Raw genomic sequence first — 288,358 nt, forward strand, 5'->3', positions numbered from 1 at the left:
GCTTTTCTGGAGTTTCACAACTAAGTTTATTATGGTTTATAAGATTACCCTTTGCATGTTTTACTAAACAACCATGACATCCAACTACTGCAAACTTTCCTTCGTTTAAATTCTCTTTAACATTTCTTTTGAAGTTATAATGTTGAAGTACATCATACAGACAGCTGTTCCAGATGTTGACTCCTTTTCGGATAGTATGTGTCCAACATATTAGTTTAAGAATGTCTGTACTATCTAGCTCATTTGCTGCTAATTGTTCAATTTCTTCCAATGATTTCAACACTCTATTTAGTTTGCAGGCAAGACCTAAACTTACCCAAATGATTCCTCGTGACTTTGAATATAAACTTGAAGAACCCAAGTGGTCTGAACATTCATACGATCCAATTTCTCGGTCGGAAAGCATTTTCAAATTAAAGCTGTACAATTTTTTGCTAAGACTATTCTCTTGTGCAATTTCTTCCCACATTTGTTTCATCTCTGTTTTTTCAGATTTTGTTATGTACGATGTAACATAACGTGCAACAGCAATTGAGTTATCCGCAGCATACTGGATGTCCATGTTCGCATTCCACATTTTTAAAATGACTGGATTGTAGTCATTGATATACTTTGACACTTCTGTTCTTTTTAAGTTGTAGGTATTCTTTGGAGATTTACGAGTTATTGTGTGCCTCACAGAAGAAAAAAAATAATTTACTCTTCCTTTACAAATGACTGGACAGGGAAAACCAAACCGACATTTGGAGTAAAATTTTCCTTTAGACTTGTATTTTCTTCTGCAATACTTTCCACAACGGTGACTTTGGAAACGTAAAACTTGCTGTCTCAAGCTTCTATCTCCTCCTTGTCTTGGAATCTCACATGTCACATACTGATCGACGAAAGACAATACTGTTTCATCAGAATCATTTCCAAAGTTAGGTGCATCCTTGATCCATACTAGCATATGTATATGAGGTGCACCTCTTGCTTGATACTACTTTCTCCAAAAGAAATCGGTAACTTCCCCAAGAGGTGGATTCTTTTTATTACAGATAAAATACATCATAGCTTAAAACTTATGATTAAAATATCTGCACACATTTACAGAATCCAATGAACACAGTTCACCAGAAGTCTTTATTTAAAAAATTTTTATATTAGAATTCGCTTCTCTTAAAAACTCAAGCAAATCTTCCCATGCATACTCTGCACAGCCAAGTGTACACAAACCATGTTGGTGTACCTAAGTTCTGTAACATACACTTGAGTCCTTCATGATGACGATACCAATACTCATTTGTTCCACGTTGACATGCCATCAAATTGATTAACTGTGCTTCTAAATTTTCATCTGTTTCTTGAACTTTCTCCACAAATTCTTTCGCAGAAAGAAGTGATTCATGAACTCCAGTTTTAAGAATATGATTCACTGCATACGAGAGAGAAGACAGACCAATTTCAAACAAAAGGTGAAATATGTATGGAATGCACTGTCGAAATCTAGGATCTTCAGAATATAATCTTGTTGACCGATATTCTGAAGCTGGAATCCGTACAGGTCGGTCATCATATCGTCCACCTTCTTCAGTAGGAAACAACTGTGGAAAACAACGAACTTCCAAGCTTTTCTCCCATACACTCATTGGAGTTCCCTGTGCTTTTTTCATTTGAAATAACTCAATGCTACTTCCCACCACTTCTTTTGAAAGCAAAGGACATATTGTATAATGTTCATAAATCTCTTCAGTCCTTGACTTGTCCTCTTTCTCTATTTGACCACTTGAAATTTCAAAATCATCTTCTAAACGTATTACCTGTTCATCCACATTTACATTTTTGTAATAAATATTGTTCTCTATAAGATATAAGGTAGCCTTTTCAACTTTATTAACATCCACAAATTCTTGCCATATTTTCCGAGTCTTTGTGGGTACACCATTTACTAAAATAACTACTGCCTCATTTTCCTCTTTCTCTCCAGCAATAGTTTCAATGTTTTTCTTAAAATCCAAATGTAAGTACACCACTCTTTCAGCCCTCTTTGCAGGTCTGTTGGTGGCAGTTTACCTGTTTTAGGCTCCATCCGAATTATAATTTGAAAAGGATGAACAGATTGAATTAGAACCGACTCATATGTATTCAATTTGGCCAGCTCCTGTGGAATAGCTACTAACTCCAACTTATTATGCATTGCTCTACCAGGCATTTTGTTCTCTTCTAATTTGTTGTAACAATATTTACATATACGTTGATCACTACCTAACTCAAATCGACCTTCAACAAACAAGTAAGTTGCAAATTCTTCCTACTTACCATTGTTCTCCTTTTCACTTTTCAAATACAAATTAACATTCCTACTTTGACTTTTATAATGAGTACGTCGACAACAAACACAAACATAGTTGGGTATTTCAGAGCACACTACATTAAACTTTCCAATTTCTTCTTCAAACTGATCAATGCTAATCACTTTCTCATCTGCTCCAACATCTGTAATTGTCAAACTTTCACTTTTTATGAACTGCTCTTCTGCACCAAAATATCGCATTTCAATATCATCACACTTTTTTTGAACATCTGATAAAGAATCATATAAGATACTTCCATTCAGTTCACTTAAACTTAATGCAGGACGTTTTACATAGTACAGTTTCTTTACAAAGTTCTGCATTTCTGAATGGTGTACTGCTAACATCCTCAAATGATGAAAAACACTTTTACAAACTTTTCTTGAAAGACAAGCCAGAGAATGCCCATACTTCTCAGTATATTTTCTTACATTACATGGATCTAGTATTTGTAACAACTTAATCTTCTGTTTTACACTTTTCTGAGTATATTCTCGTTGCAAATTTCTCATTATATCAATGGATTCCTGTCGAATACTACAAATGCTACTACAACTCCACTTATACACAGGAGCTTGTGGATGTTTTCCTTGCACTTCTTCAGCTATTAACTCTTCTGCACTCTTACCAACCATTTCCTCCTTTGGAAGAGAAACACCATCCTGAACTTCGTGTCAACGACCTCCAGTATCAACTGCAAATGATAAACTATTTTCCTGGAAGTAATTTTCCTATTTAAAAAATGGATCATTACTAGAAGTATGTCTCCAATATCCACTAAAGATTTTACAAAAGTTGGTTCTGTTCACAAGTCTTTTTTTTCTACTTTGGTCTTTCAATATTCTGACTATTTTATCCAATACTTTCATTCTCTTTAAAATCAAACTGAACAACTTCTGTTTCAAATTGAAAGCAGTATCCACTATACTTTCAATACGCTGCTTCTCTTTGAATTGGAACATTCTTCTTTTATATTTGCAGCATGTTTTCAATAAATTCTGAATCACTCGAGATCGAAAAAGTCTCTGACAAATTTCTTGAAATTGTTTTTGTCTCCGAGTACCAGATAATATTTCTTTATCATCTTTCCTTTTCCTCGTATTTGAAATTGAACTCTGCTTCACCTTACTTTTCTTCTTTTTGCTTTGTGCTCTGTGTGATGTTTTTCTCATTAAATGTTTGTAAAAAAAATTCAAAAATTTTCTTTTGCTTTTACTCGAACAGTTTCTCTACTACTCGCATTGTTTTCTACTTCAAGATCTTTACTTTTCGTCAAATATATATTTTTCTTCTCTTTTCTTTTTTTTCACTTCTTCTAGGCCTTTCCAAATTTCAATCCAAACAAAATAATTTTCTGAAAAACAAAAAATAGATTAAATAATTTTTCACATTTCTTCACTATGTTAAAATATTAACATACAATTGCAAAACTTCCACTAACAACTTCCAGATCCAGTGCTGCAACGTGATGGAGCACGACAGATGACCACTAGGATGACAAGTAGTGCCATAGAACATACAGCAAGTATTTATTTAATTATTTACATACTCCTTTACAATTTATATATAACTGCACTACCTCATACTTTTTACCTCTCCGCCACACCCCACCACCCCACACCACTTTCTCTGCAACCCACCGCACACAACTTTATAAATAGTATTTTTAAAAATTGTAATCTATGTACTTAGAATGATATTATCAACCAAACAGCACACATACAAATTTCCATTTATTACCTAACAATTTTATCAACAACTTGGCAAACATAACGCTGCGCCCAGGGCTTTAACTGGAGGGGGTGTCTGTGGGGATGTGACCACCAGCACTTTTTGGGAGCCTCAAAACGTGTCTTTATAGGGCTCTATTTTTCGACCTCACAAAAGTATACCGTATTTTTTTTCTTTATTGCACTGCAGTGACACTGTGAGAGCATGCACATTGCTCACTACTTAGAAGTGCAGACATCATGCCAAGTGACTCGCATTGTAGGAGAAGGGAAATCCTTTAAAGAGAGCCATTTTCTCTCACTATTTCCCTTCTCTTTTTGCAACGCACCAGCAACATCATCGTGGGGCGATTAGCAGACAGACCACCAGGCGCTCATAGCCCATTGCCCCGGACTCTCTGACACAGCTTCCCGGGCGCACACACAGAGCCGCACCCGAGTACTTCACCGGTCTTCAAAACATCATTTTTTTGTAAAGGAGACTCTGTTCTTTTTCACCCCTTTTTACAACCCCTACATGCCCACTCTGCCTATTGCTGAAAGAATTAGGCTCCCCCGAAATTTCCCTCTGGTTGCGCCTCTGCAAACGACCACAACAAGACAACTCCAGCATGAACCTGCTCTCACCTTACACACGGTCTTATTTTAGTGCAACGACAACACACACTTTGCCTGCCTCACTAAGTTCTCACACCCCCTCTTTAATATGAACATAAAAGCTTTCCAATTACTTTTATATTCCTATACTGTACTTCACATGGAAATATAGAACTCAAGGTTCTCACCACCCCAAATTAGCTCTCTGGTACACTTTCTCAAATATAAGAAGTACAGGTATTCAGTACCTGTCAGTCATGGCCACTTTAAAACAGTGTACCTATAAACAACTCGACAAAACGTTATGTTTCTAAATTAACGTATTACACTTAAAAGCTCCTTTACGTTTCTTTCGCTAGATGTACCTTTGTTTAAAACACCACCAGAGAAGGGTGTTGAAGTATGCTCCACAAAAAGTAACTCAAAGCTTTGTTATTCTTTATTAAAAAAATCTGCCTGTCAATGCTTTTCGCAAGCCTTTTCAACGCCTTAAGAGGGTAGCTCGATGAGTATAATACGTCGTATTTAAGATCGGAGGCGGACGATGCACGGAAATAAGAACATATAGTTGAATAAAGGGCGAGTGGATGCATGGCCAGATGCATCAATGGATAGATACATAGATCAATGTATCGATGGATGGATGGAAGGATGAATGAATGCAAAGACCAGTACTTACGATAGACGGGTGGGCTGATAAATGCTTAGGATTGATTCTGGGATAGATATATCTATGCATATTTAGGTGTATCGCTACATGAATGGCACAGTGCTTACTATAGGAGATTGCGCTCATAGATGCTTAAGATAAGCGGACAAACAGATTTATGTATATATATAAGTAGGAATATATCCATCAATTAAAAGATCGTTGAATGGCGCAGTGCTTAGGATGCATGGATACTGCGCTTTCATTGGGCCGGGTCTAGGGACCGGCACTTATTTTCAGGCAGCCTCCAAATAACTCTCTACCAGGCTCTATTTTCGGCCCTCTCAAAGATAGTCAATTTTTTTTTTTTTTTTTATTACACTGCGTGACAGCATGCGCATTGATGTACGCATGCTTATTTTGATCACTACTGAGAACTGGAGACATCACGCTAGGTTACCCACGTTGTCGAAGAAATGGAAATCCTTTAAACAATGTTTTTTTCCGAACCTACGATAATTGGAGAGGATTTTCGAAAGCACACAATGATACTTATCTTGATTTAGACCACACCCCAACTCGCATAGCCCACACCCCATTAAGAGCTTTGCCCCCCTTTTAGAGCACCCCCACTTTTTTTTCTCTCACTTAGAACCCTAACTCCACAAAAACATGGGAATTTTCCAGAAAAACATATACCATACCATAAAGCGATTCATAAATGGGCACACTGCCACTGCACCACCCTCTTCCCCATCCTTCCTTAACTTTACAAAATTAAAGAAAGAGCCACACCAAACCTAGTAAACACACTATACCAATACAAGAACTTAATTTCAACAACCGTCTACCGGAACACTCATGAGCAATGTGTATTAAAACATACAAATTTGCTGGTAAAACATATACCATGCCATAGGGCACTTTATAAGTGCTCCCAGTGGTACTATATCACCTTCAGTAGCTTGACATCTGCACATTACTAAATTCTGTGTTTTAATCAGAAACATACACACCTCCCCCACACCCACCCCCGCCCTTCCTTAACCGTACGAAATCAAACAGAAACCCCCACCATTCCTAGTAGTGCCACTATACCCCTCCACAGGCTTAATTTTAACAGGTGTTTGCCGGAACACTTATCATCAAAAAGTATTCAAACATGCAAATTGGCTGGTAAAACATAAACCATCCCATAGCACGGTTAATAAATGGGCCCAGTAGAACTACACCACCTTTACTAGCTAAACATCTATATGTTACGAAAGTTGCTTAAACACTCTGTAGAGTGTATAGCAGGGCATGGGGAGAGTAAACAAAGTTCTAATTCCCAAACTTTTGATATACAGTCCCTTTACTGTATCTAAATTAAAGATATTAAATGGAATGAATAAATTGACAAGTGTCTCAAAAGGGATAGTGAAGCTCACCATCAGTAAAACATGAACCACTTCAACACCTACATATATCCGCCACATCGACACAGCCTGACAAATAGTATCACTTCTAATCACATGTAGTTCTCTAATGTCAACAGTCATACAGAAAATATACCGCACATTTAATTTTTTTTTATCTCTCACACATTTATAAAACATCTCTTCTAAAGAAGCACTCCCCAACTACTTCTATTCCATAAGAACAGACAATAATTAATATGTTTACTACCATATATTTTAGTATATCTACCTTTTTATTATTTACTAGTCAGAAACTACAAAAACTATTCACCATACCCAAATGCAAACCAGAAACCATATTCATGTTTCTCTCAACTTAGGATCACATGATTCAAACTATGCGTACATATAAAAGGAACGTATCACTTTTCCTATCTCCATCTCCTCTCCATGTAATCTCCAAACACTGTACACGGCCCCAATGTACCCTGACTTACATTCAAACCTACCTCTCAGTGTCAAAAATAAGACCACAACCTGCCCACATAACATTTCTGCATTTCGTTTTATCGCTTTTAACTTAACACATACGTCTCCTACCACCACCCCCCCACACCCCACTATTTCCACAAAAAGTATCAGTTGCAAACGTGCGACATCTTCTTTATCTCCCCAAATACATTACAAACTCAAGTTAACGCTGTACCTCATTTTCAAAACAATACAGTCCTATAAAGATTACAAACTACTCTGTGAAAAATTCCTAAACATATATAAAATACTTATATAACAGCTCAAATTTTATTCATATTTCATAACTAGGCTTTCCTGTTTTCAGTTTCTATTTTTAGTAAATTCTGGTGGGGTTTTTTCAGTGTTTTCAAGTGATTTCAATACCTTAAAAAACAGTTGTTATCAGTGGTTACACATTTTCGCGCCACATTTCGGTGTTTGCGGAACGTTTTGCTTTTATTATTACTTGCTTTCTGCACTGATAGCACATGGTATATAGACAGTGTACGTATAGTGTCTATGAGGTCCAAATAGATTTTTGCAAATTAAACTTATTGTTGTACACCATACAATACTTCTTCAGTGAGTCTTTGGTCATGTGCGCTCGCTATTTCTTTTCCATGTAAACTTCTGTGAAAAGGCCCTTTCAACATTGGCACTTGGGACAGGCAACACCAAAATAGCCAGAACATAATTTGATAGCTCTGGCCAATGACATGTCTTTCCATGACAATACTGGTGCACTTGAAGATTGCGATTCGCAGGGCAGGTTCTACAACATTTGAGTTGAGCTGGGCATATTCCCTCAGAGTTATTGAGGCGGTCAAAAATGAAGCAGCACTTTTGAAACTACAGAGGAAATTTCCCTTTACTGAAGGGATCTAGAACTTGTACAGAGTACCACAGTGAGGTTTCATTGACTTCAAATGCCACTGATGGTGAAGGGACATTTCTATGCATCATTGCAAGCCATTTCTCATACATTGTAAAATAAACATTCTTGAATTACTCTGCAACATTGCTTTGCTTACCAATTGGCAAGCACTCTAACATGGAACATGTTGCAGTGCTAAAGTCACTAAAGGTGTTGCCCAGCCTACTCTCAATGAGATGTTTGCCATCTACACCAATTATGCTGAACACTTGGCAGACAAGGGTTTTTTCAGACTCTAGTTTTTTTATAATGTCCACTACAGCAGTTATGAATTCCTGTAAAAATCTAAGAATGCAGTAGAGTGTACTTTTTTCATATCACTGTCAATATGCGACCAAAGATCCTCACATTTCTTGCCTTTGGCATCATCACTCAGCAAAAATTCAGTAATTGGTTGCCACATGGATAACTTAGCATTCGTAGCCCCTTGGACTGAGTACCATCAGCTAAGGAACACAGTTGGGATAACTCTTTCTTTGATGCCACACAAAGCACGAAATTATAAATATTTGCGTTTTAGTTCCTGTGCATAAGAAAACAGTGCACCAGAATGGACTAAAAAGTCAATAGCATCCCTCATTAACTCTGGAGATTGAAAATATGCTTTCAGCATGTAATCTAACAAGTGGCAAGGATGTCTTACAAGGAATCACTTCAGCTCAGGTATCAAGTTTGACAGGTCATCACACAACTTTTTCATATACGTAGCTGAATCACTTCAAATACAAACAGCATCCCAAGTGACACTGCGTTCCATGTTTTCCAGAAGTCTGGTTTCATGTTTTTACCACTATCCTAGATGCTTGGTGATAGCGCTCTTTTTACATATACTTGTCACTACCTTGCATTGAATGTTTGAAGCCTGAGGCGTTGGCAATTCACCTACTATCAATACTGACCCACTAGAAACTGGAGGCTGATGTATTAAGGGTTTTTTCCCATTCTCTGTGGGTAAATGTGATGACACATGTTAGGAAAGAGTCTTATGAAACCAGCCATTTTACCTATCAGTGAAAGAATCCAACACAGCCAAAATATCAAATATGATTTTGATATTTCCTGATTCTCTACAGTTTATAAAATAATTAAACAAGACCTAAAACATGCTTCTAAACCCTGCATCTTTAGACCAAAGACCACAAAACTGATTAAAAGGAAGAATAAACAATATTTTAGTGGCATCCCTAAACATCAAAACTCAAGCAGAAATGTTAGCCCAGAATTTCTTACTGCTAGTTTGTACAACAAAGTTACAATGTATTGGCCCCTTCAGGAAGAATAAAAATGACCCTTTCACTCTTTTTCCTTTCTTTGAATAGCATTTAGTTTGTGGTTGTGCAGGTGTTTTTCAGTGTTTATATGTTTTCACTGGTGAGGGCTATTTCTCTTTCAGTGGGGTTTTATCAGTTATTATGGGTTTAAACCTAAAACCCCACAGCCTATTCATAACCAATATCAAACACCACACTTTACAAACACTATATTACTTTGAAATAAAAAATACTTTAAAAATTAAAAACATCACCTCAAATACTTAATCAATACTATAAAACACATAACGCACCTTGTTCATTTCTAACTCACCTTTGTAGTTGTTATCCAGATTTCTAATGACACACGCATACAATTCTCTCTTAGTACATGTAAAGCTCCGACTTCATAAAGAATTAAACCAGGAATGGCACAATTTCTCTGTCGCTCCACTCATAAATACATGTAAAGAACAATTCAGAATACTTCATTCCTTCAACGACATTCCAAAACTTACCTCCATTGGTTCATTTCGAATTTTCCTTCCGAAAAGCTACTTATTATTCCGCGCCACATACAGATCTCAAGTTCAACCTATTTTATCACCACACTTTCTGGAACCTTCTACGACACCTGCAGGTTAAAAGTTCCTAATTTTTTTTCTAAGCTAACGATATACTTTTGCAACATTTTATCGAACATTCAACGACATGTGCACATTAAAAGTTCACAATAGGGGACAGTCGTTTATCAGCTTTATTCCCAACTCCAGCATCACCTCACCTTACGCCCCCAGCGCCATCAGACCCGTAGGAGTCAGTGCTTTCCACTTTCCAAATACCAAATTCATTTCATACACACAAATTTACCTTCGAACTCCCTATATAACACCCCCTAAGCACCATACACAAGTTACAATGTTAGAAACAAAAGCTCTTCCAAGTAGCTATAACTACATGCTGACACTACTTGCACAGAGGTAGCACAGCGGCCAGAGCACATGACTTCACAGCATATGACACACACTTTGGGCTCACGCTTTCATCCCCGAGTCCGGCAGCAGCTCAGCTTAGCAGCATGAGACTCTACACACTACCTCACATATTTTCCATACCCCAGAACTTTCAGACCAGTAGTTCATCCTAGTAGTTATAAACACATGCTGACACTACTTCCACAGCTGTACTACAGCAGCCATGGCACATGACTTCAAATAAGACACACAATTTAGACTCACGCTCTAATGCCCGAGTCCCGCACCACCTCACCTTAGCAGCATCACACTCTAGGCAATACCTCACTTAATTTTCGTAGCATAGCACTTTCAAACCGGTAGGTATGATTAGTTCTCTTCGCACCCCTTCCACGGGAGTTCACTACATAATTAATATTCCTACTCGGCCATTTAAAAAAATAAATATCTGTCTTCCATAAAAACATAGTAAAACTTTAGTAGTTAAAAATAAGAATGCCACAATTATACTGGAATTGATTTTAGGGCGGCTGGAGAGCTTTCAGTTTCCCAGCTCTTATTATCCACATCCATTTCAAGAATTTAGCTGTCGCTATCACCATTATTTCAGAACAGTCAGTTTGAAATATTCTCAATGCAGTGATCCCTGTCATAATACCCTTTTGAATGCAGACTGCTCTTATCCATTTATAACGGGGGACCTTGTATTCTGGGCAGATAAACAAAACGTGAGCTATGGTTTCCCGGAGTGTTGTACAGAAAGGACACATTTGGTAATTTTTACTAGATGCCCATTTACAGGTAACCGTATTCAGCAGAAGGGTACCTACCCTAAACTGGTGGAATAGTTTCCTGTCATAGGGCATTGTAATCAAATCCCAGTACAACTCATACCTGGGAGTATGTTTCAGCTCCATAAAAACTTTTGTATACGATGGAGCAATATGTGACTGAAACTCCTCCTGGGATATAAATGACCAATAGACCTCTTTTAACTGTTGTTTTGTTGGAAATAATGTCTCCTGAGGGTTATCCCAGAGATCTCCCAAACCTAAAGAATTAAGGAGGGTTTTAACCTTTCTAAACCATAGAATTTTTCCCCCAGTATCCATATCACGCGTTTCCAGAAGTGCTAAGGCATAGTGATGCAATTCTGGGGTCACCCAGTCTTCTCCAGTATGCAACTGGTCTAAATCTGCAAATATTTTCTAGACTCTGACAGCCCAGATCCATACGCAGGGGTACGAGTGGTGTGGAAGGTGGAAGCCCAGTTATGCAGCGGAGGAATTTGTTATGTGCTTTTTGTAAACCTTCAATGTTGGACGACCCCCACAATTCCGCTCCATATAACATGGAGGATCTTACTTTAGAATCATAAATTCTTAATACTGGGGCTACAGGTTTAGTGGCTGACATCTTAAATTCTCTTAATAGGGCACCGGATAGTTGTGCGTGCTTAGAGATTAGATGGGCCACATGCGACTTCCACTGTAACCTAGAGCCCAGTATGGTCCCCAGGTAGCTAAAGCTATCTGTCTGCTCTAATGATTCCCCGTTCATAAAGACTCTGCCCCTGATGTTCCTATACCTATGCATAGTCATAAATTTAGTTTTAGAAACATTAACAGAGAGGCCGTAGTCATTACAAAATTTTTCAAAACAATCTATTGCCTTCTGAAGCCCTTCCTGGGTCTTTGACAATAGGAGGGTATCATCGGCAAACATTAACAGGGGAATGGGGATACCATTCTGTTTAGGTTGATCAGTAGTAGAATCCCTGTAATAATCCATGACTCTGTTTATATATAGTGTAAATAATGTGGGAGCCAGCACACACCCTTGCCGCACACCCCTTTCCGTTGGAAAACTGGCGGTCACCTGGCTCTGGTTACCCCATCTGACCTGCGCGTAGTTATTTTCATGTAATTTTATCAAGACCACAAGCAGTTCCGGTGGGATACCCTGCTCGTGGAGCGCTCTCCACAGCCTATCTCTTGGGACAAGATCAAATGCAGCCTTTAAATCAACAAATGCTGCATAAAGTGTACCACCCCCCAAAACCACCCATTTCCAGTATATAGTGGAGAATCTAAAAACTTGGTCTACCGTGCTGGTCATGGGTCGAAAGCCAGCCTGGAAAGTAGACATGACTCCTGAGTCCTCGATCCAATTCTGGACCCTGAGAAGTACCATTCTTGCCACGACCTTCTGAATACAGGCTATTAAACTAATTGGCCTGTAGTTTCCCGGGTCCGCTCGGTCACCCTTCTTAAAAATTGGTATGATTTCTGCTCCCCGCCAAATATCCGGCACAGTGTTACCTTTGGCAATAGTGTTTGCCAATAGTTTGATGTAAGGGACCCAGACTGATTTGCTATGCAGAAACAAATCTGCAGGGATTTTATCTAAGCCCGGGGCCCTGCCCTTGGGTATTAAGTTGAGGGCATCTTCAACATCTTTCTTGGTAAACACTAGCGTGGTTACTGATAAGGGACGGCATAAAAAGGCTGGGGCAGGTGTTGGGACAATGTTTATATTAGCAAACTGGGACTTAAAGTGCTTGACCCAATGTTCTGGCGGGACATAGTTAACCGGGATTGGTTTTTGATTCCCCGAGTCCCACCTCACAAGATGCCAGAAGTCCGTCGAGTCTCTGGACTTACTGGCTGCCAATAACTCCTCCCAGTATTTAGTGTCCCACGCTTTTTTCGCGGTGTTTTGTGTCCTTTTATAATTGTTCCTTGCCACCCGAATAGCCTCCCTATCAGTAGATCGCACTGCGTCAGCTAATAATTTATATGCGGTCCTGCAGTTTTTATCATACCATGAAACCGGTTTTCTTTTCCCCTTACCGGGGTTCCTCTTCCTCTGAATACTAAAATATTTGCTTAATTTAAGAAAAAGGGTCGAGTGAATATGGACTACCCTACTGCAGTAATCCTCATGATCTGACTCCCCCTGTATTTCGGTGATTGCTTCCTTTACCAAGTCATTCATTTCACTAATGGTTTCAGGTTTGCCCAGGCACTCGGCCCATCTAACCCGCCGAGTGTCATTTGCCATGACGATATCATCTGTTACATCATCTAATGCTAGCCCCAGCCCTGTATAAAGCCGTAGTTCAAGACTGAGAGGATTATGGTCACTTTCAATACGATGGATGACAGTCATATCTCGTATTGAAGTCCAAAATTCAAGATTGACCAGAATATAGTCAATTCTGCTAGTACTCAGTCCATTATTAAAAGTTGGATTACCCAACTCATCCCCTCGTGTCCTACCATTCGCTGCTCTCAGCCCATTTTCTAAACTAAAGGTCTTAAGTTGGAGGGCTGCCTGGGTCCACCGTTTGATAGGGGGTATACTAAGGGGGGGAATTTGCCAACAGATATCCTCAGCCTCCGTGAGCTCTAGATCCATATGGTCCAGAGGCTCGTAGGAGCAATTAAAATCACCACAGATTAATATATTGGCACCTCCCCTCCAAATACTTAGATAGTGTCCCAATGCCACAACAACTTCTGACGGTTTCCCTCCCGGCTTGCCCCTGGCGTAAACATTAAAAATAATGAGTTCACCAAATGAGGGAGATTTTAACTTAACCCCCAGAATATCCCTTGAGTTAATTGCTAGTTGTGTAATTGAGAATCTATCATCCTGTTTTATCCAAGTGGTCAGTCCCCCCTTAGGTCTACCTCTATTTGTTTTAGTTGCAGCTACTGCAAAGTGAAGATACCCAGATCTGTATTGGGGTTCTAATGCCCATGTTTCTTGCATGTTGACAACCATATAGTTATCAATAAAGGAGGCCCAATCCCTAGATGCCATCTTATTTTTAAGACCTGCCACATTCCATGAAACCAGAAACTGGCTCTCCACAATTCTATTTTGAGGATTGTGAACATTTGTAGTATCTCCCATGCCACTGATGGCCTGAATTCCCACTGACTCCGATCCACTAATCTCCACCGGACAACCAGTTACATTGGCCATTCCTGAACAGTCACCAGGTGTAGAATATCCTGTAGCTCCAAGGAGAGCCTCATGGTTAATTAAACCGTGAGTTGTTACACCACCTAGACGACTACCTTGGTTATCTATTTGTGTACAATTATCGTGGTTATTAGGTGCATTAACAATGACACTGATCGGATCAGAATCTCCATCAGATAAACTTGGAACAATGGGTACAATCCCCTCCAAAACCTCGTCCAAAGCACCTGTAACCAAGAAGTGTACACCCACGGTCTCCTCCCCGCCTAACTGTAGACTTCAATCACAGGCATCCAGACCGCTGAAGATGTCAAACCTGTTTGACAGCTCCAGCGGGGTGAATGGCACTGCATAGTCCATACTCCTATGTACAGCAACGTTTGGCCTGGTAGGTACTTTATTCCACCCAGGAGTTTCTACAGCTGAAGCTACATACTGTACAAAGGCCGAGTTCCTATCAATCGGCATAGGGGGTAGGTTGGTAGTAGGAAGAGGGTAATCATGGGCAGGTTGGAAAGGAAATACCACAGATCTTGGATAGAAGTAAGTCAGAGCGCGAGGAAAGATACTACTATTAAGATTTGCCTGAGGCCAATTCAGGATATATCGTACAGCATTGTGGTCTCTAAAATTGACCACAACCACATCCCCCCCAATATCTTTAGGTCTTCCACCCAACCACTGAAGACGGCGTACATGTATTAGTTTGCCATCTATATTGCTGGCAATTGGCCTGTGTAATGTCAGCCAGTGAGTTATTTTATTCTTTAGTTGGGAAAAACTCTCTCTCTTATTCACTGGAAGCTCTGGCACCCCTGTAAGAATCACTACATATGGTACGGCCTCTGGGGGAAGATCCGGTAGTGGTATCCTAAGCTGTTCCCCCCGTGTCTGCATGGGGCCCCCCTCCTCATATCTCATTAATCCAATCGGGCAACTGGCCAGATCTTTAAAAGATTTCTTGTCATGGATTATTGAATGGCAGTTAGATTTAACTATTGCAGTGCACACAGGGGCATTTACCCGATTAGATGTACCATTAGTGTGAGCTAAATTAGGGGCAGGAGCTATCCCGTTCAGAGGAGGACTACTGGAAGACGGGACATCTAGTGGGGATTGTTTGGAATTGTGTTTAATACTGACACAATTTCTATAGACGATGGTCGGGAATTGTTGGCAGGGTTATCTACTAGGGAAGGGACTGACGCCAATTTAGACTCTGGATTAACTTTTTGACTTGATGAACTTCTCTTCCTACCCAACTCTGCTTCTATATTCCCTAGACTATTCTCCATATTTTTCAATCTTTCTACTATAGCTAGAGTATAGGTTCGCATAATAATCTCAATACTATCCAAGAGGTTGCTTGTATGTATTGAGTTAGACCTATTATCCTCCAAGCTGTGTTTAATGCTAGATTCCCCCTCTATAGATGCAGAAGTTAACAGGGATATAGAATCATTAACCATTCCAGTCACATCCGTAGGAACAGCGTCAGTCGTTGCATTAGTACTGGAGGGAATGGCCTTTTTCCCCAAAGTCAGTAAAACTCTGCTTCAGCTTATTGGGTTCCATCCTTTTACGTCTCCTCTTGATAGGAGGTGGACCATGCTTTATAGTTTGTACTGGTTTCTTCAACCTTTGTCGTGCTGTCTTGGGGGGAGTAGATGACACAACAATCGGAACTCCAGAGGTACTAGAAGTACAGAGAGAATTATGTGGTGAGGTAGAAGTGACTATTCCAGCAGAGCTATTGCTAGGCACTTCACAGTCTCTCAGCAAATACGGGACACCATCTGTGGATAAGGTATTGTTTGCAGAATCTAGGGCTAGCTCATCATTATAAATGGCAGCAGGGTTAGGCTCAGACAGTGCCCTCTTCTTAATATTTTCGATAGAGCGTCGGCGTTCTGCTCGGCGCTCTACAAGTGAGCGATCTGTCAAGCCTCCAGATGGAGTTCTAACAATGTAATTATCCAGGGTGCCATTCAATGGGGTCCCCACTCTGTTAGCCACCATAGTTGTCGGACTCAGCACATCCAGGGGCATGTTATGGACTTGGCAAACAGATGACATAGCAATAGGGTGAAATTGTGACTTACTGTGCACTCGCTTTGTTTCAATCACTATTTGCCCAGGGGGTCGGGTCCAGTCCAGTCTCCTCAGGCCTCTGAGGGCCACAGAGGGCCCGGGCTTAGCCAGGCGCGGTCCCACGCGCGTCCCGCGTCGCGGGGGAAGTCCTAGACTTTAAACGCCTCCTGGCGCGCTGCTACACAAGGCGTCCTTCCGCCGCTAAGGTGCTTGGGAGTTGTGGTCCCCGGGCCTCGTGGAGGATGGTGGTTGCAGCGTCAGTGGCGGTGAAGCGGAGCAAGGTAAAGGCAAGGTAGGAGCCCCACAAAAGTCTTTACAAAAATGAGGCAGCCCGGGATTGTTGCGGAAGCCACCCGCTCTGCCGGGGAAGTCCTCGACTTTAAACGCCTCCTGGCGCGCTGCTGCACAAGGCGTCCTTCCGCCGCTAAGGTGCTTGGGAGTTGTGGTCCCCGGGCCTCGTGGAGGATGGTGGTTGCAGCGTCAGTGGCGGTGAGGCGGAGCAAAGGCAAGGTAGGAGCCCCACAAAAGTCTTTACAAAAATGAGGCAGCCCGGGATTGTTGCGGAAGCCACCCCACATTTCATTTTTTGGCCTTTTTCCCCCTTACTCGCTTCAACTGAATCACAAAATGGCAGCCAACACTTCCTAGTTGCAAACGCTCGCAGCGCTCGCAGCCAATCAGCAGCAAGCTCGTAACGCCTCAGCCAATCAGATGGCAGAATTCCCAAATATCGATATCTGTAACTTTTGATAATTCTCAAAAACTACTTAACGGATTAACACCAAATAAACAAAAGCGTGCTTTCTAGACCAAGACCCTTCTCCCTGCCAAATTTGGGGTAATTCCTTTCACCCGTTTGACCTATAGCCTTGTCTAAAGTTTCCTATGGAAATTAACGTTGAAAAAACACATTTTGGGACCCTCCTTTTTTCTCTGCCCCCCCCTTGACGAATCACCCCATACTTTCAACATAGGAGCTGATCTCAACAAAGAATTAGTTTTGAAAATTTCACGAAGATTCATCGATCAGCGCAAAAGTTATTGCGAATAGAATGTTGCCATTTTCCTATAGTAACTAGGTCCTAACAATAACTGCCTACTGGCGACCGCTGGCGTGTATGCCACCCTTCTTGGGTCCCAGCACCTCGGAAGGAGCAACGTCTGCTTTTCTGATATATATATATATATATATATATATATATATATATATATATATATATAAAATCGGAGAGATCGCACCGCCCCCTACACTGTGCTGGGGATCGTCTTATGGCACTGTCTGGTTAATGGACGGCGCAGCTGTTGCCAGAGCGAGGAACAGGACTTCAAATCCGACGCTAACTGGAGGGCGAATACTAATCCATTACTGGTTTGCCAAGCACACAGCCACTGGAGGTGATTAATTGGGGTATTGAAACTACAAATCCCAGCGTGCATGTCGAAAATTACTAGAAAAGGCACACCTGAGGCCAATCAATGTATGCAGAAACTTGAGGAACTGTGGGAACCCTGAACTGGATGTGCTGACAAACGGCCTCTGAGGAAGAAGCACGATTGCTTTGAAACGCGTCAGGCCACATGGATACAAACTTCGGATTTGCAGCTCTGTTTCAAAGAAATAAAGGTTTTGTAAACCAACAGCTGGAGGAGTGCGCCTCTCATTGCTTGGGCATCTTTGGTGAATATATTACGCGGCAAGTCCAGCCGCGGAGAGATCGCACCGCCCCCTACACTGTGCTGGGGATCGTCTTACTGGCACTGTCTGGTTAATGGACGGCGCAGCTGTTGCCAGAGCGAGGAACAGGACTTCAAATCCGACGCTAACTGGAGGGCGATTACTAATCCATTACTGGTTTGCCAAGCACACAGCCACTGGAGGTGATTAAATGGGGTATTGAAACTACAAATCCCAGCGTGCATGTCGAAAATTACTAGAAAAGGCACACCTGAGGCCAATCAATGTATGCAGAAACGTGAGGAACTGTGGGAACCCTGAACTGGATGTGCTGACAAACGGCCTCTGAGGAAGAAGCACGATTGCTTTGAAACGCATCAGGCCACATGGATACAAACTTCGGATTTGCAGCCCTGTTTCAAAGAAATAAAGGTTTTGTAAACCAACAGCTGGAGGAGTGCGCCTCTCATTGCTTGGGCATCTTTGGTGAATATATATATATATATTATCTACTGGCGGTCGCCAGTAGATAGTTATAGTTAGGACCCTGTTTCCATAGGAAATCCGCAACATTCTATTTGGAATAACTTTGGCGCCGGTCGACGAATCCTCGCGAAATTTTCAAAATAGGTGGGGCGCTCCGCTCCGCTCCTACCCTGAAAGTCTCGGGGGGATTCGTCAAGCGGGGGCTGAGATAAAAGGGGGGTCCCAAAACGCGTTTTTCCCATGCATTTTTCCATAGGACCTTTAGACACAGCTACAGCCCGAACGGCTGAACAGAATTACTTGAAATTTGGCAGAGAGGTAGCCATAAGGTCAAGGAAGTGCCTTTTGCAGGTCTGGTGTAAATCTGTTCAGTATTTCCTGAGAAAATAGCATTTAAAAGCATATATATATGTGGGCGGAGCCTAACCACACATCTCATCCTGAGATCTGATTGGCTGTCAGCACTTCATCCAAGAAGTGTTGGCAGCCATCTTGGGACCAATATACATGATAGCACCTCATTAAAAAGCATTGCAGTTAATAGAAGGTTTTAAGACTTTAGTTACATTATAAGTCATTTGTTGATGGTACCATACTCATTTTAGGAATTGTGGTATGTTCTAAGGTGATTTCACCATGTGAAAAAGCCTTCTGCTGGGATATCATGATTGAGAGAAAAATATTTTCTCATGCTTTTACCACAGAGGTTTGGAAGGTGATCTATAAGCTAAACTGAGAGCTTATTTTCTGTAAATTCACATTATCTTTGTCAGTCATGTGAGAATGAAGTCTGACATTCTCAGTAAAACATGTACATCCAACAAGGGCAGAGACTGTCAGTTGATTCCTTTGTGTTCTACTGCAGCTTCCCAGAGTGTTCCAAAGAACTACTAGAGCGCTAACAGTCCTACTTATGATAAACGTATGGCACACCTGAAGCCATCTTGCTTGGATTAAAGTGGTAACTCTTAAAACATTTAATTTAAAAAGGAACAAAATGAGGGGGTTCATGTTTCCATAAAAAGTATGATTAGTGCTGCAGAAAGAAAAATTAGGGCACATTTTGAGTGACTTCTCAAATCCTCTTCTATTTCATTAAAAAATTCTGACATGCAGACTGAAACATGCACTTTCAATACCAGCAGCAGTTTTCCCTGGTGAGCAGTAGCTTTACTACAGTGATCTAATGAGCAAAAAGAGTGCTAACATTCTGAATTTATGGCAAATGTGTGACATATCTGAATACCTTCATGATGGAATCAAAGTAGAAAACTGAAAGCATTTCCTACTGAGGAGACTGCAGTACTTGAGGAAATTAGGAAACTTCATAACAAATAAATCTCCCAAGATGGCCACCGGAGACAAAAGAGCCCAAATGTAGCCCAAATATCACCCAGATGTAGCCCAAGTATAGCCCAATGACAGAATGTCCCAGAATGTTCTTAAAAACAACTAGAGCGCTTACTGTCTTCATTATGACAAAAGTATGGCACACCTGAAGCCATCTTGATTGGAATAAACTGGTAACACTTAAAACATTTAATTTAAAAAGGAACACAATGAGGGGGTTCATTTTTCCATAGAAATTATGATTAATGCTGAAGAAAGAAAATGAGGGCACATTTTGAGTGACTTCTCAAATCCTCTTCTATTTCATTAAAAAATTCTGACATGCAGACTGAAACATGCACTTTTAATACCAGGAGCAGACTTCCATGGTGAACAGTAGTTTTACTACAGTGATCTAATGAGCAATTAGAGTGCTAACATTCAGAATTTATGGCAAACGTGTGACATATCTGAATACCTTCATGATGGAATCAAAGTAGAAAACTAAAAGCATTTCCTACTGAGGAGACTGCAGTACTTGAGGAAATTAGGAAACTTCATAACAAATAAATCTCCCAAGATGGCCACCGGAGACAAAAGAGCCCAAATGTAGCCCAAAATCACCCAGATGTAGCCCAAATATAGCCCAATGACAGAAGTGTGCAAAACATTTATTATTTTGTGTTTTTGCAGTGTTATATAGTGCAGACTTGTCAGGTATTGGAGTGCTTTACATGAGCATTGGTTACATCACACAAGAACAAATTCATTTTGGTTGTAGACATGGGGAGACTAAGTGATTTGACCAGAATCACAGAATGTCGAGCTGAAGCAGAAACTTCAACCTGGTTCCCTAGTTGCAAAGTTTGCAGTTCTGGAAGTAACACCACATCCTCTCCCCTAAGTGCAACATTTAATCAAGTGGTCAACTGGATAAAAAAACATAAAGATAACAAATAATTTAAAAGTGCTTTGTCGCTATTTGAAAACTCAGAAAATATGTCCTTATTTTAGTCTTTTAGAGCACTAACCATAATTTTGATGCCAATAAGACCCTCTCATATATGTAATTTCTAAAGGAAATGCTCTAGGTATTACAGTTTTGATTACATCAAGATGATGTCAGGCGTTCCACACTTTTGCAATAAATATAGAATGTTAGCAATCTAGTTGTTCATTAGGATACTGTTGAGAGGCAGAGGCCAGGGGCACGGACTCTGAAAATTGAAGGCAGGTAGGAGTGTGCAAAGGCAACAATTTAACCACACTGAGCAGGCAGGAAGGGCCGTGGACGCACAACAGACTATGGAGGGCAGTGGAAAGGGGGGCAGGGGCAACAAACCAACAATACAGGACTTGCAAGAGAGGCTGTTGGAGGGAAGATCTATTAGGGGTCAAGGAAGCTAGGGGCGGTCCCCAGAGCCCCGGGAGCCACCACAGAACTGAGCAGGAGAGTGAGTCAGGGACAAAATGGGCACCTTAATTTGAGCCGGGGTGCCTAGGAACGCTTGCTCCAAAAATGAAGAAAACAGACATATGAGACATGGAATTGGAGGCAGAATACAATGGCAGTTTAATGAGAAGATGCAACTTCAAAGAAACCGCAGAATAGAGACATAAAGTACAAAATACAGAATCCAGATAATCATACAGCTGTCATGATATTCTCTGTACCTCAATTAATGTACTGACAGAGAGAGAGAGAAAACACATCTATAAATGCATCATGAGAAACAAGTTACACCAAGGAAAATGTTACCTAGGAACACTCACGTTTACTCTTAGAGCAAGCATTCCTGCAATTACAATACAAAATCTTTTAAATGCAAAAGTAAAGAGAACAATGGTTAAACATAACATGACATTTCATATAGGTAAAATAGAATAAGATACTTCAAGCAAAGCAGAGCAAGACATTTTCAGCAAAGGAAGACAAGAGCTCCCAGCTCTTGGGGAAAACCTGCACAGCCTGTTAACCTACATACAGACGGCGAGGCAGTCCGTCGATATCTGTGGGTGCTCCCTTTTTATATCATTTTGTGGGCTCCTTTGCACGCTACATCTACCTACGTATGCTACCCAAAAGCTTTGTCTGCAGATTTTACCAGACATTTCGTCATTTACCCACTTAATGCTGACAATGGACTGGGTGAAAAGGTCAGTCTCTCAGGCCAATCGCTTATCGTGAGTTCCATAGAGCAAGCATAAAATAATGGGTATTGTACGGGAATTCAATATATTCATGTACAAAATCTCCTCAGTTCTCCTAACTTGACGCTCTGCGGTTGCCACTTCCTTAAAAGCGGGACACCTGCCCAGGAAGCAAGTACCAGTCCAGGATGCAGCCTACTGTATGTCGACAGCTTCAGGGGGATGTTGAACTTTGATACCGAGCATGGAGCACTCGGGTAGGGTGGGGGCTACTAGTTTGGAGCAGAAGGCCTCGCAAACCTGCCTTCAGACAGCTATACACTACAATTGCAGAGCTATGGTCAATTTAACAAAGAGGCCTACATATTGAACAGAAGGGCCTACACAGGGGTTTTATGCTGGCTGAGTGGTAAGGATGTCTCAGGATAATTATATAGCAACACAGGACCCGCTGGTCAATTTAATACGGCCTACAAATGCGGCTGGCAGGGCAAGGACAAGGGTCTCATACTTCAGGTGTGGACAGAACGGGCCAGGGGCCCCCTGTGATACAAAATCTACCCTCCTTCAAGGCTGTGGCAATGTAATAGACCATTGTGGGCAGAAGGAAGAGGCAATGGTAGTACAACCATACATGCCAACAGACCCGATTCAGCCAGGAAACATCCAATGTTTTTAAGCTCAAATGGGCTTTATTTGATCTGTCTCCTGTCTACAATATCCTCTTTTTCAATGTAACTCAAAGGGGAAAATCAATACCCCAGTTTTTTTTCAAAATCTCCCTCTTACCAAGTTCAAAATGTTCGCAAGTATGGTACATTGGATCATGGAAGGAAATGGGATAGGGACATGGACTTGGATAACAGAGGACAGGAGGGACATGGAGAGGTGCACCAAACTGACCCTGCAGGGCAGGCATCAGGGTTTGCAGCAGCACAATACACCACACAGGGCATGCAGGACGGGAGTGCAGCACAACAATCCATAGAAAGCAAGAGGGAGGGGACAGGACCATGCACATGGACAACAGAGAACAGAGGGGCAAGAGGCAATGGAAGCTAGCTGACCATAATGGACAGACAGGAGAGAAAGCTGCAGCATAACAGACCATAAGGGGCAGGAGGGACGGATCAGTGGCGTTACAATGGAACAGACAAGCCAGGAGGGAGGGAGTAGGGGTCTGCACATGTAAACGGAGGGCTGGGGGCAAGGGGGCAGGGCAGGAGCAGAAAGATAGCCATGGAGGTCAGGCCTGATGGGCACTAGAAGCAAGACACACCATGAAGAGCAACAGTGAAACTGTGATGGCATACACACAGACCATGGAGGTAAGGTGGGAGGGGGTCAGGGGCAGCTAACTGACCACACAGGAAAGGTGGGAGGGGCCATGGCAGCACAGAAGACCATGCATGGCAAGTGGGAGGGTTAGTGGCAGCACAATGGCTATGATGGGCAAGAAGGAGGGTGCAGGGGCATGCACAAAGGACGATGGAGGATAGAAGGGAGGGTCAGGACCTGTGCACAGACAAGAAAGTTCAGGGGAAGGGACCTCACAACAGACCACATGGGGCAGGCAGGAGGAGCAGTTGCAGCACAACAGACCAGGGAGGGCAGAAGGGTGTGGCAGTACAATGGACCATGTAGGACAGGAGGAAGAGGATAGGGGCATGGCATGTGGACAGGCAGGGTGGAGGTGGCAGGGACAGGTTACAGTCATCTGACAATGCTAGGCAGGTGGGAGGGGAGTGGCAGCTCAACAGAACACTCAGAGTAGATAGGAGTGGCAGGTCCATGGGACATGGTGGGCAAAAAGGATGGAGCAGGGGCATGCACAAAGACATCGGAGGGCAGGGGGAAGGAGAATAGGGGCAGCAAGCTAAGCACAGAGTTTAAGCAGGAGGTCAATGATGGGGCATAGAATTGGGCAATGGAGGGCAGGAGGAGTGGACTGGTACATCATACTAAATTGAGGGCAGTGGCAGCACATCAGACCATGCATGGCAGGAGGGAGGAGGCTAGTCCATGGATTCACACAACAGAGGATAGGGAGGAGGGGGATGGGGCAGCAAGCTAACTGTTCAGAGAAGGCGGGTATTAGGAACTTTATTGTTTTTAAAACATTGTGTCTGTGCGAACTACTTAAAATATGAACAAGTATGCAGCATAATCTCACTTTTATTCAGGAAGAAGAGGACGTTTGTGACTGTGACTCAGGGCTCACTTGGCAGAAACACCCCCTGACCCTCCACCCCCTATCGCAAAATGTAATGCCCGTGAAAAGGGTAGGTGAACACAGTGTTATATAGAACATAGTCCTGAGAGCATGACTGAAAATGAAAACTAGATATAGTGTATGGTATAAACTATGCACCAAAAAGTGTGATATAAGATGAACCGGGGCGTGAAATATAATATGCAATACATTGTGTGCAATGACCGATTCATTGGAGAGCACGAGATAGCACAGGCACTAGCGCGTGCTATGCGATATGCTCCTTGGAGTGTAATATGCACAGGGCAGTGTTGTGTAACCTAACTAGTCTCTAAAGTTGTAATATAAAATATGTGCTGGGGAGTGTAACGTTGCATATGCACTGTGACAAAGATATGAATCCCAGATTGTAATATGTATGGCATAGCACTGTGCATTATAACATAGGCATCGAGGAAGGCACGTTAGATGGGGCAATATAACCCGTGCAAAGACAAGTGTGGCATGACATATTCACGGGGTGGTGTTACAGTGCACATGGGCTAGAGAGTGTCATAGCATATGCACTAGCTAGTGGAATACAACACAGAGGTGTGTGGCACTCGGCAGGCAATGGTGGATGTAACACAGCATTCGGCTCTGTCAGGAGCGCGCTGTGACTCTCAAGTGATGTTCGTCCCCTTTCCAGAGAGTAAAATAAAAAGTATTACACATCCGGCAGTGGATGTGTGTTTTATTAATCGTGAGGGGGGTTTCTTGCATTTTTGTCGAATCCCCTTTGAATGGCTTGGTGTGCATGTGTATTAAATGTGCCCGTCAATAGCTACCCATGTTTGTATAAATAAACGACAAGGGTGTCTACCGGGATTAGGCACGGTAGGGCATCAGACATGTCAGAGCTTCACTTGTGGTGTAAATACATTCCACGTGGATTCATTATATGCATAGTCGCCTTTTAATGAATATCACGCAAATCGTCATGGTGATAGGTACGTACGGTTTGTCCAGCATGTCCTAGGTGTGTCTATAAATATATATTTTTTTAAAATATTTAAAAACAGTGGCCGGCCCTGGGGATTGGGGACAAAAAAATATAATTAGGAGACAGGCCCTGGGGGATGGGGCCATCAGGGCCAATAAATTAGAATAAGAAGGGGAACCACACAGCCCCCCTTCTTAAAAAATTAAAATAAATAAAAGACTGGCATCGTGCCGGAGACGACGCCCCCTCCTTGCAGCACTCTGCAAACGCGCCCCCTGGCGAGTTGTAAGTTGGGGAATTAATTCCTCTTCAATACTGAGGGTCCCTGAGGGCCAACTAGCCCAACAGGCATCTCCAGTATGCGCCAGGGAGCTGCGCTGCAGACAGGTGTTCTGAGGCCAAGCCCCTTTTTACACCTCTCTGCAACGCAGCTCTGTGGCGCTTACTGGAGGTACCTAGTGGTCTAGTTTGACCCTAGGGACCCTTAGGATTCAAGGGGACTTAATCTCTCAACTTGGAACAGCCACAGGGCGCGTTTACACAGTGGTGAAGGGAGGGGACGGGGCCTGAGGTGACGTGTGCAAACACGCACTATGGCACGTTTTAAATTGGGGATATAATTTCCCTTCAATACTGAGGGCCCCTGGGGGCTAACTAGCCCACCAAGTGCTTCCAGTAAGCGCCACTGCGCTGCGTTGCAGAGAGGTGGTCTAGGCCATGCCCCTTTTTACATCTCTCTGCAACGCAGCTCTGTGGCGCTTACTGGAGGTACCTAGTGGGCTAGTTGGACCCTAGGGACCCTCAGGATTCAAGGGGACTTAATCTCCCAACTTAAAATGGCCACAGGGCGTGTTTATACAGTGGGGAAGGGAGGGGACGGGGCCTGAGGTGACGTGTGCAAACACGCCCTGTGGCGCGATTTAAGAGGTAGTTTTAATCCCCCTGCCCTATTATATACTAGGGGCTTACAGAAGAGGTCATGCTAATCACAGGGGGACACGAATGCATAGTGTTCCCTAGTGTATATAGGTGTTTTCACTGTATTCTAAGTGTCTTTTAACATAGCACTGGCTCTAGGACTGGTTAGTCAGACTCAGTTACCACCAGTATCCGTCTGAAAAAGTTGAGGGTACAGGATGATTTTGCAACAAGGCTTCTTTCTGCTCTTCTTTTTGTTCTTTCTGCACGTTATCCTTCTTCCTGCACTTATCTTCGTATTTGAGGACTTCTGTTGCTTCTTTCTGCACTTCTTTTGTTTCTTTCTGTGCATTTTTTCTTCTTTCTTCACATGTCCTATCTCTGTAGGCATAGCTAGAAATTAGCATTTAAAAAACCTTTGAAATTCACAGAAAAAACCATAGGTTTCAGGCACGTTATAGTTAGGAATTAGCATTTAAAAAACCTCAGAAATTCACTGAAAAAACCATAGGTTTCAGGGGTGTTATAGTTAGCTGGACTTTTCACTTGTACAAAACCATTGAAATTCCCCCGTTATAGTTAGTTCAGCTAACTATAACTCGCGCGCCCGCAATGCACTGCTGATGACGTCACATATTACATCACTCATGACATGGTCAGTGACATTACTCATGACATCACTGATGACATCTCAAATGACATTACTGATGACATCACTGATGACATCATCCTTGTGATAGAGTGGCAGACCTCCTCTCACCCTAATATAACCTTTGATACACACATTCAAAAATAGAGACTAACATTTTCAAAACAATGGACATACCAATACCAGTTACAACAACCTCTTCAGTAATTCTAAGATCCACATACACATCCACTCATTCACCAACAGTCCTATACAGTCACTCATACATGTACTCACTCATCATATGTACTCATACACCTATACATCCTGTTGCACAATGCCACTCATCCATAGAGTTACTCACACACATAGTCACTCATGCTGATAAAGAATCAAACATACATTTACTTGCATATACAGTTATACACACACCACCACACTTACTTCTACGGAAACTTACACATACTTAGTCTTTTAAACAATCACTTATAGAAACACATACTTATTCATACAGGAACTCTTTCAATCTCTCACTCTCACATATACTCACATATATACACCAATAGTCACATATACTAGTTTAAAACATATGTAGTTACTCATAAAGACACTATTGAGACAGTCATTCACTCACTAACACACCCATACACACACTCATCCACCCATACAGTCCTGCACACATGCTGTGTTCAACACATACAAACAGTGAGTCAATCATTCATGCATCTATGCACTACATAATACCTCCCACCGAACCATGCAGACACTCAGACTGATACTCAAAAAACCAACTAATAACCTATATAGACACCCATGTAGCTACTCACCAACCCATGCAGCCACTTATACACAAAGTGAGAGACTGATACAGATATTTACATATTTAAACATTACTCACTAAGCCATGTATTCACTATGATACACTTAATCAGTCAGTTACACAATCAATTTTTCAAAAACAAATCATCCATTTAGACACTTATATACCCATTTATTCTTCCATCGACCTTGAGATATACATATATAAAACATATTTAATTTTCAGAAAAACACACATTCACTGGATGATGTCATCAGTGATGTCATCAGTGATGTCATTTGAGATGTCATCAGTGATGTCATGAGTAATGTCACTGACCATGTCATGAGTGATGTAATATGTGACGTCATCAGCAGTGCATTGCGGGCGCGCGAGTTATAGTTAGCTGAACTAACTATAACGGGGGAATTTCAATGGTTTTGTACAAGTGAAAAGTCCAGCTAACTATAACACCCCTGAAACCTATGGTTTTTTCAGTGAATATATATATATATATCTATTATCTACTGGCGGTCGCCAGTAGATAGTTATAGTTAGGACCTATTTTCCATAGGAAATCCGCAACATTCTGTTTGGAATAGCGTTGGTGCCGGTTGATGAATCCTCACGAAATTTTCCAAACTTTTGGCCCTGAAAGTTTAGCGGTGATCCGTCAAGTGGGGCCCGAGAAAAAAGGGGGGTCCCAAAACGCGTTTTCCCCATGCAATTTCCCATGGGATCTGTTGTCGCAGCTACAGCCCGAACCGCTGAACGGAATGACACCAAATTTGGCAAAGAGGTAGTCCTCAGTTCGGACTCGTGCCTTTTGCATATATGGTGTGAATCCGTTCAGTAGTTCCTGAGAAAATTAGGGTAAAAAAGTTAGTGATATCTATGGCCGCGGAGGATCTGCGGACCGTACCCGCACCATAAGCGCACCCTCCTCGAACCGAGCGCACACCCTCCCGATCGCGCGCTGACTGCTAATTGGCTGTCGAGTGTCTCTATACATTCGAAACCAGGAACTGTTGGCGGCCATTTTCTGCCTCGGTAGAAGCGAGGCTGAAGAAGCAAGGGGAATAAGTATGTAAAACATATAAAGGGGGCAGAGTGGAAATACGCTGACCCTCTAGAGGTGCTTAGGGGGTCCCAGAAGGACCCCTTGGGGCCCCCCTTTTAAAAAAAACCAAAACGGCAAAATACGCGCACGATGCACGCATCCTAACGCGTTGGGTGCACGGATTCTCACACGTTGGGTGCGCGGATCCACGACAATGTTTTTTTGAAAAAAGGCAAGAAATCATTGGTTGTATGACTACTTTCTACACCGAACGGTAGGGTGTATATTTCTGTTTTTTAAAGGTATGATTCTTATTGGTTAACAAAAACAGATTGTAAGGAACATTATATATGATAAGCTGATATGTTGAAAAGTCAAGCACACTTCCTGTCTTGTGTAGGAACATTGTATGCTGAACTTGTGACCTGTGCGCTCAGTGCAGTGTTCCATGAGCTGCCTCTATGGTAACAGGCAGAAGGCAGATTGGGGGAAGGGTTGAAATGTATTTCAGTTGGAAAGTGTTGAAATGTTTAACCAATAGAAATGTGCATTTGCTTTTGAGTTTATGTGTGAAGGATTGCGATTTGATGTTTACATGTATATGTGTGGAAAATGAAAGGGAAACTTTTCCATTCTTTGTTTTTGCTGAGAGGTGCACAGTGCAGAGATTCTGTAAAAGAAAATATGGTGAGTTATTGATATACTTCTTAATCTACAAAATAACTTGAAAGATGAGTTATTTAATTGTGAGGGGATGTATGTAGACTATTTTGATTTTAATCAGACTAATGTATTTCTCCTGCTAAAGTGTAGGGAGTACTTTTTTTCTCTACAATGTGTATACATGTAGAAACCATTCTGTGATAAGCATTTGTGTTTTTCATGTGTTTGTAGACAGATAACTGTGCTGTTTTTATATTTTGGTAGAATTAGAAACCAGTAATTGTTTATGAATTTGTGAAATTAGTTATGTTATGTTTCTATAGTAAAATGTAGTACTACTACTAGATGAAGAAATGTGTTTTGGTATAGTGCAAGGGATAGTGTTGTTTGTCTAGAATCACACAGTGAGTCTGTGTGCATTTGGGAACCACTGTGAGAGAAGCTTTTGGTAACATCGTGTATTTGCTGACAGATAACGGTTTTAACCTGTCATGTTGTGAAGTTTTAGTAGCATTAAAAGACAGTTATGGCTTATGATTTGATTAAATGAGTCAGGCTTTGACAGAAAAGTGCAGTCCTGAAATATGTAGATTGTGTGCAGTTCCCTTACCACTTGCACTGTAGTGAATGAGTTTTGGTAAACTCCTAGAGATATTGGTGCTTGTCTAGAATCACACTGTGAGTTAGTGTGTATATGGGATCAGTGTGAGAGAAGCATTTGGTGACATCATGTATTTGCTGACAGATAACTGTTTTAAAACCTGTCATGTTGTGAAGTTTTAGTAGCATTAGAATCCATTCTTTGCTTATGCGTTGATTAAATGAGTCATGCTTTGACACTGATGTGCTGTACTTAAATATATAGATTGTGTGCAGTACCATTAACTCTTCCAGACTAGTGAATGACTTTTGGTAAACTCCTAGGATAGTGTTGCTTGTCTAAAATCACCTTGTGAGTCTGTGTGCATTGGGGTAAGGATTCTGAGAGAAGCATTTGGTAATATTGTGTATTTGCTGACAGATAACTGTTTTAAAACTGGTCATGTTGTCAAGTTTTAGTAGCATTAGAAGACAGTTATGGCTTACGCTTTCATTAAATGAGTCAGGCATTGACAGTAAATTGCAGTCGTGAAATATGTAGATTGTGTGGAGTTCCCTTACCACTTGCACTCTAGTGAATTAGTTTTGGTCAACTCCTAGGGATAGTGGTGCTTGTCTAGAATCACACTGTGAGTTATTGTGTATTTGGGATCAGTGTGAGACAAGCATTTGGTAACATCATGTATTTGCTGACAGATAACTGTTTTAAAACCGGTCATGTTGTGAAGTTTTAGTAGCATTAGAATCCAGTCTTTGCTTATGCTTTGATTAAATGAGTCAGACATTGACACTAAAGTGCAGTCGTGAAATATGTTGATTGTGTTCAGTACCATTAACTCTTCTAGACTAGTGAATGAGTTTTGGTAAACTCCTAGGATAGTGTTGATTGTCTAGAATCACACTGTGAGTCTGTGTGCATTTGGGAACCACTGTGAGAGAAACATTTGGTAACATCGTGTATTTACTGACAGATAACTGTTTTAAAACCGGTCACGTTGTCAAGTTTTAGTAGCATTAGAAGCCAGTCTTTGCTTATGCTTTGATTAAATGAGTCAGACATTGACACTAAAGTGCAGTCGTGAAATATGTAGATTGTGTGCAGTACCCTTACCACTTCCACTGTAGTGAATGAGTTTTGGTAATCTGCTCGGGATAGTGTTGTTTGTCTAGAATCACACTGTGAGTCTGTGTGCATTTGGGAACCACTGTGAGAGAAGTGTTTGGTAACATTGTGTATTTGCTGACAGATAACTGTTTTCAAACATGTCATGTTGTCAAGTTTTAGTAGCATTAGAAGACAGTTATGGCTTATGCTTTCATTGTATGAGTCAGGCATTGACAGTAAATTGCAGTTGTGAAATATGTAGATTGTGTGCAGTTCCCTTACCACTTGCACTGTAGTGAATGAGTGTTGGTAAACTCATAGGGATGGTGGTGCTTGTCTAGAATCACAGTGTGAGTTAGTGTGTATTTGGGATCACTGTGAGAGAAGCATTTGGTAACATCATGTATTTGCTGAGAGATAACGGTTTTAAAACCTGTCATGTTTTGAAGTTTTAGTAGCATTAGAATCCAGTCTTTGCTTATGCCTTGATTAAATGAGTCATGCGTTGACACTGACGTGGTGTACTTAAATATGTAGATTGTGTGCAGTACCATTAACTCTTCCAGACTAGTGAATGAGTTTTGGTAAACTCCTAGGTATAATGGTTGTTGTCTAGAATCACATTGAGTCTGTGTGCATTTGGGAACCACTGTGAGAGAAGCATTTGGTAACATTGTGTATTTGCTGACAGATAACTAATTTAAAACCTCTCATGTTGTCAAGTTTTAGTAGCATTAGAAGCTAGTCTTTGCTTATGCATTGATAAAATGAGTCAGGGTTTGACACTAAGGTGCAGTACCATGTACTATTCTGTTCACTGTGGCAGAACTGAAAATTTTAAAGTTTTACCTAAGCACTGTCCTAGAAGTAGTCTGATTATTTAATCAGTTTCTAAGTACCAAATAGATTGCTTCAAATGTCTATGCAGTATGCATGTAGGGTTCTAACATACTATACACTTGTCTTTTACACCTTCAATTCCCTAGTCAGTATCCATACACTTCCAGGAAACATCCTGTCACTCCCTTTGCAGTCCTCTAGTGACCCATTCAGCATCATGTACTAATGCATTCACTTTGCTAAAACCCAAACACTTATAAATTCACCAAGACACTCTCTTTCCAGTACTCGAATGATTCAGTCACTGCCTAAGTATTCATGCACTGAGCCCGGTCTTAGCACATGGACTTCTTCAAACCCCTATCCACTATGCATGCAGTCCTCTAACCATCTAAACACTTGTCTTTCACACCTTCAATTCCCCAGTCAGTATCCATACACTTCCAGGAAACATCCAGTCACTTCCTTTGCAGTCCTCTAGTGACCCATTCAGCATCATGTACTAATCCATTCACTTCGCCAAACCCTAATAAATTCACCCAGGCACTCTCCTTGCTGTACTTTAATCATTCAGTCAGTACCCAAGTACTCATCCAGTGACCCAGGCCTTAGTATATGGACTGCTTCAAACCCTTATCCACTATGCATGCAGTCCTCTAACCACGTACACAATTGTCTTTCACACCTTCAATTCCCTAGTCATGATCCATACACTTCCAGGAAATACCCTGTCACTCCCTTTGCAGTCCTCTAGTGACCCATTCAGCACCATGTACTAATCCATTCACTGTGCTAAAACCCAAACACTTATAAATTCAGCAAGATACTATATTTGCAGTACTCTAATCATTCAGTCAGTGCCTAAGTATTCATACACTGAGCCAGGCCTTAGCACATGGACTGCTTCAAAACCCTATGCACTATGCATGCAGTCTTCTAACCACCTAGACACTTGTCTTTCACACTTTCAATTTCCTAGTCAGTATCCATACAGTCCAGCACTTGTCACTGCCTTTGCACTCCTCCAGTGACCCATTCAGTACCAAGTACTAATCCATTCCCTGTGCGAAAAGCCTAGCACTTATAAATTCAGCTAGGCACTCTCCTTGCTGTACTCTAATCATTCAGTCAGTACCCAAGTAGTGATGCAGTGAGCCAGGCCTTAGCACATGGACTGCGTTAAATGCCTATGCAGTATGGATGCAGTCCTCTAATCACCTACACAGTTGTGTTTCACATCTTCAATTCCCTAGTTAGTATTCATACTCTTCTAGCAAACACCCTGTCACTCACCCAGTGTGTCTCCTTATAGTACTGTAATCATTTAGTCAGTTAGCATGTAGTCTTTTAGTGAGGTAGGCTTTAGGGCATGAACTGCTTCAAAGTAGTATGCACTATGCATGTAGTGTTTTAACGATCGTCACACTTGTGGTTCAGGGCTATAGTTTCTTAGTCAGTTTTTATATAAAATGTGTTTGTACAGTAATGGAATAGTATACATTTGAAAGTTATTAATATACATTTATTAGTGATTCTTTTTTACAGATACAGAACAGGAGTGTTTCTCATCTGTTTGCACTCTTCTCGTGCAAGATTGTTTGGAAGAAGGGTCCTTAGGTGTTTCATCATACTTGCTGTGCCGCACGAGTATTTTTTGTTAGGATCCCCTCGTAACAGAACTCTTTGGCAAATCTTGCGAGTGATGAAGGTCGCATTGGTCTTTGTTTGCCCCTTGGGAAAAGTAAAAAATTTCCTCACCACTGAAGAAAAACGTTGTGGGCGTGGTGCCTTCTGCAAAAAAATTTCTCAGATTCGGTAAATATTTTAAAGCGGCAATGTTTACAGTTTTTGTAAGTTAAACTTATAAAAAATGTTTTGCTGTATGCATTTTATATATCTGTGATTTGTTTCTTGTGGTATTTTGTTGAGAATACCATGTTGGGTTTATTTTAACAATCTTTCTGATTTTCCAGGTCTGTCGTCGACATCCATGATTCCCACAGGAGTGTTCCGCCTTGTTGTTTTGTTTTATTGTGGTTACATTTTGTTTATTAGTTTATTGTTCATATATATGTTAATAAAAAAATAAAGTTTGAAAATAGTTTATCGTTTATATATTTATTATTATAAAAAATAAAGTTTGAAAAAAAACATTAACGTTTTTGGTTGTTCTCTTAACTGCTGTGTGACTCTTTCTTGTTCTTATTATTGTTATTTGATGGAGTCCTCCATGGTGTTAACTTTTGGGGCACTTATCACTGGAATACTGGTGATATCTGCAGTTTGCACCAACTTCTGAATAGTGTGTTAGACTTCCATTAAAGTGCTGATAATGAAATGGAAAGTAGCCGTTCCCGTGCAAAAAGACACGAGGTGCACCTTTACGATTTATTATAAATACTAAAATCCTGTATTGAATTGCACTGAGGTATTGGCTGCACTTACAGTGTACACACAAAATCTATTAAGAAATCTCATTGTATTTATATTGATTGGGAATAGTGCGTCAGGTGCTGGATCTTGACGAGATACACTGCTCAGTTTGTATATTGTTCTGCACATGAAAAAAATCACTTCACAACTTTCACACCAATTGCAATGCGAAACAAATTCCGGCGATAAGACTCGTTAGCACCAGGGATTTTACACCTGCTTTCTGCTGGTGTTAAGCAGGACAACTACCTGCACCATGAAAGGGAACACAGCCAAGAGGCACACCAGAACACCCACAGGTGCCATAGAGTCAATGAGCATGATACAGGGATACCCATGAGGGCCACAAGACTCATCGCAACAACTTCAGGACCGCCAATGCCCCCCAAACCTGCATCTGAGCAAGTGTGTCCCTGTGGTCATTGTGTTAGCATGATAGGCCTGAGCCCTGCAATATCACAGTGTGCTGTCACCTCAGCTTTGGCAGTGAGCCTGGACATGTAGCTACGCACGCATCCTCCTGCATGTACAACCGGTGTGTGTTGGTCCGGGGTACACAGGTCAGCGCAGGGGTGTGCCTATTCGGCAAGGGGAACGGGGTGTCTCGGACATGTCCGTGTACAGAAAGTGCGGTAAGTGTGTCTCTGTGTTCTGGTGTGGCCTGCCACAAGGGCCGCAGCAGTCGATGTTGTAAAGTGGCATGCACCACCTCCAAACGGCACTGTGATGGTGTAGTTGGAATGCAGCAGGACATGCGCGAATAGGCATTACAATGGTGTGCCGTACGAGTGCACGAGATACAACAGCGCACCGTACATAAGTGTGGGAGCTCGTGTGAGGGAGGAACAGCTGTTTGGCAACGTAACAGACAGTGAACTCGCTCATGTGCCACGTGCTGGGCATCTCATCCATGATGACCACGGTCGCAGACATCCCACAACACCAACGACTGGCCTTTGTACACATCCTGTATGAATGCAGCGTGGTTTTCACTTCTATGCTCGTTCAGTGGTGTGATGTTGGCGGGTTGTGTGACTTGTGCTCCTTGTTGGTGTGTTTCATTTTGGCCATTGTTAGTCTATATGTGTGTTGTACTTAATTGTGCATGTGTGCCATTCTGCCCATCTCCCCCCCCCTCCCCCCACTCTCTGCTTCTTCCTCTTCCTAGTGCTGTTGTGTCTATAATTTTGTTGCTGCACACATAAATACATGTAAAGAATAAATTAGAATAGTTCCTTGATTCTTTTAGTTTTCAAAACTTCTCTATTGGTTTCTTTTTATTTTCCATATGAACCGTTTTTTTAATATTCAACAACACATAGAAGTCAGAAGTGCAACGTATTGTATCAAAACACTTTCTAGAACATTCTACAATATGTGCAGGTTAAAAGTTCATCAATTTTTTAAAACTTAACGATATTTTTTTGTAACATTTTCTTGAACATTTAATGACACGTGCAGGTTAAAATTTGACGATTGTTTTAAGTTCGAACAGTGCCTTCCAAATGCAAGTAGCAGGTGTGGTTGAGCTGAGCAAATTTTATCCTATGATATCTTTAGAGATAAGTTATAGATAGGAATTAGCATTTAAAAAACCTTTGAAATTCACTGAAAAAACCAAAGGTTTCAGGGGCGTTATAGTTAGGAATTGGCATTCAAAAAACCTTAGAAATTCACTGAAAAAACCATAGGTTTCAGGGGAGTTATAGTTAGGAATTGGCATTTAAAAAACCTTTGAAATTCACTGAAAAAACCAAAGGTTTCAGGGGCGTTATAGTTAGGAATTGGCATTCAAAAAACCTTAGAAATTCACTGAAAAAACCATAGGTTTCAGGAGTGTTATAGTTAGCTGGACATTTCCCTCGTACAAAACCCTAGAAATTCCCCTGTTATAGTTAGTTCAGCTAACTATAACTCGTGCCCCCGCAATGCACTGCTGATGACGTCACATATTACATTACTCATGACATGGTCAGTGACATCACTGATGACATCTCAAATGACATCACTGATGACATCATCCATGTGATAAATTACTGCATCTTCTCACACCCTAATTTAACCGTTGATACACGAACTCAAAATTTCAGACGTCCATTCTCAAAACCATAGATACTCCAATACCAATAACTACATACCCACTTATTAACTCTTAGGTCTACATACACCTCCACTCATTCACATGTACAGTCACTCATACTTACAGTCACTCAGTACAAGACTATCATATGCATTTATACACCTACATAGACACTCACACACCACCAATCATCCATAGAGGTACTGTCACACCTAGTCAGTCATGCAAATAATTAATCACACTCCCATTTACTCACCTATGCAGTTATACACACTCAAGTTCACTTACTCATAAAAATAGTACCACATTCTTACGCTCTTATACAATCATTGATACAAGCACACACTCATCCATACAGCCACTCTCACCATTACACTCTCACATATACCCACTTATATACTCTTACACTCATATATACTGCCTTTCACATATGTAGTTAGCCACAAATGTACCACTGAGATATACCTTCAATCCCTAACACACCCATACATACACTCACTCAACCATACAGTCCATCACAGATGCACTCTTAAAACCATGCACCCATAGAATCACCCACTCACACATCTATGCACAGAGTCACACACAGCCTACCCACACAAACAATCAGGCACCCATACAGATACTCAAGACAACCAATCGATAACCCATATAGACACTCATATAGCTATTCACAAAACCATGCAGCCACTTATACACCAACAGACAGAATCATACAGACATTCACACAGTTTAGTCACTAGTCTGCAGTAAGATACATTTAATGACTCACTTATAGAGTCAGTTACACACCTAGAAAATCATCCATTCACACACTTGTACAGCCACTCATTCTTCCACTGGCCTTTCACTATAAATATATAAAACATATTTAAAATTTACAGAAACACACAGTCACTGGATGATGTCATCAGTGATGTCATCAGTGATGTCATTTGAGATGTCATCAGTGATGTCATCAGTGATGTCACTGACCAGGTCATGAGTGATGTAATATGTGACGTCATCAGCAGTGCATTGCGGGGGCGCGAGTTATAGTTAGCTGAACTACCTATAACAGGGGAATTTCTAGGGTTTTGTACGAGGGAAATGTCCAGCTAACTAGAACACCCCTGAAACCTATGGTTTTTTCAGTGAATTTCTAAGGTTTTTTGAATGCCAATTCCTAACTATAACGCCCCTGAAACCTTTGGTTTTTTCAGTGAATATATTTATATACAAAACCTACTGGCTGTTATATATCAAAAAAGTTCAAATTTTTTTCATATATACCCTACATACTACTATGAATAAATACAGATAAAAAACAAATATTAACAAACATAAACATTATCCCCTTTGCTGTTCGCTGCTAGGCCTTTTCCCCCCCTGTGCTAAGCCTTTTTTGGGCTATTTGGGGTAGTGCACGCTTAGGCCCCTGTAACTTTTTTACCACATAAGATATCCACGCCAAATTTGTGTCCTTTTCTTCCAACATCATGGGGGTTCTAAAGGTACCCAGGGTTTGTGGATTCCCCTGGAGGGGTCCCAGAAACTAGTCAAAATAAAGCAACATTTTGTTTTTTTGTGGAAAAATTGGAAAAATGGGCTGCAAATTAAAGCGTCTGGGTTTTTCTCTGCAAATGTTATCAAAAAAGGGTTTGTGGCATTTTAATTACCATATTCCCAGGTTTTAGGGAATGATAGACTTTTTTTAGAAAAAAAACAATTTTTACACAGTTTTGGCATTTTTCTGGGAGATAGCCTATTTTTGCTATTTTTTTGCTTTCAACCTCCTTCCAGTTAATAGTAGAAATGGGTGTGAAGGCAATAATGGATCCTGGAAAGCTATACATTTTAGAAAAGTAGACGAAATTCTGAATTCAGCAAGGGGTCATTTGTGTAGATCCATCAAGGTTTCTTTACAGAAACTTACAGTTAAATATAGGAAAAATTGAAAATTTGTTGAAAAGCACAGCCTTTTGTGTCAACATTTTCACTTGTAACTTCTTCTAATTATGACAGCTCTTTGAAAGCAATATACCGTTACATCTGCTGGACCTTCCTGGTTGTGGGGATATATAGGACTTGTAGGTTCACCAAGAACCCGACGATCCCAGAGTCAAAAACTGAGCAGCAATTTGCAATGGTTTTTTATTATGTTCTGGGTATATCGCAATTAATCCTGGATTGCTTACCGGTGTACACCCTGAAATTAGAGACATATCCAGTCCTACTGTCACACAGCATATGCAGCTTAATTCCATAGCGTGCCCTCTTACTAGGAATGTATTGCCTAAAAACCAAGCGGCCCTTGAACAACACCAAAGACTCATCCACTGCAATTTCTTTCCCAGGAGCATAGATCTCAGAAAATCGATCAACAAAGTGATCAATGCCAGGCCGACTCTTAAAAAGACGGTCACAATCAGGGTGATCTTGTGGCAACGCTAAACCATTATCGACAGAATGCATCATCCGAAGCAGGAGCAAATACCTATCACAACTCATGACTGCCGGAAAAAAAAGCAGTTGCCATCAAGGTACTAGTAGACCAATATGAAGACATTGATCGCTTCCTTAGCAAGCCCATCAAAAAAGTTAAACCCAATAACTTCATCTCTTCCAGATTTGTGGGTAGCTATAGAGTGGGGCTTAAGACTGGCACTGTTGTCTGTTGACTGTTGTTAGTCTGCTCAACAATCTCTGCCAAAAACACATCATCCATAAACAACTGAAATAAATTTATCAGCAAAACGTTTTCAGTATTCACTCTACAGCCTGGAACACCAGTAAAGTCTGGCAATGCCGGCTGCACCATGCCTGGGGCAACCCAGAGGTCAGCGCTTTGAACCGGGAAGTCTTGCAGCCCCAGGCTACAGCCCAGATGCCTCTTGCTACACTATACCAATGGGAAGTCTTGCAGCCCCAGATGCCTCTTGCCGCACTACACCAACGGGAAGCCTTGCAGCCACAGGCTGCAGCCCAGATGCCTCTTGCCCCACTACACCAACGGGAAGCCTTGCAGCCTCAGGCTGCAGCCCAGATGCCTCTTGCCGCACTATCGGCACATCAATCTCCTCCTCTAACACAGGCACTTCATCCGCACTAAGAGTATCTTCATCATCCGAAGATTCCATATGGAGAGAAAACTCAATGCCAGAATTGTCCCCTGCCTCCTCTGCCTCAGATGCAGAGTCACTCTCTGAACCATGGTCAGAGGAAGACTCAAAAAGCATACCAACAACCTGCTGAGCAGTAATCCTGCGGCTAGCCATTATCCTTACTAAGAGACTGCACAAACAAGTCAACAACAACCAACACTGTGCAAAACAAGTAAGTAAAAAAATGTGTGCCTTTATCCCAAAGATCTATAAACTCAAAAACTATACAATTCACTTACAAGAGACAGCTACACTCACCAGCACCTACTCTGCAGAGACACAGCAAAAACCAACGATATCCCACTAGAAAGAAAAAAACAAAACAAATTACTCACAAGACAACAAAATACACATCGAGCACAAATGCAAAACGTTTTTGAAACTCAAAAACCAGAAGCCAAACATACTGCTATTATTACACCATTTGCAAAAAACAAAATTCATGCAGAGAAATGAAACTCATTTACATTGTACAAAAAAAAGTCTCTTACCAAACACATGCAACTACACAAACAGCAGAACCACCAGTAACGAAACCGCAACCTGGAACAGTCTAAAGAGCAAAAGCCTTCACCTAGAACAAAAAAGGAAAAATAAAGCATTACATTTGCAATTCACAAAAAATAAAACAATTAACATTATAACATGCTATGTTACTACCCAAATAGTCAATCGGCCAGATGGGCCTTCAAATAGGGATGAGAAAAATAGGGGGTGATCTTGCCCAAGGGATCGGGTGAGGTTGTCTGCCAGGCCAATCTGCCCCTCAGGTGGGGCAGAAAACAGCAGACAGAAATTTGTCCCCTTGCAAAAATATTAAATCCCTAGTGCCTAGTAGGGTTTTCAGCCTCCCCCTACCGCCTAGGGCAGAAAGGCAAAAAAAAGGGCAGATCTGTCCCCAGGAAGCAACCACGTCACTTCCATTACTCACAAAAGAAAATCCCTGGTGCCTAGTGGGGTTTTCTGCCCCTCCCGGGGGCAGAAAGTGCACAAAAATAGGCTGATCTGCCACCTATCTGCCCCTCACATATAAAAACATCTGCCCCCTGGAAGTGACCCTTGGCCAAGGGGTTGCTTCCATTTTAATTTTAAAGAGTCCCTGGTGTCTAGTGGGGTTTTCACCCCCCCCCACCCCCGGGCAGAAAGGCAAAAAAAAATAGGCTAATCTGTCCCGGGGGGGGGGGGGGGGGGTGGCAGAATACGCATACGAAAACAACATGCCCCCTAGTAGCGATCGTTGCCCAAGGGGTCACGCCCATTTCATTTTTATGAATGAGTCCCTGGTGTCTAGTGGGGTTTTCTGCCCCCCCCCCCCCCCCGGGGGCAGAAAGGCCCAATAAAAATGTCGATCTGCCCCCAGGAGGGGCAGAATACACATTAAAAAAAATTGCCCCCTGGAAGCGACCCTTGCCCAAGGGGTCGCTTCCATTTTTATTTGAAATAATTCCCTGGTGTCTAGTGGGGGTTTCTGGGGGCAGAAAGGCCAAAAAACAGGCCGATCTGCCCCTAGGGGGGGGCAGAATTCCCATTACAAAATAAAATGGCCCCTGGAAGTGACCCTTGCCCAAGGGGTCACTTCCATCATATTTTACAAAATGCCCTGGTGTCTAGTGGGGGTTCCAAAAAAACGAGGCGATCTGCCCCCAGGGGAGGCAGAATATCCAATCAAACAAAATTGCCCCCCTGGAAGCGACCCTTGCCCAAGGGGTCGCTTCCATTACAATTGCACAATTAATCCCTGGATCTAGTGGGCTTTTCTGCTCCCCCCAGGGCCCAGAAACGGCCAAAAAAATGACAAATCTGTCCCCATGGGAGGCAGAAAAGTCTTAGTTAAATTTGGCCCCCATAGGAAGCGACCCTTGCCCAAGGGGTCGTTTCCTTTTAAAAAACAAATAACATCCCTGGTGTCTAGTGGGGCATTCCTGCTCCACGATCGCGACGCTGTGCGCGATCGTGAAGCATAAATGCCCTGCATTGAGACATCAGGGGAGAGGAAATACTCTTTCCTCTCCCCGATGCCTCAAGGCATCCTGAATTGGCACCCCGCCCCACCGGAGGCAAAACACATACCTCCTTCGCTGGACGCGCTGGAAAGAAATGATTTCCAGCGCATCCAGCACTTCCTGATGCCGTCGGTACGCGCTGTGCATGCTGACGTCATGGGGAAGCTCGGGGGTGGCAGCGGAAACTCTTCCGCTGGCATCCCCCTAAATGGTGCCAAAATCGATCCCCCAGGGGGTGAGCGCCAGTGCTTTCCCCAGGGACTGTGCTCATGACGGAGTGGTTCCGTCATAAGCACAGCCCAACCGATGCTCATGATAGAATCACTCCGTCATGAGCATCGAAGGGGTTATGAAAACATTGAAAAAACAATATTACTTCCAATTATATATTTGACAATAATATACATGTATACCCCACGACCTGGTGATAGATGCCTGTCGGCACTCTTTTCACACAGAAGCTATCTTGGACATGATCATGATCGGTCTGAATACCTACTTTCTTTTTGACAATAACCATTACTGCTGGAACCAAGGCACTGCAATTGGGAGCTGCTTCGCCCCCTGTTTCCCATGTCTTTACATTGGCCGGTGAGAGGAGCAAACTGTGAGTAACATCCATATTTACATTGAACACGTAGTGCTCTAGGACCGCTACATTGATGATCTTTTTGTTATTTGGCGGGTGTTCACAGAACTTGCATTGCAGTTTCTCAAAGAATTGAATTTCAATAGGTCAAACCTTAAACTCACTAGTAACATTAGCAAAGACAATCTAGAATTTATTGATCTTAAATTGACCATCCATCAGGGATTCACAAATTGAGACTACACTATTTAGAAAAGAGGCAGCAGGCAATAGTATTGTGCGTGCCTCCAGCTGTCATCCTAGAAATTTGATTAGTAGTAATCCCTATGGCGAGTTAAAGCGCCAAGTGGATTTGCAGTAACAATGCAGCCTTTAAAAGTGAGAAGAGGATCATGTTGGAAAGATTCGATGTGAGAGGATATGATGCTAATACATTGAAAGACTCAGAGAACAAAGTAAATTTGCTGAAGAGGGAAGCTCTACTTGTCTTGATGAAAGAGGACACAGCAGGAGCGATAGAACCCATTAGGTTCATCACCACTTTCAGTAAACGAGCCAACAAAGTAAGAAAAGTACTTAAATATTGACATGTCCTGCCCATTGATGAGAATATTTCCAGACATGTAACATCTCACCCACAGGTTACTTACAGATGTAGCAAATCCCTCAGTGATCACCAACCAAGATGAACCTAGAGGTAGCATAAGGAGTGCGGGTTTTTGTGACATGCAGGAATTGCAAAGCTTGTAAATCTAATACTGATGTACTCTCAATTAAGACGAAGGGCATTCCCCAGGAGTTTACAATCTCCAAGGGCCTAACCTGTAACTCTGAGTTCTGTGTCTATGCTTTGAAATGCTGTGCAATCTTTACTATCTTTACTACATTGGGAACATGATATACAGGGTCAGGAAATGCATTTTAGAACATAGGCGGGCAATTACACACAACGACAGGCAATACCCAGTGGTGCAACATTTCAAAGAATTTCACAAAGGGAGAGCAGATTTGGTGCAGTTTTTGCCTTTGACCAGGTCACGACAAACATCCGGGGGGATGACAGAGTTCGTACCCTAAGGAGATTGGAATCCTGTGATATCAGGGGGTTTAACACACAGCAACCACTGGGTTTGAATACAGATGAGGAATTAGCAGTACATTTGGGCTAAATGGGTTGCTGCATGAGTCTGGCTTTCTGTACCAGGGATATTTCACTTGGAGTTGATAGGTTTTCCCGATTTCTGCTTCTCTCTATACTGTGCATTTGTAGGAAAACTTTTTATACTCTATGTATTTGCTTTTAACCATTGTTTTTTTAATGTTCATTCACAGGTGTACTTTTTTGGTGGGGAAAACCCCGGAGTCAAATAGGCGTCTGGATAAGTTAAGCAAGAACTATCTTGTTTATATTCACCTATGCTTTTGCTTTGAACTCCTTCCTTTTTGGATTTACATATATAAGGGGGTATGCGCTGATCATTTCGGAGTTATATCTATGTATAGGCATAGGATGATATGTAGTCTGTTTTGTATTCCAAAGCATAGATGTCTAACAGGACACTAGATAGGGGATACAATAGCTATTTTAGCAATGTTTCTCTTTTTTCTATTTTTGCTGTCCACAGTGGGTGTAACCAAAATTATATTGTACCACAGCCATGTTATTTCTATGTCCCAGTAGGTTATAGACAGAACATAAGAACTGAGAAGTCTATGGTATTGCGTCAGATGCGTTATCATGACCTCCTCACCTAATATGGTTTACATTGTTATTATGTTTCCTGATTTATTTGGGTTCCCCAATCACAGTATATTGCACAGTGAAATATGTAATTTGTCTGCTGGGACGTGTCACCTGCCCAGTAGGGCGCAATATGATCATATGATTGGGCAAACACTATCAGGGGTGGCCACGCTTTAGACGTTATACACCGTTTCAGTGTCTTACTTTATAGCTAAATTGCACTTTCCGTAAAATGCCTCTCTAGATTAAATAGGGCAGATTGAGAAGGGGGTTTGCTGGCCCACTTAGGCATTTATAGCTGCCTATTAACATATATACGAGTGTCACAACGTAATGCATTGACACAAATTAGGTTGGATAGGTGGTGGCTGTAACTCTCTACGTTTTGTCCTAATTGTTTGAGTCTTCTCTTTGAGATGTATTATGAGATTAATAGACCCATAATGAGGTTTAACTTTATTTTATTTCATTCTATCTTATTTTAAAAAGTTCAGCGTGGCCCCGTGCACTATTGTTTGTTTGAGATATTTAAAAGTGACAATGTTCCATATATAACTGATATAGGAAAGTCCCTTCAAAGACAGTGCCTGCACTTTTGCTTATCATGACATTGATTTTGGTCCCTCCTTTGTTTTTATGAACACTGATAAATCTGAATGTATGTTTTTTTCACATAACGTGGATTACTCATTACCAAGAGAATGTGTGTTCCAGAAACAAGTTCAGTGTTTCACTGCCTGCACATTAAAATGTATGAAGATCGCTACGTCTGGACAGCGCACGGGTTTCTTTGTAGATATCCAAAGTTCTGGATTTTTATATATACATATATATATTCACTGAAAACAACAAAGGTTGAAGTAACGTTACAATTAGGTGGATATGTCATTGACAACATTAACATTTTGAACTAAAAAAAAGACAAAAACAGAAATCCACCAGTAATAACTTGCACCCTCGCCATGCACTGCTTACGGCCTCACATATTATGTCACTAATGACATATTCTATGACATCATTTATGACATCACGGATGACAACTCATCATCAGTGATGTCATTAATTAAGTCATTTGAGAGGTTATCAGTGATGGCATGTCATGAGGCCCTGGGGAGGGGGGAGAGCGTGGCGCCCTTCCCTGAACTGTAAACAAAGCAGGGTACAAAGTTCCTCTGGTACATAGAAGAGATCACTAAGGAGCAGAAAGTGAGTGTGGGAAGGTCAATCCTTCATTCATTCCCGGGAGTGGCCGGGGAGCGACTTGGGAAGTTCCCTTGGTTGAACTAGAGCTCTCACACACCCAGCAAGCTAGGTGTCATGCTTCATCATATGAGCTCTGCCTCTCGTCAAGTCGGCGCTGCAATCCTTGACGGGCTCCCGAACCGGGGCTCTTTGTCTGGGATCTTTTGTTCCTGCCGGTTGGTGCTTGGGGGTGAGGGGCCTAGTGTGTGTAGATGTGCGACGGAGTGAGTTTAAAACGGGTCAGTTAGTCCTTGTCAGTATTTATTCAGAAGGTAAACTACCCGATTAAAATGGTGTAGAGTGGCTGTGTACTAGAGAAGGTGTTTAGTCATGAAGCTCTACTCTAAAGATCAACATGTTTCATGCCTTGTGTGTCAGGAGGATCTAGGCACTTCTTCAGGATCAAAACAACTATCTACACTACGTGGTTGGGTGCATTCTACATACCACGTCCTCAGGTCCGTGACCTGCGGAAAAAGATGAGGATTAGTGAAAACAAAGGTATCTAAAAAGTAATCTAAGGATGTCCCTTCTTACTGTTAACAATTATTACAGTAGGGTGGTGAAAAGAACACGCTATCAAAATAAAAAGTGCTCGCAGGTAGGTCAACTCTAATTACTGTGGCGTGCGGTGCCTGTATGGACCGAGTGTGAAATATAAAGGATATAAAAACATTTATGAAGTTAAAAACTGACTGATAAGTAGTATTTTAACACTCATGGTCAAGGAATTAGTGACAACGAACTCACCTAGTGGGTTACTGGGATTTGCTAGCAACAGTCCTGGCGGTAGCTAGAGGACACCAGTTGGGTCCTGTAAGGATAAAGCGTAAGAGTATGCAGAGTGGTTAAAAAGACCTGGTGGGTAACGTAGGTAAAGTAGGCAGAAGGCCAAACCAAAACTATTAATAGTAATAGTAAGGTGATGAGAAGCGCCACTAGGGTACTCGGCAGTAACTCGACCGTGTAAGACAAGATCCACTCACAACCGAACACTGACCGGAACCTAGGAAGTGGATGACGGTCTGGTCGGAGAGAAGGGTACGGAAAATTACACCCGGAGGAGAAACTCACCAGGGCTGCCCAAGAAATGCTCTCAGGAACGGCACAAACTGACAGGAATCAAGAGGTTAGAGGTGTACTCACCCGCGGCAGTTCACGCTAAGCTGGAGTACCTACCCAAAACCGCCAGGGACCGGGGTGGTGACCGAGTGTGGACATCGCGGGAAGATATACTCCATGATTCTTGATTCGCAACGTCTAGGACGTGGGGTGCGCGCTTAACGAGTCACCACGGTGCTCATGTAAGGTCACGTGATGTAAACAACAACTATGGGGGCCATGTTGGTAAAGGGATAGATTATATCACGTAATATTCGGTACTGTGGCCATGTGAGTAGAAAATGTATAAAATATTAAAATATGAGGGGCGCATGGCTTCTGAAAAGGTGAATATAGCAGGGCCATACATCAAGGCATAGTCCATCCAGAGCGTATATAACGTATACAGTGTACAAGGTCTCCCTATCGAACCTAGTATTGCAGACTCAAGTTAATGATGGATAAGTCTCGTTAGTAGGAGAGGTACTCTCTGGGTAACAATTCTGAGACTGATATATATGATATAAATCTGGATACCAGAGAAGCCAAGGTAAGGGATGGTACAGAGCCTGTGACGTGGTATCAGAGGGAGGGACGACACACGAGGGATAGCTCATGGTCCCTAAAGGTAGTTAAATCATGCCAACAATAGCCAGGTACAGGGCTCAAATCAGTGTTGGGTGCTTAAGATAGTGAACTCCATGGGATATCGTCATTGAGACCCTCAGTATGGCTTGATAATCTATGTACCCATCTCTGTTCGATCCTGAACAGCGATGGTTTGGAAATGTGTAGATGAGATTCCAGTACAATCCAGTGTATAGAATCAGGGGAATGTTGAGTCTCGGTGAAGTGTCTGTACAGTCTAGTAGTGACTCGTTGGCACCGTATGTTACTTCCATGTTCAATGATGCGAGTTTTTACCGGTCGCATGGTCACCCCTATGTATTGTAAACCACACGGGCAGGTAATCAAATAGATACAGTGTCTGGTATTACAGTTGGTGTGTTTTTGGATACACCACTTAAAGTTGGGTCTTAAGGTCACTTCCTTGGTAATTGTCGTGTATTTGCAGGCCGTGCAGGTGCCACAGGGGTAGTGTCCCTTGACAGGTGGTAAGCCCCATAGAGTGGATTGTGCCGAATCAACATGGGTCCTAGTACTCGTATGGATCAGAATGCCTCTCAGACTGCAGGTTCTGGTGTATGCAAATCTAGGTTTTGGTATCTGTTAGTCTCCTGTGTTCAAAATGTCCCAGTGTTTCAAAATGATCTTCTTGGTTGGGGCAGGAGTGGGTGTGTAAGACGTGACACATGTAATTAAGTCAACGGGTGGTTTAGAGTGAACCTCTAATAACGATTCCCTAGGATTATTTCTAGCTCTCTTCATAGAGTCATTGATCACTTAGGTAGTATAACCTCTAGGTAGGATAACCTCTAGTCTTTAGGTTGGTAGCTAGAGTAGCTGATTCGTTTCTATAGTCAGCAGTGGATGTACAATTGCGTCTAATGCGCAGGAACTGTCCAAAAGGCAGGTTATCTTTGAGAGCCCTTCCCTTAACCTCATTAGGCCCTGGGGACACCATCCATCAAGGCCTTTTGTATTTTAAAGGAAGATGGGGTCCACATGGCCCCCTCCTTCAGTCTCATTAGGCCCTGGGGAACCCATCCCCCTGGACCTTATGTATTTTAAGTGAAGGGGCTGTGCGGCCCCCTTGGCGAGCCTATTTTGGCCGTGGGGACCTCATCCCCCAGGGTCTCCTTTTTAAATAAGTGGGTGCCACAGTGCCCACCTAGGGCACACACCATGCACACATTGGGGGCTGTGTGATAAGCCCCAGGGCCCTCGCGGCCCCATTTGGCTCCCTACATGCAGCAGGGGCCAGCATTGCTCACACCCGCAGGGAACAGCTATTTATACTGGTCCCTCTGGGTGTGAGAAATCTGTTGATCTGTTTCCCTGGCAGCATTATTGCAGGCAGGAAAAAAGATCTCAAATCAGCTCCCAGCCAATGGTAGCGTTTTGAAAGCTCCCCCCACTGGGAGGAGACTTTGGGGTTGCTCTCATGTGGTGGGAAATTTTAAAATGCTCCTACCAAGTGCAGGAAGGGGAAACTACTGTGTGTCCGGGGTGGGCACACCACACTTAACTAAGCATCATCTACGGCAAAGCACTCAGAATAAGACGCATCTGCAGCAATGAGGAAACCTGTAAAGACCATCTATAGGAGCTTGCTACATTATTTAAAAGGCAAGGCTATCCTCTGCATATCATACAGCAACAAATTGACAAGTCTTTGCAGTTACCCAGAGAAGCACTTATTTGGAATACCAACGGCAGAAACAAAAGTGACAGAACTCAATTTTTAGTTGACTATCATCCATCAGCTCCTAACTACAGAAATACAATGCAAAAAACATTTCCCTTACTGTCCACTTGTGAAAAATTGCAAAAGGTTTTTCCAAAACCACCAGTCATTGCTTACCGCAGAGCTCCAAATTTACTATCTCTTATTGTGAGAGCTGAACTCAAGCAAGCTGTAACAAATGCAGGGATACATTGCTGTGACTCTAAAAGGTGCATCACGTGTGAATATCTTTTACAAACATCATCTGTAACTAGTTCTGTTACAAGAAGGACCTATGCAATAAGGCAGCATCTTACATGTCGCTCAACATGCATTATTTATGTGATTCAATGCCAACGGCAAAGCTGTAAAAAACAATATGTAGGCCAAACAGTGAATGACCTCCGTACACGATTCAGGAACCAAAAATCTGCAATAATTAATAAGAAAATTGACCAACCTGTAGCCAATCATTTCAACCTTGTGGATCATTCACTATCAGATTTGAAGATTTTCCCCGTGGAACATGTTTCAAAGGAAGACCTACTGGACTCCAGGGAAAACATCTGGATGTACCGTTTAAAATCACTGCATCCAGATGAACTGAACATTACTGACAACACAACCTGATTAATGCATATCTCAAGAGCTCTCAGGACTGCATGGATTCCACATTCCAAATGGAATCGTCACTCATGATGCTTTATGAAAATTCCGCTGTGTCATCTGTGCAGCCACAGAGCAAACCATCTTGTACTACCTGAGGAAGGCGGAAGCTGAAACGTTGTAGTGGAAATATATTTTTGTTCTTTGGTGAATCTGAGTCACTTCTTTCTTGGATATTTTATTTCTTTGTGACTCATTGTATCCTTTGGGATCCAGATTTTTGCCCTGGCTTGCTGTTGTTTTCTTGTGATCCTTCATCTTCAAGTATACTGTTTTTGAGATTACAAACCTGTATCCTCCCTGGATCCGATACTCAAGCCAGAAGCAACCACCATGTCAAGAACAAATCCACATCCTAGATATGCGCTGTTCAACCAGGAGAAAATCAGTAAGTGCCAATTTACAATAGCACATTTACAAATCTATAAAAAACTTAACATCTATCTTATGGGGTTGGAGGTTAAGTCTAAGCCACCTTTTAAACTAACTAGTTGCGAATGGTCCGCTACATGGAATATTTTACTGCATAACTCATCAATGGCCCTACTATTGGTATCTATTAAAGTAACCATTCAAAAAATGCAGATGCTTAAAGCCAAGCTACAAAAAGAACTGGAACTTTTAAAGAACACAAAAAGTAACTCTGAAGTGGCACACATACAACAGAGGATTGCAGTAGTAAAAAAAGATGACTGCCAGTAAAGCTATTGAAATTAAATCTGCAAAACTAAAAAGAGATAGGTTAAGATTTCATATACCTCCTCTTCCAACTCACCACTTCATAAATCATTCTGTTTTTGGAGATTTTCTAGTCAGTGAAAGCCCTGTGAGTAAACAGCATAAAAAGAATAGAAGATTCATTAGACAAAAAATGCTGCGTAGCATCAGTCAGCTACAACCCTTCCAGACATTAGACCCAGTTATTGACTTGAATGGAGGGCTCCTATCACCACGCAAATTTAACCTCTTGAGCAAAGGTCTCTATTTCTGTCCTGTACTGAAGGACCATAATACTGCCAATATGATGAGACCTAAAAACCTTCGACAGAAGATGCAGACTTGCAGAATACTTTTACAATAATTCGAATGTTGATCTGCCAAGCTACCTTTCAGATCCATTTAAGAAGGTCCGCCATCCCAAATCATGGACTCCTCAATGTGGTAGAAATCCTGTTCTTGATACATACATTTTATCCATTAAAAAACTCATCAAGGAATCAACACCTAAAAGGATTTTTGATATCATCCGAGAAGAAAGACCAGCTCTCCACCTCCTTCAACTCAGAATGGATGTCATTATAAAACCGGCAGACAAAGGTGGTGCAGTGGTTGCCATGAAAGTAAGTGATTATATTGAGGAAGGAATGAAACAACTAATGGATACCAACACTTACAAACCTTTAGAAACTCATCCCACCGAAGACTTGAACAAAGAAATTAAGAACATGGTTGTAAGATACAGGAGCTTAAAAATCATTGAAGAAACAACAGCAGATATAAGTGTTCATCCCAAACCAAGACCTGGGAGATTTTACATGCTTCCCAAAATGAACAATCCTGGCCGTCCCATCATCTCTGGCAATGACACAGCCACTGAGAGACTATCTTTATTTGTCGACCTGCACCTCCAGCCCATTGTACAGGAACTTCCATCATTTGTTAAAGATACCAGTCACTTCCTTCAGATTATTGAAAAATTAAACCAAACCTACACATTTGATGATGATACTCTTCTGGCTACATTTGATGTTACATCATTATACACCAATATACCAAATGAGGATGGGCTTATGGCATTATCTGAAGCTCTTAATAAAAGAACTATGAAAAAGCCATCAACAAATGTGCTTACCAACTTTGCAAGAGTTATCCTTAAATCCAACAATTTTACATTCAATGGCAAACACTATCTGCAGATACAAGGGACTTCCATGGGCATTCGGGTGGCTCCATCTACCTTCATGGGCAAACTAGAGAACTGTACACTTGCTACTTCTAGCATCAAACCACTGGTATGGCTACGATACATTGATGACATTTATAATATGGAATGCAGGAAGTAGAACAATTTACAGCTTATATCAACAATATCCATCTTACCATCATATTTACCAGCAGCAATACTGAACAGAAGCCTCATCTCCCTTTTCTGGATGTGCTACTCACCATTCATGAACACAGAATTACAACTGATCTGTACCACAAGCCTACAGATGCTCATTTGTATCTAAACTGGACTTCATGTCACCCTCACCACACTAAACTGATCATCATCTACAGCCAAGTACTCAGAATAAGACGCATCTGCAGCAATGAGGAAACCTGTAAAGACCATCTACAGGAGCTTGCTACATTATTTAAAAGGAGAGGCTATCCTCTGCATATCATACAGCAACAAATTGACAAGTCTTTGCAGTTACCCAGAGAAGCACTTATTTGGAATACCAACAGCAGCAACAAAAGTGACAGAACTCCATTTGTAGTGGACTATCGTCCATCAGCTCCTAACTACAGAAATATAATGCAAAAAACATTTCCCTTACTGTCCACTTGTGAAAAATTGCAAAAGGTTTTTCCAAAACCACCAGTCATTGCTTACCGCAGAGCTCCAAATTTACGATCTCTTATTGTGAGAGCTGAACTCAAGCAAGCTGTAACAAATGCAGGGGTTCATTGCTGTGACTCTAAAAGGTGCATCACGTGTCAGTATCTTTTACAAACATCATCTGTAACTAGTTCTGTTACGAGAAGGACCTGTGCAATAATGCAGCATCTTACATGTAGCTCAACATGCATTATTTATGTGATTCAGTGCCAACGGCAAAGCTGTAAAAAACAATATGTAGGCCAAACAGTGAATGACCTCCGTACACGATTCAGGAAACAAAAATCTGCAATAATTAATAAGAAAATTGACCAGCCTGTAGCCAATCATTTCAACCTTGTGGATCATTCACTATCAGATTTGAAGATTTTCCCAGTGGAACATGTTTCAAAGGAAGAACTACTGGACTCCAGGGAAAACTTCTGGATGGACCGTTTAAAATCACTGCATCCAGATGGACTGAACATTACTGACGACACAACCCGATTGCTGCATATCTCAAGAGCTCTCAGGACTGCATTGATTCCACATTCCAAATGGAATCCTCACTCATGATGCTTTTTGAAAATTCAGCTGTGTCATCTGTGCAGCCACAGAGCAAACCATCTTGTACTACCTGAGGAAGGCTGAAGCTGAAACGTTGTAGTGGAAATATATTTTTGTTCTTTGGTGAATCTATCTGTTTGAGTCACTTCTTTCTTGGATATTTTATTTCTTTGCGACTCATTGTATCCTTTGGGATCCAGGTTTTTGCCCTGGCTGGCTGTAGTTTTCTTGTGATCCTTCATCTTCAAGTATATATATATATATATATATATATATATATATATATATATATTGTATTTCTAGAGAACAGACCTAGTCAATAAGGTAGCGGAGCACTATATAGGGTCAAAGACAAGCATAAGGTCAATGAGTCATAGGGAAACCTAGCCGGTTTGTTGATTGATAATACCTTGTGATGTGATGTTGTTTAAAGAGGTGGATCTTCAGCTCTTTTTTCAATTGCAGCAGCATTGGTGTTGCCCTGATAGATACAGTGATTTTGTTCCAGATCCTGAGCGCATAGATGGAAAAGACATGCTGCCTTAGTTTTTTCTGGTATGCATTTCTTAAGCTGCAGTCCAATGGTATCCTGGCTGAGGCTATGCGGAGAACCACAAAAGATGGTGAGCTTGTGTGCAAATTAAGCAGTGGTGTTGGTCAGGATGGCTTTATAAATCATGCAGCTGGTTTGGAAGATGGTGTTGGCCGGCAAGGAGAGCTTGTGGAGATCCAATGGCATTCCAACAGACTCGAGTAAAGTGATCATATTTCTACTGGCCCTGGATGAGACATGTTGCAACATGTAGGATGCCTTTAAGGCATACCAGTAAGTTTTGTGGAAGGCCATGGTGTAGGGTGCTACCACCACATGAATTCTGAAGTCACTTTCATGAACAAATGGTTTTACTTTCTTTAGGAGAGAAAGCTGGTATCAGTCTCTTTGTGTCTTTTTGTTCTTTGGTGATGAATTTGGTGTCCAGGGTGAATCTAAGTGAGCTGGCTTTCAGTGAGAGTTGGGGTTCATCAAGGTTCATGTCATTGAGGTTCTGCCTATTTCTACTGTTTATTGTTTTTTGTTATTACCCGAGAATTCTGTCTAGGCTTGGTTGATCTACAGGTAGGGGCTAGACATTCAGGCCTGGAAGATGTGCAGGCGGTATATGAAGTGTTGGATATCTGAAGCACAGGACACTTTCAAGTACAGTTGTGTATCATCGGCATGTTTGTGTGAAACTTGATTCTGATACCTTCGAGTAGGGCTCAAGCCGCTCCATTTAGAGGATGAAGATGACCGAGAGCAGTATAAGACCCAGGAGGTTTAACTCGCAACTGGACAGTACTGTGGTGGATTTACTGCACAGTAATGGTAAATTTGCATGCTAATTTACAATTACAGTTATCTGTCCAACTCCTAATCAGGGCCTTTAGATGTAGTCTATGAGAAGTACCTACCTCTTCTATTCTGCTTATTAATAAGGACGGAACCATCTCTCACTTCCTGACCTTCTAGATTGACTCCTTCAGAGTAAAAGGGCTAAGTCTCGCCCTGAACACTCTTATTCATTGGGTGCCAAAGGACAGTATTTGTACTCAACTCTGTGAGAGACTGGATTCATCATCTAGTTCGAAGTACCTAACCAATACTGAATTTACCTCAACTGATGCTGCATAAACCTCATGCTCACAGCACTATATACTTGCCATCTCCCTTGAAAGTGTTCTGTGGGGCCCCAACAAGTGCTGTGAAGATCTCTACAAATATAGCAACATATGGGATAAAGTATCCCCTACAGTAAATTATATGAATGTTGCAAATCCAGAACTTACACTGGGAAATAGGGCTGGGACTATTATTAGGCACTAAATGCCAAAGTAACTTACAATCCTTTTTAACGTATGCATTAAATTCTTTATAATACATTCCTGCAACACTCGTTGAAACCACTCATCCATTTCTTCACATGGAAGACATCCACTGGTTGCAGGCATGTAGAATATATAGGATTACAAATGAGTAATGGGGAGCAATATATCACATGGTCACTCTTCTGTGTCCAAAATGTAAAAAAACTAAAAAAATAAATAAAAAAAAGAATAAAATGTGGCCTCCTGCCGTTCACCTCCAACATTCTGTGCTCTCACCTGTGGTCCCAGGTTTCCAGAGCTGCTATGACATTATCTCAGAGTACCCTGGCAATTTTTTACAAGTTGAGCAACAGTGGGTAACATCCCTTTTATTCTTCAACATTGTTTAGCAATGTCATGATAACTCACGAGCTTGAGACAAGGCATCCAGCATGTCCTATTGGGCGAGGACATACACTGCAATCTCTTTTGAATTATTCGCATCATAAAAGCAAAAGCTCACGCGTGGTGAGCATGTTTTGTGCATATATATATATATATATATATATATATATATATATTCATACTTTCAATGAAGTAGAGATGATCAAGTCCTGTTTGCTAATGATCTATGTGTGCTGTACAGGAGATATCCTAGATTAGGCTGCCACATGCCCTTTAAATGCGAATGATCAGCATTAACCGAACATTACTGAATAACACGCGGACAAAACGAGGAAGAGGTATGAGATTTAAACCCAGATGCGCTGCTTTTATTGTGTGCAGAATGCTCCAGTCACAAGCTTACAAATCAGCCCTTCACTGCAAAGAACACAGCTGTTTTTACCTGACCCTTCCCCTCATCTAATGACAAGCAGAAAATGTATTTTAGAAGATTTTGATCTTTTTCTCAGTGAGCATTCTCTTGAGAAGAAAAAGGGGAAACGTGCGGGTAGCATCACGTGACCTTTATTGTCCTTACTCCTTCACAAGACAAATGTATCCCAGGGGGCATTCCCCTAGCTTGAAAGGGCAGGGAGGAGACTGACACAGGAGGTTAACATTATGTAGCCTATTCAAAACGGCATTTTTGAGCCGGTAAAGTAAGTACCTCTGTAGTACTCGTTTATGTAACCTTACATGCCTTTAAGAATTAGTCGTAAAACATAACTGAGAATACTTATGAAATATTAATATACAGTAAATACAAATAGTAATTACTGTCTTCTCTTTGCACACTTACTAAGAGGGAGTTGGATGAATCGGGGTGAGATTCACAAAGGAATGTAGGAATACAAAAGAGTACTCCTGTAGCACTTCCCATATAAATAAATTGTGAGTTGGCCCTAATAGAGCAGAGATTTCTTTTAAATTTACGACAAACAAAAATGATCGTGACAATATTTTATATATAAATGATGACAAAACATGCATAAGGTTTCACGTTTCTGAAAAATGACATGCAACTCGGATTTAGATACTGCATCGTAAAATCATGCAGAATGCTAGAATAAGCTAATGTTATATTTTATGTTTAAACTAATAGCTGTGAATTAACACTTATAATAACATTGATCTTATGGTTTGATAATGTGCTATTAGTGATAACTGGGAAATTCTACATGCAAAATTAATGTTTCGTGTGTACACTGAAAATGACAAAAGAACAGTAGGTGGCACACTGGTTTTAATTAAAGCTTTAAAAAAAACATACCTTTCTGAATATGTGTGCCTTAATAACATACATGCAAAGAAGATTTATATGTGCTTTTCCTTTATATGCGGAAAAGAGACAATTCGAAAAAAATATGAGTACCCTATACTTACATTAAACAATTATGACTTGATTGAAGTGTCTATTAACTCATTTGTGAGATTAATAATGTGCTATTCAATGCGAGATTCATATTTCAGTATAATACATCATCAATGAAATGTATTTCATGTAGGCCTCAAATCTTGCTTCCTTTTTTTCCAAACATGAACTCATTAACTGAATAGTCTGAAGTCTGTTTTAGCAAAGTTGCCACTTATATTCTAACCCTCAATTAATTCCTTTAAATCCTCAGCACAGTGTAACCGCATTCGCAACAAAATCTGTTGCATCTCAGGACAGATGCTTGGGAAAGGACGGCTGACAATGTCAGAGCATATTTTTGCTTACTCCCCAAGTATCTAATTGTTCATACGACTAAACTTACAATGGTTTAAGGAAACTACATAACTTGGTTCTTCAAGGATTGTATACATTTTACCTACTATATCATCCTCATCCTATCGAAGACGACCAAAGGGACAGAGTAGTCTGGTATTCCTGATGAGGTCTAGGGGTGTCACCCTGAAAACTTTGGACATCTGACGACTAACGCGAACTGTGACGCAATACTGTGATTTGCTGCCGGCTGGTATGATAGCGCAATGGAACCTTTTACTCTGAAAGGCTTCGCGTCATGCTGCTGTGACTTTGGTGTTGCAGCAATGGACAGACAGACTTCTGTCTTTAAGAACTGGAACTGGTCACTTGGAACATTCTGAACTTTCCTAAGGGTTTCTATGAGGCTCAACTGATTTGCCATTTATCCATGTAACTACAAACGTCCAGAATTTCCCTCACCTCAGGAAGATTCTTATCCCTGTCATCTTTGAATCCTGCAGAGTCTGATATTGCTTTCACTAAACCTAGTCTTTGATTAATTATAGGGTTGTATGCTCTCATTAATGTTCTCTACCTTGGACTGAAACTGAACCTTTGAACTTAAACTAAGCCCTGCTCGTTTGGACTTGTTATTGCTGGTGGGTAAATCATTTGTTTGATAACATTTGTTTGGGTCATTAGATTTCCAATGGTTAAGAAAATAGCATTACAAGTTATCAATTATCTTATTCCTGGTCCTCATTTGATAAGTGCACATCCTCCGAATATCCAGTCCCTTTCAGCATAGAACAAGATCTATCAGAGGACCAATTGATGATGATGGTGGTTAGAGGTAAATAATTAAATACAAATATAGTTTAGGGACTAGTATGGAAACACAAACAGCCCCAATGAGTACATGGTGAAAGTACACTTTGAAATTATTTCTGTAATTCACTTTAAATGCAGCAAAGTGTATCCTATCCTAGGTTGCAAATCTTCCACCACCATTGCAGCTGTAAATCTGGAGGTGAAGTGAAAAAAAATGGGGGGGCTCATTTACAAGCCTTGGGCTCTGCCAGAATGTCACATTTTTGTCACATTCCATTGCCGCACAGGTCTTGGCCATATCTACAAGGCCACGTAAAGCCACCCTGCATGGCTTTTCAAGGCTTTGTAGTTATGGAGTGAGGCAACGCATGTTGCTGCGTTGCCTCACACTACACTGGGGAGGCATGCCATGGGTTTTACAGTGGGTGTTCCCATGCAACACCCATGGTATTTGACACATTCCCAGATTTACAACAAGTTGTAAGCCTGGGAACGCATCAAAAGTCTACACCTCCCAGGGGAGTTGCAATGAGGAGAAATAACATTGTTTCTCCTCATTTTTTTCCTCTTTCTATGTCTGCTGCATTCCTCAGAACACACAGAAAGAGGAAATTGCCTCCTTTGATGGTTTTGTGCAGGAAGGTGTCCTTTCCTACACAAAAACAGTCATGCCTACAACACAGACACCCTTGCACCATGGTGCAAGGGTGCCGACATTGGTGCATGGCAGCTAATTGAGCTTCAGCGAAGGGAGACAGGAATGTGCTGTATTGGGTAGATAAGCTGCATTCCTGCCCTTTTCTTTTGCCATAGGGCAGCTCAGCAGGAAGGCTTGCGGTGCTGACCTAAGGCAAAATATTCCAAATGGAGGCCCAGGGTTTCGAAAGGGTGAGGCACCAAAAGAAGCATAGCATCAAAAAAGGAGTCAAAGAAGAAGACAGGTGAAATTAATAGAAGGGGAGGTACACAACAATAAATTGAGAAAAAAGCTAGCGGTAACGGAGAGCACAGATCCCAATTGAGCTCAATTTGCACTTAGGCCCTAATCAGTGCTCGTTTAAATCATTTTTACTCCGGAGAGGACTTGGTCTTGAGTCATCCCTCCACTGTTCATCAGTGTTCTGCTACTAAGCCAAATTCCCCAACCTATAAACATTCTGTATTGCATTTGTGTTATCCCATTTTAGTCACCCTCATATTCTCAATTATCCACTATACTCGTTTGTATTAGTCCCCTTCTCACTCAATCTTGTAAGTGTGCATTATGAGTCAATGACTGGGTACGTCATTGATCTACATTTGAGGATGCATGTTTATGGTTCTACATGAAACATCCAAGACTGAAAACACCTGCAAGCTTCAGCACACAGTAACATGACGTGAAACCAATGACAAAGCTCCAAAAAGTGTTTTTATTCAAACAGTGACTGGCACGGATATTGACTGGTGGTGCAAGTACTATGGGCTAAATGGAGTTCAGTGCAGAAGGAAGGCCTAGTTAGAAATATATGGCGAGGGTTGAGACATTTGAACTAGCAAGGGGGTGTCCTCAGTGATCTGTGCCCATTTACTGGGTGGTTGCCTACCACACCACCTCATACAATGTTATGAGGCCATGTCACACAAGTGGGGTGGAGGGAAACTTCCTTATGCCCACATAACTACAAGGTTGGAACTACTTACAGGCTTAGGGGACTGAGTGGACTCAGTGGCTATGGTGGGGGGAGTCCTCTTATGCTATTTTGCTGCATAACCGCAGCACCACCATGGAGTCACAGTGCATCTTCAAAATGTCTGCCGCCATCTGCTGTAAGTGGTCCTTGCAAACAGAATAAACAAAGTGTTTGTGAGCTGGTTGACGTTGCCCCTAAACTGAGGGTACAGGTAAAGGTCAAAAGGAACATTATAAAAAGAGGTATATTTAGGAGGTATTTGTGGGCACCAGAGACACCATGCAGTAAGGTGCATCTTGAGACATTACCACAACACAGTCTGCCTTGCGTATATGGAAAAGCAATACAATAAATGTACTTTAAGGACAAAGTGCATCACAAACTGAATCTCCAACACCGAAGAGAACCACTTCAATACGTCACCCAACAGTGAGCAACCTAAAATACTTTACCAAGAACACACCACTATCCTCCAGAGAGGGAAGGTTTAGAAAATCATATTGATGTCTAGGAGACAGAGGTTAAAAACAAAAAACAAAAAAAAATATATATATATATATATATATATATATATATAAAAAAACACACACACACACACACAAAGAGGGAGGAGTCTTGACTGTCCAGACTGAGAATGACTTACTTATTACCAAGATTAATCAGTGTGTTTTCATTCAGGAACTGAACACTTAGAAGCTGTCATTCTTCAAGTGGTGTTCGAAATTTGTGGAATTAATTGAAATTTCTAGAAAATCAAGTGAAATTACAAACTGCAAACAAAGCAATTTGCACTAAACAAATAGCAGTAGGCCTTTCCCCAAAAAGATGCAACTCTATGTAATGGCATAATTTTGTGCAATTTGCGTAACCAGCGTAAAGCAAACTGCCAGAAATTACACAAAATTATGCTGGCAGAACAAAAATGTCACCTAGGCCTACATTATCCCCTCTTTTCTCATTGCCCTGCCTTTCATCAGGCATCTTGTACACAGGACTGGGTTAAAAATAAATTTTTTAAAAGCACCAAGATTGCTCCCAATTCCCAGCGGCCTATTGCTTTAGCATCATAAAAGTAATGCATGTGTGATTACCAAAAGTTGAGTGTGCTTTTGACATAATTTGTCTTTATTCAAATTGTAGACCTGCAGCCGGCCAGTCCTCTTTGAGGGGGTCATGTTGCTGCCTATTCAGTCCCACTGGATAACCAAGACAACCCCATAGTTTACAACCCAACTCTCTTCAAACATGAAACACAATGCATTTCAAATAGACAGACAGTCACACAGAGTGTGGACAATACTCTAGTGGACTTAAAGCGGGGTATACAAATAGGTGGTCAGGTTTGATCTGCTACATGCCCCTCAGTTTCATCTTGGATCTGGGGATGCCTTGGTCAACTGCATAATCCTACCATCAACTCAGAAACTAAGATGATATGGCTAGAATCTCCCTTTCACGCAGTGGCTTAATGTGGCTCCCATGTCAATCCAGTAAAGGGAGAAATTACACTACTTTAACCATAGAATTTAAGCTTCCACTCACCCCAAAAACAGAATACAGGAAATAATTTTTGAAACTTTGATCATGCAAATGATAACATTCTTCTGTACATAAACACTTAGATATAATTGCACAGTATTTTGCACAAGAAACTGAGGCTATCCATATTGAAATAAAGTGTAAATTAACCAGACGTCTGCAGGACAATGATACGGTTTATTCATTCAACAGAACAAACAAGTCAGCTAAACATTGTTGCAATTAGTCTTATTTTGAACTGGAGGTCACACAATTGTTGTAACAACTGTAAGGAAATGCATTAACCTCTCAAGATAGTGGTGTGATTTAGAAGTACAACAGCAGTGTTGCGATTAACACCTTCTTAGATGGCTTGAGATTGACGGCAATGTGTTCGGTTGCTGATATTATTGGATATTCCGGCAGCCTTCAACAACATTGATCACTCCATGCTCCTAGAGAGTTTACAAGTATCAGCAATTTGTGGGAAAACTTTGCACTGGATTTGGTATTTTTTTGATCGGTAGTTGTGAACCAATACAAGTACTGGAATGCCAGCCATTCAGTTAAGTTTTCCCTCGTGGAGTTAGTTGGTCTTTTCTGTTTTCTTTTTTTTTTGAAATGGTGATATCTAGAGGGTGTTAAGGCTAATGCAGTTTTTTAAAAATCATAGCATCAATTAGGTAGATGATATACAATCACTTTTCAAAATATTGAACAAGATAATTATGGCAACATTTTCAGAAACCAACCCTATATGTGCAATGATTAACGTGCAAATTAAAGGGGAAAAACACACATTTTAAATGTGCAAGCTGCACTAAGCAGCCATAGTTATGAGTATAAGCCACAAGAAAATGCTTAAATACAAGTTCTCTTTTAACTAGAAGTGAACTCAACATTGCTGAAATGTGCAGGATACAATTTTGAAACTTAACCTTAATGTGACATGCTTAGAAATGCTCATCGTAACTGCAGAATGTTCCAGTTTATTACCTTACTAAGCAACATTATTTGTAATGGCTAAACTTGCTATTTTCTCACCATGTTTCCAATGAAGCTTGAATAGAATATTGTACAGTTTAAAGCAGTATTTCTCAATCATGTTAATGAGATGTATTCTTAACAGTATTTAACAAATTGATTTTTCTCTTCTTTAGCGTAATTCATTGTGTACGCAATTAAACATTTAAAAGTAGAAAGTTACTGTTTGATGTCAATGAGAACGGAGGATTATGAATAAAGAAGACTAAAACGTGAGAGGTCTATAACAAACTTTGTGACAAAACTTTGGAAGCTGCACGTTATTTTGTGGGAAAGGAAGAGCTTAACCTGTTCTCAGACTACTACTATCACTGGATTAGACATGAGGAAGGAGAACCCTGCTTCACAAATTGCAACATATTTTGCCATTGTATACTAGTGCGTGTTCCCAGTTAAATTCAATGCTCTCAATGCTTCTCACTCTAAGCGCTGATCCTCAAACATCCCAGACTCACTCCTTTGATGGCTGTGACTCCTGATGCTCATCTTTTGCCTTGCTTTACCTTGATGCTTGACTTGTACAGATTGCTACTGCCATTGTTTACTCATATTGATGAGACTCGGCTGAGTGCATTTTGAGCGTTATGCTCTCTCATATCTCACTCTTTTCCTTTGAACTAGAACTCTTCATGAGTTCCACTACCTTAAATTCTGATCCTGGATTTAGAATAGGAATGGCCTGCGTGGCTTTGTCTTCGTGTATTAAGGAACAAAATATTAGTGGCACTGTCAGGATAATCCAAGATTATTTGATGGTCATCTGTCATCCAAACACACTCAGTGTACTCTTAGCAAGTAGTAGTTCCTTTCTGCTAGAAATAAACAAACCCGTTATAATGCAAACATACGTTTTTCAATTCAGCTACTAAACAAAGTTCAATATAATAAATCCAGACATTGGCCAGTATTTAATAAAACACATTCGAAAAGGTAATCACATAATAGTTTATATTAATGTACAAGGGGATGGTATACATTAAGGTAGGAGGTAGAAAATTTACTTTTACATTGTTTTCTAAATATAAAGTTACCAAATTCAAGGCACAAAATAGTTGTCTTTACAAAAACAAAATACTGTAAAAATGTTATTTACTGTTCTACAACTTTGAATATATTTTAAAAGAATGTTTACACCATTACATTTTTCACGGTATCAAAGGAGATAAGCGTCTTCTAATGGATAATCGGTTTCTGAACATGACAGACAAAAGGATATATTTGTAAAAAATAAAAATAAAAAAAAAATAGAGGATGAGCAAGAAGGAGTGGAGGAAATATCTTTATGTGACAAAAAAAGAAACACACTTCATTTAGAGTCTTTTGTGGGGTGAATGAAAAATTCTTGAAAACAAAAACACAGGATCCGAGCAACAAATTTAAGATTTAGTTCGGTAAACAACTAGGGATAGTGTGGGTGAGGGGTGATTGACAAGACATAAAATGTCGCTCCTTCATATTGTGTGAAAGGAAATGTTCCAAAACCCCGGTTTCACTTGATTTGATGGAGCTTGCAAGTTCCTTGCAAGCATGTATTACTGGGAACACAAAGTCTCTGTATTCTACAATGACAGCAGTTCAGACATGTGTCCTTTGCAATCTGCGGCTACACAAACACCATTCATAATTAGTCCTTCAATCATGCTAAAAGGGTCACAGATAGAAGTCCCGTCCAATGAAGATTTTTTTTTTAAAGACTGGAAGTGAAAGGACAAAATTATCTTTTGGAACATAGCCATCTACTGAATGTAGAAAGGTTTCTGCGATGATCACATGAAGACGAATACCACAGTATGACCCTACAAAAAGAAGTCTATACACCTAGAGTGGAGAGAGCAGCTAACCGGTACCTTTGCATCTCTCATCTGCTCCTGTTGCAGTACTCTCCCCCCTTCGTGGCACTACTCGGTCCGTACACCGCTCTCATGCGCTCGATGCCCTGACTCAGGACAATGCCGCAGTGGTGAAGACCAACACATGCATCTGGCAGATGCTCAAGTGCACTTCATAATTCAGGCATGAAAATGTTTTTTGATCACATCCAGCTACAAAAACACCAGTCTATGGAAAACAAAAAAATAAAAGTGAGGGGAGCTGGATTAAATTCCATTTTTGACTTCGTTGTTGTTTGTAGCCTGTTTCCTCTGTGCAATGAAAGGGTACATGCACTTGTCGGCCCCCAGGAAGCGGTACATGCACACCACTGCTTCGAAAGGCAGAATGCTGGAAAGGGAGGAGAAGAGAAGAAGGTCAGTACCTTGTGGTCAACCGCAAAATATCTGTACAGATAAAGAAGGCAAACACAGTGTTACTCCAGATACATGCAAGTGTGCCGGTGAATTTCACAGATCTAACACAGGTGCAGAGCAACAAAATACTGACAGAAGAGGGGTGTAGAATTGGGGCATAGGCAGGGTGCGGTGAGGTGTTTGCTTGTAAAGATGAGTTTCCAACTCTATTTAGAAGAGAAGGTATGGGACCCTGGCAGATATGAACTAGAATTGAGTTAAAATGAGCACAGCAGGAGTACGCTTGGTGCCTCGTCTTCTACATCAAGCCCAGACCAGATACATCCTGATTAATATTCTGATCATTTGGAGTTTATGTTTTATGGAATATGGAAGCAATATATTATAGTTTTGTTGGCTGTGATTGGGAGTAGGATTGGTTGGAAGAGTTAAGTAAGAAAGTGGTGAATAGTGCCCAAATATCCTCGTGGTCTGTTGCTTTGATCAAGTGTGACCCTACATTTAATATATTTTTTTAATTCATTTTAAATCATGTCATTAACAAGCACAGCATTACAGATTAGTCTCATTCAGGTGGTCACTCATTTACAACATCAAACATTGAGTGGCATGGCCCTAGTCGACTTTGAGAAGTGAACAATACATCAGATATCTACTACATTAGAGAGACTAGCGTGAAATAGGCACAATGCATCATGTAGGATCACACCAGGTCGGTCACACAGCCTTCACCTCTAGGTGATTTGCCACTACCACCGCACACCGCCACCCTTCTCTTGGCCATCAGCAGTACCAGCGCCACAAACCTCCCATGCATCCTGGAAAGGCCCTTAACATGGCATAACAGCACCAATAGTGGATCTGTCTCAGATTGGATACCAGTGTTGTCTGCAAACAACTAAAAAAACAGCAACCCAATAACGGCTCACTACCGGCCATTCCCACGCCATGTGATAACATCTCATCCCCGGGGCTGTGCACCGCTAAACACTGCGGGTCAGAGCCTGTTTATAGTTGCTCAGTGGGGTGTGGTATATTCCATACAGATATTTAAAGTGTATAAGCTTGTGCCTACTGTTTGAAGATACTTACTGTATTTGCATACAGCAGTAGGACCATATTTAATCTCCTATGGCCTGGCCTATGTCCATTGTCCAACTGGCTCTCACCTTGCTTTGGATCTCTGTTCTCAGCAAGTCGTGCATGATTGTGGCAGAAATAATCATAATCAGTCTGGAGGGCAGGACTTTTGAAACCATGGTTCATCTAGATAAGTCAGGAACTGTTCCCTAACCGTGCGGGTCAGTCAAAAGTATAAGAACAGGTTTAGTGCACTGTAAAGGCTCCTTATATGCCTGCATTGTTATATATTTGCCAGCACTATACATAATCTACCAGTTTGGGGCTGTCTATTATATAGCATTTTTTTAGCTGCAGGTTCACAAGTCACTTACAGTCGTAGGTTATTCAATAATGGCATCAATGGAGAATATGCCACCTCAATCCATACAATAGTTGCCAAACGTGGTTATGCCCATACAGGACAATCCACAGTATTTATTTCTCTTTTGGGTCTGGTAGGGGCTTTATGGGGCTTTATGGGAAACATATTTAAAGGGGTCGGCGCTATCAAGCCCCCGAACAGCTCATAATGTGGTGCTCGTCTAATGTTACGAAACCATTGGTGTGCATACTTCGATTGAGCCACCAAATAGTGCACAGTAGTTTCGTAGCTTTCCAGTTTGAGCAGTTCTACCGGTCCAAGCCAGCTACACCATTAATAAACTGGGCTGTGCAAAGAGGCTGTGGTTTAGTGCGAGTGGGAGACCCCTGAATAGATAAAAGAGTTGAGGGAAGACTATCATTTTCAGGCTACCAATTCGCCCAGTCAAGGATATTAGCAGTCTATTTAATTTGTCAATATCAACAGATATCTTGTTCATGCTCACCCCATAATTTTCATAATTCAATGCATCTATATCACAGTAGTATTGTGACCCCCCCCCAAAGTATCTAACCAAACCAGATCCACACGCCAGCAGAGTATGCGGTAATCCAATGGAATGGTACTAGTGCCCTTAGTCAAATGTTATGTTCTATCCAGTCATAAAGCACAACAAATCATACCCGGAGGTATCTTGGCGCTAGGCCTTTCCATGTAATGCAAAAGAATCATAATTGATTTATCCCAGTTTAAAATGAGACTAGACCATCGGCATACGCTATTATTTCTCTTATGATGGGACTCCGGGTGACCGCAGGATTTCTGATGAAATGCATGATGTCTCTTTGCATTGTTGTATTTTTGTTTTTTAGAAATTACAAAAATATATTTCTCATTGTGATATAATGGTTGTGTCACAGTACATGATAGGAATTGTTAAAATGTACATGTAGACTCTAATGATATGTGTAGTTTGAGATTAATGAACATGAGAAAATAGAATAAGCTAGGTTTTGTAAAAAGACATTGTATATTTAGCACAATTTAATTTGGGGGACAGAACCAACAGCACTTGTTAGGCATACGAGAAGAAATACATATCGAGTGGGTGTATTTTCTTTCATAGTAGTATATAGCATCCGGTGCCATGTTACCAAGTCACAATTCAGTCCCATTACCTCCAACAAAGTGAAGAGGAATGCCATCTAATAGAATCCAAAGCCTTTTGGCATCTAAAAATACCGCCATAGCATTCATGTCTGGATCCGTTTGGTGTATAGGGGCAAATAGTGTCCAGAAACAATCAGCAGTGGATCTACCAGTGATAATTTTGGTGATAATTTTTCTCATGTGTATTAATAAGTATGACCCACAACGATTAGGGGGTTTATCATGTTTCAGGAGAGTGATGACAACCTCTTCGCACATTGACAGTGGCAAGCAACACTTGTCCAGCGCTTCTTCATAGGTCTTAAGCAACACACACAGCTGCAAACTCCTTAATATATTCATTGTAGAATTCATTTATGAAGCAACTCTACTCATTGTTTTATTGGGTGTTTTATGGTTTTTCAAGTCCTCAAGGGTTCTTTGAACTTTTGGTAGTGTAATCTGGAAGCATAGTGTTGCCTGTGCAGTACTCTCTACCCATGCCAGTGTTGTTTTTTCCAAAAACTGGTATATATCTGTAGTGCTATGGGTAGCTCTCATTCCATATAATTCAGGCTTATATTGCGTAAACACTTCCGCAATTATTTCTGATTGGTAGTGTTTGGTCCCATCATATCGAGACCACCACCGAAGCAGCCCTCTGCGGTCTAGTGAGTGTCGCCAATGTGAGTCCTGCTCTATCCCTATCCCCATATGTGCGTGCAACAGCAAACTTGCTAAAAACCTATTTTCCCAGTCTAATCTCCTCCTTAAAGAAACTATCCAAGAGCACTGTGTGGTAAAGGTGCCATAACCGGTGTCTGTGTATCATTGTTAGTGTTACAGGGGAGAGATGAAAGTATGCGCGTTGAAGATGTCGGATTTCACTCATCCAGCTAGTTACATCTTGCGTGCCAAGCCAAGAGTCTTGTATGGAAGCTAAGTTATGGAGTGTTGTGTGCCACGTGTAGTCTTGTCCCCCGTGATGTCGAAATCTCAAAATATCTACCACGTCGTGCCTCCATAGAAGTGTGTGCAGTGCCTTCTGAGGCTGATCTCATCTCGGGTTACTCGTGCTATCAAGAGTTGGATGCATTAGCACATTATGGTCTCAACCTCAAAATAGGGATGGTGGGGGGGATAGGATCGCACGGCATACTTCTAGTGATGATTGAAATAAAGAAGTTAGGATCCTCGTAATTCGGGCCGGATGAGTTTATTAATTCTAGATTCTTCATTTGAAGTCTCACCTGTAGTATCAAACACTGTTCCTTTGGGATTGCAATTTCTTGTATGTGGGCATATGGCACTCTTCTACGAATAAACACCACCACTCCCCAGCATATGTAGAGTATCAGGCAAAGGACCTATGAGAGCTCCAGTTGTTTAGCTACATTTAGCTCATGGTCTCATAAGATGTGTCTCAGGTCTACTGCATTACGAGAGGAGTATGCTAATATCCAACTGGTTTTTTGGAAATTGTTCAGCACACACACACATTCCATATCATGAGCTTAATTGTCATCCCAGTATTTGTAACACAATTTTTATCTTGCATTTGTCACTACATGTTGCTCTATGTAGGAGGGTATGTTTCCCCCTCCCATTTGTAAGTATTGTGTTAGTGACCTCTCGATAATCACATACTGTACCTTGACTGTGCACTCCACAACACCAGTGTCCGGACATTTAAGTGCTTCACTACAGCTAATCGGTTTAATGGCGTCCAGGCAACAGTTTCACCACCTTCAATTCAGTTGTGTCAGCTTAGTGCCAACTTCGTATCTCTAGGTCACCAAAACACCTTAGTCGCTGTCTTTGTATCATATCAGTGTTCGCTTGAAAATTGCCGGCCCCAGCATTCCAATATATCATTCCCCATCGGTAAGAGTTTCTTGCATGGGAGATTCATAGGCCCTATGTTTGTTCCTTTTTTTTCTGGCCCGACTTATTCAAGAATTCTGCCACCGCATGAGGGTCCTTGAAAATGTGGATTTTCTCCACCCATGTGGATCTCAGCAGTGCAAGATAGATCATGAAGTATTGGCTATCCAGTTCAGATCTCGAAGTTTCTCCTTAATCTGTAGGAACCTACTCCGCTAGCGTAAAGTCAGGGTAAATCGAAATTGTGAAGCTAGCACAAGTTCGATCTCTCTGTTCTTTAACTAGTTAAAGTATCTTATCCCGGTCGTGATAATACAGCAGCTTGGCGATACAGGGCGAGGCGGAGTGCCAGCTATTGGTCTCAGTGCAAGGGAACGACATGCAATTTCGACCATATAAATGTGGGATAGGTTCTCAGGTCCAAAGAGGGTGCGTAGCATATTTTCGATAAAGTCCAACATTTTCTCACATAAGTCGTCGTCTCTAGAAGGCCAGGTATGCAGAGATTAAATCCAAGATAGACCCTCCAAAATATAATTGCACAGTTTTAGGCTATGTCACGCAACATCTCTTTTTGTGCCTTAGCCAATTTAATAGTTTCATCCTCCACATACGATATGCGTTAATCTGCTATATTAATATGGGCTGTGTGCTTATCTAGCCGTTCCTTCATCGCATCCAGCCGGTGATCGAGGGCATCTAACTTGCAATCAATGGAATCAGGCTATTGTGCATCTCGAGCAGTAGAGATCACTTATCCAGCTCAGCACTGTTCCCAGTTTGCTGTTGGTGTCCCCTCTGCATACTTCTCATGCAACCTGCTAACTTTCTTGGATTTGAACAGGAGCCATGACTGTCTGTTGTCCTCTTTCCCCATGTCGAAGGGGGCACGTGGCTTGCTGCATCCAATGCGGATAAGTCTGCCCCCACAGTCCAGGTTGATGACCAAGATGCAGCTCTGGGGTTGCCAGCAATTAAATCTAACCTTACAACCATGCAGATCAGGAGTCTAGCAAGAGGGGGTGGGGGGCTACGCACCATCCCTGAGTCAGTAGCGGGGCGAGAGTCCAAGGGGCACGAGTTTCAAGGAGTTAGCCATACTAATATCTCATTCCCAGGTTCCTCAACAAGTGCCTCCAACACAAGATCTCACAGCATTAAAACACAAATGAAGGCCTCATGAGCAGTTTCTTGCTAATCGGTATTCCAGGCTACACACCCCTTTCATTCAAGGCATGCTCTCATTTGCATAGTTATTGTAGTTTACTGGGCAGCTGCAGGGGTCATGGCTGCGATGGTCCGTGTGCCTGGGGCCCACCAGAGGCTCCCCAATGCACCACCAACACAGTATGGAAGTCTCACCCACATCCTCAGACTGCATCCTATTTCCCGGCTCAAAGGCTTCCAGGCCACAACCCTGGGTGCATACTTCCTCTGGGGCGTATCACAACCTTGGTATGCAGAGGGAGGCTGAAGGTGACCAATTGCAGTGCAGCAGGGCTTCCGCCACCCTCCTTCTGTCCATGTGGCACTCCGGGGGGGTTAAGCGGGCTTTTCAGGCACATTTCTAGCTTGGTTTGTAGGCGTCATCAAACCAGAGCCATCTTGATGAGAGCTCTCTGGTGCCTCTCTCCCCCAATACATTACATTCTTGCTTTTCACTGCTGCAGATTCAAGATGCAAAAAGTCAAGACTGAAGTTTGCACCTAAGAACAAAAGGTATGATAAACACTTCCTCATCACATGGCACTTTCCTATACCGTCTTGCCTTTTATCTCTTTAACCATGCATACTCTGTCTCCTGGTTTAATAAACCTCATGTCGGAGTTGTTCTCAATCCTCGGTTTGTGATTCCCATTTAGTCTCTATCTAAATCTATCACTTCTATATCAATGCTGTTCCACAGTCTTCTTTTTGCAACACCTGTGGACAATGGGGTCTCGTCCACTCACATGAGTCTTAATTTCCTTTATCCAAATTCACTCAGTTTCAAGATATTCTGCCACATGTAATGTCCACTGTCCAGTCTTGAATACCTTTAAATGTGCCACCATAATCCTATTAAAAACAAAAATAGAGATTCTGCTTTCCCAACCTCACATTTGCCCCCAAACCCTACTACAACCTATCTCTTCACTACCTTTATCTATGCGAGATCAACACCCAAGGTTATCTTTAATTCTTCCATATTCTGGGGGGTGTGGCTGAGGTGGCCAAGATGGTGGTCGAGCTTTAGTGCAGCTCCTGTCGCCAGACTTTAATCAAGCTCCATCCTGCCCGACAGCACTTGCATCAGACCCCTCCTGGGCCCTGCAGACACTGGGCGTGGGCTGGGGTGCTTCCCTTGCCCTGTGGTGGCAGTGATGGGGCTGTTGCGACCCTGCAACAAAGACCATGAGGGTGAGGGACCAGAGCCAAGATGGTAGTTGCCCCTTGGCCACTGCCCTGACTGTTGGCCGATTGTAGTGTCCCTCATGTGCAGAGCTGCCTCGCCTGGGAGTGCGGCGACAGGAACTGGAGATAGCCTGCAGCGATTGGTGGTCCCCTCCATGGCCACACAGCGGAACTCTTTCAGTGGAGTCTCTTGCCTTGACTGCAACCTTGCAGAAAGAGGATTGTCCAGGTCCTGCTTCCCAGATCGTTACCATGGGGGAGGCGGCGGACATCAGCATTAGGGTACAAACTTGATTCATGGCTGCCCTACACGGGTTGTTAACCCCCAAGTTACTTAACCAATTGTTGCCAGGCATGGGATCCGCCTTATGGATGACCTGTATTGCCATTTGAATACTCCTAAGTTTGTTTTCTTTTCTTGTTCTCTTTCTTGTAAATCATGTTTTGTTTGCGGGCGACAGATGCTTCAGGGGAGGAAGTATGGGGCGGGGAGGGAGTTAGGTGGCAACTTACCTGGGTTTTTGTGGGACAATTATTTTGCTATAATGTTGTTTTTACTTTTCAGGTACTCATTTTGCAAGCTCTCCAATAGGACGTTTTTGACTTTTGGGTGGCCATGTGCAGACTATCCCAGTCTATGACGGGTCCAACTGCTATGTATCCATTACACCACCCTTTTATATGATTACGATCATCTCTTGGAATGTTAACGGTCTCTTAGACCGCATAAAGAGAACTGCAGCACTGCGCAATATCAAGCAACATAGGCCAGATTTCGTTCTATTGCAGGTAACATCTTTGGGTCTCCCACTGCCCCTTCCTTGATCGATTTGGTTACAGAGTTTGCCACTCTGGCTTCACCAGAGAGTCGAAGGAAGTTGCCCTCCTCCTACAGAAGTCCCTTCCATGGACAGTCAACAAAGTACATGAGGAGCCTCAGGGGAGGTACTGGGGGAGAGGGACACATGGCTGCCCAACACTAAATTTACCTTGTTATGCTCCCTTGCAGTGTGTGGGGGCTGCAGCAACTGCAGGCACTCCGCTCTCCACTAGTGGCCCTTCCCCCTGGAATTACCCTTGCAGACGGGGACTCTAATGCAGTTCTGGGCCCCTCTACACGTCTAATGGCCTGGGGGGGGGGGGAGGGACTGGATAGGCCTTTGAGACGCCTGGCGCTCATGAGACCCATCGCTACAGGCCTAAACCCATCAGCCCGCAGCCCACAATACAGAGACATGGATTGACCTGCTGTGGATGCTGGCAGCAGATCTCCTATCATTGGGTTCAATCTGGATTCTTCTGCGTGGTTAATCTGGTCATGCCCCCTTCCTACTGGATGGGGTGCCCAGCCACAGGATCAATGCCCAGTCTGGGGATGCAGTGTGTTGCATCCAGTGGATCCAGAGTGTGTTGCCTTCATAGAGGAACTGCAGGCCTGTTTTCAAACTAATGTGGGCCCCATATCCTCAGCGGCAAACCCACTCTGAGGGGACTATTCAAAGGCCATGTGTGGTGCTGAGAATCCCTGCACCACGCACAGCTCTAGAGGCCAAGATTTTTAACTTGGAGCACTGGGCTCATGGCTCCAACACAGATGACATGACCAGCCTACTGGCCGCAGCGCGGTCTAAACTGCAACAGGTCTCCCTTGAAGAGGTGAAGCAGTGCTGAAGGGCCTCAGCCCAACGGGTCTATGAATCAGGGGACAAATCTGGTAAACTGTTATAATGGTTGGCGATCAGCAATGTTTTAACTAGAATAGGGCCTGTCATTAGAGACTTGGCTGACAATCGTCAGGAAGACCTGCCAGTGAATTCGCAAGTCTTTGTGGCATTCGATCTGGACCTTTATGAAATGTGCCCGCCTCATATCCCCCCAGAGACTGAGAAACCCCTTCTTCGGGAAATTCCACTGCCCTTCATCCCATATCCCTGGCCCACGATTTACACAAACCTTTAACAGGTTCGGAGGCCGACCAGGCCATATCCAGGCTCCAATCTGGGAAGACCCCTGGTCCGGACAACTTCCCAGTTGAGTACTATAAGAGATATCGTGCTATTCTGACCCCTCACCTGCCGGACTTCTATGCAGAGTAGTTTCAGCAGATATCGTTCCAGCCCCCTCCACAGACCTAGACTGTTTCACTATCATTGTTAAGCCCAAGGAGGGACTTCCTACAGACCCATGCTCTTCCTAACACTCGATCTCACTTATTAATGCGGACATCAGGTCTTTGTTAAAATCCTAGCGACTAGGCTGAGCAGAAACCCTGTACCACCTTATTAATCCCGACCAATGTGGTTTTATGCCGGGTAGAAGCACCCGACACTGTAATAGTCGAGTGCAATTGGCTATTTCACAAGCTTATCGCCTGGACGGTAACCAGGCCCTCATCCTGGTGGAATTTCATAAGGCTATTGATTCAATCTCTTGGTCCTTCCTTAATGCAGTCTTCCTACAAGCAGGATTCGATCCATTATTTCGCAGAATGGTGTGTCTTCTGTACACTACCCCCATTGCTCGGGTCTGTATCAATGGTGTTTTAACCCCCTTATTGCAGATCTGAAGAGGCACATGTTACCATTCGTCTGGCTATAGAACTGTTGGCCCGTCTGATAAGCTGCGATGCTCAGATAATGGGCTGAAGATGGGAAGGAGGATTCGAAGATCAGATAGTGCTCTACGCTGACATTAACCTTTTCCTTGGCGACCCCATGACCTCGGTCCCTCGTTACCTGGAGGTCCTTCGTCTCTTTGGGGAGGCCTTTGGCCTCCAAGTTAATGCACGTAAATCCTCACTGGTGGAAGTGACTGGGGATGCTGTGGGACAACACTGGTGACCGGTAATACCTCTTGAGCGGAACTCCTTCGTGCGTTTTGGGATTTCTATATTATGCCTCCCAGACCTGGCTTTGACCCTCAACTTTAAACCATTGACTTCGACCCTCTATTGTGACCTGCGCAGATTGAGCAGACTGCCATTGAACCCCATGGGGCGCATCAAACTTTAAAATGATGTGCCTCCCCTGCTATTTATAGGTCTTAACGAACCTTCATTATCCAATCCTCCGGAGGTGGTTCCATTCCTTGATCTACAGACTCACATCCTTTGTATGGGCTGGCAAGCACCACTGGGTGGCGTTCAGCTCAGAGCGAAAGTCTACCTTTGACAGCGGACTTAGTATGTCCGACATCCACGGGTACTATCTAGTGGCACAGTTGGTGTCCATAAACAAGTGGTTTGCAAGGGGCTGGGATGACCCCATCTACCGCTTGGAACTTCATCTCCTGGGCTTCGAGGGGCTTCTGATTTGCTTTATGAGGATCGAATGCCCCTAACAACCCCATCCTGGACACAGGTGGCAGCGCTTTGTTGTAGTGCACCATTGCGCTTTATTCAGTCGAACTGCCGACTGATGGGCTTGACCTCCCTCTGGCACCGGCGACTCAGGAAAACCTCACAGCCTTATGTTCAACAAACGGGTTTCTCCATTACATTGCACGTATTCACGTATTCTAAAAAACAGGTTTCCCTGTGATAGGAGTTTTAAAAAAAACACTGATCAAGCATTGGTAAAGCAAACTCATTTAAAAGACAATGAGTCTGAACAGTCGAGCAAGAAAAAGCAAGAAAAAACATGTCACTTGCTGTGCAAAACACATTAAAAAAAAGGATTGCTTTGTGTATGCAAAAACATCTATGAGATAGAAAATTAAATATGTGATTAAAGAGTGTACTTCTTAGATGCAAAATAGTCTAAACAGCCAACAGGAGTAAGGCGATACGCAAATACTCTTGTGACTAATCTAAAATGTCATTGACAAGGTCTCAAACCAATGGCTGAGGGCTCTTGAGCCAAAGAAGCCAATATCAGATTGCAGCTGAACCAAACCCCCTTACAAGATATACAGAATTCAGTAACTCTTCCCTGAATGATGCAGGCACCCTTACACATCCAAACTAAACACAGAAGTAGCAGATTTGCACTTAAAGAAACTAGTGTAGTGTTGAAAAGAATAAATGATACCTTTTCATGCAGGTGACCAAGTACATCAGTCGAGGGGTGCATATCATAGGTTGATCAGTAAGAATTGCTCTTATAGCCTGCTTCACACAGTAATCTGGTTTCAGTGGTGGGAGGAAGGGCTCAATTTCTTTCCTGAAAGAAAATATTTTTAATTATAAAATGCAGTCTGATCGGTGAGCGGATGCAAACCGCTTTAATGTTCATTAATGCCATCGTAATGCTCTCCACATGGAAGGAAACTGGGCCTGCCAATTGCTTGCTTTTCTTAGAAGATGACTTTCTCTAAAACCAGTTTATCCCAGGGTAAAATTAAGCTGGGAACACAACCATTGCGTCACTGAAAATAAATATTGGCGCACTGGGGAAATAAGCATGTGGATACTGGGCTTGTTCTGCAGAAGAACGTTCTCATGATTTGTTTTTTTATGAGCAGAAGATACATCTTTCTTGTGAGAGGTCACACACTACCCATACCACTTCCACGTAGCCTGTTTTTTTATCGATTTCACACCAAAACTATGGTGCACCATCAAGGGCTCTTAAAAAAAAGGATTTTGCACATTTTTTCTGGCCAAAAGATTGGGATTGTTACTGATATTTAGTATATCAGTTAGTTATTCAGAAGTCATCACAGAGTTACAAGAAATTCACAATGGAACCCCAGGTGTGAGGGTAACATTCATTAAGGTGCTCTTAAAACAGACCAGTTCACCGGCAGGCATGGGCAAATACACAGTATGTCATTCCAGGCTCGCACATTTAGAGGAGGGGGTGTAGATTTTCAAACTAAGCGAATCATAAACCAGAACTAGCTAGTGTAGCTAATTTCCAAATAAGGGAGAACAGGTGTTATGCATTTTTTCTTTACAAAGGTGAAATAAAGTGAGGTGTTTAAGTTTTGGAATGTTAATACATCTACAAAATCATCCTTTTTCTGGTTTAAAGAATTAAGACGTCAAATTTCGTGCGTTACTAATTTGTGTGCCAAGCGCTTACACTTCGCAATACCGGCTGGTAGAATGCACTGAAAGCCCAGAATCCACCCTTTTCGCTTCCTTTTGAGAACATGAGCAAACAAGCATTGGCAAGCCTATAGGTCGGGAGTTAGATTCCTCCTTTTGGCTTAGTCAATGCGTGTTTTTTCATGGCTTTTGTGAAACCACTGCTGGGGGAGCAAAAAAGAAAACATTGCTAAAAGCAAAACATTTATGGGTCTTAGATGCACACATTATTATGGTATTGTATTTCCCTGGCACTGAAAGGAACCACTTTGTGTGCAGATGTGCTTCTAGTGAAAAAGCAGCATACTGTCACTCGCAGTGAAGTTATCACATGGCTGAAGTGAGCTGACCCATTGCCCCATGCTGTTTTGGGGGTGAAAGAAAAATTTAAATAACAGCAACAAACCAATAGATGAAGAGGCTGACAGAAAGCCTCGATAAGTAACACTATATTTTATATATATATATATATATATATATATATATATATATATATATATATATATTTACATTTATATAGTAAAAATCAAAACTCGACTGATTTGAGAGGATACTTATATACAGTATATATACATAAGCATCAGTGAGCCCCAACATACAGATTTGAGTGTGATGCAAGGAAATTCTCAGATCACACAAAGTACCAGGGTTTACGGAAATGCGGTGGCTTGTTCAGAGTAATTATTAACCTGTTTTTAGTGGGATGAGAGCCGGAAGAATTAATGGCTGCACTTGATCCTAATGAAAATGGAACAGTGGGATTATTCTTTACCACCAAAGATTAATGATACTCTCAGTTCAGTGAAAAAGAAAAACAATTAAAATAATATAACCGCTGCAAATCGGGCCCCAAACCTCCACAGTCACGCCCAGGCAGATTAGGATTAATGCCGTGACTTGAGTTCATGCAACTGCAGTGAATGCAGTTTAACAAAAACTGCCAATCAAAGCACAGTGGGTTTTATTTAGGCTCGTGTGGACCACAAGCACCAACTCTATTATACTCCCTTCGCCAAAACAAATTCCACACATTTTATTGTGAATATCTGGTTTCAACAATGTCAGAGTCCACCTGCTATCCCAAAGCGAGTCAAACACACCATAGGTCACACTCCAAGCGCCCATTATTTTGGCATCATGCTACTGCAAGTTTTAGATAAGTTGAGTGGATGGTCCTGTGGTTGACCCAATAAGGGCTGTTACTCGACTGTGTGCATTTTTCCATTTCTTTTTCTCAGAGCATTTTAACTTGCGTCCATTATGTAATACGGTTACCTTGAGTTAAATCAACTCAAAAGGGTCACAACTGACAGGCAATGCATGCCTTGACTATACACATCACAAAACTGACAGACCAGCTGTTAATCAAAGTGTGGGGAAAGGATCATGCATTTTTTTGTTGAGTGATTCGAGGAGGGAGGTGCAGCTTGGTACCTACAACTTGATTGTGTTAATGCGGCTAGGTGGATGAGAGGGAGTAAAAACACACCTTATCCTGCATCCACGGAACATACCCGCGTCCACCAAGTAAGGGCACACAAGAGTAGTTTTAACACCATCTTTATCAGCAGCCTTTATTTCATGGCTCAGTGATTCGTGAAAGCCCACAGCACCAAATTTGCTGGCACAATAATCCTGCAGAGGAGACAAAAGATGCATTGTAATTAGCCAATAAAAACATGATGCATTGTAATTAGCCAATAAAAACAAAATATGTATTGCAATTAGTCAATACAAAAAAAGGCTCTGAGTGGGCAAACGGTATTCAAAGTGTTGTTTCAAACATAGGATTACCTGCAACTAGTGAACTCACAGAAAGGGGTAAAAAACGAAATCACAGAAGACTTGGAACTGTGTCCTTGCCTTTGACCAAGTGCATTGTTACGATACCTTTTGACTAGGTCTGCACTATACAAATAACACATTCAAATATACATTCAAGACTCTTTGATGTGGTTGACTATTGAAGATATCTATAAAGTAGAAGTCTCTTTAAAGTTAACCAACACCTCTAAAATTAAAGATGTACCATTTAAAGAGCTTTCTTGGCAGGGTTCATCTTTACTGTTACTTTTGAAGAGTTTGTCTACCGAATTCTAAATGCACTATTTTGAGTTTTAACTTTAGCATAGTCATTCCCTACCCGTACCCTAAATTCAAACGTTGACTTTCAGGCTATGGTTACAGTGCATACCAGGGATTACTTTGCAGTGACCACCATTTTCTATCACCAAAAAGAAGGTCCCAATTCACAAATGTCTTGCTGTGACTTACGCTTGTAAAACAACTACATTTCAGGAGAGTAAGCCATGACCACTCAAAGCAAAATATTTGGGAATCGGACATGCAGTATTTTAGTCTTTTTGGGACGTGGGAGAGGTTCGGTTCTGAGTATTACAATTAGAGAGAGAAAGAGGATTATTTCCACAATCACACATCCTCATTAACATTTATAGATCACACAAACAATGCAATAATGTGTTGCATAAAACAGCTAAATATGGAAATAGCAGGAACCTTAGAAAAACATATATATACACATACACACACACACATATGGTTCTGAAAGCCGCACCCATAGTTTTGTGGTATGTCTCATCATAGTCCGACTCGTCCCACCCGGATTAGGAAGTACTATCAGGGTGGCTTCAGGGTGAGGGAGCTCAAAGTAAATGTTACTGGATAAATTATGGATCCAGAATACTGCTAAAACTATCTCTCTGTGCACCCAAAGAAATTAATTTTATTAAAGAGTATCAGGGCAGGATTAAAGATTAGAAATGGATGAATAAAATGGGAGTTTGTGTCAATCATCCTATAAATTGCCAACTTGTTGCAACAGCCCATACTAGGTCTCGGCCTCTTATGAAGGTGGGCGAGATTCCCTTTTCTACACTACATATGTATACGTATAGAAGAAACAAATAAGTCTTACCATACAAATCAATTTTTTAGGTCTTATCACCTGTAGGGATAATAAGTATATGATGTACAGTGAACCTACTTTATTACCTTATCCACTGATGCATGTATAATATATACATAATACAGATACCTATTGTTTCTTAAAAAAATGGCGAAACTTGTGAATACACAGCAACACACTAGAAATGTGAAGAAAATGTGTATAAACTTACAATGTGTAACTACTTACCCTATCCTTAGGTTGAGACGACCACCTGGCCTCTACGGAGGTAGTTGTGGTCAAACACTTGGGAGAAATAAAAGTTAACGCGTGTGTGTGATCCAAAAATCCTATTATCTTTACTTAGGCGCAGTAAGTGGATAGTGAGCTAATAGTCTGGTAATACTCAGGGATGTAAAGAGGCAGTCTCTTTAAGATGAATTCTAAAACCACAATTTGACATAATCCATGCTGTTGCATCATTCTATGTGAAATTGATATCTACTTGTTGGAGTATATAAAGACATTCAAAATGCATGTGTTCTGAGATTGTCATTTGTGCCTGCAAAAGTGCATCTGAAGCTATCCGTGTTTAGGAGGAGGTGGCATCCTCATCGCGCATAACTCGAATAGCCATTCGGGCACTGTCACACTTAGTTATTAATGGACAGAAGTGGATGGCAGGAATTTAAGGTTTGTTCCTTACCTGTATATACTGAAGGATAGGTGGATGGGAGGGTGGACGGTAATGTGGGTGTTTACAAAGGATTTTGTGATTAAGGCGACATTCTGAACGTGATCTGTCACTTGACTTTTGGCTAGTGTAGTTTTAGTTCTGGGATCATGTGGGACCTACTGGTGCATGTTAACTATCTGCCTAAGGCATTTTGAATCTTGATGAGTAGTCAGTTTTTGGGTAACCTTTGGACAGACTACATGCACTGCCATAGTGAATTTGTGCTCCAATTTTTAAAGTGAGTTCTATGTTTTTCGCTCAAGTGATATGAGGAGTTTCAAATAGCAGGAGGTATGATGCACGAATTAGTTATTTGTTAATTCATGTTCAGTCAGACTGCACTCATACAATCTGAACTTTCGATTGGGAGTAGAAGGGGTGCCATCTAGAGTTTAGCATGAGTAGGACAGGGTGTAGATCTTCTGTTGTTCATTAACTTTTGTAAGAGTATACCAGCCTTCTTATGATTGGTTCAATCAGTAGTCTATCCAGTGGACACTCTTGACATGGCAACTATCCATGAGAAAGTTGGGAAGAACTTCCATAACAGTTTAGCAAAAATCAGGAGAAAGGATTTGCAAGGGAAAAGCACTCATAGAACCCAGTCTTGACAAGAAAGAGTGAACGAGAACCACATTTGAAAATAGTCACAAAGAAAAAGACACAAGAGACCGATTCAATTCAGAGACAAGCAGACAATTCGATAGATTGTGTCTAGCAATTTTCTAAGGAAAGTTAGGGGAACATAGTGACCACGGACAGAGGAGGCTGCTCGGGAAGAGTGTCATGGAAAAAACTCACTAAAAGAAGCAAAAAGACCACTGCCATAAAATCAAGTAGGGAAAGTTCAACATCTATTCCACTTCCGAAGGGGTTTTGTAGAGCATTTCAAAGCAAACATACTGATTAGATAGATGCCTGTTCGAGCCTCTCTTGACTGTAGAAACAGAGCCTACTGGACATAAGAGTACTGTTCTTGACTATTCCATGTAAACATCTGAACAACCTACAAACAAGGCAGGTCATATAGGAAGGTGTAAAGGAAGATTGGTGTGGCCTCTGTGACCTCATGCCTTCACTCTTTAGCTCATGAATAAAGGTTGCTGTCACACGAAGCATATTAGCTTCCTGGTGTAAAGCTAAATAATGTGGTTTAAAAAAAACACATTCCAAAAAAGCACAGACTAAAACAGGTAACACCAAAAATACATGAGAATGGAAGCCAGCGTATCCCTTCATCTTTTTGTTGACACTACCTAAGTGGGAGACCTGTGTGAGTCTGCAGTGTGTACAGGAAGTTTCCACTGTGTTTGAATGAAGCTTGTTCTTGTATGCGAGGGAGCAGCCCCCCTGTGTGGGTAAGACAAAATCATGTACTGCTTAGGTATGTTGTATACCCCTTAATTCTGCAAGAGATGCTTGTACTGACAGTCTTTGCAGTGAGCATATTGTGTGAAGACTAATTTCATGGCTGGCTCTTGTGTACGTTTAAGTGTATGTGTGTGCATGCACGCCACATATGCCTATATTGACTGGGGTATGTTGGGACCGCTATGTTCTAAATCCAAACTATGTACTGTACTGATGTATTTCTGCACTGCTAATGTAATACCTGCCACGCACTGTAATTGCTGTGCTGTTGTACCGAAAAATGCCAATAAACAAAGTAAAACATTTTTTTAAAAAGTGTATGTGTGTGCATGCACATTTTGAAGATTCATTATTGTTGCCTGTACTGTGCCTTTTCCTGAATACGGAAAAGATGCACCGCTGCTACCCCCGACTTTCCTGTACGGATTCATAGAAACACGCACCGATAAGGTTTTATTGCAGAAAGAGCCAACACAACTCTATTTAACACAATCTGCACAGGACCTTAGACAGTCGATTCCAAATTGCTGCAGTCACCGACAGTTGATTTCTAGACTTAATATGTTTCTGAATATCTTAATCAGCAATATGCAACTCTTTGAGATCAAGAACTAATGAGGCCTCCAGCTATCCATCAGTTCCTCCCTCCACATGCATAACCATTGAAAGATGATGCTCTACATCAGGTGCGCAACGCCCATAGGGCACAAAGGGCTTCAGCCCCCAAGCTCCACCCCCCCCCATCGTGTCTCTCAGCCCGGGCTGAGACAGCTTCCCGGGGACACACACAGTGTTTGAGCTGCTGTGCGCTGGCGTAAGTCTTATTGCAGTCGCCCGAGTACTTCACAGGTCTTTAAAATACCATATACTCGTTAACGAGGCTTTGTTGTCCTTTCACCCCTTCTTAGAGCCCCTGCATAGCCACTCTGCCTATTGCTGGAAGAATTACCCCCCCTACCCCCAAATTTGGCTCTAGTTGCGCCTCTGCTTTACATGTCCTTAATCATGCTTATGGGTGGACGTAACCCTTGTAATTTGCTGTACTGCAATTATGCAAAATTGAGAAAAATTAGGCAGAATTTTGAAAGGAGCGCAACTGAGCATTTAGTCCTATTTTCTTAGAGCAAAATGCAGTCCAAAGTGGACCCGGGGATGCATGTTGAGGCTGAGAAAATAACGCTGAATGCAACAGAAAACCAACGTCAGCAGCCCCTCATGCTCACGTGGTTCATTGTTCATGTGCTCTTGCTGTAGGAGTTTTGTGCCAAATTACTCATAATTAAGTAAACGGGTTTAATCCTGCCATTTTGAGTCAAAAGAGTAAAGCAAAATTGTCGAAATGTGTCCGATTACACCAAGTGCAAATCACATTTTGCCCAGGTCTAATCATTGTTGTGCTGTATTTCTGCAACTGGGCACTCCAAGAGCAGAGAACTCGAGCTCTAGTTCTGTAAACACCGCTGTTCGGGCCCACCCCATGGCACAAAGTTCATCTTCAGAGCCTACTATGCAGGTCTGCGAGTACAAACGTATGCCAACTTTTTCCATCCAAGCTGGAGAGGCCGCACTGCCCCCGAACACCGCCCCAAAAATGTAAACATGCCGAGGAGCTCGATCAGAACTGTATTACCCTTTCTGCTGCAGCAAGGGGCTCTGAACCAGCTGAGGAGAGGCGGGCACGCTCCCTGGATGAGATTTCTGAGTAGCTGTCTTCGGAGGCAAGATATTAAATGGTTACTGGCGAGAAACGCACCGGCGCGAGCCAAGGAAAGAAAAGAGGAGTTAAGGGTCGTTGGGCAATTCTCCTCAGCCACGGTTTCTGCAGATAAAAAAAACCGTCCTAATGGAATTTCTAAATGCGCGTGAGATTTATCACACCTCACGAACACGTAATGGGAGGCAATAACGTGGACGATAAGGAGCCAATAAGCTCGGGCCTGGATCGCTTCAGCCCTTATCGCCCTGCAGACAGCTTGCTTGAGAGGGGCTTAATGTGCCCTTTCTAGACTAGAAAGGCTTCTCTCAGGGGGTAACAAAGTGGGTACTGCGCCTTCGAAGGCCTGCTGTGCTTCCTACTGCACGACAGAAATGCAGATGTTCACGCTGGGGCCTCCTTTCATGTACATATGGAGAGTACTGTATAGTAGAAACGATGGTTTACAGATCTGAACTATGCAATGCTTACAGCAATAACATATGCCCTATTCCATTGCTGACTGTTCCAGTAGGCGAAACAAGATTAGCTGGACTGTTAAATTTAACAAGGGGAGGAAATAATGTGGGCCGCCACAACCTCTGAGCTGCACTGTACAGTAGCTTGTGTATAGTGCCTTCATTTCCACTGCAATACAACAAAGCGCTCTTTGACTACTTAAGTAGCCAGCTACTACGGGCGTAGTACATGCTAGGAAAGCTGTTGGTTGAGGCGTCACCTATGAGTAATGGCTTAATGATGTACTCAGACAATTTGTGGATGGAATAAAACAATTTCATAGGACAAAGATGCGACCATCGCTCCCACGTGGACAAGAAACGGCCCACACAGCTGCCCCGAGGGATCAATCGAAGGATACAACACATCGGCTAGGAGGAGTTGTGGGCAAGGCTAGGAGAAGTCATGCATGAAGCTAGGTGTTGAGCACGAGGCTAGGAAATGTGCTCCTAACTTGTTACAGCCACTTCTAGGTGAGTCTGAAGCATGAGGTGGGATTCGAATACCATGAAGGATTTATTATGAAAATGCACGTACAAATGCGTATAGCAATACAGACTCCACTCCTCTGGAAGTCTGCACGGCCCACTACCTTTGAACATCCGCGAGGGAACCTGTCCAAGTGAAATGTTTTTTTGGGCCCTCGTCAAAATGTACTGGGAAGAGCCATTGTTTTGAATAAGCAAGTCTGCATATTACTAAAGTGGAGCACAATTTAATAAACAATTTGGTGGATGCCACACGATCAGGCTTGTAGATTATCTTGCGATTAATATATCGGTACATTACCATCATATCCAAGTACGATGATCAAATATTTCGCTGCCTTCTCCCAGTCACTTGAACCTGCTGCACTTGAAGTGGCGCAGCATGAAGACGGGATGCTTCAAATACCAGCAGAAGCAAGCACACAAGGTTGCGTTCAAAGAATATGCACTTGTCACGACCCAGCAGGACCTCAAAGACACAGTCTAGTCCCGACCTGAACAGAACAAAGTTTCAAAGCAGGGCAACCCAAGCACAGCACAGAACATGCCCAACACTATGACATCACTACTGCCAAGTGTCCGCAACCATACTAACAGGCTCTTGTAAATAAAAACAACAAGCTGACACAGACTATCACACTATTGTTAATGAAAAGGTATGAACTAGTTAGATCATGCTGTCAACAACCCATTATGGAAGTCGATTGCAGTTAACTAGACACCTGCGAGAAAGAATCGTGTTACAATCATTTCCGTCTTTGGATGCCAGAGGACCCTTCGGCATCTAAATCCCAAAAATAATTTTTCACCAGCTTTACTGGGAGCGGCCAAATCCCCATTTTGAAGACCAAAAGGTGGAGTCCAAAGTGCATGTTAGCAATTGGCAATAATGACCTCAGTTTTGTTAGTGTCCATCTTCTGCCAATTGCAGGCAATTAAGTGAATAAAATGTGTCAATGTGAATGCCTGTAAAACCAATACTACAATCTAAAACACCCGCGGAATTCAATGTTGTGCGTGTGCGGCTGCATGGGGATGCTAAAGCAATGCAAGTTGTTGCCTTGAAGACCAAGGAATCTGCCCTAGTGTACACGGCTTTGACCCATTCTGGGAACAAAAAGGTGCTGTTGGAGCCAATCTGCAAAGTTTATGAACTGAGCTTTAAAGATCTGTTGTCAAGTCTGTGGCACTCCTAAAATTTGTTGGAGGTGGGGTACTGTCAAACTGTACACTGGCTCGGCAGAGGAGGCATAGGCGTCAAGTACAAATAAAGGAATGTGAGAAAGGGACAAAAGCAGGAATCAGGGGACACAACCTCATGGACAAGAGTGTACAGGATACAGGCAAGAGGGGATTCAACAAACACCCACTAGCTTATACAAAAATGTGTTGCCTATGCAACTTCAGTTAGAAAAGTATGGAAATAAGAAGAACAAGCATTGCAAAGCCAAAAGGTCTGGTGTTTTAAGTGAAAGTAATTCTTCAATTGACAATTTTGCTATGAGTGATTTTGTGGAATTGTGAGAGTTATGAATTTGAGAATGGGTGTATGAATGGGTGAGTGATTGTATGCATGGATGAAAGAGTGAGTGATTGGTGCAATAAATACATGGACATGTGAATACATAGCTGGGTGAGTAATTAAAAAGACATTGCTAAGTCGATATCTGGATGTGTTTTAATGGATGGAAAAAGAAACGAATGAGTGAATGCATGGACAGCTGAGGTCAGAATGCTGGAGGTTGAGCTGGTTCCATTGGTAGCTTGAAATCCCAAATGGGCAAAGCTCAGTAATTACCAATCACTGGCACGTTTTATTATGTGTGACATTTCAATGCCCTATAAATGACATATTCAGAGACACTCTGGCATTAACACCAAAAGGACCTATAACCATGTGATTCTAAAACTTTTGCGCAATGGAATGTTCTCGTAATGGCCTTAAAATAGTCCAACACACAGTGATCTTTGCAAAAAATAAAAAAAATCAGGGATAGTAAAAGGGGTCAGTCACACAAAAGTTTTGGCCACTTGGCAGCGGTTCATTGATGGGCACGATGATGAATGCAACATGGATATGTTTTAGAGTGTCTAGGATTATCAGCGAGGCCAGCGGCTGAGAGGAGCTGAACAGTGTGGAAGTACTGCTCCCGGTCAGACTTATTTATTTTCCTATTTATGCAATTGGGATCTTTGACACCTTTTGTACCACCTACAATCCTGGCTGCTGCTTCTAAAAAATCCACATTTGATTGGACTCCAGGGTAAAGGAAATAAAAGAGCTCTATGACAAAAGAAAGGCTCGTAGGAAGATAGCGCTACAATTAGGAGCCAACGGAATCTTACTTTTCTTAAGTGCCCAGGTTTCGTGAATGAAGATATAGTGCAGATGAGCAGTACACCGTTCCCCACACTTCTCCATAATTCACAACGAGTTCTAATGTTAAAATGTGGGAGCATTAGAGACACAACTGATTCCTACGAAGCCAATATATTAATAGTCACAATATTTTTCAGAGCAGGGTGATGATAGTTCTGCAGTCTCAGAGAGTCACCCCACCACAGGCATGGGTTGACCTACTCAAGGGAAGAGCACTCACAACATGTTTGGTGGGTCGCGTATGAAAACCCTCTTTCCACATGACCGCAGTTGTGTGACTTTTGCTAAAAGTGCCACAGCTTGGGGAGGGTAAGTGCACTCGGTTTCAATTTACCAGAGAATATGTTTGAAGACTTCACCCTCTTGTTTTGCACAGTTGTCGAACACACCAAGTCTGAAACTGATAAAAGTTTAGCAAAAAATAATGGTTTCATAAGCAGACTAGCACATTTTAATATCAAACAATTCTTTTTATTTTTACTTGCTACAATAATGTTGTTCTTAAAAGTGATAGCACTGAAAAGGAACTCCATGTTTTTTAAACTGCTGAGCCTTCTTAACAGAGCAATACTTTCTACTTGACGGGAAATGAGGCGGAAAAGTCACATGTAAAGTCCCAGCACACACCTCTATGTAATCTCGCATAGCACAGTCCAAGAACACAGGGAGTAATAATTCATAACATGGCTTTTTAACTTGTCTTTAGGCCTTTGTTATGAAAGCTGGTCTACGTCATTAGCAATTATTTTCCCGAAAGAAAACCGGAGCTGTGCTTTAAGCTTTTGGCATGGACCGCCGTTTAGTGCATCAGAATATTTTTGCATGCAAAGTAAGTCGTTAGACTGTAGGAAAAAACAGAGCGCACCCATGGTCAAACCACTTTATATTATCTAACATCCAGTGCAAGAGAAAACTGCAATCATAAGATTTAGGTTTTTTTAACTCTTAAAAGCATTCAAGACACAAATGTGCCACTGATTTAAAATAAATGTTTTCATACAATAATGCAAATCAAAGCTTTAATTTCAGTGCTAACACTGGTGACAAGGCTAATATCAGCCACTCACTCAATAAGAACTGAAAGTTATACTGCCATGGATGGGCGTTGTCCCTATCTGGCAGCTGACAAGCATGCATGGTCAGACCGCCAAACTGTTGCTACAGAGGGCAAGCAGAATGAGTGAACCAGGATTTCATTGCTGGAGAGAGAACTCTTTAACAGTAGTTCACCTGTGGCCACCACTGCTACTTACGGTGGCTGGCAATGCTACATCACACTGGCAAGCGAAAGGTCTTATTTCTGTCGATATGCAGACCGAGGCCAGGGTAGAAGAGCGCTCACACTGCATCTGGACCCAGCAATGGCTTGGTGTATATATAGCCTCACAACCGGATGGCTGCTCGCTCAACCTAACATCTTGTTGGGAGTGTTGACATGCCAAAAGCCATGGTACTCTTAGGAGAAGGAGTTTTCGTCATGTGTGGGGACCAAGCAGGCGTCTCTGGGGAAGAATGGTTTGCCTTTCAATGGCCACCCCAACTAAGTGAACTCAGACAAGTTAAGAGACGAAATTCTCTCAGTCATGATGACTGACACTTCAAACGGCTGTCCTCCAGGCTTATCAAAATGTGAATGATACGTCCAAGTAAGCAACAGCTGAAGAGGCTGACCAACTGCTGACTCTGTATGCTATCCTGTGGGCTGATCCTAAAAGTGAATGACTTCTAGCACCAAGATGCCTGCGAGCGAAAATGCACTCTATAAATAAACAAGAAATAGTTTAGATCGATATAAGGAGGGCTCAAATATTTGGAATATGTATGGTAATGTGTTAGTGTAATCCTGGCTAGGACACCTATTTTTATTTTATAGATCAAATTCTGTACTCTAAATGGGACGAACTATTATGTTTAAAATCAAACACTTTTTTCAGCTACTAAATGAACAAAGGCAATAACTAACCAAAAAAAACATTTCTTTATACTCAGAGCTGCATCTAAATGGCTGAATTCTGCAAAACAAAATTACAATGTTCAACAAGCCATTGCTGCACAAAAATGAGCAACTCAGATAGCCAAATTCCAGCATAAATCCAAGGGTAGGCGTTGTAAATTCAAACCCACTTGCAGCTTGTCTCTCTCCATGGCAGTTCCAAATACCAAATCTTTTCACAATCTGAGTTACCATCTTAAACGTATCCCCTGAGCAGCGCACAATACCCAACTCCTTAAAAGCCAGACACATTATGTTGCTCCTGAAAAAAAAGAATTGGAAGTGACCCTGCAGACCACAACAATTACAACCCCCATCACCAATCTTCCGTTCCTAGCCAAACTACTGCAAAACTGCATGGTCAAAAAACGATGTTTCAGACACTAATCTGATAGATGACCGTCAATCAGGTTCGAGACTAGGACACAGCCCAGAAACTGTAACACTTCAGATAGTTTATGTCCACATCTAAAAACTGTGGCAAATCCCGTCTCCTTGGTCCTCTTTGTGGCTTTTGACATCATGGACTAAAGCATTATTCTAATGGACATCCTGAAAAGAAGACTAGGTTTTGATGACTTGGGGCTGAATGCGATGTAGGGGAACGACTGACCTCAGGTTGGCGGTCCCGATTGCCTAATCATGATGCGACTAAACACTGTTCGGTTGAATACTCCATTCCTCTATGGGAGCTTGTGTTACAGAGTCAGTGTTCATCCCTGCAACGTGTGGCAGGCACCTCAGGGTGCCTGCCACACGGTGCAGGGATGAACCCCCAACCGCAGGCCGCAGAGGCAAGGGGGCCCTGCTAGGGTCCCCCGCACTCTCTCTGACAGGCTTTCCATGTCGGAAAGTCGGACATGAAAAGCATGCCGGAGATGGAGTATCATAATCCCAAGGGCGGAAAGGCCGCCCTTTGTGACTGTAGGCCAGCCTCCGACTGGCCAATGGGCTCCTGGAGCCCATCGGAAGCTAGCCGTAATGGCAGACTGGTTTAATTTCTGACCGCCAGCACTGCAATGCGGCGGTCGCCAATTAAACTGAGAAAAGGCCCGGAGAGGCTCTGACCGACAGTCGGAACCTTTCCGGGCCGCATCGCAGTCGGCCCCTTGGTATTAAAATGATATGCGTCATATCTCTCAAAGGGAAAAATGGAAATCCATATGGATAATTACTGCTATTGCCTACTCCACAAAAGTCCTTCTTTACTTCCTGCTGTTCAACATGTATATGGAACCACTGGTGACCTCGGCTCTCAACATGGTGCATTACATAATACACATCTAATTTGCCACCATAAATCAAGAATGGCTCCACACAAAGTGGTCTTCCAAGCTACTGTACTATTGGTGACTAGGCCTGCCAATGAGATCACATCTCGCAGTTTTGAATGACCATCAGTAAAAAAAAAAAAATTTAAAAAGTAACACACACACACACACACACACACACACACACACACACACACACACACACACACACACACACACACACACACACGATCCTTATGCAAGCTGAATCCAAATACAAAAAAATAATCCTCAAATCAGTTTGAAGAAAAATAAGCAAGCCTGTTTTCTTTATAGTACTAAATATAGCACCCACAGAGTGAAAAGATAAATGTTTTAGACCATTATTTCATTTGTAGACATTAAAAGAGGGACTTCTTTTTTTTGTTTGAAAAAAATAATGGGGCGACCCGGTGTCCCGCAGAACTCGGGTAAAAGTATTAAATAAAAAAAATGGTTCTGTCGGGGTATAAATTACTTAGAATACGATAGTAGCAACAGCTTACTTATCACCCATACCAATGATTTGGGAAAGAATGAAAACATGCATAACACACACCAAGAGTAGTATTCAATAATATATTCAGAAATAGACAAAGTATTCAGACATAAAGCAGCTGCCGGACAGACACGCCTTTTACAAATCACGTAAATCACTTGACTGGCCAAAAATCGACTCCAACCGACGGGTGGAAGTCATTTTAAGAATACACTTGAGGCTCCAACTGAACAGGGGAGCACAGAGGTTATGAATCAAAGACCTTCCCTGAAATAAGAAACGTTCGAGACTTAGACACCACAAAGAATCTGTAGTCTGGCTGCCTACCACCCCCCTCCTGTCCTGAGGAAGACCCAACTTGACACAGTTAACTTTTTGCGCTAGCCACAGGGTCGAAACGTCGACGCACAACATATGTCTGCACAACGCTCATGATCACATTTTAAACTTACCAATGGATCCTGGAGTTTATGTGCTAGAATACGAAGAAGGACAAACTGACATTTTTTTCCCCTCTCCTGAATGCACGTTTATTTATTTATCTTGTATATATTGCACAGTCAATGTCACCAATCACCACATGTCACTTTCTCACCACAGTCACTTATTCCCAATTGAATTTGTAAATTGCGACAGCCACGAATATTTGATATCTATTTCTGAATATATAATTGAATACTACTCTTGGTGTGTGTTATGCAATTTTTCTTCTTTCCCAAATCATTGTTATGGATGATAAGTAAGCTGTTGCTACTATCGTATTCTAAGTAATTGAACTATACCCCAACTGAACCAATTTTTTTTTTTTTTAATTTAATTCGTTTTTTGTTGCAGTTAACATTATAGGATAAAAAAAAATGGGAGGAACAAACCTCTACTCCCGCTGTGCTGAATAGTCCCAGTGAACTTGCGACTGTTACAATGTGTCCGTGGTTCATGTCCAGCATCTTTGGGAGAAAAGCTTTTGTCGTCTACAATAGGAAGAAAAACAAATTTGCATTAATATAGTTAAACTAGGCAAGAGATCGATGAGAACACACTTTGCATGTAATGACACCTGGGCTTAGGAACGAATGACATTATAGCGTGAGTTAGTAAGGTAAAAATTACATTAGAAAACAACATTTTTTTATACCTGTAAGCAGGGGGGGTGGATAAGAAGTGAGAGTACTAACTCGTTATCTACAAAATGTCCTACTCACAGCATAAAAACTCATAAAATTCTACTTTTTACACATCATTCCTCTCCCAACAGCAAGCACAACAACGGTTGCAGACTCCACAATTCCTCCTCACCTCACTACAGAAACCAGAAACCTCCCCCTCCAACATCTATCACCCTCAATGGCACACTCATTCTGCAGCTCTGCCCCTTCTCCTCTCCTTGACTTTCGCAGAGGAATGCACCCTCACAGTTTACTCAGCTAGTGCATGCCTGGTGCTCAATCAGGTCTCTCCAACCCCCAGTTCGTCAAACTATTCCTGAGCCTCCCCGGTGAAGGTCACCTAGCATTTTTCATCCAGACCCGAAGTAGGCCTTCCCACACTAAAAGCTCCAAGCACAGACCTCACTCAGCTCATGCAACAAATGCTTCAGGAGTGATTATCTCCAATTGACAGGCTAGTTGCATCCTCAACGCCAATATTTCCAGATCCCCTGCAAAAAAGTTAAAATCGCCCTACTAAACCAGTCCTCTCTAACGTCTGGAAGTTCATTAACACTGCTCATGAAAGCCATCTCGCCTCAAACTTCCTCCAGCTCGACCACTCAGGAGCTTTGGCACCATAGATCGCAACATCTTCCTGCCCCCGTTAAACTACAGCTTCAGACTCCTCTCGTTCTCTCCCTGCAGTCAGAACATCCAGACTGCAATAGTTTGATTTTATGTGCTTTCTTTTAATTAGGGATCCCTATATGGTATTTATGTTTTTGACATTTGTCTATATTTATCCATATTAATTTTGACAATTTTATCCATATTAATTTTGACAATTTTATACATATTGTTTTTTGAGTTCTGTGGGGAAAAAAAGTGAAGCAGAAAAATAGATTTCCACTTTTTTTTTTTTTTTTAAATACAGATAAATGTACTCTCGTGCTTTGATGCCCGATTGGTTGCAATGATATGAATATCCGTGGATTATACATCACTACACTCCTATGAAAACATTCGTGTTTCAGTATCAAACCTGTGCATGTCAATGACTGTTTAAGCCTCATTAGGAAACTCAGTCTGCACAACTCAAATAAATACACACAGAAAAATCGGTGTTTTCTGTATTTATTTGCAAAAAACTGAAGACTAATTTACGATGTGTTCTCTCACCCAGGTCCTTCTGGTACTAAGAATCAAAACAATCAGAGTATAGGAGAAACAACGATACTAAAAAAAGTGAGTTTTGATCGCTTTCTTGAAAGTGAGATTGTGAGAAATTGGTATTAACGCTAAGGTAACCCGTGACGCAACATCGTTCCCGAAAATCTGAAGCAGCCTCCCAGAAGAGATCTTGTTATGGTGGGTGTTAGAACCGGCGGTCTCTAGTTGGCAGAGGTATACACTTCTGACAAATAGGGACCTACCAACTCTAGTCAGGGAAAGGGGATTACACACTCGGATAACCCCTGCTACCCCCTTGGTAGCTTGGCAGAGCAGACAGGCTTATCTCAGAGGCAGTGTGTTAAGCATTTATGACCACATACAGTAATAAAGTGAATACACTACAGATGGACACGACACAGAAGTTATTATAAAAATAGTATTTTTATATAAGGCTTAGCACAAGACCAAATAACGACAAAAATATACCACAGTCTTAATAAATACTCTTTGGACGGAAAAATAATAGTTCAAGTAAGGTTTCTTCTTGGCAAATAGTTCTTTAGCAAAGTATTCTTCTGAGCACAGTTCTTTGGCAACAATGTAACCCCCACAGGAGTCACACGACGTCGAGTCTACAAGATTCCCAAGGTTCGGCGTTGACCGCGAGGAGCGCTACGTCGAGCCTGGAGTCGCAACAGACCCCACAAGTACAGTACCTTGAGAAACGAAGAAAACGAGGATCCACGGCGTCGAGATGTCGGCGTCGAGGTCGGCGTCGATCGTGCCTCGGAGTCGGGTCAATCCGCAGCGGCGTCGAGGGATGTCGGACCGGAGCAGCGCTCACGGCGTCGAGAAGGGCGTCGAGTCGATGCGATCAGCAGCGGCGTCGGGACGGGGTCGCTTGGAGGTGGAGCCGATACTCACTCCCCACTGGCGTCGATACCGGCGTCGAGACGGGGTCACTTGGAGCCGGGGCCGATACCCACTGCTCACTGGCGTTGCTGCTGGCGTCGGGACTGCAGATTTTCCCTTGTGTACTGGAAACAACACTTTCCAGCAATTCAGCAATTCAGTAGATGGTGAAGTCCTTTGGCCCTGTGACTTCAACAGGAGACTGGCACTCTTCCAGCCCTAGGAGATTTTCTAGCAAGCTTTTAGAGAGTACACACCAAGTTCCTCTCTCCTTGTTCCTTGGCAAAAATAAAGAAGCAGCTTTCAGGTTCCTCCACAGCAAAACAGCACTCTGGCAGAAAGGGGAGGCAAGTCCTTAGATCAGCAGGCTTCTTGTCCTTGGTACAGGTTTCCTTGTCAGAAGTGATCTGAGTTCTTGGTTCAGGGGTCCTTCTCTTATACCCCTTTTTCCCTTTGTTCCCTTTGTCCAAGCAGGGAGATTCCCACCATCTCAGGTTTGTTGTGGGTGTTGCCAGGCAGAGGCACCTGGCCTATTCACTGAGCAGGGCAGAGTCCTCAGCCGCCCAGCAGGAGGCGGAGCCAGTATTGTCACTGGCAGGAGCAGGGCTATCAGTCGCCCAGCAGGAGGCGGAGCCAGTATTGTGTCAGGCAGGGCAGGCTACTCTTCCCTCACTCTACGTGTAAACGCCCCATTCACCCCACACTGACTCACCCAGACCTCTGGGGCCACCCAGCCCCTGACACACACACCAAACCAGCAGAGACCGGTAGATAGTTGGACAAGAAAATAGCCACTTTCTAAAAGTGCTATTTTCAAACATAGAGTTTAAAAACCATCCATCCTAAAGGGTGCGTTATTAAATTCTGAGTTCAGGGATACTAAACTCGACATGCTACCATGCTCCCTGAGTCAGATAGATTATAATGGAGTTAATAATCAGTCTGCCCAGTCTGGCCTATTGGAGGCAGGTAGCCCTTCAATAGTGAAAAACGAAAATGGCTGTAATTCACTATTAGGTCATGCCACACACATCAGGGCATGACCTACCTTTTACCAACAATGCACCCTGCCCTAGGGCCTACCATAGAGGTGTCTGAAATGTGGCAAAGTGAAGGTTTAGAGACTGGTAAGTAGGTTTCCTTACCAAGTCGACATGGCAGTCAGGGACTGCACGCAGGCGCTGCGGTGGCAGGCCTGAGACACATTTTACACGCTGCTTCTGTGGGTGGCACAACCCGTGCTGCAAGCCCACCAGCAGCAGTTAACTTACACGCCCTTGGCACACGCAGTGCACTAGACTAGGGTCTGAACAGTAAGTCAACCAAGCCAATCATGGTAACACCAATCAATGTAACAATTTAACATAGGGAGCACTTGCACTGTGGCACTGATCAGCAGTGGCACAGTGCCCAAAGCAATAATCCAGCAAAAACATCGTAAACAGAGGAGGCAAACAGAAAAAAATGGAGGAGAGACTCATGCCAATGATGCCAGGTCTAACACGTGTCCCCTCCAGCTGAAATGTGGGGAGAACTACCCTTCACCCAGGGAGTCCTCATCACTAAGGCGGAAAAATCTGGACAGACCATCAGCATTGGCGTGATCTGTACCAGGGCGGTGTTCCACCGTAAAGTCCATGCCCTGTAGGGAAATGGACCACCTCAACAGCTTTGGGTTCTCACCCCTCATCTGCATTAACCATCTGAGGGGCCTGTGGTCTGTCTGAACCCGGAAGTGAGTCCCAAACAGGTAGGGTCTTAGCTTCTTCAGCGCCCAGACCACAGCAAATGCCTCACGCTCTATCGCACTCCACCTTTGTTCCCTGGGAAGCAACCTCCGGCTGATGAAGGCTACAGGTAAGTCTCGGCCCTCCTCATTCATCTGCGCTAGAACAGCCCCCACACCATGCTCTGAAGCGTCTGTCTGGACAATGAACTCTTTTGAAAAGTCGGGTGCCTGGAGGACCGGTGCTGTACACATTGCAGTTTTCAGGGTGTCAAAGGCGTTCTGACAGGCGTCAGTCCAGATCACAAGTCTCGGCTGCTTTCTGGAAGTCAGCGAGGTCAAGGGGTGCACAATGTTGCCATACCCCTTGACAAACCTCCTGTAGTAACCCGTGAGACCCAAGAAGGCTCTCACCTGAGTCTGGGTTTTGGGCGGTTCCCAAGCCAGGATGGTATCTATCTTGGGTTGCAGGGGGGCCACCTTGCCGCTCCCTACTTGGTGCCCCAAGTACACCACTGAACCCTGCCCAATCTGGCACTTACTAGCCTTGATTGTGAGGCCTGCTCTGCGCAGGGCCAACAACACTTCCTGGAGGTGGCGCAAGTGTTCCTCCCAGCTGGCGCTGAACACTGCTATATCGTCCAGGTAGGCGGCGCTGAAATCTTCCAGCCCGGCCAATACCTGGTTAACCAACCTCTGGAATGTGGCAGGGGCATTCTTCATCCCAAAGGGCATCACACGGAACTGGTAGTGCCCATCTGGTGTGGAGAATGCAGACCTCTCTTTTGCCCCATCAGTCAAGGCGATCTGCCAGTACCCAGACGTTAGATCAAACGTACTAAGGTACCGGGCAGCCCCCAACCGATCGATGAGCTCATCAGCTCTGGGGATGGGGTGCGCGTCAGTCTTGGTGACCGAATTGAGTCCTCGGTAATCCACACAGAACCGAAGTTCTGGTGAAGCACCAGGCGCGGCAGCCTTTGGGACCAAGACCACTGGGCTGGCCCAAGGACTGCTAGAGGACTCAACCACCCCTAAGGCAAACATCTTGGAGACCTCCTCCTTGATATATGCTCTGACCTTTTCAGTCACCCTGTAGGCCTTGTGCCTCACAGGAGTGCTGTCCCCAGTGTCCACATCGTGGACACACCACTGAGTGACACCAGGGATTAAGGAGAACAGATCAGGGAATTGTACCAACAGATGGCGACAATCTTGCTGCTGCTCGGGGGTCAGTGTGTCAGAGAGGACAACACCATCCACTGACCCATCTTTTTCTTTTGCACACAGGAGGTCAGGAAGAGGCTCACTCTCCTCCTCCATCCCAGCATCTGTGGCAAGGAGCATGCCCACTTCGGACCTGTCTAAGTGGGGCTTTAACCGGTTGACATGCAGGACCCTTAAGGGGTTCCTGGGAGACTTCAAGTCCACCAAGTAGGTGACATCGCTCTTTTTCTCCACAACCTCAAATGGTCCGGTCCACCTGTCCTTGAGCGCACAAGGTTCCACAGGGGCCATGACCCAAACTTTCTGACCAGGTTGAAGCTCAACCAGAGTGGCATTCTGATCGTACCACCGCTTCATCTCTTCCTGGCTGGCCTCCAGATTTGCCTGAGCAAGATCTCTGAAGCGCCGAGTCTGGTTCCTAAAGGCCAGCATGTAACTATATACATCCTGGGGAGGTTTCCTGGGAGATTGCTCCCAGCCTTCTTTAACCAAACTCAAAGGTCCTCTTACCGGGTGACCATACAAAAGCTCAAAGGGGCTGAACCCTAGAGACTTCTGTGGCACCTCACGGTAAGCAAACAGCAGGCATGGCAAGAGGACGTCCCATTTACGCCTCATTGGTTCTTCAAGACCCATGATCATGCCTTTTAGGGTCCGGTTGAATCTCTCAACCAGCCCATTACCTTGAGGGTGGTAAGGAGTGGTAAACTTGTAGGTTACCCCACACTCCTTCCACAGAGACTTCATATAATTCGAAATGAAGTTGGTGCCCCGGTCTGACACCACCTCTCTGGGGAACCCCATGCGGGAGAAAACACCCATCAGTGCCCGTCCCACCACGGGGGCCGTCACTGTTCGGAGAGGGATGGCTTCCGGGTACCAGGTGGCATGGTCCACCAAGACCAGGATAAACCTGTTGCCCATGGCTGTCTTGGGGTCCAGTGGCCCCACAATGTCAATTCCCACTCGCTCAAAGGGGGTACTGACGACGGGAAAAGGTTGGAGGGGAGCCTTCTGCTTCCGCCCGCTTTTCCCACTTGCCTGGCAAGTTTGACAGGTCCTACAATGGATATCTGAATCCCTTCTCATCTGAGGCCAATAAAAATGGGTGACAAGCCTGTCATAGGTCTTGTCCTGCCCCAGATGTCCAGCTAACGGAACGTCATGAGCCAACCCCAGTAGGAAGGCTCTGAAGCGCTGGGGTACCACCAGCACACGGGCTGACCCAGGTTCAGCAGCCTTAGGCTCGCTATACAGGAGGTCGTTCTCCCAGTAGACCCAATGTGATCCTGACTGATCACCTGAAGTTTGGGCTGAGGCCTGCTGCCTCATACCCACAAGAGAAGGGCACACTTTCTGCTCAGCACAAAATTCCTCCCTGGAGGGACCACCCTCCTGCTGCCAATGGGTCAGCTCGGGCAGGTCTCCCAGTTCGGCCACTTGTTCTCCTGTCGGTTCCAGGGCATCCCCCTCAGGGTCTGCTCCCTCCTGGACCGCGGGAACGATGGGGGACGGTTTCCCGCGCCCCCTGCCTCTTCTCTTCACGGTTGGGACCTGGGCCATACTTTCAGGCTCCGGGCCCCCATCAACACCCTTACTGACTGACATGGACCGGGTGGTCGCACACACCCACTCAGGCAGACCCAACATTTCCAGATGCGCTTTTCTCTCCACCTTAGCCCAAGCGGAGTCCTCCAAATCATTGCCCAAGAGACAATCAACAGGCATGGCGGGCCTCACAGCAACCTGAAGAGTACCTGAGACCCCCCCCCACTCAAAAGGAACTTGAGCTACCTCACACTTACTCTGTGAGTTGTCAGCAGCTACAACGGGGTAGAATGCATGAGGGACCACCTGCTCTCTGGACACCAAGTGACACTTGACAGCTGTCACACTCGCTCCGGTGTCTCTGAGAGCTTCCACCCTATGGCCATTAATGGTCACCCACTGCCTATATTTCTTAGTGTTACTAGGCAGAGGGGTTGGAGGGACCATTTCCACGTCTCCTAAAGAGACCAGGGACATTTCTGCGGGACCCCACCCACCGGGGGCACCCATCTCCTCCCCTCCCAGGGCTACACTCGCTACCTGACGAGGGGGTGCACGCGGTGGTGCATTCGAATCCTTCATGGGACACTGGGGATCATAATAACGGTGTCCCACCTGCTTACAGGCATAGCAGGTCATGGGGCCCCTGTGAACAGGTTTACCTGTCGGGGCCTCTGGCTTCTTTACAGGGGGAGGCTGGGAACCCTTCCCTTGGTTCCCTTGGGGACTACTTTGGGGCCCTTTCTGAAACTCCCTCTGTTTACCCCTGTCCCCCCCACTCTTCTGCTGGGGACCCTGCCCACCTTTGGCTGAGTCTCCCACTGGACCCTTGTGGACCCTGGTACTGACCCAGCGGTCCGCCTCCTCAGCAAGTTTTCTAGGGTTAGATAGCTTGCTATCAACAAGGTGCTGGCGTAGCTCTGGAAAACAGTTATTAGACAAGTGCTCCCAAGCAAACAAATCATAAAGAGCATCATAACTATCAACCTTGCTACCCTTTATCCAACCATCCATGGTTCTGCAGAAAAAAGACACATATTCAACCCACGTAGTACCAGGCAACTTCTTACATTCTCTAAAGGTTTGTCTGTACTTTTCTGGAGTTAAGCCATATCTCAGCATTAAAGCATCTTTCATATGAGTATAAGACATCCTATCCTCAGCAGGAAGGCTCAACAAGGTATCTCTCCACTCGTTTGTAAAGCGGCTCCACAACCCCGTTCCCCAATCCTTCTCAGGGACCCGGTGGGCCAATAATGCTAACTCATATGCTTTAAACCATTGGCTAATATCTTCATTCTTACTGTAATCTTTGATCACATCTTTAGGAAAATAAAACCTACTTTCTGCAGGCACAGATGGAGTGCTGCCACCAGAGGGATTCAACTCTAAACTCTTAGTTTTAAGCTCCATCTCCCTCACCATCTTCTCACGTTCAAACGCTAATTTCTCTCTCTCGAAATCTAATCTTTTTCTCTCCATTTCAGCTTCTCTCTTGCTTCTCGCATTCTCTAATTCCAACTGCCCTCCTAATTTAAGTTTTGCCATTTCTAACTTGTACCCCCTCTCCTTCTCCCTGTCTTCTAATTCTTCGGGGGAAAGGCTCCTAGAGGACGCACTACTGCCTGGAGATGACACTGGCCCACCTGTGGGCTCTTCCTCTTCCTCTTCCGGTACCACCACCGGATCAGAGGGATTTCTGGCCTCTAACCAGGCCTTCAGCGCTTTGAGGAAGCCCTCTTTCTTTGAGACACCTGTGGTAGGAACTTTAAACTGCTTGCAAAATCCTTTTAGATCTTTTAGCGTGTAGGAATCTATCTTCTCCTTATCGAATTCCCCCACAACATTCTCCACAGGTGTAGCAGCTCCGGCATTCTCCATGGTCAAAACTGGCAGTGTTTAGAAAAATCAGATCCAGGAAAGCGGAGAACAAAAATAGGATATCCTACCAAAACAGATTGTGGCTGCGTTATGGTCTGCTTTCACTATGTAGCGTACACTAATCACTGCACATGAGTCATAAATGCAAAGTTCAAATCCTCACCGCTGACCACCAATGTTAGAACCGGCGGTCTCTAGTTGGCAGAGGTATACACTTCTGACAAATAGGGACCTACCAACTCTAGTCAGGGAAAGGGGATTACACACTCAGATAACCCCTGCTACCCCCTTGGTAGCTTGGCAGAGCAGACAGGCTTATCTCAGAGGCAGTGTGTTAAGCATTTATGACCACATACAGTAATAAAGTGAATACACTACAGATGGACACGACACAGAAGTTATTATAAAAATAGTATTTTTTATATAAGGCTTAGCACAAGACCAAATAACGACAAAAATATACCACAGTCTTAATAAATACTCTTTGGACGGAAAAATAATAGTTCAAGTAAGGTTTCTTCTTGGCAAATAGTTCTTTAGCAAAGTATTCTTCTGAGCACAGTTCTTTGGCAACAATGTAACCCCCACAGGAGTCACACGACGTCGAGTCTACAAGATTCCCAAGGTTCGACGTTGACCGCGAGGAGCGCTACGTCGAGCCTGGAGTCGCAACAGACCCCACAAGTACAGTACCTTGAGAAACGAAGAAAACGAGGATCCACGGCGTCGAGATGTCGGCGTCGAGGTCGGCGTCGATCGTGCCTCGGAGTCGGGTCAATCCGCAGCGGCGTCGAGGGATGTCGGACCGGAGCAGCGCTCACGGCGTCGAGAAGGGCGTCGAGTCGATGCGATCAGCAGCGGCGTCGGGACGGGGTCGCTTGGAGGTGGAGCCGATACTCACTCCCCACTGGCGTCGATACCGGCGTCGAGACGGGGTCACTTGGAGCCGGGGCCGATACCCACTGCTCACTGGCGTTGCTGCTGGCGTCGGGACTGCAGATTTTCCCTTGTGTACTGGAAACAACACTTTCCAGCAATTCAGCAATTCAGTAGATAGTGAAGTCCTTTGGCCCTGTGACTTCAACAGGAGACTGGCACTCTTCCAGCCCTTGGAGATTTTCTAGCAAGCTTTTAGAGAGTACACACCAAGTTCCTCTCTCCTTGTTCCTTGGCAAAAATAAAGAAGCAGCTTTCAGGTTCCTCCACAGCAAAACAGCACTCTGGCAGAAAGGGGAGGCAAGTCCTTAGATCAGCAGGCTTCTTGTCCTTGGTACAGGTTTCCTTGTCAGAAGTGATCTGAGTTCTTGGTTCAGGGGTCCTTCTCTTATACCCCTTTTTCCCTTTGTTCCCTTTGTCCAAGCAGGGAGATTCCCACCATCTCAGGTTTGTTGTGGGTGTTGCCAGGCAGAGGCACCTGGCCTATTCACTGAGCAGGGCAGAGTCCTCAGCCGCCCAGCAGGAGGCGGAGCCAGTATTGTCACTGGCAGTAGCAGGGCTATCAGTCGCCCAGCAGGAGGCGGAGCCAGTATTGTGTCAGGCAGGGCAGGCTACTCTTCCCTCACTCTACGTGTAAACGCCCCATTCACCCCACACTGACTCACCCAGACCTCTGGGGCCACCCAGCCCCTGACACACACACCAAACCAGCAGAGACCGGTAGATAGTTGGACAAGAAAATAGCCACTTTCTAAAAGTGCTATTTTCAAACATAGAATTTAAAAACCATCCATCCTAAAGGGTGTGTTATTAAATTCTGAGTTCAGGGATACTAAACTCGACATGCTACCATGCTCCCTGAGTCAGATAGATTATAATGGAGTTAATAATCAGTCTGCCCAGTCTGGCCTATTGGAGGCAGGTAGCCCTTCAATAGTGAAAAACGAAAATGGCTGTAATTCACTATTAGGTCATGCCACACACATCAGGGCATGACCTACCTTTTACCAACAATGCACCCTGCCCTAGGGCCTACCATAGAGGTGTCTGAAATGTGGCAAAGTGAAGGTTTAGAGACTGGTAAGTAGGTTTCCTTACCAAGTCGACATGGCAGTCAGGGACTGCACGCAGGCGCTGCGGTGGCAGGCCTGAGACACATTTTACACGCTGCTTCTGTGGGTGGCACAACCCGTGCTGCAAGCCCACCAGCAGCAGTTAACTTACACGCCCTTGGCACACGCAGTGCACTAGACTAGGGTCTGAACAGTAAGTCAACCAAGCCAATCATGGTAACACCAATCAATGTAACAATTTAACATAGGGAGCACTTGCACTGTGGCACTGATCAGCAGTGGCACAGTGCCCAAAGCAATAATCCAGCAAAAACATCGTAAACAGAGGAGGCAAACAGAAAAAAATGGAGGAGAGACTCATGCCAATGATGCCAGGTCTAACAGTGGGGATCTGTAGAAGTATGCTTTCAGAGCGTACACTGAAGGGCTGAATTAGACTGGTCAGGCAAGAGGTGTCTGGTTGGCAATACAAACCGTGAAAAAGACACGGACATATGAAATTGCTAACATTAAACCTTCGCTCCACAGGTAACCAACCATTGTTTCTATGTGGCTCAGATACATCATATTCGAAATTTACAGATCAAAATGACTGCTGCATTTTACACTATTTGGAGTTTAAATAAGTCTGCTGCAAAGCCAACATACGGGTAAATTCAGTAGTCCTGGTTTGATGAAAGGTAGGAGGAGGCACTAGTTTAGTGGATCTGTTCTGGAAGATAAAGAAGCATTTGGTGCAACTGCTAAAGAATACGGTAGCTTGCACTGCACAATGCATTAAAATAAGGCTGCATCGACAGATTGGCATCAACAGCAATGCCCAAGGATTCCACATTTGTTGCTGGGGATGGTGATGTCCCCTTACTAATAGGCCAGTACAAATTCACCCACTGTTCTTTACTCTTGCCTAACAAGATGGGCTCTGTTTTGTTTGCAATCAACTTCAGTGAGATGAATGCCACCCATTGGTATACTTCTTTCATACATCAGAGGTTGCTACCAGTCATGTATGGCTCAAGATGAATAAGCATATGGTTATTTTCTGCGTATTGAGAGGGTCTTGCATCCGTGAGACTGTATTAGACTGATCAGAGAACTAATTTATACACTGAATGGCTGAGGGAATAAAGGAGATCTCTGGGGTACACCTGCTCTTATCAGGGTGCCTTTAGAGTGGCAATAATCCACCTTCAACTTTTGTGCCCTCCCATTAAAATGAAATAAACTATTTAAGGACTATTTATTTTGCTATTCTGATCAGAATATCAATTTCAATTTATTGCATAATTAACAAAAATTATTACAATCCACATTTAGTATAAAAACAATTATAAAACTTGCGTACATAAATTTATTTAGTCTGGTCTTTGTTTTAATTTTAGTATATATATATATATATATATATATATATATATATATATATATATATATATATATTTTTTTTTTACTTTTTTAAATTTTTTGTTTTAAACCGTTTCACAAAGTCCCCGAAAGAATATACTTGTTGTTTTTGAGTTCTTGGTCTAACACGTTTTAAGTTGTAATCACGTGGTAGAACGTCCAGCCTTATCACTGAAATCCTCTTTGGTTGTGGTGTAGGGCTGCTCATTTGCCCAGGAATAGTTTTTTAGCTTCTGTCATAAATTTGAGTCCCCGGCAAGCAAGGATGGGAGAAGAGCCACTCAACCAAGTTATTATCGCTTGCCGGCATGTTTTTATGTTCAAATTGAGGCAAATAGCGCGTAGGTATTTCCTTCTCAGGGTCATTAGCGCTGGGCACACACAAAACAAGTGAGTTAGAGTTTCGTTGTGGTATCCACATAGTCTGCATTGGAGACTTTCGTTCTGATGTTTCCACGACGGTCTTAGATCTTTTGAAAAATGCAGGCCCAGTCTGTAGTCAATGAAAATTTTTTTTAAATGTTGACTAAAGTGAGTTGCTAAATAGGTCTGCTGTTTCTGATAAGAGTAGGAGGAGATGACAGTCCAAGCATGGCGTCGAGAAGCCAAAGTAGTTTTATCCTCTAGTAGAGATTTCCTTTTTGCCTCTCTGTTGGCTATTTTACAGAAAGAAGTATGTTCAATTTCTTTGTTCCATGTTTCTAGGAGATCTAGTTCGTGCAAGCAGGTGTTCAAGTAGGTTGCCCAAGAGTTTCCAGTAGACACTCTGTCTTGGGAGCTTATCTCTTGCCAACAAACATAGTCCATGGACTTGGATTGAGCTAGCCGAAGTTTGTGACACCATTTTGCAAACCTTGACATTGAACAAAGGTGTTGATTTTGTAAGCCAAATTCGAGACGGATTTGAGCCGCAGATGCTGATTTAGGTAGATTGAACACAGATTTGTAGATTTTGTTCTGTAGTTAGTTTAAGATTTTGGCCTCGCCTCCGAGCCAAGTGACTAGTCCACATGATAGTGTAGGTTGAATTTGGGCAGACATTACCCTAAGGAGGTGCGTATAGTCTGGACCCCCCATTTTTTTTTTAAGCTGTCTATATGCGTAAATTAATGTTTGGGACTTTGCTCTAATAGTCAGAGTGTGTTCTTTTTTTAAATTGCCTTTCCCAATCGTCACGCCTAGGTACCGGTAATAGTTCTCTTCTTCCAGTACTGACTTATCAATCGTCCATACGAATTTAATCTTCTTGTGCTCAACTAGACGAAGGATTTTTGTTTTTTTCCTGTTTAACTCCAATTTTTCTTGTGTTAGATAGGAATGAAGGTTGGTTATTAGGCGTTGTAGACCTATTGGGGTTTTGCTTAATAGAACAATGTCGTCGGCAAACTGTAGGATTGGAATGAATTCGTTCCCTAGTTTGGGTGCATGGCTGTTTATTTGTCCTAGGTTACTACCTAAGTCTGCCAAAAACAGATTGAATAGGCACGGGGCCAGGACACAGCCTTGTTTTAAGCCGTCCTGAGTTTTGATTTTTGATGTTAAGCTCGATCCCTGGCTTAATTTAACCCTTGCCCATGTGTCCGTGTATAGGCTGATTATTGCGTTTAGCAACATCCTAGGCATCCCCCAGACTTTGAGCTTTTCCCATAGTCTTGACCGGCTCACTCGATCGAAGGCTGCTCTTATGTCTATAAAACACCCGTACAACCGTTGGTTCTTTTTCTCCGCTCTCTCCATTAGCAGTGCCAGTGTCGTCAGGTTTGTTGTTGTCCCCATCCCCTGTCTGAAGCCGATTTGGAAAAAGGGAAGCAAATTGTTGTTTTCTACCCATTCTTGAACCTGCTCTAAAAGACATGAAGCATACAGTTTTCCTTCTACATCTATAAGAGAGATCAGCCTGTAGTTAGCTGGGTTTCTTCTGTTCCCCTTTTTATAGATGGGGTGGATGAGGTTTCCTTTACACGATGTTGGCATACGGCGAGAGGTAAAGATTTGGTTGAACAAAGCTGTTAGGTGGTTGGACCAAAAGTCCTTGTTTAATTTAAATACGGCAGTCGGCAGTCCATTTGGACCCGGTGCACCCTCGGGTTTTAGTTTCAGTAAAAGTTTAGTTACACTTTTGCAGGATGTCAATGCTGGCTGGTCGCAATCCCATTTTTACTTGTCCTGGTCAATTAGTTTATTTAAACTTTCCTGGGGGCCCACTTGATTGCCTGAATCCTCTGCATTAGTTGCCCGTAGCATTTTATTAAATGGGGCAGTGTCCTTTGTTGCATAGAGATTCCTTACGTGGGCTTCCCAGACGTCGGCATTGATGCCAGGATCATAAGACATCTCTTCACCTTTGTTCAATTTATTAATAATCCCCCAGAACTCCAGAGAGTTTTGCTGCTTGCTGGCTGCTAGGAGTTTTAGCCATATTGATTCTTTATATTTGGCCTTTGCAGCCCACAGCATTTTACGGTAATTCTTCCTCAAGCTCCTTAACCGACTGTGGTTTAAGTTGCTTCCATAGTTTTTGGAAGGTTGAACGTTCCGTTGCTCCCTGGATATTTTTTTTTTTTCCAGTCTTAATTCATCAGTGAACCAGGGTTCTTTTAAGATTTTCAAGTTGTTTTGTATGGCTGGGGGAGCAGAGTGCTTTTGAATGAAAGTCTCAACCAGGTTTTCCCAGCGTTTTACAAGGTCTCCGTCCTCTAGTTGTTCATCTTCTAACATAAATTTGTTTGCTGTTACTTGGATTTCTTCGATTTTTCCCCCTCTCCATCTGATTTTTCGCAAGTTAAATTTCTCCGGCAAGTATAACAGAGTGACTATCTTGTTAAGCCTGGTGACTGCTGTTTTCAACCTGATGATTTGGGGAAAGTGATCACTTTCTGTACGGTGGGCTATGTCGTAGTCTACGATACTGTCTATTATGCTCTTGCTTATAATTGTAAAGTCTATGGTGGACTTGACTTTCCCACTCTTGTAAGTTGGTCCTGTTGTTGGGTTTCCCCTTTTTTCACTTCTGAGGATTATCAGGCCCTGTGATTCTAGGGTACTCAAGAAGGTTGCTAAATAACCTGATCCGAATTTTGTGGTCTGGTTACGACTAGATGTTCCGTCTCCCATTAGGTTAGAATTAAAGTCCCCTGAAATTATCAGTGGACATTGCTCGTTTGATTTCTGTAGGACTTTGATGAGTTTAGCTAGTGTTTCCATTTTTTCTTCCTTGCTTGACCGTTCAGGGTGAATGTAGATGTTTATTATTAAAAATTGTTGTAACAGCTTTCTGGTTATTTTTACTACTTGTACCCAGCTTAACCCCACGTCCAACATCTCGGTTTCCCAGTTAAATTTCTGGGATACGTATATCGACAGCCCTCCACGTGGATGACCAAATTTGGACAGCTTCTTTGCCAGGATGTGGTGTTCTGCGAAGCCTGGAATTGCAGGATATATCAGATTCCAGGTCTCTTGGAGGAGGATTATGTCGTGTTTTTGGAAAAAGTGTTGGGTCTCGTGATCCTGGTCCATGCTACTAAAACCATGTGTGTTCCATGAACACAAATTAATTATTTCCGGATAAGCTTTGTCGGAATATTGGTTTAGTGTGTGTTTATTATAAAATTGTGTTGCAACAGTTTTAGGAACTCTGTTGGTTTAGAATCAAAGGGATCCACGACCAGTCCTGGACTGAACTAGGGGGTCCTTTATTGGAAGGCAGGGTTGGGTAAGTGTACGTTGTTCCAGGGGTTTTCGCTTGGGTAGTAGAGCAGACACCGCGGAGACATGATTTATGCTTGTGACCGATTGATTCTTTCCCTTTTGGTGGAGAGGTGCCTCCGGTTAGGGGATATGGGTATCTGGGGCGTTTATGTTGGATCAAGGTTATACCCCAGCACTCGAATGATCTTTTGTTGGCAAAGATTTTAGCAGCTGTGTCCTTTGTGGCCCAGGTGGTAACTGAGACTTCTATGTCTGGAGAGTATTTGTTTTGCCGAAATTCAACTGCCAGCAAGTCTTGGGAAACTATCCCCCTGAGCTCTGGAATAGTGTTGATTAATTTTATTATGTTTCCTCTGTTGATCAGAATATCATAATCCAGTGTCCAAGGCAGTGGAGAGATCCCAGAGGATGCCTGATGGAGTGCCCCACGTCAAGAGTCACTTTTTAATTGCTATAAGCATGTTTGACTCTTTGCTTCTGTATGTTCAAAATCCAAACTGCCAATAATCTTGGTGGTAAGCCAAGATTTGATCCAGTTTGCCTCCAAATGGCATTCCAAAGCTTCATTTCAGTTAATCTACGTATTATACCCTAACAATCAGACACACTGTATAATTCCAATGACAGCCAAATAACCTTAATCTCATCCCCTTAACTACAGGGTGCATCACTGCCTCTTTACGATCGGACACTAGAAGATTCTTTGCTGCCAGATGCTCACGCCAGCCAAAGCAAAGTATGTTTATATCCACAAACCCACAGCACTGATACAGCTCGTCCTCATCTAATTGTACCCATGAATCACATAAGCTAGTCGGTTGGCACCCCAAGTCCATTCTGAAAACAAGATGGGGATCTCACAATCTCAAAGATAACCACTGCACTTCAGTTACTCCTCATTGACAAGATCTGCCCCTTAATTTTACACCATCTGGTTGAAACCCTTGGTTTTTATGTCATCCTAAGGTCTACCAAACTCCTTATGGTCCACTCCTACATCCAACTACCTTCATCTTGCATACCGGCTCCCAATGCAAAACAGACGCCTCTTCAAATCTCTCCCCTTCTTCAAATACATCCATGGCTTTCTATCAGCCTCCACTTCACCCAAGCACATCCTCACAGCAAAGCTCATCACATGCTCACTCCCGCCAAAACCCATGAACACCCTCAAGTTAATTTGATCTTCTGGCACCAATTTACTGAAATGATATAACTATTGACCCAACCACAGGATTCATTTAAACTTAGAGGGCAGCTTTGAGTACTACTGTCGTCAAAAGGAAGCCAATGCAGCCACCACCACTTTCTCCGTGGTACGGATCTCAGACAGCCTTAACAGTCTCCCCACAATTTCTGGACTTGTTGTAACACTCTAATGTATGGTTAGTGTTCCACTTGTCACACTTCCACTTGTCACACTTCCACTGTGCCTCTGGTTGCTTTATTCAGGTTACTATTTTATTCTGAAATGAAATGTTCTGAAATTCACGTGCAGCGTTCTTGTGAGAAATAATTACCTGATCAAGTTCAGCAGAACAACAATGTTCGAAAATAATATTAATTAAAATGACTCTTATTTACTAACATTTATAGTTTATGGAATGCATAAGAAGTGTCCAAATGCACAGACAAGAGAAGGTGAGGTAGGTGATATGTCAGATTTTACAAAGCCATGAAAAGCACCTGCAGTAAATCCTACCCTTGAGGGCCACTAGCAGAGGTGTCAAGAAGAGGAGAGGTAGGTTTGTGCATACTGCAATGTAGAGACAATCAAGAACCATTAGCACCCTACAAGTAGAGCTACAATACAAAGATCAAAATTCTTTCAGAGAATGCAGGAGTCAAAGAGATAAGGAGTGTTAGAAGATGGTTCTGACACTATGGGCCACCCGGATTTTTCGCTTTTTGAGCACCTAATTGTTGAGCTTTTACTGTGGGGGAGCCTCATATTTTGGGACTCACCCATAGTGAACTCAGGATGTAAGAGACTGCATGGGGATTTTACTGGTGTCCCCCTGGCTTGACCAGGCCACTGCACAGCAGCTAGAGTAAGGGACACCGGGCTGGTTACATGCAGACACGTGTACATGCGTGTGCACACGTGTACGGGCTGCGCAGGGGAGATTCCTAGCGTGCGCAGTCCAGGAGCAGCTACAAAGTGAATGGTGTGGCAGGACTTATGCCGGATTGGGTGGTGACATGGAATAGGCTTTATACACTGGAATAGGCTTTATACACTGGAAAGAAACATGCCAGGGAAAGTCAGTGTGTTTTACTGTGTTTTCAATTCATTATTCCCCTATGGGAATGTGGGGCCCATGGCTAGATTAACTTCCATTAGGCCTACAGATTCCAGACACGCACTTAAGTCCAATGTAGCGAATGTGAAAAGAAGTATTCTGCAGAGTCCAGTCATATTTGTTATGCTTTTGGGTCATCCAGAACTGTCATATTTCTCTGAGCCAGCCATGACCAGACCCAGGCTGAGGGCTGACCTCAGCTGGATGGATTGATAACCTTTCTTCCACAAGCGAGGGCCTCCTCTCCACGAAGAGAAGATGGGTGGGGCTACAGGCCAATCCATCAACCGCTGTCGGGGGGGAAGGTGCTTCCGAGACATGTGGCCGAGACCCTGGACGACGCCATTTTGAACAAACCCAGAGGCTGGAAAAGAAGGAGGGAGCAGGGGCAGGAACGTGATGTGTCGCTGTTTGATAGGACCAACAGGGACTTCCTGCCAGCCCCCTACTCAACTTTTAAAAAGGGCTTGCACAGGAAGAGAAGCTCTCTCTGGGGTGTGGTCTGCTGAGGCTGAAGGTGCTGGAGCCTGGCGCAATTGGCAGTTGGAAGGAGACCCTCTGACTGCCCCCAGGACCGTAACAGCACCAGAAGAAGAGCCCAGGACCGATGCGCAGGAGCAGTGGCCTCTGCGCAGGGAGAAGAGAGGCCAAGAAGGAGAGCCAGGCGAAAGGCTGGCGCAGGGAGCCAGTGAAGACAGCACCCTGCTGAATCTACCCTCTCAGAGACCCAGAGGGCGGAGGAGAGTGTTCCCAGTGGCTGGGGCTGGTAAAGGGGAGCATGAAGCGCCCCATAATGCCTCTCCAGGCATTTGGAAATCTGCCGTTTTGGTGCTTTGTGGCCCCCAGAGGAGGGGGGTCAGCCTCACTTGTGAAAAGGTGCTGGGGGAGCTGCTGGAGAAGCGCAGTCTCTCCCCCCCCCCCCCCCCCCAGCACGAAGAAAAGTTCCACCCTCAGTGTCATGGGGACCTAAAGGAAACTACCCCTCAAGCGCTCAGCTAGCATTTAAACACATTCTAGGGTGGAACTTTTGTTCTACAGCGGAGGGTGTGTGGAGAAGTGCATCATGAAGTGAAGGGCTGAGTTGGGGATGAGTGAAGAAGTGCATCCCCTGGAGGTGAAGTGGTGTAATTGCACCAAAATGCATTTACTAGTGGTTATTTCTTTTTAGGTGGACTGAAAGTCACATGTGTAAAGTGAATTACCTGTGTAAGGTGATGTTAAGCTAAATGGAGTTATGTTGCTGGACCTTCCTGCTAGGCGTCTGGCTGTATTTACGTAATCCCATGCTTTTACCTGTGATTCCTTTTAAAGTGAAGAGGTGCACTGCAGGAGAAGTGTAGTTGCCAGGAGTACTTCTTTTGAAGGGACTGTAAGTCACATGTGTTAGAAGATGTCATAAGCCAAGTGGGGTTATGTTGCCAGACAGTCCTGCCAGGGTTTTCTGGCTGTATATGCGTAACCCTGTGATTTCATCTGTGATGCCTTTAGGGGCTGTAATTGCAATGCATTCAAATGATCAACCAAGGTGATGAGTACTGTCATTCTAAAGTGTGCGTAAACATGGATTCTTGCTGCTGTGCTTAGGTGAAGACCCTAGACTGCTAGCCCTTAAGATATAGAGGTGCATACTTTATGGTCAGTAGGAGATGCTCAGTCAGGGTCATGTGTCATCAAGGCAGGTTTACCCCTTTTTAATGCTTGTTGAGGTAATGGGGTGGGTCGCCACTGGGATGGTGCCAGTGCACAGGGCCCTCGCTCCAGGTTATGTTCAACTAACTGTATTGCGGGCAAGTTGATGTGCATACATGGGAGTGGTGGTACTAGACCTCACCCCGGGAGGGGTGGAGATGTTATGCAATGTCACAAAGTAATTCCAACAGCTTATGTATATTTGTAAATTGGTGCATAGTATTGAGTGGTGTGTGTGTGCTTAATAAATGTACTCTTACTTTTATAAAGCAAAGTACAGACTGGACAATCAATTACTGAGTGTTATTTTTGCACACCTGCAAATGGCGATTACTACCCCATACCACCTCCCTGGAGTAAGCCTCAGACTGCTCTGCAACGCTACCCTCTGAGAGTCAGGCGCTACAATTGGGTGTTTGGTTCCCAGTGAAGGACAAATGTAGTCATGTTATTTGTGCAGGCCTCACAGATGCTGCCTCGTTTTCCAACAAGGAGGGATCAGGGTATGGAGGAGCCAAGGAGATAAGGAAGGGGAAGTGGGTGTAAGGTCTGTAACAGCGGCGAAAGATGTATGCAGAGATATACGATGGCCAATACTGTAACTAGTACTTTGGCAAAGGAAACAGATTTTTAAAAAGGCAAAGAAAAACACAAATAATCTTAGACAAGAAGCACCCTGAGGTAGGTTCTGTACCGATACCAAGGTGCAATGGTGCTCAACAGGGCAAAATGCCTATAGCCTACAGAGACAACATCAACGTAGTACTACTGGGCAAGAAAAACTCGTAACAGCTTTTAAGTTCTGACTGTTTCACCCACAAGTGCGACACTTGGCCAAGAGCCATAACTACTTAAATCATCTGTTTAGGTTCAAAGCGGGTCTATTACGGGCACAAGCATTTCTAGTTGTGCTGTTCCAAACGTAGGACACTCTGGAGCGAAAACATTTCCTCAATTATCTTCATTTTTACTGCATCAAAAAAGAAATGACCATCAACCTCACAAAAACTCAGATTGTGGTGTTTGGGAGGAAGATCAACAAGAAGGGGAGCTGGTCGCTGGGTGGGCAATCTATTTTCAAAGCTAGACATATAAATATCTTGGCGTCTGGCTACAAGATCAGCGGTCATACCGACTCCACCTTAACTCAATGAAACCAAGAATTGATTCCTTGATTGAGCATTTCAATTAATACATGGCAAACTACAAAACCTGACATTCTTCCACTACTCACAGCAATAAAAGTCAAGTTCATCCCAACAATCAGCTATGGTACAGAAGTCTTTCCAGGAAAGTTCAGGGCTTTCCTTAACTATGCACAAAGTAAGGTATTCAGTCTCCTGTACCATCTCTCCCAGAATACCTTGCCTTGTCAGATTCCATTTGAATTCGGCCTGAACAGCCAAGATCTAACACAAAAAAGCGCTCTACTCAAAGATATGTCACTATTCAGGTCCTCAGACGAAGCCACATTACACGCTCTGATGTGGAAAGAAATTCAAACTTGTCTCCAGACAAATTTCAATAGCTGGGATCGGGCCCTTGAGCTGACACAAAAGGACCTAAAAGCAAAAGAGCTATGGGATCTGTCACTAACACACAACTCTTTTTAAAAGTGCATTAAATAGGGGCGTGGCCTAGGAGCTGAACATGGCGGACGCGTCTCCTTAGGGCTCCGCAGTTCGCTCTCTCTAAGGGCCGAAATCCTTCAATATCCTAGACCCCAGGCAGTATTCTTGGGGGTCCCTTGCTGGGGTTCCCGCCTGAACCTGTGGCTGAAGTTCGACGGCGGAGGATCGGATTCGCCGCGGCCAGATCCCCGATCGGCAGCTGCCGTGCCTGCGACGGAGGGCGGAGCACTCGAGTCCGCGGCTACAGTGGGCCCTCTCGGCCAAGGGGGCTGTGGCGGAGCGACGGCCGCTCCCGACACAGTCACCGGAGCCACAAGTGGAGGGGCACTGCCGCTGCAACGCGGCCCCACGGAGATCCAGCTGGAGGGCAGGGAGACAAGTTCCCGCCGTGGTGCCATTGAGAGGTGCCCCTCCCCCATCTCCTTCATCGCAGCCTGGTTGGACCCTGCCCAAGAGACATCTGACCAGCGCGCTGCTGGGTTAACCGTCGGAGGGGCCTGCCCACCTGACTGAGAACTGTGGGCCTCTCGTTTGGCGGCGCAGCCCTCTTGGGGAAGCGACGGAGGGCGGCCTGCATCTGGCCTGGCTGAGAGCGTTGCAGTGGCAATGTGGTGGCCATCGAAAAATCCAACATTGAGCCAGTGAGGAGCCTAGAGTACATCGGATTCGAGTGGTGTGATGCCCGGGGACATAATTGTTGAGGCAGAAGAATTCGAGTGGTGTGGTGCCCGGGGACATAATTGTTGAGGCAGAAGATTGGCCAGGGACCCTGAGATCACCCGATCCTCAGCGCTGGGGGGGGGGGGGGGGGGGGCTACATTACACTATCAGAGTTTGGCCTCTATCCTTCGCCAAGAACTGCCCAGTGGCACCGGGGCTGCCCAGGGTACGAGTCCTGCATATCTGTGGCATCGCTGCTGGAGATCCCCTGAGACACGGAAACCGGGCCAAGGCGGACACTGGAGTGGTGCTTAGTGGTTGAGTCCGGTGTGGAACTGCCCTTTGTCGGAAACTGCTGTTCTTTACTGCTGCCCCGTGACAGCCGTGGCGGGACCGACCCGGTGGGATTTTCCAGCTGGCTGTCCCCAGTCGCCATGGGCAAGGATAAGCAGGGGGCGGCTGCCCCAACCAAACTACAATGGACCGCTACACCACCACTACCAACCCTCCCGGAAGGGAGACTGCGGAGGGCCCGTCATCTGATACGGCGACGCTATTAGAGGAGATTCACCAATCGCGGACTGCCCTCGAGGCTCAGATCGGGGCTGTGGGCTCGGAGGTGTCGTTCCTCCGCCAAGATCTGCGGAAGGCAGTCGACCACATAACTGAAGCAGAGACTAGGGTCTCCACTGTCGAGGATTCCATAACAGCACACCAGTAAAAGGTGGACAAACTGGCCAAGCACTCGCAGGAGTTGGCGGCACGAGTCGAAGATGCGGAGGGACGGGCCTGCCGCAATAATCTACGCTTCGTGGGCTTCCCGGAGGACTGTGAGGGGGCATCTATGGACAATTTCATCTCAGGTTGGCTCAAGGGACTGTTGCCCCCGGAAGACAGGTCGTCCTGCTTCGTGATCGAAAGGGCTCACCGCGCTCTGACTAAGAAACTGACACCAGGAGAACGCCAGAGGCCGGTGATCGCCCGGCTCCTTAATTACACTGACTGAGACGCAGTTCTCCGATACGCCCGTCTACATAAAGACAAAATGATCTTTGACTCACATACCATCATGGTTTTCCCCAACTATACTAAGTTAGTGCAGCAACAGCGTCAGTCCTTTGTGGCGGCCAAGAGACGGCGACGCAAACTGAACTTATCCTATGCATTACTGTTCCCGGCCCGGATGAAGGTGATGTACAATGCTAAAACATTTTTCTTCGATACCCCAGAAGAAGTCTTTGCTTGGACTGATGAGTGACATTCTCTTAAACCGCATTCACCGCCCCGTTGGATATCCGACTCTTCCCAAGGCTCACATCAGAGTGGTCGACAAGGCAGAGACGCAACATCGAGACGCAACTGATCCCGCTCCAATGGGCGTACCCAAGAGCCAACGGGTAATGGAAACCGAGATACACTGGGGCAAGTGGACTCGTTTTCTTCTTGTTCACTCCCCGGGGTGGGTCAGGATATCAGGCAGTAAACACACGCTGGACGGACTTGGCTATAAAGGTGGGGGTCTTCCCTATTAGCCCTGGAGGGAACTGGACATGGCACGTCCTCAACATTTTGGGTAATGTTGGGGGGGGGGGGAGGAATCCATTGGAGGAACCGCTTGGGTCATCCGGTTGGGGGCCTGGGGAGGGATTCTACCGTGACAGATACTCCATGTTCCCGGAAGTATGGGGTGGGAGGTTTGGGGGGGGTTTGGGAGAAGTTTCTATGTTTGTTTCTTATATGTTCTATGTTTCTGCACCATGCACACACCTCAGTGCTCCGTCATGCACACACCAGTTGTCATTTTCTACTTGGATGCCTAGGAATGGCACACACAACAGGTAATTCTCCACCGGAGGTATGAACATTCTTGCCTGGAATATGTGTGGCCTACTTAATAAAGTCAAACGAGGGGCAGTACTCACTCCGGCTAAGCGCTATGCAGCAGATATTCTATTGCTCTAGGAGACACATCTACTGGGCACTAAAACCCCGTGCCTGGCCCGCTATGGCTACTCTACGGTGTATCACTCCGGCTTTACGCGCGGGGGACAGCCATTCTTATTCACCCTAGAGTGCCGCTCCAGATTAAGAGACATTGGCTAGATCCAGGGGGCCGCTTCACAGTGATCTCAGGTACTTAGGCTGGCAAACAAATTACAATCTGCAGTATATACGCCCCTCCACCACTAGGCCAGACTTTTATAGATAAAATAACACAGCTCTGGGGCGATTTCCCGGGTGGCCTTATGGTATTGGGGGGCGATTAGAATGATATTATGGGCCCATTAGATAGGTGGCGAGCCCGACAACCAGACACATCCCCCACTACATCCAAACTAAATGTACTAGCACATACACTGGGATGGGAGGACACGCGGCATGCCCTACACCAGTCTGAAGCAGGGTTCTCTTACACCCCAATCTCTACACCCCAATCTCTACACCCCAATCTTCACACCCCAATCTCCACACCCCAATCTCTCACGCCTAGATTATCTATTCCTTCCACGTAGCTACATACACAGGGTGGCACATACGTCCATCATGCCCCGTGGCCTCTCGGATCATTCGCTGATCCAACTTCAATTGCGCCTGCAGACTAGCAGGGCCCCCTTTTGGGTGGCGTATGTCCCACTGGCTGCTTCGTGACTAGGATTACAGGGAGATGCTAAATCAGGCAATCGCGGATTATTTCGGATTCAATGCCGGCACTTGCCAATCCCCAGGCGCTCTATGGGAGGCGTTTAAGCCGACAATCCGGGGGGCTGACAAATTATCGTACGGGGGTGTAGCGACATCACCTGGATCAGGTGCAAGACCTGGAAAACAGACAGGAGGAGCTCCAATCCCTTGTGGTGGGAGGCTCAGACCCCGCTGCCCGCCGGAATCTCCTGCATGTGCAGCAGCTGCTCCATCAGGCTTAATACAGACTGCACCAAAGACGCTTGGCTGGCCACTCAGCATAGCATCTACCAATGGGGCGATAAGTCAGATGCTGCATAGGCTCGGTCAGACTCAAGCAGCCCGATGCAGATACCCCTTCTGAGGTCCCCTGAGGGACTTACCTGCACCTCCCCTGAGGCGGTTGTACAGGCCTTTGCGGATTTCTATGCGTCACTGTACGAGGAGCGTGAGGTCATTACAGAACCCCTTATCGATGCTTTTTTCGTGGATATCCCTCCCCACCACCTTTCGGACAAGCAACATGCTGCCTTGGAGGAACCCATTTCTTTAGATGAGTTGCGGTCGGCACTATCTAACACTCACCCAGAATGTGCGCCGGGCCCAAATGGGTTCCCGTGTGACTTTCTGCAGCCTCATATGGAAACTCAGGGACCTCATCTGCTCAAGGTGATACAGGACGCCTCGGAGCAGCATATTCTCCCTCTAGACTGGAGACACGCAGAGGTCATAGTATTTCTTAAACCGGGCCACCCACCAGACGATCCAGGCTCATATCGCCCAATCTCATTATTAAATTTCGAACCCAAACTGCTGGGGAAGGTTATAGCAGACCGCCTTCGCATGTGTATACAAGATCTGGTGCATCCGGACCAATCTGGCTTCATGCCACAACGGTCCACCAGCCACAATATCAGGCGTGCTCACAATGCTGTGACAGAGGCCCATCGTTTGGGACGCCCCACAGCAGTCCTGCTGGCAGACATTGACAAGGCATTCGATTAGTTGAGCTGGACGTACCTCTTTAAGCTATTGGAGGCAGTTAATCTAGGTCCCCGCTTCAGGGCATACGTGAAGTTACTATATACTGACCTCACGGCATCGGTCCAAGTGGCTGGCCACTGTTCTGCCCCCTTCCCCATACGCAAGGGCACTAGGCAGGGATGCACACTTTCCCCGCTTTTGTTTGCGCTGGCCATTGAGCCTTTGGCCGCATGGGTCCGCCTGGACTCTGTCTTACGGGGTCTGGACTGGTCTCCGGAGTGCTCAGATAGAATCGTGCTTTATGCTGACGCCGCCCTTTTTTATATTGGATCCCTGGGTATCCGGGACCCGGGTGTTAGATTCTACAGACTTTCGGACTCTACGCTAACCCGTCCAAGTCCATTCTGTTTCCTATCTGCGGGGATCAACGGTCACAGGCTTGGGCCTCGCAATTGATCGTTGCGGAAGCGGGATTCCAGTACCTCTGGGTGTTTATTACGCGGTGCCCAACCGAAGCCTGGACACGCAATGTCACTCCGTTGCTTCGCACAGTCCAGGATGAGAAGACTGTGTGGACTCAACTCCCCCTCTCGTTATATGGCAGGTTGGACATTTTCAAAATGGTGTCTCTGCCTCGCCTGCTTTATCGGCTGCAAATGTACCCCTTTCCAATCCCCAGTCATGGTTTCATCAAATTCCCTCTCAAGTCCTTTTAGAGGCTACAGGAGGATTTCGACCTTCATAAAACACAGTTTCACAGATATCTGCAGCTAATAAGGGGCCTCACGACTCTTCCGGAGTTCCACCCGCTGGAAGGCCGACTACTTAAGGGGGTATCTCGGTGCCCACAAAATTAGACAAATTTATCAAACCATCACTACACACTCCACCACCACTTTAGACCGGACTCGGGCGGCGTGGGAGGCAGATGTGCCCACCCTGACAGACGATGACTGGGCTGAGGCGTTGGCTAGCCCTCGTTACTCCGCTGTCTCCACCCAATACCGACTGATCCAGTTTAAGTATCTTCACAGGATATACTATACACGTCTGCACCTCTGTAGAATGGGGGCTATTCGGTCTTCCATGTGCCTCCGCTGCGATTCGGAGAAGGGGTAGTTTATCCATACTGTGTGGAGTTGCATGGCACTACAGCACTTCTGGTCGGGCATATGGTCCTCTTTGGGGCAGGTGTTGGCATGAGACATTCCTGCAGACCCTAGGCTGATTCTCCTACACAGCACTGAGGACATCGGGGGGGGGGGGGGGGGGGGGGGGGGGAACGGATATAAAAGACATCTATTGTTCCTAGGTCTCACACTAGCTAAGCGTGACATTGTGCAGCACTGGAAGGCAACATCCCCACCCAGTATAGGTATCTTGAAAATGGCAATGGATAGGTGTCTGTCGGCCGAAGTTGCAATATTTCAGGCACGAGGCTGTCCACAAAAGCACAAGATCTGGGCACGCTGGGCCATGTACCAAGGCGTTGACTTGTCTCTCTTGGGGACTCCGGTATCCCGAGACCCAATCAATAGACTGGTAGTGAGCAACTCACCGGTTTAGGGTAATGGTGTTGTGCAAGGGTAGAAGAGCAGGTTTGCATTATGTTTGTATAATGTTGTATATAAGGTGCATGGTGCGTGGGGAGGGGGGCTTGGGTCTGATGTTCTGCAGACCTTCGGGTGGGGGGGGGGGGGGATTATATGGTGCCTTGCAATTTTACATTATGTCTACCACATGTTTGATGCTTGCCGGGCTTCGCCCATTTGGCACTTTGGGAAATCAATAAAATGTGTTATTTTAAAAAAAAAAGTGCATTAAATAAACATAAGAAAGATGTCATGGCATGGAGACAAGGAGAAGCTCAGCAAAAGTAGTAACACATGGACCATCACTGACACCTATAGGCAGCCTTCGTCCTCAGCCATATTTAACAACTCTACTCAGATCTTTCTATAAAGATAAGTTACTTCATCTGCGGTTTGGTCTATGTCAAACACGTGATTACATCCCCAAATGGCTGCCGAAACCACTGATTTCTAAGTGCAGGCTGTGCCACTTACAGGAAGAAAATTTGACCCATATTTTTTCAATTTGCCTCATTCTGTTAGATGAACGTAAAACATTATTGAAAAAAAATCTTTAATCAGCACAGCATTTGAACATGTCAACATGCATTACATTTTTTGTATGAAAGGTGAATCTCTTCAAATAATAGAAGCCTTTATAAAATTCATTCTCAAAGCTGACCAGATATTGATAGCAAAAGGCCCGATGATCGCCATGTAGTACTACGAACAATTAACATGAATTTATACAAATCAGCTGCTCTGGTCCTATTTTGGTAATGGAAGGGCACAGCGACACTTCGAATAAATTTGTAACAACACTGACCACATCTGGCCGCGGGAATCTAGCACATGGTTGTTGAGACATTGCTTGACCAAGTCAACTTTATTGTATTGTTCTCTTGGCAAGTCTTGTTCAAACCCCTCAAGCACTTTAGGTGAATTTGCCCATACACGTTTGCACTTTAACTCAGAAATTAGGTTAGAATGGAAGGGCACTGCGTCACTTTGAACAAACTTGTAACTCTAGTGACTTAGTCTTGCATACTGTTCTCTGACCAAGGGAATCACAATACACGGTACTGAAGACATTATCTGTACCTAGTCAGCTTTATTATTCCATTCTTTTTAGGACTATCGTGAATACCTTTTCTGCACTTGAGGATGCACATACAACCCTGCTCTATAACTTGGAATGAGGCTGTACAAAACGAGACACTAGGAGATTCTATGATAACACTGTAAATCAACTAATTTTATCATCTTTGTTCTCTCTAATTAAATATGTACCAACATCTTATTTCCACGGTCGCCGATTAAGCAAATAAATGTATAGCAGTGGAGTTCACCTACACTTTACATCTTGACATATGCACTTTATCTAGTACTAATCAAAGATATTGTTGAATGCGATGATCTTACAAAAGTGTGGAGGTGCACCAGGTAAAGAAGTCTATTAAAAAAGGTTTCCATAATTCTTTATTTTTTCATCATCTTTTTATGATTTATATACATGGTCCAGCCAACACGTTTCATCCCATAAACAGTTGGGACTTCATTGGGGCTCAGTTTCTTGTAAAGGTACATAGTTTCCCAGTTAAGTGCAACATCATATTTCCAGCAAAATAAGCTGGCAAGTGAGGATTCCACCGGGGCCACAAGGTGCCCACCTGTTTGTTACCCTGCTAAGTAACAATCTTCTCCATATCGTAAAGCTCTGTCAGGATGTATATAAATCATTAAAAAAATAAAGAATTGTGGAAAAACTTTGAATGGACTTCTTTACCTGGTGTACCTCCACACTTTTGGATGATCAAGAATCTGGTATACAGTGGCACTGAACAACAGCAGGTACCGGAGGATGCTTGCACAGGACCTCCAATTTAACAGAACTAAGAGTGAGGTGCCGACTCAAAAGTCTGCCGTTGCGTTCTTTCTTTTGTGACAGTGCGATGATCTTAGTTTACACTGCTATTTCTACCATATTACCCAACGAATTCTGTAACAACTTCTCTGTGGGGACATCTTCTATTCTAGTTTACATTTTTAAAGTTAAGGAACTAAGAAAATCTTAGCAGTAGTGATGTTACTTACAATAGTATAACATTGTTAGTCTATTTTATTTTGCATCTTAAAAAGACGTCGTAATTACTGACTAAATGGCATTATTTCGGGCAAATTTCTGTTTTATTATTCTGTTTGTTTGCGATTTTACAATTTGATTGGCTTTCCTGTAGAATTTATTAGTTTTTATTAAGTGAAAATAAACTTACTTTTACTCTTCCTTAAGTAGAACAGAGGGTGTCTAACCTGAATTGTACTGATTGATTAATTTTGCAGTTTTACGTACAGCAAACCAGCTCCACTTGGGCATCGGAGCACTTTACAAAGAAAAGGACCATTAGTAAAATGGATATCAAAGTAGAGGGATCATAAATGAATACAAGAAAGTCACAGTTATTTCCAGGTCAAAGGAAGTTTTCACTATGGAAAATACACAGGTTTTTTTTGTACGATGTCTACGGATTAGGGCAGTCTGTGTGACGATCACTGGGGAAAGTGGCGCTAGATCGCAGCCCTTTAGGTATTTAGATCTGGCTTAGAGACAGCATTAGCTGCTCTTGCATCAACAGTTTTCTTCTGCCCATTGCAGCACTCTGCATGCGGCTGTGGGTCAGTCAATTTCAGCCACTGGCACGTTTCACTGTGAGGGACAGCATTTCATTCTAACACATCCACCTAGAAACAGTCCAATTCAGTGCCAGAGCCGGTAGGCTTGTCTCGTTTCATTACTGTTTTTAATGTTTATTGCATATGCCTACAAAAAAAAGAAATTAAAATACCCTGCAGGGCCAGACTGATCAGCTTTGCCAATGCTTGATTTAAATGCAGTACATTTTGGATTCGTATGCATCGCAGGCGGAATGGAGAAACGAATGACAGGAAAGTTTCTGGAGAAGGCCTTGGTTTAAATTTCCTGTTAAGCTCCAGTCAAAGGAAGGCGGCACTTCCGAGTTTCTGAACCTTTTAAAATGAACAACTTGCACGTTAGATGTTGTTTTGGCGCTCCATCACGTTTAGATTTGACCAATATACCAGCTAACTGAAATAAGTCTAGCTTCAACCGGGAGCCATCCGAGCATGTGATGGTTCCATAACTGATCGAGCTGGGGCATTTAGAGATGCACTGGGCACACGTTTAAAGGTGTCAACGGCTTGGAAACAAGTGGTCAAACCAACAAGTAAGAAATATTTTTATTGGGGGGGGGGGGGTGAGCACAAGATTGCCAGATCCGTAATTTAAAATTAAAGTATTTGTTTACACTAATAGCTTTCCGTTAATTAGTCGTTTAACCGTTAAATTCAAAACCGGCTTCTGTAGACTCCCAAAACGATCCTCACTTTAGACTACGAAGCGACCTCTTGAAATCACGTCTCAAGGTACATTAGTTCGCTCTATGTACTCATGTGTACATAATCCTTTGGGCGCCTCAGGTAACGCATTCTTTCAGGAATCTAGATGAAGGGTTTAGCAGTAAGAATGTAATTATCAGTTAATGGCTTTAAAGCGCACATGACTGGCTAAAGATGGGGTCCAAAACAATGACGTTGCTCTTTTTTGGGGCCTATACTGGAAGAGCTCCCATAAAGAGGATTACATTTTAAGGTGTTCGCCCAAATAGCTACAATAAAGCAAGAGAAATTATTTAGCGGGCACGTTAAAAAAAAAAAAATAAAAAAAAAAATGTTTAAACATCCCAGCATATTCCACCAAGAATGCACAAGGCGAACCAAAGTAAATAAACAGCCTGGTTGAATCTCACACTGAGCATACCTTTCATGCCCATGTTCGGATCTAGACTAATGGGATTATGTCTGTCTGGTCCTGTCGCCCAGAGGGTTTACTCACCTCTGCGGGTAACAACTGATCAGAAGAGAGAATGGTCGCAATCCAATCAGTAACCTACTGAGAACTGGTTGTATAACTTGTTTTCCCTTCAAGGGAGGCGCCGACCAGCCTCTCAAACAACACGAAATTTGCATGATTAATTAAAAGTGCGCCATTAGCACATCAGAGAGCCCACGGAGCGGCACTGAACCCATGGGGCCCTGGCGCGCGTTGCTTTATCACTCGAGGCCCTAGGAGAAGCCTGCACGAAGATTTTGCAGGTGGAAGTATTAACCTAGACCTCAATTAAGGGCATTGAAGGGGCGTGGTACATACACACCAGCCTTGTGAGCAGGTAGGAAGGAGATTTGGAGAAAAATATCGGGTAAACTTTAACCCCGGTTTTATTGGGGTGGTGACATTTTAAGCAGGAAATAAAGGCAAAAGGATTGTTTTTTACTTGTAAATATCGGGAGGATTGCGCCTCAATCGGGCAATCAAATATATTGTTGCTTTATGTTAGCAGGTGTGGCTGTTTCTCGTAAATTGGAATTTAACAGGCCAAAAAAAAAAAGACACAACAGTTTCTGCATATTGATCAAAAACATTCGCCACTTTGTACAAAGAAAAATACTGGCCTACTGTTCACGTTTTAAGATTACACCAAGGCCCGGCTCTGGTTCTTAAATAAGACTTCTACGAATTGATCTGTATTCGTTTTTAACATGCTCTTTCTGTCTTTGTTTACTTTATCAGTCAGAGGTCATTAGGGCGGCTGTAAAATGTTTTCTTTTTGCATTTACTGTTTATAGTAAGCAATGAGAAGTGGAAAAAAAAATACCAGCTTTAAGTGGAAAAAAAAATACCAGCTTTAAGTGATTTTTCCCTAATTTTTTTTTACCAGCAAGTACCTATCAGGTTAGTATAAAACCGGCCAGGTGATAACCATAGCAACAGAGTGCTTGAGCGGTTATCGTCACAAAATCAATTAATTTCGCCTATCCGACTGTTCAAAAGTTTAGATACTGTGAAATCATGTCCACCGGCAACATCCCGGTGATGCTCGTGTCAAGCGGTATGCATACACATCATCGGTTTGTGATACTAACCTCCCACACCACAAACCAATTAAATACTCCAATACATACGATACCTTGGACAAGATATACATTTTATTAAATGTCTGGTCCTGCGTAGAAACCCAACACAAATTCCAGACCGCCAGGCCGTTAAAATTCTTCCAGACCGCCAGGCCGTTAAAATTCTTCCAGACCCCCAGGCCGTTAAAATTCTTCCAGACCCCCCAGGCCGTTAAAATTCTTCCAGACCCCCCAGGCCGTTAAAATTCTTCCAGACCCCCAGGCCGTTAAAATTCTTCCAGACCCCCAGGCCGTTAAAATTCTTCCAGACCCCCAGGCCGTTAAAATTCTTCCAGACCCCCCAGGCCGTTAAAATTCTTCCAGACCCCCCAGGCCGTTAAAATTCTTCCAGACCCCCCAGGCCGTTAAAATTCTTCCAGACCCCCCAGGCCGTTAAAATTCTTCCAGACCCCCCAGGCCGTTAAAATTCTTCCAGACCCCCCCAGGCCGTTAAAATTCTTCCAGACCCCCCCAGGCCGTTAAAATTCTTCCAGACCCCCCAGGCCGTTAAAATTCTTCCAGACCCCCCCAGGCCGTTAAAATTCTTCCAGACCCCCCCAGGCCGTTAAAATTCTTCCAGACCCCCCCAGGCCGTTAAAATTCTTCCAGACCCCCCCAGGCCGTTAAAATTCTTCCAGACCCCCCCAGGCCGTTAAAATTCTTCCAGACCCCCCCAGGCCGTTAAAATTCTTCCAGACCCCCCCAGGCCGTTAAAATTCTTCCAGACCCCCCCAGGCCGTTAAAATTCTTCCAGGCCGTTAAAATTCTTCCAGGCCGTTAAAATTCTTCCAGGCCGTTAAAATTCTTCCAGGCCGCCAGGCCGTTACGCCAGGCCGTTAAAATTCTTCACGACCGCCAGGCCGTTATGAGTGAGGTAGGGGACAAAATAAGAAGCACATTAAGAAACAACCGGCCAATATTCGGATGAAGGTGAGTTAACATCTTTGGCAGCACGGTTTTAGAAGGAAAAACTCGTGATGAATGGAAGAGTCATCTGCTCAGCAAGAAAACACATTATTTCATGGAGTACACTTATCACCAAGCAGCATTTGGGTGGAAGCATGGAACATATATTGGGTTAGGAGATGCAAGGGTGATAGGCATAGGGTCTTCGTAGTTGACACTCTGAGGTAATGTTTGTTACCAGTGGGATACTATAGAATAGGTTTTTGGACTATTGCCCCCAAGTGAGAACTTCGAAGAGAAGCTGTCAGCGGAGCATGCCCTATCTGTCAAATGGGTTGCACCAGTGGGAGTGGAAAACAAGGTAGGATTCCAACAGACTGAATACCTGGTGTAAGCAGGTGGCAATTTTGATGCAGACAAGTGCAAAATTGTATTTCTGGCACAGTTGGAAGAGTAATAAAATAAGTGGCACTGGCTTATCCGGCAACTCAAGAGGAGAGCAGATGTGGTTACCATGAACAGCCAAGAAATGGCTAAACAAAGTGCATAGGCCGTGGAAAGAGCCAGAGCAATGTTGGGGTTCGATTGCATCATTAGAACAAGAGGAAAGGTACTTGCATAACTATAGCCAAATCAATTCTTTAGGTTTATTTTTATCCATCTTTTGCTTTTTTATAGAGAAAACTGAATTGCCTCTATGTGCCGACAAAACAGAGAGGAACTTGGGATCAGGTTGACACCTGGTAATTTGACACAGCAGCAAGGATCTTCTAGGTTATATATGTGTGACGCAGCACAGAGAGTAGGTGTATGATCCCCAACGTAGCCATTATGCAGCACTGAGGAGCCTTGATGACATCACCAAGGAGCGTAGTTATCATTTGTGCAATGATGGAATGACACAAGAACACCGGGGTGTTTGCAAAAGACTGCTATAAATGGTACACAGTGAGTCCTAACTACCCAGCCTGAAGGGTGCAAGGGGCCCATTTTCCTTGCCTGCATTGAGGTAATAAATTATTCATAAAAGAAATGGTGCAGGCTTGATTACATGAGCCTGATATTGGTTGGGTGAAAACCACTGGGTTTTGAGGGCTGCTCTGGCAAAGGGGGCATCACAGTGTGGGCGGGGAGACCTTGATCCACTGCACGGCAAGTGACTAAGTTAAGCACCCATACCCTCGCCATTTTCATTTACTACAAGGGAGATTGGTGAAACCGGTATGTAGGATGTTGTTGTGGTGATGTCCAAATGCTACATGTACATGGGTGCAGTGCTATTTAGGCACATGTATGTCAGGCAGATATTTAAATAGGATTTTGGAGTTGACCAGCAACCAGTGGAGTGTATTGAGGTGCGTGGAAACAGGTTGTCTCTATTAAAGGCAAACCATTATCCTGAAAGCTGTATTTTGTAACTTTCGTAGCATAAGGATTTGGTAGGTGGCAAGATCAGCCTAGCATGCATTGCTCGTGTCCAGGTGAGAGATCGGTTGACAATGTGGGCGTATCAATGGCGGGGATGAATGCAGGCCTCAAAAAAAATCTGAAGGTCTAGAGACTTAAATAATCTCTCGACCTAATTAGAATACTTCTGACCCATAAAATAGTTTCAAATTATGTGATCCTGGGCAAATATTTTAATTCACTGAGCCGTCTTTATCACGTATGAGAGCATCTTCAAATATGCGAGTTCAGCATGTCTGCTGGACAAAAAGACACTTCTGTTTGATTTAATAGACTAAACATTTGCTCCATATCCAACACAAATCTAGCAACATATAGGATACACATGACGCAGACTTGCCTCTTACTTTATTAGCCGCACTGTCATCAGGGCAGGGGCAGGAATGTTTCTAAAATCATGTTATTAAAAGTGATCATTTTTAAAGTACATTCCTGAAGCATGAAGTGGTAGCACACTTATTAGCAATCAGATTTTCCACTGAAATGGCCACAGCATTTCCCATTGACATGGTTTTACTGATAAAACTATCTAGTGTACAATATTTGGAAATTAAGTTTCTGCAAATATTTGTCATTTGCACTTATCCCTTTTTAATCTTTGTTTGCATCACATTTCTGAATTACAAAAAAAGGTTCTTTGGTAATTCTGGATATATTTGTTGTAAATACTTGTACTATTAATTTACAAGCTGTTTAAAAGTTGTGTGTTAGGGGAAAAAACTGACATCTTACAGACTTCTGTTTCACAATGATTGTCAGACAGCTCACTTGACAAAAAACCTCTAACTGTAATAAGAGAAAGAAAATTAGGCATCATTTTCCAGGATATTATAAGAATTAATTAGTCAAAAGACAAATTGACATTTGACCTTGAACAGACAGCATTTGTCATTTGACCTTGAACAGACAGCAAATGTTGCAAGATAAAAACAAGATTTGAAAGGCATCTTTATTGATCATTCACTTTCTGAATGAACAGAACACCTGTTTCTTCCAGCTTAAGTTCACTCACCAAAAAAGACAAGTAGGTGCTAAAAATAGCACAAACTAAGTTTGAGCTAGTAATGAGAAGACATGATGGAATAACTTTACAGCAGAAAGGTGGTTCTAGAGCCAGAGTACAGAAGCAAAAATATACTTCTTTTGCACTGTAAGGGTAGTAAATCCATAAACGTTTACCAAGGTCTGGGACTAACAAAGGAATCTAATGATACTGAGCGGGACGCTCGAGCAAGCTGTGGGGGCACCTTCTTTGTTCTTCCTGTGTGGAGGCTGTGCTGATATCAGCCTCCTGATTCTCGCTGCACTTGGGCCACTTTCATCTCACCCTCCGTGCTGATGCTGCAGGACCTACACTCTGGTGGGACTGCAAGTCCCAGAGTCCTACGCGTGTTTCACGCCGCCGACCAGCTGTGCCCTCATTAGCGCGGCTTGCATCCCGCGGCGCGGGCCGCGCCCGGGTGGGCCCGTCCTGCGCCTGTCAGCGACTGGAAGAGGCTGGGCCAGCCCCCTTGGCTGTCTCATCGGGCTACAACACTCATGGTCCTCGGCAATGGAACAGGTCCTGTAAACATCTGGAGGGCAAATGCGGTGAGACTTAACCCTTAATTCTCCATTTTCTGTTCCCACAGTCATTTGCCCTTGTGACTACTACCTCCCTACTATCGTTAAAAACCGCACAGACTGCCCAATTCAAGGGGGTAACCTTCTGCAGGGTGGACTAAAAGATACTGTTAAACAATGCTTTGTTTCTAACTATTCTTGAGAGTCAACGGCCAAGCATTTGACTGCATATCTAGATTTTAGTTTCTCTGGTATTTTAACCATATAGGACCTTCAAAGGATTTTATGGTCTTCAGTCACCCAGCAGTGACCAGAGCTTTGGTGTATTCGCTCTCTGGCAAGGTCCCGAATATTATAAGATTTTAGGTTTTAAATTGGATTTGAATTAATTTGACTTAGTACGGAATGCCCTCAGTGTTTGGTATGTAGACATACCTCCTTACCATAGATACTCTTACCTGGCACTTCTGCCAATCCGGTGTAAATCCATACTGTAGCCTGCATTTTCCTGTACTCGCCGCACTCCCACTTTGCTTTCTGCGCTCTTACACTTTGTGTTTTGCATATTTGCACCTGCACCCCGCATTTTGCGTTTGAGCACTTGTGCACTTTTGTTATGTTAATATGTTATGTTAATAACAACTTTTAAAGTGCACGGTCACCCGTAGGTTTCATGGCGCTAATCATGAGGAATGTCGTGGCAGAGTGACCATGCATAGGCTTGCTCAAATAACCAGGTTTTCAAAGCTTTCCTGAAGCCCAGGAGGCTGTCACAGCTCCTGAGTGCCAGGGGGAGAGAGTTCCAGAATTTAGGAGCTTGATAGGAAAAGCGGCAGCCTCCTTGCCGTTTCCGTTTGAAGGAGGGAATGGTTAACAGGTGGAGGTGGGCCGAACGGAGACTTCGCAGGGGTGCGTGCTTTATGATCATACTATTGCTGAATCTGGGGCTTTTGCCGTGCAGGGCCTTAAAGGCTAAGCATCCAGTCGTAAAGGTTACCCGTTGAGCCATCGGTAGCCAGTGAAGTTTCAGCAGCCCGGGTCTGGCTGAGAGCCATTTAGGCTGTTTGTGGATAAGTCTTGCTGCCCGATTCTGGACGATTTGTAGGCATTGTAGTAGACAAGCTGGGAGGCCTAGGTAGATAGAATTCGAGAAGTCAAGTCGCAAGAGGACCAGGGCTATCACCACCTGTATGAGAGCTGAATGAGTCAGCAGGTGGGCGATTTTCTTGATTTTGCGCAATTGAAAGAAGCTAGAGGAGATCACCGCTACCACCTGTCCTCGGAGCGAGAGCTCTGCATTGATGGTAACCCCTAGACTTTTCACCGAGGGGGGAGGGAGTGGGGGGTGGCCCCAATTCCGCCGGCCAGTAGTGCGGGCCCCAGTATCTCTCGCTCTTCCCAGGCAGCACTAATTCCGTCTTGCCTGGGTTGAGTTTCAGGTGGTTCAGATCCATCCAACATTGGATGTGAAGCATGGTAGCCTGAAACTCAGCAGCGGAGTCAGGGGAGTCCAGTGGGAAAATAAGCTGAAGATCGTCAGCGTAGTTAAAAATGGTGATCTTTGTTTTTTAACGAATGGATAAGAGGCACTTCGCTCCTCACGCTTGCTGTTTTCCTATCTGCTTTCCCTCTACCCCCTGCCCTGAGTCAACAAGTAGTGCCCCAATATAGCTATCCTTCGCACAGAAGATAAGCTGCAAAATCGAAGGATAATGGGTAAACGTGTGTGTGCCGAAAAGAAACTACAGGCACCTCCCAAGTCAAAAACCAAAGCCCAACCGACCTCTATAGACAGGATGCTAGAAAAGGCATTAGGAGTGGTGGCAACCAAAATTGAGCGGACAGAGCAACGATTATCACTAACTCCTAATCTGGAATTCCCTCTGGTAGATTTAGACACCTCGCAAGCTCCAGGAGCCCTGCCAATTGACACTTCCAGGGGCCAAACACCTATAGTCGTAGCAATTAATAAGGAACATTCCAGTGTGGAATCACCCACACAGGCCGCTACAAAAGGGAGACCCAAAACATAAGCAAAAACAGCGGTAAGAAGGAAGAAGGTTATGTGAGAGAAGACAGATGATAGAAATACTGGGATGGGAGGAACAGCAAACAGTATTGAAACGGTCATCGAACAGCCAGTTTGGGTCACATAGTTAGTGGTGAATCTGCAAATCCAAGTAAGGGCTATAGTAAAGGACGAGCTTAAATTACTTGTAGAAAGGGTTGACAAGTTGACCTCGCTGCTCAATGATTGGACAAGTGACAGGGAGGTAGTAGTTGGGAACGCTGGGCCTGACATTGGACCTAAAGACCAGGCCGTTTCCAACATCATTAGGACCACCCCGTCCCTTATACACAATGATCGCCCGGCTATTCAAACACCAAATTCAGAGAGACAGCAATCTTCGCCTTCAACAGAGCCAATATAGAGAGACAACCCTCCTCAACCGCTAGCAGAGCAAATACAACGCCTCCAGACCAACAACCCATTAGGCAATGGCAGCCTTACAAACAATGGGCAGGGGTAGAATCTAACAAGCGTACAGAAGCCATTAAAGAAAATCCTCCCCTCCCAGTTATAAACCTACCACCAGCTTCAACTCCATATGTTCTCATTCTCGCAGGCATCCCTAAATTGAAGCGGGCCAAAACAAATCACACCAGGAATTAAAAAACAAATGCATGCACTGGTTAGCCAACCATAGACACTTCCGGTACGCCGATGCAGCAGAGATCTTAATAACACGTAGAGTTGGTTGGCTAGGATGGAGACCCAAGGACAAGCAAGGAGACTGTATAGTGATAAACTTTAGAAACCCTTGCGTTGCCCAAGAAATTTTAAATAGAGATGATGGGAGACAAATGGGCCCTATTAGAGGCCTTCCATTGCGTTATTTTTATCCCCAAGAAAGAACTCAAGACAGAAGGCAATTTGGGCGGGGTTGGAGATCCGAAAACCAAAGTTACAAAATAGCTGCTTTGGATCACCATTGGCCTAGACAACTAATCTACAATATTCCCACAGCAAATAGATTCAGCAGTCTAGAAGGAGTAGATTGACTCGAGGTTCAGGCCATAGGTCCCGACGCGCAGCTGGGCGAGGTGCAGGTGGAAATTGTTAAACCCAAGGAGGATGTAGGGTCTGCTCGATACTAGGGGAAAGAGAAACCTGCAGGAGCGGCTCCCCAGGAAATAAACAAGAGGTTCACAACATGACCTTGACCAGCAACCAATCCCCTCCATTGAACAGTGGGACTGTCATGAAAGCTGAATCTGGGTTTTGCGGGACCCTGTACCGACCTACCCCTCCAGTTGTCGCCAAAACCATCTCCCCGGATCGTTCAAGGCTGCGAGTCTTATCCTGGAATGTAGACGGTTTAAACACGAAGGTAGATAACCCCGAATGGGGCTATTTTACTGACCAACATGAGATCTGTATGTTTCAGGAGACATGGGCAAAAGGGGACGTCTCAAAATTGGGCTTTGCCATCTACAACATTTCCGCAGTATCAGGTGAAAAAGGGAGACCCTCGGGTGGATTAAGCACATGGGTGGGAGTTCACTTAGGCTGTACAGCCAATCTGATAGAAACATCTTCAAATGCTATTCTATGTGTCTTCCTTCACTTCCCGCCTAAGACCACTATAGCCCTAATAAACGTGTACTCAAGACCAGTCAGTCAGGGCCGGGAGCTAAAAACACTCGAGGAACTAATGTCCTTTCTAGCCTCCATCCGAGACAATTATATGGTGATTATAGGAGGGGACTTTAATTGCCAGTTTGAGCCATTAGAAGGTATGCCCAAAGACAGTCCCTGCGAAGAAGACAAGTATTGGGCCATCCCGGAGACTATTTGTCCACCAGTAAAAATCTGGTTCCCTCTGGTGATCCAGATGAATTGCCTTGCTCTAAAATACTCTCCAAGGGCATGTAGTGGAAGAACAAAGTCTGACACATCCAATTATTTTACTTTCATCAGAAATGGGCGAGGCCTTTTGCTAGATTATATTTTAATTGACTCAAAATCTTGGCGCAGGGTATCCGACTTCAAGGTCATGACGCAGCACGATAGGGACCATAATGCCCTTGTGCTAGAATTATACGAGTTAAACCCCGGGAGTGCCACAGGGGCACATGCCCCAACCGATGACGGGCAGTCTCTCACCAACTGCAGGAAGAGAGTACGTTGGGCAGTCATAAACCAGTCACAAGATAGGCTAGGCTCCCTGTATGAAGCCATTATTCTGGTCCTCTTGACTGCAACCAAATCGGTCCCCAAAAATGGAACCAGAATTGATCTCCAGATGGTTGCCCTGAACCATACTAGGCTAACGTCAACTACGGTTGATTTCTTCTTCCCCATGAAAAACATCAGGCCCAATAGGAAACCTCCTCACTCCTGGTATAATGACCAATGCTGGTCATTAGCCTTGATTACATCTATCAAGGCTAATGACCGCCCTTTAATTGAAATAACCAGAGCGGCCTACAAGGCCAGTGTCATTGAGGCAAAAAAAGGGTGGGAAAGAGATAAGTGGGACACCTTGAGAAGCTCCCTAGGTGCCCGTGATATGAGGACTTTTTGGAAGGTGGTCAATACAGGCAGCTCGGAGGCTAAATCACCGATAGAGCCAAACCTAGAGGCAGACATGTGGAGGGACCATTGCGAGTCCCTCTAATCAAGGGAAGAGACAGTGGACGACCCAGCCCTTAAAGGTCACTCCTCATCGGTTGATTGCATCCATGTTTACCCCCAGGACCATGGACGACACCCCGCCAATAACACTCAAAGAGATAACGGGTGCTCTTTGCAAAATATCTCCGGGCAAAGCGCCAGGACTAGACAAGATCCCTGGGGATCTATTCCGCAGCGAACCCACTATTTGGGCACCATATCTTTGGGTTTTATTCAATGCAATTTTTCAAGGTATTAAGATCCCTGCCAGCTGGGCCGGAGCCGAAATAATTCCTATATATAACAAGCATTTGCAATGCAATAGGTCTCGCATTTACACGAGTTTCAGCTATTGACATTGCAAATAATAATGCCTTTTATTTTTGTTTTGAAAACATAAATAAAAGGCATTGTTATTTACAATGCCAATAGCTGAAACTCGCGTAACTGCGAGACCTATTGCATTGCAAATGCTTGTTCTTTACAGTGCCGGACATCCACGCAGAAATGGGTGGGGACAGGGAGACCCGGGGAATCTGCCTGCGGGTGACTCAAGACCAAAGACTATGTCAGATTTTCCTGACAAGCAATGAGTAGACCCCTCGGTGCTATGCCAAGTGAAAGTTTACCGACAAATCACACATCATAATCCGACGAACTCCCACCAGATAACACCAGGCTCTGAAACAACTGCACCGGATCCCAGGGGAACAGAGGATAATATTGAAAGTACTGTGCACTTCAACGTCATTTGTGAGAAATGCGTAAGCATTCCCCCATAAAGGCCCTTCGACAACACCTCCAGCCAGAGCCTTAAGCAGTACTGTTTAATCGGTCCAAAGGCCACAGGTCAAAACAGAGGAACAGCCCGGAGACCCTATGCACACTTCTTGGAGTTCCTTGCACCCCCGGCTGAGGGTCCGCCCGGCTTCGAGTCCTTCCAAAGTGCAGTGATGTCAGTTTATATACGGAAGTCTGAGCCACATTCTGGAGTCACAGGGACTGCACCCCCTCCGAGGTGGGAGGGGCTTGTGCTCACCAACATGCCATCGGTCCTCACAATGGACTGTATGTCTGATAACCGGCAATGGATGTTTGGTTTGATTACTCATATGCCGACACCTGCCCTCTGAGATTTAATATGAGGCAGATCCAGCACTGCAAAGTGGCCTTCAGGAAACATTTCAGTGTGTATCGTAGTGTATTGCAGCATTTATATAGCCCAACCAGGCGCCTAAGGGATTGGCATGAAAGAATTAAAACAAATAATTAAGGAGGGTAGAGAAAAGCCGGGATCCAGTCGTAGTTGTGTGTAACATGCAGGCTTCAGAAAGACAGAAAAATGTTTAGGAAGTCAGCAATAAACAAGCCAGCCTCGTAAAATCGCCGCAGAGCGCACAGTTGTAAAAACAAGCCCGCGAGCAAAAGAGACGCCGTGCGGTGCGCGCGCACATGAACTGAAAGCTAAGAGGAGATGCCATGCGCGTGCACATCGGCAGTCCGTGCGCACACATGGTTTGTCTCCCTTCGCTATCAAAAGCCACAATAGAGTCTCACCATGGCGAAGCAGCGCATGCGCCGCGTTCGCTAGGCGAGACCTAAAAAGGGCTCCTCGCTGTTACCCACAAATTATAGGCCTACAAGCCTTATAGATATCAGCCAAAAAATATTTGCGCAGGTGTTGCTGCTACGGTTGCAGAGCTGGATGGAGGAGCATAAGATACTTAGTCCTCTCGAGGTAGGGTTCAGAGAAAAAATGTCCACACTGGATCAGATCCTCAGGCTACAAATATTACACTGGAAGATCGTGTGTTTGGAGGGTGGCAGCCTCTACTTAATATTTGTAGACCTGAAATCTGTGTTTGACCTGGTCCCAAGAGACCAGCTGTGGGCAGTTCTCCACGAGATGGGGGTCCCAATAGATCTGTGCCAAATCAAGAAGCTGTTACATGAGGGAAACTACGCCCAAATTAGATTTGGCAAGGAAGGAAATCTCACGGCCCCCATTCCTGTAAGTAGAGGTGTCCGCCAGGGATGTGTCCTTGCCCCGACTCTCTTCAGCCTGTTTATAAACGGGTTAGTTGATTTTTTACTCAGTGAGAATTCCAGCTCTGATGTTTGCCGATGATACCCTAATATAATCAAAATCGCCCATGGGGATACAGAGTGTACTTAATAGATTCGATGCCTTTTGCAGAGAAAGAGGGCTTGAGATTAACTTTCAAAAAACGAAATTCATGGTGTTTAACTCAGCCAAGAATACCCAACCAAGTCCAAGCTTGAATGGTAAACCCCTAGAGAGAGTATCTGTTTTTGATTATCTCGGCATAACTATCACAGAAACAATGGACTGAGGGGCTCAAATCAAAAAATCAACTTTGAAACTAGCACAAACATCAGGGGGCCTAATGAAGGTTTTTCGAAAATCCAGCCATAAACCGGTGAGCCCAGCAATAGAAAAATACAAGGTCCAAGCCAGGGGAGAGGCATTGTATGGAGCAGAAATATGAGGTCATCGTTGGTCTGATAGTCTCACGCAGACACAAAACACCTTTCTCAGGCAACTGTTTGGCCTCTCACGGAGCACCCCACTCACGCCTCTCTAATTGGACTTGGGGGTAAGGGCTATTGCTGAAGAAGCTAATCTTAGACCCCTTTTATTCTGGCGACGTCTGTGGGTTACCCCAGAACTCTTAGATTACAGGGACGAACTAAGAGGTGATGAGCCTACCGGGGGCGGGTAAACTACCCTGGCTCTCTTACATTCAACACACTTCAGAGAATCTGGGACGGGGCAATCTCTGGCTTGACCCAGAAGAGGCATGTGCCACAGTGTCCAGGAAAGAGCTAAGGGACTGTTATCGGGAGTCTAAATTGGCTCAACTCCAGAGCAATCCTTTAGTAGGTAAGCTAACTGCAGTTTTCTTAGAAACTAAGGCCTGGTATAGCTTAGAGCCGGCACTGAACGACATCAAGCTGGCAACTGCCAGAAAGCTCTATCTGCAGTTTAGATACGGGCTTTTTGCCACTCCGCTCCTTTACAAATAAATGGGTAGGCTCGCAAACTCTGGGGTGTCCAGCCTGTGACCGTTCCACAGAATCAGATTTCCATGTGTTCTTTTGCTGCCCCGGATACCACAAAGCGAGGAAACGGTGGCTGATCCAGATATGCAAAAACCTAGGTCCCAGGCGCGGTTATGAGGCTTTTAGGATACTGAAACACAATACTAGCCTCCCCATAGTATATTCGATAGGAGGCTTCTTATTTTCTATGTGGTGCACTCGCAGAGTATTTTTAAAATCAACCTAATAAATGAAGTCTATATTCTTGTACAACACTCGCCAAATGAAGGAATTTTAAAGGGATTATCTGTGTTATTGTTCAATTGAGAACTCTTTTAATGATGTAACTTATTTATATTTCGAATTCATTTACATACTGGTTTGTTGTTTCTGAGAATTGACCGCTTTTAGCGGTGACGATCAAGCTCTGACCTCTCAAATTCAGACTGGTGACCTGCTCACATATTTTGCACATGTACTTTGAATTGTCAATGCTGTCCCCATCTCTGATTGATATAGCGATCTACATGAATAGATTCCTAATCATTGAGCCGCTACCATAGATTGCACTATATTTCACACCTGGGTAGGTCTTAACTAATTACTGCATGTACCAAACTTTTTTTTCCTTTTTTCATCTATCTTGATTTTAAAGTAAATGAATTCTATGTTATTTTACATGTGCTTTTAAGGTCATTGGCAGAAATAAAGTTATTATTGAATTGATACTGAGTGAGCAAAGGCTCCCTGGAGCTCATACTGCATCTCTCTCTCGAATCCCAAAGGAAATGGTCAGAAAAAAAAAAACATTACGCTCATCATGCTAGGACAAACCCACCAATCCCCTCATTTCACTCTTTAGAAATATACAACAGCAGCAAGCCTTTGATTAATAACTTTGCCAAAGGCTCATATATTCTAAAGACATATAGCTCTGTATATCCAAAATTCCTATAATCCACCAATTCCTCCAAGTGCTTGAAAGACTATCCAGACATATCCGACAGAAAAGGGTAACAATGGTGTCAGATTAATAACTGGCACACTGGGTATCACATATTTCCAGATTTTTTTTTAGCCCAAGCAGAAACAGACCTTCACACCTCAGCAGTAAATAAAAAACATTGACCAGTGTGCTTCACCTGGGAAGAAAAGAAAAAAAAGCAAATTGAGACATTGCTCTGCTACCACTAACCAACTTAATTCCACATAAGACTACCCACTACCACTAACCATCTTAATTCCACATAAGATTACCCACTCGTTCATAGCCTATGCATGACATCATAGGTGGTGATGTAGAAGCAGCTGTGTTGCATTCAGTCACAGATTTTGAATGCTTAGAATATAATGCTATTTCTTCCAACTTTGGCTACATCACACATTTTTTCATAACCTAGAAAAGAGATGACCACTACAGTATAATTAAGGTGTTTGGCTTGTAATGTAATCTCCCCAAAGGACATACCTGTCCTTTGTGCATTCACCCTCACAAAACATGCTCTAATTTGTGTTCCTTCTGATAGCTCCTGGGAAGAACTTAATTCTTATATTGTAAATATGTGTTTCATCTGTAGGGAAATTGTCGATTTGAGCCCTTCAATGGATGCATACTGATAAAAGATAGTCTGAGAGCGCTGGCCTGTATAAAGAAGATTGACAAAATCAAGAGATTTCTATATTCAAGTGATGGTACAGCAAAGGTTGCTTCTTGTACTCCGCATTACAATCTTATATTTCTACGGCAGAGGATGCCACTGAGCTGGTAGTTTCTATTTCTGCAAGAGTGAAGGACAGGAGAAACAACCTAGTCCTCTTGGGGATTTTTTTAAAAGAGTGTGAAATAGTCACTATAGTTTCCACTGATAATACAGTCTAAGAATCTTCCTTGGATAATCCAACTTCTCAGGGCTCATGGGTTCGTCCCAAACTTAAAGACTAAGTGACATGGAAATTTAAGAAAAAGTAATGATCTTGAACAAACCTTTTAAGTATTTGGTGTGGAGGAGTACTTAACCCGATGTGTCAGAGGAAGCCAAAGCAGTTCAACACCCCAAAGTAAGGTATGCACTCCCAGCTGTGCTCAGGGACCTGCAGACATCTTTAAGGCTTAGGTGACTGTTAAGGAATTTTCTCACAACACTCATTTTGGAAGTGTAAAAACTATGCCTGCTTCTACCGATTCTCTGTACATAGCCACTCAGAGGACGACACTGGTAGACAGGAACTGAAAATACTTAATTATGTAAATAAATATTGCACTCTTTCAAGTCCATCTCTCTACTAGTGAGAACATTTGTGGGTTAGTGGAGTGAACACTAGACCTGCACAATCGCAACATGTTCAGAAGCCCAGCGACAGCTGCCAACAGAGCCACACATAGCCTTACTGGCCAATTTCTTAAAGCACTGGCCAAGGCTCAGAGTAGGATACCAAGCAGCTGACAGATACTTCAATGGTGCAAAGAAGGCAGAGTATCACCAGAAGTTATTAATGTGTTACACACTCTCCTATCATAAAATCACTAAAGAAAAAAATGCCCAATTCCTTTACTTAGCAAACACAAAGAGATGAAGGATGGAGCACTGAAACTTTCCAGACACTCACCTCCAGTCACAGATCTGAGTTGAATCCATCATCGTTCTTTAACTCACTTCGCCACCTCAGTTCAGACACAGCCATATGCAAATCAGTCTTGACCCTGTTCCTCATGGGAAAAGTTCAGCCCGAACTGCCAAGTCAGGTCTTCCCTGGAGCAGAAAAACATCCTGGGACTGATTTTGGGGTAACACCTCTATCAGCCAGACTAGCTTGAATCCAGTGGCAAAGTGAGCAAGGGACCCACATCTGAGCATACCCTGCCAACTTAGGGCGAACAAAGCAAACAATTTGGTCACACGTGATAGATAATGCAAACTATGTGACCATTAAGCATACAGTACACAATAGGTCTTGTATGTAATTACCCGGGGTACTATATACATAATGTGTATGTTATTATGCACTCAATTTACATGATTAACCGTAAGCATCCGTGTGTCCAATCTATGCTGCCCTGCTCCATGTATACAATATAAACACCTACAGAGCTCCTGACCAGTGATTACTAAATATACCCTGCATGCTCTCAACATTTATGCCTCAGATGAACTGAACACACATACTATATTCTACATGACTACCAAAATATAACAAATGTACACAGACTGAAAAACCACAAGTATTGGCAAAGCCACTGGTCTCGCCTTTGTGACTTATTGGCTTTCCCAATGCCTTCTAGCAATGTTGTACAGCATGGGCAAAATACTGTGCAGCATAGCTAAAAAAGAAATGTAAGGCAGGATAACGTGGCCGTAGCAGACATGTCATTTTGTAGGCTCACGCATGCGTGATGTGCCCGCATACATGGATCATTTCTCATGCAGGCCTACAAAATGGCATGGTCGCCTTTTTTCTCCTTTTACTAACCCAAAATGGATCATACTTTTTTTTTAAAAAAAACACACACACACACACACACACACACACACACACACATACACTTTTGCACTCAATTTCTTCTTCTTTTTGTTTTTAAAGTGGAGGGGCCAACAGCAATTTGCTGCCCGTTTCTTCCCTCCAAAATAGAAAAGAAAATATTTTTAAATAGACTGTAGGTGTGAGTGACAATGGAGGTGGAGGTTAGGAGAAGCAACATGGACTGGCTAGGGGAGGGAAAAAGAAGCAAAGAGGAGTCACATGATAGGTGGGGGGTGGCAAATGTGCAAGATAGCAACACGGAGCACAGGGGAGGAAGAAAGTTTGGTGGAGGAGAAGCACACAAGAGAAAGCTTGAAACACAAGACCGCAACATCCAGAGGATAGGGGTCAAGCATCGGGAAGAGCAAACACACAAGACAGAGAGCTGGAAAAAAAAATGTGTTCTCATGTAGTGCTTAAGCAAAAACAAAGAAGTACTTCCCTAAAGAGTGAACAGCGGAGAGAAGGAGCCAGCCAATCAGAATGACGGTATTGAGGCCATGCACTAGGGGAAGAACAAACGCAAAAAGGACAAGATATAAGAATAATTGAATGAGAGCGGCAGTAAGGCCAATCAACGGTAAGCAATTAAGTTATTGCTAAGTCCACAATAGGCCCATTGCAACCAGGGCTTGCGCTGTCTTGGAAGCTCAACCTAACGGGGGCACATCCCCGAGACACCTAAAATGCAGATCATAATCTACAATAAAGACCCAGAAATCACTGAAGCACACACAACCGGACCAAACCAACAAAAAAAAAATATGTCAACACAGACCCTTCGTAAAGGTGTTACAGCTTACAGTACATATTTGCACACCAACTAATTCCTTCATCAAAAAACGTTATACATTTGTTACCTTTCACCATATTTTACAGCCATGATCGCCATGTATCAACCCAGGATTTTTATTTCTTCACAGTGGGTGAAAAATATTTCTGCACGCACAAAAACAAAACCACAAAACCCTTGGCTTTATCAATGCATATTTTTCTCAGCAGTTTGCTGAGGCGACTTCTTATTAGCACTGCTCATAATTGCAAGACCTGCATGTCCTTCCGATCTCCGAGGTATCTCCAGTTAAGCCCTTTGCGCTTATCCAATAAATAGAGAATACAGAACAAGCTGTACACGCAGTAGACAGTGCCAGCCAACAATGCTCCTTCTGCACCACATCGCTCTACAAAGAAACAACGTCTATGAAGCGGGTCTTCTATGGGCAATGATGCTGGGCAAGGGTTTCTATATTTCCTGTCCGAAGATTCTTTCCCACCCAGATCTACAGCGGCTCCCGGCAGGGCCCTCGCAGCCCCATGCTACAGCAGCCTCCTACAGCGGTCCAGCGCGCCACATGTTCTCACCATTAAACACTAAGCTATGGCTGAATGGCAACAGCGGCGCTTCCTATAGCACTTCCTGTGCACACACAGAGCCCTAATGACTTATTAGACAAATGTGTGAAACTAAATAAACCCCCGCGCGACACTCGATCGCTTCAGTAATTGGTTCTCAACATCTGAGTTCATGGCAAATTAACTTCACAGTCTCGCGCGCACTTCTCCTTTCCCGCAACTTCTTTCGTTCCTTGTGGGGGGTTCTAATAAAGCACAATTCGCAAAAATGTTATCCACACAAAAGAGCACAGCAGCTACACTGTCCGTGCAAATTAGTCCAGAGTATATCAAACATGCACACTTAGACGTGTACTGTGCAAAGTCTGGAAAAACAGCAATTATCGTGCAGTGGAATAGCTGTGAAAACCAAGAGTGTTCATACAGAATACGAATATACGTAAATACAAATACGTGTTTATATATCCTCTACAGGAGGGAGCATAAAGAAGCCAGTACCAAGAATGCCATACTGTCTGGCAGCGCTAAGGGTGCGTGTTGTGCTTCGTATTTATGGATGCAATTCTGGAGGGTGGCCTGTGTGGTATGGGCAGTGCTTTGAATGCGGCGTTTCTATAGGAAGATCGTTTGCGCATGCAAGGTTGTCTGAGTGAGAGCAGGCATGGCTGCTCACACCACCACATGCAGCAACGCACGTTAACTGTAAACATTCACAGCAAGGAAAACAAACAAACCAAGCACTACACAGGGCTGCAGGACGGTCAGTGCCAAAGCTCAGCATAGTTTTGACTAAAGGGCTCACAGGCCCATGGGATATTCAAGATACATGTCAGTCAGCGTCCACAGGGTCCGAATGGCTCAATGGTAGGTTCATCCCCGAGCTGCACAGGCTACGATCTAGGAATATGTTATTCAAAGGACTGGATCACAACTGTGCATTGCTCTTCATGTCCGGTCTCTCGACCTCAGCTGCAAAATTATTTCCTGCTTGGGAGTTGGCAACAGTCCATGTACTGCAACTCTGGTCATTACAGTGGCAGCCAATGTGACAGTCAGAGGCTCCAGTGATGAGGTAAACTAAGGTGTACAATTACCACAGTGATTGTGGTGAGGGCCAGGACTCAAGTGAGACATGACACCCAGCCCCTCCCGCAACAATGCATATATGATTCATGCCACGGTATTTTTTTTATGAGCACTAACAAGACACAAAAGGTCTTTAGTGAAACCAGAATGAAGGGATTAAGCTTGTGCAGCATGGTAAAAAGACATTAAAGAAACCAGAGACTGTTAAAAGAGTTGTTTTAGTGAGTAACATACAATCTAAGGTGAGGCAGTAAAAAGTGTTTGTGTCAATTTTTCTGTACTGTGGTAAAAAACTTGAACCTGACCTTTGCACTGCAGTAATAAATGTGTCTTGTTTTAAGTAACATGTTATTGAGCCACTCTTATGTTCACTACTATAACATAAATCAAATTACTTTAAATGTATTTGATTTTAACCTCTCGATTGGGAATGCTATATATACACTTCTCGCCCTCTCTCCCAGACCTCAGTGTTATAAATTAACCATAACTGGTGTTCATGTTGAGTACAAATGATATTTCAAAGTATTATACTAATCCAAAGCCTGGGAAAAGCATAAAAACGTTCAATCGTTCTGGTATCACATATTACCCAATGGGTAACATAGGCTTTCTTTAACCACCAAATTTTAATGACAATTTTATTATTCAGTCAGTGCCCTAGGTCTGCTTAAGAAGTTTATTTTTCAGTCTCTCACTGTCCTTTATACTGGAAAAAAAAATCTAACACTATCAATCTAGGGCAGTGCTTCTCAAACTTTAGAGCCACGACCCAAGTTTTACAATGACTAACTTTTCCAACCCACCTGGCTTTAATGAACATTTAGGGTTTGATTTTTTAATGTAAATAAACCACACTGTCATTTACAGACAGCACATTTACAATCGAAAAGTCCACTAAATTTGCAGTAGTTTTACTGATAAAACTACATTGCACACAAACGAACATTTGTGGATATCTGATTTCAGTGAATATTTATCGTTTGTATATTTTTTGGGGGCCCAGTTTAATATAGCGCAAATTTGACCCGAAGGCATCAGAGCCCTTTACACGAACACCAGTTGCGTTACAGATAGACACATTCATTTTTTTTTTTTTTAGGCACAGGAAGATTAAGTGATTTGCCCCGAATCACAGTATGTGGAGCGTCCTTGCCGAGACTTGAACCCGGTTCCCCAGCGTCGAGGTCGACTGGTCTAGCCATTAGGCCACATCATCATGCATCGTTAAGTAAAGTGTTTTGATAAGTTTTTGATCCTATTATAATCTTAATTTCCATCAGACTTCAGCATTACAAATAATTTTTCTTGATTTTTGCTTTCCTAACTGCTGAATGTACATTTAATATTTTACAGATAATTACAGCTAGTTGTGTTACATTAAAAAAAGACATCCTACAGCCTTTTTCACTCTCCCTGTACCCCAGTAAGACGGTCACATAATTCACTTTACTTTCTTTGAATGTAAAGTTAGAGGAGTTTGTAAACACAAATTCCCCAAATAGAAAAATAAGCAGCAATTTTTCAGAAGACCTAGCATGACATTTGACCTCAGTCTTTGAAGTGCAACAAATGTGACAAGATAAACACTGAATTTAAAGGCCTCTTTATTTATTGCGTGGACTTTTGCAACCCCCCCCCCCCCAAACAAAAAAGGTCTAGTGACCCACTTGCAGGTCGCGATTCACAGTTTAGGAAACCAGGATCTAGGTATATTCAGAGGCATAACAGAGGCCCCCGCTGCGCCCACGTTGTGGGACCCCCCCACGCTCCAGGCCCCCCCCCCCCTCTATGGCCACACAGCCAGAAAGCACTACACATGTCCGTCTGAGATGTGTATTGGCAAGCGTAAGGTAATCACATCGTTGCTCCTGACCCGGCTGACCTCGCCTCATCAGTCATCATATATTAAATTGTGAGCGACGCGCAGATTCGTCTGCGTGGTGGTCTTCACACTTAGGGTGGGGCTGCACTGAGTTGCACTATCACGCGCAAATAAAAGTACACGTGACGTGAGGCGTCCGAGGCGGCTGAGAGGGACTGTGCGGTCCAAATTTAATAATTGCTAGCTAGCCTAGCCGAATCTTCTGCATTCACCTGCGCCTGCCACCGAAGCTGCAGTGCAGGCCACAGGTGAGTCGGTCGGAGTCTCAGTCAGAGGCTAGGGTGGGCTGGGCAGGCATACTGGACATGTCAGTGTCACATCATGGACAGTGTCAAACGAAACATAGGTCCGCAGCCCCTGTGCTCCAGCCTCCAGGGGCCCCAGTCAGCCGTCAGCGCCGTAGCTATAGTGCGCACAGCACTACACTCTCGCCGGCGTTGAACCAGTTCCAGTAGTTGCCTCAAATTAAATGGTGCGTGCGGTGGGTGCAGGTGACCTGAGCTCCTCGCAGCAAGGGGGTTGAAGGCAACTGGCTCGAGGCCAGCCAGAGATCTCTACTCCTGAAAGAGGTCAATGTAAATATGGCAAATCATGTGCACTCCAGTCTCCTACTGGGTTACAAGAGGATCAAGTCGGGAACATTTCAATCCCCCAGCCAACTCAGGGCTTCCGTTCTCACCTCAGCCTCTCTGCATTGTTACCCACACCACTGCTGAGGCTTCAGTCAAGTTGCGATGGCCACTGGGGAAGCCAGAGACAAAGCCAATCCGTGAATGGGCAGAGGACTCAGCTGCCATCAGTGCCGTGGGAATCAGTCATGGAGGACAGGAAATACGTTTTACGAGGAGTAAGACTCCCTTTAATCTCTCTGCCAATCGGCAGATTTATCAATTTCATAGATGACAGAATTCGAACAAATATTGCACATGGTCTACAGAACTTAGGTTTTCAGTCAGTCCTTTATTATTATACCTTTTTTGATTCTACTTTTTTCTACTCGCCCCAATTTGTGAGCATTCTCCTGGAGTCCTTATTTTGATAATTAACACTGCTCGTCTATAAATAACAACATTAGAGCCACGGTTGGGTACCATGTAAGTTTTGTTGTCAGATTTGCACTTGCATGCACAATCAAAACTCACGTCACGGAGCAGCGTGCAGGCTTACATTTGGCAGTCGAGGTCTCACGAAACACATGAAACTCATGGGAAGAGCCCACTTGCAAAATATCCCCCATGTTCTTTTCACTAATGAGACCAAACTGCTGCGCACAAAAATGCTGCATTGTTCCACGCTAGCTCCAACATCATGCACCAGCGTGCAGAGCACAATCTCACTTTAAAAAGAAAGTCTTACTTGCAGTTTCTTCATTAATCGTTCTAAAGCATACATTCCCATGCATAACTAGGTCATTGCGAGTTTACGTGTGCTCTGAAGGTTTAAGAATAGAATCCAGTAAGATGAAGCATGCTGTACTGTTTCTGATGAAGGGTGGCTCGACATAGAAATAGAGATATATATTTTTATGCTGGTCAATCACAAAATCACTCCATCTAATGTATTTCCATTTGGTTTTATATGGTGTTTTCAGTGCACAGGGAACATTTACAGTACTTTTGATTTACCTTTTTCCATTGCTCTTCAGTTATTTTGTAAAATGAAGTTAGTAAAAACTTATTTCCTTAAGCATAGTCTTGAAACTCATGAAATGCATACGGATGCGTGATCCCAAATGCACTGCATTCATAGTAATAAAGCATACTTCTAGTAACCTTAACCCTCGTCAGAATAATTTGTGATTGTTGTAATATTCCAATAACTGGTCAGATAACGCAGATGAGTTAAGCTCCCGCAGCTGAAATCTGCTTGCACCCTGAATCTCTCAGGCCACTACTTTTTGTTAAGAACCAGAAGAACTACTAGGTCAACAGCAAGAAGCTAAATACATTCAAACCCCAACATTCATATAATGACAAGTCTCTACAATTCACCCTGTATAACAGCCAACCTCACACTTTGAAAACATGTTCTCTACCGTCACTCCTGAAGACAGGAAATTCATTCCTCATAGGAAACAACTTCAGAACTGTTGTCCTAGCTCTCATATTCTTGCATCTGGATGGTGATAATATTCGGCTCCTTGCAGAATACGAAAAACACTTGCAACAAAGGCAAACTTCACTTTCAAAGACACATGGGTACAGGGACCGTGAGGCCATCATTTAATAATGGCTAGCCTGGTCTTCTGCCGCCCGACAGTGCCACCTAAGCTGAAGGCCTCAGTGCTCAGGTGAGTCGGAGTTTCAGACAGACAGATTGACTGGCCCAGACCAGGGTAGCAAGGGTGCAAGCCAGCGGGTTCGGGTGCTACCCCAAAATGATTCGAATGCTGGTCACATACCCTGGCGTGAACATATGAAGCTGCAGAAGGCTTCCGTATGCCATATCTTGGAGAAGAGTGGCCCGCAGGGTCGCTTTCAGGCAGGCGCGGCCCGTCACTGCTTGTTCATGTTCATTTAAATGGCCTGACCGGCTCAGTAGCCCTGTTCAATATCGGCAGGCCTACCAGCACGTCATCACCATAATGATGTGTAATGAGCAGACTGGGAGTGTGCCTCCGGACCGAGCACAGGATTGTCTGAAGGTATCAGGAGAAGGGTCGGATACTTGGACACAGGCATCCATGCTCCCAGTTCAATGCTGAAGGGCAGGGGTGCACAACTGGCCACAACTGATGGGATAAGAGAGTCAAGAAACGTAGTCCCAATGCATTGCCATAAGAGGAAGTGATGGGGCCGGTGCTGCATACCCCCAGAGACGAATAGTAGTCCCATGCCTTCACTGACTATTTTGTGTAGTGTTGACTTGAGTACTATTTGGAATGTTCTCTACTTCTTTGCGGTGGGGGCTGCTTTTATTTAGGGCCCCCAGCCCGTTTGCGTTGGGATACTCTGGCCACTCAGCAACAGCCATATTTAATAAAACTTGCCCTTACCGCACGATATTGGCAATGCATTTTGCGAGCCTGCCTTCATGCAGCCCTATGAGCGAGGGCATTGGATTGATTGATGATTCTTTAAAGGAGAGCAGCTACTCTGGTTGCTGCAAGGGAGAGAGAGGGTTTGGGGCACAGTTCCTATTGGAGTTGTGATGGCACTGCTGTTTTTTGGAGGGTTACTGGCTGTTTGCTCCATCTGAGGGCCCCCGTCTCAGTATAGGTCTTTTGTGCATTTGTGTGTGCGTGGGAGGGGGTGGAGTGGTGCTTGGTCGCACAGGCCTGTTATATGGGAATGGAGTGTTTTGGAAAAAAACATGTTTGCACATATTTTAAAAGCGAACTTACAACTAGCTACTATTTGTTAGAATTCATGTGCCGCTTGAGCGGATTTGGATGCTTTGCACTAAAACGTACATGCCTTTGGTTTTCCTAATTGCGAACTAATGCGAGGGGCTGCCAGACATCTTTTCAAATTATTTATGTGCATGGGTTTTGGTGCCCCTTTGCCTGCAGGACGGTCTCTGGCCACCCTGCTATTTGTATTCACATGACCATCATTTCGTGATGGGCTGCTATCTTCCCTCACACTTCCTTTTACGCACAGCTCCTTTTCCATGCCAGGGCCCAGGCCAGATTCTAAGTGCTCTGCCACGTATCATGTTTGTCGAGCCATGTCCTTGGGATCGCCTCTTACCAGGACCTCCTTCACTTTCCCCATGTCACAATTGCTGCCACTTAAGCTGCTATTACTGGATGGGAGATTGTTGATGCCATTAAAGGCAGAAGCCATCCAGAGACGTTTTAAGGCATGGCCAGACTTTCAGGGGTGCGCCTGATTAACCAGGTGGTGGGTCGGGCCGCCAGATATCGGGGGCACACCTCTATGTGCTTTTCAGGGGGGGGGGGGGGGCTCAAGTTTCGTTACACCACTGGGTATATTCTTTTCTGGGTCAGTGGGCCAAATCCATTTCTATAAATTCCTATAGCTCTGGGTGATCCTCAGGACACAAGCTTCCACAGTCTGGTGTAAATGACTAAGTCATTGGCATTATAGGCTAGATCCACCCAACTACACGTCAAGTGACTGACCTTTGAGACATGCATTGTTGTTGCCACCCGTCCACTAAGGTCTCATGTCCGATTTATCCATTAACCTAGAACAATATTAAACAAACACTGAGCAAACTTGATAGAGATAGAGAAATAAACCTACGAAAGGGTAAAGATCACAGGTGTAATCTCCCTTTATTTTGACTTCATGGTGTAGCTTTCAAAAGATACCAAGCTGAACATCTCTCTCGCCTGTAAGGAGCATTGGCATGTTTCTGTCTTCACTGCAACCTCAAATGCTCTCTTCCCACAAGACCCATCCATGTTTATGAGGCCAGATTAGGCAGCAAGTCCCTCTGGTGTTTTAAGGAGAACAGAAAATACTTTCTAACTGAAAAGTTACAGCACGAATTAAATGTTTTACATTGCCGACTTTGGTGTCTTTTGGACGGGCACTACCACGTCAAGCGTACAACTAATAAAGCAAAGAGTATCTAGGAGTTGTTCAGAGTTTGATCCATTTGGTGGAGTTTTGTTAATTGCATAAATGTCACCTGAAAATTCGGGTCCACACTTAAAATGTGCCCCAGAGCTTACTGACACTTTGGCATTACAGAAGAGACTGCACACGTGTGCACAACTCCATTCTGTAATACAGGTCCGGCTGGTGACATGTAGCGAAGGTGCGATCAAAAATGGGCATCCTCTCAGTTTCTGGTAGCCATGGTCCTATACAAATAAGGAAACACTTTGCCACTGCACTTCCGGGGGGGAACACCTTGGAAGAGGGCCCCAGAGAATAACCCCCCCCAGCAATCCCCCAGACAGATTTGCATTTTGCACTGGTAAATCAAATACAGACAAGTAGGGCCACACAGACAAAACGCAGTACCTAGCATTTGATATAAAATGAACATAATGTCTACAAAGGCATCCATTACCTTCAAAATTCTACTTCTTTTTATACTGATAGGTGGTGGCTTTGCTGGTAAGGAAGAACCAACAGAATTAGCAAAACCTAAAAAACGTTTCATCCCTTCTTGCTAGATGCAAATGACTGTTGCACTAATCCATTTAACTTCAGGGCGGTGCCGTTACTCACTGCACTTGGAGGCTGGGGATCGCCTCCCACTTTCAAATTCAATTTCTTCAGCATCAGAATTCATATAATACCACCAGAGGCTACACAGCCACAACAGCACATACACAGCTAGCATCAATAACACAATTCCTAAATCACAATGAAAATAATTTTACCCATATTTATGAAAACGTAAAATGTACAACCATAGCTTAGCAGGGAGGAGTCAATTAAGCTGATAAACCTAGGAAAGCATAGGTAAGAGTGAATGGCTCCATGTGTGCAAAACCACTGTCAGTGTTGTGCTTGACCTACGACTTTCCAACAACACAAACTACTGACTTAAGAAAAATTATTTGGCAAATTCAACAGGTCTGGTATTTTTGTAGTAAATTCACCGTCACACATGCATCCAAGACATAGATGCACAAAAATTACTCACACGCATATAGGCACAGATGTACAAAAATTACTCACACGCATATAGGCACAGACAATACACAGGCATTTAAGTGAACAGATGGATAGCTGGTTGAATTTGTGGTAGTATGGGTATAACCAAATACATGGACAGCTAGATATATAGAGCATACACGTATGGATTAGATGATGCATGGGTGTGCATGCTTAGCCAAATAATTGTATACTGGATTAGGTGGTGCATTGGTGTGGGTAGATAAAGGTGAAGGTATTAGTGGATGGATGCATTGGTAAGAGTGTGTAGTTGTACGTCTAGGGTAGATGGTGGACGGGCAAATGCAAGGCTGCAGGTGGAATACAAGTTTGGCAAGGCAAATGGTGTAATCTATAGGTGTGGATGAATGAAGGCATGAATGAGTTTGAAAGGTAAAGGATGGCGGATGAGGGTGCAAGAGGATTAATGAGTGAACAGGGAAACTGAGCAGAAGGGTTGGATACCTTGCAATTTGTCCAGGTATTCTCCCCCCCCCCCCATATTCCAAACATATAGTCCAGATATCGTCATTTTATGACCCATTAGTGTCTCCCTGCCAACTGAGCCATGCGGAAGGGGTCACTAGTGCTGGGGTGGTCATGGGATTGGAGATTTGGGTAAGGAGTGGCTACAAGGACCAGCCAGTGGGCCTGATGGTATTCGGATTATGGCACCAGCGGGTGGTACGAGTTATAAGGAAAGAAAGGGCTACTCTTTCAGAGGCAGAATCTGAACTCCCCTAGTGTCCCACATCATCACCAGTCTCTCCTGGTAGCCATGTTTAGGTCCTCTTCTATACCATTTAAAACAAACAAAAATCCAGTAGGCTTAAGCCAGCCCACTGCTTAGAATTAATTTGGCTTTCTTTTGACTTTCATTTGCTTGCTTCTTCTTTGATGGCTTTCCTGCCTCTGTTTGTACCCCCCTGCTTTTTTTGTGTATCCCTCCCCTGGAGCCATCATTTGAATGGATTGCTTGCATCCTTGAACTACACATTCATGCCATTACGTTTTATGCTTAAGCACTCGATGAGAATGCATGCGTTTTCTTGCTCTTTCCCTCAAGCATTGCTTCACTCCTTCAAACACTCACACTCCCTCCCACATGCTATGTGTTGCTCCCTCCTCCTCACACCCCCAGTTCAAACACTTCACCTGGACTTTTTTTCAAACCACCCCCCTCAAGCTCCTCTGTTTCTCCATTCCCACTTTCCTTTGCATCCTGTGTTGACTACTCACCCCATCGCTTTCATCCATTTGCTCACCCACCCCATCTCCACCTCCCTTGATGTAACTTTATTTAACATTTTTTAGGATGTGCAGCAGCTACCATTTGCTACTGGCCCGTTACAGGTTTTTTTTTTTTTAAGCACTTTTGCGCGAATACAAAATTTTTTTTTTTTAATCTATTGCTCCAGATGCTTTGTCACATTGGAACGATAAATAAAAGAATGATTAAAATGGTACGCACCCATGTCATTCTGTATGCCTGCACATACAAAATCACACAAGCATGCACACGGAATGACGCACCTCCCAACAGCATCATAAGGCGTACGGGTGCATGCACGTCACTGATATTCTTTTCTTTTCTAGTACAGAATAAGCACAAAATTTAGCAAAGCCAGTAGGTAAAAAAGGTAAGACACATTGACTTTGCCAAGAATGGTCAGAATGAGACACTTGTGCTTTGTTTAGCAAACAAGAATTGTTCTAATCCCTAAAATGTTCACAGTGAGATCACGACTTTGAAATCATGAATCACGGAAATGATGCAAAGCCCAATATGACAGTGAAACCGTGTCCTTCAGATCAGTCAACTTCTACTCCACTGACACTGCATATCTTACGTCAAAGCCCCTCTTCTCGATGGAGTATTAGATGTTTTTCGACTAAAGCAGGCTCAAAAATAAATGTCAGATTAATTCCTCTATGTGCTGCAGGCAGTCACCCTGGAGACAACCCTACGCAGACGGCCTGCATGCTTTTCTACTATTCCTTACTTACAGTTTCTTATTTTGAGCATTCATAAAAGTAATTGGCACAAAATAAACTTTCTTGCTCATCCTTATAACTTGCAATGCGAGGTTTAAAAGGGTTGGAGCAACCAAAATATTCTTGCCAAGTCCCAAAACGAGAAATGTTGTTCTCGCCTTGTTAAAAGTGGCAAAATACAATCTGTAGCTCAAGAAATAGATGTAAAACTAAACAGGAGGCTTAGTGTATTACTGTACTTGCAACACTGCCCCGATGAATAAGGCCACAGTTAAAGAGAATGTTAAGATTAATTTGCTGTGTTTAATTACATGAAATCCCAAACGCAAAACTAACTGGTGATATGCCAATAATGGATTCATTCTCTCAAGCACCTTTGTTCTGTAAATAATCTACTGCAATGAAGCTAATCATTGACCAACCCCGACAAATTAGCATTTTGCACCAGTAAACCAAACGGAGTCAAGCAGAGCTACCCACAACACGCAGTTCCTAGGTACTCGATATTAAATGCAGCGGAGAACCAATAGAACTATCAAAATCTAAAAAAATAAATTAAAAATAAATTAAACAAAAAAAAACTTTGCACCTGAAGGCCACCAAGAAAGGTTGAAAAATTGCTGAGCTTATTCATTTAACTTAACTATGAAATAAAATATGGTCCAACGCGCTTTCCTGTACCATCTGCATTATACGTGGTCTGATAAGTGCCGGAGATAACCAAAAAAATTTCAAATGAAGTGACACAAATGCTGGTAATAACATGTGGATTATATGTGAGGAGTAACTGGCATCTTCTAGCCAGTCTAGTCCAAACATTTCAATTGGGATGGAAAATCCATCTCGTTTTAAATATTCTCCTCTTCAGCTTTTTCAATGTTTGGATGCCATTTAGTGCATCTTGTAATAGAAGTTGCAAGTACTCATCAACCTCTAGTCGTCAGGGAGTAGCAACAACCCAGTTACTGTGCAAGGACATGGCACAGTACATAGTATTCAATGGAGTCGGAAATCTATCCCTCTAAATATGCAGGTTGAATTAGTAATTAGGCTCCACATTCTTACAGCACCAGTTTCAATCAACAAAGGCAGACCCACTTTTACATGGCCCTGGGAATTCATTATATGCGAGGTATCTACGTCTTCTCGGTTAATGCTCAACGTGCATGGTTCAGCAGCACTATTTTGTGTTGCATTGTAACCATGCAAAAGAGCAAAGACAGACTGAATAAGTAGACGTGCCTGGAGACCAAACGCAGCAGCAACAGGGGCGCCAGACTGATGATGGGGGTCAATGATTTCTGCAGAGGGGAGGCACATTCAAAAGAGCACGTTTGAATATGTGCCAGACTGAAAGCTCCAAAATAAATTGCAACATTTAAAGGTCAAGATGTTTTTGGACTGGGGCCCAGGAAACTTCAATGGTTTCTATGTTCATAATTAATAGACAGTTCAGGCATGCGGTTTCAAGAAAGCTAAGGATTCTCTTACAACCAATTACATTTGTATCAATATCTTTAATAAGTTAAAGTTCCTACGGATTGCACATTGGTTTTTGCAGCAAAAGAATACACCTAAATGAACAGGTATTTTATTGGTAACAGAGGCGGCTCCTCCATTAGGGCGGAGGAGTGTCGCCACACTGCTTTCTCGCAGTGCGAGAAGCAGAAACATAAAATGGCATTTGAAATACCATTTTAGGTTTCTGCTTCTCGCGCTTCGAGAAAGCAGAACTGTATGCCTGGTTGGAGGTGGGCGGGTCGGGGAGGAGTGGCTTGCCCAAAGCTGTGGGCCCTTCTGTTTGGTCGGCTCTCTGGGGCCGACCAAACTAGTCATGTGCACTCTCCATTTTCACTATGTAGGCTGCATACAGCTTACATAGAGAAAATGGCCTCCCTACAGGTGCCCGGCTGGACGCCGTCCGCACCAATCACAACGCTGCTATTGCAGCATTGTGATTGGCTTAGGGGGAGGGAGGATGCCGGCTTCCTGTTCTGAAGCAGCAGGAGAACGCAGGACCGAGGCGGTGAGGGAACAGGTGAGGTAAGTTTTCGTTTTTTTCTTTTATTAATCCCCCCACACAACCCCCCCCTCACCTGCGAGTCATGAGAGCCGCGACTGGTTGGTAAGCATAAAACAGCGCAGCGTCTTGAACCACAAAGGACCCATCACATTAGTCCCACAACTTTGTCATGGTGGCTAGAGATAAATTTATAACATAGCAGAGCCTTCAAGAGCAGAATGTAGACGTCATATTCATCGCTGGGAGTACCCAAGCATGCGGTCTGTGGAAAGGGAACATCACAGAGGACACTGCAGGGCTAAGTGTCTGGTCACCCACAGAGTTCTGAAGGGGTTTCAAGTTTGAAAGACGTTAAATCCACTGGAACCAAATGCTCTACACCTCTCACATGCACAAATGTATGTCTGCTGTGTTAATAAGGTCCACATCCGACCTTGCTGTATGATAATTTTGTATTAATATCAAGGTCTATTTTTTTTTAAAGTGTTTAACTTCTGTTGTAGTTCACTGTCCTAGCTCTGCTGTCACAAACATTTGCACACTAAACGATATCCTCAATTATTTCTCATTGATTTTTCCTTCACCTAAGAGTAGCGAGATAATGTAATGTTTCTTCAAATGTGTAATAGCTGGCCTACTCAATGACTCTCATCCTATGTGCTACACAAATATACACACTGCTGGCATGGCTAAATCCCTTCTTCAGTAGTCACCAAAAACATTGAGGCACTGTAAATACAAAGTAAAAGTTGTTGAACGTATGAGGACTGGAGACCTTGGGTGGGACTGCCCTCCAATAGGAATATCAAGTTTATTCTCTCATTAAGGACAAAAGGGCGACAATTAAAGTGATCACCTTGGCGTGCAAAAGAATTGATAGAGAGAAAAGATTAAATCACTTTTTGCTGTTGCAAGGGAAAACCAAAGACAGAAGGTTTTAGGATGCACAGTATGCAAGTTACAAACTAAATAAAGTCCCTTCCACTTCTGCTCACTACATAGCATACTTGCTGACGAATGACTCTTATCACATACAGTTTGCTACTGCAAACTGAAGGAGGGCCTAGTGTACATAGAACATTAATGTAAATGTAGTACTCCCATAACTTGTTTACATTCAGACTACCAGAGCACTATATATGCTAGAAACCATAGGGGGTTGTGTATTTTCTATGGCTAGAGCGTCCAAATGCAATTCTCTGCCTTCGTCGCGGTGCCAAGAATCAAATTTACTTGCATTTAGAAAGTCTTTTAAGACCTGGCTTTTTCCCCAAAGCCTAATAAGATTCCTGTATTTTTTGATTTCCAGTGTTAGCGACATGCGACCTGACAGAACATTTTGCATTTCTTAGAGCCAAGATGCCCTCCAAGGTAAACCATGCACTGTGTAACTATCCCCCCTAAGCTAAAGATTTTGGATACACAAGAAGTCTATGCGCACAAGAAGGTGGTAGTAGATCTTCTCGAATTATTTTGTGTCAACACAAAGTTAAGCATATGGGAACAGAATGTGTTTTGAAAGAGCTTTTACGTTGCAACTTCAGCTTTCCACTCACACAGTAATGAATTTTAAACACTTGTAATGAGGTCAAGTGTATTAAAAATGGTAGGACTTTCAATTCTTGCTGCGAAAAGTGTATTTTTAGAAATTGTTTGCCTAAGCAATATGAGAAAAAGTTTATTGCCTCTAGGGCAATACAAGGAAAGCATTTTAACACATTAAAAAGGATGGCATTGATCACCAAGATTGTTTTAATAGGCGCTTGTATATGGAAAATAGTAGCTTAGGTTTCTCATTACAACATATGTTTATTGCATAGCCTTATTTCCAGCCACCTCCTGAAATTCTTCATGGGCCCAACCCAACGGGAACATCTCCCCTCCGTGGAGACCACCTACAAAACTGAAGATGTTAATAAGGTACAACTGTAGTCCGTTTAACAACAAACTGTAAGGCCCATCAACTTTTCCCCAATTCCTTCCTGGCTGCAGCACCAAAAGACCACACTTGATCCCAATGTTTCCCGAAATCTGGATGATAAGCCTCCAAAGAAAGATTCACGGTATGAGCCGCCCCATGCTTCACAGATACCAAAAAGCATAGAGAAGCTGCCTGTTGGACAAACCCGCTCTGGTTTTGTGCGGCACGTTGCTCAAGAATCCCTCAACTGCAAGGGTAAAACGAGAGACCGGAGGCAGTTACACAGGCTGACCAGGCTTTATTGATCAACCTAAGTGTCTGCGCTTCCTTCAAAGTCCATAATGTTAACCTCTCTACATTTAGACACCCTACTAATCCACTCCCAGACTTGAACAAAAAATTACGAGTGGGGAAACAATACCCACAAGACTTAACAAAATGGCGCTACCCCAGCTTGCTGTCCTCCTCACTGGGTGACTTCAATACATTAAGTAGGTAGTTGTCAAAGAAAGATTTGATCACCGCTGCATGACAGACATCACTACGTTCTTGTACTAGCATGGTCACAGTTCCGCAGTGAGGACTTGTTCACAAATGTGTCTCCAACCCTGCTTCAAAGATCCCAGTCATCCATCTATCATGTGATGCTCTGTTCTCGTATGGGTGCCTCCCTGCTCAAGCATCCAGTCCCAGCCATGCTGAATGATTAAGATTATTTCTTCAGGTCAAGATAAAAAAAATTACATCAATGGAAGGATCTTGTCACTACTTTTAAATAAACACTTTATTCCGAATGGCATACTTCCAATTGGCAGCTGGATACCGGCCAGCGATCTAAATTTCAAACAAAGGGTTCACTCTTAAAATAACCAATAGGAAAAGTTGTCAACACATCCAAATACTATGATAAAGCAATTTCAAGCAGGTTGTCAGCAAAGCAGCAGCATAGCGTGGGTATATACAGAAGCTGCATGTTATCTGCAGTTTTTATCGAATCAGTATTATAAACAGATCTATTATCAAATGAAAATTACATCGATTTATATTATCTAGACCAATCAACACTATTGTTAGCCCATAAAAACAGATAACATGCAAGACGGAGACAGTTTTGGCCAGTCAGACATCTGGTGAGCAGATTACAAAAACCTGGCTGGCCAAAGTGAGCACCTGCTCTCAGACCGGCTTCCAGGGGCAGTCTTCCCAGTCAAATAGGATGGCCCAAGTGGTTTTCACAGGGATTTCAGAAATATTGAAACATTTCTGTAAAGTCATGGAAGTGTTCCTTGCTCAGATGGAGTAGGAAGCACTTTATCCTGCAATAAAAGGTGCTTCTGGTGTATCAAGGTAATGATGGTGCAGAACACAAACAGAGGGCTTAGAAACATTCTAGCACTTTCCCATAGATGAGCAGCCTATGCCGGTCTTGAAACAGAAAGCTTAACATTTCGGTTTTACAACCAGTCTGTAGATTTTCCATCGCTTCTACATCTGTATCAACCTCCAGTCTATCAGAGTGTATGAAGTGAGTGTAACAAGTACACTGAAAATTCACTATTGTCTCGGTTTTAAATAGTCTCTCTTGAACGGCTGCATCAAATACAATTTTCTCCACTTTAACTTTTCTAAGAAATTTTCATTCTTATAATATTGAATTCCAAAATCCGGACAGGACCTTCTTTTCAAAGCAAAAAGCATGGAATAAAATGACAACTGAAGTAAAGATGCGTAGTTCATATACATATCTGTAATAACTCTGGTAATAGGCGCTGAATGGGTGTGAAGATCCTTCTTTTACTCATGAAAAATACAGAATATGGCTTTGAAGCAGACCACGGTTCTTCATTGCGTACTTTGCTGAAATAATGAAAATTATGAAGATGTCCAATGCCAAAGGAAACATGGCTACAAGATTTGGACTGAATGACCAGGACAGTACTCTGAAGCAGTGCAAGATTTGATAACTTCACTGGAAGAGCTGAAGCAAATAAAAAGTCTGTCAAAAAAGCTCTGCAGGATTGAAATCAGTAATAAGTTCATACGTTTTATGAGTCACGCGAATTGCCAGATAGAGCACAATTGTACACCTTTGTCCCGTTATGATCCAAGTAAAGTAAAGCAATAATTCTTTATTTGGGTCTGATCGGAGTATTGCTAATCTAACTTCACCAGATTTCTAATGGAGATAGGAAGGTTTGGATGCCCAAATGTTAGATCTTCCAAGTCTTCACGGTCACAAAACACAAGAAGTGAGGAAAAAAAAGCAAATAAAAATGACCTGGAGGCTTTACTTCCCATTTGTGCAAAGCATGATGGACTCAATCACAAGATTTGTTTATTCTGAAGAAAGGACAGTGAGAAGAAAGCTATTGTGGTGCATTAGACACTGCTGACTCACGGAAACTAACTCGCCGAGACGGTGGGGTGGGTTCCATACTTGCATTTTTCATGAAGTGCGCGCACACACACACAACCCTGCGGATTTAGAGGAATGAGGGGACGCACCTTGATCGTAATACCATTCAGTGAATACAGAAGTCTCATTGCAAGACTCAGATCCTAGCACTCTATATATATATATATAGTAATTTGTTTAATGTAAACTTTGGCTCAGAGCACTGTGTGAAAATATAATGCTTAAGAGATTCTGGAAATAGGAAGGCATGAATTTTCTTTATTGCATGCATGAATCATCTCACCATGCTCTTTTTAGTGTGCTCAACACAGCTATAGGGTAAACTTGGAAGACTGGTTGAGAACTACAGGTGATGGAGAGAATACAGAACTTTTTGAATAGTAGAAAGAGCAAGTCCTTGCAGCCTGGACCTCGAGGAACCGGTTTTCCAGCTTGCGATAAACAGGACTTCCCCGGCAAGATGGATGAGCTTACAAAACTGACATGGTTGTGCTTTGGAACTTTTAGATAAACTGCAGAGAAAGGTTATGTGGTGTCTAGGACCACCTGTTTTTCCAACCTTTGTTATGAAGCCATGTAGAACCGTATAACTTAATTTCCAGAAGGAGTTAGAAGTTCTTCTGAGCCAGGAAAGACCATGATCAAAAAAATGATAGGAAGGTGGCGCATAAAGCTCTGGCAGACTTGTGCAAAGTGCATTAACTGATCAAGCACCGGTAGTTACAATTTCTGGAGTATGTGCACCTTACAAGCCTAGGATGCTCCTAGATGACATGGGATGAAGGGAGGGAGTGGCCATATAGCTCAAGGATTCCAGACTGGCTGGAGGAGTCTGCAAGGTTGCCTTTGAAAGCATGAAATGCCTGTAAAGGATACAGGTCTGAGGAGTGCACGTCGCAAACGGCAAGACGCAGACTTGAAGATGAGCAATGGACCTCATCCATGATGGTAACAATCACTGTAGTGTTTAAATCTTTCATCTGTATTCACAAACATCAGGTACTCACTGAACGGAAGATCACAAACATGCTCTTGAACCTCACGCAGGGCAGATGCTGTCAGAAAAGTACACTTTGTGAGGACAGGGTGACATCTCTGGCAGACATATATGCTTTATATACAGTTTGCTTCACATGCCCCAGAGATCTCCATCTGGCCTCCTTAAACAGACCTTATGATTCCTACCTGGATTATTACAGGAATGTAAAAAACAGAGGCATCCTCATCCACTGATGCGAGGTATACTTTGAGCAAAACAGCAAAAAGAAAATTCTTGGTAGAACCCCAAGGATTCTACATTCTACTCTCCTGTTAGATGCAGTGAAGGTGCGAGCATCCGACGCTACATGGCTATGACCAAGGGGCCTTTTCTCTTCCACTAGGGGCCCGATTACCATTGTGGAGATTTACGTGTGGAGATTCCGGCTGGCTGGAATTAACTAGGTTGCCTGTCTATCTTTGCCTAAACACACCAATTCAGAGTAATCCCACACACTGGGAATTACCCATACTGAACCAAATTTTGTTCTATGTAAAATGCAGCAAGATATTCTCTTTTCCATGGATCGACACTCTGCGCTGAACAGGTGGTTAATGGGAGCAGGTGCAAGGCAGGGAGTGAAGTAGGGCGTGTGGCCTGGCAGCAAGAAGCACTAAATGCCAACCTGTGCAAAGGGAGGTAGTCAGGGCTGGAGTCAGGCTGCAGCCTAAGCCTAAAGTGATTCTACAGGCAACATGTTCTGGCTAGTAAAATCGGGTATGGGGCTTCGCATCTGGAAAGTTTGGGTGTGGATCACCCTACCATTTATAATTGGGAGAAGTGGCAGCCCCACTCAGGATACTGCTCTGTTCAACTTGTGATCAGGCTCTAAGGAGAAGAGGTGATTAAGCAGGGCACTGGAAGAAGAATTAGTGGAAAATGCAAACCACTTCATCCACAACTGTTGCAAATTCTAGGACTATACTCGTGAGGACTAAATCAGTGCCACTGAAGGATCCAGATTTTATAGAAATTAAAGAGGCAACACCGCAGCTGCAAGTGAAGTTCACAAAGTGACCAAGCGGCCAGTGATAGACATGAATGCCTCCAGGATCAGCACTTGAAATGGGGGAGGTACTATTGGATGCTCAGTACCTACACTTTTTTTTTTTTTTAATTTGGATGGGGTAGTGCTGGCACTTTAATTGGAGAGTACCAGGACTTCTTAGCAGCAAACATGTAATCTGAAACAATGGGTACCTCCACTTCTATATTTTCACTGCAAACACGGCCTGTGATACAACACTTAAGAAAATTATTTTGCACCATCTCACTCACTTCTAAAAGGTTCCTAGCATCAACAAGGAGGCACTTTATATTTATGTTGTGGTTTTATATTGCACAAACATGGTACAAGGGTATTTACAGAAGAACTTGGATACTATAACAGAAAAATTACACAGCAGATCAGACCAGTCAAGCCTTCAGCTGGCTTCACAGAGGATCATAGGAATGGGAAATAGGTAAGACATTCACAATCTTAGCCATAGTTTCTTTTGAATAGGAAGACTGGTAGTTATTATTTTTTTTTAATGACAAGATGGGAGGAGAGGGGGTGGTTGTACGAAGAGTAGTACCAAATCCTTGATATGCACCCTGAGAAGGACTGTTTCATACAGCATTCTTGCTTAAATACGGGAGGCCCCAGGAGAAGGGTTTCAGAGTTCCTTGCCTCGCACTGCATGCAAGAGATCTCCAGTATTTCAACTAGATAGGAAGGAGAAGAGTTTATGAAGGGCTATGTGAGTGATGCTGGCAGAATTAAATAATATTACTGCAGTGAGGCACTACTGAAGAGTTAGCAGGACGAGTGATATGATAGAATTTCTTTTGTCTAGTAACAAAGTGAGCTGCCATGTATAGAAATGCCCTACAGGGTGTCAGATGAACTTTACGGTGCCCGGAGAGGAGCACACTCCTGTAGCCCAGTCTTGAGAAACTAGTGCCTGGACTACAGTCTTTAAGTCCTGCTCTGGAATGAACTGCCTGATGCATCAGAGTAGTCCGAGTTGAAGACTTACGTTTTTGGCCATAGCGGTGATTTTTTTCGGACGGTTGCACAGGATAAAATCCAGGATTTGGCATTCTTCACAATAGCTGGTTTGCAATCTTGTGGGGGAAAGGTTTCCATCCATTCTCGTACAGGAAGCATAGAATTCTTCGGTGAGATTAGTAGGACGTCTGTTTCAGTTGGGTTAACCAACCTGGAGAACTTTAGAGGCTGTTATGACCCTCTAAGAATGGACACCTGTAAACCTGTATTTTTTTACCTTCTGATGGTGCCAACTATTTGGTCCTAAAGTGCAGCCTCTAGATGACCTTTTGCAGTTAACTTGAACAAAGTAATTTACATATTGAGAAAAGCAAGTTATCCATTTGAGCCTAGTTCAGTTCTGACACTTCGACGGAGGCAACTAGCATCAACCGCGATCACAGCACTGACTGTAGATGCTTGAAAGTGGATAAAAACAATACATAAAGTGTCTCACTAGAAGGCATTTTTTTCTGTTTAATGAATAAAATAGAGTTGTTCCTCTTTCTAATTAAAGACGAGTTAGAAGGAGAAACAATAGAGGAATGTGAATTTCTCCCACACAGACTGATGTAATTCTAAGAAATGCTTCGAAACACTCCCTGCTCTGTCCCGCAGCCCAGATGCCTAGTCTCCTAGGAAAGGGGTACGTCAGACATGGGAAGCGGGCTGAAGGGCAGGCGTGTGAAACGGGATAGACTGCGCAGGGCAGAGCAGCCAGCCGCTGCAGGGCGCCCCACGCACCGTCAGGGGAGCAAACCCAGCTCCAGCGGGCAGGCCTATCACTGGAAGCCCCTATCAAACAATCCTCGAAGTTAATGAATAATAAAAAATAAACGCAAAGGACAAAGACAACACCTCGGAGAAAACAATAAGCCCCACTTCCTAAATATCCTTGTGTGGTTTAACTACTACAACGTATCCGGTTTTTAGACTTGTAAGTTGCACAAACTTAGGTCTACTCTGGTCTAAAAGGACAAGAATAAATCCGTCCTTCAATTAAAACGATAAACTAGGTTGCCTCCCGCACAGGCCACACTCACATCCCAAAACAATGCAAGGGACAAGAATATAAAGCTGAATCGTTCTATGCCTCGGTCCTGTTCAATTTCACTGCCCCTTTAAGTGCATCCCACACAGACCAAACTACAAGGCATCGTCCTTCCAACAGAGCGTAATCTAAGGGGGCATAGCAGTCCTAGACACATTTCAACTAGCCTTACCAGACATCAGCCGGCTCCACCGGCTGCCGGTAGCCGATGCTTTTTAAGGCAAATGCCTGTCCACCTCGTGATGGGAAAAGTAGCACAGACATGACCGAGCGTGGCCCTGCCGGGGCGAACCACCCGATTTGTTTCCTGGGAAGGAAGCTCATTATAGAGTGCATAATAATTTTATCTACATTGCAGATAGTGTCTCTGGGCCAAATGTTGATGCTCTCTAGCCGACCCCCCTTTGTGGCTCTGCATCAATGTGTAATCTTGAGGCGCGCGTTAGAGTGGTTTGCACCATGTTTGATGACCGTCATGATTGGGGGAGGGGCACTGCAAGAGGTTCCGGTGACGATAACATTCATCCCCCAATCACCCGAACATCCATACCATTCATTTGGAACTGTATCACTTAAACAAAACGAAACTGAAGTTTACATTTAGCATGCCCTCAGAGCATACTTCAATGTGTGCATGTCTCTACAATGGTGAGGTTCCGTTTGGAGGTTTAAGTCATATTCTCCCATTAAGGAAACACAACAAATCAGAGCGGATATAGAAATATTAATACAACCAGTTTTAAATAAAAAAAATTTAAAAAGCGGCATTTTAATTGGATGAAATCTGATTAAAAAAAAAAAATGTACTACAAGGAAGATATCTATGATTTAGGAAGGCTAGATCAGAGTTACTAATGGGAAAAGGTTTAGTAGGTGAGGCACAAATTAGACATGCATGTTTGCATCACCTGGTGAGTGAACCGGTCAGTGAGTATCTGGCATATTTTTCATTGCTACAAAGAAACACTCTTCAAGGTCACTTTTTGGCTAACATGATTTAAAAAAAATCAATGGCACAGATTTGTAAATTGTACTGAGGGAGGCTTCAGGTTAATGGCACAAGATTGCCAGAAATGCAGATGAGAACGGTTTGAGGCTTTACAACGTAAATATCAGACTATATACGCATTTTCAGTTACAATAGATCATGCAGACTCCACTACAGTATATGAACATTATAAAAACTGTAAACTTCGAGACAGGTGATTTGATAGGGACCTGGCGCTCACAAGATGATCACATAATATCTCACACTTAATCCTATCTTTACTGCTGTGCCTAAAAAAGAGGGGGGGGGGGGGGGTCACCCAACTCCCCCAAAATTTGATCAGCAGATCAAAGAGCCAACATCCAGCCTCAAGCACTCACCACAGTATACATAAAAGTACAAAATTGTATGTTCATCAACAATATTTTTATTTTCGGCCTACTGGCTTCTTTTTAGTTTTTAGCCTTTACATATTTCATTGTACAAGGGGCGTACCCCATGACTTCTTCAGGGCTGTCTAGCATGTCCTCTTATTTCTTCTTAACTCACGGTTGTTCTTCTGACCTGGATAAATTCAAATAGTTCTGCACAGATATATTCTGAATATCATCCATCCCCAATCTAGATTTATGATCCGTTTTTATTGTCAAAGTGAGAGGTTTCTCATTAATGATCAGAGGTCCTCCTGGCAAAGTGTTTTCCGTTCCTTCTTGGTGTTCTAGCGAGTCACACGCCGAGGTGAGAGCGTACTCGCTCAAAAACCAGGAAGAAACGAGAAACACTTTGCAGGGAGGACCTATTGTTGTTATTTCTTTTTAGGAGAAACCTTTCAATTAGACATTAAAAAAAACTAACTATAAATATAGATTATGGGTGGATGATATTTAGAGTATATTGGTCACATCTGTGGACAACTGTTTTATTTTATCCTGGTCGGAAGTACAACCGGGAGTTAAGGAGAAACCCAGGACTTGCCCCCTTTTGGCCAGACAGCCCTAAGGAAGACGTGGGGTACGCCCTTGTACGACGAAAAACGCGTTGGTTAAAGTTAAAAGATGAAGAAGAGGCCAGTTACCTGAAAATTTAAAAAAAAAAAAAAACTAAAAACCAATATAGTTGACAAACATACAATGTTGTGTACTTTTATGTATACTGTTGCGTGTGCTTGAGGCTGGAGTATTAATATAAAAACAGATTGTCAAGATTAGCACACTGAATCTTTTTATCCCGCCTGGAAGAATGAAAGGCTTAGTTGGCCTCGTGAAAATGTAACCTGTGATATTCAGGCTCACAAGCTTCTACAGTGAGTAAGCAATGTTTTAGGGAAAACAAAATACTCAAAAAAAATCCACTAATCTTATAGGAACAAAATGGAAATTCGTACTTTTTCAAGTGGGAAGATTTAGAAAATCTTCAATTTGTGTCTACTGAAAAGCGTTCCAATTAAAAAGGATTTTCCATAATGAGCTGCTGTAGCATGAAGAACACATTGTGCCATGTGAGGCTTACTGTCATACGCATTATGCGGATTAGTAGCTATGCTGATACTGGCAAAGGAGCGCTCAATAAAAAAAGAGGGAGATATATTTTGCGACTCGTCTCAGTGCTACTGCTCCCAATTAATAATTGGCCCAAACTACCATTTGGGGTTTATCAAAAATCCCAACTTAAAAATGCTTGGCTGCATCAGACAGCTTGCGACCATGTACACTACTGTATGTAGCGTTTGTGCAGTTCTGCTGAAAGTGATGGGGCTGCAAATATAAAAGCAGGATAGGCTGAAAGCAGGGTCCTAGGTTCGACACTTCAACGTGAAATAGGTTTTGGGCACAAATCCAGACTGTAACAATGCCACATTTGTCTTCGGTTAGGATTTTTTTCCTTTTATCTAAATGCTCATCCCCACAATATCTCTGCCATTTGTAGCCAAGACAGGATACCATCAAAAGGATACGAAGTAAGACAGACAAGAAACACATTCAGAGCATTGCCCGAGAGGGACTAAATAATAACAAAGACGCTCCAGAATGCAAAAGGAAAAAAAAAAAAAAAACACAATGTAAGAAAAAAAAGCACCCGCATGGACAACCACCATGTTTCTGGCTTTTGGATAAAAGATGTAGGGGGTTCAAAAGAAACTGGCATTCAGTGACTGAGGTTCGAGGGGGTAAAGTGGAAATAAACTAACCAGACTTAAAGTTCATTGAGCTCAGTCATATGACAGATCAACGTGCTATCATCAACAACACAGGTGGTCAGAGACAGTGAATTAAGCGATTCTGTGGCTCCTGCATTTTCCTCAAAATTTTGGATTTGTCACACGACCCATCAAAACCACCCATTTTAAAAAAACATTGTTTCTGACTCAAACGGATCAAACGTTACTAAAACATAACACATTTTGCTGCATAGTGGAAGGTCCTTTGCAAAGGTTGACCAGTTACATTTTAATTGCTTATTGCTGTATTTCGGTACTAAACTGATACCAATTAGGTGGAACCTTTCCTAAGACAGTGTTACTTCATTATTTCTGCACGTTAACACGATCACAAAATGTGCCCTATTAAGTCACATAATTTCCCTGTTCTTGCTGCATAATTTGCATGAGTTCCAGATAATGTAGTCCTCCCTGCTCGCTTCATTCAAGCGGCCCTGGTAAAACCCGAGGCATGGACTGGTGACATTTTTGATTTGGTTTTTCTGGCAAATGTATTTGGGAAAAAAACTTCCATGGCCCATCTTGTCTGTATACCCTCCCCTCCCCCAGAACACTTTATGCAACAGAAATTGGCCACTAGCGGATTTGTGTATTGTAGAGCAAGATTTGTGCTACACTTCATGTGATCATGATCTATTGTGCAAGACCTGGCAACATATTAGTATTCTAGCAAGCGGGTGCCTCAAGTGGGAGTTCGCCAACAAGATACATCAGTATTTTCCTTGGGGATTCCTTACCCAGAAGTGAGCGTGACAATTGACCATCATAGTCCTCTCGATGAGCTCGTCAGGGCATTCCAGCAGGTGGTGGCCAGAGACTACGCCTGCGTTGTTTAGCAGTAGAAAGACATCTCCCACCTCCCTTCGGACCTGCTCGGCACATTGGTACACACTCTCACGCCGGCCCACATCACATGTGTAGGTGTAGACCTCCAAGTTGCGGCAGGGAGTAACCTCTTCCTCCGCCACAGCGCCCCGGATGGCAGCCTCAGATGCTGTAAGGGGAAATTAGTGTAGTCACTAAGAGGAACAACACACATCATAGTCCAGAGTTAATCAACTCCACTAAATGAGGCATTGACAAATGTTACAAGAGAAACCAACATGAGCCTGAGGGAAATCCACAAAAAATAGAACATAAAAGTGTGAAAGGAAATAGAAGCATTGAACATGAACCATGACCAAAAACAAGCTCCCTCTCACACTTTTCCCCCACATTTACCAATAGTATGTATTATTACTACATGCCCAGGGTATGCTCTTCATGAAAAGACGTGGGGTCCAAACGTTCATGCCAGAGGCAGGCATCTGTCATTATAAATTTTTTTTTAGCTTATGTCCGAAGAAATGTTGCATGAAGCAGTTCACAATTTGTAAAAGAATATTGACAGTGACTAAAGTTTTCTCTCATCTGATGCCAGTGCTGCTGAATGTTGGTGATAGGCAAACCAAGTCTTCATAGTCTTTTTTCACCTGATACCTCTTTCATCCGCCACCATACACTCCATCCGCCTTTATCTCATTTGTGCAGGGGTTCGCTCATGTCCGTTTTCTCCTTTTGTCACCGTTTTCTCGTTTTTCTTCCCCTTTTTCTGCCCCTCTCACTCTTGTTATGGATCAAAGCCTGAGTGTGAAAAATAAGTCCCAATACCCAAAAATAGACCCACCCAAATTAAGCACTGTGTGATAGTAAACATACACAGGATGGCAATGAAAACCAAAGGAGCACCAGGAGTGAGAAAACCAGACATGTAGCGGGCAAGAGAGCCTAACTCCACTAGGGGTGCAGGGAAAATGCCACGCCCCACTAAGAAGGCGGTGAGACAGCCAGTTGCCACTAGGAATGCATTAAGAGAGCCAGACACCACTAACATAGAATTGAGATGACGAGGCCCCACTAGGAAGAAGTGAGAAAGCCAAACTCTTCGTGGAGGACAGCAACATCACCAGGCTCCGCCAACAATGCGGAGAGAAAGCCTGGTTCAGCCACACTTGATGGAGGCCATTCACATCCTTGAAAAGCCCAGACAGTACCCCGCATTGAGGGCTGCTTTTCTCCAGCAACAGTGACCGCTCGATCTAAAGATGCAGGAAAATGACCTCTGTACTATTCAGCAGTAAAAAACTAATTTGCAACATGCTCTGCAGGATATTATCACACCTGCACCTCTCTCCTCAAAAAACCTCTCAAATGTTTCATAATCATTAGGCTAGTTCTTCAGACCTTGTGGCAAATCGTGCTCTTCAAATAGGGACTATTCAGGATGAGTTAAGCCCTTTATACATTTAGCTATACCGCATCACAGCAAAAATGAAGGATCTTTTCGTTACTGACAGGGGAGGACTACGGTGTAAAACAACATTTCTCTCCATCCGAAATGCGCTTTCAGGGGGGAAGGGGGGGTGGGGGGGGACACTTGCAAAGCTGCCAGATCGCGTGCATCAGAAACAATGAGAGCAACTCTGACGTATAGGGAGATACTGGACACTGACGCTTGCCAGATTCTATTCATCAATCACAAAATTCGGAACATCTTAGTCCCCTGTGATGCGGTGCCAATGAAAGTTGCATAGAGCATCCAGGACTCATATTTGCATTCCTTAATTCTAGTCACAAAGAACTGTACTGATGCATGTCCTGAAGACGGCTGGGATATCTTCGAGGCGATCACAGGCAATTGTAATTTATCAAGGTTTGCTCAAGTAAATCTGGAAGTTGGTCCATTGTGCATTTGTGTTACTACAGGCATATAAAGAGAGCCGCATAAGTCTGAGATGGCCCTCAATTGGTGTCAGTAGTAATAACGGAGTCAGACTATTTGGGAAGCGTCAGGAGGGGCGTGGACATCAGCAGTCACAGACTTCCAAGGAGGCAAACTAAGTGGGCTGCAGGGGCAAAGACTAGTGCAAAACGTAGTTTATTTAATAAGGGAATTGTCTAGGTTATCACATGTAGCGTGTTTTAGACGCAGAAGTGTGGCAGAAGTCTCAACTACAATTTCTGTTAAGAACACAGGCCAATTTTCCAACCCAAAACATCCCTAAATATGGGCCTGACCTCAAGGACACGATATGACTACCTAACGCCTACAGAGTACAGTGGGATGTGTGTAAACTTCCTAAAGCGCACAAAGTAGACAAGCTAACACAGATGTATAAGCTAGCCCAAGCGCACACTTTTATTGTAGCAGCTTTAACACTTCAAACAAAGATGTTTAACAACAGAAGCAATGGTCGGTACATCGAACAAGAGTTGGTGGGGTGTTTAACATTAATCCAGTAAGCATATTTGAGAATGGGTTGAATACGCCACAAAGAGGTGTTATGACTATCCAAAACACATACTGTGCATTGGGTGCAAATACTACTCTAATCCCACTGTATGTAGTTCTGCGATTTTTATTTTTCTCTTCACATCCCCATTGGCTTTCCAGTGTCCGTATTTCTTTACCTCTCTCTTCATAAAGTGTCAATCAGATTTAGCATATGCTTTAGGTACCAACTACTCCTCTCTTTCCGCATTGAGGGCGTTTGGCAAAGTAACACAGGCCCACATTCTGCTAGGTGCTTGGAAGTCTACCCAAATCGCATGCTGGACAACCACCCAAGCCCCACAGTGTGCAAGGAGATTGGGAGACCACCCAAAGCATGTGCGTGGAGGTTGGACATCTGCCCAGAATGTGTGCAGAAGTTGAACGTCCTCCCAAAGCCCAGAGTGGGCAAGGAGGTTGGACATCAGTTCAAGGCCCACAGTGTGCAAAGAGGCTGGATGTCCACCCAAAGCCCACAGTGTGGGCAGAGGTATGCCGCGATGTCCGCTCAAAGCCCACAGTGTGTGCAGAGGTATGACGTGATGTACGTTCAAAGCCCACAGTGTGCGCAGTGGTTGAATGTCTGCACGAAGCCCACAGTGTGCGCAGAAATTGGATGACCACCTCAAGCATGTCAGAGGTGGTTGGATGACCGACCAACCAGACTATAAGAGAGCATTGATTGATCATCCAAAGCCCACAGAGTGGTAAAAGGTTGGATGACTCCTCAAAGCCCACGCGTGCGAGGAGGGTGGACCACTTCCCAAACCCTGCTTTGTGCAAGGAGGTTGGACAGCTACCCAAAGCCAGCAGTGTGCCAGAGGTTGGACAACAAGCCAAAGGCCTCAGAACGTTGTGGCTTTCGAAGGCTGCTCAAAGCTCTCTGTCTGCAAGAAAAGTAGAATACTACCCGAAGACACAGTGTGTTTGAAAAGTGGATCTGCCTAAAGACCACACTGTGAAAAAGGTTGGAAGATGCCTTTTTGCATTCAGTGTGCAAAAAGGTTGGAAGACTCCTCATGGCTTGCAGTTAGCAAGGAAGGTGGAAGGCTGCCCAAATGATAGTATGTACTGAAGGTTTAGAATGCCCAAAGCTTAAAATGTGGTCAGAAAGTGAAGACTACCCAAAGCCCACAGTGCGTTGAGCAACCACCCAAAGCCAAGAATGTGTGAGGAGGTTGGAATAGTGCCCTAATTCCAGGCTCCCCAAAGCCAACAGCAAGTTGGCTAGATGACCAACTAAAACCCACAGTCTGAGTAGGGTGAATGACCCCTAAAGCCCTTGCAGTCTTTAAGACTGCCTAAAGCCCGTAACCTGCAAGGAAACTGAAGGACTGACCCAGGACACAATGTTTGAAGAAAGAGTGACTACCTAAAGTACACAATGTGAAATGAAGTTGAAAGATGGACCAAAGCTCAGTGTGTAAGGAGGATGGAAGACCACCCAAAGCCCACACGGCGCGAGGTTCAAAGACTGCCTTAAACCCTCAGTTTACAAAGAAAATTGAATACTTCCCAAAGGATACAATATGTAAGGAAAGGGGAACTGAGTAAAATCCACAGTGTGCAAAGGGGGTTCAAAGACTCCTGAAGGGATACAGTAAGCAAGGAAAGTGGAAGACTGCCCAAAGCCCACAGTGAGTAAGGAAGCCAGACGACTGCCCAAAGGCCAGAATCGGCAAGCACTGTTGGACTGCCTAAAACCCTCAGTCTGCAGAGAAAGCGAAAGACTGCTCAAGGCATACGATATGCAAGCAAGGTGGAACACAGTCAAATGCCACAGTGAGCGAGGATGGTGAAAAACTGCCCAAAGTGTGCAAGTCGGCAGTAAGACTGCCTGAAGCTAGCGAGTCTACAGTGAGTGAGAAAGGTAGAAGACAGCCCAAAGCCCAGAGTGAGTGAGTAAGGCAGAACACAATCCAAAGGCCAGAACTGGCAAGCAGTGTAGAAGGCTGCCTTGAAACCCTCAGTCTGCAAGGAAAGTGAAAGACTGCCCAAGGCATACGGTAAGCAAGTACAGTGGAAGACTACCAAAAGCCACAGTGAGCAAGGATGGTGAAAAATTGCCCAAAGACTAAAGTATGCAAGTAGGGTGGGAGAATGCCTAAAGCATTAAGTCTGTAAGGAAAGTTGAAGATTGACCAAAGGCCATAATGTGAAACGAGGCTGGAAGACCGTCTGAGGTGTGCACTGTGCAAGGAAGGTGGAAGACTGCTCAAAAGCCTACAGTGAGCGAGGAAGGTGGAAGACTGCTCAAAAGCCTACAGTGAGCGAGGAAGGTCCAAGACTGCTCAAAAGCCTACAGTGAGCGAGGAAGGTCCAAGACTGCTCAAAAGCCTACAGTGAGCGAGGAAGGTCCAAGACTGCTCAAAAGCCTACAGTGAGAGAGGAAGGTCCAAGACTGCTCAAAAGCCTACAGTGAGCGAGGAAGGTCCAAGACTGCTCAAAAGCCTACAGTGAGCGAGGAAGGTCCAAGACTGCTCAAAAGCCTACAGTGAGCGAGGAAGGTCCAAGACTGCTCAAAAGCCTACAGTGAGCGAGGAAGGTCCAAGACTGCTCAAAAGCCTACAGTGGGCGAGGAAGGTCCAAGACTGCTCAAAAGCCTACAGTGAGCGAGGAAGGTCCAAGACTGCTCAAAAGCCTACAGTGAGCGAGAAAGGTCCAAGACTGCTGAAAAGCCTACAGTGAGCGAGGAAGGTCCAAGACTGCTCAAAAGCATACAGTGAGCGAGGAAGGTCCAAGACTGCTCAAAAGCATACAGTGAGCGAGGAAGGTCCAAGAATGCTCAAAAGCATACAGTGAGCGAGAAAGGTCCAAGACTGCTGAAAAGCCTACAGTGAGAGAGAAAGGTCCAAGACTGCTCAAATGCCTACAGTGAGCGAGGAAGGTCCAAGACTGCTCAAAAGCTTACAGTGAGAGAGGAAGGTCCAAGACTACTCAAAAGCCTGCAGTGAGCGAGGAAGCTAGAAGACTGCGCAAAAAACACAGTATGCAAGGCTGACTGAAGCCTGCCCAAAGCCCAGTGTGCACGGAGGGTGAAAGGCTGCCCACAGTGTGCAAAGATGTGTGTGATGTGCAAAGGGGGATTTAAGACTGTGGAGAGCCACAGGGTGCGGGGAGGTTGGAAGACTTGCCAAAGCACACAGTAGGCAAGGAAGGTGGAAGACTGTTTAAAGCCTACAGCGTAGCATGGGAGGTGGAAGGTTGTCTAAACACTATAGTTAAATAAAAGTTCATAACAAACACTTCATTAAATTCAGGAAAACATATTCCTGGAAAAACACTATAGAGAAAACCTCACTATTTACAGACCTCAATAGACCCTGGATGCATCTCTTGTTCCTAATAATTTTAGGAACAGCTGTAATCAAATCTATTTCAGGGGAACTTGTGATCAGAGTCAGGAAGATGATCAACCCATGAGTTCAATGATATGAGCGGTGTAAGATGGATGACCCATCGAAGTAAGAAGTGTCCCTTTACCAGTCACAACAGGGAGTAAAATCTGTACGATATGCATGTGATGGCCGTTTATGCACTGGGCTGGACAGCGTGGTGCTAATTGTGTCATGGGCAGAAAATGAGTGGCACAATGCAGACTTGTGGGTGGTGGTATAAAGCTCTCCCTGCAGTATTGTGTGGATTTGTAAGGCAAAGCGCTTATAAGTGGCACCGCACGGCAATGCGGCTCAAGGATAGCGGCACAGCTGGTGGAAGACCGCGGAGAGCAAATATGGTTTATGCGCCGGTGCAAGGCAGCATAACTTGATGAAGGCTGTGCCGAGTTGATTCATGTGCCATTCGCCCTGCAGATGAAAGCGGCAGGAAGCCCTATGTATCTACACAGGGCACGCTGCCTTGTGGATGGAAGAGCTGCCTACAATCGAGCCGTGGGTGTAGTCAGAGCAGTTGAAAGAAGCTCCTGTTAAACACAACTTAAAGGAAATTGCTAGCATGTCGTAAATGTACTTTCACAAGTTGCGCAAACGTTCACTTGTTCACCATTGTCTATTACCACGGCAGTGAAAATGTGTGCGTTCGTTTATCTTCGAATCCAGGTCATTTGGTGTAACGCCGTAAGGAGTGAGGTGAAACTATAGAGTTCTTGGAACAGAACTAAGTGACTGAATAGATGATTTCGGAGAGGTCTGTCCTCTGAGCATCAGCCACTGTAGAACCAAACACTGCGCTTGGTGGCACAACGAAACACTACTCGCTCATGTACAGGCGGTAGTTTCAAGCCACCCTGATCATACGCCGATACCTGCAGTACAGACTAAAAGGGCGCTTTGTGCAGCGTGACATGTATTGCGAGTCAGCGTAGGTAGGGCTTTGAGACTACTGGACGCAGCCCGTGTCTGAAAGTGTTACTAGCCTGAGTGTACAGTATGCACTGGCGGTTCAGTGTGGTAAGTGAATACAGTGCGGCACCTGGTTTGAACAAAGGGACATGGCTGCGCCAAAACGTGGTGATGACCAGCACCAAAGAACCATGATGCTACTAAATGAAACCCAGAAACTTGGTTCCGAGACGCTCTGTTCTAGATAGTTAAATCCAAACTACAAGTGATCAGTCTGTGCCAAATAACTGACAACGTGACTTCTTCACAGCTTACCCTCTGTATGGTAGAGCAAGTTGTGGTAAATACATAGCACACACAACGCCTGGTACATTATACAGTGGGCTCAGACTGCCTTGCAACAGCTCTCCTGCTTCCGGTGTGATGTCTTGCAGTTGGTGTCCCAGTACAAAGCAAAGGGCCCGGTCAGTAAAAGGATACCTGGAGGTGGATTTCTGCGCCATGCGCCGGCATTATGCAATGCAGCTTATTGTTATTTCAGTACAGAGCGCGACAGGCCATGCAGTGCGGCATGAAGGCATCGGTGCCTGTGTGTGGGTTGTTATAATCACGGTTTTGTTGCGCTATGCAATTCTCAAAAGACTGCAGGTGTAGTTTGAGGGCAGAGTTTCCGGCGGTTGCAGCTACTCGTGTGACCGGTGTCAGACGCTGTGGTGTCTGGTGGACCGTGCATGGGAGAGTGCCCTGTGTGCCGGCCATGTCTGGCAACACGAAATGAATATCTGAGCATAACAGGCAGCATTGCTGCAGCAGGTGGTGTGTTCGTGTGCTAGAAGAGTGTCGCGCGAGTGAAGGTTGGCCTGCGCGTGTCAAGATGCCATGTGGCAAATGCGTGTGTTTTGTAACATTGCCAGCACGTGCAAGGCAGAACATGCCGTTTAGTGCGAAGCGTCCTGTGCACAAAGCGGAGTGGTTTGTGCACGCAGTATGTTAGAGGGGGTGCCGTCTCATAAGGCTGACAGACTTACTCGTGCACCCTGTGCCAGGCGTTGTGGTCTGCGGCACACTTTGTAGGTCAGTGCATGGCGGAGAGTGCCTCAGGCGAAGAGTCCCAATCGGCTCTCGGGGTTACTTGTGTCAGGTGGCTCCTGGAACTTGGTCTGCGCCAGTGCATGGCAGTGTGCCGTGGGGCAGAGTCCCATATGGCTGGCAGCTACAAGTGCGCCCTTACGCAAGAAGTGTGGTGTGTGGAACACACAGGCCAGCCCACAGCCCCTTCCTTACCTTGCCGCTCCGCGTCGCTGGCCTGGATGTCCCGGTACACGGCCCGCACCAGCTCGGCCGTCTCCTCGTTACTCTGGCTGTTGATATCCCACAGCACCAGCACGGCCCGGCGCCGAGCCAGCTCCAGGGCGAAGAGCCGGCCCAGGCTGCCGCCGGCGCCCGTCACAAGGCACAACTTGCCCGCCACGCTCTTCTCCCGGGGCCGCACCAGCCAGCGACCCGCTGCCTGCACGAAGGCCCAGAGCACCTTCAGGGTGACCACCAGCAGCTCCAGAAGGATGTTCATTCCGACAGGCGGAGAGGGCAGACCGCCTCGAGTACAGCAAACAGTGTGCGTAGTGCTGCTTCGGGGTGTCCCACAGCCAGGCTGTCCAATCCGCCCTCCTGGAGCCACCGGGAGCTTCCGGGACCTTGCACTACTCCCCGTCTCCTGACTGAGGTTCTTTAAAATCCGTCAGCCTCCGCCTCTCTTCCCACTTTTAACTACTTCAAGAACTGAAGGCACTGAGAGGGACGATCGGGAAAGCTGGTTTATACTGACTGACAGACCATGGGCGATGCTGGGAGGTGCTGCTTGCCAGTGCCGCCCCTCGGCACGGCCATTGGGCAGAATGGGAAGGACCCGCCCAGAAGAGACGGCCCTGGCTCTCGCAGTCAGCCCGGCCGCGGCGCCGAGCAGGCTGTGGGTGCGCGGGTCGGTGATGGCAGTGCTCTGCTGCACACAGCATGGTGAAGGGGGCGTCCTGGCAAACTATCCTTGAAAGCAGGTAGAGGAGGAGACTGTCGCCAGTCAGTGCAGGATAGGTGGGTGCTGCTAGTTGAGATGGGGACGGTGGCAGGTCACGGAGTCAGTCAGAGCAGGAAAGGGGGTGCTGCTAGTGCAGGAGGGGACGGTGGCAGGTCAGTGAGTCAGAGGAGGGGCGTAGCTATGGTGCAGCAGGTGCAGCGCCATCAGAGTCCAGCGTTGTAAGCGGACTACTGCAATATAGGCAGTGTTTGGGGAGAGGGTGGTGTGTGTGCAATTTTCCTGCGCTTACATTACATCCCCTGGCATCTCTTTCCGAGTTGGTGAGTTTGCCAGCCTCACACCGTCGGGGTCATGATGGCTGGGGCAGGAGAAAGGGGGAGGTGTGGACAAGCATGGGGCCACTGACCCTGTCTCCCCGACATGAAGGTGTTTGCTGATGGATCAGAGTAGAGGGGCAGGGTTGGAGTACCCTCTGGCAGGCACACCATGGAGGTGGAGGTGCGACTAGAGGAGGGAAAGTGAAAATGGCAAACATATTTGTGTGAGGCGCCTGTATTTCCGAGAACACTACAGCGAGGTGCACTGATAAGAGCGCACCTCACGTGTGTGTTATATCTGTTGTCTCAGCTGTGTCGTGGCAGTCGTCTCTCACGGCCCATGACTGGTTACTTACCTGTAAAGTTCATTACTCCGAGTCGTAGGCCTCCCCGTCACAGTCCTTACATACGTGAGCGTCAGCTCCCTCTGCAGACACCCTCAAGCAAAAACACCCCCAACGACTCTGATCCCTGCCCTCCAGGCCATGCCCGCATCCTGTGGAACACAGGGAGGGACGGGAACCAGGACTGTGACGGGGGGTCTACGACTTGGAGTAATGAACTTTACCGGTAAGTAACCGGCCATTCCGTCCTCGTCATACAGCCCCGTCCGTCACAGGCCTTACATAAGTGAGCAGATACCCAAGCAAAAAAATCGGCTTCAAACACTACAGCTGCAGAAACAGACTTTATTATAAGCAGCACTGTTACACGTCCTGCACAGAGCGCAATACTGCGTTCCCAAAAACTGGCAGACACACCAGCACCCACCACCAAGCTGTAATGGGACATAAAGGTGTGAGGCGAACTCCAAGTGGCGGCTCAGCAAATCTCAACCATGGAAGCCCCTTGCAAACAAGCCCAGGAAGCAGCCAGCCCCCTGGTAGAGCGACCCTGAACAGCCCCAGGCACCGACACCCCGGGGACTCATAAGACACAAAGATAGCCCACTTCAGCCACTGACTGAGAGTAGCAACAGAAGGCTTCAGACCCTGTCCCGTGCACGATCCACATGCACACCATGGGCCCGCTTGACACCCAAACGGTGCAGCAGAACCTCCTCCTCAGACTGAAGATCAGCACACAACACAGGCAAAACCTACTTTTCCAAAACATGCATCGCGGAGGGTACTGTAGGAACAAATGCAGGATCCGGCCTGAGAACCACTTTATCCATGAAACAGCCTTTACTACGCAGCCAGAACTATGCAGTACCATTACTATACGGCAATACAACGAACGCGTTTTTACCACGCGTTCCATTATTACAACGACTTGCATTAGGGAATGTGTTGTTGGATTTTAATTCTGACACCTTCCCTACTGTTGCACAGACTGGAGTTGGAATAGTAATGTATACTATTCCAAAGTTTAGTGCTTCCCTAAGGCAAGTCGTTGTAACCACTCGCATGGTAATGGAATGCGTGGTAACAGCGCATTCGTTGCATTACCCGCGTTGTAATAGCATGCATTGTAAAAGCATGCATGCTTGTGTCCTACATCTCCTTAGCCAGATAGCACCGCAAAAAGGCTTTCAACACAGCAACGAGCCCAACTCTCCCACATGCCTGGCCGCGGTAATAGCCATCAGGAAAATCACCTTTATAGTCAGAAACCCCCTCCAGTGATTCAAACAGGGCAGACTGCAACACCTGTAGGACCAACGGTAAGTCCCAAACCGGAGCCAAGATCTTAACCACAGCTTTCTTGAGAAAACAACTCCTCAAGAGCCTCGCCACAAGAGGCACCATGCCATCACATTCATGACCCCTAAAAGCCCTCACAGCAGCCCATTGAGCCCGCAATGTGGAAACAGCCAAGCCCAAATCAAAATCATGCTTCAGAAAGTCCAAAACCTTTACAGTGTCCACCATCAAGGCCAACCAGCCATTCCCAGAACACCAACCCTGAAACGAAACCCAATGTCTTGCATTAGATTTCAGCATAAAAGACTTCAGAGACTGTTGAATAAAGAGAGCCATCTCAGGAGAACAACAGCCGGCCCACCAACTGCAGTCGGACCAGACATTCCAGAGACAGACCCGTACATTTCAGTGGACATGGGTCAAGGGGAAGCTTCCTACTCAGCAATGCCGCCAGCTGTAACAACAGAGGGAACCACGGCTTCCTGCTCCAGCCCGGCTCCCCAACGATCACAGAGGCCTTGTCCTGCTTGACCTTCAGGACAACCCTCTGAATCATTGCAATCAGAGGAAATCCATGCTGCAACCCTTCCCCCCAAGCAAACAACATCGCATCCACCTTCCAAACCCTGCTTCCAAAATACATTTGTCACTCATTTAATTCTCTGGTGTCTGAAACAGGTCCACCTCTGGCACCCCAAACGTCCGCATGAGGACCCCAAACACCCCCCTGTCCAAACTCATCTCAGAAAGGGAAGGAAACCTCCTGCTCAACAGATCGGCATCTGTGTTCAACATCCCAGAAAGATGAACTGCCCTCATCAGCAACAAATTCAGTTCTGCTGACTGGCGAATCTGCTGAGCTAACTTTCGCACTCCCTTGCGCACTTTCACACCCCATTGATGGTTCACATAGCACAAAACCACAGTGTTGTCTGTCTTCAACAGAACATCCCAATGTACAACCAAAGGTAGAAAATGAACCAGGTCCAGTAGGACTGCCTTCAACTCCCTCCAGTTAGAAGACATCTGAGCTTCCTGGGCTGACCAGATACCCTGAACCAAATCCTGAGCAAGCACAGCTCACCACCCCAGTTCACTGGCATCCGTCGTCAAAACCCTTCTGTCCTGGTGCACAAATGGAGAGCCCTTCATGACATTCCCCACATCCAACCACTAAGCCAACGCCTGGGAGATACCCAGACCCCCCCAGAATCAACAGTTCATAATCCCGTGACCCCTGGCCACCAGAGGCAAAGGATGTGATACACCAAGGAGTATAAATCCAACTTGGCACAAGGAATATTCGTGACAGTAGCGGCCATCAACCCCTGCACCCTTAACCACTGCCTTGCTGTGGAAGCGGGGAGAGGCTAAGACCGCCCTCAGTTCTTTCACAAGAGTCATCCTTCGTGGTTTGGAAAGGAACACCTTCCCCATCCTCATGTTGAAGACCCCTCCAATGAACAACAGTTCCTGAGAGGGATTTAAATGGGACTTCTCCAGGTTCATCAACCACCTGAAACCCTGTAGAAGGCAGCAGACATCTTGTATCTGGGACTGAGCCTTAGGAAAAGAAGAAGAAGAAGAAGAAGAATATGAAATCAACCAGTCATCTAAGTACAGGAACACCTGGAACTTTTGCGCATGCAACAACCCCACCAAAGGAGCCAACACCTTGGTTAACTCCCTAGGCGAAGCAGACAGACCAAATGGCAATACCTGAAACTGGAAATGCTCGCCGCCCACACAGAACCTCAGAAACGTCTGTAAGGCTTGGTGCACCGGCACATAAAAATAAGGTCCCTCAGACAGAGAGGTTAGAAAATCCCCCACCAACAGGAAGGCAGGAATCAATTGCAGAGTCACCATCGCGAATGACCGGTGAGGAATGTACAAATTCCCAGCCTTTAAATCCAACACTGACCTGTAGTCGCCATTCAGGTTTCCTAATCAGAAAAATGATAGAATAAGCCCCCTTGCCCTGTTATCTCTCAGGAACTCTTACAATGGCCCCTTTGTCCAACAGGTCCTGAATCCCCATCAACAGGGCCTGACGTCTCGCAGGCGACCCCGGAACAGGGGTAGAACAGAATACTTTCAAGGGAGGAGTCACAAACACTATACGATACCCCAATCTGATAATCTGCAGCAGGACCAACTGATCCCTGACAAATTCCTCCCAGACAGGCAAAAAATTCCTGAGGCGACCCCCCACCGCGTTCCTCCACCCCCCAGAAACAAGAAACAAAGGATAGTCACGATTTTGCCTGACCGGCTGTTTCGGAAAACCCCCTGCTGGCCCCAGGACATATGAAAGGAGGGGACTCCCTGGCCACGTCCCCTACCACGAAAGGGCTGATTGGTCATCTTGGTCTGAAAAGCCTGCCCAAAAGTCCTTTATAGCCAGCAAACTTCCCCTTCAGGGACAGACGGACAGGGTCCAACAATTTTTTGTCCTCTGCAGTCTCCTTGACCATAGCCACCAAGGGATCGCCAAGAACGTGAAGGGTAGCTTCATGAGAGCACTCTTCTGTGCCGCCTCTCCCTTCACAGGCTTATGCCACAACTGTCACCTAGTCGCCACAAAGGCTCCAGCCACTGCAGCCGAGGCACTGAGGGAATCGAAAGACTGGTCAGACAAAAACTCAAGTGCTGCTCCAACATAGTCAACGACTCAGTGGGATCATCATTTTGGAGCAGTTGTTCTGAGATTCTCTGACAGTCCTTCAGCATAGACTGAACCAGATAACTGGTATACTACGCAGACCTCACTGCCAAATTGGAAGCAGCAAACAACCTCTTCAGAGCTTCTTCAACCCTCTTATCACCAGAGTCTGAAGGCACTGCATCCTCCGAAACCACCACACTCTGAGAAGAAAGGCCAGCTAACGACGTATCAACCTTCACAACGGTAGAGAACTTCTCTGTAAACCCCTGCAACGGATATCTTTTAGTCAGTAACGGGGTAAAGGCATGCTTGTCTACATCTCGCCATTCCCCTTCCAGCACATTCTGGACAGACCTATGAATGGGCAGACTCTTAGGCTCTTTTCTTTGATAATTGGCAAAAAATCCTCCGATTCCTCAGCCATCGAGGGCACTGGAAAACCCACATTGTCGTGCACATGTTGGAAAACATTGCGAAGGTCTGATCCTTTAAGAAATCGCCCCAACATCTCCTCCTCTGAATCACAGTCAGGACCAGGAGGATCAGGGGAATCCAGCTTCTTCCCCTTAGGCCCCACCCCTTCTCTGGCCTGAAAACCAGCCAAAACAGCAGCCTCTGTCACCCTCTGGACATCAGCCAAGGAAGGAGCAGCCGGAGGCCCAGCCACCTCCTCCCTTAATTACACTTCTCTGTTCTCTTGCCACCCTCCATGACATTCAAGAGAACAGAAGAACACACACTTTTCTTTATAGCCCATAGCCAGTCAGGGCAAAGACCTCCATCACCAGCTTCCTGAAACACCTGTTGCTAGGACGCCAGCCCAAACAATGGACATGCCCCAACACATCCCACAGCCACATCCTGCCAATCTCTGCAGTCGTGGAAACCCACGTGGCCAACAAGACACGTGCCGGTCCAATCCCAGCGCAACCCCCAAAGGCCAAAGCAAGTGCCCTCTTGCACTCCGCACACTCCGCACACACCGCAAGACGCTGAAAGGCCGGGCTGCCAACACCACCGCCAGAGCAGCATCATGCTTCATTGTGAACAGAGACATACCGCACCTCAGGAACGCTAGCTCACCATCTCACACTCCCCCGCCCTTTAAGAGTGTCAATCCGTGGGCTTCGTTCCACGAAGCTCTTACACATTTAACGTTTAGCAGACTCCTGTTCCGCAGCAGCAGGGAGCCTCCGTCCGCATCAAGAAAAGGTCGCTAGAGCATACCTTAGTTTCCAGGTCAGACTTACCAGCACATCTGGAGACATGCACCAAGTCCATCTGCTTGCTCCAGACTACAGAAAAAAACAACTCGATTTCGAAGGTAAGGTATGGGGCTATGTTCCACAGGATGTGGGCATGGCCTGGAGGGTAGGGATGGGAGAGGTTGTTTTTTTTTTGCTTGAGGATGTCTTAGGGGGAGCGCACTACAGCAAAACCAACCACGTCCTGGACTTCTTCCAATCCGGATTCCGAAGCAATCATAGCACAGAGACCGCCCTCCTCGCTGCGACCGATGACATCCGCTCCCTCCATGACCAGGGCGAACCCGCGGCACTCGTCCTACTGGACTTCTCGGCGACCTTCAACAACATCTTTCACCACACCCTAGCCACAAAACACCACAAAACTGGTATCCGAGACAAGGTACTCAGCTGGATCTGCTCCTTCCTCACCGGCAGAACACTACAGGTTAGACTCCCACCGTACCTCTCGAAACTGACAGATCAGCTGCAGAGTGTGCCAGGGCTCCCCCATCAGGTCCACCCTCTTCAATGTCTACATGGCCCCCCTCGCAGCCATCATCAGGAACCACAGGTTCAACATAGTCTCCAAGGCCGATAACACCCAGCTGACCCTCTCCCTCACCAAAGAACCCACTGGTGTCAGGAACAGCTTCCACAAAGGAATGAAAGCTGCCGCTGCCTAGATGAAGGACAGCTGCCTGAAGCTCAACCCAGAAAAGACAGAAGTCCTCTTCCTGGGAGCCTCCCCCTCTGCTTGGAACAATTTCTGGTGGCTCTCTGTTCTAGGAAGTCCCCCTACCCCCACGAACCACGCCTGAACCCTCAGCATCGTACTGAGCTCCTCGCTCACAATGGACTGCCAGATAAACACCGTCTCTTCGGCCTGCTTCAACAGACTCCTCCTGCTTTGAAAGACCTTCAGATGGATCCCCATTGAATCCAGTAAGACAGTCTTCCATGCCCTCATCATCAGCAGACTCAACTATGGCAACGCACTCTACGCCGTGGTCACCCTGAAACTCCTTGGAAGACTCCAGAATGTCAAGAATGCCTTAGCAAAACTAATCCTCAACATCCCCGTTGCAGCCACATCATTCAACATCTGTGCAATCTCCACTGGCTCCCAGTCGAAAGAAGAATAGCCTTTAAACTCCTCACCCACGCATACAAGACCCTTCACAACGCCAGACCTGCATATCTTAATCACCGCCTCAGCTTCCACGTACCCAATAGACACCTCCGCTCCACCCAACTTTCCCTGGCTACCGTCCCACAAATCCACAAGACCAGAACCAGAGGCGAGTCCTTCTACTTTGCCTACAAGACATGGAACACCCTGCCCATCCACCTCAGGAAATCACTCTAGCTGACGCAATTCAGGAAGGACCTCAAGACCTGGCTCTTCGGATGAACTCAGCAATTAGTCTGACCTCCTCCCCCCCACCCCCATGGCGCCTTGAGACCGTCATGGGTGTGTAGCCGCGCTTTACAAACCCTGATTGATTGCTACTCACACATGTAAGGACTGTGACGGGTAGGTCTGACGAGGAGGTAATGTGTTGATTGTGTTGTATGCACTGTTCAGAGTTGTGACTGCAGATGTCCTGCAGTTAAGGGAGGGAGAAGTAATAAGTCAAGCACAAAAGCGTCACTTGGAAAATTGCGACACAATAGGATCATATTGGGATCAAAAATAGGCCTGGGCACCACAAAAATATTGGCTCACATTCGCGGGTCACAGCCTTTTATGAAACACAGCTAGATTAATATCAACCGTCTTATTTTTGCAAGTATGTGTGGTAAGGTAGCCATTTTAAACTTATAAGGGACCGTGACATTGGCCAACACTAGAATCATTGCAGCTTTGAAAACTGCTTCCTTTGCAGTGTCAATGCCTTGCCCATCGAAGTGAGACACCCTTTCCCAACCATGTCCTGGACTCTGATTATCACAGAAACCTAGTCCAAAGCCAAGATGTAGGTCAGGCTGCATTGGTCAGTCCTCGGTGGGGGCGAGTGGGGTAGAAAGGTATACTAGCTGCTTTAACATTGGACAGAAATCTGCAGATGGCATAGCAAACTCCATTCTGTAGCCTTCTGGAAACGATGTCTAAGGCCCAGGGATGAGTTTTTTTCACATTCCTAAAAATATACTGACACGACCTGCAAGGGTCAGGCCCTCCACCCAACATGCTAAAGGCACCCGGCATTCCCGGGCGAAGTGCGGGCCCGTCTGCACCCATCATAGCCCGGAAGAGGCTGGGCTGGGCCACCCCTCTAATGTCTAAGAGCCCAATCTGGCTCAAACAAGAGTTAGGGGGGAAAAAAGGATAAGTGACTGGACATGGGAGGAATAATAATTAATACCCTTAACTTGTTTTTGGTGAGAGCTGCAAATGTATTATCTAAAGAGAATGAGACTACGTAGAGGAGGCTCTCGATCAAGGCAGTAAGGAATGGCCAGCTGATTATTGAAGTTCCCCCTTTTGCAGGCTGTGAAGTTGCCATGGAGGCTGAGATGGAAAAGGCTCCTAATGATTTCCCCCTGATAACTGTTTAAATTCACCATCTGGGCTACCAGAGAGCTCAGGAGGCCCTTCAGTAAAGAGGAAAAAGGGGGGGGGGGTGGAATAAGCAAATTATTGCACCCAAATCTAAGAAGCAAAAGAAGATGGTAGCTCATGAACATAATTTTGAATCACTGCCTACTGCGAACATTGAAGAGGTTTGCTGCAGACTAGAGACTATTTTGAACATACATTTACAACCCATATTGAGTAGACTGGATGCAATAGAGCAGTGTTTATCTCAATTTCATAATCATATTGGGCCTCCTCAGATTGAATTAGTTGGTTTCTCTAATGAATCTGCTAGTCAATCCCTTTGTGCCAACTCAAGGCTAGAGTGATGCGACTAGGGGAGTGAATGAAGCTGTGCTATCCCAGCAAGACAACTTGGGACACCCTAGTGAGGGTAAGAAAGATGGCTTCAACAAGGGTAATTTGCATTTTAAGTAAAAACAACAGAGTTCTCTAAAAACAGATAGGTCCCGATACCGTCATTTCACCATTGCCAATAGTCCAATCTAAAGAAGGTTGAAACCTTAATCCAGTTAATTCCTACCCAGTACAGTTAGACCCACAACCCAAATTACCGGTGGAAGAAAAAGGCCTTGAGGTATTAGAGCGATGAGGGGGAGCTATAGGGGATAGGAGAAGGTAAGCAGTTTTTAGATATACCCCCATCCAGTTGTCCATATGTCGTGGTTTTGGCTAATGTCCTAGAGCTTCCAGGGGTAACAAACTCTGCAGGAGAAAACATGACCCACTATGACCTTAGCTTATATGGGAGTGCTATAAATAGGCTATTAATGATGAAGTGGAATTTGGGGATTTTAAATTCAATAAACGCTATAACTGATGTCATGGACACAACATTTGGTAGTTCAGACAAGTGTTTAACTATTGACTGTGTAATCGCCACACAAGCACTTAGCAGGCGAATAATGAAAACCCAGGCATAATTTTTTAGGGCTTAGTGATCACGCCATCCTTAAGTTTACCATGAGAGGGGAAGGTACTAGTGGAAGAGCAAAGTCCAACGTACATAAACCAATTTTAATAAGGACAAATGGGTTTCTTTAAAATGGGTCAAAGTGGATAAAGACAATCTCCTTGCTAAGGTGATGCAAAGAAAAAAGAAGGATGTCTTTACATGCTTAGATCCTTATGGGAACCTTGGCCGCATGAGGCAAGCATTTGAAAACATTTAATAGAAATGAAATCTCAAATGGTAATACCACACACTAATCAAAATCCACCTCTAGTTCGGTGGTTTGAAACCTCATGTACAAAGGGTTTATCTACTTTATCAAAGGCGCTACACATGTTTCCCGGAGATGTCTCACTGATTCGATCTCTAAGGGCTAATTATAAGCAGATCAAATAGAGGAGAATAAAGACTTTGAGGGAGGAAGCATTGCAAGAGCTGAGACAAGCTACAGCTTCAAAGGACACCAGAGGTTTCTGAAAGGTTGTGAATACCCCATTTTTAAACGAGGTGGATGGCCCTTCTTTAGAGACCCATTTTGAGGAAGAAGGTTGGCTCTCTTATTTTCAAAGTATTTTAAAAAACCCGATAGAAATATTGACTTCTAATGTGAGTCCTGGTGAGGGGATTAAAAATGGGTATCTGTATTTTGAGTTGGCTGAGTTATCATGCGCTATTGCACAATCAAGCCTTTTAAAAGCCTCATGCTCAGACGGGGTCCCTTTAGATATCTTTCCGGAAAAACAAGATTTAAGGATCCTCTTGCTGTTAAATGTTTTTACTGCAAAAGTGGACCCCCTGGATTCATGGAAGCACTCCATTATTATCCCGATATATAAAAATGGGGCTAAGGGTAACCCGAAGAGTTACAGACCGAAATCCTGATTGACAGCACTGCTAAGTTGATGGGTCGCCTATTGTTAAATAGGTTGGAAGAATGGCTCGAGGACAAAAATGAATTGACTAGGGTACAGTATGGATTTAGAAAAGGCAGAGGGACAACAGATCAATGCCTCAATCTGAGCCTGTGGGTGGTCAAATATACGATAGCAAAGCAGGGCCACCTATACATGGCTTTTATGGACCTATCAGTCGTTTTGACTGTGTGATCCATAGTAAACTGTGGGACATCATGAAGGCCATGGGCGTAGAGCTACAGATAATGCATTTTATAAGACAGCTCTATGTAGGGGCCACAGCCTCCGTTAGATATGGTAGGGAGGGGGAATGTACAAAAACGTTTGCTATAGAGCGAGGGGTGAGGCAAGAGTGTGTGCTTGCCCCATTCCTGTTCTCCCTCTATACCAACAAAGTGGAAGAGGTTCTACAGGAGTGCACAAGAGACTTCCCATACATATAGGCAGCCCCTCTCCTGATTCTTCGCTATGTGGACGATGCAGTTCTCTTGGCAAGAACTCCAAGAGCACTGCAGAGACTCATAGAGGAGTATACTAGTGTTAAAGCCTCTTTGGGTCTACATGTTAACGAGTCCAAATCAAATATCTTGATCGTTGGCCCATTGTTGAAAAAACAATCAGGTTTTTATACATCACGGTGGAGGGTTGAGGTGGTGGATTTGTTTTTATATTTGGACCTTCCTTTTTGATGGTAAAAACCTCTGGAAAGATATGGTCTCAAATAGAGTTCTCCATACGGAAAGAAGTATTACAGCCCTATTGAACTTTTCCAGGAAAATGGGGGACAAACCCTTTATTGGAAATGATACTTATTTACAAGGCAAAAGCCATTGCCACATATGGGGCAGCAGTATGGGGCATGGAAGACGTAGATCCATAGCAGCGCTTGGAGGACACCTTTCTTAAGAGACTGCTTTCTCTCCCAAAAACCTGCCGTAATTATATATGTCATACTGAAACGGGACTTCCGCATATAGGCGATGTACTGCGGTTGGCGCCACTGTTACTGTGGCACTCTAGATGGAGAAGGCAGTCGGTACCTTTGAATCAAGCTGTCTTACAGGATTGCCTTAAATTGGATCGAGCAAAAGAGATACCCTGGATAAAATATGTAGGATTTATGCTGTCTAAACTGGGACTAAGTGTTTTATTTGAGGCACCAGAAAATTGTATATCTTTTTCTAAAGTGAAGTTAAAACGGTCTTTTATGGAAAATGCAGCTAATGAGAGATGGGTTAAAAGCAAAGAGATAAGAAGTGTTATCTTATATTATACCAGTGGTACAAGGTGTACAATATTATCTGGGCTCTGATCATAATATGTAGCATCATTTTAATTTGACTAGAATCTGACTGACTTTTATTCCATTTATGCTCGGCTTTCCGATAAATGTCTATTCCCACAACAAGTTACCACAATGTGTCTGTGATGGGGTATCTGCTCAGTCCACTGAGCATATAGTGCTTTTCTGACCAATTTATGGGCAACAAAGGCAAAAAGTATTGGCTCCCTATTTGTGCAGTTTTAACTTAACAGATCGGAGGGATTTGTTTCAACATCTTTAAAACCTTGAAATGCCCTTAGTATGTTTTGTTACGGCCACTTTCTTATGGGCAGCATGGAAATGAAGGAAAGAACTTAATTATATGGAAGGGTAGAGGGTTTAGTAATACTTAGCTTTTCTTTTATATATATGTATTTCAAGGTCATAAGATGGTTAAATGGTTCTAAATAATGTAATATGGAATTATCCATTGCCCCCTCTTTGTTATTTTTTGTATTTTTTTTTATTTTTAACTGGATCTAACTCAGAGTTGGTGATTTTATTGGTTGGATCTTGCAATAGTTCAGTGGATTTTATATGCATTTATTGAATGGATTGTAAAGTGAAATTAGTTGGTAATTTAATATTTTATTATGTTTTTAACTATGTTTATTTCACTTAAAGAATGTTTTAAGCATGTGGGAATTATTGTATACTTTTGCACTATGATGATACATGTATTTCTTTAATAAAGGTGATATACATGTACTTATATGCTACGGATATGTTGCGAAAATTGTTTGTACTGACTGACCTCAGGAGTTGGTGCTCTGGCCCTGTGATCATCCTGATTTGGCAGAGTTACAGGAAACAAAGAGCTGGATGACCCTGGGTGATTCTGAATGGGAGGGTTGTAGTCTGCCTTCTGCCTGTGCTTCAGGAGTGGGACTGGGGCACTGAAGGTCTCGGTCAAGGACATCATTCCTTCCTCCAAGGCAGGACAGCCTGTGGCTTGGGGAAAGAGCGGAGACTACATTACCCAGATGCTAGTACGCTTCCACCATAGGTGCTGGAAGTAGGGGTGCGGAGGGTGCTGCAGCACCCCCAAAATAACCATACCGGAGGTAAGAAGCTAAATGAGCAATAAAGATGCCTTTAAATTGTGTTATTATATAGTCACATTTGTTGTGCATTCAAAGACAGAGGTCGAATGTCAGACTATGTCTAGTGACAAACTGCTGAGTATTATTTCAACATGGAAATGAATGTTTACTTTTCTTTCCCAGACTGCAAAGTAAGAGGATTTTGTAAAGTAAACTATAAAATGTGAAAGAAAAGGCTGCAGGGTGTTAATTTTTTTATAACATACATATACATACTTGTAAAGTAGCTGGTCAAATATTTCGAAATATATTCTCATTTAGAAAAGCACCAAGGATCAACTTTTTTTTACTACGGAAGTGTGATGGAAGCAAAGACTTTAATAGGATCAAAACAAATCAACATACTTAACTTGGGGAGATACAAATGATAAACATTTGCTTAAGCCCGACCCCCCCCCCCCCGACTCTTGTGTGGTCACTATATAGTTTTATCGCTAAAACTGCATATCTGTACACCTGCTTTGGCCATTTCAATGGAAATGGTGCTCCTGTAAATGCACTGCTAACAGTGCACCGCCACACTATGCTTTCTTAATATATCTGAGACAGCGTGCTCCCTCATGCACCATTGAGGTTTGGGGTCACTGGGTTGCCTGGGGCACTGCTTCATCGTTTATGTTGTGTGCTTAAAAACAATGCAAAACTTTACAGAGAAATTTAATTTAAAAAAATGAACAAGCTGTTGGCGTTTAACTGACATCCAAAGGCAAGCGTTCTGAACCGGAGTTCTTCTGTGCCCTTGCAGCACGTCTCTGAATGTCGAATCTTCCTCGTGACGCAGGCTCGTTGAATCTTTGACCCCCGCGTGAACCAGAGTTGCCATTTCATGATTCGAGTGGAGGCCTGCAGGTGACTGGTTTCCAATATGGAAACTATAAATTTGATCTGCTCTCTGTGTGTTTCTGCTACAGACTATACACAACCAATCCATCACATGCAAGTTTGTCAGTTTCCTGAGAAATACAGCTGAGACATTTGTTTTCACGTTTTTTAGAAACAGTGTTATGTTACGGGTGGTCTCAGCACTGGCCGTCTTTCTAGCATTTTATTTTCCCCGCGGTAGCTCTTAAGCCTTCCACACTTTGTCTCCTAAATTCTGCTAAATACCTTCAAAGCCATGTACATTGTTTATGGTCTAAATCAAACCTTTCACTGCATATATTACAACTTAACTACAATAATAATTAACATGACCCAACACTCGTCCTGCACAGAGTTGCAGCAAAATGCTTGGTGTTTTACTTACAACATAAAATACAGTTAAATCCACATCTTGTCCGAGTCTGCATCACTCCACCTGCTGCAGAGCTAAGGACTGAAAGCTGAGATGAGGGAGCTCACAATGCTGTCATCACACAGAACACAGCCAATGAATGCATCGTCCGTCCTACAGTGTACACTGCTCATGTGATGAGCCCCCAGGAGCATAATGGAGCCTGCACCTATTCTGTGCTTCTGAAAAAAAAGCTTCGACGGAGCAGCAGCTATGTACCTAGAACTGCGTAGGTTGCCATGTAGGTGAAATTACATGTGCACATGCGCAGTCCTCCCAAGATGTACAATGTAGGGGTTTGCCACCTGTGAGGACGGGGAGGAAGAGAGACCACCGCGAGGAGGAGGGCAGCCCGGAGACACCAGAGTAGGTACGTGTTTTTTTTGTTTGTTTTTTATTTTTAGGGAGGGTGGAGCGGAATTCCACTGAGTTTTTTTTAACTCCGTGGAACTCCACGTAGTGGCGCTCCGCGTACTCCGCCTAGGGTTACCAATAACACATTTGTTCCAATTTTAATTGTTTTTTTACTACATGAATTTGATTTCAGAAGCTGGTAGATTTGCAAACACACTTCAATTTCACTGAATTCGTATTGAGTGTGATGGAGCAGAGATGCTATCATTCATCTATTTACGACAATTCTACACAGAAAATGGATTGTAATATTATTTTACATGATAATGGCAAACTGTTTATTAGGTTTCCATGTTTCAAGAAACACACAAATGAAGTTCTCATTTAGATACTGCATCGTAAAAGCATGCAGAATGTTAGACGTAGATGTCTGATAACACCTAACAGTTAATAAGTTAGTGTGAAATTTGACATTTTTGTGACAAATGTTCTAATGCTTAGATAAATATGACAGATAAATGATAACACAGAAAATTTCCATGTGAGAATAAAGTTGCTTCATGTGTTAGGAAAACAGATAACACTAGATTGTGAAACGTGAGCACTGACATAGACAAGAGAAGTAGGTGTTACACGAGGTTATGTTATGATTTGCACTTCATAAAAGTTTATTTCAGGCATGCTTTTAAATCCTGTATGATGTATTAATGTATAATGTGCAAAAGAGACTTACAAAATTATATATGAAATGATAGGGAGTGTTAAAATTTTATGAGTACTCTATACTTACATGAATTAATTACAATTTATAATGATGTGATGCTTAATTGACAAATTAATGCACTGTTATATGTAATGTGAGATTCATATTTTAGCCCAAATTCATCGAGCATAAGCTGTGTTTTATGAAAGCCTCAAACTTTGCTTCCTTTCCTAGTTGACAAATTAATGCACTGTTATATGTAATGTGAGATTCATATTTTAGCCCAAATTCATCGAGCATAAGCTGTGTTTTATGAAAGCCTCAAACTTTGCTTCCTTTCCTAGTATGAACTTATGAACTGAATAGTCTAAAGCCAATGGGAACTTTTTGTGAAGTTTCCACCTGTGTTCTAACACTCAATCGTCTTCTTTCACGTTTGTAACTTACTTGACTAGACTTGCAACAAAAGTGTTACTTGCTAGCGCAATGTTTGAAAATGGACTGACAAGAGATGAGAGCATGAACTTGCCTACTTTCTAAATGCAACAAACGATCATGTGACAAGTCTACAGTGGTCCTAAGGAAATTGTGAGTAATGGATTACTTAATTCTTCCGGATTTGTATACTTTTTACTTACTACATCATCTCATCCTATCAAGAGCAACCAATGGCACAGAGTGGTTCGACACATTTGGTGATGTCAAGGGGTATAAACCTGGAATCGATGGAGTATTATTGCCTACATTTTGAACTAAGGCTCGTCTCTCCTTTACCCATCTTGCAGGACAGAGACTGACGATTTGGACTTCCAGAAACATCGCGAACTCTGACAAAATACTGCATTTGCTGCCAGCTGGTATGCTATCGTAGTGGAACCTTTTCGGCTGAAAGGGTTCATAACAGAGCAGCTGTGGCATTGACGCCGCAGTGCAGACAGAGTTAGAGGATTCTGTCTATGAACTGGAACTGGTCATTCGAGATTTGCTGAAATTTTCTAGAGGGTTGATAGGAGATTCAACTGATTTCCTGCTTGTTCACTATTCTAGAGTCAATAAAATCTCCCCCGGATGAGAAAGATAGCTCTTTTGATTCTGAACCTTGCAGAACCTGATCAAATTTGAAATTAAGGCTGAATGCTTATCCTTTAATATTTCAACAGAAATATATCATGATAAAATATTCTGCTGATTCAGCTTCATTTATTTGGTTTTGACTGAGAGCTTCTCGAACTACAGCCCTCAGAGCCACACAGCACCTCTTACCTGGCTCTCGGGGTCAGGGATAGAGCACCTTCCACCTGACAGCACTGTCGCTGACAGTCCGCTACGCCGCCTCCAGTCCAATCGAGGCCGTCAGCGAGGAGGACTACAGCCCCCAGCGTCCACTCGGCGTCCCGCCCACATCCGCCGGAGTAGCGCACCCGGAGGCGCTACATTAACAGACGCTCCCCCGGTGGAGCGGGGGGAGAGCTTCTCGAACTACAGCCCTCAGAGCCACACAGCACCTCTTACCTGGCTCTCGGGGTCAGGGATAGAGCACCTTCCACCTGACAGCACTGTCGCTGACAGTCCGCTACGCCGCCTCCAGTCCAATCGAGGCCGCCAGCGAGGAGGACTACAGCCCCCAGCGTCCACTCGGCGTCCCGCCCACATCCGCCGGAGTAGCGCGCCCGGAGGCGCTACATTAACAGACGCTCCCCCCGCGTCGCGGGACGCGCTCCCCCCGCGTCGCGGGACGCGCGCGGGCGTCGCCGGGCTGAGCCCGGGCAGAGGGCGGGCCGTCTGTGGCCGTCCGGGGCCGGAGGAGGCTGGGCAGGGCCATGGACTTTGGTGATTCGCCTGTCGTGGTTATGCAAGTAGGTTCATAAAGTATTGTCGTACATGTGCGTAAGCTCAGTAGGATCTAACGCCCCCAATATAGTGTACGGAGCCCGGGGAAAACCTACTGCTTCATATTTTTGTTGTGGTAAATCTTTGTCGAACACCTCATGTCTAAGCCCAGGCAAGTTAAAACTGTTGTCACTAATGAAACCAGGACTATGGATAGTTATCTTGTCAGAGTGGTAAACAAGATCAATCAAGACAGGAGAACCTCCTTTGGCAGATCAAGTCCGGAGACATCACCACTAAGGTCATCTATGTTGTCTTCCCCAACGTTATCTCTAGATAGTGGTGGTGCCAATATTGATATTGATAATGTAGTCGTAAATACCGATGCAACTACTTTAGTCAATACTGTCGAAGGGGCAATCACCAACGTTTCCAGTTCTAGCCAGAGCATGGTATCGCCTATCAAGGGCATACAAACTCCATCCCCTGCTCGGAGAACAGTGCGTGCCTGCAGAAAGTTCCCGGTTAAGAGGGTAGTGACTCGTAAACCCAAAAAGCAAGGAACAGCACCATTGACCGGGGGGGTTAACTCTGTACTCTCAAATAAAGTCTCAGAGACCGTAAATATCGCCGAGAACAGCCCCCTGTGTCCACCACATATTGAACTCCTGGCTTCCATATTAGAGTCTAAATTAGAGGCCCTGATTAGTCCACTGCTGGCAAAGTTAGACTTAGTTACATTAGAGGTCACTAGACTTAAGGGTCTCTTAGACTCTAATTCGATTAGGACCTCTCCAATGACTTCTATTCAACCTGATTCCTCGGGCCCTACAGGACATAGTCCATTGGAGCCCGCCCTTTTCATGTCTGACAATACCAGGGAAGATGGTCCGGGGGGTAATCATCAGGCACTTCAGACTGCAAACGCCTTGTCTGCTACCTCATTATCACAACCATTAATGGGCTTGAAAGTTGCACTAGCTCCACCCTCTCGACAAATACAAATAGTACAAAATAGTCGTCAGAATGCCATGAAGAACGCCCCAAGGGTTGATGCCTCGGGGCACAGTAAACCCATGTGGAGAAATGTTGTCAACCTTCCACCACAGTGTGTTCCATACACTGTAATATTGACCAATGTTCCTAAGGTTGACTCCTGCATGTCTAATCCCGGGATGGAAACCCATGACGCTTTAAAAAATAAATCACTTGCTTGGCTGAATAAGAATTGTGGCTTTCCGGTGGCCTTCTCAAACGATATTTTATCCACTCGTAGAGTTGGTTGGATTGGCCACGGCAAGAAAGACATAGGGGGGGACTGTATCATTGTTAATTTTAAATTTCCGCAACATGCTGCTACCGTCCTGCTTAGAGCAGCTTCTTTACCCTTCCAGGAACACGCTGTTTGTGCCAGACCACTTGGTTATTTCTATAGTCATCTGGCCAGTACTCTTTTACCACCATCCTATCAGCTAGAGCATCGTGGTAACGCTTCTACAGGGGGAATGGCTGGTCTTCATCCCATTAGGCCATTGAACGCTCCTGTGTTCCAAAACGGAGGTGATCCTTTCGGTCAGCAGCCAGTGAACAGGCAGATGTATAACAGTCTTCCCCTTCATAACCGTTATTCTGCTTTGTCCTCATTGGAGGAAAACGATTGACTCCCAGACATAACAAGGAATCCCACTCAGCCACCTGCTATATTTCCATCACTAAAAATTGCCACCTGGAATATTGCGGGCATAAAGAGCAAAATTGGGAACCCGGACTGGCAACTGACACTTAAAGCCTTTGACATCATTGCTTTACAAGAGACCTGGGACCAGACAAATAGCTTCTCCATGGATGGCTACAGCCACTTCTGCATCCCAGCCATCAGCAGCGTGGCTGGACGACCCAAGGGGGGCCTGCTAAGTTTATTCAAACTGGACATAAAGGGTAAACTTACTCAATGCTCATCTGGCTCCGATCACTGTTTGATTGTTGAACTTGCCCTGCAAGACAGGGCTAAGATTCTTTTTGTTAATTTTTATAACTCTAACGCCAATGATTGTACCAGTCACAACTTAGAGTCACTGGACAAATTTCTGTCAGTCTATAATACTAATGTACATACCTTTGAATTAATATTACTAGGGGATTTTAATATACACCCATGTTCCCTACCATGCCCTAGTCAGGACATTGAAGTTCCCCCCCTTTCTTCCATTGTGCACCTGGAACATACTAGGCGTGGAGAAATCCTCGAATCTTTTTTAGCAAGTTGGAACTTATACGAATCAACTTGTGGGGATGGGAAAGATAGATCCCCTACGTTTAAAGGAAACGACATGGGCACTATTATTGATTATATTTTTTTGACTCCTTTTCTGTTAAACAACGTGATTAAATATTACACAGAGGTATCAGTTTTTAGCGACCATAATCCTGTTTTAATAGAACTAATGATTGCAGATGTAATTTCTTTGAAATCTCTTAAACATAAAGGGGGAGCTAATCTTATCCCTAAAGACCAAAACCGTAGGCTAAAATGGTCCAAAATAGTCCCTGAAACTCTCCTACAGGAGGTTCTGTCTAGGACCGAGGATGATGTTGCAATATGTCTATCTAACAGAACCCAGAGCAATCAGGTTATAATGGCATTTGACCATATCTGTATAGAAATTGCCCGTAACCTCGAGAACACATCGAGCTCAAAGCAGTTAGTCGGTAAAAGATGGTTTGACAAGAACTGCTCAAAGGCTCATAGTGATCTATTAAAAGCCCTGAAAGCCACTCCTAAAAACCGTGTGGACATATCGAGCGCAAGGTCCGCATACAAACGTACAATTTTTGCAAGAAAGAGGGCCCTGAAAGATACAGCTCTAGAGCAACTTTTAGATCCTGTTACATTAAAAAACAGTGGCCTATTTTGGAAAATAATAAACCAACCACTCTTTTCAGAGGACTCAAATATGCCTTTAGAATCAAACATCCCTGATGAGGGTTGGATCAAACACTTCAGTGAGATATACTCTGAATCCAATAGCACTGTCATCACTGCCGCCCCTATAGAAGAGGCAGTTGGCGATTCACGTACCGCTAAGGCCACTGTAGTTTTTGTCGCAGCTGAAGTGGAACGGGCAATAGAATTGACCTTGAAAAACAAAGCTCCAGGTCCTGACGGGGTCCCTGGGGACGTTTTTAAACATGATCCTAAGTTTTGGTCAAAAATTTTATGTAATGTTTTTAACGTTCTCTCAATTGACAAAATCCCGGATTCATGGAAAAAATCCATTATCATACCGGTTTTTAAAAAGGGTAATAGGCTAGACCCATCTTGTTATAGACCGATCTCCCTAATCGACTCATCGGTGAAAATATTGGGTAGGGTCATCCTATCTAGATTGAATGACTGGCTACTTGAAAAAGGTGTACTTTCTAATGTGCAGTATGGTTTTAGGCCAAAAAGAAGCACCATTGACCAGGGCCTAAATTTGCATTTACTGGTCGAAAAATATACAAGAGCTAGGGAAGGGTCCATGTACCTGGGGTTCATGGACCTCTCGTCAGCCTTCGACCTTGTAAATCGCTCCAAGCTGTGGGATATCTTGCTTGATATAGGACTGGATAGGGCCCTTGTCTGTCTTTTAGCTGATCTTCATTCTGACTTAACTGCTGCGATTAGAGTCACCTCGGAAGGGCGCTGCACTAGCCACTTTAAGTCCGAAAGAGGGGTAAGGCAGGGGTGCATCTTGGCTCCCCTCCTTTTTACGGTCTATATAAACGCATTGGAATCCTCCTTAAAAATAGCTACTCTGGACGTTCCGCGAGTAGGTGAACTGGGAATTCCAGTTCTCCTATACGCGGACGACGCTGTTTTGCTCTCCCGTACTGGAGTGGGCCTTCAACGCTTACTGGATGCATTTGAAGATTTCATGGCTTCCTTGGATTTAATGATTAACGTCAAAAAGTCTCAAATCTTGATAATGGGCAAGGCTAAAAACACCAAGTTAATAAAAACATTTACATGCGGGAAACAAGAGCTTTGTAGAGTAACCACTTTCCCCTATCTGGGGATTACCTTTGATGAGAGAGGATCCTGGGGTCCCCAGATAAAAAATAGAAATCTTGCTCTTGCTAGATCTTCCTTTGCACTTCAGAGTTTTATAAAAAAACTGGGGGCTAGGCCAATAGTCACTTTGCTACAACTCTATAAAGCCAAAAGCTTGGCTGTTGCCACATATGGCAGCGCCATTTGGGGCTATTGTTCAACGGATAGTATCCAGATTACCGAAAATAAATTTCTCAGGTCAGTCCTCTCCGTACCCCAGTCAACTCCTACATACATTGTTCATTCTGAACTAGGGTTGGGATACATTTCAGACCTGATTAAAATAGCCCCTGTTTTGGCCTGGCTTAGGATCTGGCTGAACCATGAAATTCCCCTCAATCACACCATTTTAAAAGATTGCTTGCAGTTAGATGGGGTTAGTAAGATTCCATGGCTAGCATATATCAAAGATAGCCTTGGCAAGCTGGGGAGACCAGATCTTTTCTTAGCCCCTTCTAGTATAACTACGAAAGACATAGCTCAAATTAAAGGTATGATGAGAGATATGCTATGCCTAGATAGGGAACAAGTGGAGCTTGGGAAACCAATGGTAAGGTCTAGCCTTATTTTGTGTACCCATGAGGGCCCAGAACCATACTTGACCATTGTTAACCGGCCCTATCACCGCTTCCTCTTAACTCGATTTCGGCTGAATTTGATCCACTTATCTCTGGGCTACTTTCCGAGCTGGAGTTCACCAGATAATGCCCCGCCATGTAAGTGTGATAATTTCTCGACCCAGAACACCTTGCACTTTCTGATGTTCTGTGACCACTTCACGGTCCTAAGAAGGAAATTCTTGAGACCGATTCTTAAAGAGGTGGGGTTCACACAGGTCAAGCCAGCACTACTGTTTCTCCAGCTATTACAAACCCCTAGGATAATGTTTTATGTTGCCAACTTCCTTGTGGGGGCTAGTAGGGCTAACAAAAGGATGGTGTCCGATAACCGGGTGATCATGGATCATTAGAAAGATGAATTGCATATTTCGTATTAGTATTGGTTATTACTTGAATCCTTTTTACATTGATGAGTTTTTTGCAATCGATATGAACAGCTTGTTTTATCCTTACTGACCTCTTTTAAATGTATTTTTAGGTACGGATTTTATAGAAAGTATATATTTTTGTATTCACATGTAAATGGTATTAGTATGTATATATATCATGTTTTATTATGTATTTATTGCATTTGATGATCATGTGTAAAATTTTGTTCCTATGTCTTTTTATGATATTGATTTATCGAAATAAAGTATTATGACTGACTGACTGACTGACTAAAATCAAATTTGATTTGATGATCAACTGATTAAGAGTGGGTTTTACGGTAGAGATTGCTTTTAATTTTAAATGTTAATGATTATCTATTCAAGGTCCTCATATGATAATCGCTCATCCCCTAAATATTACAGTCCCTTTCAGAACAGAACAAGATCCATCGGAGAACCTAGGAGGTTTGGTTTGGTAGCTGAGGTTAATTTAGGAATAAGAAAATATCATAAATAAAATAATTTGAGGCCTAACACATTTACACTACAACAAGTGTAATGCCAATTGCTCCAGCAAGAAAAAAAAAAGAGAAAACAAAACCCTTCTTCTCGTCCCTGCACCCCAATTATGGCCTGCCCCTCCAAACTGCCTAAAAGTAACCAGCAGAAGTTCTGTAGGCTACATTTTAAATGAGCCAAGTCTTTCAACATTACCTACATCCTCCGCTAGGGGAATAATCTGGATTGCCTCAATGTTCTTAGACATTCAAGGTCTCTGGCAAATCTAGAGAAGAAAGTCAAAATTGGCCTTCGGGCTTTCCAAAAATATGTTCAGTTCCTGCTATTTTATATGCGTGTTCTCCATACTTAAAATACACCAAAGCCTATGATACTAGTCAGTCTTATTTGGGATAGTGCACAGAACAGATTTTTCAGCAGTAAGAGAAAGATTTGATCTTTGCTCCCTTTTCTCAGTTTCCACTTCATATCCAGTAACAAACCCAATAACATTCTAGAGCTGAGGGAGGAATCTTGATACTTATTATGTGTCACATCCCATTATTCCTCCGGGTTTGTGCAGTAGAATGTTCCCCCATTGGCGAGCATAGTCTGTACATCCAATCTACTTTATCCAAGGATATAATTCAGCTTCTACTGTCACGCTGCCTGAAATTTCCATAGCATAGGGAAAGCCACTTCCATCAAGAATGTATGAATAAAAGAGATTGTGTCAATCTGAATTATTGAAATCCTGTCCTCTCTTAAGCTAGGGAAGTTCGCATAGTGGGCATCCTTCAGAGATATGGTCTAGGAAACACAAATGTTCTAGCATCTCCCTCTGCAACCATTTCCATCGATATTGAAGCTTAGGGGCTCTACAGCCAGATGTGAATTTAGGTATGCCCAGTCCACCTTTTTTTGGATGAGAAACCCATGATGTAGACCTATTTGTATCCTCTTACTGCCTCCTATTTAATTGGTGCGTAACCTCTGTATCTTGTCCACTGTCTCCTATCCCACCAGGTTTGGCAACAATAGAAATGGGAAAAGGACCCTGAGCAAAATCAACCTTAAGATGGACCTTAAGGACAAATCTTTTTTCAGTCCCCCTTCTCACATGCTTCCTCCTGAAGTACTGACCTTTGAGAAGGCAGTACGGAAAGATTTTGAAAAAACAAACACGTTGTGCGACAAACTTTTTATAACTTCTCTAAATCTGAACAGGAAGTCATGACCACTTTGAGTACAGACATGGCTATCACAATAAAATCAGCCAACAAAGGCAGAGCATTCGTAATTCTGGACATTTCCACTTACAGGGCAGAATGCCTTAGGCAGTTTAGTGTTAGGGGCACTAAAATGCAATCCTACCAAACCCCTGCAATCTATCATCAAACTGGTGGTGGAAGAAACTAAAGATACAGGCTGAATTACGGCTAAATAAGCCACATTTCTGGTTGCAGCTGACCCAGTTACTCCCTACTTTTTTGTGCTGCCCAAAATACATGAGCCCCACCGCCCCCTGCCGGGCAGACCCATCATCTCAGGGATCGGGTCACTGCTTGAATGAACCCCTTTCATAGTCTGTAGACTTTTTCTTAAGACCTCTTGTTTAAACCATACACACTTACCTACAAGACTCCAAGGATGTCCTATAACACCTTGACGGCATTGCCTTTGACACAAGCACTGAGTACTTAATCTCTTTTGATTTTGAGTCTCTATATACCTGTATTCCGCAAGACCAGACTCTTGAAACTGTAGAGTCCCCGCTCTCTGCCTGTCCCCCTGACTTCCTCTCACCTATCTCTTTTTTAAGCAGTGTGCCACTCTGGGAATAAAATAGAATTTTGCTTCAAGGACTGTTTATGCCTTTAAACTTCCGGTACTTGATGGGCAGTCCCATCGCACCTACTCTGGCGAATCTGTACATGCATGGCTTTGAATTCAAGCATGTTTTTTCTGATGGGAATCTGTATCACTCCAACATAAAAATCAGGAAGCTAATAGCAATGACATCCTTGTCATTTAGAACGGAGACGCAGCATCGATAGTATAATTTCATGAATGTCTGATCTCCCAAAATCACTTTCTGAAATTCAATAAAGACAAGCTCCCTTTCCTGGACCTCTTAATGTTTCCCTGGGCCGGTACTCTCGAAACCGAGCTCTACAGAGAAACCTATGGCAAAGAATGCTTTCCTGTCCCACAATAGCTTTCTCCCAAAGTCACTCAGGGACAACCTGCCATTTGGCCAGTTCCTTCGAGTAAGGCGTAACTGCTCCAAAGTTGAAAAATTGAAAAGAATATGTCCGGGATCTCTCAATCAAATGTATACACATACAATACCCTGCACAATTGGTACATTATAGTCCAAACAATGGTACGTGAGCCAAACTTAAAGATAAAGTTTGTTGTTTTAAAATTTAGGAAAGAGCCTAAAATAGACAAAAACAAGTCCTATCTAAATTCCACATTACCCATCTACCAGTAATTGTATAAAAAAAGACTGATATTTAATGTTAATTGAACAGAAAATATGTTACAAATATATATACACATTAAAAATGGCGCTCATACAGTTACACAGACAGTGTTATGATTATGGACAATAACAAGTGTAAACTAAACAAATAGTGGCTGAGGAAAAAATACAAAAAACAGGCCTCAAAATAAAACAAAAATACACAATACAACAATTGTGTCCTCTTTCATTTAGGCCACGTTACAGGCGTCAACGACATTTCAACCCAAAGGGTACTTAGAGGGTCATCATCAGGACAGAAGCATCATATGTAGGAGCGTTCACTGTTTTTCAAATAAATCTAAAGGATGAAATATACGTACATGGGTTCCAAAAAATAATGTAGAATCTTGGCACCGAAAACATGACAAAGATCTGAAATAGTGACCAGAAAGGGAACAACCAACTAAGTGAAAATATTTAAAGGAACCCTCTTGAAGGAAAGGGGGAAGAAAAAAGAGTCAATGAATAAAATAATAAGTCTAAATTAGTATTCACCTCAATAGACACGAAGAATGAATCAACATAAGTTGTGCATCAGGCACTTAAACTTGAAATAAAAGAAGCAGAATCTGTCAGAAAATAGAAACAATATCCAGACATAAACAGAAACACTAATTTGTGTCAGCCCTAATAAGTGTAGGGAAATCAAAACACACACATACCTATAGGTATGTCAGTAAAATTCACAGAGAAATCCTCAATTTCTCCAGAAGAGAATGGAGAATGCAATTCATATTCGTTGATAATTTTCTGTTTATGAATGACTCGTGAGTAAGTTGGGTCTAGTGGCTTTCCCCCATTAAGGATATGCCGCCCTACCAACGGTATGTTTGTAGTTCGAATGTGACCGATGTATTTTTTTTTTCTGTTTAATTTAATTTTCTGCCATTATATATCGTTCCACTTTGATAGTGGATGACCCATTCTTTGTATATACCCACAAGAGAGTAATTAGGGTTTTGCCACTTTCATTCACTATGGAGATGCCGCCCCACTCGTATTATGTTTCGGATCTTGATTTGGGTACATTTTGTTAATTCCTTATCCTATTTTCTGCAGCACTACTGTTTGTACCTACCTTGATCCCCTGAATTAATATGACGTTCGGGACCATTGTCAGTTGGAAACCAATTTGGATTTGATGGCCATTTCTGGCATTTATCCTCACTATTTTGAAATTCTTTGTGTCTATTGAGGTGAATATTAATTTAGACTTAATATTTTTTCCATTGACTCTTTTTTCTTCCCCCTTTCCTTCAGGGTGTTCCTTTAAATATTTTCACTTAGTTGATTTTCCCCTTTCTGGTCCTTATTTCAAATCTTTGTCACGTTTTCGGTGCTAACTAAGATTCTACATTATTTTTTGGAACCCATGTACATATTTCATCTTTTAGATTTATTTGAAAAACAGTGGACGCTCCTACATATGTTGCTTCTGTCCTGATGATGACCCTCTAAGTACCCTTTGGATTGAAACGTCGTCGACGCCAGTAACGTGGCCTAAATGAAAGAGGACACAATTGTTGTATTGTGTATTTTGTTTTATTTTGAGACCGTTTTTTGTATTTTTTCCTCAGCCACTATTTGTTTAGTTTACACTTACTAATGTCGATAATCATAACACTGTCTGTGTAACTGTATGAGCGCCATTATTAATGTGTATATATATATTTGTAACATATTTTCTGTTCAATTAACATTAAATATCAGTCTTTTTTTATACAATTACTGGTACATGGCTAATGTGGAATAAAGATAGCACTTGTTTTTGTCTATTTTAGGCTCTTTCCTAAATTTTAAAACAACAAACTTTATCTTTAAGTTTGCCTCACGAACCATTGTTTCTACTATAGCGTCTATTACCCCAGGTTCTTGTTCTAGGGTTGTTCTTGTTGTTTGTAAATCAATTGGTACATTAAGCGGCTAAAAGGGCAAGAAATAACAACCGGACTGCACTCTTGGACACCCAAACCCCTACTCAAGAGATTAGTCTGTGTCAACAATTATGGCAGCTTCCCCAATGTCATCCAGAGGGCCGTATGTTCTTACTGGCACATACTGAACAAGGGAGTAAGACTATGCAAGGGCCCCTGTTCTCGTTCAAACAAAGTCAGAATCTGAGAGAAGCTGGCACACACCAAACCCCTTCCTAACTCCTACATCAAACAGGACACATTATGGGATTTACCACCATTACAAGGACACTTCTCATATGGTTCCTGCACTGTTTGCGCGTTCACCGAATGCACTACACATGTGGCTAGCGGTACTCACAAATCTTGGGAGCTCAGGCACCAAACAAATTAATTGTAACAGCAAAAAATTGATTTATCTTGCTACGTGCCCTTGCGGTCTGAGGTACGTTGGCATTACTAACAGCAAAATCAGAAGACACATTACTGAACATCAGTGCCCCATACAATGCATAAAACTCTGCACAAAACTGAACAATCACTTTATTGAAAATGGCCATACAGCCAAGGATTTGCGCCAAACGGTGTTAGACAAACTGACACCACCAGGTACAGTCAAAGACATCTCACAGTTTCTTTTTGTTAAAAAACAACATTTGGTCTTTAGGTTGCAGAGCCATATGAACGGCCTTAACAATGAGATACTGTGGATGTCTATACCTGAACATGCTAGCTCCAGCTTCTTCACCTTCCTGTACCATTATGTTACATACTTTCACACAACACGATTGTTAGCTACTTTGACTACCTATACTGATTGGACTCTTCAACACCCCTGAGGGTTACCGGTCACACTCTTCAATGAGTTATCTATGTTCAATTTTCTTATTTTGACCATCCAGTCATGGTCCCTGCTCATTTTCAGCATGATACAGGATATATTAATGGGTTTATGCACCCTCTGAGAACATGAATGCTCTACTTTACTTGCCATCATGTTCCATTAATGATCTGTATTTAGGGCTCAATTTTACCATTAGCCGCTGTCATTCTGCAGTAAATGGCAAACTGGGAAGAACTAGACCATAATGAGTTATCCATAAGCTCCACACACATTCCAATTCTGATTGAAAGGGGCACGTTGATTAACATGACTTTTTCTGTCTATGGCTTTTTGGAGCCCTGTACTCCTCACTGCATCTTCCATAAGGATCTGTGCCACTTACACATGTTCTCACGACGACCTACCCCGCCCTCAAATATCGCGTTGCAGCCACAGCCAGTGTCCACGAACCTGACGGTGGTCGACCTTCACAGCAGCACCCTCTGTAGTGAAGTCCTCACGTAAGTAATCAAGGATAACTTGAGAATTGTAGATATCTTCTTTATTATCAACCCCTGCTCTATACAGGAACCGGCATCAGCTTGGCACAGCAGCATCTGCCCTTAACATTCCATGATGCTCTACTTACACTAAGAACTTGGAAGGCATCATAATGTCACAGTGCCCTATTACATTCATGACCTAATGCACTCTGCATCCTAATACACTTACTATATATACTAAACCCTTCTGAGGTAAATGGTTCTTACACAAACAGTGCTATAACAAGCATGCTTAATCTCGTTTTAACTTTGATTGACGGCAGGTTTACTAACCCCACAACACGTTAGATATCAGCATCTACTTCAAGCCAGTAAAGTAAATTGCCCGCAGCTTTACTTTCATGCCACATTTGCCAGTTATATTTACCAGCAGGAGCATGTCTTGCTAAGCGGTTTCCACACGAGCTACGCTGTTCTTGCAACTCATTGTAGTATGCTGCAATCTCTGTTAATGCTGCTGTGTTGCCCACGTCATCCTCATGTCTCAGCTGCATTGATTAATACAATGATGAGCATGCTTGCTCTACATTTCACATCAGTTTCCACTCCAGTTTGTAACGACGCGATTGCCTTCGGCTTCCTCTCGCTACTTTTTACATTGGGACCTGCTTGAAAGCTGGATAGTAGAAATTGCCCGAGGCTCCATAATTTTCATGCCGCGTTTCAAGTTATGTTTACTAGTCTTTGAACCAGCTAGCGTGTACCCTGAAGCATGGCGTCCCAGATCCCACATGATTTTCTTTTTGACATAGTACAGTTCATGCAAAAAGAACAATTGATGGACAGAATGCAGAACAATGTCATGCATTCACCCCAGTACAGAGATCTGAGCCTAAATCCATTGTTTTTTTGCTCCCCATTTACTGGGTTCCCTTGTCTCTTTACAAATGTTACCTGGCCTCCAAGCATCACATGGAGGCCCAGAGGGCTGGTTCTGGTTGTCCCAGGCCCCCCGTACAACTCATGTCCTGGGAGTAGCAGGTCTTGCAGATCCTACATCCTGAAGGCTTAACAGGAATAAGTTACGCTTTACACTCTCTCACTAAACCTCAATGTCCTGTTTGCTCTGAAGTCAGCTGTTGCTAATATGTGCTGTGCATTGTTTCATGCAAAAAGAACAATTGATGGACAGAATTCAGAACAATATCATACATTCACCCCAGTACAGAGATCTGGGCCTAAATCCATCGTTTTTTTGCTCCCCATGCAATTCCAGTTTGGACCCAGCCATGTGCAAATCAGTCTTGACCCTGCGCCCAATGGGAACAGTCAAGCCCAAACTGCCAGGCCAGGTCCTCCCTGGACTGGAAACTGTGCCACTGGATTCAAGCTAACCTGGATAATGAGGGGTGAAACCCCAAAACCGGTCCTAGGATGCTTTTTTCCGGTCCAGGGAGGAGCTGGACTGTTCCCATGAGGCACATGGTCAAGACTGATTTGCATATGGCCAGTTCTAAACTGGGGTGGCATGGTGAGCAAAAGAATGATGGATTCAACCCAGATCTCTTGACTAGGGGTGAATGTTTTGATTTGTTCTGCATTCCGTCCATCAATTGTGTGTCTTTTGCATAGTGCAGTCATGGGCATTACAGGCCCAAATTGGTAGCAAAACCTGTCACCACCACCGCTTAACATGGGCAATCTGACCATGGTAACCATGTACCTCTAGTCAGCACCACAGATGGTGAGGTTTTCCATTCTACATGCATAATCTCTTTATTTTAACTTTCCACTTGTTTTTGTACAAGTCCTCACACTGCAAGCACCTGTGCCATCCTTTTTTAATAAATTTCAACTTTCTACCGTTCCCTACATGCTGCAGCATGGTTGGTTGTTGCCTCCATTTGGCCGGACAGTGATGGCTGAGTGTACTAGTGCCTAGGAGTCTTAACGATTCAGCCATGTAACATATACCTATATCCAGAGCCCCTGGAATTACACGATTGTGTGGCGATTTTCGCATAATTATAGATTTGCCCCATTTGCCACATAATCCAGCATCTGCTGCATAATCTGCCGATTTTAACAAAAAAAATGTTTCTAGCTCAAACTGGTTACTAAAAGTTACTAAAAACACAGCGACATGTGAGGCTGTGCAGTGGTAGGGCTTTTCCAAAGGTTGACTGCTCACCTTTGTGTTGCTTATTGCTATATTTGTGGGGTTAAATTGGTACTAATGAGGTGCACCCAATACCCAGACAGTGTAAAAATTACAAAATAATAATACTATAGATTAAATGTGCCGCATTATGTTGTATAAGTCGCCTTTTCTTGCTGCATAATTTATTCAACCCTGCCTCATAATTTGGCCTGCCCCAGCCGCATAATTCCAGTGGCCCTGCCTATATCCCTCCCTTTAGGATGGAGTGCACCCTGATCTTCCCGCCGGGGGTCTCTCGAGTTGAGGCGCGATACCCGACAATTACTGTTAAGTTTGCATGCTTTGTATATAAGCCACAACTGTATTTATGTTGTACACACACTTTCGTGGTGGATACATTGTTTCATTGATTGGACTGTTGATGGCACTATATTGTTGAGTTTTACTAACACTCTGGCAGTAACCTAGCTTTCGCTTTAGATCTCCTTGCAGGTCGTTATCCAGTCAATCCGCTGTTGAATCTTTGGGGACCACCTATTTTCGTACTGTATTTTTTTCTGTATATGCACGTTGTTTGAGCAGATGTTAATCTTCCCAAGGTCCTGATACACCTCTAATAAGGGTCTTTTGGCAGAAACATGTTGACTAGTGACACACAAAAGCAAGGTCAGTTGACCACTTGCGTGTCTCGTCATTCTTTTTAAACCTGACCCTGTCTCTTCACTCTTTTTTAAATCTTGAGCCAGGCATGCAAGAATAAAGTTGTACACCTGCTCTGGAGTCAGTTTTAATCATTATCATCGCATTTTTAATTCATGTTTTGCATGCTCTGCTATCCTCACCATACTGTGTGTCTCCACCGAGATTTCTACCATATATTAGAATATCCGAAGCGCTCCTCCTGATCAGAAAGGGAGTTATAGCCCCCACCATGATCTGCTGTCAGGGCAGGTGGGGGATTTTGTCTTAAAAAATGAACATTTTTTGCTCTGATAGGTTTCTAATTTTCCTTTGACCTGAATGAATGAAATTAAATGAATGAAATTAAATTTATAAAAGCGCGAACTATGCCCAAGGGCGTCAAGGCGCTTGATGCAAACCATCAGAGGACAAGAGAGAAGGAGAAAGCTCATACTGAAGAATTGACAAACAGCCAGGTCTTCAAGGCCCTACCGAACAAAAGTAGTGAAGGCTCTCCAGAGATGTTCAAAGGAAGAGACTTCCACACTCCGGGCGCCACGGAGGAGAAAGCTCTACCTCCCCATTTGGCCCTCCTAAACTTAGTCACAGCAAGAAAGTTCTTGTCCTCGGAACGAAGAGACCTAGAAGGGGCATAATGACAGACCATTGCCTTTATACCCTCAGGACCGGCATCACAAAAGGCTTCATGGGTCAAAAACAAAGGATCTTAAAAATAATCCTATCGTTCAGCGGAAGCCAGTGCAGGGATTTAATTGAGGCTACGGCTGAATGAAATCTAGAAAGATCTTTGTGTGACAGCTTTATTTGTTGGAAGTGAACACCTGTGGGTCTCTAAATTTCCCCTGGCCCTCCTTTTGTGTTTACTCACATTTTTAGGTCTCACCTACAAACAGCTGTTAGCTGTTTGTTGATGAAGACCTATTGTGTAAAAAATGAATGGACTTTGAGCCAGCCCGTTGCTTATATTTGTTGGTTTTCTTGTGACTCCCATTTGTTAGCTTCTTCATCCATAGCTTTCCTTCTTCTTCTTGTGTTTGTTACTCCCTTGGAGCATAACTTATTTACCCCCCCTTAGGATCATGTGATTTGTATCTTTTAATGGTTCACCTCAGGGATCTACTATTTTGTTTTTCTATGAGCACTTCTTGAGGGCGCGTGTATTTTCTTGCTCTTTCCCTCCTGTTCTGCTTCCCCTCCATACATCCATGCCCATACACTCGGTGTGTTGCACTCCACTCCTGCCAGCTCAACCATAAAAGCACAGCAACCGGTACATTTTTGCATGGTTTGACTAAAGAATCTGCTTTATCAGGTTGTTTTTCTGTTATATCATATCTGCCACATGCTGCCTGAAAGCCCATTCCTTGACACACAAAGGCAGCGTTTAGGGCAGTCAGAGAGGGGTAGAATTCTACACTCAGCTTGCATTTGAGGCAGAGATGTACCTAGAGTAAATGGAAAGGAGCTGTCTCTTCTCCTTGAGGCACATAAATGTGGTCCGAGGCTGATGCACAGCACTAAATGACCGAAGCATTTGTTGCATCTCCATGTCTTGTGGAAAGTTAATGTCTTTTAAATTCTGACGCTTCAACAGACAGCTGTTATGATTGTTTAAGAACCTCAAAGAGTACTTTCTGTTATTTTTAAGCTGGATCATGTAGAATAGGTTTTAAACAATTATGTTTAGAGTTTTCTAATTGATGCTTACAAAATAAATCATGCTATTTAAAGGGACAGGAGTAGGCCTAACGGCTAGGGCAGTCGACCTAGAATCTGGGGAACCGGGTTCGAGTCTCGGCAATGACGCTGAACATCCTGTGATTCTGGACAAATCACTTAATCCCCCATGCCTAACGAAAATGAATGTGTTCTCATGTAATGCAACTGGTGCTATGTAAAGCGCTCTGATACCCAATGCCAGGTCAACTTCGTGCTATATAAAACTCTGTAAAAACAAAAGATTGAAACTATTGAATTCAATGGTTCGTTTTGAGATACCTGAAGATTAGTATTTTCGTTTCCTATAGGATCTTCCTTTATTTTTCTTTTACATGTTTAACTGTGCTTTACAAACAAACAGTGGCATAGCCCATAGCTTACCACTCACATTATAAAAGTGAGACTTATTGGGTTTGTCAATGCTTTTTTATAGAAGTGATTTATGCCAGCCAAGATAGATCCTTAGCATGCCACTATTAGAGTGTCATGGCTATGTCCCCCAAAAGAGGATAGTAATTCAAAGCAAACAATCTTCATACCTAAATATTTTATGAAGGTAGGGCACCCCTTAAAGTGTCACCCCTATCAAAAATGGCCCACATTGCTCAGCTCCACCATTGGGCTAAGTGCCTCCAGTATTGATCCTATAGTCTACCAGTAGGTGAAATAAAAACTAAAATATTGTCTGCGATTATCGCCAGTTAGTAGGTGCCCTAAACATACACCTGAATTTGGTTATTGTCCCAAATCAGTTGAGCCAAAGGTTCTAAATATTGTGCCAATAAAAGGTCTGAAAATGGGCATCCTTTCTAGATCCACTTTTGATATTAAATATATGGAAAACAGTTAAATAATTTTCACTATGGTGGTGCTCGCAGCATAATTTGCCCAAATCTAACCCATAAAAAATGGCGCTAAAGCCTCTTGCCTCCATCGTCAGTCGAATGAAACCCGACATCACCCTATTGAAGTCTTTTTCAGTATGATGTGAGATGCATAATCTCCTGTGTGAGATTTGAGGCTGCATCTGTCAAATGAACACTTTCTTGGTGTTGTGATTCATCTAGTGTTTTTGTAAAAAGTCAGCCTGTTAAGGATGAACCAGGGTGGGTAATATCCCATCTAATCTTTGGAGAAACTCCTTATGTCATTGCCCTGTAGCCAAATTGGGTGATAAAAAACACAATCTGGCACATGCATCAACAATACCATTTGCGATTCCTTATTAGCGAAAAATAAGGATTCGCTAATAAGGAATAGCATAAGGCTATGCATGTAGAAATCGCTTAAAAAATAGCGATTTCTAAACATTCCTTAATTGCGAGTCGCAAATTGCGAGTCGCAATTAAGGAATACCTGTTGCACCCCTGAATTCTGCATATGAGTACATTGTGCACACACACATGCCCCAAGGGCATGTGTGTGTGTAAAATGGAACTTTGAAAAATGCACTTTAGTGCATTTTTAAAAGTTTTTGCAAATTACCATGAAGTTCAACTTCATGGTAATTTGCTCCCCCTATTAGCGAAATCGCTAATTTTTTAACTTTAATGCATTGCATTTAAGGAATCTCAATTTGAGATTCCTTAAATGCAATCGCAATTTAAGTAATCGCAATTTAGAGATTACTTAAATTGCGATTTTTGCATTTGAGATGATGCATCTCAAATGCAAAAATACCGGTTGCAAAGGGACAGATTCTGAGAATCTGCCCATTTGCGACCGTTTTTTGCTTTGATGCATGTGGGCCAATATGTCTTGGAATGATTTAGGCAGCGCCTAAATTCTCATCTCTGTCCTAGAGGCACTCACTCTTGATGTTTCCGAAAAAAGTTGAGCAATCACTAGAGGACTGAGTAAAGGTGGACAGAATGTTTTGTAAAATAATGATGTAAATTGTGCCAGCTGGCTCCAGGGCTTTAGAGGTCTAGAGAGATTTTATCACCTCCACCATTTTCTGCTTTGTGAACTATTGTCCGAGAGTGTCAAACTGTGGCTGGGATCATTTGCTTAGGCTGGCGGGTAAACAAGGTTCTCTTGTTCCCAATAGGTGAGCTGGATCTGCTTCCTAGAGCTCCTAATAATAATAGTGACGAAAGTGGTCAACTGTCTTGGTATCATAAAGTATTTCTTTCTCTCCTTCTTCCTTCCTTTGATTACCAAGACATATGACCTTGTTTGTTTCCCATTCAGTCTAGAAGGCGCCAGTCTCCCACTGCTGCCTTCTAGACTTACCTCGATTGTAGAATTTTTGATTCACTTTGATGAAAGTGGATTCTACTTTGCTCCAATCTAACAACCATAAGTTGGCCCCTAAGGTTTAGAGCCCTATGTCACTCTTTCTGTAAGTGTATGTTGGGTTTTGGCCTGCTCCTTAACGCTCTTCTTTGAACCTTTTCAAATAGACACATTCCACAAATAAATGACCTCCAAGTAGTCAGGGTTCTCAGAGCATCCCATGTACTAGCTAACAGACATTCCCCTATGTCATTAAGAGATACATATTATTTTAGTTGATCTAGCAATGCTACCTTGGACACCAGGTCCCTGATTAGATAATCGTTAAGTAATCAAGAACTGGACGTTGTCCTCGTGTCCTGGCTAACTTCATCTTGCAAATCACAAGGGTGTGACCAGAAAATGGCATCTTCCCATGCTCTGTCATCTCGATCCAACCTCACAGTGAGTAATCCATGAGAATTATGTTGATTCTATCAAAGGTTTTGAGAGATGCCAAACAATGGGACCATTCTGGGTGAAGCAGGCTCCAAACATCCAGTAGGCCAATCTCTGCTACCCACTGAATCCCATATTCTGTTAGAATTGTTCACCCTCCACAGCGACAAATTCATTTATCCTTAACTCCATCCATGACCAGATTCCAGTCAACCCACCCTCTCCATTTGCAAGATCCTGGATGCATGTACTGATGCTGTAGAGACTGCTCTGCCCGTATTACTCCAAGTCATCACCCCTCTTTGTCCTGGACTATATTGTGCAAGGTAAGCCTGCTTGTGGGGCTATAAGGATGCCCACACCCGGCATCTTTGTTTCTTTAATTCAGAAAAGTGCTGAAATGGGAAATACTTACACCTAAGGTGCCACATGCCTCCCTCCCTCTTGTGAAATGCAGATGTCTTCATTAATTCTCTCCAAGGCATGAAGTGTCATCAAGCACTTGGCTGAGGTATTCAAGCCCAAAATGGTAAAGGAAAACATGTTAAACGCCCCTAGGCATGGGGATACTTTGTGAGTTGCATATTCACTCTGGGTATTTCTGGGATGTGGAATGTGCAGGGGTTATTTGCTCCTTTCCTCTAGCTCTAGAAACTTGTAACCAATCTTAAGTAATGGCACCACTAAACATTGCTTTACTCCTCCTTCCTTCCAACCCTCATGCCCCTTCCCTCTTCCCTCTGTCAAACATTTTGGGATTTTATTGTAAACAATATAGCAGAAAGAAGTCCCTGGCAGCCCTGTGCGCTGGTACTTACTGAACCCCAATAAGCAGTGTGTACATCGGAGACATCACATGGGTTGAGTCAACTTCTTCTTACATAACCATTGGGGGTATCATGGTTCCTCGCTGAAGAAGATCGTTTTACAGCCAGCGCCTAGTGAACTGTTGCTCTCTGGTCCATTGTTACAGTCTATACAGATGGTTTACCAGCGAGTGGAAAACTTATATATCTGACTGTTGTAGCTAGAAGGCAGGATCTTCATACTAGAGATTGGAGGCATTCAGGTAGGAGGTAAGTTCTATTTTTCATGATAGGCCCTTAGCTTACAGCAACAATAGCAAATCCTTTCCGGGCTCCATACTTCCTATCTCCTAGCTTCCACTCCACCTCACTCCACTCCTCACACCAACATTATATTAAATCATACACTCTTAAGTATTCCAGACACCAGCTCAGGGAATGTGGCAACCCAGAATATGATACTGACCTTGTCATGATCTGCCATGTGGCTAGGTCAACAGCCTCACATTTTTCCAACACCTTGGCTCTCAGCATACAGCAAACCTTCTTTTCTTACAAACAACAATAAAGAGAACAGCCATTCCCTTGCAAAGTATAGGGATACATATTCACAACCACTCAATCTCAACATGACTATCAACATGTATAGCCTGCACATTCCCCTAACAACAAGTTAACTCCAAAATCTATCAAGAAACACAAAGAACACCAGTTGCATCCACAGAAACTGTGTGACTGGTCAAGACATGAGGCTCCCAACACCTCAAGTCATACGAAGTAACAAGAAAACAACGGTCCAAGATGTGCAAGTCTTGCACCCACTTGGACATGAGGCCCTCCCCTGTCTGTACACTCACAATGACAATTTACAGCATTTATGTACACAGAAATGTAGTTACGGATACTCAGTCATGTGACGATGAGGTACAGAACTCACTGGCTTTTTTCAGCAAAGAGTTTTCCCGTTATCCCTAAATGTATATGCTCAGTCACAAATAAAACAAAAATAAATATTTTAGCCATTTATCACCTTAGTTCAAAACTTCCTTGAAGGAGCTCCAACGCAAAGCCTGTCTTCACAACAACACTCATATACAAAACCACCAGATATCCGCATCACACTACTTAACTACACAGGTGACACAGACACAACAAACTGTTACACTTTCTCCATCCTCCACAAGCAATAGCCAGAACCCCAGAAGGAAAATACACTCTACCACACACTTGCACACAAAAGTGCAGCCCAGAACTCAAACACGACCCACATTTAGTCACACTAGCGTGCCAAATTAACATGACTAAGTACCAGGCCAAAGATAGAAAGCACTTAATCCGCATCCAGTGCCATGCCCTGTGAAACTACACCAGGAAAGTCGGGATGTCTTCCGACTACAATGATGACAGTCTCGAGCAGAAGCATATTGAAACATTATTGACACAAAACAACTACCAAAAACTAGAGCAGGATAGCAATACAGCCATTGAAACCAGATCAAACCAACAGGTAAAGACATACCTACCTACAACACAGTAGAGCTACACCAACCACTACCATTCAAGCACAAAACTGGTCAACACCATTACATGTAATTGATAAAAATGCACCACAAGCCAATCACAAATGTGCTCAGACTCCTGTACCAGGCTCCTAACAAATATTCCCATTTGTACAGAAAGATGACTGGTCCCACACCACAATCAGTTGAAACATGTGGCTATTACCACAACACCACAGGGTACTTCACTGCACCACATTTATATTCCTCATACAGGGTGCTACTCTTCTCCCCCTTGGCACACCATGGTGCACAGCACCATGCAACTTCTCAACACAGGGTTCTACACTTTCCCACCTTAACATACCACAGGTACTCCCCAGGCAGTTTTTCACAACAGGGTACTACACTTCCTAACTTAACACATTACAGAGTACTCCCCACAAACATTCTCTAGTGACAGCCCAATGCTCTTTCCCCTGTTCCACCAACTCACAGGTGTACTGCACTTGTATCTCTTGCTACAGGGTACTACTCTTCCCCACATCTGTGGCACTTGGAAAAGCTCATCAGCGCATATCTATGCGACAACACGCAGAATGGTACTACACCCTCTTCCCCAAACTGCTAATTAGACTGACTCCAAATGGAGTCAAAAGTAAATACTCACACTCCCAAAACAACCTACAGTTGGATAATGTCAACTTCCCAACCTGTTTTGCAGTACTAAGCAATCAACACACCACAACCAGTTATATAATCTGCAATTCCCAAATACAGGGGTCAACTTATTTGGAAACTGTAAATAAATGCCTCTTTTTGTATGGCCACCCCCAATTATTTTGACTGATGCTGCTGGTTTTTCGACTTAGTACACTGAGGCCTGCTAACCAGACCTCAGTGCCAGTGTCCTGATCCTAAAATGTATGCTGAATTGACTACACCCAATTAGAAACTACTAACTTACCTGTAAGTCCCTAGTAAATGGTACAGTAGTACCCAGGGCATGTAAGTTAGAGGGGTACTCCGGGGCTTGCAGCACTGATTGTGCCACCCTGGAGGTCCCTTAGTCTGCCACTGCAGAGTGTTGGAGCAGGTGTGCACTGCTAGCCGACTTTGCCATTGATGCAATGCAATGGCAAAGCCATCACTTCCCCTGGACATATGTGTAATTCATCCCTCTGGCAGGCCTACCGAGTCCTAAAGGCAGCTTGCAACATATGTTACCAGCAGGATATGTACTTGACATGTCCTGACAGTAAAACATGCAAAGCAACCCTTTTTACTGTGGAAAGACTCGGTCGCCCATTGGTGAGTACAGGGTTACACGCTGACCACTCAGCTGTGCTAACTCCTCACCGGTGTGACCAAAATGGGCATTCTAAGGTATCAAATAACTTGTTACATGAAGCCCAACTTGTATCTCAAGTGGAAACTAATGTAGCTTATTGCAGTGTGTAACTTTAGCAAAGCTTCCACTTTGTTGCCTTTAAAACTCTTGTGCCTTCCAGGCACACATGGAGCCTGCTCCACGAGACAGCTTTCTGCCCTCCTGCAGAGAAGTGCTCTCTGGAAGGCCAGGGACCTCCCTGGTATGCAATCTCTCATTGTTCTCCTTCCAGAACCTCCATCCTGCAGGAATTCACTTGGGTGTTAGCCCCAAAAGGCAGGCTTCAATGGTGAAGCTGCCTTTGAAGGACAGATGTAACACTAGGTGAAAGGGCTGCCCCATTGTTGAAGTAGACAGCCTGTCACAGGAGGAAGAGAGCGGGTAAACGGTTCCGAACGGGTTTCCACAGGGGCATGTAGCCCTGAGGTAGCCACACCTCTGGGGTGGGTTAGTGAGGTCTTTACACCAAGAGAGGAGTCTTGTCATCTTGGGAGTGGAATGGTGCATCCTTGGATAGCCAGATGCTCCACTCCACAGGAAGTGGTGACCAGGTATGAGGGGACCTGGTAACTCATTGGCTACCTGCCGCATCCTGCCCTGAGGGCACTTTCCCAGCATAAAGTGGCACAAAGATCTCAACCGACTTAGAAGAAGGACAGAAGAAGGACTTACCTGCTGCACCAAGGGACCAGCAAAGACAGGCTGCACCAATGAGGACTGCACCTGGTGGCTAGCGAAGTAAGGGACTGTGCCTGACGTGTCCTGCACAGGGAGAAGCTGTCGCCAGAGCCCAGTCAAACCAAGAGAACTGCAAGGGCAGCTGACTGGCCTCCGGTTCGCAGCACAGGGACACAGCAGCTGAAGAAGCCAGCAGGGGCACATTGGTAGCCAAAATCTTAAAGTTGCTACCACTGCCGCTGTGCAATACCGAGGACCAAGACCAGACGCACAGGGTTACACCCGTGTTCACTAAACCCGGAGTTGGAGTTGCTGGAACCCTCAGATGGAAAGTTGTCAACCCAGGAAGGATTGAACTTTGACCGCGACAATGGGCGACTGGTTTTCCAGTGGTGAATGGACTTCGGCCAGACTACAGAGGACTTCATAGGACATCGACCCTGCAAACAGGACCCCTCACCATCTCCATGTACTGAAGAACCCCTGTAGAAAGCCCCCCCCCTTGATCAAATTGCATCTACTGCATCCATAGAGCATCTTCAGCATTCTTCATCCCTTGCATCAGAACCACTCCGTAGGAATCAATTGCAACGAGGATAAAGTGTCTGGAACTGTGGAAGGACTGCTTCTCCTGTGAAGGTAACTGTTCTTGAGGACCTTGCTGGTCTCCCTGACTAGCTCCCTGACAAATTTGGTCGCCCTAAATACTTCTAACCGACCGCATTTACACTTAGCTAAGTTTCTATGAAACAGCTTTGAAAGTGTCCAATTCATTGACTTTGCCAAAGCTTGTTCGCAGTTGAGTGAAATTACAGTAATTTATTATTGCTTCTAACATCTATATCTCCGGAACCGTCCTGTGGATCTTTTTCATTCTAATGTGTACAATCATATAAAAATACTGTATTTTTATAAATTGGTGTCGGATTTCTTGAGTTATGTGTTAATTCATCAATTGTTTTGGTGCTATTTAAATGCTCAACACTTGTTCTTCTATATAAGCCTTGCTGCTCAGTGCCACAGCTACCCAGGGTTGAGCTGAGGGTCTACAGACGAAACTTCGAGGACCTAAAGGGGATAGTAAGTGTATTACATGGTGAGGCTGCATGACCACATCATATAATACAACCCCATTTCCTCACAGAAACTTACTAACCCAACACATGCATTAACAATAAGATGTGTATGCCACATGTCAATATGGAAGAATCACCAACCAAACTGTTCCCCAACCTAATGAATCTTACACTTAGTTGGAAACAATGTGCATTTCTGAACAGAGGCTCAAAGAATAATATGAACTCCATGAATACTAAATAGCCGAACTGATTAACTAAATGTCATATTTTAACATGTTTCCCATGCTCTGTGCCCTAGGAGATAGTCCTACTTCTCTTTATAAATTAACCAGGAGGATGTGGGTAGTTTTTCTTCGTAGTCTCCATACCTGTTCCAAACACCAGCTTACTTCTTCTTTCCTTTATGTTGTCAAAGTCTGAGTAGCCAGTGCCTTCACTCCAACACCTACATATGGAATCCAAAACATTGGTGTGTCTGTCTCGCAAGCAAGTTGCACTGCTTTTCCCCCAAATACCACACCTACTTCCAGCGCCGCTAGACTCACGCTGGAGAAGAAAGTCACCAATTACCTGGAGCAGCTTAAACACAGAGTTAGCAAGAGCCAGGTCATGTCCTTAGGTCACTCTATGCTGGGCACCATAAAATATGCGGAACACACATGCCAAAGGCATGGAGTAGCCTGTACCACAATCTTCTTAATTTAGGAATCATACTGTGTACTTACCAACATTGCTCCTGATGTCACCATCACAGTTGAGTGAATTACTACCTGAAGCACCGTGCAGCATTTCAAAGTTCTGCTTACCACTGTTTCCACCCTACTATCTCCATAGTACTGTCTTCACTGTGCTGTCATGATAACACTGTCTCCACAGCATTGTCCCTAAGCTCAGGACTATTCACTGAGACATATCTCCTGAGTTTATAACTCCCCTCAGCTGGCATGCCCACCCTCCCAACTGGGCTCCTCCGACCTTGGAGCCATCACTACTTGCCAGTAGATTTGAGGATGGGCTGCCCCAAACTAGACCTCTATGATCACAGAGCCATCTTATTTCTCACAAATTCTTTCTCCTAACGGGCCTTTTCCCCTGCTAGAAATAGCTCCCAACTCCCACCAGAGTCTTGCTGCATTTTCACGTAGGTTCAAAATAACTTGTTGTCAAAATGTTGTGGTTAGAGAGCAGGGTACCAGGTAAGTTCTTTATTTCATGCTAAGCCATTAGCTTACAACAAAGCAGGTAGATCGTGTCAGGGTTCGATCCTCCCCATAACTGTTCTTATCTTCTCCCACTCCACACACCACACCAACCTTCTAGTGCATTATACACTCCCAGCATTCTAGACACCAGCTCAGACATACTACACTGACCATGTCATGCTTCTTCCTCATGCAGAGATAAAAGCACAGCATTTTTCCGACATCTGATGTGGTGTGTGACCGCCCTGTCGCATAGCTTTGTGTCTAAAGGATCTTGAACAGTGAATGGCGCAGCACAATGTTCCTTGGAGAAGTGCAGGAGATTAAACTGGTCTCTTGGACAGTGTCCTCTGCCCATATACCCCTGCCCTATACCCTTCAGGATCTCCTCTGGATGCTCATCTCTTTCCTTTGTGTGAAGGTTTGATGCTACAGAGTGACCCACACCTTGGTCCCATGGCATCTAAAGGATATTAAGCCATGGAAGCATGCTTTGTTGTCATGAAAGACACGTTGGTACACATTACCTCTTGTAACTGCCCACAGGTACCCTCAGCGGTGGGAGCTAATATTTCCAAATTAATCTATCATGCAAGTAAGATACCATCATTTAACATTACTCAAGCCAATCACATGATGGCGAGAGGCATTTTAGATCCTCACAGGAAGACCATTATAAGACGACTCACCTGGTCTCCGTCTCTCCCAGCACCTACTGCACTTCATTCCCTTGTTGCTCTCTAGGATGTTGTCCTTTTGAGTAGTGTTTTGATTGTGTTACTTTTTTTGTCCTGAATTCGCATTTTTTATTTTTGTACTGTTATTTTTTACTTGGATGGTTTTTTCTGACATTAAGTTCTTCCTCTCATTCACTCCCATCCTCTCCTTAGGTCCCACACTTTTATTATTTGGAAGACTACCTTATTAGGTCGAGCCTAGCACAGCACGCATGCGCTGCCCTATGGGGAGGCCTCTTGGAATCACTCCAGACTTCCCCGAAACTTTTCCGTGTGGTTTTTCAACTTCCACACATTCTATTGGCCTTTGTATGTGGCTTTCAAAAATGAAAGCACGCAATTGGCCAAAGGCGGGTGCATGTCCCACCTTTTCTCTAAATGTTCACTCCCACAACCTCCAGCTGTCGGGAGCGAGCAGCGGCACCCAGGCTGCCAGCTGCATTCCTCCCTTGTCGTGGACCATGTTACAAATTAAACATTGCGCGGGCTTGTGTTCCACACTTGTCTGTGGTCTTTTTCATGTACACTCCTTTATTTGTTACTCGCACTTTTTAATTTGTCATGCTATCTCCCATTGCTTAATTTGATTGCAAGCACGTTATTTAATTAAAAGTCGTCGTCGAGAAAGGCAGCGCACGCCTGCAAGGCAGGCATAGTCATGTCAGCTTAGCAGACCGCCGCACTTCCGGAGCATTACCAGTGTGTATACCATGGACACTATGCTTCCAATTCTGGAGCATTACCGGTGTGTATACCATGGCACACTACGCTTCAACTTCCGGCGCATTACCGGTGCGTATACCATGGCACACTAGGCTTTTCTGCTGGAGCATTACCCATGTATATACCTTGAACACGACGCTTCCACTTCTGGAGCATTACCGGTGTGTATAACATAGCACATTATGCTTCCACTTCCGGAGCATTACCAGTGTGTATACTATGGACACTACGCTTCCACTTCCGGAGTATTACCAGTGTGTATACCATGGCACACTATGCTTCTACTTTTGGAGCATTACCGGTGTGTTTACCATGGCACACTATGCTTCCACTTCCGGAGCATTACCGGTGCGTATACCGTGGCACACTAGGCTTTTACTGCCGGAGCATTAACCATGTGTATACCATAGACATAACGCTTCCACTTCTGGAGCATTACCGGTGTGTATACCATGGCTCACTATGCTTTCACTTCCGGAGCATTACCAGTGTGTATACCATGGACACTACGCTTCCACTTCCGCAGCATTACCAGTGTGTATACCATGGCACACTAGGCTTTTACTTCTGGAGCATTACCCGTGTGTATACCATGGCACACTACGCTTCCACTTCCGGAGCATTACCCGCGTGTATACCATGGGACACTAGGCTTCCACTTCCGGAGCATTACCCCTGTGTATATCATGGCACCTTTCGCTTCTATTATTGGAGCATTACTGGTGTGTATACCATGGCCATTACGCTTCCACTTCCGGAACATTACCTATGTATTTACCATGGCACACTAGGCTTCCACTTCTGGAGCATTACCCCTGTGTATATCATGGCACCCTACGCTTCCACTCCTGGAGCATTACCAGTGTGTATACCATGGACACTACGCTTCCACTTCCGGAGTATTACCAGTGTGTATACCATGGCACACTATGCTTCTACTTTTGGAGCATTACCGGTGTGTTTACAATGGCACACTACGCTTCCACTTCTGGAGCATTACCGGTGCGTATACCATGGCACTCTAGGCTTTTACTGCCGGAGCATTAACCATGTGTATACCATGGACACAACGCTTCCACTTCAGGAGCATTACCGGTGTGTATACCATGGCACACTATGCTTCTACTTCCGGAGCATTACCAGTGTTTACCATGGACACTACGCTTCCACTTCCAGAGCATTACCAGTGTGTATACCATGGCACACTAGGCTTTTTCTTCTGGAGCATTACCCGTGTGTATACCATGGCACACTACGCTTCCACTTCCGAAGCATTAACCGTGTGTATAACACGGCACACTAGGCTTCCACTTCTGGAGCATTACCCCTGTGTATATCATGGCACCCTTCGCTTCTACTTTTGGAGCATTATTGGTGTGTATACCACGGCCATTACGCTTCCACTTCCAGAACATTACCGGTGTGTTTATCATGGCACACTACATTTCCATTTTTGGAGCATTACCATTGTGTTTATTATGGCACATTATGTTTCCACTTCTGGAGCATTACCGATGTGTTTACCATGGCACACTATGCTTCTGAAGCTTTACCAGTGTGCATACCATAGCACACTATGCTTCCACTTCAGAAGCATTACCGGTGTGTATACCATGGACACTATGCTTCCAATTCCGGAGCATTACCAGTGTATACCATGGTACACTAGACTTTTCATTCCGTAGTACTACCGGTGTGTATACCATGGCTCACTACGCTTCAACTTTTGGAGCATTACCGGTGTGTTTACTATGGCACACTAGGCTTCCACTTCCAGAGCATTACCAGTTTATACTATGGCACACTAGGCTTTTACTTCCGGAATATTACGGATGTGTTTACCATGGCACACTATGCTTCCTATTCCGGAGCATTACCGGTGTATACCATGGTACACTAGGCTTTTACTTTCAGAGTATTACTGGTGTGTGTAAAATGGCACACTATGCTTCCACTTATGGAGCATTACTGGTGTGTATACCATGGCACACTACGCTTCTACTTTTGGAGCATTACCGGTATGTTTACCATAGCACACTACGCTTCCACTTCTGATTACTAAACATGCCTCACTTCTGAAGCATTACCGGTGTGTTTACCATGGCACACTATGCTTCCAGTTCCGGAGCATTACCGGTGTTTATACCATGGACACTATGCTTCCAATGCCGGAGCATTACCAGTGTATACCATGGTACAATAGGCTTTTACTTCCTGAGTATTACAGGTGTGTATACCATGGCACACTACGCTTCCACTTCCAGAGCATTACTGGTGTGTATACCATGGACACTACGCTTCCACTTCCGGGGCATTACCGGTGTGTATACCATGGCACACTAGGCATTTACTTCCAGAGCATTACCCGTGTGTATACCATGGCACATTATGCTTATATTTCCGGAGCATTACCGGTGTGTATACCATGGCACATTACGCTTCCACTTCTGGAGCATTACCGGTGTGTATACCATAGACACTATGCTTCCAATTCCGGAGCATTACCGTTCATGTAATTAATCAAACAGGAGTGCAAGCCACTGTCTCCAGTCTATCCAGCAGCCTTAAGCAGCATCTTACACTTTCACCGTCAAAGTGCAAGATGCTGCTTAACACTGATGGAGGGAGCGGAGTTGGACAGTTTAACCACATACATATTCCACTCTAGTCTATTTGCTGTCACTAGCATTGCAGCAGTCTGCTATGAACTGCTTTTCTCTGTGGCCAGTATTGAAAAGACTAATTGCATAGCAACAGCTGAATTATTGAATATGCATGTGATTGCACTTCTGCAAAAAAAAAAAAATGACCGATGTGAATAGGTTCCTACTGTGCGAGAGGGTAATAATCGGGGCCACCGGAATTATGTGGCAGGGGAGTGCAAAATATGCAGCAGGGTTGAGTAAATTATGTGGCAAGAAAAGGCAAATTACGACTCACAAGGCCGCACATTTTGTGAAAGGTATTACTTCATTATTTTGCCATTTTGTAAACATGCTAACACTGTCTGAGCTTTGGATTCACCTCATTAGTACCATTGTAACACCCAAATATAGAAATAAGCAGCAGATAGGTGATCAGTCAGGCTTTGTAAAGGGCTTTCAGCAGCGCTGCAAGGAAATGCATTGGTTCTCGAATTTCCACTTCTGGCAGTGCCACATACTTCAGTCCGTGTTAAACTAGGATAGGCCCACTTGATGTGACATTACATTAAACAAATCTGTGCCTGGGCCACGGGGTGAACAATGAGGAGGAAAGATTGCGGGATTGTGGGACATTTTAAGTCATGACTATGGCCACTGCAAAATATTCTAAAGGAAAACATCACAAAGTTATTGAAACATATCTGTTAAGGAGCTTAAATAATCGTAGCACAATAAAAATAACTCAGCTCTTCTATAAAAATGCATTGAATGGAATCATGTTATGTGTTCTTGAGTATTAATGTTCTTTCCAAATTAGTTATGAGATTTCATTTAAAAAACGTAATTTATGAATTTCAATTTTTTGTTATATAATGTTATATAGCCTGCTTGCAGAGCAAGCACATTCATATGAGTTACCATGCTACAAAATCACTACGGAAATATTTGCAGTGCACAACACAAATGCTCAAATAATAATACGACATTTGGGGGGAAAGATGGGGCCCTGAGATGTAGAATACCTTATAGGGTGCCCTACTGCCTTTTAATGTTTACTCCTTGCTATTTCGTGTCCAGCCTGACAAATCGCAACAATTTTTATTTTCTCAGTAGATTTCATTTCTAAAGGTATATCATTAAATAAAGAAATATGTGAGGTACTCAGCATTGTAATCTCAAAGTCTGTTATGATAAATACACACATACATCCCACCAACACACATCATATCACAACTCACCACTACATTCCACACCATGCCAGTGCCCTTACGTCACTACACTAAGCACAACTTGCAGACAAACTTTACAGTACTAAACACAGCAGCTACATTGCTCAACCAACACGGGTACTCATAGTACGGCCCGCGGGCCGGCGGCGGCCCGGCAAGCCTTCCGTGGCGGCCGGCGGACCTTACAGACATCATACCTGTGTGTTTTTTACATCGCCGTTTGCAGCAGCGTGGAGCTTCTAGGGCCCGGGCGATTTCTTTTAAAGACCATTAACTTGTAAATGAGGCTTTGTTGAATTTCACCTCTTCTTAGCGCAGGGAGTGAGAGCAGCAGGTGAGGTGACGGGGGAGGAAGACAGAGGGAGAGGGGGAAGACAGAGGGAGACAGATAGGGAGACAGACAGGGAGACAGAGGGAGAGGGAGGGAGACAGAGGGGAGGGAGGGAGAGCGAAAGGGAGACAAACAGTGATTCAGAGAGAGAGAGAGAGGGAGGGAGGGAGACGGAGAGAGAGAGGGAGACAGAGGGAGGGAGACAGAGAGAGGGAGGGAGACAGAGAGAGGGAGGGAGACAGAGAGGGAGAGAGGGGGAGACAGAGGGAGGGAGTCAGACGGAGGGAGAAAGATGGAGAGAGGGAGGGAGACAGACGGAGAGAGAGAGAGAGAGAGAGAGAGAGAGAGAGAAGGAGACAGGGAGACAGAGAGGGAGACAGAGAAAGGGAGACAAACAGAGTGAGTGAGACAGAGGGGGAGAGAGAGAGTGATAGAGAGAGGGAGGGAGACGGAGAGAGAGGGAGGGAGACAGAGAGAGGGAGGGAGAGGGAGGGAGACAGAGAAAGGGAGGGAGACAGAGAGAGGGAGGGAGAGGGAGGGAGACAGAGAGAGGGAGGGAGAGGGAGGGAGACAGAGAGAGGGAGGGAGAGGGAGGGAGACAGAGAGAGGGAGGGTGACAGGGAGGGAGACAGAGGGAGGGTGACAGGGAGGGTGACAGGGAGGGAGACGGAGGGAGACAGAGAGAGGGAGGGAGAGGGAGGGAGACAGAGAGGGAGGGTGACAGGGAGGGAGACAGAGAGAGAGGGAGACAGAGAGAGAGGGAGACAGAGAGAGAGGGAGACAGAGAGAGAGGGAGGGAGAGGGAGGGAGGGAGAGGGAGGGAGACAGAGAGAGGGAGGGTGACAGGGAGGGAGACAGAGAGAGGGAGGGTGACAGGGAGGGTGACAGGGAGGGAGACGGGGGGAGACAGAGAGAGGGAGGGAGAGGGAGGGAGACAGAGAGAGGGAGGGTGACAGGGAGGGAGGGAGACAGAGAGAGAGGGAGACAGAGAGAGAGGGAGACAGAGAGAGAGGGAGACAGAGAGAGACAGAGAGAGAGGGAGACAGAGAGAGAGGGAGGGAGACAGAGAGAGAGGGAGACAGAGAGAGAGGCAGACAGAGAGAGAGAGGCAGACAGAGAGAGAGGCAGACAGACAGACAGACAGACAGACAGACAGACAGACAGATAGATAGATAAAGATGTGTGAATGCCGGGTCTGGTGGCTCAGTGGACGAAGGCGTACGCTGCAGGGGCCTGTGTTCAACCTCATGGTCATAGTTTTTTTTTTGCTCTAGCCCCGCCTCCCTCCCCACTGCCCCCGCCCCCACCGGTGCGGCCCTCAGCCACACATAGGGTGACCAGACGTCCCGGTTTTCCCCGGACGGTCCCCGTTTTTGGAGAAGTGTCCCCGTGTCCCGACACTTTTCTCCAATTCAATGAAATGTCCGGGTTTTTAAACAGTGTCCGGGTTAAACATACAAATGTCCCGGTTTTTCATTTGTTTCGGTTGTTTGAGCATGCGCGTGCATGCTCTCTTTGCACTGATTAAAGCGTGACGTTTAGGTGAGCGTTGTAGCAGGAATGGAAATCGGACTTTGAATGGGATGGGGGGTGGGGAGAGGTGCTCCTTTCATTCCACAGCGCGAGGTTCAGCGCTTTGAATGTGACCTCTGTCTCCAGGCCGAGAAGTCAAAGGATGCAATCTGCATACATTCACACCTGAATGCCGGTCACTTAGGGTGCTTCCAGAGATACCTTTGTTTTGTTAATGCAGCGCTCCTGCTCCAACAGCTGGGTGCTGGCTTCCTGGGGGCGCCGTGTTTTAAAGTTTATTATGCTTTTGAAGCACCTGCTGCAGCATTTATTTACCCCCAGCAATTACCAGGCCTCACATAAATGTCAAGATAACTGGTGTGATTAATAATCTTCCTGGAGAGAGATCAGCATTTTGTATAGTTGAGGTTTTGACTTCGGTGAAGTTAGTGTAGAGGGTTAACATGCCTGCTGCAAAGAACCTGTACCAAGTAGATTACAGAGTGCGTATGATGTAAACAGATCAGCAGATTACTGCTTTCAAAAGAGACATCCTTTTGTTACTTGCAATTTATAACTTAAAGTCCTGATATAGAATAGTGAGCTATTAACTTTCATCCTAGAACTGCATACACACTGCAAAGTATACATTATTAGAGCATTGATTAATGTTGCAAAAAGGGATAATTTGGCTAGAAATCGATTCTTATTATTAAAGAAAACTCCCAACTATGCTGTTTCTTTTTCGACTCTGCGTTTGTGCTTCTCCACACCAAGCACTCTTAAACTATACTGCCTACCAGTATGGATGACATGTGACTCCCTACACTTTTAGTCCTTTGGCTTATGTAACATTTCCTATACACTGATTACACATGCATGATTGATTGTCTCTGTGTAATGTGTGTGTGATGCGAAGTGCTCGGACACCCTACACTGGTATGAGTGGCGCTATATAACTAATTCAATGCATCTGAGAGAGTGTGGTTATGGAGACTTGGTCACTGTTAAAGGGTGCTAGTGAGAGAATCCGTGGTGGAGGTGGTCTTGGGGGGGCGCCAACAAACACTGTCGCACAGGGTGCCACCAGCACTAAAGCCGTGGTCACCAACTATAGCAAATGTTGAGGCAAAGTCTGTTTAAATGGAATTAATGGTTACAGCCAATAAAAGACCTCTGATTTGTCGTCTGTAATGCTTCATCTAGGTCTGTGGAGGGAGCTGTCATTATAGTCCTTTTTCTATGTCCATGGCAGCTGTCAAATAGTCCTACCTTTATGTCGATGGTTACTGCAAACCGTAGTCCTACTTCTATGTCTATGACCTGTCCCCGTTTTTTGTTTTGAGAATCTGGTCACCCTAGCCACACACCACACTGTAAATTTGCCCCCCGAGAGAAAGTTTGTGAGTACCCATGCTCTACAACATACCTTTAAAACATTGCCAATATCTCTGGCTAAACACTTATAAGGTCCCAGAGGCGAGACCTATTGTCTTTGCCAATGCTTGAGTTTTAAGGCACCAGACTCTCAGCCTCACCCTTTTACTCATTTCTGGTTAGAGGGAGGTGACAAGGTGGCAACTGGAGAAAATCGCCTTTATCTTCATTCACAGTTAACAAGATCCACGTGAAGGATAAACCTCTTTAAAAGGTTAATTTATTTATCTGACCTGCTTAAGGATAATAGAAAACACAAGAAAGTTCTTTATGTATGGTCTGGGATTTACTTGCTGAACTGTATTCATAGAGTAGTAAACTGGGGAGAGGAAATGGACTGCCGACTTTGGTGCTGGAAACCAGGGTTCGAGCCTCGGGGTCGCGTCCACATCCTGTGATTCTGGGCTAATCAATTAATCTCCCCGTGCCTGAATATGTAATGTAAATAGAGCGCTCCAATACCTTCGGGTCGAGTTCGCGCTATATAAAAAGATGCAAAATAAATAGAGGATGGATGGAGTTTTCTTTGAGTGACCTTGTTTTGTATTAATACTCTCGAATAACATAGGCAATCGTTCGTTTTCATTGCCATGATAGATATTTGTGGTAAAAAATACATCCACTGAACTCAGTGCACCGTTTGCTGTCAAGCTGTGAATACATCAGTAGCAGAAGAAAGAAAGCCCGCTGCTGCCTTTGATTCACAAAATGAATTAATGCTCTTAATTAGAAATGTACCGTAGCAGAACATGGACGAGAACGCCGCGACTGCTGAGGCATAGCGAGCCAGTAAGCTGCAAGTCAGGCAGAGCTGCACATGTGACTGTTTCGCAGCGCCACCTGCCTTCCGAAGGCAGCAGCGCCTGGTGAATTCTGTAGATGTATCAGTCCATGCCTTCAGGTCCAAAAAAGCGTGGAATTAAATAATGCATATAGCTACCATAGAGCTGTGGTCAACTGGGCAGCAAAAAACACTATAATAATGAAAGACATATAAAATACACTAACGTTTTAGAAACTGACATAAAATAATAGAGAATACAACTACACAGTGAGTGCACGAGGCTGAATAGATTTTAGAGAGCCACACACATGAAACATACAAGCCACTCCTACACGCCGGAGAGTTGCTTCATTTGATTTTTTGCATTTAGTGACAATGAGTGAAAAGGGTCGGTGGGACTGACATATTATGGTTTTTCACGGGGTGCATTACAGGCTGGATGGAGAGGTGAGAGGGTGGAGGGAGGAAAGAGAGCATGTGTGGACATTGAGAGAGCACAGCTGCATCATTTCCAAGTTATACTACCATCTTCAATGCATCGGTTTTTATACAGACGAGGCTGCTAGGGCACTAAACTCCCTCCGTCCACTGCATAGCCATCAGGAACCAAGGATTGTTTACTTCTGAGAGAGAGAAGAAGAATGTAAAAAAAAATCTGCATTTATTTTGTAAACGAAAATGGCCCATTGAGAGCATCTTGTAAAACTAGTACAGCCAGTCATGGTAGAAAAGATACAGTAAATGATGTATGTACACCAACATTCAGCAATGGTGTAAAATCATAGGTCCAGACCAGAAACATAACAAATTCGTTGCAGATGCAACACGTGTGGACATTGATAAAGAAAAAAGGTGACAAAAGCTAAAGTGTTGCATAGTACGACTTGCTTGTTCCACTTCATACCTAAGCTTCGTTTTATACTTGCAACAGTCTAAGTAAAGACTAAAGTATGACTCTCTACCTTCCTACTCGGTGCCACTTACCTGCTGCCACCGCCAGAAGAGTCACTGGGGAAGCTCACACCCCCGGTTCCGGCTGAGAGCGGAGGTCGCCAGCCGGGATTACAATTCCCAGCAATCTTAGCAGCGCGAACGCCGCCCATGCACGCCGCAAAGCGCACGGAGGTGCTCAAGTACACCAAAGGTCTCCCGCAGCGCGGGACGCGTGGGCGTGCCCGGGCAAAGCCCGGGCCAAGGGCTGGTCCATCTGCGCCCGTCTGCGACAGGACGAGGCAGGCCTGGGCTACCCCCCTGAAACCCAGGCACTAAGATAAAGTCTTTGACTGCAGAGCGGACTCCAAGGTGGCCAAACAAGGACTTAAAAGGAACTGTCGTTTGTATCCTGTATATCCTGTGTCAAAGTGTTTTCTGTCCCAGAATGAGCAAGCGCAAGGCAACGGGCCCTCTGGTGGGTGGTGGGGTCACGGGGACTCTAGATGCCTTTTTAATCAGAGCAGAATCACTACTGGTGCACCAAATCCAGCTCACAGAGAAGAGACTTTCCCTGGACTCTATTGTGGCTCAAAAACGTTCGTCCATGGGCGGTCTAGCTATGACTAAATCCCCCAATGATGGGGTTCTTTCGTGTCCCGTTATGTCGGGAGGTAGTACTAACGTAGAAAGAGCCATCTCTAGCGTCCCGCCTGCGCTGTTATCTCCCCTGTCATCCCCACTGTTGCAAGACCCCATTGAGACACAGACTGCTGATAGTGGCCTCGAAGAGAATGTTGCAAGAGTCACTGTAGGGGACACTGGCTCTGGTTTACTGTCTGGACAGGGGGCTGGGGCTATTGCATTGATTACATTGACCGCAAGTAATGTAACTACCTTAAGTTCAGGTGGGGAGGTTATCACCTGCTCAAAAAGGGTCTCCAAACTAATTAGCTCCATAAAGCCACCAGATAGCGACCCGGCGCCAATAAAGCGAGCCAGGGGTGGAGGGCACTCCAATTCCAAACAAAAACAGAAACAAAAGCCTAGACCAGCGTCTAAAGTAACTACACCCCTTGACATAGTAGCTACTGTAGATAATCAAACGACCATTAACAGTGAAGATGAAAATGTGGGTCAGGGAGCGGACACTGAGCTATGGAAGAGGATGGAAACTATGTTAACTACTCTTTTGGGGCCTTTACTAGTCAAAATCAGGTCTATAGAAGAAAAATTGTCACTGCTTTTGTCACAGAATAGTGTACCACCCATTGAGCTCAACGGGTATGCATCTAGCCTGTCTGGGGCACAGGAGGGTCCCATTTTATCAGTCGTACCCACCAGTGTTGAGGGGAAGGGGGGGGAAATAATGCTAATGAACAGACCTCGGGCATACAGGATAGCATGATTAGAGTGCCACTCCCAGGTCCCCCGGAAGGAAATCCGAATAGCACCATTACCATCCCCAGGGGTCACAGGCACTTGAGGGCAGGGACCGAAGGTAACATCATAGTCCAACATTCAGCCCCCACTAACAAAGGGGGCAGAGCCTCCATAAACCAAAACTCTGGGGAGATGCCAAGTTACAGTGCACGGGGTACCCCAGACTTGCCGCTCTTAGATTTACCACCCGCATCATGTCCATACACAGTGGTCCTGTCAGGTGTTCCGGCCTGTACGAGCCATGATGAAGAATCCCCCTTAATGTTGATCAATAAGGCAGCGCACTAGCTGAGTAGGAATGTAGGATTTAACATCACCAATCGTAGGCACATTTTAATGGCTAGAAGGGTGTCCTGGATTGGTAATTCCAGGAAAGTTTTCCAAGGGGACTGCGTGATTGTGAATTTAAGATACCCCGAGCTCGTACATAATCTGCTCATGCAGAGTAAGGAGCTTCACCAAGATGAGGGGGGATCAACTATTAAAATGCTCCCTTTGTGCTTCTTTTACAGACACATGATGAATTCGAACATCCGCGACGAACACAGGGGGCACGTGGTGGGAACGTATGGGGGTGGCCCCACAGTCCCAGTATATAACCGGTATGCCTCCCTTAATAATGCAAGGGATTTAAATGACATTGACTGACTGGGTCTGTCGGGGGCAACTAAGGGTGTTTATGTACAGGAGAATAACGACATTAATATAGACCTAGGAGGAACAGTCATGGAGAGTTTAAATGAGGAAGTCGCAAACCCAACCCACCTAGAGCCTTTGGCACACTGCACGCAAGAGCATAATCACCCAAACATGGAACCTCATGGATCTCAATCCTATCCCACATTAGATAGCCCAGACAGACATAACCAGCGAGATTTTAAAATAGTTTCCTGGAACATAGCAGGTTTATCTGCCAAATTCAAAAATTATGACTGGCTAGTTTATATTAGGAAATTCCAAGTCATCTGTTTACAGGAAACATGGGAAGTAGAAAATAGTACTCTCCATCTTGAGGGTTACAAAACATATTTTGTACCAGCATGCAAGGCGGTGTCAGGAAGAGCAAGGGGAGGATTGATTATATATGTCGTTCTCAGGCTACAGGGCAGGTGGTCTGATTTAGGTTGGAACTCAGACTTCATGTTGGGGCTTAGGTTTTACAACAAGGGCCACAAGTTAATTTTTTAAAATTTTTATAATGAGATCTTATCGGGCCAGAGTACCGCAAGAGTGGATGAGCTGGAGAGTAGGCTCGCTTGGATACAGGAGCAAGGGGTGTCGATGCCTCATTTGGTTTTAGCGGGCGATTTCAATTGCCATTTGTGTCCAAATCTGAAAGTTGATGGGTGGGATTAGTCATCGTGTCTGGAAGAGGGCCCGCTTATGGAACACACAAAGCAGGGAAGGGCGCTATGCAAGTTACTAAACACACATGCCCTTACTCACACCATGGACCTGGCTGAAGTTGGGAAGGATAGAATGGTAAACCTCACATTTAAAGGCCGTCGAAGTGTTTCTTTTATTGATTTCATTTTTGTTTCTAAAACTCTTAAAAAATGGGTCACAGGTTTTAAAATATGTTTGAGTGTTTTCAGTGACCATAATCCCCTAGTCATGTCCCTTGCGGAGTTAAATCCCTGCAAGAACCCGCCTAGAGTGGGGGGGAAAGGGAGGCATGTGCCACAGACCAAGACAAGACGTTGAGATGGTCACAGGGTAATGACGAAGTCTTTTATAAAGCTCTAGCGAAAGATGGTGAACAGCTCATTGGGGACTGTTTAGACCCAAATGTGGTGGGGGCTGAACTAGTCAGGGCATTCGAGGGTGTTGCCCAACTAATTGATGGTCTGCTCAGGACTACTACACATAAAGCTAGACCGAATGACCCAAGGTGGTTTGATCAACAGTGCTCCCGTGCCCTGAGAGAGCTGAAAGCTGCTCTAAAATCTTCCCCAAGAGATAAGAGCAGGGTGACCCTTTGCAGGACAAACTACAAATTGGCAGTAAAAGGCCGTACATTTAAATTACAAAAGCAGGCTTGGGAGGACCTAAGGGAAGCAATAGAGATAAAGGACACAACTGCCTTTTGGAAAGTTGTAAACGATCCTTGCTTCTAAGAGTCAAACAAGCCCATGGTAGCAAACAACATCCTGCCGGAGTCATGGCATGAGCATTTTTATAGGCTCTATAATCACTGCTTGGATGAGGCCCAGGTGGAGGATGTTGGGGGGCAACAGACCATCAATCCAATAATTTTTTCTCTGGGTGAGATCAAGGCAGGGATCGAAGGCCTGTCCCGAAACAAGGCTCCGGGCCCTGATGGGATCCCACCTGATCTTTTTTTGAGCAAAGTAGATCTTTGGGCACCAATCCTGACCAGAGTCCTCAATGCAGCAGTAGACATAGGCATGCCGCCATCCTGGTCCACAGCCACGATTGTTCCAATTTTAAAAAAAGGCAACAAGGATAGCCCATTATGCTATCGTCCTATTTCCTTAATTGACGTGTCAGCAAAAGTTTTAGGACGGGTTATCCTTAGCCGGCTAATGGATTGGGCTGAGGATCAGCACATCATAACTGACACCCAATATGGCATTAGGCCAGGAAAGTCAACCACCGATCAATGTCTTAACTTATATTTACTGGTAGCCAAGTACACCATTGCTAGTCAAGAAACAGTGTACCTGGCATTCATGGACGTGACGGCGGCTTTTGACCGAGTTAATCGTAGGAAATTATGGACAATCATGGGTGGCCTTGGTGTGGACCCTGGACCTATTAACATTTTAAAAGCTTTGCATCAGGACACTACCGCCACAGTCAAATACAACCAGGAGGGAAGTACCACTGTCCCTTTCCCATGCCTAAGCGGGGTCAGACAGGGTTGCATCCTGGCTCCTTTTTTATTTACTTTGTACATAAATGGTTTGGATCAGGCACTTAGCACTTTAAAGGTCGACACGCCGGTGATTGGTTCAAGAGGGATCCCTGTCCTGCTTTATGCGGACGTCGCGGTCCTCCTTGCCCGTACACCCAAAGGGCTTCAGGGTTTGATAGGCGGCTTTGTCTCCTTTATGGAGAACTTAGATCTGTCCCCCAATCTATCCAAGTCATACATTATGGAAGTTGGCAAAAAACCAAGCAAAAAGTATGATTATACGATTGGCTCTCTTTGCCTGGGAAAGGTGCACTCTTTTTCGTACCTGGGGATTTTATTTGATGGACGCTTACATTTTAAAGTTCTTTTAGAGGAGAAATGCCGTATGTTAGCTAGTTGTTCTGGGTCGATCATGAATTGTGCACGAAGGCTAGGCCGTTGGTCACCGGAACAAATTCTGAGATTATACAGCTCTATGTGTTGCGTCAAAGTTCTCTACGGAAGTGAGGTATGGGGATTCATTGATGCACAGCATTTACAAATAGAGGAAAATAAGTATCTTCGGCGCTTACTTAAAGTGCCTCAGAGTACACCTTCTCACATTATTCACAAAGAACTTGGCATCAGTTACATCAGGGACAGGCTGGAAGTTAAACCCCTAGTCTGCTGGGCCAAAATCTGGACAAACCCGGAGGCCACATTTAGTAGGCAGATCTAGTAGGTGAAGGAGACTCTAGAAGGTATAGGATGCATAGATCTCTTTAACAATCCTACAAAATTATCTATGCAGGATAAGGCCCTGGTTAAGGACCGGTTCCTCAAGCATGTCATAACACTCAGGAAAGATAGGGAGCTGATTAAGCCAACAGTGAGAGAATATCTTCTGACCAAAACATGCTTGAGTATTGAGCCTTACTTCTCATATTTTCATAATTCCCATGACAGATTTATTATGACACGGTTTAGGCTTAATCTTCTGCACCACACACTAGCGGACCCGGCAGGATATACCTCGTCTATAGAGTTGAAGGGTCCATGTGGCTGCGACCATCGGTCTCCGCAGGATTCCCTTCTCTTTGTTTTATTATGTCCTTTTTACTCACAACCTAGGAGTTTCTTTAGGTCTCGCCTGGCCCAGCGCATGCGCTGGTCTGGTGGAGACTTATTGAGAGGGCTCCAAAAAGTGCTACCAGGCCAGCCTAAAGCTACAGTGCATGTGCGCGCGCCGCGCTTTACCGCGATTACTTTCACTTTTGCGGCCGCGCGGCCGCTTTGATGTTTGATCGTGATCGCGATTGCGATCACTTTCACTTTCACGGCCGCTTTGCATAACCAATAGGTCTCGCTTTTGGGACCTTATAAGTATTTAGTTATGCAACTACTGTTGCATGGGTAAACACTTATAAGGTCCCAAAGGCGAGACCTATTGGCTATGCCAATGCTTGCTTTAAAAGGCATTTTAAAGAACACTAGATTCAAACATGCAAGGGTGGCCCTGTTATTTTTAAAATTGTCCACAGATTTATTAACCCTGTTCTTCACTATAAAATTTTTAAGGGCAGCTGTCAGGCTCAGAATAACAAGGGGCATTAGATGAACATATGTGGCAAGTGATGTTAGTCCTCTAATGGCCCTAAGAATGAATTTGATGAGGGGGGGGGGGGGTTTAATCGAGGCTGAATTGAATATGTACTATTTTAAGTTATCGTACTGTCTTGTTTTTATATCATGATGTATTTTATCTGTACTTTTATGGTATTTTTTCATACTGAATAAAGTATTATGATTGATTGATTGATTGATTGACTTGAAAACATTTGTTAACATTTATTATGCTTCGATGTTAACTGGGATGCCATGAATGGCAAACACAAAAGTATTTAGTAAAATTAAATAAGAACAGAATGCTCGACATCGTAGTTTTTCCATAAATGTGTAAATGCACAGCAAGGCCGCCATCATCATATTTTTCACACCTTAGCTAGGCATGTTTCTGTGTTGGTCTGATGTCTAATTTTATAAATTTTGTAGTGTTATCTATAACAACTGATCTACTGTGAATGACTGTGGGAATCTTTAACAATCTGTGACGTTTCGTATACTAGGATTCCAGCAATTCTTCTTCTGCCTCCTCTCGGTTCTGAGTAAATACAAGTTAAAGTTTGTCTGCGTGTTGCTGCACCTATGTGTGCAATCAGAACGTTTCCCTGCTCTATTAGAAAGAATGTCGTGTGGGAGTTGCTACGAGGAAGTGCAAAAATAAATGTTGCAAATTTTGCTCGAATTGAAAACATAGGCAGTGTGTTAAAACAATCCTGCATTTTATCAGTCTCCTGACCATGATCAGTTCTTAGTGTTTTTAATAAATTCTAGCAGGCATTAACTGATTGTGGCGAAATCGTGAAAAAGATTTTCTAGCTATCATCCTAGATTAATTGTGAAAATCTAGACAGGAGAGCCTTCATTTATTTTGAGGTAGTTTGTTGCCAGGTTAAAAAAAAACACGAATGTGCAAGAGTTAGTTGATAATACAGGCATAGGAGATATCATTAATTTAATAGAATGTGTATGAAAGTCCTTATGTCCATTAAGCAGTTTATTCAGTTGTGGGGAACTGAGAAAATAATTTCTGGAAACCGGTTTGGTCAGTACGCTGATGCAGGTATCCTTCAAGGTTCTTATCATTTTCCTATGTGGACTCCAATATTTCGGTTTATGTCTTTGTAGAGTCACATGGGTTTGACAATGTCAAATTCTGCTGAGAACAATCCTTGTATCTGTTTTTGCTGGGGAAACAGCCATAACAACGCATGCCTTATATCGCAAGCCTTTACAACGCGGTCGTTGAAATGACTTGCGATGAGTAGTTCGCGTTGTAAGAACGCGGTCGTTGTAATGACTGCGTTGAAAAGGCATGCGATGTAACGCATGCAAAGTAAAAGTATATATTCTTTATGCTGTTGTGCACCAACTCTATCTTGTAAAAGTTGGGGTTCAAGTAGGACATTAATGGTTAGATAGTTGCAAGGATGTCCTTCAGACCGTCTATATCAAATCCAGATGAGACCTTCAATGATCCCTCTGTACCATTTGTATACTGATGAATCTTGATGTTCCCATCAGCCCTGTGGGACTGTAAGGAGCTCCAAGTGGTGGTTGAGGTCTGCTGTGGAGAGATTCTGATGCAACACTGTGGGTTGTTCAGCGATGCTAAGATATGTAAAAGCTCATCTCAAGATGGATAACCACTGTCAGACAGAGCTGGTGAAACCTATTCTTAACTGGTGTTGCACAAAGATCTTGATAGGTTAAGCAAGATGTTATTTGTGATTGTAAGTGTGTCTCTAAGCACTTGAATTGTCCCTGGGTGTCTTACTGCATTACCGTGACCAATGGTGACTTTCATTATTCATGCAATATTGAGGTGCCAACTTTATCATTCCATCTAATGCTAGAAATTGACTCCCATATATTGCTGTATAATTAAGCCACCCACTACCTGTGAAGCCTTGGAATCTGGCCTAATGTATCCTTGTGCTACTAATAATGTAGTACCTAATAGTATATGGAAGCGGATCACACTTGTTAGTCACTATATGATCTTTCTCTGCAACAACTGATGTAGCCCTTCAACCCCCCCCCCCATGCTAACTAACATGACGTTTCTGCCTCTGTGTTAGTGAGGAAGAGACAGCAAGTTCTGGTCTCACAATTGGTCTCCATTACCTAGGATGAATGTAGTGGGATGGTAGCCTACGGGGCATCATCTCTACTTTGATCTTACAGTGGTAGGCATTTGGGGAAAAACACTTGTAAAGCCATTAGGTCTGGTTTGCATTTTAAGTACTGACTAAACATTAAAGAAAAGCCTGCTGCAGTGATAAAAAGCATTGCTTCTGTATGCAATGCATCTATGAGATAGAGAATATAGTGTTTGAAGATTCCATAATACCTTGAAGTGTAAAATAGACCCTTGTACATTGCAATGCAAGCACCCCAAAGGACACAGCCAATACTAATAAGTGAGAGATCAATATTTCTGTGGGTTGAGTCAGATTCCACGCCATGTATTTTAAAAATAATTTGTGACAATAGGTCTTGCAAACAGCTGGGCTGTCAAGCCAGGCCTACAAATGCCTCTACCTAGAAACCAATGGAGATGTTGTTGATAAAATGCTGCTTTTATTATCTGCAGATTCAAGCCAGCAAAATCTTTGGTCTATCTCAACACCATACAAACAGAATAACTACTTAAAAGAAGCAGATATGTTACTGAGCCTGCACCACTTCAGGTTAGTTAGGCTCTTGGCCACCTCCACTCTCGACCATCTGGAGAGGTTCACACCATTATTTTTACTCCTGCACTTCTTGACCCTGCTTCCAGGCAGGTCGCTGCCCACGCCGCGTAGCTCCACCGGACTGCGCCCGTGCTCTAGACCAGCTGCCGACCAGTTGTACCCTGTGCCCGTTTGCCTTCTGTTTCCCTCGCCGGTCCCGCTTCCCGCCACTGCATCCCCTGCGGCCCTGCCCCCCAGCTCCCATTCATCCGCCCCCCCCTCCCAGCTGCTCCTCCCTTCCACCTCCCCTTCTTATGGTGGCTGCTGCACGGTGAAGGGAGCGACCCTTGACCCTGCTTCCAGGCAGGTCGCTCCCCACGCCGCGTAGCTCCACCGGACTTCGCCCGTGCTCTAGACCAGCTGCTGACCAGTTCGAGGCCTGCCTCCACCCGCAGGCTGCCACCTGCGCCTCATCCCTGGTGGCCAGTGGTAGGCCTTAGGTTTGCTTTCTCCACTTCCATACTTGCTCTTGCCAGTTCTTATTGTGCTTGTTTCTGTGCCCTGCTCTTGTTTCTGTGCCCTCCTAGTTGCCTTGTATTTATTGTACTGTTGTCTTGCATTGCCCCGCTGTCCCCTGTGCCCGTTTGCCTTCTGTTTCCCTCGCTCTTGTTTCTGTGCCCTCCTAGTTGCCTTGTATTTATTGTACTGTTGTCTTGCATTGCCCCGTTGTCCCCTGTGCCCGTTTCCTTCTGTTTCCCTCGCTGGTCCCGCTTCCTGCCGCTGCGTCCCCTGCGGCCCGGCCCCCCGCTCCCATTTGTCCGCTCCCCCCTCCCAGATGCTCCTCCCTCCCACCTCCCCTTCTTACAGCGGCCGCTGCGCAGCCGCACGCAGCTGGCGTGCCGAAGGCGCACCTAAGGCAAGCCCGTCTGCGCCCGTCTGCACCTGTACCGCACCCAGTGCCAGAACCCCTGGCCCCCGCGAACACCACGACGCCCGACTGCGCTACGATGCCAGCACACTCCACGCACTCAACCCCGGACGAGAACACACCTGCTACCGGGCCACCCCGAAGTGCACCCAGGGACGCTTCGCCTGCCGGAACTGCAGCTTCATCAGCATCCGCCCCGCCACTCCTCCACCCAGGAAAGAACCCAACTACCTCAGATGCATCTTCCTCAACACCCGCTCCGCCCGCAAACACGCCATTGAACTCTGGGACCTCCTCGACTCAACCTCCACTGACGTCACCTTCCTGACGGAGACCTGGCTGAACCCCTCCTCGGCACCCGACATCGCCATAGCCATCCCGGAAGGCTACAAGATCACCCGCAGGGACCGCACCATCGGAGTAGGAGGAGGAATCACCATCGTCCACCGGAACACTCTCAGAGTCACGACCAACACCGACGACACCCTCAGCACCGCCAATCACCTGCACTTCCAGATCCACACCGACCCCAACACCACCCTCTGAGGAACCCTTATCTACAGACCCCCCCGGACCCCGACCACAGTTCAGGGACTCCATCGCCGTCTTTATCAGCACACACGCACTCGCCTCCATGGACTATATCCTCCTCGGGGACCGGAACTTCCACCTCGAGAACAACAATGACCGCAACTCCACCGCCCTGATCGACAACCTAGCCAACCTCGGACTCAGACAACTCGTGACAACACCCACCCATGCCGCCGGCCACACGCTTGACCCCATCTTCTCCACAAGCCCCCACGTCTCCTTCAACCACACCACCGAATCCCACTGGACCGACCATCACTGCATCCATTTCACCTTCAGGAAGCCCACCACGCACCACCACATCCAACAGATGCCACGTCGCAGCTGGAGCAAAGTCACCGAAGACCAGCTAACCACCACCCTCACCCAGCGCCCACCCGCCGACCCCACCGACCCCACCGACTCCACCGACCCCGACACCGCCGCCCTCAACCTCAGACAGTGGATCAACGACTGCGCCAACACCCTCGCCCCACTCAAGAAACCCTCCAACAGCCACACCAGCAAGAAAGCCACCCGGTTCACCGAAGACCTCCAGGCCTCCAAATGGACATGCCGAAAACTGGAGAAAAACTGGCTCCGTGAACGAACACCGGACAGCTACGCAGCCCACAAGAACGCCACCCGCAGACACCATCACCTCATCAGATCCGCCAAGAGAGCCTCATTCAAAGACCGCCTAGATAACAACGCACACAACAGCAAAGAGCTCTTCAACATCGTGAAGGAACTCTCCAACACCAGCTTCAACACCAATGACATCCCACCTTCACAAGATCTATGCGACTCGCTGGCCACCTTTTTCTTGCCCAAGATCACCAACATCCACGACAGCTTCAACGTCACGACGACCACCCTGACAACCACTGAGACCTTCCGCCCCCACGACCACCACCCACACCAACCGGCTGCTCTCCTGGACCTGCATCAACGACGAAGACACCATCAAGATCATGAACACCATCCACTCCGGATCACCTTTAGACCCGTGCCCACACCACATCTTCAACAAAGCCAGCACAGCCATCGCACCCCATCTCTGGAAAGTAATCAACATCTCCTTCGAGACAGCAACCTTCCCAGAAAGCTGGAAGCATGCAGAGATCAACCCTTTACTCAAGAAGCCCAAGGCACAGGACCTCAAGAACTTCTGGCCCATCTCCCTGCTCCCGTTCCTGGCGAAGGTCATCGAGAAAACCGTCAACAAACAACTCACCCGCTACCTCAAGGAGAACAGCATCCTGGACCCGTCCCAGTCTGGATTCCGCAGCAACCAAAGCACCAAAACCGCCCTCATCGCCGCCACCGATGACATCAGGACCCTACTATACAACAGAGAGACAGCAGCCCTCATCCTCCTGGACCTGTCAGCCGCCTTCGACGCGGTCTGCCACCGCACGGTACAAACACGCCTACACGACGCCGGGATCCAAGAGAAGGCCCTGGACTGGACCACATCCTTCCTCTCCGGCAGAACACAAAGCATCCATCTCCCCCCCTTCCGCTCCAATGCCAACGAGATCATCTGCGGCGTACCCCAGGGCTCATCCCTCAGCCCGATGCTGTTCAACATCTACATGGCACCCCTCGCCCACGTCACCCGACAGCACGACCTCAACATCATCTCCTACGCCGATGACACCCAGCTGATCCTCTCCCTCACCAAAGGCCCCCACACCGCCAAGACCAACCTCCATGAAGGAATGAAGGCCGTCGCCGAATGGATGAGGAACAGCCGACTGAAGCTGAACTCAGACAAGACGGAGGTTCTCATCCTCGGATCCACCCCTTCAGCCTGGGACGACTCCTGGTGGCCGACCACACTGGGAACAGCCCCGACACCCACCGACCATGCACGCAACCTAGGGGTCATCCTCGACTCCTCCCTCTCCATGACTAAGCAGGTCAACGCCGTCTCCTCCTCCTGCTTCAACACCCTATGCATGCTCCGCAGGATCTACAAGTGGATCCCCACCGAAACAAGAAGAACGGTCACCCTGGCCCTCCTCACCAGCAGGTTGAACTACGGAAACGCCCTCTACGCAGCAACCTCGGCCAAACTCCTGAGACTGCTTCAACGCATCCAGAACGCCTCTGCACGTCTGATCCTCGACATCCCCCGCCGTAGCCACATCACACTCCACCTGAGAGACCTGCACTGGTTCCCCGTCAACAAGAGGATAACCTTCAAGCTCCTCCTCCATGCAGACAAAGCACTCCACAACACCGGACCAGCATACCTCAACAGACGACTCAGCTTCTATACCCCCACCCGCCAGCTCCGCTTCGCCAGCCTCGCCCGCGCCGAAGTCCCCCGCATCCAAAGAACGACTGCCGGTGGCAGATCCTTCTCCCACCTCGCCGGCAAGACCTGGAACACCCTCCCCACCCACCTATGACAGACCCAAGACCTGCTGGCCTTCAGAAGACTCCTCAAGACCTGGCTCTTCGAGCAGTAGCAGCACCCCTCCCTCTTCCCCCAGCGCCTTGAGAACCTCACGGGTAAGTAGTGCGCTTTACAAGTGACATGATTTTATTTATTTTATTTTATTTTGAAGGTTTTATATAGCGCTGGCTAGACCCAGAGGTATCAGAGCGCTTTACAAGATAAGGATAGTATAAGGCACATAGGGTATAAAAGCATATGAAAGGTAGCGCAACAAAAATTTGAAATATACAAAGTACAAACAACATGCGCATTATACAAATCCAGATAAATAAACAGGGGCAGGAGGTATACATTTAAGTAATTAGGTAAATGGTGAAACAGGAGAACAGGGTATATATTACTGAACAAATATAGTATGATTGATAAGAGATCAGGAGTAGGACACAGGTTAGGAACCCCAATAATAATTGAGGAGGTGGGTTTTGAGGTCTTTTTTTAAACTAGAATAGGAGGGATTACAGCGCAGGTTTTTTGGGAGGGCGTTCCAGATAATAGGGACATTGCCAGAGAAGGAGCGAGATTGTGTAGCTTTCTTTTTATGCAGAGGTGGGATTAGGAGTAGGGTGTTGGTGCTTCTCAGAGGTCGAGTGGAGCCCGCAGTATGGAGTTTCTTTGAGAGGTAATGCGGAGTGTTTTGGTGGAGGACTTTATGAGCAATGCAGGCGGTTTTGTAGGCAGATCTGCCTTTGATAGGGAGCCATTTAAGAGATTTGAGAGCCGAGGATATATGATCGAAGCATTTGCAGTCCGTGATGAGCCTGGCAGCAAGGTTGAGCACAGCTTTGATTGGAGCTAGGTGTACATTGGGGATTCCTTTAAAGATGGCATTACCATAATCAATACGTGATAGAACAAGCGACTGAACTACGAGTTTGAAATCATCGGTGGGTATGAATGGTTAGATTTTCTTGGGGTGACGGAGAGTGAAGAGGGCTCCTTTGGCAGAGTTTTTGATGTGAACATTAAGGGTTAGGGTGTTGTCGATAGTGATGCCAAGAGATTTGACGGAGTTGGACAGGGTGAGTGAGCAATTGAGTGCATTGAGGTCAGGGATCCAAGATTGAACGCGTAGAGGGTTATTTTTGGGGGAGAGGAGAATGATTTCGGTTTTGTTAGGGTTGAGTTTGAGATGATTGGAATGGAACCAGGTTTGGATCTTGGTAAGGGTGTTGTTCAGGTGTAAGATGTCAGCATGAGTTTTAATCTTGTAATAGATTTGGGTATCATTGGCGTAGAGGTGGTAATTTATGCCTGCTTGGTTAAGAATGAGGATGAGGGGTTCCATAAAGAGGTTAAAGAGGGAGGGAGAGAGAATAGATCCTTGGGGGACTCCAAGGAAGACAGGAGTGGGGGTAGAGAGACAGTTTTGAATTTTGATTTGCTGAGTACGGTGTTGTAGATAAGAGATGAAACATTTGTAGGCGGTGCCATTAAGGCCGAAATAGGTCCTAAGCACATTAAGTAGGGCTGAATGGTTGACTGTATCGAATGCTGCGGAGAGATCAAGAAGTATAAGAAGGCAGGTCTCGCCATTGTCAAGTGATTGATGGATGTCATCTATGACATTGAGCATTGCCGTTTTGGTGCTGCAGCCTTTTCTGAAGCCAGATTGAAAGGGGTCAAGAAGGTTGAAATTTTCTATGTGTTTGTCTAGTTGTAGTAGGACACATTTTTCAAGTACCTTTGAGAGAAGGGGAGGTTAGTGATGGGGCGGAGATTATTTAGGTCATTGGGGTCAGCATTGGGGTTTTTGATTATGGGCGAGATTGACCAAGCTGAAGAGAGGAGGGGACACAGCCCGTGGAGAGAGAGGTGTTGATGATTTTGGTCCAGAATGGGGTGATGATGTGCTTAAAGGCAGGGACAAGGTTGGAGGGTATTGGGTCTTTTGTGTGGGAGGACGGTTTTAGATTGCCAATTATATTGAGGACTTCAAGCTCAGTGACGGGGATAAAGTTGAGCAAGGAGGCATTGTTCTTACGTTGAGATTTAGGGGAGTTGGTTACTGGAGATGTGGAAGGTGAGAGGCCTGTGGAGTGGTGGGGGGGTATGGCAATGGGTGGGTGAGGAGGCTCGCTGGGGAGCGGTAGGATAGAGGGCAGAGGAGAGAAAGTGTCGACTGGAAGGGGGGATGTGGAGTAGGCATTAGAGGTGAGGACAAGATTGGATTGGGAGATTGATTGATTGATTGTACACAGTCAAACCCAGTCTTCAATTTTGTTGACCTTGTTGCCCTCTTTCCTGATGAGAAGATTCTCTGCGAGGCTGCTTATCCAATGAAACGGCCCCTTTTCTCATGCTTAGAGACCACTTTAAAAGAACAACCTCCACCTGGTGTCATTTGTGGCCACTAGAATAGCTCACTCCAGATATGTTTGTTTTTTGTGTTTTTTTCCTCACCGCCAACTCTTAACTCATACTTGGTAGTTTCTCAACAATAGCTCTGTTCTTTGCAGTGTACATGTTTATACCAATAAAAATCAAATACCCGAAATAGTGTGTTTAATCTTATAGGTTCAAGCAGCACGAATGGATGGAGTTTTCTTTGAGTGACCTTTGTTTTGTATTAATACTCACGAATAACATAGGCAAGCGTTCGTTTTTATTGCCATGATACATATTTGTGGTCAAAAATACATCCACTGAACTCAGTGCACCGTTTGCTGTCACGCTGTGAATACATCAGTAGCAGAAGAAAGAAAGCCCGCTGCTGCCTTTGATTCACAAAATGAATTAATGCTCTTAATTAGAAATGTACCGTAGCAGAACATGGACGAGAACGCCGCGACTGCTGAGGCATAGCGAGCCAGTAAGCTGCAAGTCAGGCAGAGCTGAACATGTGACTGTTTCGCAGCGCCACCTGCCTTCCGAAGGCAGCAGCGCCTGGTGAATTCTGTAGATGTATCAGTCCATGCCTTCAGGTCCAAAAAAGCGTGGAATTAAATAATGCATATAGCTACCATAGAGCTGTGGTCAACTGGGCCGCAAAAAGCACTATATTAATGAAAGACATCAAAAATACACTAACGTTTTAGAAACTGACATAATAATAGAAAATACAACTAGACAGTGAGTGCACGAGGCTGAAAAGTTTTTAAAGAGCCACACACATGAAACATACAAGCCACTCCTACACGCCGGAGAGTTGCTTCATTTGATTTTTTACATTTAGTGACAATGAGTGAAAAGGGTCGGTGGGACTGAAATATGGATGGCTTTTCACGGGGTGCATTACAGGCGAGAACGTGGATGAGGCTGGATGGAGAGGTGAGAGGGTGGAGGGAGGAAAGAGAGCATGTGTGGACATTGAGAGAGCACAGCTGCATCATTTCCAAGTTATACTACCATCTTCAATGCATCGGTTTGTATACAGACGAGGCTGCTAGGGCACTAAACTCCCTCCGTCCACTGCATAGCCTTCAGGAACCAAGGATTGTTTACTTCTGAGAGAGAGAAGAAGAATGTCAAAAAAAATCTGCATTTATTTTGTAAAGGAAAATGGCCCATTGAGAGCATCTTGTAAAACTAGTACAGCCAGTCATGGTAGAAAAGATACAGTAAATGATGTCTGTACACCAACATTCAGCAATGGTGTAAAATCATAGGTCCAGACCAGAAACATAACAAATTCGTTGCAGATGCAACACATGTGGACATTGATAAAGAAAAAAGGTGACAAAAGCTAAAGTGTTGCATAGTACGACTTGTTTTATCCACTTCATACCTAAGCTTCGTTTTATACTTGCAACAGTCTAAGTAAGGACTAAAGTATGACTTGAAAACATTTGTTAACATTTATTATGCTTCGATGTTAACTGGGATGCCATGAATGGCAAGCAAAAGTATTTAGTAAAATTAAATAAGAACAGAATGCTCGACATCGTTGTTTTTCCATACAGATTTTGTGAATTTGCAAAATGGTTGTGTAAATGCACAGCAAGGCCGCCATCATCATATTTTTCACACCTTAGCTAGGCATGTTTCTGTGTTGGTCTGATGTCTAATTTTATACATTTTGTAGTGTTATCTATAACAACTGATCTACTGTGAATGACTGTGGGAATCTTTAACAATCTGTGACGTTTCGTATACTAGGATTCCGGCAATTCTTCTTCTGCCTCCTCTCGGTTCTGAGTAAATACAAGTTAAAGTTTGTCTGCGTGTTGCGGCACCTATGTGTGCAATCAGAACGTTTCCCTGCTCTATTAGAAAGGATGTCGTGTGGGAGTTGCTACGAGGAAGTGCAAAAATAAATGTTGCAAATTTTGCTCGAATTGAAAACATAGGCAGTGTGTTGAAACAATCCTGCATTTTATCAGTCTCCTGACCATGATCACTTCTTAGTGTTTTTAATAAATTCTAGCAGGCATTAACTGATTGTGGCGAAATCGTGAAAAAGATTTTCTAGCTATCATCCTAGATTAATTGTGAAAATCTAGACAGGAGAGCCTTCATTTGTTTTGAGGTAGTTTGTTGCCAGGTTAAAAAAAACACGAATGTGCATGAGTTAGGGATGTTATGTGATAATACAGGCATAGGAGATATCATTAATTTAATAGGATGTGTATGAAAGTCCTTATGTCCATTAAGCAGTTTATTCAGTTGTGGGGAACTGAGAAAATAATTTCTGGAAACCGGTTTGGTCAGTACGCTGATGCAGGTATCCTTCAAGGTTCTTATCATTTTCCTATGTGGACTCCAATATTTCGGTTTATGTCTTTGTAGAGTCACATGGGTCTGACAATGTCAAATTCTGCTGAGAACAATCCTTGTATCTGTTTTTGCTGGGGAAACAGCCATAACAACGCATGCCTTATATCGCAAGCCTTTACAACGCGGTCGTTGAAATGACTTGCGATGAATAGTTCGCGTTGTAAGAACGCGGTCGTTGTAATGACTGCGTTGAAAAGGCATGCGATGTAACGCATGCAAAGTAAAAGTATATATTCTTTATGCTGTTGTGCACCAACTCTATCTTGTAAAAGTTGGGGTTCAAATAGGACATTAATGGTTAGATAGTTGCAAGGATGTCCTTCAGACCGTCTATGTCAAATCCAGATGAGACCTTCAATGATCCCTCTGTACCATTTGTATACTGATGAATCTTGATGTTCCCATCAGCCCTGTGGGACTGTAAGGAGCTCCAAGTGGTGGTTGAGGTCTGCTGTGGAGAGATTCTGATGCAACACTGTGGGTTGCTCAGCGATGCTAAGATCTGCAAGAGCTCATCTCAAGATGGATAACCACTGTCAGACAGAGCTGGTGAAACCTATTCTTAACTGGTGTTGCACAAAGATCTTGATAGGTTAAGCAAGATGTTATTTGTGATTGTAAGTGTGTCTCTAAGCACTTGAATTGTCCCTGGGTGTCTTACTGCATTACCGTGACCAATGGTGACTTTCATTATTCATGCAATATTGAGGTGCCAACTTTATCATTCCATCTAATGCTAGAAATTGACTCCCATATATTGCTGTATAATTAAGCCACCCACTACCTGTGAAGCCTTGGAATCTGGCCTAATGTATCCTTGTGCTACTAATAATGTAGTACCTAATAGTATATGGAAGCGGATCACACTTGTTAGTCACTATATGATCTTTCTCTGCAACAACTGATGTAGCCCTCCAACCCCCCCCCCCCCCATGCTAACTAACATGACGTTTCTGCCTCTGTGTTAGTGAGGAAGAGACAGCAAGTTCTGATCTCACAAATGGTCTCCATTACCTAGGATGAATGTAGTGGGATGGTAGCCTACGGGGCATCATCTCTACTTTGATCTTACAGTGGTAGGCATTTGGGGAAAAACACTTGTAAAGCCATTAGGTCTGGTTTGCATTTTAAGTCCTGACTAAACATTAAAGAAAAGCCTGCTGCAGTGATAAAAAGCATTGCTTCTGTATGCAATGCATGTATGAGATAGAGAATATAGTGTATGAAGATTCCATAATACTTTGAAGTGTAAAATAGACCCCTGTACATTGCAATGCAAGCACCCCAAAGGACACAGCCAATACTAATAAGTGAGAGATCAATATTTCTGTGGGTTGAGTCAGATTCCACTCTATGTATATGTAAAATAATTTGTGACAATAGGTCTTGCAAACAGCTGAGCTGTCAAGCCAGGCCTACAAATGCCTCTACCTAGAAACTAATAGAGACGTTGTTGATAAAATGCTGCTATTATTATCTCCAGATTCAAGCCAGCAAAATCTTTGGTCTACCTCAACACCATACAAACAGAATAACTATTTAAAAGAAGCAGATCTGTTACTGAGCCTGCACCACTTCAGGTTTGTTAGGCTCTTGGCCACCTCCACTCTCGACCATCCGGAGAGGTTCACACCATTATTTTTACTCCTGCACTTCTTGTCCACAGTCAAACCCGGTCTTCCATTTTGTTGACCTTGTTGCCCTCTTTCCTGATCAAAAGATTCTCTGCAAGGCTGCTTATCCAATGAAACGGCCCCTTTTCTCATGCTTAGAGACCACTTTAAAAGAACAACCTCCATCTGGTGTCATTTGTGGCCACTAGAATAGCTCACTCCAGATATGTTTTTTTTTTGGGGGGGGGTTTCCTCACCGCCAACTCTTAACTAAGACTTGGTAGTTTCTCAACAATAGCTCTGTTCTTTGCAGTGTACATGTTTTTGTCTTTAATCTTATAGGTTCAAGCCACCCCAGCAGCACAGCGCTACCCATGAGCACAGTTTTCTATGAAGCGGATGATTTCCAGGACTCCATTAGAACCCTTCTACGCCTTCAAAGAAAGTCTGTCATTTTGAACCCAGGCCATCTCTTCATAACCTTAATGTAAATTTGTCTTAATTTCCTCTATGAATTAAAAATCTGTTTTGACTCAGAGTAAGCAATTCTCAGCCAAAGGTATGACCAGTAAGGCCGGCCTGCACCCCTTGAAACCAGTATTAACCTCTGTAAGCTGTGCCCATCGCACTGTTCCCTGCCCTTGCCTCCTCCAACAGCTACCATCATCCTAGTAACTGCACATCACCCACACCGCGTCTTCTTAATCTGCAGGCCACCGCACCGAACCTCCCCTAGTTTAGCCACCACTCCAAATATATGAGTAAACATTCAAAAGGTGGATTCCTTCATGTTTTGCTCCTCCTCCTAACGCCGTCATCCGTGTGTTTATTCTCACTAGCCCTCCGTAAATATTTTTTTGGTTTTCAGTTTCAGACTTCAATTGCAAAATGGAAAAATTAAGTTGTGCTTTAATAAATTGATAAAGCATGCACAAAAATAGACAAAGAGGAATAATACAGCGATAACATTGAGCACAACCAGCGATTCTACTTATCTATGTTTGAGCTCCCTCCTGATTACTAATCTCCCTGTGAGTAACATTATAAAAAGGTGTCCAATTGCAAATGTGTGGAATAAATGTCGACTTCAAATGTACAAAACGACCATTTGACGTATGTGATAATATTCCCCAACGTGTGGGTGATGTTCCATTCCTTCCCAGTTAGGTTCTCGCTATATAAATATCAAAACATGCATGGATCACAGGGCTGGGAGCCAGCCCCTGGACTTGGGGTCCCAGATGCAGCATCTGTAACCAGATGGGTAGAAGAAGGGGCATCTTAAGAGTTTTGGGGGCCCCTGGCCAAACATGATTTTGAGCCAAACATCATTTTGGGCCCCATTCTCGGATAAACTCTGAATGTATTATTTATTTTCAGCTCATTCACACCCTCAGCAACTATGGTCTGATCATTGGCAACCCTCTTCCCTGGCCCCCAAACCTTTCAGGGCGCCCCAGTCGCTCATGGGGCCTTCATTCAATGCAAAATCTTTGAATATTTATGAGATATTGGAGTCCTGGAAGCCCCTTTTCATATTGTGCAGCGAGCCCCATTATTGTTGTGTTATGCCACTGTCTGGAACTGTCATGAAAGCTTAATGATGGGGCCCCTTGAAAGGTGGGGGCCCTGGGCCAGAGCCCACTTTGCCCATGCCTCAAAATGTCTCTCGTGGGAGCACAATTGCTGCAGAGATGACGAATGTATTAAGCAGTGCTTGGAAAAATATCGGTGGTCGAGGCATTGCTTCTAATACATGTGCCACATTCTCTTTGAAAAATGAACAGAAATGCCCGATACCTTATGGTATACAAGAACTCGCCCTACTGAAACATTATGAAGTAATTAAAGAGCATTTTAGGCTCACGGAATCATTAAAAATGACTTGCTCCAGACCTCACTTGGTTATGCTGGATTGATTCTATCAAAACCCTTGACGCTCTATCCACCAACAAGAAAGTAAATCAATACACGTAAAGTTCCAATTCCACATCGCCATATGGAAAAGTACACTATTTGACCAAAGTGAACTGGAGCCTATAATGAAGCCTGGTAGAGGAGGACGGCCAGCTGGCCTCTGGACTGATATCTGACCTTTGCGGTTCCACATAAGTCCTACCTCTTGCATGTCAATGCCAACCTTGACAGGCGAGGGAGGCGCTGTCCCCTCCCAGGCTGAACAGAACCAGCCAGGTCTGTTCCACCACACAGCTTTGTGTACAGACACTAAAGCCAGAGTTTCCACTCAATGGTGCACAGAGATCGGTGCATATCTGGATGACTTGAATTTGACATCAGTCCACTGTGAAGACCTCCAATGCTAAGGTATGTCTCGGTTCCAGTCTAGAAAACGACTTGCCACCCGTGGGTCATGACCCCTGTACTAACACCATCAGATTACAGTACTGAGCCGGAGGGTGAACATCAGTGTCTCACTGAGGCATGGGCAGCTGCTGGGATGAAAACTTGGGACCCAGGACTGGGTCTGCCAGAATCTTAACAGCCGCGCCCAGTTTCTGCTGTTTGTTCATCTGACCTGTGGTTCGACCCAAAGTAATCTGTTTAACCCTTGATGGATCTTTCTCACAGGGCCATGACTAGTTAAGTAGAGAGTGATGTAAAGGAAGTCTGCTGTTTGTGCAGCGCAAACACACTGACCGCAACTTTAAAAGGGCATATTTGAAGAAATGATATACAGAACAACCCGCGACTGACGAATAATGATGTAATAGAAACAAAGTGCAGCACTTTTAGAAAGTCTCCTGGGACGAGGAAGGGGGGGAGAGTTCACATTCTTGTTTTCAGGTTCAAGGCATGAAATGCTCAAGTAACTCAGATGCCAAGTGGCTATCCGGAAAAAGTCACTGCCTGGTTTTCATTGCAGGCTGGTGACAATGAATAGCAACAGGAGGTCCCAATTCTAAAAAATCCGGAAATCTTAACCACAGACGACGTCAGAAATTACATATTTTAAAGCTCAGCCCCCTGCTGTCTGTGAATGGCGCAATTGAGTGCAGACATTAATAGTTGAAATATTTTTTTTTACCAGTTTATGTGTCATTTAAAGAGCCAAAGCAAGTCGGGATCCTCACACAGGCCTCAGGGTTCGGGGGCTCGGGTGAAATCAGTCAACCGAAGCCTAGTACTGCTGCCCACAGTTTTCTAGGGGTACAACTCGAATATTAGACGGTGAGACTGACCCTATCTTCCAGGCTTTGATGCACTTCAGAGCATGTGGTGGCATAAAAGCACATCTGTTATGGTTTTTTTCTTGCCATCAGAGATGGAAGGAGGTGCTCAGAGCTTGAGCTGGCGCACTTCTTGGGCGAACACAAGTACAGAGCGCTAAGGCAGGTTCTGCAGCGCTTCCCTGTACTTGCAAACAACTAGGCGCTTCTTGATGGATATCAGCAAGGTAAACGGGGCGCTGGCAAAGTGTCTGTCGTGGCTTGGAAGGTTTAATCCCAAACACGTGCTTCGCGCTCACAAAACACGGAGTCCAGGGTAAAACGCAGAGAAGCTTCAAGGTGCTGTGCTTGTGGGAGGTATAGTCCCAAGTCAGGGATAGGCACTCTCAGAAACCTGGATAGCACACACAGTGGCTTCCAGGCACTTTGTGTGGTCCCACGGAGAAAGCTGCCCCAAACGCAGTTCCGCGATTCCTTGGTTCCATAAAGACCCGGTACAGTTAGATAACATAGGCTGATGCATGCGTGCTTTAGGCGTCGAAGCACTTGGTCCCTCAGCAGTGCAGTGTTAGGAATTGTCCGGTTTATCCTAGCAGACCTCCTGAGTTTAATGTAGGTCCAGAAAGCCCCCTGACAATCCTCCGTAATTGGCATACTACGTATACTCATCTTTACATATGCCTTTACATTTGCACTTAACTGAGCGTTTTCTTAGAGCAAACTCAAAAACATAATTGAAATTAACACAGAAGCCGCCTAGCAGTTCTTTCAAAATACAGTCGGGGTGCAAGTGTCGTATTTGTTGTGCCACTAGGTGGCAGCATAGGCCAAACTTAAAACTCATGAACCGTAGTGTGATTTTTTTCCCCACACAGTGATTAATGCAGCCTCACTGAGCAACAATACAGACGTGCTTATCAGTTTTCAGCATGGAGTAGATTTTCCAGTAAGAGATTCAGCATGAGGAAGTAGCTAATAAAAAAAGCATTAGTATATGTATTAGGTTACGCCTATTTGATTATTTAGAAGCTTATTTTAGTTGTAAGTTGCAGCTTGCTGAGTAGTTGTACAAAATAAGTTACAGAGTCTGTTAACGTGTTATGAATTGTTTATGTACAGAAAGGCAATATATTGTGCTGTTACTATTGGCTTATAAATTGGGGAGATTAGGTCCAGATAAAAAAAAACGTACCTGATAAGTAGGCTTTAAAGTGGTGCAGCTATTGGGAGAATAGGTAAAGGGTGGATGAAAAACCATACAGGTACCGCGTAAACGGTGTTTTTGCACATCCAAAAAAACAATATTACGAAAACTGGATTAAAAGGTGTTGTTTGTTTATTGCCCATTGTTTCAATTCAATTCAAATAGACTTTATTCGGATTTCACAAACCATCCATAAAAGCACATAAACAAACATTTTAAAATACACATCAAAAACTACAATTTTGGGCCGTCAGACATTACATATAAGAGTATAATTTATAAAAAGACAGCAATGAAAACACAAAAACCTACTAGCTGGGCTGTGCAAAATAAGCCATCGTACAACAGTAAATGAGGTTATACTTAGAAAATTGGCTCATAAATTTGCAATAATGAGGCTGAATAATGTATTAAATTCCGACGAAACATGTTTTAAAGTGCAAAGTGAATGTTTAAACAGAGCTAATCAATTTTCAACGACCTGCGTGAGCATACAATGGCTTTAAGAAAGCTACTAACTCTAAAAATTAATTCATCAGATCCTAGCATTAAAAAGTGTCTATAGGCAAGGTTGTGGCTGAGCAAATCATATTTCTTACAGTATGGTATTAGATAATGTCTTGTGAATTTCATATAAAATCCACAGCCGAAGATAAAATGGGGCATACTCTGGGTTCCACCGCGGTCACAGGGACAATGTAGTTTTTCCAAATTTTTAATATAACCCAGTGGAAAGCAGATGAGATTTATAATGCTCCTGTCCCTGAATCTAAATAATAAACATCTGGTCCATCTGCCCAGTTTTTTACATAAATAAGGCTGGGGGGACATCGGGGATTCAATATGAGATTCCTGGATTGACAAATAGTCGACTGTGGATTGTTTCACAAAAACTGCTCTTTCCCTTTCACTCTGGAAATGCTGATAGAGTGCTCTTCTCACCAAATTTTTATGAGAGGCGCCCATTGTTAAGATAAACAAAAGAAAATAAACTTTACCTTTTTCAAATGAGCATTTGAGCAGTTGTGTAATGTAAGTGAAAGAAACACACTGAACGTGAGATTATTGCTTTATTGAGATGGGCAAGGTTTTTTTTTTTAATACAGATTTTTATTTTCCCTTGCACGTTTATGGTATTTTTGCAAAATAACTTAAACATGAACAAAAACTCTGAAAAAAGAATGAGCATATAGTAAATGTTTGCACTTGCATTGTCATTGGCATTGTGTTACTTATGGTTTACATATTTTCTTTATTTAAACAGTACACTAGTGCCTGCAAGATAACTGCATTTGTGACTGCCTGTTTAGTAGTAAAAAAGTGCAATATTAGGTGTTTAGAGAAGTTATGACAACTTTTGGCCTCAGTGCCACTGCACGTGCTGCACCATTCAACATTCAAATCATGACCCTAGTGCCTGCAAAATTACTGCATTTGTGACTGCCTGTTTAATAGTAAAATATAGCAATATCTGGGGTTTAGAGGATTTAGGACAACTTATGGCCCCAGTGCCACTGCACCTGCTTCACTAATTCAATCATGACTCAATTGCCTGCAAGGTAAATGCACTTGTGACTGCCTGTTTAGTAGTAAAATACAGCAATACTAGGTGTTTAATGGTGTGTCTGGAGCTTTTAGTCCTGGTGTCACTGCACCTGCTGCACCATTGTACTCATGACATGACCCTAGTTCCTGCTAGATAACTGCACTTGTGACTATCTGTTTAGTAGTAAACTTTAGCAGTCATCTGTGTTTAATTGAGCCCCTAGAGATTTTGGATCTGGTGCCACTGCACCTGCTGCACCATTTAAAATAAGCCCCTTTGACTGCAAGGTAACTGCTGTTGTGAATGCCTGTTTAGTAGTAAAATATAACAATAGTTTGTGTCTCTAGGGAAAAATAACAAAATGTAAACAGTAAACGGTATGCAGTGTTAACCAAAAGAAAACAATTCGAACCACCAACATGGATGGGAATGAGTAGTTAGGCCACAGGGAACTGATAGGAGAGACACAGAAGGCTACAATCAAACGAAAAAGGGGAAAGTAAAGTAGCAAGCATACGGACCAATAAAAATTGAAGGCGGGATGTAAATTCCTTTTAAGATATAGTAAAAACAATAGATTTCACAAGCGCATCGCTAGTACTCTGCAGGTGAAACCTAAAAGGGATGGATGTCCAGCAGTCAGACAACTGTAAGGATACATTCCAGAAGGTAAAAGAAGGTATTAGTGGCATTTCATGGTTAGAGTGATTTGATTAAATGACTACATGGGGAAACAGCGTTTACAACGCTGTCTCCACAACTGTTGCGCAAACTGGAGTAGGAATAGTAAATAATACTATTCCTAAGTCCAGTCCGCCCCCTACAGCAAGTCGTTGTGATGACTTGCGATGTAATGGTATGCGCTCTAACAACACAGTCGTTGTAACAACCACATTGTAATGGCATGCGATGTATTGGCATGTGGTGTAAACACCCAGATTCGACTACATGTGTCATAAACAATGTAAACTCATTTTAGACAGGTGCAGTGCTCCTACAAGGTGGGGCCTGGAAAGGGAAAAGATCCTTGTAGTGTAGTCCACTACAAAAGTTAAAAAGGGGACTGAGTAAAACCCCCACTCACATGGGTCACGTGGTCTTCCCCTACCCGCCGTGTACAACAGTCAATAAAATGCTGAGGGCGTGGCTGCTCGACACTTATGTGCCGGAGGCTAATAATGAAACACTGGCTCCATGTGCTTCTTGAAAGCCGAATGTGAAGCGCATGACCCAGCCGCACTGCGTGCATTGGCAGTCGACAACCACACCCGCCAACATCACATTGGCAACAGGGCCAATGCTCTATCTGTGCCTCCCAGTGTCACTCTGGCCTGCATTGGCCTCGCATCCTCCCGCACGAAGTCTGCCCAGCTGGAAGCTATGTTGGAGACGCTTGTGCCGCGCTGACAAGGGAGAGCAGTCTGGGCACCGCCTCACTTGTTCAGGCCTGCCTGCGAAGTAACTCTTCCGGCACTGCTGACACGCCCCAGTGCATCGGCACTGGCCTGGTCCATCACAAGCCCAGTATCTTACTGACCCTTCCCCTCTAGACAACATATTCAGCTTGAGGCTTGTCTCAGGTTGGTGAAACCCTCATATTAGTCGGCTGTGTCTCACTGCACCCCACTAGCACTACACACAAACTGAGCAGAGGCCTGAGAGACTTACTGCCTGAACTCTATACCCTGAACAAGGTGGCTGGTTTGCCCTCCCAGAACAGGCAGTGGGCATGCCGTAAGGAGTGTTCTCTGTACTTAAGTTTCCCGGAGGGACGACTGCACAACTGTATGCCACTCAGACCACACCAGAATGTCCACCATCCCTGCCATCGAACCATTCTTCATTGAAGACAGACCATCCTCCCAAGCACCCAAGTGGAGAGACTGGGTGGAGCAGCTTGAGTTTTACATTGAAGGCGCAGAAATTGCAGCGGACTGTCGCTGCGCCCTTCTACTGCAATTAGGGGGCAAGGACATCCATAAAGTTTATAAAGCCCTCACAGAGGCAGCTCCCAAAAAGTATGCCATGCTCGTCGCAGCCCTGAATGCGCAATTTGACCCGATGGCAAACAGGACTTTGAGCGTTTCATCTTTAGACAAGCCTGCCAAGAACCAGAAGGATCAGTAGACGGGTTGTATGGCAGATTCAACAAATTTCCAAGCACCTACGGATTTAATGGCAAACAGGAAGAGATCAGAGGCAAAATCAGTCAAAGATGTGCCTCATCCAAATGAAGAGAAGCCATACTACAAGAATCATGGAAATCCTTAAGAGGCATCCCTACACTTCAAAAGTTTGTGCGTCATATAGAAAAGCCACCCTTCACAGAGCAATCAAAACAGAACCACTCAACACAGTCCAACCTCGATTCAGTGCAAAGCCCCCAAGGAGACCACCTGAAGCTAAAAGAATGTGTGAATACTGCAGAGGGCAATCCCACAGGCCAGTAGACTGCCCTGCCAAAGGCAGAAAAAGCACAGAATGTGGCAAGTACAACCTTTTCGCCAACGTGTGCACATCATCAAGACACAAAACCACAAAACAGACTGTCCACGCTCAGACCACTTCACCAAGGTCAACTCCGCCTGGGCCAACACACCGTCACTGCAACCATCAACACTGGAGCTTCCATAGACCTCATGTCAGCAGGCACGTATCAGACAATGGCAAAGCCCCCAATGCTCACCAAAGTCAGCCTCTTTGCTTATGGGCACACACAGCTGCTGCCCTTGCTTGGGAGTTTCAGGTCGTCAGTCTCCCATTGGGACATGAGTGTTAACACCACGATCTATGTTGAAAACAGAGGTCAGGGCTACTCGTCAGCTGCCACACAGCCAAAACCCTGGGCCTAGTCTCATTTGCATTTGGGGTACAAGTCGAGCAACTATCACACATCCTGGCTGAGTCTGAAGATGTGTTAGAAGGACTCGGCTGCTTAAAGTACAAAGTTGTGTGGTTGAATATCGACTAGTCAATACAGCCGGTGGAATATGACATCTTTGCATTGTGTTCAGCCTCAGTCCCAAGGTGGAGAAGGAACTTGCAAACTTGGAACATTCAGGAATCATTGAGAAAGTCACAGGCCCCATGCTGTGGGTGTCACTCATAGTAGTAGCGAAGAAGCAAAAACAGCCGGGAGAGATATGCATTTGCGTGGACATGCAACTCCCGAACATCGTAATTAAACAGGAATGCCATTTGACCCCCACTGTCAACAACATCATAGGAGAAGTCACAGAGTCAAGTGGTTCTCCAAGACAGACCTGCGGTTGGGGTAACACCAGCTGCCCCGGCACTTGGACTCGAGGTATATCACTACCTTCTCTACCCATGTGAGTCCCCAGCGCTACTGTCAGCTCAATTTCAGAATATCAAGCGCTGGGGAAGTGTTCCAAAATACCATTCACGAGCTGCTCAACAGGCTGCCTGATGTAATCGTCAGTGATAACATTTTGATATTTGCTGAATCTGAAAGAAAACATCACAAGTGCCTCAGCGAGGTAGTCAGAAAGATCCAAGATTCAGGACTCACGCTTCATCGGGAGAACCATGTAGCCCCCGACTCCGGGCTGAGAGATGTCCAAGACGCCTCTGCTCTGACCAACATGTGAGAAGTGAGGAGTTTTGTAGGTATGGTAAACTACTGTTGATGATTTATTCCAGACCTAACAAGCTTCACAGAGCCCCTCAGGGCTCTCACGAAAGTTGCAGCACTGTGGACGTGGGGTGTAGTGCAAGAACAAGTGTTCAAGGCAACAAAAGAGGCCTTTACAGTGGATACCACTCTGTCCCACCTCGACGCTTCCGACCCGACCACCATAGGTAGGAGTCTGACATGGCTCCCGCTCTGGGCAGGTCTAGTAATGTGTGCATGTTGGTAAACAGGTCCGTGTTTTGCGGGCATTTCAACAGGGAATGCAGGACCAGTTAGCGGTGCAGCACCTCCAGCACAGGAAGTGCATCAGTTCGGCTGACAATGCACTACCGGGTGAGACCGCATAAAAGTCCGCGGTGCTCAACCCGACGGTGCTTCAAGTACTGAACTTCGCCCGGATACCAGTTACAGACTTCCATGCAGGAGAATCCTTTAATATCATCAGTGAACAGGTACCATCGAGGCATGCGCAGGTGCTCGTGGCTGCATTTAACCCCTTCAGTGCCCATGACGAGCTGGACTCGTCATGGGCTGCGGTGGCGCTGTGCCCATGACGAGTCCAGCTCGTCATGAACTCCGCCCGCTAATGGAAGGCGCGGCACTGGGCGGGGAAAGGGGCGGGCATGCAAGGGGTTAACATTGTTTCCTACTCGCACAGGAGCGGCTTTGTTACTCTACTATTGCGGCACGTGCAGGAGCGCATAATCGCATTTAACATTGTCCCGCAACCACACAGGAGTGCCTTTGTTTGTTCACCCTTGCGGCACGTGCAGGAACACGTAGCCATATTTACCCTACCCTACACTCATGAAGGAGCGCATTTGTTTGTTCACCCTTTGAGGCACGTGCAGAAGCGCATAGCCGTATTTAACCTTGCCCTACACTCGCCCAGGAGCGCCTTTGTTTGTTCACCCTCTGCGGCACGTGCAGGAGCACATAGCCGTATTCAACCTTACCCTACACTTGCGCAGGAACACCTTTGTTTATTCTCCTATTGCAGCACGCGCAGGAGCGCATAGCCACATTCCACATTTCCTTCCACTCGCGCTGGAGCGCTTGTGTTTCTCTGCCATTGCGGCACGTGCAGGAGCGCGTTGCGGCCTATACTTTAATCCACACTCGCGCAGGAGTGCTGGTGTTACTTTTTCTGTTAATGATGCAAAACCAGCGGGGTTTGCCCATATAACCCTCCTATACCTGGGCAAAGAAATTACATATTATGCAAAAAAAGTGGTATGGAGGAACAAATATCTGTTCATTTACTTCATCATAGGGAACATCAAATTACCCTATCAATGGTACACTGTCCCATTTCAATTTATGAATGACCAATTCAAACAATACATATAGCACAAGGACTTTCTTTGAAAAAATCAATCATTATTTTTGTTTTTGTGTAACTGGAAAACATGAAAATACATATATATAGACATTTACATCACAAACATATATAAACACATGAACATAAACAAAATCTTTGTTGCCTATACCCACTTATATTTACAATAAATCAGTGTTCGCACTCTTAATCTAGGCAATACATTGCGAGGTAATACTCTTTGCACACAAGGTTTCAACACCTCTACAAACATCTATCGAATGTGCCTTGAAATACAGTAATAAATCTTGTTTCCAAGTGGACTCCTCCCATCAAAACTGTCGACGCGTTTCAGCCCCCATTTCTTCCGGGCCTCATCAAGACAAGGGTAAAGGAACCAAGTTAAAGTAATCCAAAAATAAACATTTTGTACAGAACTAAAACAACTCTCCTCAATTATACAGGATGTGCTGAGCCAGGGGCATGCAATAAGTATCCATCTTGTGTGGAGGGGGCATTCATGCTAGAACTGCAAGACAATCGCTGTGTGAAAAACATGACAGCGATGAAATTTGGGCATTGATCTGAAAAGAGAGCAACTGTACAATTTGATCTGCAAATGGATGCTCTCTCTTGACATATAGATGTATCTGTTTTAGCCAAGAATACCTGGGTACATTAGGATCAATTTAAGGTATGAACCGGGTTCGCTGTATATATGTATATAATCAGTAGGAATTGTGACACACTATTTTACTTTTACGTTTACTTTTGGATATATGTTAATATATTTTAAGTCCCTATTACACAGGATGTGCTGGGTACACAGGTTGATGAGAACCCCCTGACAGAAAGCCTTAGGCTAGGCGGTGGTATTTTGAGTCAGAGATGTAATCAGGTGAATGTTTCCTATTGGCTAAGGTGCAAATCTTTAGGTCATAGGTTAGATCATGGATCTCTGGGCGATGCTGACCTTTAGGTTTATTCTTTACCTTGCCCCTATATATGTTTTTTAACTTCGGAGCATTTGGCTCACGTTTAGATTTTTTTGTTTTTGTTTGATTTAACTCATGTTCTGATACGGTTTTAAGAGGATTAGGTGGAGTCTTCCTCTTTGGCCACCGCTGTGGAGTTATACTGGTGAGGGACATCCAATAATAATACATCCTCCAGGGAATTGGGTCTCCATGATCGTTTTATTAACAATTTCGGAGCCCAATTTCAACCCCTGTGACAGTCCCCTATAGATCGTATTTTTATTTACATATCCCGTATACAGGGATATAGTTCGGCTACTTCGCATCGATTCCGATTGGATCTTTTCTTGTGGTTTTAGGTCACCACGACAACCAGCATACACAATTCCGGGAGTGTTTTGTCCCTGTTCTTGTTTTTCTCATGACGTGGCTAACACGTGACCACGTAGACACGTAACTTCCCGTTTAATAAACGCCTCGAGATCCAGTGAGAGCAGTGCGTTGGAGCATTGATATTTACGGACTCGCGGAGTGGCTTCCCATATTCGTTACACGACCTGAGGCAGTACTGAAGGTGAGAGCTGTACCACGTAGATGCGCATGAGGGCTACTTTGACTGTCGCCTGTGAGACATGCTGGGTAAACATGGGGCTATTCTGTTTTTCCAGCAGGGATTTCTCCGTAAGAGGGAGCGAGTACACATCAGGGTCTAACTTCTTAATAAAGAGTATTCGACATTACCAAGAGGTATGTAGGGGCTCTGCATTTTTGCATTTTTATTTTACCTTGTGTATCAGTAACAGTTTGGACCTATGGCAAGGAGTGAAGTCTTTAATGTAGTGTGTTCTGACATTATTAACCACCATTTACAGGTTACTGAACCACGTCTCACGGTTTACAATATTCCCCACAAGGAGGGGTACTGCGTTTCTGGAGCACGCCCAAGAGCCAGAATTGGTTTAGGCCACGTGAGTGTGCCGTGTGTAATATATTTTTTGCACCTTGATTATATTTGACTATGGTTGCACACGGGTCTGGTGAGTTGAGCGTCAGATGCACTTTGTTTGGGCCCTTGTAGGGATTCTTAGCCCTCCAGGTCTTCCACCACGGTGGTGTTTTTTTCACACAGCGATTGTCTCGCAGTTCCAGCATGAATGCCCCCTCCACACAAGATGGATACTTGTTGCATGCCCCTGGCTCAGCACATCCTGTATAATTGAGAGGACAGCTGTTTTAGTTGTTTTAGTTCTGTACAAAATGTTTATTTTCGGATTACTTTAGGTTGGTTCCTTTACCCTTCTCTGGCTGAGACCCGGAAGAAATGGGGGCTGAAACGCGTCGACAGTTTTGATGGGAGGAGTCCACTTGGAAACAAGATTTATTATTGTATTTCAAGGCACATTCAATAGATGTTTGTAGAGGTATTGAAACCTCGTGTAAAAAGAGGATTACCTCGCAGTGTATTGCCTAGATTAAGTGTGCAAACACAGATTTATTGTAAAAATAAGTGGGTATATGCCAAAAAGATTTTGTTTATGTTCATGTGTTTATATATGTTTGTGATGTAAATGTCTATATATATATATGTATTTTCATGTTTTCCAGTTACACTAAAACAAAAATAATGATTGATTGTTTCAAAGAAAGTTCTTTTGGCATGTGTATTGTTTGAATTGGTCCTTCATAAATTGAAATGGGACAGTGTATCATTGCTAGGGTAATTTGATGTTCTCTATGATGAAGTAAATGAAGAGATATTTGTTCCTCCATACCACTTTTTCTGCATAATATATAGTTTATTTGCCAGGTATAGGAGGGTTATATGGGCAAACCCCGCTGGTTTTGTATCATTGTTTATGACATTTTAAGTGTGAGGGTGGTGATCATTGAATAACTTAGTAGTTCATAAGAGAATTTTGAAAATATTGTTACATATCGTGAATTTCTTTCTTTGTTGTTTTATTAATTTGCTGATTTTTGGTGTTAGTGTGTACACGTGGTTATAAAAGATGACAGAACCCCATATGGTTTGTTATTCAGAAGAAGAAATAAGTAGACTCTTACAGATTCCCTCCCAGTTGGGGCGGAGAACAGGTGGTTTCAGGGAATTTGAGTTCTGACAAAGGAGAATGTCTTAAACAATTGAGAAAGAAAAATACCAGTACACAGTTACATGCACACGTATTACTAGAATACTTGAAGAGCAATACAATTCCAGCAGGATTACAAGTAAAAAACATCCCGTAATCTTTGTGACAATTAAGGCATATTTACTAGACTTCAGTGGGGTAGGCACTAAATGTTCTCTGGATTGGATAGTGTTATCAATCCATACCGCACAAAGAATTAGTGAGGAAGAATTAAAAGAGATTAAGACTTTGGAAGAATAAATTGGGAGTGACTCTACTATTGTGGATGCAAAGTCCTTATTGGACTCTATTGAGAAAACACTATCTGACTTCAAAACTCATACTGTGAATGTAAAAACTTCTATAGTCACAAAAGACATAAAGCACTTTAAAATTGATTTAGTATATCCATATTTGAAAGAGGATTTTTACAAGAACAATAATCCTAGCACCTTGAACATACAGTATCGGGGTAGATCACATAGGAAATGTATCACATTCTCAGACACCTCCTCGGATTCAGATCAGGGATCAGGGAATTACTATCAACCCTATCAACCTTACTATTAATACACAAGGGCCCCCCTTTTTTAGACAGAGGTGGAAACAGGGGAAGGGGGTTCATAGGAGAATTGAGAGCTCCAGTCCAGAATCAAGAGCAAGGTTATTTCAGGACAAGACAGAGAGTTTACAGATGGTAGGACAAGATCCTAGTCAGAGTACAAGGGCTAATAATGACCTAATGCCTATTTACAATTTGTTTAAACACTCGTTGATAAGTGTGGAATTGAAGTTATTACAGAAAGGTTTATCCTTTGTTCCATTGACAGTACAGAACCCAGTAGACACGAAGACAGAGGTCCTCCACTTTCTACGAAAAATCAGATAAAAGGTATTTTTGTCAGATTATAGTAAAGTCAATGAGAAAAACATTAGTGGGCTCAAGAATAAGTCATCCTTTTGCCCAGAAAGTGCTGCCATACCTAATGAAATCTTGCTATTTGAAGATCAAGTATTAAGGGAAATTGACAAATTGAATGAAAAACGGATCTTCTTCAAAACTAATTTCACAAAAGAAGAACAAACTGCACAAAAAAACTTAGCTAATAATCCCCTAACAGTAATTAAACCTGCTGATAAGGGCGGGGGGATTGTCCTGTGGGACAGTGACGAGTACGATAAAGAAATAATGAAGCAACTGTACAACCGAGAACACTACCATCCTATTACAGAAAATCCCACCCCCGTTTGAATGCCCACGTTTTACAACTTACAACAGAGGCTTTAGAAGGGGGCTACATCTGTAAAAAAAGAATATGAATACCTGAATATTACTACACAGTAAACACCTAATATATATGTGCTACCTAAAGTACATAAAAATGTACAACATCCTCCAGATATGCCGATTATTTCGGCGTGTGGTTCTCTTCTAGAACCCTTGGCTAAATATATTGATTTCTTTTTAAAACCCTTTGTCGTTCAGACTAAGGCATATATCAGGGACACGATGGACTTGATCTAAAATATTGAGAATTCAATGTTTGACAGGGATAAACAGTTGTTGGTCTTGTTCGACATTGCAAGCTTATATACAAACATCCCACAAGAGGAAGCACTCGCTGTCCTAAGTATGGTCTTAGATAAAAGAGTCAGACCACACCAGGTACCAACAGAATTTATAACTACTCTAGCCAGGATATGCCTAAAAAACATTTTTTTTGCTTTTAAAGAAGACCTATATTTACAGGTCAAAGGCGTGGTGATGGGGTGCTGCTTCGCCCCAGAAATAACAAATCTGGTTATGGATTGCTTTGAGACCCAATATATTTTTCATGACTCCAACCCCTTTAAATCGCACACTGCACAGTGGGTGGGGTTTATTTATGATATTTTGATGGACTGGAGATCAGGAGTCCTTTGAACAATTTCATCTTTGGTTAAACTCATGTACACCAGATCTAAGGTTTACAAAAACATCCAGCAGCGAAAAAATATTTTTTTAGATGTATGGACAGACGATAATGATGGGAAATTAGAGGTGAGCTTGTACACCAAGCCTACGGATCGCAGTACGTTTTTACATTACACAACTGGACACCCCAGAAATTTAAAAGAGAACTTGCCCTATGGGCAGTTCTTAAGAATAAGGCGAAATTGTTCCAATGAAGCTAATTACTTTAAGAATTCGGAAATTCTTCTGCAAAAGTTAATTGAGAGAGGCTACCCAAAGAAATTGGTCCGAGCAGCACTTAAACAGGCCTGGTTCACGCCACAAGAAGATCTTTTGACTCCCAAGATCAAACCTGGACTCTAACCCATTGACATGTGTACTAACATATAACCCGAAGGCCAGTAAAATTAAGCAAATTATTTTGCGGAACTGGAGGCTGGTACAGAATTTAAACATTCCAAAGCCCCTTTTTGCGATTCGTAAAGGGAAAACTTACGCCAACACTTAGTGAAGGCCTCACGTGCACAACAACCCAAGAAAGATCTAAGAAGTATGTTGGGCCTCTCACCCCTGGTAGGGCATTTCAGATACAATAATTGCGCTGCATGCCCCCAGACGAATGATTCTAAATTCATTAGGCTAAATAACAAAAAACATACACAATGTTGTTTTTTGAATTGTAACACAAAAAACGTAATTTATTGTCTCACATGCTCATGTGGTAAGTCTCACATTGGGCAGACTACACAAGCAGCGAAAATGCGGGGGTTACAACACAAATCCAGAATACGCTGCAGGACACAGGGGGCACCATTAGTCCAACATTTTGTACAATGTGACCGTAATGAAAATGATATAAGTTGGTCAGTGCTCCTGGTGGTGAAATCAAATAATAAAGCGAGTCTACAAATGAACTTAAATAGACTTGAGGCCTGGATGATCTAAAAATATCAGACAGCAACTAATGGCCTCAACGACCGCGATGAAATTTGGGCATTAATCTGATTAGAGAGCAACCCTATAATTTGATCTGCAAATGGATGCTCACTCTTGACATATTGATGTATCTGTTTTAGCCAAGAATATCTGGGTACCCCAGGACCAATTTAAGGTATGAACCGGGTTCGCTGTATATATGTATATAACCAGTAGGAATTGTGACACACTATTTTACTTTTACATTTACTTTTGAATATATAATAATATATTTTAAGTCCCTATTACACAGGATGTGCTGGGTACGCAGGTTGATGAGAACCCCGGACAGAAAGCCTTAGGCTAGGCGGGGGTATTCTGAGTCAGAGATGTTAACAGGCGACTGTTTCCTAGTGGCTAAGGTGCGAATCTTTAAGTCATATGTTGGATCATGGCTCTCTGGGTGATGCTGACCTTTAGGTTTATTCTCTACCTTGCCCCTATTTATTTTTTTAACTTAGGAGCATTTGGCTCATGTTTAGATTTTTGGGTTTTTGTTTGATTTAACTCGTGTTCTGATACGGTTTTAAGAAGATTAGGTTGAGTCTTCCGCTTTGGCTTCGCTGTGGGGTTATACTGTTGAGGGACATCCAATAATAATACATCCTCCGAGGAATTGGGTCTCCACAATCGTTTTATTAACAATTTCGGAGTCCAATTTCAACTCCTGTGACAGTCCCCTATAGATCATAATTGTATTTACTTATCCCGTATACAGAGATATAGTTCGACTACTACGCACCGATTCCGATTGGATCTTTTTTTCTTGTGGTTTTAGGTCACCATGACAACCGGCATACACAATTCTGGGAGTCTTTTGTCCCTGTTCTTGTTTTTCTCATGAAGTGGCTAACATGTGACCATGTACACAGAGAGCTTCCTGTTTTTTAACTGCCTCGAGATCCAGTGAGAGCAGCGTGTTGGAGCGTTGATATTTTCGGACTCGCGGAGCGGCTTCCTGTATTCATTACATGATCCGAGGCAGTACTGAAAGTGAGAGCTGGACCACATAGATGCGCATGAGGGCTACTTTGGCGGTTGCCTGTTAGACATGCTGGGTAAACATGGCGCTATTCCGTTTTTCCAGCAGGGATTTCTCCGTAAGAGGGAGCGAGTACACCCCAGGGTTGAACTTCTTAATAAAGAGTATTCAACACTACCGAGAGGTATGTAGGGGCTCTACATTTTTGCATTTTTATTTTACCTTGTGTATCAGTAACAGTTTGGACCTATGGCAAGGAGTGAAGTCTTTAATGTAGTGTGTTCTGACATTATTAACCACCATTTACAGGTGACTGAACCAAGTCTCACGGTTTACAATATTCCCCACAAGGAGATGTGCTGCGTTTCTGGAACACGCCCAAGAGACAGAATTGTTTTAGGCCACGTGAGTGTGCCGTGCATAATGTATTTTTTGCACCTTGGTTATATTTGACTATGGTTGCACACGGGTCTGGGGAGTTGAGCGTCAGATGTACTTTGTTTGGGCCCTTGTAGGGATTCTTAGCCCTCCAGGTCTTCCACAGCGATTTTCTCACAGTTCTAGCATGAATGCCCCCTCCACACAAGATGGATACTTATTGCATGCCCCTGGCTCAGCACATCCTGTATAATTGAGAGGACAGTTGTTTTAGTTGTTTTAGTTCTGTACAAAATGTTTATTTTTGGATTACTTTAGGTTGGTTCCTTTACCTTTCTCCTGATGAGGCCCAGAAGAAATGGAGGCTGAAATGCGTCGGCAGTTTTGATGGGAGGAGTCCACTTGGAAACAAGATTTATTATTGTATTTCAAGGCGCATTCGATAGATGTTTGCAGAGGTGTTGAAACCTTGTGTGCAAAGAGGATTACCTCGCAGTGTATTGCCTAGATCACGGGTACTCACCAACTTTCTCTCAGGGGGCCAACTTTACAGTGTGGTTTGTCGCCGAGGGCCGCACCGGTGGGGGCGGGGTCAGAGGGGGAGGGGTGGGGCTAAAGCAAAAAAAATATTGTGACCATGAGGTTGAACACAGGTCCCTGCAGCAGACCCCTTCGTCCACTGAGCCACCAGACCTGGCATACACACATCTCTCTCTCTCTCTCCCTCTCCCCCCTCCCTCCCCCTCCCCCTCTCCCTCCCTCTCTCCCCCTCCCTCCTTCTCCCTCTTCCCCCTCCCTCTCCCTCCCTCCCCTTCCCTCTCTCTCCCTCCCCCTCCCTCTCCCTCCCTGTCTCTCCCTCCCTGTCTCTCTCTCCCTGTCTCACTCTCCCTGTCTCTCTCGCTCCCTGTCTCTCTCCCCCTGTCTCTCTCCCTCTGTCTCTCTCCCTCTCCCTCCCTCTCCCTCCATCTCCCTACCTCCCTCTGTCTCCCTCTGCCTCCCTCCCTGTCTCCCTCCCTCCCTATCTCCCTCCCTCCATCTCCCTCCCTCTCCCTCCCTCCCTCTGTCCCCCTCCATCTCCCTCCCTGTCTCCCTCACTCTCCCTCTGTCTCTCTCCCTCCCTCTCCCTCCCTCTCCCTCTGTCTCCCTTCCTCTGTCTCCCTCCCTCTGTCTCCCTCCCTCTGTCTCTTGCCCTCTGTCTCCCTCCCTGTCTCCCTCTCCCTCCCTCCCTCTGTCACCCCCCGTCTCCCTCCCTGTCTCCCTCATTCTCCCTCTGTCTCTCTCCCTCCCTCTCCCTCCCACTCCCTCTGTCTCCCTCTCTCTGTCTCCCTCCCTCTGTCTCCCTGCCTCCCTCTCCCTCCCTCCCTCTGTCTCCCTCTCCCTCCCTCCCTCTCCCTCCATCTCCCTCCCTCTGTCTCCCTCCTTCTGTCTCCCTCCCTCTGTCTCCCTCTCCCTCTGTCTCCCTCCCTCTGTTTCCCTCCCTCTGTCTCCCTCCCTCTGTCTCCCTCTCTGCCTCCCTCCCTCTCCCTCTGTCTCCCCCAGACTGCGCCTCTCTGTCTCCCTCTCTCTGTCACCCTCTGTCAACCTCTGTCTCCCTCCCTCTCCCTCTGGCTCCCTCTCCCTCCCTCTGTCACCCTCTGTCATCTCACCCCGTGTGTGTGTGTGTGTCAGCCCTCAGCCCGGGCTGAGACAGCTTCCCATCGCACATACACAGCCGCACTGAGACAGCTTCCCAGCGCGTGCACACAGCCGCACCCGAGTACTTCACAGGTCTTTAAAAGACCATTTACATGTTAATAAAGCTTTGTTGTATTTGACCTCTTAGGCCCCTGCATCTCCACTTTGACAATCACTAGAATCCCCCGGCCCCACAGAGCAGAGTCTCAGAGTCCGGGCTGCTGCAACTGGCAGTGTTTGCTAACACTATTTAATTAAAAAAAAAATAACACAGGTAGGATGTCTGCAAGGTCCGTGGGCCGCCAAGGAAGGCTTGCCGGGCCGCTGGCGCCCACGGGCCGTACTATGAGTAACCGTGGCCTAAATTAAGTGTGCGAACACTGATTTATGGTAAAAATAAGTGGGTATAGGCAACAAATATTTTTTTTATGTTGATGTCTTTATATACGTTTGTGATGTAAATGTCTATATATATGTATTTTCTTGTTTTCCAGTTACAAAAAAACAAAAATAATGATTGATTTTTTCAAAGAAAGTCCTCATGGTATGTGTATTGTTTGAATTGGTCCTTCATAAATTGAAATCGGACAGTGTACCATTGATAGGGTCATTTGATGTTCCCTATGATGAAGTAAATGAAGAGATAGTTGTTTCTCCATACCAGTTTTTCTTCATAATATGTACTTTTTCTGTTAAAGCAAGAGCAGGAGTGCCCAAAAACCACCTTCCTGTTTGTCCTGTTCACATATACTGGAAGACCTCTCATCTCTGTTGATTATTACATTCTCCAGGTGACTATATACCCCTTGGCAGTCCCCCTGATGTTGCTGTGTGTGATATATGTGTAATACCCCGGGAGGGCAGATGCACTAATCCATATAGTTTATCTCTTATCCAACCGGTGTCTCACAGGAGAGTTCCTTCAGCATTGGTTGGAGCACCCCACCAGGTCTTCACGTAAGACATCTCCTCCACACTTTTAGGATTCCTTTCCCCGGTCCCATCCTTGCCCTGGTCAGTATACATTCCTTTACTAGGGAAAGGTGGGGGACGGTGGAGGTTGTTCACGTCATCCCTGCAAAGTCAAATAGCCATTGGGCAAACAGGGGCTTGGGGTCCGGACCCTTCTGTTAGGGCCAAACAGGAGGGTATTCTATGGTCCTCCTTATTCAATCTCAGGGGATCCTTAGCTGCTTCTCACCGACCAAACCCTCCCATACAAGTAATACCTCCTCACTCAGTCCAGCTCGTCACCCCGGAACGCTTTTATGGCGATACCTCCAAATACAGTATCTTCCTCAATCAATGCCACTTGCACTTCATGGCACGTGCTTCTGCCTTCCCGGATGATGCCTCCAAGGTTGCTTTCATCCTGTCCTATCTCGAAGGAGATGCCGCCCAGTGGTCAATAGCATTGGTTGAAAATGACGACCCTATGCTGTATAGCCTCCCTCTCTTTAAGGAAACCCTACGAAGGATGTTCTCCCATCACACGCTCGTACAGGCTGCAGACAACGAACTACTCAACCTTAAACAAGGCACATCCGATCTGTTACATTACAACACAACCTTCAATAGATTGGTCATTGAAGCTAAATGGCCAAAATCCGAAAAGATATCCGTATTCTACAGAGGCTTACGAGATGAGTTGAAGGATCCTATTTTGCAATTGTCTGAACCCCTGGAGGACATTGGATCCTTCATCGACCTGGTGGTCAAAATGAGCTACAGACTGCAGGAGTGGAAAAACGAGAAATCCAAATGCAATGACTCCAGGTTCATTGCGTTCAGAGACAAACCCAGGAACGAGTCGGTGAAAACTCATGAGGCTCCCGAACCAATGCAAATAGGCGGAATCCGCGGTTCCCTATCCCGAGAAGAAAAAGAAAAAAGGCGAAAACAGAATTTATGCCTATATTGCAGCAAAAGCGGACACTTTGTCAAAGAATGTCCAGGGAAACCAGCCAAGACAAGACCGAACAAACCATACGCTCTTTCCATGACACAGGAAGATGGAGCGGATAACAACGTAACCCAGTAGGTAAAGGGGTCGGTCTACTCGGTTCTTTGTTCATGCGGACCCCTATCTTCAACCTCCTTGATAACAACCGACAACAACCGACATGTGGGCATAGCAGTGACATGGCCGGTCACAGCCCTCATCGACTCTGATGATACAGGGAACTTCATTGACACCCAGTACATGGATGGTTGGGCATGTCTAGCCGTGTCACTTACGAGTCTATTTGGACGAATTTCCACAAAACGATTTCATACGCCACTCCAAATCGCCTGTCTCTTCTTCCCTCTTTTTCATGGCAAAAAAGAGGGAGACCTGAGAACATGCATAGACTATAGGGCCATGAACATCATAACCATCAAAAACAGGTATCCCTTACCCCTTATATCCAATCCATTGGATGAAGTGAAAGACGTAGCCATCTATACTAAACTGGACCTGCGTGGGGCCTACCATCTCGTCAGGTTCTGGGAGGAAGACAAGTGGAAGGCCGCTGTTTGAGTACCAGGTCATGCCCTTCGGACTGTGTAACACCCCTGCTGCTTTCCAGTACTTCATTGACGAAGTACTGAGGGAATACATCGATCGTTTCTGTATCGTCTACATCAACGACATGCTGATTTATTCCAAGGATGCCCCGAACACATCAGCCATGTTTGTGTCATCCTGCAGCCGCTACAACTACATGGCCTCTATGTAAAGCAGGAAAAAAGAGTGTTCCATACTACCATGGTCGCATTCCTGGGATACATCCTAACCCCTGCAGGGATCAAAATGGACACCAGAAAAGTCAAAGCGATACTGCAATGGCCGTCGCCTTGTTCTGTAAAACAGGTTCAAAGGTTCCGGGGGCTTGCAAACTATTACTGACGCGTTATCAAGTGTTTTTCTAGCATCATTACTCCCACCACGAGTCTACTGCACAAGCGCTCCCGTCTTAAAACACCCAGACCCTGAGCAGCCCTTTATAGTAGAGGCTGATGCCTCACAGAATGCCTGGGGGGGGGTGATGTCACATCGTAACGCTGAAACAGGCCTGCTGCTTCCTGTGGCCTTTTATTCCCGGAAACTGCTACCAGCGGAACGCAACCACACTATATTTACTTGCCACCAAGGCAACATTTGAGGAATGGCGTCATTATCTTAAAGATGCCCGACACCCAGTGACCATATATACCGACCACAGGAATCTACAGTTCCTCCACTCTGCTAGAGCTCTTACTTCCAGACAACTGAGGTGGACCCTGTTCTTCAATGAGTACGATTTCCTGATCACCTATCGCGCAGGAAAGGAAAACGCTAGGGAAAGAGGCAACCAAAGCCAAACCTGTGTCCATCCTTCCTGAACGTTGTTTTCAAGGGGTGGTCCTTTCTTTCTCCTTAACCTGGTTACATGAAGATCTAGAACAAAAAGAACCGGAGAGATTGATCGGTGAACTCACGGGGATCCCCGCATGAGATGGGTTTCTATACAAAGAGGACCGTTACTACCTCCCTTTGGCAGACCATCGGCAACAGGCTCTGTACATGTGCCATGACCACCTCTTATCTATCCATCCAGGATACCATAAGACCATGGACCTCTTACACAGACACTTCTGGTGGCCATCCATGGACACTGACGTTTACTCCCATATAGCCTGTTGTTCCGTCTGTGCTGAAGGAAAGATCCAGTCCAGACCCACGGTAGGATTATTGAACCCTATTCTAGTGTCTCCTTATTCTTGGCACACTGTATCAATGGACTTTGTCGTCGAACTACCCAGGACCAAAACAGATTTTACCACCATCCTCACCATTGTGGATCATCTGACGAAAATGGCACACTTCGTACCATTAAGGAAGCTGCCGTCAGCGATCGAGCGGGCTTTGATCTTCATGCCCTATGTTGTACGGTGACATGGGGTACTATCTGTGTTAATCACGGATAGAGGCTCCCAGTTCATATCCAGGTTCTGGTGTGAGGTGTGCAAAAACATGGGAATGGAAGTACGTCTTTCGTCGGCATATCATCCGCTAACTGATGGACAGGCTGAAAGAACAAATCAGACTATGGAACAATACCTTCGTTGTTTGCTGCTGTTCATAGAGAAAGAATGGTCAGAGGCGCTCTGGATGGTGGAGTACGTGTACAACTACAACAAACACACGTCCATAGGAATGTCGCCTTTCTTTTGCCTATTTATAGAGAGGAGGACACTAGGAACTAATTATTAGGTCCAGTGACCCTTGCTCCCGAAAAGTAACTAGTACACAAAAGGGAGTCACTGTTCCTTGTAGAGGAAGATAAAGAAAGAAACTTTTGTCGTGTGCTACTCTATCTGTAGGGGACAGTGTGTCCTCATCATAATGCCCTCACACACCCCGAAGGATGTCATGCTTCATCATTTGGGCTTTGCTCCTCGTCGGGCAAGTGTTGCAATGCCCTACGGGTCCCCCGAAGGGTCACTTTATCGGAGATCTTTTGATGAGAAGCCGTTTGGGTGTGTGGGTGTAAGTGGCAATGATGTGTAAAGAGGAGTATTTAAAAAATGACTGGAGGGAGGGTGGGTAAAATTAGGGTGATCCCTCTGTCATTGTTAAAACAAAGTGTGTGGTGCTGCTCTAGGGGATATTATGTTCCTCTGTAGCTGGGTATATGTCCCTAATGGACATATATAATGGTCAACATGTTTTGCGCTGTATGTGGCCTCAGAAGGAGATCCAAAGCGCTTCTTCAGGACCAAAGGAAGCGGTGGCCTAAACTAACCAGTGCCACCAGATCTGTAGTAAGGAGTAGCGTTTCTGAAAAGAGAAAAGTGTAGGACAAAAGTATAGTGGCATTAGTATCTTGTCATGGTAGGTTCATATTGTCCAGGTCATCCATTGGAGGGCCTGGTGCGCATTACCCTTAGCGTGAGTATTATCACTATAAGTTGGCGTAGGTGCATGTTTTAATAACAGTGATGTGAATAATTAAAACAATTTTTCTCAGCATAGTGACAGACATACATAAGATCAATGATGAGATTGTGCCAGTGTAGTTCTTTATCCATATATTTACTCTATTGTTCATACAGTACCTCTGATTAGAGTATCCAAGTTGATGGGACTCTATGAAAAGGCTCATTCATAAGGTAAGTATATGAACCTTAGCTGTCTAGGTAGATAATACCGTGAAAGTGGACCCTACCATTGATGGCAAACCTCAAGACACTTGTATTGATTTCTGCAAAATACATCATGTTTCTCACCCTTTAATATTAGAATCAGAACCTCATGAGATCAGTGAGGGCACACAGGTACTGTGAAAAAGAGGAGGCAAAGTAAATAGTGTTAAGAGGCTTCATTGTTCCTTACTGTTGTAGTTAATAAAGTTTTTGTTGAAAACAAAGCCGCATTGTTTTGGAAACTAAAAAACTAATAAGCTAAAAAGCGTTATGCAGAGTCCAGGACGCTATCTCTGTCTCTCGACATCATACTCAGAGCAACATAAGGAGATGAGTGCATGCAGCTGGTTATAGCCGCAATCCAGTCAGAGAGGTGGAACTCACTCAAGGAACATCAGTCCTACCAGACCCCGAAAGCGAAGGTAAGTTTGGAATCACTGAACCATGTACTCTATGAATTTGTGACTGACACGAGTGGATGTTTACTAAGAGGGCCCCACTTGGTGATCGCCACCAGTCTCACAGAACAAGCAGTGCACCTCACCCACCATGGACCATGGTCACCAACTCATGGTGAAAACCAAGAACCGCCTCCAGTAAAAAAGTCTGGTTCCCAATGATGGATGAAATGGTTGCAGCCATGGTGCAGTCCTGCCAATGGTGCCCAGTCGCAGGCCCCCGCCAGAAGCACAGCCATGGGCATGTGCCAGCTTGAACTTTGGGTCCTTCTTTCTAATTGATGACTACACCAAGTACCCTGAAGTAGAGCTGATTACATCGCAAGCTGCAACTGAGATCATTCCCAAGCTAAAAAATGATTGCCACCCATGGGCTCATAAAAGAGCATAAAACTGACAATGGGTCGACATTTCAGAGGCAGGACTTTGCAGCCTGCCATCCTGGGGTGTCCGGCACAGAAAAGGGACCCCCACCTTTGAGCACAAGTGAATGGGGAGGTGCAGCGCTTTATGCGTACCCTTAACAAAGAGCTACACGTTGCATATGCCAACCACCAACTGTTGGAAGGAGTCATCTATGCATTCCTACGGGAATATCTCCTAGTTCCACACTGAACTACTGGACAGGTACCGGGACATGCTAGCATGGGGCATGTCGTAACAGACACCATTCCACACCACCTGACACAGATCCCTCACCCATTGATGATGCAAGAGCGCTTCAAAGAAGAAAAGATACCAACCACAAGACGAGTATCTCTCTTGGGGCTCGATGATTAGACATTTGCCCTCGCAACACAATATTCATAAAGGACAGACACCCAGGATGAAAATTCCCTTTTGAACCCATGGGTTGTAACACGCACTAGGGCACAATGAGAAATGAGGAGGAAATCCCTCAAAATGTCCCCTTTAAATATGCGAGAGGGGACTGTGACGAGAACTGAGACCAACTTGAAAATGGCCATACAACACCTGGCTGTTATACTAAAATGTCCTCATCACCGATCGCAACTGCCCAAGAAAGAAATGATATGGGTCCTAGCCTTGCAGCCCCCGATAGAGATACACCAACCGGATCCGCCAACAGTGCTCACGAGCCCATCACCTGTCAGCAAGGCTCTGGCATCAGTAGCGACTGCACAAGGTATCACCTGCAGCACAATCCAGCACCATCCAACCGACTCAAAGACTGTTTGGTCTGAACATATGGTCCGTACTAAACTTTCTGGGTTGGTGCATTCACGTCACTAAGTTGCCTAGTAGTGAAGTTTTAGTTTTGATTGTTTGTATTTTCAGTTTAAAGTAAGGAGGGATGTAGTGCCGTCCACTACAAAAGTATAGAAAGGGGCACTGTTGGACTTGGCCCTTTTTGCAGGGTCATCCCTGAACTTTGTGGCTTCCTCCTGAATTTTGTCTGACCTGTTTTTGTTGGTTTTATGACTCTGGGCACTTTACCACTGCTGATCAGTGCTAAAGTGCATATGCTCTCCCTATTGTAAATTGATGTATGGATTAGTGATTCCATGATTGGATGGTTTGGTTTACTTGTCAGACCCTAGTACAGTGCACTGAGTGTGCCTAGGGCTTATAAACCAAATGCTGCTGGTGGGCTTGCAGCATTGGTTGCGCCACCCACAGAAGCAGCATGCAAAGTGTGTCTCAGGTCTGCCAATGCAGAGCCTGTGTGCAGTCTGGTACTGCCATGTTGACTGGGCAAGTGCACCCACTTGCCAGTCCCTAAACCTTCCATTTTCTGCATATTAGTCACCCCCATGGTAGGCCCAAGGGCAGGGTGCATTGTAGGTAAAAGGTAGGACATTCCCTGATGTGTGTGGCATGTCCTAATAGTGAATTACAGCCATTTTCGTTTTTCACTATTGCAAGGCCTACTGTTTCCCATAGGCCAGAATGGGCGGTTTGATTATTACATCTTATAATCCTAACTGACTCAGGGAACTAGGTGGAAATTTGAGTTTAGTATGCCTGAACTCAGAATGATAAAAATATATCTTTTAGTGACGTTGGTTTTAACATTCTGTGTTTGAAAATACCACTTTTAGAAAGTAGGTATTTTCTTGTCTAACCATCCAAGCCTGCCTCTGCTAGGTTGTGTATTCCTTGTCTGGAGTTTGAATGACAGGGGATGGGGGATTCCAGGAGACAGGGTGAGTCAGCACAGGGCTGAATAGAGAGATCTGCAAGTAGATGGGTGGGAGGAGTTGCACCTGGGACCTGAATAGGGCTGTGCCTTCCCTCCACAATGCTGGCTCCACCTCCTGTGGTGTGTCTGATGTCTCTGCCCTGCACTGTGAAAGGAAAGAAGGAGTCATGTACACAAAGTGCTCCAGGACTGACCAGAACTGGTTTGGACTAGGCAAAGGCATCTCTGCCTTCAGAGAACAAAGATAAACTGAGTATAAATATTGGGACGCAGACCCAAGAACTTTAGATCACTTTGGGAAAGAAGAAGAAACCTTTGATGAGGAGAGGAACCAGAGAGACTGAGGAGAGACTATCCCTATGCTTGAGGGATTGGCCTGCAGTGGTTGCCTGACTGCCAAGGAGTGGAGAAAGGAACTTTGTGTACTTTATTCAACTTGTGAAGGATCTCCAAGGGCTTGAGAAAAGAGCTTTCCTCCTGCTGATGTCTCAGGGACAACAGACTTCACCAACCAGCTCCCCAAGATTTCTTTAGAAGTGCCTGCTGTTTTGCGAGGCTTTCTGAGGGACTGCGTGTCGCAAGGAGCTGGAAGCACGACTCACGAGCAAGAAGCGTGTTGCCGCACTGCCGCTGTCGCTTCACAACGAGAAAGCGCCTTGCATCGCCGGAGAAGAGGATCGACGTCGCAGCAGACGCCGCCGCATCACTGGTAAGCGTGTCGCAGGGCCTGTGGCGGCCCAGAAGAACCGTTGAGTCATCGCAGGGTCCCCGAAGTGCCTCGCATCGCCGGAGAAGAGAATCGATGTTGCAGCAGATGCTGCCGTATTACTGGGAAGCGTGTTGCAGGGCCTGTCGCGGCTCGCATCGTTGTCGAAGCAACTCGCATCGCCAGAGAAGAGGATCGACGTCGCATCAGACGCCGCTGCGTCACCGGGAAGCGTGTCACAGAGCCTGTCGTGGCTCGCATCATTGCCGGAGCATCCTGCACCATCGGAGAAGAGGATCGACATCGCAGCAGACGCCGCCACACATCACCGAGAGGTGTGTCGCAGGGCCTGTCGCGGTCCGCATTGTGTCGCATCAAGAAAAGACGCCATCTTTGTTTCTTTGCACCAGATCTGCATCGCATCACGGCGTTGCGTGCCGCATCGCCACGGAAGCACAGTAAGATACCAACGCATCACCTCCCCTCGCAGAGAAAAACCGACGCATCCCCTATGCAGCAGTAGGGACCCGACGCATCATCATTTTTGCGTGTAAGGAACCGACGCATCACCTTCCCTGCAACACTTTTGTTTTATTGCGTTACGCATCATAAGGTACATTGAACTCAAAGTGTCGCATTTTAACATCTAAAGAAAACTAAGCTAATTCTACCATTTTAAGTACAGTATTGTGGATTTTTGTCGTTTTGTGGTCTTGTGATAAGTCTATATAAAGAATACTTATTTTTGATATAAAACATGTGTGGTGTCCATCTGTAGTGTTTTCACTTGGTTACTGTATGTGTTCACAAATGCTTTACACACTGCCTCTGAGATAAGCCTGTCTGCTCGTGCCAAGCTACCAAGGGGGTGAGCAGTGGTTATTTTAGGAGTGTACCCCCTACCCTGACTAGACGCAAGGGCCCATACTTGGACAAAGATACCTACTTCTGCCAGCTAGAGACCCCCAAATCTAATAGGCACTGAGTGAAACCCCCACATTCTTGGGTCCATCGGTCTTCCCCTATGTATGATAATGAAACACCGGCTACGTGGGTTTCTTTAAAGCAGCACTTGCAGCACATGACAAGGCCACACTGCGTGCTTTGGAGGTCGGCAACCCCGGCCACTGACATCACAATCAAGAGGCTGAGTAGAAATGCCTGGCTCTGGCGCAGTTCCAGGTCCTCTGCACCCTGAAGCCAGAAATTAACTGAACTTTGATGGTGCATCTGCCTGCCAACCAAACTCTAATTTCATGTGCAAAGAATAAAGACAAAATAGTGACCTTTGTTGTTATACAGGAGAGAAAGAAGCAAATAGCCATCTGGAGGCTGTATTGCACAATTTGAAAGCAGAAATTCTGAGATTAATCCTGGCTTACCCACATGACCAAATTGTGTGATCATAGACAAATATTTTATCTCACCAAGCCTCCGTTTTCTTCATTTGCATATATGATAGTATGCTCAAATGCACGAGTTCAGGATGTATGCTGTGCAATGACGTCTTGTGTTAGATTTAATACACTATAATGTTGCTTCGTTCATGAAAAGAAAACAGGCCATTTACGATATATACTTGCTTTCTAGATTACTAATGGCATTGTCGTCATGGTGGAAGCATAAACGCCTCTAAAGGCAGTGATATAAGTTTATGCACCAAGGTGAAATGATTCCAGATGAAAAAAATACATTTATGTCAATGGTAATGTTTTCAAGTATCGACTTAAGTATGCACAGGATTTTAAGGCCAAGCCAGGTCTACTGTTTCGGCTCTGCCTGGCCTCTCCTTGTTAATTTGTTGGTTCGTCCACTTCTACCCCTCCCAGAGCCCCTCCATTAACCCAAGAGAAAACAGCCTCTAAAAAACAAAATACAATTGTGTTGAAACACTGTGGAGAAAGCAGATCTGCACTGAAGAGAGAGTGGCCTTGCACTTGCTTCAAGTGCAGAGTGTGGTAATGCAGGGCTTGTTGGGCTTGCAACTATATATCTGTCGTGCTGGATATCGCAAAACGCAATGCAGCGCGCGCTACGAAATTCGGTTTTATTTATTTAATTGTTTACTTACCTGTAATTATCCATATTCCGGTTTTTAGAACCCCCCACCCTGCCCCTCCCCCGCCCCGCCTTACCGCCCCACGGAACTCCCTCCACGGGCCGCGGCTGGCACATTGTAAGAGAAGATTAGCACTCAATCAGGGTGCTTCAGGAAAACACTCATTCGTCAGTTGTGTTGTGCTTCTTTTTTGTAAATGCCAATATTACTGAGCTTGACTTACTGCCCCCTGAGTACTGGTACTCTCTTTGGACAAAGAGAAGTTCCAGTACTCAAGCGCAGAACATTTAGAAGTGCCGGTACTCAGTACCAGTGAGTACCGGCCCATTTAAAGAACTGAACATCATACATATGTGATGTAGTTATAGTGAAATCTAATAATCATTGTTGATGTAGTGAAGTGTATGTAGAGATGTAGTGGAATCTCTGTTGCGGTAAGTGTTGATGTAGTGGAGTCGATGTATGAATAGTGTCAATATAGTGGTGTTTATGCAGTGTATTTAGGTGTAGTGGAGTTGATGTGGTAAGCGTTGATGCAGTGCATTCAATTTAAGAATAACAATGAATGTATTGATGGATGAAGGTGTTGGTATCACAGAAGGGGTGCCTAGATAGTGATAACTCTCAATGTAGTGGTTTCAATATGGTATGTGGATGTAGTAAAGTCGATATGAGAAGAGACAATGTAGTGGTGTCTATGTAATACTATATGGATGTAGCGAGGTCACTGTGATGATAAGCTTTGATATAGAGGTGTCTATGCGGAGGTGTGTGTATGTAGTGGAGTTAATGTAGTAATAAGCATCAATGCAGTGGTTTCTGTGCAGTGGAGTTAATGTAGTGATATGTATAGATGTAGTGGGGTCTCTGTAGTGCAGTTAGTATAGTGCTAACGTTCGATGTAGTGATGTCTATTGTATTGTACTGTTACATTTATGTAGCACCTACTATCCCTACTTGGGGCACTGAAATGCATGCCTAAAAGAGTAGCATGCTACACCGAGTAGTGTGTGGAAGAATTGTCTTTGTTTTGATCCTATGTGGCGATTGCTTGCATGTCGATCGTGATGACTATGAGGTGCGGGTATCATGTTATGGGACGTAATGCTTATGTTATGATAAGCTCCAGTTCAGTGGTGTCTATGCAGTTATATATGTAGCGATGGTACAATCAATGTAGTGGTAAGTGCTGATGTAGTGCAGTCAGTGTAGTGATAATTCTTCATGTAGTAGATTTGATTTAAATAAATGCATAGATACAGTGGCATATATGTTATGGTATGTAGATGTTGAGGAGTTGATGTAGTGATAAACTTCGATGTAGTGGTGTCTATGGATTATTATTATTATTTATTATTTATGTAGTTTGTAGAGCGCACAGCTACCCCCGAAGGGGTGTCCCGGCGCTAGAACCTGAACCTCCAAAGGAGAGGAGAGGAGCAAGGAGGGAAAACAGCGGAGAAGATCAGGGTCCAGAGAAGAGCCAAGTTTTGAGTCTGGCCCGGAAGATGGGTTCGGAGGGACAGAATCTGAGGTCGATTGGCATAGCGTTCCACAGTTTTGCCGCAATAACACTAAACCCTCTGCCACCCATTCTGGAGAGTCTGAAACGGGGAGAGATCAGAAGGCGGAGGTCATTGGATCTCAAAGATCTGATGGAACGGGATATTGAGACACGTTTTTTCAGGTAGTTGGGTCCGAGGTCGTTGATGGCTCGGTAGGTCAGGGTAAGGATCTTGAACTGGATACGTCTGGCCACAGGTAGCCAGTGAAGTTCCTTACGATATGCGGATACTGATTGACGGTAGGGAATATTGCCAATCAGTCTGGCCGCCGCATTCTGGACAATCTGAAGCCGGTCAATCAGATATTGGGGGGCACCAGCATAAAGGCTATTAGCATAGTCCAGGTGGGACGTGATGAGGGCATGGGTAACTGTACGGCGGGAATCCAGAGGGAGATAGGGGAGTATCTTTTTGATCATGCGCAACTTCAGGAAGCAGGCAGAGGTCACTTTATTGACCTGAGTTTTGCATGAAAGGGAATCGTCAAACTGGAAACCCAGGTTACGAGCAGAGTGGACGGGAGAGGGAGCGGGATCAAGTGCCGTGGGCCACCACCAGGAAGAAGGAATGGAATTTTTCTGGTTAAAGAACAGCACCTCTGTCTTGTCTGCATTGAGTCTAAGGTGGTTTTCAGACATCCAGCCACTGATGTTGTTGAGGCACTGGCGGAAGTTGGTGAACGCGGAGTCCGAGTGGTCTCTGAAGGAGAACACTAGCTGGGTATCATCAGCATAGGAGACCACCCTGACTCCGTAGGACTCCACAACGCCAGCCAGTGGGGCAAGATAGATGTTGAAAAACAGAGGGCTGAGGGCAGAGCCCTGTGGCACACTGCATGACAAGGGTTTTTCCTGCGATTTAAAAGGCCGCAACAATACCCTCTGACTTCTTCCTGAAAGGAAGGACTCGATCCAGCTAAAGGCAGTGCCGCCAATGCCAATCTGTTTGAGTCGGTCAAGGAGGATGAGGTGGGAGACCGTATCAAATGCAGCGGACAGGTCGAGGAGGACTAGCATGGCCTCCTCGCCCCTGTCCATGCATTCCCGAATTGTTTCCGATACTTCTAGCAAAGCCGTCTCTGTGCTGAATCCCGCCCGAAATCCCGATTGTGAATCGTGTAGTAGGGAGTTGCTTTCCAAATACTCCGTGAGTTGCAACTGCACGGCTTTTTCCAGGACCTTTGCGGGTTTGGGGAGAAGGGAAATGGGGCGGTAGTTGGCGAAAACAGTGGGGTCAGCATCTGCCTTTTTTAGGATGGGGATCACCAAGGCCTCCTTCCAAGTGGTAGGAAAAAAGCCGTGGTGAAGGGAGGCGTTCCAGATGGAGAGGAAGGAGCAGGCTAACGAGGGGGCCAGCTCTCCCATGAGTTTGGCAGGGACGGGGTCAGAGGGAGCACCAGATTTGCAATGGATGAGTAACCTGATAGCATCCTCCTGGGTGAGTTTATTGAAGGCGAGGAAGGACGGAGAAGCAGGGGGACTTGTGGAAGAAGGCAGGGAGACTAGCCCTTTAGGGAAGGAGATACATAGCTTGTTAATTTTTTCAAGGAAGTAATCTGAAAGTCCCTCGCATAGGATCTGACTTGCAGAATTCTGAGTGGCCCTAGCCGGAGGATTAATGAAGTCTTTGACTATAGTGAAGAGGGTTTTTGACGAGTTTTTGGCATTGGCAATTTGAAGGGAAAAATGATCTTTCATAGTGATTTTTTTATGTTTGAGAAATTTTTTCAAGGCAGCTTTGTAGGTAAGTTTAGCTTCAGGGCCATAGTTTAGTCTCCACTTCCGTTCGAGTGCTTTGCATCTGCTTTTTTCCTCACGGAGGGAGGTGGAGAACCAGGGAGCGGAGGGGCGAGATCTAGTGGAGGCAATGATTTTCTGGGGAGCAATGTAGTCAATAGCATTGATGAGGGCAGTATTAAGCCTAGAGATATTTCCGTCAATATCAGAGGATAGATGATCCGTCTGGAAGTGGAATACCTGGTCCAAGGTGGCGCATGTGACTTTGTGCCACTTCCTTCCCAGCTCCTTCCTAGGGGCCAGAGGGATAGATTTCCGGTCTAAGGCCAGAGAGAAGGGGATAAGATAGTGGTCAGACCACGTAAGGGGAAGGGGAGGGAAGACAGTGATAGTGGAAAAATTGGCGAAAATAAGGTCTAAGGTGTGACCAGCCACATGAGTAGGACCGGTGACTAATTGCGTGAGGTTCAGACTATCCATGATTTCCAACAGATTGTTCGCCTTCACGCAGAGAGGGTTGTCTGCGTGGAGGTTAAAGTCACCTAAGACTAGAAAACATTGGTGTTTAAGGGATAGATCAGCCAGCTGGTGGGTAAGAGCAGTAAGGGAAAGGGAGGCGGCGGTTGGTGGGTTATAAACTAAGGAGCCAGCCAGTATAACTGCCGCGGAATCAGATACAGAGAAGTACAAAGCTTCGATTATACCAATGTTGGTGAGTTTGGTAGTGGTCATCTGAAGATGAGATTTGAGGATGACGGCTAGTCCGCCTCCAGATTTGCCCCCAGCCCGGTTAATGCATTTTATGTCGTAGCCTGGTGGAATAGCCAGATGGATGTCCGGAGAGGAGGAATCAGTGATCCAGGACTCAGTGAGAAATAGAATATCCCACTTGTCAGAGGAAATAGACATCCAGATGTCGTTGGCATGGCGGGGGAGGGACCGGCAGTTGACCAAGCCTGCTTTCAGCGTCCGGTGGTTAGAAGCGGGGAGCTGCGGTGTGGGATGAAACGGCGAACGAGATAGATAGGACGGGAGAGTAAAGTTGCATTGAGGGCAATAGAAAGGAACAGATTCTAAATGGTCTGGGTTGCAGGGGGTAGTGGCCGAGCAGTGGGAGGAATTAAGTAGGTGAAGTTGGGAGTTGGTCCAACACGTGCGGGTGGAATCGGTGGAACCGGCAGGGGGGCTGGCCCTGAGCTCGGTCCGGGCCCGGACGGGCCCAGACGGGCTTGCCTTTGGCGCACCTTCGGCGCGCTGACGGCGCGCCCGCTGTGCCCGTCCGCTGCGCTTCCTAGCGAGACACATAATTTATGACTGTGGGGAAGGGTGTCACGGGGGTGTGGCCAGCTGAGGTGGGCGTGTCAGATGACGCGCCTCGCCCTCGGTAATGGCGATGTCAAGGAATCGTTGCAGCGCTAGATCCGCTGTTCGTGAACAGGAGGTGAGTAAGTAAAAAATTACAGAGTATCACACAACAATCAAATTTTAAAAGTTCTAAGCTCACTCCCGGCTTCCGCCTCAGGAGACTCGTGGGTTCACAGGTGTCGCGCTTGCCAGCTGCGCGCACTCTTTATAGTCGAGGTGAGGGGCGTGGCCAGCTGAGGTGGGCGTGTCAGATGACGCGCCTCGCCCTCGGTAATGGCGATGTCAAGGAATCGTTGCAGCGCTAGATCCGCTGTTCGTGAACAGGAGGTGAGTAAGTAAAAAATTACAGAGTATCACACAACAATCAAATTTTAAAAGTTCTAAGCTCACTCCCGGCTTCCGCCTCAGGAGACTCGTGGGTTCACAGGTGTCGCGCTTTCCAGCTGCGCGCACTCTTTATAGTCGAGGTGAGGGGCGTGGCCAGCTGAGGTGGGCGTGTCAGATGACGCGCCTCGCCCTCGGTAATGGCGATGTCAAGGAATCGTTGCAGCGCTAGATCCGCTGTTCGTGAACAGGAGGTGAGTAAGTAAAAAATTACAGAGTATCACACAACAATCAAATTTTAAAAGTTCTAAGCTCACTCCCGGCTTCCGCCTCAGGAGACTCGTGGGTTCACAGGTGTCGCGCTTTCCAGCTGCGCGCACTCTTTATAGTCGAGGTGAGGGGCGTGGCCAGCTGAGGTGGGCGTGTCAGATGACAGCGTGGCTGATACTATGGAGGCGATGTAGGTTATGTAGATGTTGTGAATTTGATATAGCACGGATGCACTCTTTAATCAGACCTAAAGCCAAAAATTAAATCTGGGTTGGTTGAGGCGAGCAAAGCATGTGTCTGTGGATTTTAATAGTGTGATGACATGTATGTAGTGCTTAATTTGAGCTGGTGGTTGCCGGTGGGGAGGCTCTGGTCCTTATTTTTGGGAAACAACTTATCTTTCTCATATGAGATATTTACAGAGTACAAGAGAGTGAAAGGCACACAAACCAGAAAGACGAAGGAAGAAAAACAAGGCCAAAACCATCACAAACAGAAAGCAGGAAGCTGCAAGTGCGAAACAGGGAGTGTCTGGTAGTGGATTAAAGACAATCAGCCTTGGCATTCATATTTAATAGCACTAGCCAACAGCATCTGAGCAGAGCTTCGGGCACCAGCACTCTTCCTTTCATCAAATTGAGCGCTGCATATATGTTAAAGACTATGGCAATCTACAACTTCAAATTTAGCATAATTAATGGGCAAAGATGTTGTAAGGGCAGATTTTAGTGCCATTTAGAACTGTGCATACCTTTTCTGTGCCAGTGATGTTGTCAATTCCACTTAGGGGAGGGATTGAGATTGAGAACTTGGCTACACATTTACCACAGATGATGGCATTGATTGCCCTGCAAACATTCACAGGGTGCTGCAATAGGAGGACATCAGTGTGGCTTGCATCAATGCTGGTTGGGGGCATTACAAGAGCAAATGTCATGGTTGAGGTATCATGGAAATGCCACGTTACAACCTCTCCCTAGCTCCTACTAAAATAGTTATTCGTATTTATTTACTTAAGTATTTTGGAGTTTCGTAAGCACCACATAACCATATCTCCACTTCAAGGTGCTAATGTACACAATTTTGACATCCTCCTATTGAACAATTACACCTTGAGGAAAGACTGAGAATCCCTTTTCCTTATTTTTTTCAGTGTGATTTAGCATATGGGTTTTTAAATGGCTTTTTGCGACACATAGAAGAATATAGAGGCTAGAATAGCACTGTTATTGATTTGAAATATAGAAGTGACATGCAAGCCTTCTGGCATGCACACCTTCCTTATGAAATACTTTTATAACTGTATTACCTAATGCTCAATCCCCTCCAAACGTTCCAAAATAAAGGCCCAATTCTAAAAAAGGGTACGTTTATATTACATTTCCAACATTTGCAGGAGACTACTGAACCTTTCACAAAGCTGTAGTGGCCTGTGAAGTCAAAGTTTATCACAGGTAAATGCATAAATATTAGAGGAGTACAATTACCTTTGGGGAACAGTTTGCAAAACTTTATTTGCACTTTAAAAGAAAAGAAATGTTCTCCAAGGGCAAATAATATTACATTTTGGCAATTTGTTAAATCTAAGTGTACATTCACTCCAAAAGTGTAACTTACCCTCAGATGTTGTAAATAGCTAAAATATAGCAAACCTATTCAAGAGTGTAAATTACTTAACCCTTTGAGTGCAGGTGTCGGGCAATGGCTAGTACCTATACTACCTCCCCAGTGCGTTTGTCGGCCATTGACCAATACTGGGAACGTGTATAAAAGTGAGGGGACTCCCACTGACCTCAGTTTCATTTGTTTGTGTTAGAAGCACTATGCCCAGCTACACAAGTGTCATAGTGTTAACATTGGCACAAGTGGGGCGGTAGAAATTTTGTGGATTCCTGTAGTCTCCATCACAGAAATGTAAGGAAAATGCGAGATTTCAGGAAAGTGTGAGGTATGCAGGGCATTGTGGGTAAGAAAACCTCATTACATCTATGCATGGTGCACCACCCTGGAATCCTCTGGCTGTTTAGTTTTCAAAAATGTCTGTGGTTCATAGGTTTGCAAGGGTGGCGCCACAGCATGGCCCCAAATACGGCAGCTACCCTTATTGCTTATCTGTCTCCATAGCGCTTTAGGGCCTTTTGGGTCGTGGTCTCTTAGCTCACCCACAAAAGTGGAGTACCGTTCTTATCGGGGGACATGTGGGAACTCAGGGTGATAGGAAATTGTGTCTCTCCGCAGATTCCAGATCTTTCCATCACAGAAATGTGAGGAAAATGGGTTTTTTTTACAAAATGTTGATGTTTGCAAGGGCTTCCGGGTAAAATTACTTAGTGAGATCCACGCAAGTCTTGCATCCCTATAATCCCCTAGTCGTCTAGTTTTCAAAAACTTGCAAGTTTAGTGGTTTCCCTAGGTGACAGCTGAGCTATGACCCAAAATCCACACCTACACACTTTGCAAAAAAAGTGTCAGTGTAAATGGAAAAATTTGATGTATCCATGTTGTTTTTTGGGCCGTTTCTTGCCGGGGGCACTACGCATACCCACACAGGCGAAGTACCATTTTTATCAGGAGACTTGAGGGAATGCTGCGTGTAAGGAAGTTTGTGGCTCCCTGCAGATTCCAGAACTTTTCTTCACACAAATGTGAAGATAATGTGTTTTTTAGTGGATGTTTGAGGTTTGCAAGTGATTCTGCGTACAAAGAAAACTGGTGAGTGCCACACAGGTCTCCCCAATCTAGATTCCCAAGGTGTCAAGTTTTCAAAAATGTGCAAGTTTGCTAGGATTCCTTAGGTGCTGGCAAAGCTATGGCCCAAAATCCACAGTTACCAATTTTTCAAAAAATGGTCAGTTTTGAGTGGAAAAATGTGATGTATCCATGTTGCATTTTGGGCCGTTTCCTGCTACGGGCACTAGGCCTAACCACACAACTGAGTGGGAGATTTGGGAGAATGCTGGGTGGAAGGAAGTTTGTGGATTCCTGCAGATTCCAGAACGTTCCATCATATGAAGGTGAGAAAATGTCCTTTTTTGTCAAAGATTCTGGGTAGTGAAAACACTTGGTTAGAGCCACACACATCACCCCACCCTAGATTTCCCCAGGTATCTAGTTTCCAAAAATGTGAAAGTTTGGTAGGTTTCCCTAGGTACCAGCTGAGCAATGACCCAAAATCCACAGCTACTCACTTTGCAAAAAAAGGGCCATTTTTGAGTGGAAGAATGTGATGTATTCATGTTGTGTTTTTGGCCGTTTCCTGACGTGGGCACTCAGCCTACTCACACAAATGAGGTACTATTTTTATTGGGAGACTTGGTGGAATGCTGGGTGGTAGGAGGCTTCAGGCTCATTGCAGATTCCAGATTTTTCCATCACAGAAATGTGAGAAAATTTTATTTTTTTAGTCAAAGTTTGAGGTTTGCAACTGATTCTGGGTTTAAAAAAAAATGGTGAGAGCCCCACTAGTCACCCCACCTAGGATTCCCTCCTGGTGTCTAGTTTTAAAAAATGCACAGTTTGCTAGATTTTCCTAGGTGCTGGCTAAGCTTTGTCCCAAAATCCACTCCTACACACTTTGCAAAAAAAGGATCAGTTTTGAGAAGAAAAATGTGATGGATCTATTTTACGTTTTGGCCCACAGGCACTAGGCCTACCTACATAAGTGAGGTACCTTTTTTATTGGGAGACTTGTGGAAATGCTGGGTGGAAGGATGTTTGTGGCTCCGTGCAGATTTCAGAACTTTCCACCACAGAAATATGAGGAAATGTGTTTTTTTAGTCAAAGTGTGAGGTTTGCACGGGATGTGGGTAAAAAAACAAACAATGAGAGCCAAGTAATCAACCCACCCTGGATTCTCCCAGATGTCTAGTTTTGAAAAATGCTAAGGTTTACTAAGCTTCCCTAGGTGCCAGCTGAGCTAGGGCCCAAAATTCACAGAGACCTACAATGAAAAAAAAGGGTACATTTTTATAAGGAGGCATGTGGGAGCATAGAATAGTAGAACATTTGTTATTACCAATTGGATTTTCTGCCTTTGTACTTTCCAAATGCAAGCCATTGTGTAAAAAAGAAAATATTTTGAAAAATACCCTCTAAATCATCTGCAGGTATGTGTACCCACAAATTCAGAAATGTACAAATAAACACTGTTCCTAAACTCCCTATCTTGTTCCCATTTTAGAAATACATAGATTTCCTTGATACCCATGTTTAACTTACTTTATTTTACCATAAGGATCGGTGCACTAAGAAAAACCATTGTACTGTGCAGCTCCGTTGCAGGCTCTGGGTACCTTGGGTTCTTGGAGAACCTACAAACCCTGTACATCCCAGCAACCAGGAGGGTCTATCTTATATCATGGTATATTGCTTTTGTAAATCGGCCAGCGTGAAAAAAAGTTACTGATGAAAACATTGTCACAAATGCCCATTTTTTCCTACTCATTTTCAATATTTCTTTATTTCAACACTTAGGGCCTGATTTCAATTTCGGTGGACAGGTTACTCCGTCACAACAGTGACAGATATCTTGTCCATCAAAATATAAATCCCATAGGAACTAATAGCATTTAGGTTTCGGCGGATGGGGTTGTGACAGGTTATTCCGTTGTGACGGAATAACCTGTCCACCGAAATCTAAATCAGGTCTTTAGTTTCTTTAGGAAAACCTTGAGGGATCTACATATATCACCCCTTGATGAATTTGGAATGTTGTCCATTTTGTTTTAGAAATCTATAGCTTTCCTGGATTACGCATTGGTTTCACACTGGTTTCCACCGCAAACTGAAAGTAGGTTTAGGGCACAAAAAAATAGGAAAGATGGACTACCTCTTTGAAAAATGCCAAAACTGTGATAAACAAATATAGTTATTTTTTAATCAGCTGTGCATGTTCCTAAGAGCTGGGTAGATGGTGACTTTACACAGCACAGCAAACTATTTGTTGATGCCATTTTTAGGTAAAAAACATCCAGAGCACTTTTTTCCTATTTTTTCCCCAAAACACAAAACGTAGATATATTTTACCTCTCCAGGAAATCCACAAACCTTGGCTACCTTTAGAATCCCCAATATGTTGGAAAAAAAGATCTCAAATTTAGCATGGATAGCTTATGTGGAAAAATAGTTACAGAACCCTTAGCACAGACTATCTCAAATAGCCCAAAAAACGTCTCAGCACTATGGGCAGGGGGCATGGGTGATAAGGTCAAGCAGTTAAGGGGTATAGCTCCCAGGTCCTTCAATTTGGTATAGGCAGGTAAGTTTCATTTTTGGAGTAAATATTACACTCAGATTTTGTGAATAGCCCAAAAGTAGTAAACTTACTCAAAAATGTAGATTACTCAAAAGTCTGAGTTAGCTTTGTGAATCAGGCTCATTGTATTCAATAACCGATATATAATAATATCAATGGTGCATTGACTAAATAATTCCTTTTGTTTCTTCACACAAGAATTAAAGTTCAAATGACTGTCACTGTTCCAAAAGCCCTTGACCTTAAGGTCTAAATAAAACAGTTCATGAATTAATTTTTGTAAGCAAGCTTAGTTCAAAGTTTGTTTTCTCAAACACCTTAACTTCAAGAATAATATTGTGTATTTAATTGTTCTCAGAAAACTCTCAAGAAGTTAAGTTTCATAAATACAAATTCACGGTTGTGGCATTTTATAAAATATTTACTTGTCCAAGGGACTGGAATCTTCAGAAATCTACTAGTCCTGTAAAAGAAATCGAAATCACTTGTCTATTTTGGTACCATGCAATGAGGTGACAAACTAAGGAAATGTTCTCATAATAACAGAGTTCTGATATTAGTGTCTCTGATTATGTTATCAGGTTTGGATTTTTAGAAAGGCTCTGATTTTGCCACCATTGTATATTTAAGCTGGAAGTAGGCAGGATGTGGTGGAATCAGCATTGGAATGCCCTGAGCTGATCTGCATCTATAAACTAACATGTTTAAGGGTATTTCCCAAATCGCCTCCAATCTCTTCCCCGCTGGAAAAGGTTGAAAATGTACTCTTGACAAGGGCAGGAGAGAAACATTTTAGAGGGTGGGATAAGGGGCGGGGGGTGTAGGAAAGGTGAATTTGCAATCACTCAGCAGATTTTAGCCTGACCAGATCTACTCTTGTACAAATGCTCATGCAAAAATTGAATTTATTAAGGTTTGCTAGGAGTTTAGTTTTCAGGCTTACATTCATAAACTATTGTGGAATCCTTAAGGTTTGAATTCTGCAGGAATGCAAACACTTATACCTGCAGTTTTTGTGAATTTAAGAATAGGGCTCTTATTTATTTTCATGTTGCCCACACTGGTTTTGCACTGATTGTCGATTATCATTTTTTTTAAACACAGAGACATGCTTAATGTACTCTTTACTGAGTTATACTGCAAATAGAGGGCATTTAAAGTTGCACAATAGTTTAGAAAAACATCGTTTTGCAAGTTGCAATTGTCTGTGTAAATTTTATTTTGAAAGCAAGCGATCATCAATCTTTCTTTCATGAATATACTTATAATGCAATATAATATGGGAATATTCTCAAAGCATTATAAAGAACCACAAAGTGTTAAATATCGCATTCATGTTTACACATTTGAATACTGTAATCACTGTCAATAATGCAAGCTGAGTTAATAGCTTACTACATTTCCTATCAATGCTCGCCCTAATAATAAATACTTTACACTAATGAAACATATATACATGTTTGAACCACTTATAGATATGTATATAAAACTTACATTAGTGGAAGACAATACTTTTCAGAGACCCATACACTGGTACTGTAAACTGGACGTCAAAGGGCATGTATTGCTGGGGTTGGACCTACTTGTTCAGTGTGCAAAATGACCATAAAAACGTTTTGGCCTTAGGCCCAAATATGTCCAGAGCCTGATGAAATAGAATGTTCACACCCCTGACGAATCAGAAATCCATGGTCTGACTACAGCAACATAACACCCTGATTGATTGCCAAGATAAGAACTCAGTGAAACATGATGAAAGTTATGTCCAGTAATCCAAGACAATATACTAAACAGTGGTCCCAGTAAACTAACATCACAATGCGTTAGTAAAACATGATTTGTATTATTCAGAAAAACAAACAAAAATGTAAATCTCTTATTGAAACTGTGTTATTTAATCACAATGAACATGTGTTTCAGTCATAGAAAATATATAACATTCAGAGTTCCCGATCGTGGGGTGACGCAAGGGATAAAGAATGGTGAGAGGTTTAAGTAAGGGTAGTGGAATACGTGACAGTTAGACGACGCGTTACACAATTTTGCTATTCATTAGGCATAACATTTCATAGCCAAATAGTACATCAGATGGAAAAATTCAAATCAGTTGTTACACAGCCACGTAATACAGCAAATCACAGTAGATCAGGTACTGTTGATAGTATGGCATCTAGGTAGTGTCGACGTTTCGACCCCTATGTGTGCGTAGGTTCCTAAGAGCCTTGCTAGCGGGATCTTCCTCAGGACTGGCGGGTGCGTGAAGTGGATGGGGCACCTAAGGTTGTAATATAAATGTGTTGAAAAATGGCCTCTAACTAAAAAAGCACTAGACATTCAAAAAGGTTCTATCAAAACCATATTTACTGTCATTAAAAGCAGAAAGTCCTCCCTGGAGGATCCAGGTGAGGGTCGGTGGGCCCAAAGGCTCCAGCAAATTATAATGGGTAGAGAGCAAACGCCACCTGCAATATCAAGGTGCTAGTCAAAGAACTTATCTTTAGTAAAATTGATAAATATATATACATATAGTCCTTGGTGTCCTTACTTAGGATTCGGGCGTGGCCCTCAAAGGTCCAAACTTCTTAACCAGAGCGAATCCGTTGTTTCTCTGAAGCTCTGTACATTACTCAGTGGAAGATAGCCTCAAAATGACTGTAATCTAAAAGCAACAACATAGTAAAATTAAATATGAAATACAACACATACA

The 288,358-nt window shown here is 44.2% G+C and overlaps 1 protein-coding gene across 1 annotated transcript; it reads right to left on the reverse strand.

The window, feature by feature from the left end:
* Positions 1–60,591: 60,591 nt before the first annotated feature.
* RDH10 (retinol dehydrogenase 10) lies at positions 60,592–172,998 on the reverse strand. The gene is made up of 6 exons (XM_085605427.1): positions 172,440–172,998; positions 164,282–164,538; positions 90,348–90,446; positions 77,092–77,237; positions 74,602–74,733; positions 60,592–63,676 (listed from the first exon to the last, which is right to left on the reverse strand). Exons 1-6 carry the CDS (start codon positions 172,723–172,725, stop codon positions 63,553–63,555), a joined length of 1,044 nt encoding a protein of 347 aa, XP_085461553.1. The 5' UTR covers positions 172,726–172,998; the 3' UTR covers positions 60,592–63,552.
* Between the last annotated feature and the right edge of the window lie 115,360 nt (positions 172,999–288,358).

The sequence above is a fragment of the Triturus cristatus genome, chromosome 5_1 (genome assembly GCF_964204655.1).
Source record: "Triturus cristatus chromosome 5_1, aTriCri1.1, whole genome shotgun sequence".
Classification (NCBI taxonomy): domain Eukaryota; kingdom Metazoa; phylum Chordata; class Amphibia; order Caudata; family Salamandridae; genus Triturus; species Triturus cristatus.

Bases quoted from the DNA above. Each gene is read 5' to 3' on its own strand.
- RDH10 (XM_085605427.1), bottom strand. From the start codon at position 172,725: ATGAACATCCTTCTGGAGCTGCTGGTGGTCACCCTGAAGGTGCTCTGG. The intron at 164,539-172,439 runs GTAAGGAAGGGG...TTCCCCTTACAG, and splicing joins CAGCGACGCGGAGCGGCAAG to CATCTGAGGCTGCCATCCGG. The intron at 74,734-77,091 runs GTGTGTTTTTAC...ATTTTCTTTCAG, and splicing joins TTCCGTGGATGCAGGATAAG to GAAAGAAATTGAGCCCTTCC.